The sequence below is a fragment of the Lagopus muta genome, chromosome 9 (assembly GCF_023343835.1).
Source record: "Lagopus muta isolate bLagMut1 chromosome 9, bLagMut1 primary, whole genome shotgun sequence".
Lineage (NCBI taxonomy): Eukaryota > Metazoa > Chordata > Aves > Galliformes > Phasianidae > Lagopus > Lagopus muta.
In genome coordinates, this window is record NC_064441.1 from 14498957 (window position 1) to 14787314 (window position 288358).

Sequence of the window (288358 nt, forward strand, 5' to 3'; positions counted from 1 at the left end):
ACACCTTTATGAGATCAGGCAAGGAGATGGCGGCGACGGAGCGGCGGGGCCGAGCGTACTCGACGGCCGCAGCGCCCCCTGTCGGCTGGGAGGACGCACTCCATCCCGCCTCTGACCCCGACCGGGGGGGTGGATTGGCACCGCTGGCGGGGCTGCGTTACCCGGCGTGACCCAGCAGGGCTTCGTGGCGGGAGAGGGGAGGGGGCGGTTCTGTGGAGAACCTCGGTAGGAAAACCTCAATAAAACGAAGGGTTTGGCTCTGGCGCTCTGCACCGCCCTTTCCCCCCTCGCCCACTCTGTAGTAAGGCGCGACCGTTACGGGCATGCTGACCACGTCCCTCAGTGCCACATCGCCACAGTCCTTCAACACCTGCAGGGACGGTGACCATTGCCTCTCCCCTTCTTCTAACAAGAATTTTTTTCCCAACATCCAGCCTGAGATTTTCACCAGGCAATTGTAGGAAGAACATTGTAATCTATCTGTGACTTCTTTGTTGCTGGCATCAGATATACACAGTTTCCCCTTGCGAATTTCTCTTTCCAACTGGATGCTTTCCCCGAGAAAGGGAAGGAACAGCTAATAGTCACATGTAACTGCTCCCACTCTTGAGAAACCCTTGGCTCTGGCCTAAGCTCAGAGCTCAGAGCTGCCACTAAGCTACAAAGTTGTTATCTATCTGAAGGAATGTCTTCAGTGCAAAATACTTTCAAAGAAAAAAACAACTATTGATCTAATTTATTGTTTTGTAACTCAGTTGGCAAAAGCACCGAGCAACGCTATGCATGATTAGAATACTGTAAGCTTTAATGGTTCCCTGTGCTGTGTATTTATGGTCAGATCTTGGACATCTGACATCAGTATTTGTTATCACTGAGCAAGATCTGATTTGCTCTATTTTCCTCATACTTTGACTTTTCCTCATAGTTTTGTTTGGCTGGTTGGTTGGTTAGGCTTGGTTTGTTGTGTTTTAGTTAAAATAATAATAATAATAATCCAGGACTAGTGTTCAGTATCAGTAGTTTGGCATTCCTCTGGTACCTCAGGAATTGCTCGTTTACATGACCTGATCAACCAGTCCAAAGCTCTTATATCCAGGGTGCAATGCACTGATCTGAAATATTCCTAATGCAGATGGCAGGAGCCTCTTATAGTGAAAAATAAACTAAAAAATCACTATATAGACACAAGTGTATAAATGGCATTCTTAAAAGTAAGTATGGAATATATCCAGCCTTGGAAGGACCAAATTCTCACTTGTCTAATTTCTAAGCTCTCTCTGAAATGCTGATATTCTTGTTATTCAGAAGTTTTCATTTTGTTGCCTCCATTGAAGCATGCTTTGAAACACTGGACATTTTTTCAGTGGCTTCAGTGGCCTGAAGCAAATGACCTAAATTCAGAAGAAAAACAAAAAGTTTAAAGGTCAGAAATCAAGGTCTTTTTCTTGGAAAATACTTTGGAAAGAGGGCAGTGATTGGCTAAAAGATCTGCGGTAGCAGGAAGCTGCTGCATACAAGTTCAGTTTCATTTCAGTGAGAACCAGCCCATAAACCACTGACAGAGTCAGAGGCGCTTTGTAACTGAGGTGAAAATGTCCAGCTCTGCTTGCTTGTGTCATGAATATCATATAGGAACAGTTGGTAATAAAAATGATACCATTGTCACTGATGCTTTCATTTCCATTGACGTGTACAATGGAACTCACAGCAAACATGCCACTACTATTTAAGTAAATCACAAAGTCTAATAATATTATGAGTTTTGTATTATACTAGAGACAAGAGCAAGCTCTAATTTGTTTCAAGAAGAAACTGTTAAGATGTTATTTGTGACCAGCACCAAGATGGGCTTATGTTAGTAGCTAAATGACATTTTAAACATTAAGTTTCATTAGAAATCACTTTTTAAAAAGTATTGAGTCTCTCTACTGTATGTCTCATAAAGCGAAGTTAGACCAGGAAACTAGCTACATCAGCTTTCCACCTGTTCCATCTCCCCAGAAGCAATAAGTAACTTGTGCTTTTCTTCCCTTTCTATGTTTGACTGGTCACAGCTAGGGCTACTTTCCTCAAAGCAGAAGGATTGTATTTTTTCTCTCAATTACTAAGAGCAGAAATAATACACACAAATAATAATAAAAAAGCAATTTACTGTTCAGCTTTACTATTTGATTTTCTGTTACCTGACGTATTTTTCTGCTTCTTAGTCCTAGGACCTTAATTTTCATTCCTAATTCTCTGTTCAAATTTGTTCTTCATTCTCTCCTCCTAATGATTGTACTTTTGCTTTTGTGGTTTGAAATATACTGACCAGCTGTTTTCTGAAAGTGCTTAATCCCTGCTGCACCTGCTGCAGCATTCAGCATCAACATTAATTTATTAACAAAAGGTGAAACAACGGCTTCTTATACTCAAACCGTTTCTGTTTATATTAAAAGGCAAAAAAAAAAAAAAAAAAGACAGCACCCAAACTTAAAAGTTAGCCTAATGATTTCTGAAAGACACTGCTTCAGTAATCCCTTAAATATGGGCTAATAGGGTATAAATTATAATTTATGAGTGTATAATCTAGGGCACTTATTGTGAGGACCAAAAGAAACAAGTGTCTAAGAATGTACATCTGGGAGATGAATAAGACATCCTGTTTGTCACTGGGATTGAGGTCAATAATATCCATTTTAAAGCAATTAACCCAGCAGGCTAAGTGATGTGGAAATTATCATGCTGAAAGACTAATGGGCTATTAAATCCATCTTGCTTCACTACCGATGGGTATACAAAATTAATCCTGGGATTAGGTATATTGCATCTGTGGTAAACTGCCACTGCAAGATTTGTACACAAAGCATTTTCTGAAAAATGCTAAGAAAGATCACAGCAAGTTTATCTGACAGGAATATTCACTGATTTGCTCTGTTAAAAATTCAGTCAACCGAGCATAAGTTTGTGTGATTTTATTTAGCAGCATCTTTTTGTTGATGAATAGATACGTTTTAGCAAAAGATCAAAACAGAGTCCCTGTAACATTCTGACAAATCACTATAGATTGTTGACAGTTACTTAAATCAAGAAAATTTACCTGTGGGAAATGGTCAAACAAACATGATTGAATTACATAATTGTGTTTCTTTGAAATGTCATTTCCCTTCAACATTTGTTATCCACTGCTATGGCACTAACACAGTAGGAAAGGTAAAAGATTGATAGCCCAGCATCTATTTACACATAACAGCTATTCATGGGAAACAGGCCTCACATTAAAAAGAAAGGTTCAGCCACATCAGGTTGTTGCTTTTTTGTAATGCACGTCAATTGTTTGTAGTTTTTTGGAGCGTTCTGTTCTGGTAGTATGACATACACCTAAATCCTTTAGAGGAATATTGGCTGGGGAGTTATTCTAAGCCACCACAGGAATGGAAGTCTGAGATTCAAAGCAGATGTGCTGGCTCTCAGCATGACTTGGAGGAGTTTGAAGGCATGGGGCAAGAGGCACAAAAACAAGAGCTAGCAGAAAAGTGGGACGTATAAAGATTATATATATATATATGTTATCAAAAAGAATTATTGTTTAATCTGCTCCCTCCCCAATTTATTGCTTCATGCATTAATGTATGTATTAACCAAAAAGCTTTACAGTGTCCAAGTGAGACAGATCAAAGCTGTGTAGGCTCAGGTATCAGGAGTTAATAGCAAATCACATACTCTTCTAGTTGCAAAGTAAAGTATTTTTTTCTCCTAATCTGAACAAACCCAACAAGTTTGAAAAAGAGGACTGTAAAAACATAATGTCTTTCTAAAGTTAATGCGAGAGATTGACATCAAAGATAGAAAAAAGCCTTAAGTCTCTTTGCATTTGTCTTCTTTCTTGGTGATCATTACTAAGAATGAATGCTGTGCTGTAAATGGTTGTTTAGATGAGCTTCTTACAGCCATTAATTTTTCTAAATTATTTTTCTAAGTTGTTTGAATGGGATGTTTGAATATACATTGAACCTTTGCTTGAGTTAAATCTATTTCCATGCAGTTCAGTTGAATCTAACTGAAGTTTAGTGATGGGAAGGCCTGACATTTCTCAGGTGGACTCCCACATAGCACTGCTACCTTGTACACTTATCTCCTCTTCACTATTCACTATTTCAATTTAACTGATTTTCGTTTCTGTCATAAAAGTGCTTTCCTTGTGTTTTCTTCATCCTCGACTTTGGTTTTGTTCTCATAAAGCCACAGAAATTGTATATCCATCAACAGGGTAAAAAAGAAAAACATTCTGTTACTAATTTTAGCTGTCTAGAGGTTTGTTCAGAAGAATTAGTAGCTGTTGTGTTATTTAACAGTTGTTAACAGTGGTTAATTGAACGCTGTGCCCTCCTGAGTGGCACTTGCTAGGAGCCCTTTTGAATTTGTCTTAAGACATAAGAGTTCATTCAGTGAAGAACTGTCATGATGTGGGAGATTTTTGAGTGCAGGATTGTCCCACTTCATTGTGAAATCCAGGCCAGGGCCATTTCAGCAAAGACCCATTCCAAAGTTCAAGAAGTTTTTTATTTTTTAAATGTAATGAACAACATGAATAGCTCAGGAGTCCTGATTCTCTTTGTGCTTCCTGTCTTGGTCAGTAATGTTGAAAGGTTATCAATATTTCAACCTTACCCCTTTGTCTGACACAGTTCTTGAGTTTCCGTCGTGCCTGAAGTGCACGAGATCATATTCCAGTTTGTAATCACAGACTAGGCAGTGGAAAGAACACTCCTGTCTGTACACAGTTGCAGTGAAGGCAAGTCATCTGTCAAAGGAGCATCTCGTACATGAGGTGACTGGATTTTGTTTTTAAGTTCATCCTTACAGTCAATTTTCCTTATTTTTAGGGTGTAGTCAATGTTTTTACTACTGATTTTGATTTGGCTTGTTTTTATATTCCATTATTCCCTAAGTTCCTGTAGTTGAGTGATGCTTGATAAACTGCACCATAGGTGCAGCTGGAAAACATTTGTGTCACGTGGCCTTTCAGAGAAACATCCCAGAGGAGTGGTGGGGCCCTTCAGATTGAAAGAGGATGATATTCACATGTGATCCTGTAAACAGTGGAAAAGTAATAATAAGCCATATCATAGTATCCACTTACTGGGCCTGCCCATGGGAGCACATGCAATACACGAGGCAGCCTAGGGCCTGTGGGTAGAAAAAGAGACTGTGGAAGTGATATCTATAAAGCTGGGATGAAGCAAATGAATGAACTGGGAAAGAAGGAGCTGAAAGATGACTTGGAGATGGAAAGACAAATTAACTCTTGGTTCAAAATTGGAGAGGAAAAAGATATGTTTAGGTTCCGTTTAAACCAACACTTTCTGTATTATTCAGCCATCCAAACTAGTAAGCCAGGGAATGCTCTCCCGGCTCTTTGAACAGCAACAACTGAATTGTCACATTAATCTTTATGTGACATACCTTGTTTTGTGAGCCAAGAATGAGGTTTGTATTTAAAGCCCAGTGTATTTTCAAGTTCTGTTCCTCAGTACTTTTTCCACTTGACGATGAGCATTTTCTGCCTCTTTTCTGTGAAACCCCCATGGGAGTGGAGAGGCCTTTGTTCTTTCCACTAATGAATCTGAATTATTGATTAGTCACTCTAATCTGTGGAAACGACTATCAGTTAGTGCTGTCTCGTTTGTTTTTATTTTGTATTTTGTATTTATTTATATTTTTACCAAGTCTAAATTAGTACCTTAGATTTGGTAAAGAGAATTAGAAGAAATTTGATAAGCATCTTCACTGGGAGACATGCAAACTTAGAATAAAGAGAAGTAATATTTTCAACCAGTTTTCTCTCACTTGCATATGCTTTACCAAATTCCCATGTTCTGCTGCAGACTTTTCTAGAATTTTAGTTCTTTCAAAAAATATCAATTGAACACTGATTCACAGAACAGGTTTTACTTTTGTGAGTAGACCTCCTTTGGTGCTGAAGTGGTGTGAACAGCTGGGATCTACACGCAGAAAACAGAGGCAATGTTTGGTAATTCTCCAGGTCTTGTGTTACCATAGAACTGTAGGCCTGTGATGCCACAAAGAAGCAGAAGGCTAAGTTAACTGGAATACATAAAGAAAGTCAAAAAGGTCAAAAATGAAGGAAAAAGTGAGCTGAGTCTAAAATGCCAAGACAAGGCACAAAATACCTCCCATGCATTCTCTTTGTCTGAAGCACAGGGCTGGTAAATACGTGACTCCAATGTAGCAGTGTGTTTATTTGGCCTGATGAATAAGGCGCCTTGTGCACTGCAGTGAAACAATCCATGTAAATAAGCAAAAGACTAAAAGTCACATAAGCATCCATTTAGAGTTGAAGTAAAGCAAAAAAGAACAATATTATCTCAGTGCAAAGTAATGGAGATGGACTTGAAACAGGGAAACTTGGGAAATGGAGCTTTGAGATGTCAGATATTCAATAGACACTAAAAGAATGTCAGGCACATAACACAAACATGGGAAAATTCAGCCCTTCCGTCAGCTAGATTATGAAAAAAAACTTTAGAAGTGGACTGATAAAAGAAACCCTGGTGCTTCAAATTTAGTGTAATTTTTTTTTTATTACTGTGATTATTAAAACCGAGATACTATCAAGATTTTTTCCATGAATCCCTGAGAATTCATCACATCCAAACTGCAGTTCTATAATTCAAGGAGGACAAGAGAAAAAAGGCTTTGCAACTGTCAGCATTAACAAGTTAGAAGTACGCCAACAAGATGCACAGCAAATAAAAATCCCCTGGAGAATGTAGTAAAGGTTAGTGCAGTTGGAGTGAATAGATACAGATAATCCTTGGTAGCTGCAAGCAGCCTCTTAAGGGAGAGTTTTTTCAGAAGAGACCTAATCTCAACCCATATATGGGAGCAATACTGCTAAGACGAACCATATTTTAGCAGATTCTATGTTATTTAGTTTCAAAGTAAAAGGGCAAACCCTCAAATTGCTGTTTAGAATGATTGATTTAACATGAAACGTAAATCCCGTGACATTTGGGCCTCCTGTACATTCTGCTGTACAGCACAAAAGCACCTTCAGTTCTTCTCCTTGAACTGACTCTATTCAATACTGCAAGTCATAGCTGGAGGTGCAAGCAGCTTAAATAACATTTATTATTCTCCAGTTGAGAGGCAATGACTGGCACATCTCTTTGAAACAATGTATGCAAGTTTAAATTAAGAAAGCAGATTTTGAAGGTATTTGCCAGTAAGAAAAACTGGACAAGAAGGAAAAGAAAAAATGCCCATCAGCATGTGACTTAAATGACCTGACATGAAAAGGAAGCTTTTTTTCATGGCATAACAAAAATAATTTAAAATTTAATGCTTACCTGCTTAAATAAATTAATATTTAAAAAAAAAAAAGCATAACGTTCTACCTAATTTGTTTTGGGAACTGGAAAAGAGAGAGTGCTCAGAACAAAACCTTGCTTCAGTCTGGCTTTTCAGTTCAGTTTGTGGACAAGATATTTAATGGAAAAGAATGAATAAATACTCTGAAGCCACACAGTGACTGAGAATTTTGGGATAACATCCATTCTGAGCCAGCTCCTGGCTTACTGTTTGCTTACAGCAAACAAGAGATTTTTAAACAAAAGAAAGAAACTAAGCAAGTTCCCCATGGTACCGTGGATGAAGAAAATAAGCAGCAAAAAGGAACCTGGCTGTTAATAAATCCTCACAGATATGGAAAGAAAAGTATTTCAGAAGCTAATTGCCAATACAGTATTTCTTACAGATTACGACTTTTAATCAAGCCTCATGTAATTGTTAGGAGTTCTGACACTGTTGGTACAATTCCCCAGAGCTCCCTAAGTTTACACTAACATTCCTGAACTACCAAGATCCGCTTTATGAATATACAAGTCTCCATTTACAACCCAGTCCTCCACACATAGGGTTGTTTCAGACCTCTGTACTTTACCACTTAAGAGCCAGCTTTCCGTTTTTCATATTCAACATATTCTGGACCAGTTTACAACACTGCTCTGATGCCACAGCCACCCTACGGCTTACATTTTCCCACCCTGCATGGAGGTGTGTGCAGGCAGATAACGGCCTCGCTGCGGCGAGCACAGATGCAGGCAGAAGATAGAGCAGGTGTGTGTGCAGCAGGGCCCGCTGGCCTGCAGGGAGCCCAGCCTGCAGCGCCCAGCCCCCTGCTTGCTCATTCAGTTACCATTTAAAATAAAATAAAATTATTAAAAATAAAATAGGAAACATCCAAGCCAGCAAACAGAAACAAACAAACAAACCAAAACAAAAACCGACACCAAAAAGATTTAACAATGATTACCAGAGAATGGTTCTTTGGTAATTACTGGGAAGTTTCAGCTTTTACAGCAGAAGAAACATATGAACTGACGCAGTCACTTGTCAGAGTAAAGTCATGTTTTGCACTCCCAGCCTTTCCTCGCTGACTGCTGTCCAAACCCACCTGCCAAAGGGTTTAATTCTCTTCATCCTCATTATAAACCAACTGTTGACGAACCTTCGGAGCACCGTCCACAGCCTCAGCTTTGCTCCACCACACCGAGTGCTTTTTGCCTTTGTAAGGAGCACAGACATGCCTGCCTGACCAAAAACATGCTGCAATGACATGACATTTGGTGTAGGAATTAAATATGCAAGAAATATTTCCATTGCAAAGGAAACATAAAGGCAAAACTGTACACTGATATAATGAATGGAAAATTATACTTAAATCACTCAAATCTAAGGCCGTTAGCCCCCTAGTGATGAAAGGGCGATCAGATTATCCAAGTGGTTGTACTGAGCTCATTGTCACAGTTGTTACTTGATGCAGGAGGTCTGCGTAATGGAATGAGCAACCTTCAGATGCAGTTTTGCATCAGGCAACAGTTTTATTTCCGATGGAACTAAAAATCCATTTTGTAAACACATTCACAGTTCCACTATTGAAATTTAAGAGAATAATTATCTTTGGAATAACTATCAATTAGAATTGAAACTGTCATTTTCTCCAGCCGTTTCCTCAGATGTTCTCTGACATTGGGATTATTTCTACAAAATTACTTTGTTACTTGGTAATCCTAAACATCGATATTTGTTCGCAGTAACTTCGGGGATAAAGCCATACCTCCGTTCTTTTTCCAAAATTATCATTAAAATAACCTAATTACTTTCCCAGACCGAACCAGGACTGTTAGACAAGTTATCGCCCCCTGGTGGTGGGCACACTTTCCCCAGTCAATCTTGATGTGTTCTGCGACACTTCTTCAGTCATATGAGCACTTTCTTAATGAAGCAGCGCTGCCTCCGACTCCGCAGCAGACCCTTGTGTAATCTTTTTTTTTATTAATTTTTTTTTCCTTCTCTGTAGTTTTAGATTTAATATAGCAGAGTGATTCTCTACCACTGCGCTTCCTTCAGCCTTGAAGAACACACAACAATTTTCATGTAGCTAGACTTAGTTATTTGATTGGCCAGGCAATATCCCCTGCTTTACAAAGCTGCCATCTCAGTGTGATGGCACAGCTTAATTGATACCATGTGAATGGTGGCATTGTTCTCTGAAAGCAGGCAAGCAAGAGAGAGCAGAATGCTTTGAACACTGCCCAAGGTAGAGCCTTTACACACGGATCTCCCACACTGGTCAGAAGCATTTCCTCTCTGTACAAGGTGGAAAAGTTGCCAGTGGGGTTTTTTCCCCCTCCACCTAACCCGGAGGCTACAGAAAGAGATTGATGTGATTTATTTTTATTGCCTATATAAAGTATATAAAGTCTGAGAACAAGTGAGCACTTGCTGAGGAAAGGCTCCACTTTTAATTTCCATCTCAGAACAGTCAGGTTCTGCAGTTATTTCCAGAAGAAACAGTGGGAGCAAAAGGCTAAACTACTTTCAGTCTGGAGCACCATCTGTTTAGAGAAAGGATCATTAAACTTAGCTATGATGGCGATGGATTACCTTGACGACCTGAGAGGCCCCTCACAGTCATCCCATACCTGTACAGTCAGACACCATACCTGAGCATGAAAATATTAGTTCAGTGATTAAAAAAAAAAAAAGCACAGTCAAAAGTATAATTGCCACGGAATGGTAGAAACCTTACATTTCCTACATTGACGTAGAAAGGGATTATAATGTTTCAAAAGCACCAAAAGGCCCCAAAGCACCCCAGTTTTTATGTGCACTACGCTGAGCTGCGCTGCTGCCTCCCCATGATTTAAGAACCACCGACTGCCCTCAGTGCTCTGATTCTGTCACACAGGTTTGCTGGGTCCCCAGTCCGCACCTGTCCACCACAGCAGCTGCAGGCTGACCAACTGGTGACCGTTTCATTTTCCTAGCTTACCAACCATTTCTTAGGCAAGCCAAAATGGTAAACACACTGAACTGGTGCCATTAGATCAGTGGGATCATTTTGAAAAGATAAAAAGCAAAGTGTCCTTGCACGCTTGTTTCTCTACAATAAAGACATCTCTTAACGTTAAACTTCAAAGCCAAGTGTACCTTAGATGAGCAACCAAATAGTTCTGAGCCTATTTAATGTTTACCACAAAACTTATTAAAGTTAAGGACAGGAAAAAGTAGGGCTCCTCTAACATCTCTGCACTGCATCATCCTCCCTCCCAAGGAAGAATGAGAACACATCTTTTGATGTTTTTATTTCTTTATGGCTTTTTATAGCATCAGAATGCCAGAGCAGCTTATCTAAGTATGCGATTTATTGTAAGAATTAAGAGAGCTTGGTGTAAATTTTTAACTGACAACTTCAAACCCCAAATTAACAGGGAGATACCTGTAAAGTGATTGTATTTTAACGTCCTGCCCTTAAGTTACAGCAACAATTAAAATGCAAGCAATTATTTCTGGACTTTTTTTTTATCTCCAGAAAATAATAGGAAAACTTCAGGTAATTGCAACCAGAGGAAGCTGCAGCTGAAAGCAAGGAGATACACAGAGTGTTCAGTTACATGACCAAACAGCTTGGAACAGCAGCACACACACCTACTGGGGACAGAAACAGAAACAGCTCACGAAGGCACCCTAAGATGTTTTTTCTCCTTTTTGCTTAGCTGGGACCAACACAGTAAGAATGCCCTTAATTTTCTTAAAAGAAAGGCAATTTTACAACATACTCTGGAAAAAAACAGTGGATCTAGGTGATGGAATCATAGCATCACCAAGGTTGGAAAACACCTCTAAGATCATCCAACCATCCACCTATCACCAATATTTCCCACCAAACCATGTTCCTCAGTACAACTAAATGCTTCTTGAACTCCTCCAGCAACAAGAGGAGAGGAGTAGACTAATAATATTATTTACACATTGTGTTTATTTAATATTTCTGGTAAAACTAAGTCTAGATCAATTTCAATAGTAAAACTGATCATTCATTTAGTGGATTAATGAATAGCTTTTTTTGTTTTTCTTTGTTTTGTTAAGTCTACTTACATCTGTCTAAGCATATTTGCTCATACTCATCACTACAAAGAAGGAAATTAAAGAAAACAGAAAAAGCAAGGGGTTAGAAGACAGAACTGTACTCTTGTCAGGATGTAGCTGTTTGTACACACATGGCTATTTTAAATTAGTGCAGAACAACTTCTGTGTTCTGGTTTACTTTCAGTTAATACTAACGATTATGACAAGTATGGTTTGGACAAGTTAAAAGGAAGACAAATGCACTTACAGGAACAAATATCTGCGTCAGATTGAATGTAGCACACAGGAAGATGTAATGGAGGCTGGCTGACATTTGAGATCATGTCAGCCTATTACAAAATTCCATGAATGCCAGAGAACATACCCTTTTCCACTGCTGTTTATGAATATAATCCCAACAGCTATCTGTAAAATGAGTTGTTCAGTGGGTTGCAAGAATGAACTGATTCTTTTCCATCAGTCAGTTACTGATGTGCTGCTTGATATATGCTGCCTTCTGTGAGGAAGGAACAATCACTGGGCCATGTAAATGCACTTGTACTCAATACCCGGGGCAGAACCAATGCAAGCAGCTTACAAAGTACTTACAAAGCAGACCAGAAAACCACCAGGTAATACCACAGCCTCTAGCAGAAGAAAAGCTGCAGGTTTCCCTGCTTAGTTTTGAAGATACTTAATTCTGTAAATCTAACCAATTGTTTAACATCACTGAGTTTGCAATGCATGCTGAGGTGTTAGAAAGTAAAGCAAAGATACCACAAATGCATTTCTGACCATGAGAACCTCGAAAATAGGGCACCTTTACCTACAAAACTCCTTATTTTCCACTCACCCCTTTATTAAAAGAACAAAAAAATCCTTTTTCCATGTCCCCAAAGTATTTTTCCCTTTGAGCATAGACCATTCCGTACGTATACTACACAATACATTGATTTCCCTTACATTAAGCAGTTTCCTTCCAGCATACTAATCAGTAATCCACTTCTCCTAGGATTTATTCTCATATTCCAAACTGTGAGACCACAGTAAGCAGATCTTGAATTTTCTTTTACAGTAAACTGCCAACACACTGCTCTTTTTCTCTCTCTTAAAATACAGCTATTTCAAACAGTAGGTAGATCTAACTTAGAAATTAGAATGTGCAATAAATAAATAAATAAAAATCAGAATTGTCCTTTTAAAATAGGTAAAGGTAAAAGAAATACCTAATCTGAAAACTAAAAATAGCAGAAGTTATTTCAGAGTCAGCTATTATTCCCCTGAAATATAGTGACCTTATTGGCTATGCTTATGTAAGTGACAATAGATTACCTTGATGGAATTTTTAACTTAACAAAAGTAATTTTATGCATTTTTCATGTTTGATGGATGTTTCTGCTCTCCTTTTATATTCAAGCTTTCACCCATTTGGTTTACTATGCCAACATCCAGCCAAAAAGTTTTGTTGCTGTCTAGCCACAGAAGTGTTTTATACATGTCATAACAAACATGAGACGTGCATTAATAGCAATCAGTTGGGTGTTTTTAGTTTGTTTTTAGTTTTCTCTCTTGAAAATACTCATTAATCTGTTTCAGTCAAGTAGAACAAAGCAAGATCTCATTCTCACTCCCAGTGCAGTAGGAAACACCACCTGCACTGCGCCACAGACCTGCTCAGCAGCCACAGTCTCAGGCTGGGGCCATTCACTGCAACACATCCTTCACATAAATGCAAAATAAAACCAGTGCTTACAATGGGGTAAGGTAGAAACACTTCTTCCTTTCACTACTGTCCTGCATTCAGCATCTTCCCTTTCTCCTTTGAGGGCTCAGTCCCAATTTGCAATATAATCTCACTGAAGTTTGGAGGAAACAACTCCAAGATACACAAGGATTGTGTGGCTGCCTCTCCATGTGCCATCCTGATATACAGAGTTCCTATTTAACAGGTACATTACAGAGGTACCCAAGCATAACTCGAGTAATTGAAAGCCTTTAAGACAGCTACAGATAAAACGTACACAGATTTCATGAATCCAATACCTCAGTCACATGACAGCTTCAGACAAATGAATGAGTGGAGAAAAATGAAGGTCCTGGAGCATAAAAGAAAAACAGATCAACCAGCAGTGTTCTCATTTCTTTCAGCACAAGTCCTCATAATCCTTGTTTTCCTCTTTACAGATTTTAACAATAAGAATACTGCCTTGCAGAGAGTATTCCAATAATAGAAACCAATGTGTACAGCAAGAAAAAAAACAACAAAAAAGCTGCATCCAAGCAGTAAAATCTCTAACTGCCATTTACTTTCCTCTTGAATTGGATCACCACCAGCGTCAATACCATTGACATCACATTCTGTTTTCATCAGGTCAAGGACAAATGGATCCAGATGCAACTCACAGACCAACGCTGCATATTAAATTCTACTCATCTTATTAACAATACCCTCAAAACCAGCCCCAAGGAAGCACTCAAGAAACTTTTTTCTATGGATTTTGACACACGCTATTAAGCATCATTAAGAACCATCTCTGGTGATTTATGGAAAAACTTCTCAGCCAAAATACATAAATTCAGGAAGAAAAAAGAACTTTCACTGATTAGGAAAATGCCTGGACATTAAACACTATACAAAAGACTTCATTTATTTTATAACCATATTTAATTTGAAAATTCCAAGAACTTCAGATCAGAAAATCAAACTGAACTTTGCTCTCCTAAAGGTGTCTATGTTCGGCATGGAAGCCATTCATTCTTGAGAGAAACTGGACATAGCTTTTATTATCTAGTTACTGCTGATGGCCTTTTCAGCTGTCCATCCCTCTTTGGGTTTTGAGTAATCCCACGGTCTCCTGTTCTCAGTATACCCATACAGCTTCCGCAGCGCCACGCGGGCAGCTTCTTCCTCTGCAGCAAGTAGTGTTTCCCCAGGCCCTTCAGCTATTATCTTCTTATCACTGGGAAAAAAGCAAACAAAACATTTTCGTCAGAATCCTGAGCACGGTTGTACATCATGGATCAGTACTGCTAAATGTGCTTTCCCCCAGTCTGTCAATATTGAGGGTAATTTCTATATACAGGCAACAGTGCAGACATTTCTGCTGTTTTTTCTTGCAAAGGTGAGCTACTGGATATTCAGCAATAGAAACTCAAATCAGAAAGACAAGCTCTTCCTGGAAGAACACTACTCTGTTCACTGAGACTCCTAACACATCACTGATTGTTCAGTTTCTGTTAGCCCTGTTAAAAACATGCAAATCCTTTACTTTGGTCAGCTTAACCAATCTGTTCTTTTTCTCCAGTAAGAAAGCATTTTAAAAATTCCTCAAAAGGAATCCACCTCCCTTGATGTCTCCTCACCATCTCTAAGCTCTGCATACAGCTGCAGTCCTTCCAGACCTCATCAGTTCTGTGACTGGCAAAGTCCCTATGCTACAGCAACCAGAACATCCTGGCTCTGGTTTCCCTTCTGAGGAAGGGTGTCTGACTCAGACTTCAAAGCTCTTTAGTCCAAGACTGTCTTTGTGCTCTACTCCTGACAATGCTTAAGTGGTTGATTTTACACAGAAGTCACTGCATGTTTTTTTTTTTATGTAATAACTTGACCAAGGATCACAGGAAAAGAAACAAAAGGACCATCTTCTGTCCTCCCCTCTTCCCCAGCTTGAATCCATTTAAATTAATACCATACTAACCAGTACAGCCCAATGAAGTACAGTGGCAGAACTGTGTTGACCCCCAGCTGCCTGGTAATTCTTGGTTCTGGAGCAGAGATATTTCTCTTGGCCAACTCTTCCACCAGCAAGCCCATAGGATTTACGACTTCCCAGATCTCAAACAGGTCTTTTCCAATCAGTTGGGGAATTAAAAAATCCTAAATAGAAAAATAGTTAGAAGTTAAAATCAATGGGAAGGGAAACAACAGCTCTAGCTCCGAGTGCCTGTGAATAAAAATCCAATACGAGTCACTAATGCATCTGACAGCAGGTATCTGGAATGAACGATCAAACCGCCTCTGTGCCATGGCACGGCTAAGCAGGACCAGGAGGCGCTGCTGAGCTCTGCAGGCTGAGCTGCTCAGTGTGCACACCGAGCCAAACTGCTCCCACCTGAAGGAGAGGCACCCGCCTGAGGGCTTCACAGTGCTGCCAGGCAGCTCTGAGCGTAAGGTGAGCACTCAGAAGGGAAACCAAAGCAGCAGACTGGATGTCCGCAGGGTCCTGCCAGAAGCTGAAGGCACCATGCAGTGCCATGCAATTTACACCTATTGTGGCCACTGTCTTGTCTGGCAACTGCTGCTGGCTCTTACACAGACCCCCACCTTGTGTCAGAAATGAGATTTTAGCAGTTAACTTCTCCATTCCAACATTAGCAATAAGTGAAATGGGAGAAAGGCCATTGCACTCCTGAGCCTTTTTGTTTCAGAGAAAGAACCAAACAACTTCTCTGGATCTTTGGTCACTGAGGTGCAGAACTTTTTGCCTTTCTTCCTTTAACTTCGCCCCCCCTCCCCCGACACGACCACTTATTGCTATCGGCAAAAAAGAAACCACAAAGGCCGGCGCACCCTGACGAACAGCCCGGCTCTCTCAGGCCCGCTGCTACCCAGCAGCGCTCCCACCACCGCGAAGAATGTGGCGTGCAGCACGGCCGGCGGCGCGGGGAATTGCGCGCAGAGCGCCAGGTCGGGCAGCGCCAGGTTGCGCGCCACGTGGGACACGAGCTGCCGCCCGGTCAGGAAGGCGACAAGCGCCGCCACCCCTGGGGCGGGCAGGTGGGGGTAGGCGGCCTGGAAGCTGCTTGTCAGGTAGGAGTGCGAAAAGGACATCCCTCGGGCGGAAAGCTCCGCGTTGTCTCGGAGGTTGAGGGCGACGGCGTCTTGGTCTACGCCGAGGTCACGGCGCTTCGCCTCCTCGCTTTTAATGTAACAGGAATTCACGAAGGCGGTTTTGAGGAGATCTAACGAGAAGTTTTCCTGCAGGCGGTGGCCGAACGCCTGGATCTCCGCGTGGTAATCCCAGCCGGGCTGCTCCGAGCTGCGGGCGAGGAAGGAAACGCGGTCAGAACGAGGCGGCTCCGCAAACGCGAGCGTCCTCCGCCCGCCACCCTCCCCTCGTGCTCTCACCGCCGCCGCGGGGCCGCCTGCAGCCGCTGCTGCTCCAGGTAGGCGCGGAGCCACCGCTTCTTCTCGCGGCGCGGCGCGGAGCCCGGAACGAGCCGCCCCGTCCCGGCCGCGGCCAGCAGCCGCCGGGAGACCCGCAGCAACAGCAGCCCGGCTGCCATAGCGGCGGTGGCGGGGCGGAAGGTCCGTGCGCTCACGCGTCCCCCGGGCGGAAACGCTCCGAGTCGGCGCAGAACGGCGCGCTCCGGAAGCGGAGGAGGAAGGGCTTCGTCCATCCGTCCGTCCGCCGCAGCGAGGGAAGGGCTTCGTGAGCGACCCGTGGCGGGCTTCTCTGTTTATAAACAGAGACGTTTTAAAGAGCGAACCCCGAGCTGTTGTTTGGGTTTCATCTGGAAGACAAAGAGCCTTTTTGTTCCCGTAAAAGAAACTTTTATTGTTTCTTGTGTTCCAGAACAACTCTGTAAATGCAGCAGGCACAGCCCCTGTTAATGAGAGTTCACACAGAATCCTCCGCTTCACGCCGACGCTCCGCAGCTCCGCAGCAGGACGCGCTCCGTGCCGGCCCTCACTCAGGACAAGGCACGTGCAGCACACACAGCACAGGCTGCAGGCAGCCCCCAGCCAGGGCCCATATGGCAAAAAATGCAAAAAAGTGACACATGAAGCAGCCGAACTCAGGAAAAAAAAACACTCAGAAAAGCAGGCACAGCAACCTGACACACAAAGACAGCGCAGAAGCCGTGTGATGCCAGGCAGCGCAGCCTGCAGAGCTCCTGCTGGCACGTGGAACGGATGAGAGCAGCATGCAGTCCATGAGGCACACAGTGAAGCACCCAGGTCTTCTTGCACAGAGCAACCTGTCCTAGCTGCCAGATGTTGGAAATCTCACTGGCTGCTTCAGCCATCCAATCTACCTCTATCCTAGGCAGCCAACTGGTAATTTTCACAGATAAATACTGTGCAAATAGCAGTCAGTCATCAGCAAGATCAGTTGCTGTGCAGCTACAATGAGAATTTTCATATGTATTTACCATCTTTCCAGTCTTCCAGGCAAATGTCCCACTCATGGCGTTGGAGAACACCAAGGGGGGCTCCTCAGTCACTTTATGTCCCAGCGTGCCCCATCCCAGTTCTACTCCCAAACAGAATAGCATGGCTGCACAGGAGCTGGGCGATTCTTCTGGCCAGTAGGCAGTGCTTCTGCTGGGCAGGGCAAGTCAAGGGTAAAGCTGGAGGAGGCCTCATTTCTGCAGCTGTTGTGTATCATCATCTCTCAGCAGTCCGTGTCCCAGACATGGAGCCCAGAAGTTGTCCTGCACAGTGGTCCCAGCTGTTCTACAAAAAGTCACCTCTGAAGCACAGTTCTGCTGTCACTGCACTTTCTCCCACACACTGACACTGTTAGGAAGATTCCTGTACAGTTGAGGAAGGGGCTGTGGCTGCCACACATCCAAGTGGAAGGTGCAGCTGTACAAAGCCTGGAAGCCACCAACACAGAGGGAGGCTGAGGAGCTCCAGCAGCACTGTGCGTGGCTCAGAGCTCCCACAGAGCAGTCTGGCAAGGACAGCAGCACAAGGTGGATCACGCAGCTGAAGTGGGGATGTTTAACCCTACTGCAGGACGTGGGGACACTGGGCTTGCTTCCCATACAGATGTACTCAACCACATACACCCAGAGCAACTCCAGAGCACGCCAGGCAAGGCATCCCTCGAGCAGGCTATCAGGTGCCCACCTGCTGCTGGCTCTTACTTTCCAGGCTGCTAGTTCAGACAAATCCTCAAACTTTCTTAAAATAATATTAAACAAATTTTTATATTATTTCTTTGTTTTATTAAATACACTACAGTGGTCTTTTGTACTCCATCTTTTGATCACTCAGATTGACTCGCTTAAAAACGTATTTTATAGAAAAAACATCTGCAAAATTAAAGCTAAAATAAAAAGAAACAAAAGATATTACACACCTCTGGACAGTCTGCATGTTAGCAAAGACCTTTTATTATCTGACCTGAACACAGCCTTAAACTAGGAACATACTCATGAAACAGGACACATTCCTTGAATATGGCACACCTCTGATACAAGTTAGACTGAAGGAGAACTAGTGCAATGATGTTCACTTGCATCTAACAACAGATCAATAAAACCTAGATTTCATTACTTTGTGTTGATATTTTTTCCCCAAACCCAATTTGATTTGTTCTCTCCCAATCACAACAAAAAAATCCAGTGATTATTCCTGTCAGACACTCTCCTTACATTGCACAAAGCAAGCTTCATTTCAAAATCAGCTGATCCGTATTTACATTGAAGCATGCAAAGGAGGATACTGCAAGTATTCACAATGCAAATCTATTAAATACAGCATAACTGAACAACAAGGTGTCCCTTTAACACTGCAATTCTATAGGCTTTTTTTTCTGTGGTGGAAGTTTCCAGTGTATGAATTATAAAACAGCATACAATTCAGAAACAGAGTTTTGCAAATTTTGATGGTATTTTGATCGACTAAATCTTTCCGAGCTGTGTCTAGCGCCGAAACCAAAGCCAGCTGTTGAGTAGCCAGAAAGCTACAGTAATTGAATACATGATCATCTCCCTTTTAGCACGCTCTTTATTTTCTTCTTCCAGAAGCTGGAGACGCCGATTAAGTTTGATTATCTAAAAATAAACACACACTTTTAATAGTTTAAATAAAGTTGCCAGACTTTCAAGAAGCTTGAATAAGCATCCAAAATCAGTATTGTGCTTGATGGATTTTAAACACTTGATAATGTAACTTTCCATCTTTAGTGGCTAGTGATCAGACCTTGCTGTCCCTGCTAAGCAGGAGCAGAAATGGAGTTGGACTCCCCAGACCTCCAGAACAATACTGATTTGTGCAGGCAGTCTAGCAGGGATACAGACAGCATATCTCACCACATCATCTACATAGCTTCCTTTGCAGCCATACCGCTATATTACAACAGACAGCCTGCTCTCTTCTTTTACCACTACAACTTTATCTTAATATTATCAACTGTTACACATTACATACCTGCCTTCTTAAGGAAGCAGCATCTACAACAGTCATGTCGTCCGGTGTTCCTTCAAGTGTGGTATCCATGTTGGAAAGACCGTACCTATCAGGTTAGAGAGATCAATTAGCTGCTTCATCTGTACAAAGTTTAACAAGTATTGCATTTTATAAGCATTCTAGTAGATGTATTTTTGGTGGTGATAGGCAGGAGAATTCTCAGACCTTTTGGCTTTTACTGAGTTACGTACTTTCAATAGGACGATGACTGAATCAAGCATGAAGATGTATTAAGTGGGTGATTGGCTAAATCTGAGTCCACTGTTTTCCACATTCAAATATTTCTGGAATTTCTCCACACAGATTTCTTAGCATCACTTGGTCTCTCAATACTATTTCTAGTTATTCCACTGCTTAGAGAATGCTGAAAATTGCCTGAGCTAAAATGCCAGAGTTGCAAGAGATGTGCAATAGATCTGAACTAACCAAATGAAGATTTGGAATGAACTGGGTATCTTATGCTCAGTATCTATTCAGATATTCCACCTACTGAGATTAATGATCTCAGTCAAAAGAACCTTAATATTTTAGATAAAGGACAGAGAACGCTGTAAACAAAGAGTCAGGTGCCATCACTGCTTGGTGAATTCTGCATGCTTCAGAAAGAGGGTTATCATCAAAACACCTCAATTTTCTTGATGTAATGACTCACATAAAGCTTTATTCTAACTCCAGGATAAGTTATTTCAATACACACATTTTCACATAGTTGGTATCTTCACTTTGATGAAAACAGAAAAGCATAGTGTGAAACGGGAATTTCCTTAATCCTGATCACGACCTCACATTTTAAGATTACATCCAGTTCCACCGAAGTGATGTCAGTCTGCCAACATAATGGCTGTAAAAACACATCCTGCTACCACTAACACTCATAGGCATGTTACTGAAATCACCTGAAAAAAACAACATGATGCAAGGCCAACTTTTCTAGCAATAACAATACGAAATTCAACCACTATTAAACAGGAGGTACTCAAAGCACATTGCTAATGTAATTTAAAATCCTCTCCTGGCCGCACAACTTCTGCAGCACTGTTCTATCTACTATACGAGTAAGTTTGATGGTGAGGAATAAGGGCCTGAAATGCCTTAAGAGGTAAGGAGGGGAGATGGAAGAGCACTGTGATCCATTAAATTAGTGGATTGCAACTGACAGTAACAACAAAATCTTTACCTGGTGTTGTCATGATGAGGGTTAGAGGAAGTGGTAGCAGCTGACCCACCACGTAACACTGGCCTATAGCAGTTTTGTGTAGACAGAAAACAGGAGACAGAAACAGGAAATGACAGAGATAAGAGGTAAAACACACAGAACAAAGGAACATCAAAATATTTCCACTTATATATTTCTATACAATGCCTATTTATTTTACTGAATTTAATTAACACCAAGTGTTTACAGCTGTGTAGGTTTTTTTTTTTAAAATGAAAAAGCTTCATTTGTGGAAGATGAATGGTTGGAATATAGATTTGGGAGGAGTTACCAACCTTACAATACTATGGGATTCCTCATATTTTTTAAAAAGGCTCTCCAAAAAACAAAACCTCAGGAAAATAAATATCTATACTTATGCAGAACAGAATATGTCAGTTGGAAGGAACCTGCAAACATCATCTGGTCCAACTGCCTGCCTGCTTCACAGCTAACCAAAAAAGCATACCATTGAGGGCACTGTCCAAAAGCCTCTTGAAGACTGACAGGCACGAGGCACTAACCACCTCCATAGCAAAGCCTGTTCCCTTGTTTGACCACCCTCGTGGTAAAAGCAATTTTCCTAATGTCCAGTCTGAACCTCCCCTGGTGCAGCTCTGTGCCATCCCACGCATCCTGTCCTCAGTTCCCAGGAGCTCGACACCTCCCTCTCTGCCTCCCCTCAGGAAGTTGTGGTAAGCCATGAGGTTGCCTCTTGGACTCCTTTTCTCCAAAACTAGATAAACCAAGAGCCCTCAGCCTCTCCTCAGATCAGTCACCTTCCAACTTTATAAAAGCCTTTTAAACACTCTGTCCTCTAAGGAAAGAAGGATTTCTGGCTTGTCTTTCTTCACCTAAGCTAAATATAACTCAGACAACAAGGGCTACAGACCTAAGGACCATGTACAGATATAAAGGAGAGGCAGGAAGAAGTGACTAAAAGCTTCAAGTAGATGGTAAGAGCATCCCTGTTATTACTGCTCTTTCAAGTTTGTTTCCTTTTATTTCTAGGCAGAGGGCAAGAAAAGGTTACAGCTTTCTAAGTTGTTTAAACAATACAAGCACCACTCTGTCAGGAAGAAGTTGGCACGCCCCAGTTTTCAGAAGACATCAGCTGTGTGTTCTGATGACAGTGACACTATGGATTTCAGTGCCTCTGCTAATGAGGCAGTTGCACACCTGTGCTGTGTAACAAACTGATTTCAAGCAGTTGAACAATTTCTTCTATTTTCCCAATGCCAGCAGTAGGTATTTGTACTGTGCACTCAACCCACATATATACCAGCCTCTGAAGTTAGCAATAGGGAAAGAGAATGCAGGGTTGAAGATCCTTACAGCTGTGACAGTTGGGAGTCACAGGTCTGGTGCTGAGGCAGCTGGGTGAGCACTGTGGCCTGGCCCCAAAATGACCAAGTGCTGTGCAAAAACATCACAATCGCTGTGACTGAATTGAAAAGATTGAGGGTCTAGGAAGCCTTAGCAAACAGCTTCCCAGTACACAGCACTGGGATTAGGTCCTACTCTAAAACAGATCTTCTGCAATTGGAGCACTTTGCTATTATATCATAAAACTAAAAATGAAGTCCTGGAAGTGAAAAATGAGAGGCAGACAAGCGAAAGCCAGCATGATGCACCTTACAAAACAGAAGTTCCCAATCCCAGCACCAATAATAAAATAATATTCTTCCTCAAGTTCTCAAAAATGGTTTTCCTATTTCTTAACGGGAGAAATAATTCCGTTAGTCTCCAGTCTTGCTGGACAGATGCTATAACTAAATGCTTGGAGAAAACACAAGGAATTCAGCATAAAGCAGTTACAGAACAGGTTACAGAATTCCTCTGTGAACAAAAGTCGACTGTAATAAACAAATACGCCAACAGCAGCTTGATGTTGTGTCATGAGACCAACAGTTCTCAAATGCTCTCTGAACTCTAGTTCTCTGTGGCAGTTTGTGGTAAACTTAAGGTTTTACAGATGCTGCAGAACTAATGAGTGCTACGTAACCTGTACCATCCTTACAAAAAAAAAAAAAAAAAAGCCTTGGGTCTGGAAGCAACTGAAGACTACAGCAAACAACAGAACTACAGTCCTGCAGGTGCCATCCAAACCGGGAACCTGAGCTACACTGAAGACACACCTTTAATCTCACTCTAGCGTGGTGGCTTTGTTGTCTTCCTCCTTTTCTCTGCAGTTCATGTTTTTCTTTCTTTATTGGTGGGCCCAGGAGGATCACCACAGTATTTCCCTGCCTCTCCCACCCTTTTTACTTGCTCAATTTCAGGAAATCAGCAACAACAGCAACAAAAAATAATTTAGGTAACAGTGACATCTAAATCAGTGAAATCACCTCGCCCTCAAACTCAGCAGTAAATTTTCAGGTAAATACAGTGTGCAATAGCTCAACTCTCCTCTAGTTGTAAAGGCATGACAATCTTCCAGCAAGTAGTATAGTAAAACAAAACAAAACAAACCCAACAAAACCTAAAACTTTTGGTCTTCTGGCTGCTTCTGGCAGTTCCAACCTAAGTATTAAAACACAATCAGAAGCAGCCATAATTTAGGTATGCTCAGCACTTAAATATTTCACTGCAAATACAATGGCAGCCTAAAACACAACGGGAATGCACAGTAATGGATTTTAATAACAGTGGTAAAACAGGTAATAATGCAATGACCAAATGAACCAGGTCTATCTTCCCCTGCTTGGAGCAGAGCATGCAATGGAAATACCACAGTAATGATGCAATGAAATGGTCTGAGAGGAAAACAAGAGGTGTGGATAATCTAGGTCCAGCTTATATCACCTGTGTGCACACACACGTGACTCAGGCCAGCAATTCGTTGTTCAGTAGGGGCAGCAGCTATGTTGACTTCTCACCGTACTTTGAAACTTATCTGGAAATCTCAAACAGCTGTAAGAATGTGCACTAGGACTTTATGGACGTGATCTGGAGGTGAACTGGGTAAGAAGTTCAGCTGAAGTATAGAAGCTCTGAAGTACAGAAAGGATTTGTGCACTGAAGCATCAGTGAGTAGGCACAACTGCTCTCCTTGCTCACCTCAGCACTACAAGCGATTACTTCAACAAAGCAAGGCTTCTTCACATCTGCAGCTCTGTTTCATTTGCTTCTGAACTGAATTACCCTCATCTAAACTCTTGTGTAAGGACTGGTACAGTCTTAACTTGCACCATATTATTTCTATCATGAAGATTGTCATCAGCTTCTTCAAAATAAAATGTGATCTTACAACACTTCAGGAAATTAATACGTGGGTGAGGTTTGGCACTTAGTGAGGATGGTGGCTTTTTAGAAAGTACTTATCTAATAAAAAGGAGACAGCAATGAATTTCTATACTTTTTCTTTCCAAATAGTTAAGTCCTTGGTTCAAGAGGTAAAGAATAGCTTAGATAAAGTACAAATATTGTAAAAATTAATTGATTTTTTTTTCCCTGCACTTTATTTAAAATATTACTAAAATATCCTTAAATGCAGCTTTTTTGGTTGCCTGCAGCATATGAGCCTTTAAAAGACTAGTTTTTGGTCTCATAGAAGTTGAAAAAAGGTTAGAACTGGAAAGCAAAACTGACCTATTGTCCTTGTCCAAGCTGAAGGAAGTGCAAGAGTAAACAGACAGTGTAAACAGTAATCATTATATCGTTGGCCATCTGAAGAATCTATCATGCGAGCAATGCCAACCAAACCAGGCACAATTCATTAGCTGCAGCAGTGTAATCAGCACCTACCATCAGCAGTTTCAGTGAATTGCAAGGTAATTTTGCAAATATTTTGTAAAAAGAAAAGCAAGCCACGAAATAAGGAAAAATATTTCCAGTAAATAGCACAAGTCAGACCTTGTTCATTTTAAAAGATCTCATAATTAGCATAAAATTTAAAACAGTTAAGGCTTTCAGATAGAACACATTACACAGAGCAAAAGAACAGACAGCAGTTTGAAACAGTTTAAAATGAACAATATTTTACAACCATGCAAGTGAATCATCCAAATTTCACATTCCTACGCTGGCTGTAGAATGACAGTGGGTATCTAAACAACCAACCACTAGGAATACACTTTTACCTTAACTGATAAATTCATTCTGGGGGTAAGGCTGCTTGGCAGGCGAGTAACACCAATTTCCTGTTTCTTTTCAGAAGGCTACTAAGAGTGCCTCAAAAAATGAACCCAAACCAGGAAGAGTAATGCAGATTTAGAAGCATTTAGAACCCTAGAATTATTTTGATGACTGAAGTTAAGTGTGCTTATTAATATGTATACATGCAAAATCCAAGGAAATGTGGGCAAGAACCTGCCAAATGGAAGGCAGGGTAAATCTTTTTTGCTTCTCTGCAGACTGAGGAAAGGGCCAGAATTTCAGCCCATATTTTAACAAGGACTTCTGGCACAATATACAGTACTGTTACTCTCAGACAGAAGAATTCCTCTTTGTCTGGGAGCTTTAATTTTGTTAGGAAAGCAAAACAACACCACAGCCTGTTACTCCATCTAATCTTTTGATACAAGATCGAAAGAACAAAAATAAAACAAACAACTATTGCCCAATGGACACGCATTGACATTTTAACCTCTACAATTTGGAATTTCATGGGATTAAGACTGGGTTTAGCACCCAACTGTGTTTTGCTTGATTTTTATTTTTATTTTTATTTTTTTTTCCCCCAAGTTCCAGGTTAAAGGCATAAAGATCAGCAAGACTGGAGTTCTGTGTGATTTGGTAATATTAATACAGGCATTGATGTACAGTCCTGTCAGTAAACGTGGCGAGCTACAGGAGGTACAACTGTGAAAACAGGCATTTTCAATAAGATTGGCTTGACGGTCATACTTCCTTACCAAAACAACTAGAAAGCAAATCACTTCACTTTATAAAATATTAGGAGTGCTACTGGTACTACAGCAAAACCAGAGGCAGATAAGGAATTTGAAAGAACTTCTGAGTACAGCCCTGCTTAAGGACTGCAGAAGGAACGACCAGTTCATCCCAGCACCCATGGCAGTTTGCTTCTCTAATTCAAACTCTTTGCAAGAACTACAAAATGCAGCAATTCTTATCTGAACCTCTGTGACAAACACAGTATTGAAATTAAAATTGCTTTTGCTAAGAAAATTTCATCATTTTTAGTCTTTATAGATGCTTCTGCAGCGATAAACGTGTCATTCTAGTCGTGCTCAGAAGTGTCAAATCAAAACAGCACTGGGACACAGCAAGTGGGCAAAACTCCACTTGAAAAGAATGGAACTACGCTGATCACAACAAGGCTTCTTTGGGCTCATCAGCTCTCAAAGTATCAGCTTACTCATAGAAACAAAAAAATTATAAATTGAAGGAGAAACTCTGTATATATTGGTTTTTCTTCCCCCTCCTCCCCTCACAACATCCAGTGAAGTGGTCACCATCAGTCACATATCAACCAGAGATAAGTATGCATTATACAAACTGAGAGAGCCTAAAGTCTCAATATATTATCAAAAGCAGCATCTGCAACCAATGCCTTGCACAGAAACATATCCAGTTTCTGTACGTTTGCACAGAAACATATCCAGTTGCTGTACATTTGATTTATGGCAACATCAACCCAATCTTATTGATTTGCACCATTACTCACCAAAATAAAAGTAGTAGATAAGGTTAATAAATTTGCAGGTTTGAGATCAGGCATTAATTGAAGAAAAAACCTGACAACTTGGAAAAATTAAATCCCTCCCAGTCGCAGATTAGCTCTTACGATTTTTGTTTGGAAGGAAATCTTAATGCTGTATTTCAATAAACAGAAGCATTCTGAAATGTGAATTTTGGACAATTAAATTGCTTATGAATAGTGAACGCAAAGGAAAGCAAAAGCAAATAATTTCATCTCATTATTTTGTAAACATAAACCACACTCCACTAAAAGGAGAAAGAAAATGAAAGCAGCAGAAGCTGGCAGAATCAGTGACAACCAATCACCTGCGATTTTCATCCAGCACATCCAAGACCTGCTGGTAAGCCCTACGTGTGGAAGACTGGATAAACGATAAAATGCCACGAGCAGAGTAAAGATTAGTTCCGTCTTCAGGCAACATATTGGGAGGACAGACACGAGCCTGTTGCACTGATGGTGTCACACTGTTCATATAAGCACAATAAACGAAGAAAGAAATACTATAGTCAGATTTTTAATTAAAAAAAAAAAAAAAACCAACAAACTTTTCAGATAGCACCCATTCCAAAATGTTTATTGCTCGCTTTCAGTTTACCCTTCTCTCAGCATTATGAAGGTGGCATCCCCAAATTCCAGGTGTAAGGAATTGTGAGCTATGTTCACATATGCAATTCTGAAGGGTTATACTGCATAGTTTCAGAAAGGCCTTGCCCAGCCAATTCTGTGCCTGGCAAAATCAGCAGACAAGTCCTCATTGACACCAATGAGAAAGTATTTTTAAAAGCACAAGTTTTCTCAGCAAGGAGAACCTCACAGACTCTTCAACAATTTTTTCTTCATGTTGTGACTAAAGATCAAGATAGCATTTTGATTTGCACATGAACAATGTTTAAAGGCTATTGCTAGCCTTTCAGCACAGAATTCATATCCCAGGGATAAGTTACATGATCTGAGTTTTTGGCCATGATTAAAAAAAAAAAAAAAAAAAAAAAAAGCCCTTACAAAAAAAATACAGAGGATTGAGATGCAAGGATGAGCATTTTGGTTGAAAGCATTATACAAACCTTACCTCTACCAGACAGAAGCGAATTTCGATAAACTGCACTTGATTAAGTCATTTTTCCTCAAGTTTAACCTGACATTATCCACATTGCCCTTCAAACACCAAGGTTTTCTTTTATTTTAATCAGGGATTCTTAAGTGAGGCACTTTTTTTTTTTTTAAAGAGGAAATCACTTTTGTTAGCTTTCTCATTTACATTAACACATACAAGAGAAAGCGTGCATCACTGTACCCTTTAAATCTTGGGATAGTTTCTATTCCAAGATTAACATTCTTATTTCAACACTCCTTGAACTGTTGATGCAAAATAGAAGTGGCAAAGTTACCAGAGTTAGAATACAAATCTTTCCACATTTGTTAGCATTTTTATGAAACTAATCAAACCCTGAATGGTTGAGCAATTGTAAATGGGTTTGAAACGTGGATAATTTCCAGGTGGGTCACAGCCCTTTAATGTTCTGTTTTGAACAGAGCTGCTTTGTGACTGGCTGGCAGCAAGACTACAAAACTGAGTAAGAAAGGAAATTCAATTGAAAAGAGATTCAAAGCATGTTACTCAGATGTCCCTTCAGCCACAGAACAGTTAAAGCCATCCCAAGCTTCTAGAGACATGCAAAGACAGCAGTGGCTGGTGCCTGACTGACATTAGTCAGTATTTACCAGCTAAAGTGCAAATACCTTCTCATGTTGCTGCAGAATAAGTGTAGCCAAAAGTAAAATAAATAAATAAATAAACATTTCTATATTTTTTCTATGAGTTGCAGAATTGATCTCTCTTTCATATTTACAATGATTTCTATTTTGCCATCAATAGCAGTGGTCACAGCCACAAATTTATTTCTTCAATTGCATTGGAAATCCCAATAGTCAGTAGAAAAATCACTAGAAGCAGGGAAATATTGTCACTGAAGTAAATTCATGAGATTTTCTATTCCTGTATGGATTTAACAGCTTGAAGGAAAGGAAAAAAGAGCTCAAGGCTTGATGTCATAATATGTCGTTATACTACAGCTAATTTTCCTTGTTTATCATCTCAGATATTAGGCTGAATGAGAGCTTTTAAAGAAGTGACAGTATATAAACATATGGAAAACCATAAAATACTGTAAAATTCACATTGTCCAAAATACTTTTATTGTAAATAACCCTAGTAATGTTATTTGCAGAGTATTATGTAGATACTGAAAAACTACAAACAAACAAACAACTACTGAACTAAAACTACACAAAATTCCCTACAAGAAACTCACATGTAGAAAGTCTACAGTTCAGGGAAAGGAAAAAAAAAAAAAAGACTGCAGAACCAGGTAGTTCCTAATTCACTGAAATACTCTACAGTCATTGGTTTATGGGCAGCTTCAAGAGGTGCTTCATTCAGGAGTTCTTTTTACTAGAGAAAAACTCATTTCTTACTTTGAATATATTTGCTCCTGGACATGAAATAAACTGCACAGCGACATTAAATTAGTCAAATTTTCTCCATAAGGACTACTGCTAATTTTGTTATTGTTCTGAAGTACACAGTTTAGGAGAGACCTTCCTTCCTTTCTGAAAGCAAGAATAATTAAATAAAGGGCTCAAATCTCAGAGTTAGTGAATATGGGATGCAGGGGGTAAATGAAGCTGAATTCTTCCTCTGTGCTCCTGTTTCAGGATTACTCATCTATAAGCATGCACTAGCCCCCTGGACTAGATCAGAAGCCATGGAAAAGCAATTTAGTTAAGTAAACACCTGATACACAAACCAGCCAAGATGACACAAAAATAATTCTCTAACATTGAACAAGACTACTTATCAGAAATTGTAGCTACACCCTTATCTTTTCAATTGGTAGAGGAATGTTCTTAGTCTTCAATGCAATTTCATGTAAAATTTCAGAACAGTTTTCACATTCAGTCCCAGACAGTCACTGTTTCAGCACTTTCTGGTTAAAAACACTAGTAAATTTCAGAACAGTGAATTATAGAAATTACTATGAAGGAGTTCAGTAGCAGTCTACCTTCCCAGCAGTGTCCCCAAAGCCTTCTAAAAAGGTGTGAGAAATACAGACTTTGTTTCTCTTAGCTCTAGGAATATCAAATAAGGGTAAATAGATTTAAATTAGAAGTTAGTTTAGATTCAGCCACAGACTGCACTATCATTAAAGACGTGCATACCACAACCTTTTACCCCATAACCTGCATGAAGAACAGGATTTCTCAAGCTATGAAATAGGAAAGTGCATCTCCTTAGAGAGCTCAAAGGGAAAGGCAGGAGCAGAAGGAAAAAAAAGAAACCAAAATCTACCCATTTTGATCCAATCTCAGTGGCTTGTTGACTCATGATTCACAGTGGAACCTTTGCATTCAACACCGACTAGCAATGGACGAGAAATAGCTTCATTTCTCCAGGTAATCACAGTCAAAGAACAAGACTGCAAGACTAAAGCTTTTCTTTTCTCTCTTTTTTCTTTTTTTTAATAAAATCAATTGTTAGTTGAAGCTCTGCCTTTCCTTCTCCACCACTTATTTCTCCCTGCGTTTCTCACACCGGTGATTTGGGAAAGCTTGGGAAAGCATGCAACAGAAATAGAAACCACATATTCAGTGTAGCAAAGGCCGTTTCAATTTTATATTCTAAGTTACAGATACTTAGTGTGAAAGTTAGTATTGCAGAGAGCTACATACTTAAACACACTCCTGATTTTCATATACCAGGTAACATGTTGGCTTACGTGCAATCCTTAGTCGAAAGAGGTGACTGGAACCGTGGCATTTTATTTCTTGGGACAGTATCTGATCTGTGCCACCTTGAATAATAATTGTAATCTCTTAAGTAAGCATCCTTTATAAAAATGCCATTTAAAGAGCAGTTAATATTGCTAAATAGGTAGAAGGTTATTGTACAAGGAGATGCCCACTTATTAGTCTCTTTTTTTTTTTGTTGTTTTTGAGCATTTGAGAATTACTTTCTTAAACAAAGCCAAACTCCCAACAAACTGTTGGAAATGCATGCAAATGGATGACAAGAGAGAGTGGGAAAAAAAAAAAAAGACTCAAAGAACAAGAGGAAAAAAACCTTATCTATATCATACAGAGAACATAGTGGTAAAGAGCACAGCCAATTCCTTTGCCTCAATCTATTCCAGAACATTTGATTTTGTCACTTTTGTAGGTCAGGAAAGGGAATTTTGCACAGTACATGCGAGTATTTTGTCTGAAGACAATACTGTTGCAGATTAAAACTTGAGTATTATACTCTCTCGTAAGCAGATAAAGTTTTTACACAGCAGTATCCAATGTGCTTTTTCAATAAGGACAGTCTACTCAGTGCTATCTCTTCTATCAGGAAAATAGACAAAAGAAAAAAACTTTTATAAGAATGAAATATTTGATGTAATTTGAAATGGGTGTAAAAGATGGGACTTGTGTTTCCTACGAAGATGTGAACTAGACTCCAGAAAAACCCATGGGAAGAAGGTGCTGATCTTTGTTGCAGTACTTTTTATTGCAGAACTACCTAAACATGAAATCAATTTAAAAGTCAAGCCAGTTTTGATGAAGCAGCATTGTACCATTGCAATAATTAGAGCAAAGATAATACTATCAGCCAACACCACTGGAGACAAGAACTTCAAGAGCAGCTAGTTCCTTGTGTATTTGTACAGTAGTGAAAAAGTATTATTTCTAGGAGGTAAAGAAATTAAAGTTGAAGTTACATGAGACATAACAGGTGTACACTTAAGTTTTCTGTAGTGCAGAGAATGCATTTTTAGTATAATGTCTCTATTTAAACGGTTTATTATCAGTAACAAAGGGAATGAAGTTTAGAAGAAATTAATCACGTTTACCTGGAATCTCTAAAAGAAATAGCAACCTACAGGCTATGTGATAATCAGTACCATCTGAGGTAGCATAATTAACATCAAACAGGCTTATTTGCTTGCATTGCCTATCTCATTCAACATCAGAACACATCCACATCAGCAGTGTCTCTAAGTGGCTACCACAGTGAAAACAGAATGCTATCTTATTAGTATTGTTCATAGAATCACCACTTCTATTTCCACAAAGCTAACTTTTTTCTTTTGCTGTTTGCAGTGTATATCCCATAGGCCTAAATGATAAGGAAAAGAGTCAAGAGATACCAAGCCTTTTGTTCTGGGTGCAAAAGGCACGGCTCACACAAATGCAGAATTTCACCTTGAACAGAGTATTTTCATAATATGTATTGATAGAACATTCTCCTGAGCATTAGCCAGGTCTGTAGTTGCATTCTCCACCTGCAGATTGATACAAGCTAAACGAGGCAGAAATGACAGACTCAGAATTGCTATGAATGCCACAGCATTTTGAAAGTGCTTTTTTTTTTTGACCACACTGCGTCAAAAGCAGCAATGATGACAGAAAAAGAAGCATTTCTAGGAATCTCAGTGGTATCAGAACAGATGATCTATATGCTAGGCCCAGCATAACTTCTGTCATAAGAAAAAAAAGTGCATTTTCTGCAGGCCAGCAAATGTGGAATGCTGAAGAAATTCAGGTTCTTCTGCATTATCAGTAGAGAGCACAGATACAACAGGCTTAGTATCACTTAGATGTTACTCTTCATAGAAACAAAACAGACTGATCCAGAACCTTGTGTAAGTTTACATAATTCTTCCAGAAGACTGGAAAAGCCTAGTAAAATAACCTGGATTTAACATTATGCAGGTGCTAGCACAAGCATCAAGACAGGAAAACTCATCTCCAGATGTGTCACAATTTCCTGGCTCTTGCAGACAATAAATGGAGTCATACAAATTAGCAGTGACTTAGTTCACTCATCACGTCCCTCTTAAATTTAGAGGATATCAGGTTTGTATTGCACTGCCAAGCCTCTTTGAAGGACTGCTAATAGATTAAGCAATTACGTTGGCAAATAACATTTAGACAGTTTTAAACCAGTAATTCTACATACAGTAGAATAGTAAAGCACAGAGATGAGTTTTGCAAATTTAAGATTTCTGGATTGAAGAAATTCAGACATGAGAAGTCTCACAGGGATGAGACGCATCCAGGCAGAGCTGCTCTTGCTAGTTTTCTAGGTTGCTGGCTAGGCAGATGCAGCCCATGACTTTAGGGAGCGCAAACAAATGTTGGGAGCATGGATAAAGTGATTTCAAGAAATTGCAAGAATTCATTCACCATCTGCTTTTCCTCCAACAAGGACTGAAAAAGTAACATCACAGTGCTAAATTTCTTCACAAGCAACTTCCACCACATGAAGACCATCCATTCCTGCATGCACTGTATGCAAACTATCAAACAGGCATTTGAAGGTCATTCCTGTGGCAAAGTTCCAGCATATCCAGTCCGACATATTTTAACTGGGTGACCAATGTCAAAGGGAACTTGGACACTTACTAGGCTGCTAAAACATCTGGAGACTGAGCTGATCAGCAGCTTAAGGATGTGAATTCGAGTTCGTCAGCTCAGTGAACTTAAAGTTCAGTAGATCTAGATATGTGAGATCTATGAGCTTGTATAAAAAGCCTGATTAAGAAAAGGAAGTTAAGCAACAGTATTTCCATGAAGATCTGGAGGAAGAGAAGGAAATCTGTAATTCCTGAAATAGGCATCTGAATACATTTCAGCAGTTTTAGACAAATTGACTCATAGGTAGATAGAAACCTAGAATATAGAGTACCTCTTGGTACTCCTGTAAATACAAGAGAGCAGGCATTCCTAGGACAGTTTACTTTCTTTTTTTTTTAAACACTAAAAATAAGTACAACCCTAAGTAGGTCATGTGCTTATTTCCTAAACTAAATTTAAGGTGGTTTAGCAATATCGCACTACTGAGTCTTCATTTGTCCAACACAGAATGAATCCCATTCTTAGGTCTCACATCTCAGATTCTTTCATTAAAGCAGCATTTCTTAGGGTAGCTATATTAGGAATTGTTTTGAACAATACATACATATACAGGAAGATTAAGTGCTACACTGCAATAAAAGTAAAATTATTGCCAGGTGGAAGAATGCCATCACTCAAAATATACTGAGAGCAATCAAATGACTACTGTATCTAATCAGAACACATAGACATGCATGTCTTTAGAAAGTACCATAAGAACTGCTACCTCTGATGGTATCAGTAAATGAACTTTCCAGTTCTAAATCTACTTGCCATTTTTGTCTCAGGAGATGATGATACATGCTCACAGATCCCAATCCACAAAGTATACAGACACCAATGAAAAACGACTTACTCTCATACTCATGAGAAATAACCATATTTCTTTGTCTATTAATTCAAACCATTATGTGATACCAACAGCAATAACTGGGAACATTTTAATGCACACAAATAACTCAATTTCTTTGAAATAACCTGAAAATTCAGGGGAAAAAAAAATTACACCACTTCAGAAACTGAAAAATCTCCTAATGCAGCAATTCACAATAACTCATGAAACAACCATGTGCCCACAAACACTCCCACCTCTAAACTCCAAGAAAACCCTCACTGTACCAGAAGCATAGAAATTAAGAAAAATGCTAGCTTTCTAGTGTTCAAAATTATATACTTGCTACAGCACACAAAAACATTACTTAGTAAAACAAAACAAAAAAACAGGATGAGGATATAAAGAACAAAAGAGATATGTAGTAAAGCTGTAGTTGTGTCCCTGTACCCTCTTGCTTTACTCACATGGAATCATTTCTGGCCAGCTGGCCATTCTGTCGAGTAGCATTTTCACTCATGGAACGTTCTCTCTTCAGTCTTCCCACTGAACGAACCTGCACAAGAGGGGAACAAAAGGGAGATGAAAGACAGGAAATCCCAGGATCTAAAAACTTAGCACTGGAGAGTTAAGTTAGTTCAGTCCTCAAAGGCAAACTGGAGCTGTTGAAGCAGTCCAGAGGAGGGCCACGAAGACTGTAAGGCCACAGCACCTCTTCATGAGGAAAGGTTGAGAGAAGTGGGTTTGTTTAGCTTGGAGAAGACTCCAGGGAAAGCTCACTGAGGCCTTCCAGTACTTTAGGGGAGCTTATAAGCAGGATGGAGACTTTTTACACGGCCTGATAGTGATAAAAGGGGAACTGCTTTAAACTAAGAGAGGAAATTTAGGTTACATGTTAGGAAGAAATACTTTACTCAGGGAGTGGTGAAGCACAGGAACAGGATGTCCAGAGAGACTGTGGGTATCCCATCCTTGTTCAAAGCCAAGTTAGATGGAGCCCTGATTTGCCGGTGGCAACCAGCCCACGGCAGAGGAGTTGGAACTAGATGATCTTTAAGACCCTTCCAACCCAAACCATTCTATGTTTCCATGGGTCTCTTGGTGATTAGGAGGAAGGCACCAGATGAGAGGATCTGATGCTGGTACATGTAAAACCAAGTTCCAGACTCACTGCCATCCTTTTGTTATCAATCCATACAACCCAATGCCACAAGTATGAACAAGTCTACAGGATGCACAACTTCACTAGTATTTTCCAGTTTGTAAGATGCTAATTACACATCATTCACCTGCATGCCACTGCCATATGCTTCTTTAAAGTATGTTTTTTAGACTTTTGTTAAAACTCACTAATTCTGTGTATTATATCATTTGTCAGACTGTCATGCCTATAGCATCTCACTACGTGTTCCAATAACAAAACTGCAAATTAAAACCACCAGTCATTTTGTCAGTTAAATATAGAACTTAAAGGTCACATTTAGAACTACAGTGCTTATAAAGATATTTTGTATTTTCCTAACTTAGATTGCACCAGATAGATCTGCACTACAGCAGAGAAATCTTTATTTCATTTTGCTTTAGAAAAAAAATTCTCAACCAGGTAAAAAGCAAAACAAGTACTAGCCTCTTCATTTTGAGGGGTCTGTTGTGGAGGTTTTTCTAAGTCCAAAAAATCTAGTGGTCGATCACTAAGAGAAATAACACGGGGAGGAGTTTTCAACGCCAGTGGTTTGAATGGAGTAGACTGAAGAAGGTCGAGGTCTGGAGGCCTGGAAAGTGGAATGTCTTCACTATTACCTGCAAGAACATCAGTTGTCAATAGAAAGCAAGTTTCTTTTGTTAACTATTTCCTTCGCAAGTTACACCAAATTATTCACGAAGCATTTTCAAAATTTGAGGTACTTCCTCGGCCAAAGTTGATGAGCAACAACTGTTTGAGAATTGGAAAGCATTTTATAAGTTTTTCTTTAAATATATATTTGTCCTTTCAGAAATTTGAGGGATTTAAATTTTGGCCTGTTTTTACCATATTGAGATGCAGACATACCTGCCACTACAATCCGCTCTGGAACCTGCATAGTTACACTGGCATTTGGAAATCCTTCTGGGATGCTCTTCTCAAGGTCAGCGTTCTGAGGAGCCACTTTGAGTTTCTCTGGGACCCTCATGCGCTGACTGATCCCTTCGGTGTACTCCATCTCATACTGAAGGCGATTGATTTCTGCCATCTCAGCAGCTGGTGATGGGAACGCAGCCCCGCTCATCCTGCCAAAAGGAAACCATGAGCTGTAATAGCAATGTACAGAAGCATGGAAAGCAACTAAAGGGACCTCTGTCTGGTTTAAGATTGAGAGAAGAAGAAATCCTAGAGCTGTGCATGTAGAGCGGCAGGAAAGGGACCACTGATGGAAACTATGGGCTAGAGAGGGAACTCAAATGGCTGACAGAACATTTTCACTGGGGCAGTGGCCGAGGGACCTCATCAGTAGTTCTGATAGAGATAGTAGCTGTAGCTTGGGTTAAGAAAGAAACCCTGGAGACACAGTTTGAATAAGGCTGCAGAGCAGCTCCCAGAGGAAACTGTGAGCTGCAAGAAGCCTCACTTGTGAGAAACCTCAGCCAGTCAACAGCTGGGGGCCTCAGCTGTAGCTCAGCTCAGACAGAGACATCGGTTACTTTTACTGTTAGGGTTAACAGGAATATTTATTTGTATACATCTATGCACATGCACAGTATGCAAATACAGTCAGTATGGGAAAACCATCTACGGGAAACAGCTTACTCCAGCAAGAAATCTTTTATTGGCACTGCTTGAAGTGGCTCCCCAAGTGAAGCAATCTATTCCCGCAAAAGGGCATTTTTTGCCAATATAATTACAGCGACATTCTTTTGCTATTTTTGACAGCAGGGCTACATCTGTGCTTTGCTTGTGCCTTAGAAAGCTGAACACACAGAACCTTGACTACAAAATGCTTCGGTCCAGGTGAGACAGAACACGAATCACATCACCAACCAACCAGCACGAGCCCACACACAGCACCTCGTGTTTGGGAGCTGCGTACCACCATCAGCATACCACCATGGTCAACCCAATATAACCTGCTCTTCTGTGCACACAGATGCACAAACACAACCTGGGTTCTTCCCTCAGTGCTTCAGTAAAGAGCATCTGCTCTCAGGACCCGCCCAAGGAAACAGCCTCTGTGATCCTGTCAGATGGCACCTCCATCTGTTTTGCACATTCTATTTTCATGCAAAGAAGCCAGACGACCCCTTTATTCATTGCCATGTAATTAGACTAATACTTGACAATATCACACAGAAACAATACTTCCCTATCAATAAAACCTCAAACTGACAGCGATCTTCAGACAGCAGAATTAAGCACACAGAAGGATACGGTCTAAGTAAGACTGCATTAAATACACTCATCCAAGACATGATCCACTTAGCAATCTGTCCTGGGATCTTTGATGTTACTTTCAAGACTTACAGTCACTGCAGATCAAATGAAATACATTTATTCATCTCAAAGCCTCACTCATTTCACCACGTTGCAGAACTGGGCATCAAGGAGAAGGTCTTCATTCTATTTAAACTTGAATATCTATCCTTAAAGGAAGTGCCTGAAATCACACACAGATTTAATCACACAGAATGGCCCAGGTTGGAAGGGACCTCAAGGATCGTGAATCTCCAACCCCCTGCCACATGCAGGGCCACCAACCTCCCCATTTAACACTAGACCAGGCTGCCCAGGGCCCCATCCAATCTGGCCTTGAATAATCAAATCAAATGAAAGGAATTGGAGCAGCCCACTTTGCTAAACACTTCAAAATATGCATATGCTGTCTAAAGGAGCTCAAGAGGTGCATAAGCAGCTCTGTCACTTCAGGATTCTTACAGTTTTTTTCTTTTTTTTTTTTGGCCCTGTCCTTCGGACTTGCAAACTACATTTGTCTCTCTCATGAAATGTTGGCTGGATCAGCCAGTGACAGGTAGAGACTTCCAGTATTTCCACTTTCCAAAAGGTACATTTTCTTCCCAAACAGGGCCTATGATCAGTAAGGCACTTCCAGATCAACAGCATTAAGATAATCACGATGTCAATATCAAAGAACCAATTTTAAGAAGACCTTAAAGTCCCCATTACTATTGGAGTCTATTGGAGGCAGCACACAGAACAGCCACCTCTCACAAGACCAGACTACAGATGTCCCACAGCTTGTTTGCTTCCTTATTCTGAAGTACCAGGACAGCTATGATGTTTGTCATCAGGTATCACTACGCTGCAGCACTGTTTATTATACACCACAGCTTCCCTGAAGTTTGGCATTGATTTGCGTGTAAATCAGCACAACTGCTGCTTCCCAGCTGTATGATAAAGCACACGCAAAAAAATGACAAATCAGAACAGCTGTTCTATATAAAATATAAACTAGAAACTAAATAGTGCAGGGTGGGTCCAGCTGTACGTGGTAATTGCTGAGGAATACATACAGCACCTCAATATCTTCTTACTCTTACCTGCTTATCAACACTGACTTTTTTTTTCTGTCAAGTCGATTTCAGTTTTTAACCTATTTATTTTTTTTCTCCCCACAAGAGAACAGCAAAACCACAAACAGTGACATTTCGGCAGCAGAACTTCAAACCGGGCTCGTTAACAAACGCCCAGCCGTTCAACAGGAACGTAACCATCCACTGCTTTCTGTCACAGCCATTAGGCAGATTTCAGAAGACACTAAAAAAAAAATCACAACGAGGATTTTAAAACTTATACTTACAGAATTAAGTGGCTCTGAAAGGGCATTAAGTGGCTCAGAAAGACAACGTCGGGAAGCGACAAGGTGCAGTCGAACCACATAGGCGCCGAACTCCGGCGATCCTTCATCCCGCCCGACGCGACCGCCCCGCACAGCGCGGCCACGGAACGCTGAGCGCGGCCCCGCTCCCGGTTCCTCCCCCCCGCTGCCTGCAGTTCCTCTGAGGCTCCGGCGCCTCCCGGAACCCCCTGAACCCCTAGCAGGTTTCAATGCAAAAAAAAAAAAAAAAAAAAAAAAAAAAAAAAAAAAAAAAAAAGAGAAGGAAAAGAAACCAAACCTTTTTTCCTTAACAGAAACACACCGGAAACGCTGGAGAACACAGCGCGGTGAGACGGCCGTGGATCCAGGACCCTGCGGGGAGGGGGAGGCACGGCTTGGGCAGCCGGGAGGTGGCGGGGGCACAGCACGGCACGGCACGGCTCGGCTCGGCGGCGCTCCCTCCAGGCCCAGCAGCGCGCACTCACCCAGACGCAGCGTAACGCGCTCAGCCCTGCCCGGCCCGCCTGTTGCCCCGGCCGGGCCGCTGCTGCCGTACTCCTGCGCTGCCTCCGGCGGACGGGGGAGCGTTCAGCGGCGTAACGCGCCCTCAAGCACCCTTCAGGTGAGGCGCCGCCACCGGGCGGGCTGACCCCATCGGGCTGCCGTAAGGATCACTTTCCATCACGTGATGGAAAGCGGGCGGAAGCGGCTCCCCCTGGCGCCTCACGTGCGGCCCCGCCGCAGGGCGCCCATTTTTAGTGAGGGAAGGCGGGCGGTGCGCATGCGCGCTGGTGGCCTCCGGCTGGTATTGGGAAGGAACCGCGTAGTTCAGAACTTCCAGCCCTTGTTTAAGCTTCGCAAAGGCCATTTTGCGACCTTACGTAATTAGCACCGTGTAAAACTCGTCAGCGCGATGTAAAATACATCCGAACCACAACGCTCGTTTCCCAACTCGCTCCCAAGCAGCACCGTGACGGTCCGCCCCGCCCCTGCTGTCCTTCGGCATCCCGAGGGCAGCGAAATGAGAGATGCTGTTATGTAGCGCAAATAATTTATTTTTTTTTTGAACAGGATAAAAAAGCTTCCTCTTTTCACTATTTTTTTTCAATGCCCACGGTTATGTTTTAGAGGTCAAAATGAGCAGCAGAGGCAGAAGTACTGAAGTGTATATTGATCCAAGGTCAATGCAGCTTGCTAATTCTGTCCTTAGAAATGCCAAAAGCACCATTTCACAGAGGCAAACGATCTGAAATATGATCTATTAGAAGGTAAATATAAAAACTACACAGCACAGAAAATTATACATTGTTTCTCTGCAGATTCTGGATGCTTCACTTGGCCTCCTTGAAACAAGCTGTTTTCCTGAGTACCTCTCAGCAATCCCCTTTCCTCTACCACTATCAAGATGAATTTTGCCTTTAAAATAATGAAAATCTAAGCCTTGAAGCACGCTAGAAGCTTCTTCAGCAGTGATTCCATGCGTACAGCAGGGCTCAGGTCCCGGGGTGTGGGCTGTAGCCTGGACACAGGCCTGCATTCCAGGGCAGGGCCGGAGCAAGCAGGGCCTCCTCAGCTTCCTCACCACACTTTCAGCTGACCTATCACTATGTATACATGTAATGTTTTATATAGGTAAAGATCAGTAGTAGTGAGAGGAACGAACAACAAATAACACCACAACTGAAATAGGTCTTTTGTTTAGTCAAAATATTTTATTTGGTTGTATTTAGTAGAAGGTTTCTTTGCTTTGTTTTTTTTCCTTTTTTTTTTCTCCTATTGTTTTCTCATTATTTCTGATTTTTCATTTTTTCAGTACAATATATTAACACTTTGCACCTCTTCAGCGCTTTCCTGTTAAGACTCTAAAATTATCTGCAGACAAGTTAACTAATTCTCACAACAACCAGAGAGAGATTAAGATCAACTTTCTTCAAGTTTTTCTTTGGATTTCAGTGTCCAGCTCCAGTGTATCAGCTGGGCTGGATATGTGTCCCTGCAGCTGTGAGTGATGCATGCTTTTGAAAGAAAGCCCAAGTTGGAGCACTCAAAATCTAAAGCTATTTATGAAAATCTGTACTTTAGTAACTTGTTGAAGGTCACACGATAAGGGTGCAGCAGAATCCAAAACTGAGAACAAAGCATAAATTCCCCAGAGCACTGCATTGGGCTCCGGGGCCTCCAGCATAAGAAAGACATGGACCTGTTCGAGTGGGTTCAGAGGAGGGCCACAATAACCATCAGAGGGCTGGAGCACACCTGCTATAAAGTCAGGCTGGGAAAGCTGCAGTTGTTTGGCCCAAATAAAAAGAGAAGACTCTGAGGAGACCTTATAGCTACTCTTCTAGTACTTAAAGGGGGCCTACAAGAAAGAGGGGAATAGACTCTTTCTTAGGGAGCATAGCAAAAGGACAGGAGGTAGTGGTTTTAAACTAAAAGAAGGCAGATTTAGATTAGGGATTAGGAAAAAATTCTTCACTGCGAGGGTGGTGAGGCACCAGAACAGGTTGCCCAGAGAAGCTGTGGATGCTCCATAGCTTTGGGCAACATGATCTGATGGAAGGTGTCCCTGCCCATGGCAGGAGAGGTGGAACTAAATGATCTTTAAGGTCCCTTTCATTTTGTGATTCTATGAGACATAACACATTGTAACATACTTCTGACTTTATAACCACAATCCCTTCTCTTTATACTTTACCCTCTACTGAACATTTCCAGCAGTCTTTAATGTTACACATCTACTTATATCCTGTATTTTGCTAGTAAGCTTTACAATTGAGTCATCAGTTATACACAGTATACAGTGGCTGTGTGTGACTACACTGAGCCTTAATTAAAAACATCTTAACAAGCAATGGGCATAAATTTTGAGTATTTAAAGAAATTTCAGAGCTTATAGTAAAAAAATCTAACAAGGGACTGTCTTAAAACACCTCCATCACCAAACCTTATTTAAATGAAAGACTAAATATTAACTTGACATTGATACCTTCTTATCAGTAGTGCATTTGCATAGAGATTCTTCATAAAAACCTGCAAATTCACAATTATACCTTGCAAACATACAACTGTTTAAGCTAACAGTACTTTTAAAATATTCATTTAGTTCATGGAAATGGTATCTTCAAGTCACCTCCATCAGAAGATAATGACATGAAACAGATGAAACTTTCATAGTTAGATTAACACTGAAAATTCAAACAGACAAACATAATGCAAGTATTCTAACAGAAACAATACAAACTTTCACTGGCTTAAAAAAAGATCTGAAGGAGAAATCTTGGCTATTTCAGTGTATTGCTCTACCTTACATTTAAAATGGTATATTTACAGAACTCTTCAGATGAATTAGGCTTCTACTATAAAACTAAATACTGGAATTCTGATAATTTGTGCAAGTATTAAAATATTAACATTTTAAATGTTAACATTACAATTTTAAATAGCCTTGCAAGTGCAATGTTACAAATATTTTTTAAAAATCGGAGCTACAATTTTATATAAGTTATATGAGTAAATGAAAGTGCTTTTCAAGTATTCATGTTCATTTGCAGTTGGGTTCTCTTGTTAAGTCAGTGCTCAGTGGTACAATTTAAGTATCAATCTTGTTTCAGTTTTGGATGCATGAATTTAACTGGATGGAATAAATGAAATCTGAAGGAGTTTGTGCTCAATATTTCAAAATAGTATATAATTCATGATAAATATTTCAGAGTTGAATATTAAGAAAATGAAATACAGATTACTTCCTGGAGGCTCTGTAATAACCCAGTAATGCTGTGGGAGCTCCTGAACCACAGAGTCATTGTAAATTCTGCTGATTTCTTAAATTATGATATGCTAAATGTTTGTTCTTTAGTAGAGACAAAACCATGGGAACAAAATAAAGCTCAATACTATCAAGTTCTGAAGAATTTTTAAGATCCCATAATCTATGTCAAAAGCATGGTGTCTAAAGAAGGTTTTCTTACACTTTCAATTAGGCAGCACTTAGCTGAAGTCACTCGAGAGCACAGCCAGTGCACATCAGCACTGTAGTGTCTACCCAGTGCACAGTGTAGCTTCCTTCCTGGCTAGCTGGAAGTCATTCTTATTGCAGTGACACAAATAATACTGTATGCCTGTTTCCCAGCCAAGGAAAGGTGAGCTAAGTGGGGAAATGCTTGTTTATTAGACAAGAAAACCAAGCCAAACCAACCCTAAATTAATCAATATGTATTTAAAAGTGCACTGAAAATATTTCATATCGAACCTGTCTCTCATAAGAGCTGGATTTTCATCTTAAATTATACCTGCTTTGAACACTGATCATCTGTAAGCTGATATTAGAGCATTTTGTTTGTCTTTGCCATTTGAAAAGCACACGACGAGGCAGCATTAATGTCCTTCATTAAAGACTGGCAATACCACAGATTTTATCATGAAGATGCAGCTTAGAGATGACAGTCTGCAGGGTCTTCTCCAAAACTGTGTCATTACAAGCTTAATCCAACAAAGTGCTTTGTAATTTGCCAAAGACAAAAGTCAAACTGTTGCCCTACCTCACCACAGTGCTGCACTGGCAAGCATAGTTTTCTTTCCAGGTGCATTTCCATTGGACTTTAATAAATTATAGCTCTCCAAATTTAAGCAATTCTTTGCAATAAAAGCAGGGTTTCATGCTCTGTCAAGACTGGCCATGTTTAGACTGGTCTCTTCATGCAGACCTGACAACGGCTGATGACGTTTTCTAGTTCTCCTGCTTTCAATGTCTGTGGCATAGGTTTCCTAAAAGAAAGAAAACATTTACTTTTTGTTATTGCTGTTAAAAACTAGGGAGAGGTGATGAAACTCTGTATATGGAATGAAGTTCAAAAAGGCTAACTTCAAGATCCGGCAGAGGGGTTGGGGCAATCCTGAGCAAAAATCCAAGCTGGGTAGAAAATAGATTGAGAGGAGCCCTGAGGAGGAGGACTTGAAGTTGTTGGTTGAGGAAAACCTCAAGGTGACCTGGCGTCGTGTGCTTGCAGCCCAGAAAGCCAACTGTAACCATGGCTACATCAAAGCAAGTATGAACAGCAGGGTGAGGGAGGTGCTCCTCTCCTTCTGCTCTGCTCTCTACAGACTCCACCTCAAGTTTTGGGTTCACCCCTGGGGATCCCAACAACATAAGAACAAGGGTAAGGGCTTTAAATTGAGAAAGGGTAGATTTAGGTTAGATATAAGGAAGAAATTCTGCACTATGAGGGTAGTGAGGCATCAGAACAGGTTGCTTAGAGAAGACATGGATGCCCCATTTGTAGAAATGTTCAAGGCTGGGCTGGATAGGGCTTTGAGCAATCTGATGTAGTGGCAAGTGTCATTACCCATGACTGGAGAGCTGGAACAAGATGGTCTTTATGGTCCTTTCCATGCCAAGCCATTCTATGACTATGAATCAGATGTTTGTCTCACTTTAGGTCTCTTTGTGCTATGGAATGACCATAAACCTGATAAATGGGGATGTCTAATTTGATGGGAATTACTAGGGGAGACTTTGCTTGTTATGTAGGCAGTTACTGGCTTCTAAGCCATCTGCAGCATGGATGCAATGTGCATAGGTGAAGGAAGTAGGGCTGAGGCTGCTGAGAAAGCACAGTTTACCTGAACATTCTTCTTGGATTTAGTGATGCCAACCAGAAGCTGTAGGAGTTTGTGTAGTAGTTGCACGTCCCCCTGCCATGGCACTCTATGAATGGGATGGCTCGAAATTCTTCCAGACAAGATCCAGGAGACGCCAGTGCTTGGCCAGAAGCTTCTGAGCCAGCACTTGTATACTGTAACAACCAATCAATGCTTTTAGAGAAGAACTTTTGCATCAGCTTTTAGTAAACTGCAGGCAAAAAAAAAATCTCTGAAGTTTATCATATGTTCTGTGCCATATCTTGGACAAGACAAAAATTAGCATAGATTAGTTTTATCAGACTCACAATGAAATACAGAAACTTTATGAAAATTCAAGCATAGTTATGCTATTTCTTAGTTCTTGCAAAGGCCTTTTTCTGCTCTAAGAAAAGCCATAAAAATGTAACGAGCAAAATGTCTATAAAATAGCTGGCTTCCATCCATTTGAGGGCTACAGTAACTGAATTACAAATAAGCTAAATTTCATCTTCTGTGTGTTGCTCCCATTCATATTTTTTGTTAAATTGATTCCTTCTCCAAACACAAAAAAAAAACAAAGAATGCATTTTCATTCTCTGATTCTCTGACAATGCTTGTAGAAAGAGCTCTACAACAATTTATGACAGCAGAATATTTGCTGGAAAAATACATTTCAATTTGATGATGTTTGAAAAGACTGTAATTTAGCCAGAAGCTGAGAAAATATTTTTTCCCCAAAGATGTTTATTATAACTTAGGGCCAAATGACAGGAGTGACAACAAATTCCACACTAACAGGACTTTCCATCATGCAACAAACAAACAAAAACAAACCAAGCCAATCAGACCTTTGAAGAGGGATTTTTATTTCTGTCTCTTATCCTCATTTGCTGGCATCCCTATGGTATGCCTCCGTCATGGATAACAAAGATGAAGTGCCACTCCCCTGGTATAGATACACCCCTTATTCCCATTTTCAGATCTCACCTTGCAAGCACATTATTTACTTTCTTCACTAATATCTCATTATGGCACCAAAATTGCTGAAGCAGTCCTCTGTAGAGAGTGTACTGCATTTGTTTTGATTTTAGCTTTCTATGAAGATTGGCCCAAAGACCTGAATTACAAAAAGAACTGCCAGGCATAGTAGCAGGTAGCTTATTTCTGTGCATCTGTGGTCAGGACTGCTTTAACCACCCCAGGCCTCAAACCTGTCCTCCTAAGAGCTCAGCAGAACATATGAGTGTGCAGTTATTTTTGTGAGACTAAAATCCAGTTGTTCTCCTTTCATTACGCCCCCTTTTCCTTCTGCCACTTATTTCCTGACAGATCGGAATAGTTGTTTCTATGCTTTTGTCATTAAATAAGAGTTAATAGAATTATTGTCTCATTCCAGGCAAAGAAAAAAAATTAGCCATTATTAAGACACAAACAGATGAAAATGCCACTGAAAGTGAGACGAAGGAAAATGAGTATTTCCAGTGTTTTTATCTTTACCATAACAAAAGAAAATCCCTTCCAGAGAGATATCCAGCCTCCTGGACATGCAGGAACTGCAGTTGTTTGGCTGTGAACTGCTATTACCATTGCAGGTCCTTCACAGACAATGCATCTGTAAGAAGAAGCACGCATGCATTCAGTGCAGAGTGAGGGAAAATATGTAAGCAGACCAAAAACTGCATCTGCTATGATACTAGCTACCCAAACCTAGGGCTCACTAGAAATACTGTACCTCACATACATTTCTGCTGTTGAATGAGGAGATCAGTAAATTGAAGGTAATCCAAATACCCTTTTTTGCAATATCTATTAGACAGAAGTTGGTGAAAGATAAGAACTAATTCCAGAACATTTGACTTTCCTAATACTGCCTTTACCAAAGTAACACTCTAAATTTTACTTTCATCATGTGCTCATTATTTTATGTTGCTATGGTTTAGATCAAAGTTCTGTACCTTTATTCACTAGTATTAAATTTAAAAAATACTTTATTTCCTCAGTGCAAAAAGTCTGAAGCTGAGCTACTAGATTGCAACAACTATGTAGACCAGACTAGAAGGAAGAATTGAAAGCTTGCCTTCCTATTTTTTGTTTTTCTAATCCTGGTCTTTTAAAGCTTTCCCCCTTAAGAGGCTCTTTATCTTTTTCAGGCATCCTAAAGCAAATGAAAAGGTTCGCATTTATACGAGGGCGTTTTATAGCAGAGAACCTTCAGCTCCAGTTTATAATGTTCTTCAACAACTACAGTAAATTTATTATACGTAATTGGAAACAGAAATTGACTTGTACTGTATTACAAACATTGAAACTGTCATTATGCCACTTTAGCCTGCTTCTAATATGTATGACATGAGTATTAAAAATATGTATGTATGTGCATGTGTGCATATATGCCTCTATGTCATTACGAGCAGTAGAACTGTTTTCTCTTTTCTCATGTCAGCTACACTAATTAAGCCTGTGGCAGTACCTTACCTGTAGTCTAACTTTTCTCAGAGAATATTGAATATCTGATATATTCAGATGAGTAATAAAAAAAATAAATTAATTAATTTAAAAAATCAAGCAATTATAAAAAGTGCTTCTATTTACTGAGGTAAAGGTCCTTCTCTAAGATTTATTGTTCAAAATAACTTGCACTCTATGTGGCTGCTGGCCAGAAAAACTAAAATTCTTATGCTCTTACCTGCTTATATGGGGCTCCAGTGCTTTACCAGAAATTGGTGCCATGTCTACTGGCATTGCTGTTGCAGTTGACAGCCAGTATGAATAGTCATTGCGAGAAGCAAAACTGCACACATCATTGGTATTGCAGAATAGGAACGGCATGGTGGTAAATCTCTGCAAGCAGCTACCAGCTGTTCCTAAAGTACAGAAGAGAGAAATTTGTGACAAATAGGAGACTATATTCAGCATGACAAAGGAGACCAGGGAAAAATTTTAAAAATTGATGACTATAAAGAGTTAAGGTCTATACAGTGAAATTGCATGAAATCAAAATACTTATCGCATAGATAAAAGTAAGTATTTAAAAATCAAGGGCCAAGAACAAAATCTGTTAAAAATAGTGTCTTACTGAATGATATCAGTCCTTGACACAATGGCAGGGATTAAACACAAGGTTATGAGGCCATTTCTGACACTATAGCACTCAATCTGTCATCCACAAAGCACTGTGTTCTCCTACACCTCATAATATTACTGTCAGCCCTACACAGATGCTACTGACATTTACATTAGGCATCTATTCAGAAGTAACCAAATTGCTCCTGAAAACATGTATGGAGAGCAAAACAAAGTATAGGAGAAGAAGGAAAGTTGTCTTTTGAATTGTGATTACTGAAACTGACTCAGAGCAGCAGACCACAGATAGTTGAAGCCAATGTTCATCTCAGACACAACGAGTTTGGTTTCATGAAGACAGCTTAGCATTACTGTACCCTACAGAAGGTGATATGAACATTTTACTAATATAGTACCAAGGTCTTGTCCATGCGCTCGTTCATTTCCTTGTACAAAAAGCAGTGAATAGCCAATGTAGATTTGTGATGTCCCAGGTGGGCATGAAGGAATCTTTGTTGATTGACTATGTCGAGTGAAGATAAAACCTCTTCTTGTTGGACCAGTGGTGGTAGTACCTGGTGATCCAGGCAATCCCTGTAGGCCAGGGAAGCCAATCAATCCAGGTTGTCCTGTGAAGGTGAAGCAAATATTATCATGTTCTTTGAATTCCTGCTTTACTTGAATTAGTGAAACCACTTGAAAGTAAGCAAAAGAAATTTAAATTAAAAATGAATAACAGTTTTTACTAGATACATTAATTCCTTTGAATCTAGCTCACGTAGCTTTCCTTTTTGGACCTAGCTTTACTTTGCATCAGTTTGTGGCATTGTGAAAAATTTTTTCTTTTTTTTTTGAAGTTTAAATTATTCAGTTTAAATATTCAAGTTGACATCATGTAAAGGCACACTGATTTGAACAGATTTTCAAGTGGGTGAGTAAATGTAGTTAGTAACAGAGGAGCACAGTGAAGGCACACTTTTATAAATGTTGCAAACTACTATTGCTGTTGTGAACATGAATCTGTTAAAAGCTAAGCATGCGCTACTGCAACTGTTACAGAATCTCAATACATGCCAAAAGAAGACTTGATGAAAATTGGGAATACAGTTTATTTATAATTTCAGTAGTAGTCAAACAGATATCTGCTTTCTTGTACCTCTTTGTCCTGGAAATCCCCTGTCTCCTTTTGGACCAGGCTGTCCTGGTTGACCTGGACGACCAAAACTTCCTGGTAGACCTTTTACTCCTTTAGGTCCTAAACAGAAATCAAGAAAAAACAGATTAATATAGCAGTATTATGCTAGACTTTAATAAATGCTAATAAATGAAATTAAAATCCCTCTGTGAATGTAGCTGTGTTAGAATAAAAACAGCAGCGCAAAGTTCACAAATGTTGGGTCTGTCCATAGTATTACTATCAGCATATTTCACATTAAGAAGATGGCAAGGAAGTACTGAATATGTTTAGAAAAAGATTATTCTCATAAAGAACTTGTACATAAATCACAGCAAATAGCTTTTACTTTTTAGCATGTGTTAAAACTATAGGAATATTTCAAGAACGTAATAACAGGCCATAATCATGTTGTTCACAGTTTATAATACCATAAATAATGTAGCTCCTTTGTAAAACAAATTTAAGGAAGGTGTAAAAGAACAGTTATTTAATGTCTGCTTTGTTATGCCAGAGGGAATTTTGTCATTCCCTCTGAGTCAGTCAGGTCCAAGACTCTGAGAAGTTCCCTCCTGGTGTGGAAAGCTGTGGTATGAGAACATGGTTGGTGGTTGAGATAACATCCACCTCATCTCACTTGATTCTTGTTCCCACGTTCCTCACAGCCATGGCAGGCTTCACTGCTACCATTTTTGTTGATTAGCCTTATACTGAGGGAAAAAGTTGCACGCTCTTTGACTGCAGGTGTGGTGAGCAGATGGAATGGGCCAGGTTACAAATACAAGGTTGTTAACAAGGCAATAATAAAATAACAAGAGTTATTTTTAAATTCTGAGACGTATTTTAAAATATATCAATTTTCTATCCAGCTGTGTGTTTTCCTGCCAAACTGAAATGTTCCATCGTATGAGACACACAAACATGTTCAGAGATAAAATTATAAACTACCTTGTAATCCAGGAATCCCTTGAATTCCTTGATCACCTGGTGTGCCTGGGATTCCTGGCAGTCCAGGAGGCCCCTTGCTCCCTGGGACAGAGAATATTCTCCCAGAGACACCAGGTGGACCTAGATGAAAAATGTAATGAAGAACTCTTATGTTAAAAACAAGCAAAAATGTTAAAACAAAACACCACCAACAAAATCAAGCTAAGTTAGCTGGTATTCCAATAAAAGTTGTAACAATAGTTACCAGGTTGGCCTTTTGGTCCCCTTGGTCCTTCTGCCCCTCGTGGTCCAGGTGGTCCTTGATTACCCTTCTCTCCTGAAGAAAGAGATTGGAAATAGGGTTGTTTTTTTTTTCTGCTTGGAAACGTCAAAACAACTGTCAGATTTATGAGTCTTGCGTGATCCACGCAACCTTTCTGAAGAGTAACACAGTCAGCAGCCTCATTTGAAATAGGAGAGTGCACTTCTACGTGTCTTTTGTTACTTTGGAATTCATAGGCCAAGTGTAATCTGTTAATAATTTGTTTCCATATCCCTGTAGTGCAGTTCAACTCCCTTCAATCCCAATTGTCAGTTATACTGATGGCTGTTAGGAGGATTATGAAGTTCTTCAAAAGTTTGAAACTTAATAAACAATTCCTTTCACAGTGTAAAATATGAGGTTACATCCAGAATATTCCCTAACAGCTCTGCTGTAAATAATAATAAAGGAAAACTTCTATTGAGCCAGGAGATTTGACTGACAGTGTGAAGAAATGAGAAAGTATAATCATTGTCTGCACAGTGATTTTTAAAATTAGAACTATAAACATAAAATATACAGCATGGAACACAAAGCAGTGGGTTTAACAAGTAAATGACAATTGTGTATTATTTTATATTAGGTAATTGAAAATGAACATATTGGAATGATGCAGGCCTAAATCAGATCACACACACACAGACAAAGTCTTAAAGAACTCTTAGCCAGCAGCTTATCTGACTAACCCTGGGGAATATAAAATCAATAAGTCTAATACATTTTATAGTTTGTCTGCTGATAAACTGGTGAATGAGATCATAATTGGGACTGTTCTATGGCAAGAAAACAACCTAGTGCTTTGTATCATAATTATGATTAAATACTCCTGAGTTCATAGCTAAGAGGTCGCCAAAAATCACATCTTTTAGTGGTGGTGTGGCATTTCTAATTAGCAAACCCTGTTCCAATGTCCTTACACATCATTAGTAAGACGAACATTTTGAAGTTGCCTGAAATGGAGACAATTGAAGTTGTAGCCGTTCCTCACTTTAACAGCATTTTGAACATACTCAGAGCATTTAACTACAGAAAAAATGCTCTCTTAGTGAATGCTTTCTTTCACAGCTGATATGCATTCTGCTCTTGACGGAAAAACTCCATGTCTCTAGGATCTGACCTGGTAGGTGCTATTACACATACTGTTACAACACAATATGGAAATTTTTCTGTTTGTCACATAGAAGTGTACATAGTAAGTACATGAATACCTTTTACACCTGGAAATCCAAGAAAGCCAGGATCCCCTCTAGCACCAGGATAACCTGGCCGACCTTCTACTCCCTGGAAATCAGATATCATCAATAATAAAGACAAAGCAACATCTGCATGCAATGAAGAACATTTCTTTTTTGTTCAAAAATACTTTAAGGGTTATGTACATGGAACATCCTATAACTAAAATAATTCACTCAATTTTTCAGCATGTTAGAAACAGTCATTTCATTGCTAATATCATTCTGTAATACCTAATGGCCAAAGAAATGACATCTCAGAAATACTCAATGATTCCTTTTTGGTCTGCTTAATTCTACGACAGCTGTTTTTAATATCCATTTTAGTATCTTTATTACACATTTATGTCTTTCACTGTGGGTGTTATTTTCATGGTAAGAATGAAATTTACAATTGAAGCACTGTTTTCAATGTTTTCAATGTAAAAGAAACACGTAGCATTCTTTTCACTGACTTTTGGACCCGGAGGACCACTGTCACCAGCTGGGCCCATTGGTCCTTGTATGCCATCTGCTCCCCTAACACCTTTGCTTCCTTTTATGCTCATAGTGGGAAGACCAGGCAGCCCTTGAAAACCAGGAATACCTGTACAGAAACAGAATATGTAAAGAACACCACCAACACCATTTCACATACATTACATACAATGCAGCTCTATAATGGTACTTAATGTTCATTGTCTCAGTGATTCCCAAGGAAATACACCCATTTATTTATTTATTAAAAAAAAAACAAAAAAACTAAAATTCATTTTTCTCTAGCCTCTTAATTTAATCTGAGATCAGAGATGAGTTCTTGCAATCCTCTGTAGCACTACAGTTTGTTTGTTTTTTTTTATATCCTTCAGTTAATTAAGTCTGGAATACCATGCATGGTATCTCACTTCTTTGAAGTCAGATTTCAGACACCATACAGCTTGCAAAGGAAGAAAGCAAAATTGAGTGGAGGGTAAAACTTACATCATACTGCATGGACCATTCTGGTGCTTGCAGTTGTAACACTGCATGAATTCATAAAGGAACTACCTGTTTAATTATGAAGTTCTCTGGGGAAGAATTCCCTCCAATCTTGAGTTTTGGACAGGCTGAATTCTGCTTTCAATTATCAGTATATCATTTCAGATAAATAAGGAGTTATAACAATATACCTGGTCTTCCATCTGCACCAGGAATGCCTCTATTCCCTTTTGGGCCAGTAATTGCCATGCCTGTTGCTCCTTGAAATCCAGGTAATCCCATTAAGCCAGGAGGTCCAATGGGTCCTTGGTCACCCTGATGACCTTTCATACCTGGTGGCCCAGGAAAACCAGGCAGCCCCATGTCCCCTTTGACTCCTGTAGAGTATAAATAATATATTTGAGGAGAATCAGCACGATGGTGAGATGGTATGACAACTTTCAGAAATAGGACTACACAGAACATATGCTTTTACCACACTGTAAAGGTGGAATTCAGCCTTTGGTTTTAGTATATGTCTGTCCCCAAAACCATCTTGCTACTGTACAGCAAAATGGTTACATGAAGGCACAATGCAAGGTAGCGTACACCCACTTTTCTTTTAAAACTCCACTTCAGAGTTTGCTCATACAAAAGAAGAAACTTGAAGAAAGGGTAGAAAGACCAGATAGGGGAATATTCCCCTATTTCTTGATGTAGCAGTAGAAGCAATGCTAGTTCAAACATCAGAACTGTCAAATCCTATTAAATTAAATTTTGGATAAAACCAAGAGCACAATAACACTAGTTGGTAGAGCAAATTCTCATTTACAAAACACTATTTCCCAACATAGTCTCTACTATTAGTTGTACATTTTGCCAGTAATGAACAAGAGTCTGCATGCCACGCTTGTAAAAATCTGCACCAGTGGAGCAGACCCACTGTTTCACAGCTGCTATGATGGCAACATTGGTAAGAAAATGTTGCCCACATCTTTCATCATCTTTCATCATCCTGACTGAATGGAAGTCAGAAGGCACCAAATCTGGACCATATGGTGGGTGTGGTAGGACAGTGCAGCCAAGATTGGTAATGTGTTCTGTGGTCTTCAAACTGGTACAGAGCCTAGCATTATCACGTTGGAGAAGATAGGCTGTCTTCTTCTTTGGCCTGACTCTCTAGAAGTTCAAACCTTCAAATTAGTCAGCATTCTGATGTAGCAGTCAGAGTTGATGGTTTGCCCAGGTTCCAGGAAATCCAGAAGTATACAAGTCCTCTCCTGTACCAAAAGTCAGTGAATGTATCAAGTTACCTTCAAGTTACCTGCTGATGGCTGCATTTTGAACTTTTTCTTCGATGAGGAATTAACATATCCTCACTCCATGGACTGCTGTTTTGACTCCGGCTTGCAATGGTAACACCACATCTCATTACCAGTAATGATGTAATTCAGGAAATTGTCACCTTCAGCCACATATTGGTTCAACAGATCCTGACAAAATTGCATACGATGTTCTTCCTGTTCCTGTGTGAGTGTTCATGGTACCCACCTGGAGCAAACTATGTGATATGCCAACACTACTATCATAATTTCTAACACATTTGAATCTGATATTCAGCCCTTTACAGAGTTTCCAGGTCATAATCCACTGATTTGCAAGGATGAGTTGATCAAGACACTATTCATTTCATGGTTTGACTGCTGTGCATGGCTGTCCAGCATGTGACTTGTCTTTCACGTCACTGTCACCACTGCTGAAACACACCACCCACCACCTCACAGCACTCACATCCACTATCGGTCTCCAGAAACATTCAGCAAACATCAATTAATGCCATCAGGTGCAATTTTTTTCTGTATGGAGGAATTCAATTACATACATTTGTTTCATACACAATTCCTTGTCAGCCACCATTCTGTCACATTTCCCCTCTGCTGCCATCTGTTGCATGGCAAGAAAGTTTAACAGAGTTTTGTAGAGAAGGTTCTATCTCTACTGCTGTATCACCAACATCTGCCCCGATGTTTTGGGACAGCATAATAAAAGGAGAGGCATTACTTTCAGAGCAGCCCTTGTATGTGCCATTTTAAACATCTAAAAACAACTTAAAGATGAAGACTCTAGTATGAAAAAAATGAAAAAAAATAAAGCTCCTATTTTCTGGGGGAAAAAAAAAACAACAACAAAAAACTCACCTCTACGACCAGGAACACCTTGAAGGCCAGGGATTCCTCTCCCTGGTGCTCCTACAAAATATTGGGTCACATTACACTTAATAGACCACAGTAATTGCTCAAAAATGTAATTGTCTAGCACTTCATATTTCACTTCAAAATTCACTGAATCAGAGCATAGGTTTTTGTTTTATATCCAATAATTGATACTTTATATTTTGAATCGGTTCTATCCTGAAAAACAAATGATATTTGTAAGCTTTTCTTTACAGCAGGAATTCTTATTTACCAGTTGTATATGAGGCAGAGTCTATAATAAAAGACAAAACTTATTTTCAAGAGGAAAAAGCCAAGTAACAATTTGCATTAGTTAAAAAGAAAAATAAAAGAACATATATAGTTATAAAAATGAAAACACTTTAACGGTGATCACTCAAAACTGAATATGAAAAAACACACAAATATCTAAAGTGCAGGTGTCAAGAGGATGGGGCCAGAATCTTTTGTCAGGGCAACAAGCATAGTTTGGAGCACAGGAAGTTCCATCTGAACGTGAAGAAAAGATTCTTTACTTTGAGGCGACAGAGCACTGGAACAGGCTGCCCAAAGAGGCAGTGAAACTTCCTTCTCTGGAGATATTCAAAACCTGCCAGGACGCTTTCCTGTGTAACTTACTCTAGGGAATGTGCTTTAGCAGCAGGACTGAACTGGATGATCTCCAGAGGTCCTGTCCAATCCCTGCAAGTCTGTGATTCTATGAAATGGTTTATTAGGAATGCCTTCTCAGGATTTTATTTTTAAGGTATTAATATATAAGAATATTTTGACTGTAAAACATGAGAACATTCTGTCAGAATTCAGCACAGGATTGTATCTATCTGTGGACACTGATGATATCAGGAATGACATTCAGCTGGAAGCTTTTACACACTGATTCCTTTCATCCTTTTCGTGTGAAAGCTGAGACCCCTTCTTTAAAGGGATTTCGGTTCTCCTAGGTTTTCTCAGGTGAAACACATAATAATCATTAATAGCAGTACTTAGACTCTTGCAGAAATAAACATTTTAAGGGGAAATTATGACAAATCACATGTATAATAGATGAGTGATATGCATTTCATTAATAGTATGTATTATAATTACATAGAAAATTAAAAGCCTTCTACCCATAAAGTCCTCTTCGGCTCCACAGAATTTTCTTATTAATCCTTCCCCCCAAAATTCCTGTCAGTTTAGCTGGAGAAAAAAAGTAAATTTTAAAATATAGTGCAAGTATTTCACTGCAGTTACCTGGTTCTCCCTTTAGTCCTGGGGCACCCGGCATACCGTCCTGACCCTGATTACCTCTTTCACCAGCAAGTCCATTTTCTCCAGGGTATCCAGCAGCACCTGTGAATTAAAAAGGACCACAGTATCATTTTTTCTTCTATTATTTTACACAGAAAAGAGAGAAGATCTGAATTTCTTTTATAAAAAAATTATTAGTGCAGCTACTTCAAGGATAGAGATAACCATCTTGTATAAAAACATTTGTCAAAAGCAGACTATCTCTTGTATTGAGTCACTGGACTTCAGTGGATTTAGAACTCTCACAATTTCCACCATTCCCACTATTAACATGGAACCCGTGGTGCTGGAAATCCATACAAACAGCATGCTTTCTTTCCCTAGCTTTATTACAAAATCAAGTTTTCCAGTAGATTCTGATCTTTGCTAAGTGCTGATAAGTCAGCATTAGTTCACTAAAGCCAACAGCACAACATAATTTAGATGAAGATCTGCAAATGAGAATATTCTATGCCCTTTTTTGAAGACAGGGACTGACTGACTTTTGTGAAGTCTATATTACAAACCTCTTCTGCCACATATTTACACACTACCCCTTATGCATTTTCTTAAATGGTTCAATATTTTCTGCTGCTCTAAGAAATGACTGCCATGCTCTTCCTCCTCTTTCCTCACCAATTTACTTTCTCCTTCATGTCTACTTATGTCTTAGTTTATTATTCCCTTTTAGTAGGTAAAACAAGCCTTTCCTACTACCTGTGTTGCTACCGTACCTTGAGACTTTTGGACTGAAAAAAGAAAGAGTATCAAGGGAAAGGTTTCACAGTACTGAAGTGAAATCAAAACTTATTCCCTGAGCTGAACTGAGAACATTGAAAATAGGCTGTTAAAGAACTCAGCTGAAATTGGAGAAGACAAACAAAGCTTCATACCAATATTAACAGAGAATGTAACTAAATCAGGTGAAGTTGAAAAGCTCATAATAATATCAACTGTCTCATTACAAAGAAAATAATAAACCAGAGGGCAGCAATGTGGGAGAAATGCTATATACCATACCAGGAGGACCTGTAACACCCTGTTGTCCTGGGTGGCCCTGCTGTCCTTTAACACCAACATCTCCAGGAAGTCCAAGTCTCCCTGTAACAAAGAGTTTGGGAGAGAAAAAGAGGCAATTCCTATTATCTCTTGGAATGTAGTTAGCCTGGATGTGCTGACAATAAAGGAGCTGCTTGAGGTTTATGACAGCTGAATGTAAAAGTGCCACCCCACAGGCACCTTGCGTAGCTTACTGAGAAATTCTCTTCTAATAGAATATCAGCATTTAATCCCTCTCCAAAACAAAACATACCTGGATTTCCAGCAACTCCTGTTTCTCCTCTGAACCCAGGTAGTCCTGGTGCTCCTTTATGTCCTGGCTGACCTTGGGATCCTTTTTCTCCTTTCCTGCCCAAGGCCCCAGGAGCCCCTGGATCTCCCTAAGAAATAGCAGTTGCACACAAACAGGTAAGAATGACATTATATTCTGTGTTTGAAGAATAGAAAAATCATGCTTATTTTTAAACTTACAAATTAACTTTAGTCCTTAGATGTTTTTTTCATAGACTTTTTTCCAATTTTATTCTAACAGTTGTTCTTTTGATAAAAAAAAAAACCAACATTCTACACATAATATACAGGTATACAAAATAGTAAAATGCACATTTTATCTTGAATTACAACCAACTTGCAGAACAACAATCTCTTTCTTGATATCCAGCCAATAAAGAAAGTAAACTGATAATGTGGACAAATTACAGGAAGTAATAATAAAAAAATAAAAAAACTAAAAAAATAGTTTGTCATCATCAACCACATCTTTTGGGTAAACTCACATGTAAAGATTCACAGTTAATCAACAAACAAGACATGTGAAACAAAATTGCATCCACTTTGTCTAACTCATATCTAACTAAACATATTACTAAAAAAAAAAAAAAATTTTTTTAATGGTATCAATAGGCTTTCAAAAACCAACATAGTTTTAGAGTACACAATTTTGGCATTTTCTGAGACTATTTTTCTGCAATTCTTGATGTACAACAGGATTTTTGTATGTATCATCATAAGCATATTATCTACTTATCTCCTGCAAATTCTACAACTCTTGCTTACACATTTTTCTGTTTCTGTCAAGGACTCTGCTTTTTAATATGACAATGTTTCTATTGCCTCTATACCTTAGGACCAGGTTCTCCTGGGAGTCCAGGAGAGGGGTGCCCAGGGTCTCCTTTTTCACCTGGAAAGCCACCATAGCCTGTTGGACCAGGGTCACCCGAAGTTCCTGGAAAGCCCGGAGATCCCTTCTGTCCTTTTTGACCTGGAAATAAACAGATAATAACAGCATTCTTAAATGGATCATAATCACATATCACATTTCATGCTTTGGTAACTAGTGCTTGTATATTCAGATATTCATTCTTCATCAGAAATGAAGTATTTTGTACAATTACTGATTTTAATTCCAAACATGTTAAAAAAAAAAAAGTTTATTACAATTAACAGTATATAAATTAAATAATTTGTATTTAATTTATTATCTCTAATTTCAATAGTTGAAACTTGTAAGTCTTATGACCACTAGCCACGCATTTGGTTACAAAACCAGATTAAGCCACTATACATTACCATGAACTGAATATTTAATGACCTGAAATTATTATTTAAGAAGTTATTATAAAGAGATAGTCAGTTACAATACATTATTAACATCCGGTCTAAAATTCAAGAAAGAGAGAAGTCCTTTCTATAATTCAGGCAAATGCTGGGGTGTAAGAAGTCTAAAAATACTGCAGAGAATAAACCTCAACTTGAGTAAGTCTTGTCTGTGCACTTACAGTAACTGCTCAGATCTGCGTGAATACTTCTGTACAGCTCTATCAATTTACAACATGACTTAATAGAAAATAACCTGGAATTCCCATGTTCCCTTTGTTTCCTGGTGCACCAGGAAATCCTTGTCCTCCAGGAATCCCTGGAAGACCCATAAATCCTTTGACACCTGCAAGATGAAAAAAAAAGTGTCATCTTCACATGCCCTGCTTAGATACTGTCTAGTAGAGCTGAGATTAATACAGAATCTTTTACTTCACACATTGCATGTTGTCTTGTCGTTTTATAAATCAACGAACAGTGAATTTTAATTCTTCCTAGTGCTCTGGATGCACATAAAATTATCAGTATTGTTATCGAGGAAAAAAACTTAAATATCTTAAATATTGACACTAACATATTAAGGTTTGTGACTCACCACAGCACTTCAGAATGGCAACTGGACCTTTGAACATTTTATCAAGATCAGTAATTTCTGTTCATGTGTTGGACTTTCCTTCCATGGTTCAGCTGAATTCAGACTAGTTTCTTGGTGTGTCGCAATCACTTTAGATTAATTTAGCTAAATTAACATTCAGTTTAACGATTGCAAAGTAGAGCTTCATCTAGACATCTAAATTCCAAGGTATTGGTAATCCCTGAATATTTAGGCACGTCATGTCTGATTTTCTCCCATAAAAAGTCAGAGAGTACTAAAGTATTTGCAACTTTTTCCGTGATGGCTACACTGCAACAACTACAAAGGACATATCAGTGATGATAGTGGTTAATCCCATCACGATAGGAGCTGTTTCAATTGCAAGACTAAAATTATTTCTCATTTCATAATTGTCAAAATTTCTATATATCTAATTACACTATTGCGAGAAATAAATTATCTTAAAGAACCAAAAATACAGAAATACAGAGAAGTAAAATTTTTTAGTAGCATTCATTTGGAAAAAAACCCACCATATTCATTTCTCACTCAAGGCCGACGTGTATCATTATGCATGAGGGCCTGGTGATGTCAGAGCAAACTGTGAAAGGTAGGCTTATAATTTACACTGAATTTTTTTAAGGCTTATACTGAAGACTCAGTAACTTTCAAAATAATATTATCTTACCCTTCATGTGATATGGTAATTTTCAACATACATACTCCATACCTGGTACACCAGGTACTCCTTCAGATCCAATAAGACCTGGGGAACCTTGGACACCTGCATCTCCTTTTTCTCCTTTTAGGCCCATTCTTCCTTGAACTCCTAAAATGGTTTTAAAAAAAAAAAATAAAAATTGCAGAACAGCATTTTAGAATGCAAGTTTTCTAACTCTTTTAAAATAATGAAACTGCAATGGAGTAAAATATTTTATTGACAAACACAAGAGACAAGCTCACAGTCCATGCCTTCTCTATTTCCCATATGAAGACAAAAGGAAGTTCCTGAAATCTACCACATGAAAAGGTCTACACAAAGACAGACAGCATTAGTTGAGCTTGCACAACTCATATGCCTAGTCTCTGCTAATATTACACAGAAAATAAATCCTCTGACAGTCAAATATATCTAAGCAGAGTCAACTTCTTTACGAATATGGTACTCAGCTGGTAAGCATACTTGTTTCTGCTCAAAAGCTACTGTGTGTGTAAAGACACATAGGATTTATTTATATAAATTTACAATCACATTTTACTACTGATTTAATATTACAATGTGAGGATTATTAAGGATGGACTTGTCAAAACAGAGATAAATATTCAATGTAATATCCAGCTATCTCACAAGAGAAGGCAGTTAGAGTGTTCAGCAATAATTACTAGAAAGCTGTGTGAATACTTTGAGTAGTAAAGTTACTGTCTTCCATATGTTAGAATCCACTGAAACTGCAACACACATGACAACCCTAACTAGCTTTGAATGATGAAAAAGTGAATGGGTACCTTTTGAGCCTTGTTCTCCTTTATTTCCAATCACAACCAAGGTTTCAGATGGTCCAGGAAAACCTTTGTCACCTGGTTCGCCTTGTGCTCCAAGAAACCCTTTTCTTCCTTTTAGCCCTGGAGAGCCAAAAGAACCTGAAAGAAAATATATTTTCTAAGGATAATATGTTGAACATGAATGAGACAGAAAAAACAAAAACAAAAACAGAGCAAGAAGCTCTGTAGCAAATCATTAACCATTTTCACAAATACCATGAAGTAGGAAAGGTGACAATTCAGCACTGCTAAAAGAAAAACTCTCTTGTTCTGTTGGTTGATTGCTAGGGTCCAGAAGTCAAAGATTTACCAAGACACAAAGAAATTCTGGTTAAGCTCCTGTATTCTTAAGGAATAATGAAGGCACATAATTTTGTCACTTGCCTCTGATACCAGGGTTGCCTGGACTTCCAATCCTGCCAGGGGGTCCAGGAATTCCTAACGGCCCCATTATACCTGGCTCTCCTCTAGGGCCTGTGGAAATGAAACAATAGAAATGCCTTCATTAATACTGATCAGTAACATAGAACATTACTTTAGAAAGTTATGCCTGTGTCTACGATTTAAATGGTTAATTGATTCTTTTGATTTTTTTCTCCATTTCTAGAACATAACCATTGAAGCAAGTTCATCAGCTTTTAACAACTGAAACAGCACTTACATACAGATCAACCTGGGTAGTTTGAGGGGTTACTATCAGCTGCAATGGTTTTTACCAATTATTGAAATAATTGAGAGTGAATGTAATATACTTGATATCTGCATTGAGCTGTGACATCTATCACAGGATGTGCAGAAAAGACATCCTTTCTGGCTCGGGAGCTGGGAGCCAGCCAAGACATGACAGCTCATCTCAAACAACATTAGAAGCCTAGGTTTGGCCTGCAGGTTCGTCATTATTTTTACAGTTGTATATATGAAAATGTACTTGCCATCTCCTTCCAACAGTATAACAAAGGATTTAAGAGTACCGAAAAATCTTTATTAAAAAAGCTGCATTACATACGTGATTTCTTTTATTCTACCAACAAAGTACAAACGTGTTTCTGAAAAAAATAACCCAACTAAACAGCTCATCCTATAGGGATTACCGACTTAAGTCAGCTCTGTAACAGTTTGAGTCATAACTCTGAGAGACTCAAGACCTGAGCTTTTTTTTTCCTTTTTCCCCAGAAAAAAGAAAAAAGATAGCATTAATAAGCCATCCATTTGAAAAGGGATGCTGTGTAAGAGCTATTAAATTCTTTACACTTTCATTATGCTGGGAAGACTCTGAATGTTAACTACTAGTATTCTGTTTCAGACATTGCCATACAGAAAACAATGTAAAGTAACCTATTTTCTAAAGAGCGCTGTAGGAAACTTGGTACCGGTTCATAACAGCTTCTAGATATCCTAATGATGATTGATTTTCTTCCATATAAGATCATACAGGTCTCTGTATCAAAACTGCTAATGTAAACTATTCCTGTATTTTCAACTTAGAGTTAATTACATGTCACCATGACTGACATCTTTTTGCAGAGACTGACTAGCTTTCCATGTCAAAACACATATTTACAAGACCTTACCTGGCACACCAAAGACTCCTGGCCTTCCAGCCTGCCCCTTGAGACCAGGTAATCCTGTGTTTCCCAGGAGACCTATTAATCCAGGTTCCCCAGGCTTTCCATCAATTCCTGGGATACCCAAACCAGGAGGACCTAGTTTGCCTTTTGAACCTAGTGAACCTCTTCTTCCTAAGAAAAAATGCATGACGGTGTATGTAAGTATACCTTGCTGGAAAATTAACCTTCATCTCTATCTTGTCATCGTAAGCACAAAGCTCTTCTTGAACTCTGACAACTATACAGAAGATATATATGTGAAAACACACAGGACAGATCAGACAAACGTAAAATACCAATTGTACATTCATTCTCCAAAAACTGTGGGGAGTGATTTCCCACCATGATGAAAAAAAATTTTTGAGTTCACATACAGGAGAATAACTGAGCTGAGTGCCTGAGTGTGTTTCTCTTGAAATGGAAATCATATGCAGTGGATGCAGGTACTCTGAGTCCCTGAACTGGTTTTCCCTATAGTTAAGACTCTTCCTCTCCTTTGCTTCTTTATCAACAACATGGCACGACGTTCAACCCCATATGAGACAGATGACTGAAACAGACTTTTACCTGTGGAATTTGCATCAGTTCATAATCACTTTTTGGGCTATGAAATGCAATCTGACTCTTAATTTATCTTAATCAGTTGTCTGCTTCCTCCAATCTGCAGATAATAATTCTTTTTAAATGAAATCTCATTTTCTTGCAGATTATCCCATAATCAATATCCATAAACAACTTCAGATCCCTCAGGACATTGGAAGGCAGAAATAAAACCCAGAACCACTTAGCCAAAAAGCTTGTTTGATTTGGAGCATCCTACCTGGTGGGCCTGTAGCTCCCTCGGCACCTGGCAAACCTGGCAGGCCAGTAAGACATTCAGCCGGTTTCCCTGGAAAACCTGGATCCCCAGGAACACCAGATGAGCCTGGATCTCCTAAAAGAAAGGAGACTGTTTTCATAACAATTTAGATAGTAGTTTGAAGCTTTGAGTGAACACTGTTTGACTTGGCTTCCCTTTCCTTAAAATACAGATGTAACTTGCTGTGTTCCTCATGCTTATTTGACCACAGTACCTCTTAGGCCACTATTGCCATCACGTCCAGCATGCCCTGGTAAGCCTGGAAGTCCTGGAAATCCAGTATCACCTTTTGGGCCAGGAATGCCACGACCTCCTGGTGAACCTAGTTTGCCTGGCTCTCCAGGAATAATTATGCCTGGGTCACCCTGCAACACAGAAATACGGACAATCACTGTGTACTGTGCTTTGCAAATCTGCCAAAATATTTTCTTCACTCTGTGATCAGCCAGATTTTTTTTTATTAATCATCATCTTTTCTTGGGGATCTTTCACTTTGCCATATATATTGTCTACAATTCAGTAGAACACTGGATGTTTCTTATTGATTAGCTGCAGATTCCATACCAATATATTAATTTGTCCAAATAGCTTTTGAACTCTTACCTCCTACCTCTAAGAAATTGCTACTAAGCATAAAAAGGCAATTCCCTCTGTTTGGCTGTTACTGCATTACGATGCTTGCTTAACTGAAAAATGTTGGACCTATACCTGAAAATAAATTTTTTCCTTTATTTTACATGACAGTCATTTTTTTCATTATGATGTTTATTTAAGTAATCAAACTCAGCACCTAGAATATTCACAATATTAATGGTTTTCTTCTTTTCCCCTTGTAATTCTTCTGAACACTGTTTTCCATGAACACTGTTTTTTTTATGACAAACATGTCAACTCTCTTCCCTGAAAGGGAAAGTTGAACTGTTTGTTCTTACTGGCTGACCAAAGTGTTGGCTGTTAGGGGTACAAGCAAACCAGTATGTTCTTAAGGCTCGTTAGTAGAGCTCAGCATATACAAGCCACTGATTACATATTTGGACCAGAAAGGTCACTTCAAATAAGTTGTTCTGTGGCATGAAGCACAGCATAAATAATAATTAAACAAACAAACCCAAACAATTTAAACCTTCATTCTTTGTCATATTAAAAAAAGAAACAAACAAACAACAACAACAAGACACATAAAAGAATGTTATATGAACACACACAAAAGAAGAAATGCCATCTTTTCAAAACAGTGAAGCGTTATTATTTTGTTCACATTTAGATCCTGATTACAGATTAGTCAAGTGTCCTACAATTACATATGCCATCATATATTTCTGAGTAGCCATCTTTTCAGAAGCTGTGGCATTTATTTATTATTTATTTTGCTGAAAGCAAAGCAATAACCTCACTGTGCTGTGAAAACAGAAGTACCAAAACATCCCAAACATCTGGAGATCTGAGATCCTGCAGCTTTAGTTAAAATTTTACTTTACACTTCTCTTATAAGAGATCTCATTTGATTGATTGTGCATCACAGGTCACTAAATACAGGAGTTCTTATTTTCCTTACATTTCTTAATTTATTTGCACACTGTCACATTGAATGAATGGTACCTATGGAAAAGTCTGTGCTGTATTTCTACACGAACCTTCTCTCCTGGTTGTCCTAGATTTCCAGAGCGGCCTGGCTCTCCAATCTTTCCTTCACAACCTGGTGCCCCTCTGCTTCCAGGAAGTCCTTTGTCTCCTGCAAATGAAATAAAATGTCAGACCAAATGCTGTATTTATCAACTTAGTTTACAAATGGGTATTTGTATGTCTATTGTTAAGCACTTCTTTCACTAAGTTATACTTAACACGCATCTGCCACACGGTCTTATTCTCTAAGTATTATCACAATACTCATTGTAACACTGCTCAGTTACTCATTTCAAGTGTTAAATAACTGTCAGGAGTGAACCTGTTGGTGTGCCAGTTCCCTACTATTCTCTTCAACAAGCTACACTGTAGTAATTTTAGTATCATAGCTTTCTATTTTTTGTTTGTAGATTTCCTGGTGGGACTATGAGAGCAGTTCATATTTCGAGGATCCAAAGGCACATATAAAAGATGGGCACGACTGTGCACGAGGAGGGGCCAAATTCACAGCATTCAAAATGCTTTCTATTTCCTCCAGAATAGACCAGATACAACACTGCACTGAATCAACACTGATTAAATTAAAGTACTGCTACTTTTTCAGCTCTGTAGCATGCATGCAGGTAAGCAGAATCCATCTGAAGTAAGTGAGGAGTGAGGCACTCAGAACTATTTATTAGGTCAATATTCCGGGAAGCATCAATTCTTTGAATCATCTTTTAAAATATCTTCCTACTGACAACTTCAGTACATTCTGAAATACTTCAAATTTGCACTCTAAACGCAGTGTTGCAATTATTGCGACTTGAAGGCAGTAAATTACAAGAGTGCTAAAGATCACCTAATGTTCATTCATTTTTTAAAAATCTATTTCAATTCAGATTTCCTTTTTTTTTTTTTTTTTTTACCATTTACCTTTTTTTTGTTTGTTTCTTTTTGTGTTTCTTTGTTTGTTTGTTGTTGTTGTTTTTAAGATCAAAAAATATGTTTTACCTTTTGGGCCCGGATTTCCAGGAAACCCAAGCCCTGGAAAGCCTGTGTCACCTGTTGGCCCTGGATGCCCCACATCACCTGGCTGACCACTTGTTCCAATCCTACCTGTTCAAAGAAAATACATAAACTGTGATGCATCTTACCACAGAACTTTATCATATAATAACTTGGTGTTTTCTAGTTTATCATTATTAATTAGAACATCACTGAAGATCATACTGTTGGATCTTTGACGCTATTTATCCTCCACATCACTTACAATAATAACTGTGATCTTTGTGTTCACAACATCAAAGCAGACATGAGTCTATGAGCTAAGTCTTTATGCAATACTCCCAATTTCAATTTTTTTGAACAACTATGTACAGATACAAATCTTCCACTTGCTGAGGTTGTTCAAGCAACACATCATAGGGCTTAGGCTCAGAGCAGAACCAACTATATGAACAGAAGCTACCATAAAACTGACAATAGATTTTTCTGTGCTCTTCAGGGCAGTTTTAAGGACTACTGTTCCATAACATCAAATCAAAGAGGCCTTACAGTTAGCTTCAGTCTCACTGCAATATTTAGAAGACCAGCAGTCAGAAAAGCACCCCTCTAAACCCAAGCCCCGAACCCACACATAAAGGAAACTCACTCACAGTATATTAGAACAATGGTTAATAAAGAAAAAAAGAGCCCAGAAACTTAGTAATATAATTATAAATAATTATTTAAGCAAGCTTACCACTACTGTATAAGTTGTGGGGTTTTTTTTGTTTTGTTTTGTTTTTTTTACTGTCACTACTGAGGGCTTAAGAATGCTTTAAATTTTAATTCTTCTCTTTTGAGGACTGCAGGAGTTGCAGTGTATTTTAGATTAGACTTTCCAAAATTATGTCAGAGGTGCCTTTTAGGATATATGAGCTGCAACATATACACCTGAAGTTTCTGTTTCTTGGAAAGCAGAATATAGCACTGCTTAGACCCTCCACTGTACTGCACACTGTGGTCATGGCCCCATGTGCCTTTTCTGTTCATTTTTATGTCTACTTCCCCTAGTTTTCTTAAAAGATATAGCTTATTCCTTAGTCTCTGTAGCACAGAAATTCTTACAGTTCTCTCAAAATAACCCAACAGTTTTATCCAGCTAGAGATGGTAGAGAAATTCCAATCAGATCATCTATGATTTTGACATTATCTAAACATACTCACCAGGCACTCCTGGGGGTCCGGGTAAGCCATCTGGTCCTTGAGGTCCTGGCAACGCAGGCAATGGAGCTATCCTTCTGGTCTCTCCTTTCAGACCTTCAGGAAATACATTATCAAAGTCTCATAGTTTGGAAATATTAGGCATTTAAAAAAATAACAAGGAATCTACTCTGTTAAAATTGCAGTCCTCTTCTGCAGTTCCCATACTTCTGAAGCTCTGACAGATTTTGAATAACCTTGAAATCCCGACTTAATACAGGGGTATAATTTTATTGACACTAAGCCCACCTCATGACTTCCTCTCAGCCCTCCTGCAGTCTAGTGGAAAACCAGAAAAAAGAGCACAAAATGATTTCAAGTAGGAAATAAAAGTTATTGTCAACACCAACAATGACTGCCCTCAGATCAGATGAAAAGAAACAAACCAAAAAAACCTCACATCCAGCAATGTCTCCAACAGAGATTTGTGTAGACTTCTTGATATGTGGAACAATATGACAAACCCAGAAAGTGACAAAGGCTCAGACAGATGTAATCTGATAATTGCATTTCTTTGGATAACAAATTCCCATCTTAAATGAGTCAACAACTCAGGTATACAGCATCCAATGTATCACTGCAGTTATAAGCACTAAGCTTCAGAATCCCAAGGATCTAAAATTCAAAAATTCTCTTTAAGAAGTGACTTAACCCTACCTTGAGTACATCTCTCCTGTCCAACTTCAAGTTCTTCCAGACTATACTTGCCTTTAAATAAACACACTGATGATTCTGGTACTGATTCAATCCTTCCTATTTTCCTTGACAACTTAGCTCACACTGATAACTATAAAGTTAAGGGATCTTTTTTTATTATTAAGACAGTCTGGAACAGCACTGGAACCTGCTGCTGAAAAATGTGCAGTCTTTTTCCTTGGAAGTTTTCAAGGCTTGACTGGATAACCCTTTGAGGAACTTGTTCTAATCTCATAGCTTACCCTTCTCTGAGCAGGATTTTGGACCAATGGACCTGATAGGGCCCCTTCCAACCTCAGCTGTCTTATGACTCTAAGATTTTTGCTATTGTTATTTGTGGGACTGAATCTGGAACAACACACATCTCATCCTAAGAAAAAGTTCCTATGTTTCATAATTTATATCTTTGTCTTCAGTCTCTCTCTGCAATTGAAATCTTTAACATGGGTAAAGAATAATAAAATAGTAAGTTACAAACCAGCTTCTCCAGGCAATCCATGTGGACCAGGCAGTCCTTTAGAGCCTTTGACACCTCTTATTCCTTGTGGTCCATATCCTGGCAGTCCAGGAAGCCCCATCTCTCCAGGAAAACCAGGGTTACCAGGCAATCCAGGTTGTCCTCTATCTCCTTTTGAACCAGCCAATCCCTATTAATGGTTACACATGTCTGTATTCCACAAATCACTTGCTTTTCATGCTAACTTTCAAAACAAAATGGCTGGTTCTCTGTGACTGTGATATCATATTATTTCAGCAGCAGAGCCTCTCTGTTAAATGAAGAGGACTTTTATGACTGAATTAATTGTGATCAAGAAAATATGAATTTTAGTATCAGTGTTACAAGCATAGGGCATTCATTCATCCTTTTTATTAAAAGTGAAATAGTACAAACCAGCTCAATTTTCAATCACTGTGGCAGTACACTGAATGATTACTTTTTATTTTTCAAATAAAATTTTTGGGGAAAAACAAAATTTCAACATTGATTCTCCTTGAATACAATGAGGTGAAGTTTAGAGAAAGTGATATTTGAATTGCTTTTACAATTTCTCAGCCAACACAGCACAATGATAATTGCTAGTTTCTTTCTGCTGCACAAAGAGCTCTGTCCCAGCAATTCTAGTCTTAAAGTAATTCTCCCAGCTTTTGTGGTTTTTCTCAGCCCTGACTGTAGATTAACTCCTTAAGACCAAAAAAGAATCATTTGGACTTTTTATTTTAAGCACTGTGAGATAGAAAATCCACACAAGCCTCATTTATCTCTGGTAGTACACAAGGATATTTACTGTCATTCTTTTGTTTTCACTTGGGATTGGTTGCTATAGATGAGCATAGCACCTCTAAGTCAAGGAGAAGCTATTGAGCTGAAATACCACAATAGGTAAAACAGATCATTACATAAAATAAAATAATTGACTAAGCTTTTCATGAATTCTGTATTCACTACAGATAGATAATGCGTACTCACCTCTTCACCTTTAGAACCTTTGTAACCTTTAGAGCCAGGTCTTCCCAGAAATCCACTTGATCCCTTTCTCCCTTTGTCTCCCCTGGGTCCTGGATCTCCTTGCTCCCCTTTTGGTCCCTCTGGATACACATACCCTGGCTCACCTTTTGAGCCCTTACGTCCTTGATCTCCTTTAAAACCTGGAGGTCCCTGGAAAAAAGCAACCAGAAAATTTCAGTGCTAGAAAGTGGTTTTTTTGTTTGTTTGCTTGTTTGTTTTTCAGTAGTATTTTGATTGAATACCTGAGAATGATTCTCCTTATTCTCATCTCTATTTACTGAAAGTGCACACTTCAATCAGTGGCACAAATAAGAGTACAAGAAAATATCTTAAAATCTGAGATTTCTTCTCCTCGTGTGACTCTCTCCCTAGGAACACTGTAACTGCCATGGTTAGCTATCTGTAGCTAATTTCAGTGCTCTTTTCCTGACCTCTCAGGGCATAAAGAAAAGTTGAAAGCACACTCAGATCTAGTGACCTGCTCATGAGATCTAGGGAGCTGGATAAAAAACATTAGCAGGCTCTTTCAATTATACACCTGTATGCCACTACAGTATATATTTGTGCATGACAGTTTTGTCTTGGACAGTGTCTACTGCTCTTTCCCAAGAATAATTATTACTACAGGCACAAGTTAGAACAACCAACTGCTATGTCTGTGGCAGGTGCCTGCCAACCCTCTTCAGCAAGGTTCCCAAGAAGGAATGTTCTTTGTACCAGTAAATGGAGCATTATGATTTTCTCAGTACAGCTGGGGCTTCGGCAAGTCTGGCCTTGCCAAGATATGCTGGACACAAAAGAAGTGAGAGACCTGAAAAAAGGCACAGCGGACAAAATATACAGTAGACATATACAGACAAAACTGTAACATGCTTAACAGCCACTGCCATGATGAACAGAATCTTGGCCTCCTCTTCACCTGACTAGTCAACTTCAGTGTCCTCAGCTTCTCCTCACAGGACCTGTCTTCCAGCCCTTTAACCAGCTTTGTTGCCCTCCTCTGGCCAGTTTCAAGCATCTTAATATCCTTTTGCTATTAAAGAGCCCAGAATTGCACACAACATTCAAGGCAAGGCCACAACAGAAAATGGTTGAAATCACTTAGTGTAACACAGCATGTAACACCAGCTGTGACATTTACATGAAATTATTATGGGATCTGAAAAATAATCTGAAAAATGCAAATCTTACTTGAGCTCCTGGAAACCCTGGTGCACCTGGAGAACCTGGAGCTCCTTTGGGACCTGGTGCTCCTTCTCTACCTGCAACAGAAACAGTGTATTTTGCAAAGGATAAAGAAACCAAGGAAATGGATTTTGACAAGCTCTGATAATCACACTCAGCATTGAATGTTACTGCCATTCACTGCCATTCACACTGACTGCATGAGCACAGGCTTCAAACAGCACCTAAGCTCAGTGCTCAGGCATAAATGCTTTTAGGGCACAGGCTCACTTCAGCAAATGAAGCTGCATTATGCACACTTATCGCAACATCAGGGCTATTTCAGGGACCCAGAATATTGCATGCTGCAGACATGCTCATACCAGTCCTAATTCTCATCCTAAAAGTATTGGCATTTTCTATTATCCCATGAGGAACACTGAGATCATTTACCAGGGATGCCATCCTGGCCACGTGGCCCAGGAGAACCAGGCAGACCAGGTGTTCCCGGAATATAGCTGCAATCAGTACACATGCAAGCTTCATCACCTAGAAGGAATATAATAAATTAGTTGTTTAACAGCAAGTAACTCCTAAGCTTAACAAATGTGTTATATAATTTGTTGCAGAGGGTAGCCAATATATCCTGGTCAAAGAGCAGTAGCAGGAAATGTGACCTTAACTTCAATGGAAAGTCACTTTCAAGCACTACAAGATTACCTGTTGCCATACAATGAATCAGAACTGACAACGTTTAAATGACAACATAGGAACATCTACTTTTTTTAAATCTCTTGATTCTTTTCAATTCTAATTACAGTAAGCTGTTTGGTTACTCTCTACTGATAGCCAATTTTTTTCAAAAGAAGAAAGTAACACAGGTTTTAAGCTAATATGGCTTCATGGGACCACTTTAATGGCTGGCAAGAGGCATACAAATTCAGCAGCTCTGTGGTGATAACTGCAGAAGGAACCTTCTCTCAAAGACCAATTGCTGGTGTTGGACATAACAACAGGGGAACACAAAAACCTTACCAATTGTCCCAGAGAAGGTCTACACCCTGACTGCAGTGCTATACAACTGATGTGTGTTGCTGGCATGTGCACTGCTCTGAGCTGCTCTCTTCTGTAAGGGGAGGACAACATCTTGCTATCTCTAAAACTGTATCTAAAAGCCCCGAACTTGAATAGCTTTTGAGGTCAATTAATTCAAAACTTTCAGAAGGTTTGTAAGTGATAGCTTTCTAAAAGGAAGCAGAAATGGAAAAGGAATTTTTCAGCTACGCATCTTAGTTTTCACATGAAAAGGCCAGTAACTGCCATTACACTCTGCTCCTGATTTCATTCAGAGGAAACACTCTCATGGAGGAAAAAAAAAATTCTACTTGAAATCAAGATATACAAAACCCTGTAGTGAGGCTGAACGCCATTTTTTTTTCAACTCTAATTTCTGCTGTATTATAAGAGCTCTCAAATATGGAAAGGCTTAGTCCACAACAGTAAGATTTCCAGGTGTCTCTGATATCTTGTTACCCCAGTGAACACTATGTCAACTCTGAAACACAGCCAGCAAACACAATCACTGACCTTTCATGCCCATGTCTCCTGGAGGTCCTGGAGGTCCTGCACACCCTGGCTGTCCAGGGAGTCCTGGTAGGCCTGTTCTAAAAGTTACTCTACCTGTTAATGAAACAAGCATGGCACCAATACATCAGACAGTTATTCATTTGCTAAAGCAGAAAAAAAGGTCCAGAGATGAGCTGGTGTCAGTATTTATTTAAGAGAGAACTACCTGGACAAGTGCAAAACACCTTTAACTTCAAATACATGAGGATAAGTACGGTAAAGCTAAAGTAAATCTCATCAGACTGCTGCTGGATCCATCTGTCCAGCCAGGGAGGTGCCTTTAGAAAGCACAATCTCTTTTGGGGGGCATATTTACATTTTATTTGAATCAACAGAAACATAGCTCTTACTTTTCCAGAACTGGAAAGAAAACTTTTATTTTAATTGTAGATTATTAATGCTGTTCAAGTATATTTGTCATAATTATTCTGGTGTATTTACTATCACTCTGGAAAAAACAGAAGATGCATTGATCAGTACATCTGCAGGATAGATATCTTTAAGAGAGAAAAGGAAAACATTACATCAGAAAAGAACTTGTGTAAGCCATACCATATATAAAAGGAAACACGTTGTTGGTTCTTAAAGATGTTCTCCTGGTTAATACACGTTCTGAAAGTGTTATAAACTGCATCTACTCAATTGGTTCATCTATTGCTTTGCTACTATTTTGTTTTCATGCTGCCAGAACTTCAAATCAGCTCTAATGCCCTGTAAGACCTATGTAGGTATCTGTGTGATCTCTCTAACTTTTAGAACAGCCCTTTGCAAAGGTAGTTTTACAGAAATCCTGCAGTTTTTGGAAAAGTTAATCTTAAGAACAGATTTCTCTCATTAGTCCTTCCTGTGATTCTATAGTAGATTTTTAGTCACAGTTATACAGAACAGTAAGACATTTTTATACTAGGAAATCACAATTTCTTCTTTCCAGAATTTCATTAACAACGAAGCACAGATCTTTGCTTTGCATGCTTTTTAATGAATACTCTAAGAAGAAATTTCAAAAGAAAAATTACGTTGTATAACTCAATATACACTTCATTCTTAAGTATTTATATAATCTAATTAATTAGATATTGAGATGACTCTAGTTTTGCTGTTGTACATTGTGTATACAATAACAAAATGTCACCTGGTTCTCCCGGAGGACCTGGCAACCCAACAGAACCAATTCTGCCAGTAATCCCAGGCAGTCCTGGAGGGCCTATAATACACGAGCCCACCTGTCCTTTTTCTCCCTTTGTTCCTTTTGGCCCAGGAAATCCTGGGGGACCTCTCAGACCAGGTCTTGACACACCTAATTAAAGAGGAATAAATATAAAGGTAAACAAGAAATGGAACTTCGAAGCAAAGTAAAGTTTGCAGGTTGACCGAGACAAGCACATTGTCTCAGAGTCCGTATCATGAATCTTTTTTTATGCTGTGATTTATTAAATAATTACAATGACAGGGTAAATATATTTTTAAATGTTTTTTAAATTCTCTTTCAATACTTGTCCCATCACAACTTTTGGGTGACATATTTTTGCTACCTACAGTTATATTCAAAGTCTTCCAAACTTAAGATTTTCACAAAGCTGACGGGGCATAATAGCGAGGTACTGAATTATTACACATACCTGGTCTACCAGCATCTCCAGGAGGACCCTGTGGCCCTGCAAAATAATTTAAAGTTTAGAACTTTAATTGAAAAACTGTATGATCTACAAGGCACTAATCAGTAACACTGACTACCATCTTTGGACTTCTGTATTCTATTCTCATTTTATCTTTTAAGAGTTTGGTTTTGCCTGTGTAGCAAATATACCACTTATGCAACTGTTGCCCACTGCCAATTCTCACTAAAATCTGGTTCAAATAATTCAATACATTTTAATTTTACAGCATAGTCAAAATAAATGAATGAAAAAAATTATTATTTTAGGGTGATAGGCAATTAAAAATAGCAAATACAATCTGTGAAAGCCAAAGAAGAGTAGTAGAACCTTCACAGAAGACTTACAGCCCTGATGGTTTGTCTATGGCATACATAAACAATACTCTGTTGGAATTATCCATTGAGGTCATTATACAGAATACGAGTGAGTTTAGGTGCTGAACTCAGTTATCCGTACAATGAAGTACGTCAACTTCACTACTTTTAAAAGGAACTTCAGCTCTGCAATTTCACAGGAATCATTTGGAAATATTCTTGGAAAGGCAGAAGCAAGTTGCTGGGTACTCAAAAATCTAGCCTGCAGAAAGCCCTTTGAGTAAACTGCTCTTTCCAAAAGATTCTAGTCTGAAAAGGCTACTAACCAGGCATGCCACGTTGCCCTTTGGGTCCTGGAGGTCCGGGAGGTCCTGCATCTCCTTTTTCACCAACTACGTCATAATACTCTGTCTTAATAAAAAGATTGCAAGAAAAGTAAAAATAATAAGAGTGAAAAGCACAGTGCATCACACTGACCATTTAGTTAGAACAATGTTATGATTTCATTCATCATATTGACGTTCTGACACCATGAGACCTTTCTAATCACATACTAATTACTCACAAGCAGACAGAAATTGAAGCACAATTGTTAACACACAGCTAAAGCCAAAAGACTTGTACAAATAGAGGGAGCTGGGAATTTCAACCAAGTTCCTTAACCCTCACAGAACTCCTCTGTCTGTGAATGCAATTATACAGGCAAGGTACAAGTTGGAGATGCAATCATGAATATTACAGTAGCATGAAAATATTCTTGACACAAACCTTCAGGAATCAGTGTATTCGACTGCCTAAAAGTAGCACCAGCAATATCTAGGCTACTCTCCTAAGTAATCATACATGAGAACAGACAAAATCATCTAGTTAAGTCACAAATGCATACAGAAGTCATTCATTTAAAATTAATATTTATAATATTCTTAGTATATTCTTAGTTCTTGATTTCAGAGTTTCTTTAAGTGAACAGCAGAATCAAAAAGTTATTAGCTATAGTTCTGCTTTTTTGTAACTATAATTTTTTTGCTCTTTTCTGAATTATTTTGCATGGGTATTACTACCCAAAAATAAGATTACAGTAAGAGTTTTGCCTTGCTACAAACACATTACATTGAAATGCAGATGGACTACTAATACACCGATTTTAAAACAAACAACAAACTGCTTAAAACTAAAATTCACAATTTTTTTTTAATTAATTTTTTGAGAAGCAGTGGGCATTTTTACAGCTTTGCCATCATCACAAATTATTCAGCTTATTTGAAGTTATTTCTTTTTGAACAGAAGGTTACCATTAAATGCACATGGGGCCCTTAAGAAGGCCAATGGAGTGGAAATAACTGAAGTCTAACGAGATGCCATTTTTGCATCCGATCCTACATGAAGGGAGATGCCACCTCTGTGAAACACCCAACAATAACAATACCTCCCAGAATGACATATTCCAGTAAGAGCATCATGAGGCATCTGAAATTTCCATATGAAATCTGTTGGGTTGATTCTAGTGGGTTAGACAAATGTTATGATGAAGGCAATTTACACTTACTTGACCACAAGCTCCAGGTGGACCAGTGTTTCCTTTTACACCCTTCATTAAAGGACAGAAATTGTTTATTTATTGAAAAACAATACTTGACATGACATTGATATCCTTTGTTTACTTTGTACTTGTGTACTTTGTTTATAACATCAAAAGACTTCTATTCCCAAACTGTTTCTGTTCCCAACACAACTGTTCAGTCACGTACTCCAAAAACTACAGAAACATAGCAGCAGGCAAGGATGGGCACACTAGTTCATGCACATCATTTATTAAAGTTGGCCCATTCTCTATTCTACATATTATTGTCATATTTCAAGTAAAGTAAATAATAATGAAGACAACATGCTAACACTGAAACATACCTTATCCTCCTCCTCAAAAATAACAACAAAAGCATTAGCCAATACCTTAGCTCCTTGTCTACCAGCCAGTCCTGGTTTGCCCTGTTCACCATTTTGTCCCTGCAGGTGATAGAGACAATTTTATGATAAATTATCTCTTAACACTGTCATCAGTAAGATTTAAATTTGAATTTTTTCTTTTTTCATGGTAATGGCAATGTGAATGAGACTTGCTCAGGGGGAGAAATCTAAGTGAAAGACTCAGGTTACGCTGAAGTTTCTTGCCTGCAAGCAATACTACAGGTCTGACATGCAAACCCACATTTATAATGGCATATTCTACCAACCCTAAGGTGAAACCCCTCCAAACAGCACAAATGTATGAGATTCTAATTTGTCCTCCCTCCACAAACTGATGTTTCTGAAAGAGGATAAACTAAACACAATGTGATATTCCCACTTATAGCAACTTCATCTTCCAGATCTTCTCCAATGTCTGTGATAATGCTGATCTCTACCACTAAGAGATGTCAGCAAGACCAGACGGAAAATAATACAGACTGCAGCTAAGGCTTTCTGCAAGCATAGGTATGTAAGGAAAAAGGATTTTGCCAGAGCAGATGCAGCTCAATGCACTTCTTGTTTGTAATGCAGAAATAGGAAGGGAACAATGACCTGTCTTTGTTGACAGAAGGTATTATTCGTGTTAAATGAATGACAAGACAGTGAAGTCTTGCAATCTGTCATTCCAAGTTTTTTATCAGACTGGAATGTTTAGACTGAGTGCTAAGGTTGTTTTGACACAATGAGGATAATATTTTAGTAGGAGAATGACATACGAGAAGTCAGGTTTTGTAAGCTCACTGTGGCATTAATTCAATGTTATTAAAGTGAAATAAATATAAAATTGAATAACTGTTGAATCAGTATACAAACAAAATCATTTTGGGTATAAAATAACATAGTTTAAGAACTATATTTTGGCACTTCCTCCAATGTAACAATTTTAACATCTATCAGTCATCTCATTTCAGGCCAAGATGGCTGTGACCTTGACTGTAACTTTTCTTTGTAAAAGAATGTCAGTGATTCTACTGATTAAAATTTGTCATTTTGTTTCTTGACTTTGGCTGAGGTAAGGTTGAACTCTCTTGCAAAATTTTCAATTTGATTAACTAGAATGAAATTCAGTTGAGTTAATTTTTTGGAATTTAGTGTTTATTTGACCTGGCTCAGAATCATTTGATAGTTAGCTGCAAGCAACAAGTCTTTTTATTTTACAAAGATGCAACAAGATCTATGCAGTGTCCTTCTCCTTCCTGCACAAATCTATAGGTATGTGGCATGTTCTAAGGCCAGTTTAATGACAGGAAATACTTAACAATGCATGCAAATCAGCATTCTCAAACATATTTTGCAAAGCTGTGACAAGATGTGACCATGCTGAACAGATGACTGTTACTTAAAAAGCATTTTTAAGGTTTCCTTCATTACCGGTAATCCAGGTAGACCCGGAGCACCTTCTTTACCAGGTTTACCCTACGAAGAAAAAATAAAATAAAATAGAAAAATAAGAAAATTTTAAAAGATCTCTAGTCTGGTTTACTGGATGAAAGAGTTTTTGCATCTTAGAAAATCTGATTTGAAAACTGGAAAGCAGAAGTGTAACAGCTTTTCCCTGAAAAGCAATAGAACAAAACTGCTTTTCAAGGAAGATTAACATATCGTGCCTTTTTCACATACCTGTGCTCCAGGTTCTCCTTGGTCACCCTTTTCACTCTGAGAATCACCAGTTGGCCCCTGTAACAAAAACACTCTCAAATACACGTTTTTAAGTCACAGTTTCTAAATTAAATACATATTTATCTTTTTTTAAAATTTTATTTATCTTTAAATAGTGTAAAGATGAAGTGCAAGTAAAGTAACATTAATAGGTATTCATTAAAGGTCAGAATAAATAGCATAATACTGGACTCTAAAGAATCGCCTTAATTAGGTGACGCTGTCTGAATGTCTGAATTTATGGGATTTATTGTAGTCTCTTACTGTAAATCCCATTGGCCCTGGAAGTCCTCTTGATCCTTTTTCTCCTTTCTCTCCTTTCAAGTCCTATTATAGAGAAAAAGTAATAAATTCAAAATTTAATATGGTCACCAAGATGTTTCTGGGCTTATCTAAACATTCTAGTGTAGCAAATAGGAAAGCCTCAAATCGCTGACAAGATCACTTAAGCATAGATAGCTCTACTTAAATATCTAAACGAAAAAGCAACTTACTATTAGCACCCCTGCCTACAGCTAGAGGCACAAAGAAGGTTAAGAAAGGCTTCTACAGGTACACCAAATGGAAAAGAAAGGTCCAGGAGGACCTTTAGGTTTGCGACTACCTGAGGAGCCTGAACATCTTTATGTCTCTGGATCTTGATGAGGTGTATCCCAGAGTCCTGAGGGAACTGCCTGATATAGTCAGCAGCCTACTCTCAAGGATATTTGAAAAACTGAATGGACTCATTTTAAGAAAAGCTTAGTACCTAACCATACCTACAAAGTGAGAATGGGTGAAAAGAAATGTTACAGGACAGTGAGGGTAATGATGCTCTTGCACAAAGTACAAAACAGTAAAATGGTTTATTTGAACATGGTCTTTGACTATTTTACTACCGTCATGTTGTCTGGTCCACTTAATGTAACAATAACAGTTCCTGGTGGTCCAGGCGGTCCAGTTAATCCAGTGTCTCCCTTAAAAAAAAACAAAAAAGGAAAAATGAAACAATTACAAATTTTTGTTTATCTGTTTGTTTCAAATTACGACTGCTATACATTTGACATTGTGATTTTTTTTCTGTCTTTACAAATACTTGTTAACACCATCAACATTTCTGTTTGCTTGCTTTTTATCTCCCAATATATAGAAAAAAGTAACTGCTATCTCCTCATCTCCTCTTAGGTTTCTATTATTCTATCATAAACTTTTTTCTTCAACTTTTATGAGAAAAGAGTTTGTCCTTATATACTGCCATGTTTCCATCTTCCAGTAAAAGACTTCCACACATACACTGAGAATTTTATTCACAGTATCTGCTTTTCCAAACATTTCACCATAGTATATCAGAAACGAAACTTAAAAACATTTTAAGCATTGCATGCAAATACCTTTCTTCCTTTGGTTCCTATTACTTTCATTCCCATAAGACCCTATAAAAACAAACAGTTTGGAGCTTTTTACAAAATTTATTTTATTAACACCCATAGAATATGCAAATAGATGTTACATATATTAGAAAGTTTTCATTTTCATTACCAATCTGAGACTACCTTAGGTCCAGGAGGTCCTGGTCTCCCTGGTATACCCTACAAAAAAAAAAAAAAAAAAAAAAAGGAAAAGAAGAAAACAACCACTGTGTAAAAAAAATTATGATATTCATACTTATATAGGAACCCTGAAGTGCCCAGCTTTCACTGAGTTATATTACTTTTTTCATTTCTTTTTTCACCATTACCATTGCCATTTGTTTTGAGGTGAAGATACAGTAGAGATTACATGGTCTGACTGCAAACACATACCTCTGTTATAGTTACTTACATTAGAGTTTAATGTTAATTTATGGGTAGTTGTTTTAAAATAAAAATTTATGGCTACTCAGAATCATAGAATCATAGAATCACAAGGTTGGAAATGACCTATAAGATCATCTAGTCCAACCATCTTCTCATTACCACTGCTACCACAAACTAAACCACATCTTGCAGCTCCTCATCCAGGCATCTCTTGAACACTGCCAGGGACGGCGACTCCACCAGCTCCCTTGGCAGGCTATTACAGTGTTTGACCACTCTCTGTGAGAAGAAGTTTTTCCTCACATCCTCTAAACCTCCTCTGGTACAACTTGTGGCCATTTCCCCAGGTCTTGTTTGTTGCCTGGGAGAAGAGGCCAAATGCCCCCTCACCACAACCTCCCTTCAGGAAGTTGTAAAGCACAATGAGGTCTAAGGACAAGGATATGTCTGAAAACATGGAAATTATCATGCATTAAAATAAACAGGAAAAAAAAAAGAATCAGATGTATGCAGAAAGGTATGGATTTCACAAATTCATGTCTCTCTAAACCTCAAACAAATCTGAGAGTCAAGTAAGTCCATAGATGACTTTAAAAATCAAAGGTTAAAGTAACATGTGATATTTAAGATCATACTCACGGAAGTTCCTGGAAGGCCCCGTGGTCCAGTTTCCCCAGGATATCCTTGAACACCCTGAGCACCCTGCACATTAAAACAAACAAACAAAAAACAACAAACCAAACATAACATGAATAAATGTCCTGGCAAGATGGTGAGAAAACTGTAATGCTAAGTTCATCAAACTGAATAACAGGAGCAGCACTGTCTCTTGATTTCCTTTTTATTCTCAAAAGAATGCAGAAATAAAACTGTGTTTTGAAACACAGAATAGATATCTCTTCTAAAACTAAACTACGTTAGGGTATAAGTCCTGTTTAATGCAACAGTGGACATTCTAATTATCCGTGTAGTCCTACTGTTAGACAAAGTAAGCCTGCAAGCTTTGGAATATTCTATCCAATAAATCCTATATTTTAAAGCTTCATTTCTGAAGAAATGGGAAATTTAGAATAAATCTATGTTCTTCATTTACACTAACAGTCAAAAATAAACATCTACTCTGCTTTCTTCTATTAATCTTGATGTTTTGTGGAAAAAATACAGATCACGTTTTTTGTTAACAATTCTGGAGAAGCTGAACCAATTTTACTTCATGGGGAACTTTTTACCATTTCTAAAGTAATTATTCTTGTCTGAAACCTGACTTTCTCATTCCTATTTAACTAATAGATAAGGAAGACTGCTGGTTCTGAAGACAAAATAATTACCATTATTCTTGTGTACTTTGTGTTGAAAAGTCAGAAAAAAAACTTCTGATAAACTATATTTGTCAGATTATATGAAGTTAAAAATTTTTAAATACGGTTATTTTCTCGTTTAGAAATGATTAATTGTAAAAAATACTACACATCTATAAATACATAGTACATAAAAATAATCTATTATACGGACACGCATATATACATACAACTATAGGTATATATGCACTTAGATCTCACAGTAAGAGTTAACTATTCATTACCTGATGCCCAGGCATTCCTGGCAATCCAGGATCACCTTTTGCACCATATCCTTGGTCATATCCATCTGCAGGGCACCCCTGGACAATCCAATAGAAATCAGATAGAAAGATATGCTTGGAAAACTTTTTAATGGATCTTAGGCTTCAAATCTTCCAACAGAGTATGTAGGGAAATAAGCAACATCAGAATTGCAAGACGATGATAAATGTCCACTACAGATAGTTCTATCTTAAAAAATGATTTTATTAAACAGCATATAACTTTTTTAGGCATCCAAGTTCTCTGTATTAGGAGTAGTCATCATTTCAGATCTACCTTGTTTTCTTATCCACAGTCCTGAACATTTTTTCAGTTTTTCTGTTGCTTTTTTTCATCTTTAACTACTCTCTAGTGCATTTACAGGTTTCCATATGAACTCCATAAGCTAACTGAGGAAGAGCTTAATTCTTTGCATGCTTGAAAGACAAATTCTGAACAAGCAACGACTGTAGTTAAAGGAATTGAAAAAAATATACAATTTTGTATCTCAAAATGAGCACAGACGAAGCACCAAAATTTGTTGTACTTCTGGAAAATAACCCTGTTTTCTGTGAATGATGACCTCAAGTACTCATTTTCAGCAGCAAACGTGAATATTAAGTCTTGATTTCCAGTAAGTATTTCAGATAATATACCGTAAGTGACTGACCTTATCTCCTTTGATGCCAGCAATACCCTACAGAGATGAACAATCATATTACTAAAACAGAAAAGCAAGCAACAATGGTGAAAGGACACATTATAAATATTCATTAAACTCAGTGCTCTTGAAATGATTTATTTTCACAAACACAGTGTAGCCAGGTACACACTTGCTGTGCCTGATTTCAATTTAGGAAAAAAATGACATACTATCAAAAAGTAGTCCAGACACACTGCTGCAGTTCTACACACGCAGACAGAACAGTCTTGAAGTCAGATCTTAAAATAACTTAATATAAAGCAATAGGAGAGTTGGTACAATAAAGATCATGTTTAGAAATTATCTGATTTGAAGCCACTAGAACTGGACAGGTAGCATTGCTTTCTCTATTTGTTGTCTGTAAGCTTTTTTAAAAAAACAATTTTTTACATAGAAAAAAAAATGGGTAAAAACAATGCAGCCACAATAAAAGTATTGGCTTTAATTCCTAGTTCTGTTATTGGCTTAAGTAGAATGTATCCTCAATGGTATGTGGGCACGAACTGAAAATGGAATCTATTTAAATACATCCTGTACACCTTTAAAGATGTGTTAAATTTTCATGACTATGCCTTGCATCATTATAGAGCTAATATCAGATAATGTATTCACATGCATTCATTGCCTAAAACGTTGAGGCCTAACGTATCAGATTATGCATCACTTTTAAGTTTTGCTTCTTTACTGCACTCTATTCATTGTTAATAAATTGGGAATACCTATATATTTCAACTGTCAATACCAGCTAATATAAGGCTTTACAAAACTCCTTCACTGAGTGTCTGTATGCAGTAAAAATGCATACAATCATGAATTTCAAAGACACCTACTGGAATGCCTGGAGCACCTCTTCTACCTGGAGGACCTGGGAAACCCCGATCACCCTGAAATTAAGAGCAATTGTTAATGCTTATTATTATTACTATTATTATTATAGCAAAGATACAAAGAGGTTTTTTTTTTTATGTTACCACACTAAAATTATAGTTTCTATCACATTAAAAGAAGTGGCATAGCCTGACCTTACAGGTCAGAGATCAGAATTTATTAGTTATATCAGACCAGTTTTCTGTTTTTCTATAAAATGCATTATTTTCCATAAAAGGCATTCTTCTTACTCCTTCTTTCAGATTGAATTCTTTCTTAATATTAAATTTTTCTATTAGTTGCCCTTGGGATTTATGAATTGCCAGCTGCAAGCTAGATACAGGTAAATCAAAATGAACTAATTTCCTCTTCCATTACCCATGTTAAAAGAAGGACTGGTTGGGCAAAGCTGATTAGGTCCTCTGGACTTTAGGCAAAATAATTTCTTTCTGTCAAAACAACAAACATGATTCTTGACAGCGCAGGACATTAACTTATATTATTTAATTATTCTTGCACATAAATATAGTGCTTTTCCTTCCATTATTAACTGTCATGATTCAATTTTTTTTCTAGTCTGTAAAGTCATAAACCAAAACAAACCAAAATTGTTGTATATTGGAGGGAAAATAAGAATGCTTTGGCCATTCCCAAACATAGTCAATCACAATCACAACCAGCTTGGTTTGTACCTTTGTGCCGTTGCAACCTGGAACACCTGAACGCCCAGGGTGGCCAGCAATTCCTGGTTCACCCTAAAAAACATGTACAAAATTGACACAAGCTTTGTTTTTGCACATTCATATTACCTACAGCAACATTGAAACAGTTTGGAACAGTGTTTCACAAAACATGATAGATTACAAAGTGTACTGAAATCATTACAGTGAGTAAGAATTGCTGATGCTAAGATTGTTATCTATAGGTTAACTGACAGACAATTCAGATGTTGACACTGGAGTGAGTATGCTGGGTTGAGAGTAATTGTGTACTGAAGAGTATTTTAAGAGAAAAATTGGATAAGTCAAATTCATTTTTACTTACTGGAAGGCCTGGGGGACCTGAAAATCCAGGGATTCCTGGGACTCCCTAATTGTACAAAAACAGTAGAACAACGTCACTAATATTATGGAAAATCTCATCATGCAAATTTCCTTTTTGTCATACCCTAAATAGAATGACACATTCCATGACATAAATTTAAAAAATACTTTGAAGGCATAGAATCACAGAATGGCTTGGGTTGTCACCATGAGCAGGGTTGCTATCCACTAGATCAGGCTGCCCAGGGACCTATTCAGCCTGGCCTTGAACACCTCCAGGGCTGCGGCACTCACCGCTCCTCTGGGCAGCATATGCCAGTGTCTCACCACAATCTGGGTAAAGAATTTCTGCCTAATGTGTAACGTAAAACTCCCCTCTTTTAGTTTAAAGTTATTCCCCCTTGACCTATCACTACCTGTGCTTGTAAACAGTTGGTCTCCCTCATAGTTATAAGCCCCCTTTAAGTGCTGGAAGGCCACAGTGAGGTCTTTCTAATGCCTTCTCTTTTCCAGGCTGAACAAGCCCAGCTTCCTCAACCAGCAGCCCTTTGATCAACTTTGTTGCCCTCTTCTGGACCTGGTCCAAAAGCTCCGTGTCTTCTGCTGGTGGCTCCAGGCCTGGACTCAGTACTCCAGATGAGACCTCATGAAGGCAGAGTGGGGGGCAAAATCACCTCCCCTCCTACTGCTGGCCACCCCTCTTTTGATGCAGTCCAGGATACAGTTGATCTTCTGAGCTGCAAGCACACACTGATGGCTCATGCCCAGCTTGTCATTTACCAGAGCACCCAAGTCCTTTTGTTCAGGGCTATTCTCCATAAGTTCTTGTCCCAGTCTGCAGATGCATCTGGGATTGCACCGACCAAGGTGTGGTACCTTGCACTTGGCCTTGTTGAACCTCTAAGGTTAACATGAACCCACTTTTCAAGCTTGTCCAGATCACTTTAGATGGCATCCCTTCCTTCTGTCATATGAACTCATTTTTCACATATTACTGTTAGCTTTAAACAGGATATTTAATACATACAAGCTTGTTTAAAACAAAAGTACTTACTCGTATACCTTTGGGTCCAGCCAAGCCCACAGGCCCTGGTGAACCCTAAACCAGAAATGAACAACTGCATATTTCAATATAATAGAGCAAATACAAAACAGGGTATACAATATTTTTTAATATTAGTACCAATGTGTGCATATGCAACTACATATATATATATATAGGATTTGTCTATTACAAACACTAAAAGAAACAAGCATTTAATGCAGCCTCTATACATGGTGGCATTCTGCCCTACCTTTCAGTGTTTATATACCTCATCATAGCTCAAAAAATAACTGTCAGCATCTTAAGCGAGCAGTTTCTATAGATCTTTTCAAACTGTGAGGACCTCTCTGCAAGGAAAGAGCTGGAAACCTCGCGTCAGTATTCAAGAGTTTTTCACCTCCTAGGCATGAATGATGTGAATGTAATGTAATGCTCGGCTATATTCAGGTACCAGCCGCTCTAACCTGTGCTGTTTTGTTTAGAAAGGAAACCGAGGAGCAGGTTGAAAGGGAGCTGAAAAAATGACAGCAGAACCTGTCACAGCACAGTGTAGACAGAGTCTGCTAGAATTGCTGCAAGATATTTAGAGCATTACTGACAATATGAGAGAACTTTTATTCTACCTTGAAAGGAAATGGGGAATGTACAGAACCACACAGCTCCCAAAATCCTGCCTGACAGTTGATTTAAGATAAAATCACATGCATTGGATTAGTAAAACCTAACACAAATATATACTACAATTTCTGATATTCAGGCAAACAGAGATGTCCTCACTAGATAAATAATTCTTTCTGCAGAAGTTATTATCACTTATTACAAGGGAAGTGCATGACTGAATACTTTTTTATGTATTCAACGAGTTTACATAAACAGCTCATCAGCATCTACAAGATTTACCATAAGTATCAGTTCAGCAAAATAGAAGAGATAAATTGGAACATAATGCAACACCCAAACAAAATTATAAAGAAACATTTATTTAAAGGTGTAGATAAAGAGTGAAGCCACAGGATGGAGGCCTTAGATGTGGTGTGACTATGGCAGTGCTGTCAGCCTTTCTTCTTAACTTTCATTATGTCAGAGTTTAGGCCATACTTACAAATAGCTTATTCAGCAAAGAGTGATTTTATTGATGACAGCAGGAATGTAGGTCTTCAAGACATATAAATATATAAGAATATATAAATAACATGTTTGGATTTTTATTTTTTTAAATGAGCAATTTCTTTTTTTCCAGCTCATTCAGAAATTACTGAAAATTCATACTTTGACTGAGTTTTTGGCATGTTGGCAAGTAAGACTAAATCATCAAAGTCATTCTCCCCAGAGTTAGGGTAAATATAAGGCATTTCCTAGATAGAACAAGATTTAACTGAAAAAACATATTTTGCTTCAATTTTTCTTAAATCTATTTTCCATTATTTGCCTCAGTAATAGCTTGTTTCCCCTCTTTCTAGCAACAGATGTCAGAGCACACTGTTTAGACAAAATTGCAGTTATGTTACTGAAACATATTTAGACGTGTGCTCCTTGCCTCTGGCAAGTCAGTCCAAGTGCTTTTGCACAAAAACTTACATTCACATCACCTACTTCCAGTCATTCAAAACTGAACATTGAAGCTTCTAACCACATAACATCAATCACTGAATGGGGGATTCCTGAACACGTGGTTTTGTTGTTGTTTTTCCTGTTCTTTTTAAAAACAATTCTTTTTCCAGGCATATCTTACTTCCACATTCAAGCACAAAACCAGTGTCTTTCTCTCACCACTGAAACCTACCTTTGGTCCCTGTGGTCCTGGAGGCCCTTCTGGACCTGGAAAGCCTCTATGACCAGGTGGTCCTGGAACACCAGGGAAGCCTTTTTCACCCTGTAAATGATAAGAAGTCTTGAAAATATTGCTGATTCCTCTTTTTGATAACTAATTTGTAAGACACTCGTTATTTTTAGTACCTCCGAACTTCTACATTCGTGTCTACTACTGTGGCAGATAGATTACCCTTGCCCACACTGACCTGGGTTCTGCCTGCATAATATCACTAAATAAACATGCTAATTATGAAGATATCAGAAGACACAAGTATTCAAGTTTTCACAAAGTACAAGATTTAACTGGAAGCATGAAAAGTTTAGGACAGTAGCTGTTACATATTTCTTGTTTATATTTCTTTCCCATGCTTAGCCTCAACAAGAAACACAGATTTGAAATCACCATAGCACTCCTAATTTCTGATTGGCAAACATAATGACTGCTGTTATACAGCAAGGAAATCATTAATATCTTTCTTCATGAAAGCCACGGGAAGAATCAGTGAAAGTGAAAATGTAGTAAAACTGTTCAGATAGAATAAAAATAAGTTTAAGTTACAGCATTTTAACATTTGACTGTGTCTCAAAAATTAAGCCATCCAATTATATTTCCACATCCTTTTTAAAGGCTAAGTGCAAATAACCAAGCCATGTGAAGCAAACATGGAAGACTAAAGTTAGCCAAGTAGGATAAGGGAGGTGAACTTACATTAGGAAGGGCACTCTCAGTTTTTTAGTTAAATATAACAAACATGCAAGTTTTATCCTGGTTAAAATAAAGTACTTCAGGCCTAGGGACTCATAGAAAAGATTTAACTCCTTAGAAGCAGTTTAGCATGATCCCTTTTACTTCTTCTACCCATTCTATAATTCTGTGACTTCATTGAAGATTTAATTATTCAGGACTGTTTATATCACAGTGTGAGATGGAAGAGAGAGGATGGGGTTATCAACTCCTTTGGAGCCTATTCTCCTTCTGTTTTATCAGAAGGGACTTGCACACAAAAAGCATTTGCAATTCTGCTGTGCATAAATTATCTTACTGTTATCCTAGTATTCAATATACAGTAGAGGCTCCAAAAAAAGACTTGAAGACCTGAAAATACCTTGGCTTCTCTCTGCACCAATTCTCACCCCTCAAAACCCCACCAGATTTTAAATATCACCTGAATTGTGAATGTATATACACACCTACATATAAACACAGAAAATAATCTCAGAATATTTAATCACAAATAAAGGATGAAGAGAGCATTACAAAGTGTCCATGAGATCCGTATCACAAACAGGAACAGCTTTTTATAACAAATTATTTTTTTCAGCCAGTACCATCCCAAGAAAGGCAAAAAGGAAATGTTGTACCAAGATGTGCCACTGGAGGGGGTGCGGTACTATCCCATAGAAAACGAAAGTAATTCTGAAACTACTGAACAACACACTGCAGCAAGCTGTAGGATGCACATCAGCTGTAGAGAAGAAATGTGTTTGCCTGACCACTCATCTCCATTCTGCACCTGCAGTTTCACCTACACTTTCATCTTCAAGATTTTTCAGGTTGGAGAATTTCTTAGTGTTGAACAGTTGTGAAAATGTACCAATGAATGTAAACTGTCCTCACCTTCAGCAGTGTTACCTACTAATTGCTCAGTAGATTTAAAAGGGAACTGATGAAGACAGGTTGTGGGTGTTCACTCATCAATATTTCTCTTTTAGTGGGCAGCTTATTTTTTTTCTTACTTTTCACATTCTATTATGAGAGAACTAAGCTTCCTAAAGGTAAGAATAGCAGTGGTGCAGTACGACATACTTCATACATAATTACAGAAGAGAAGTCTTTACCAACCAAATGTATTGATCAGTGGGAATTATCACAACCCTAAGTATATATTGAGATCATGGTGTATACACATCTGAAACCTATTGTCAAGATTTAGTACAGCAAACACCGTGTCCCATAGTTACCCTGAACTACAACCATGACTTCTCTAATAATGCCCCTTTCATTGTGAATCAGTTGTTTTTCAAACTACAAGAAAGAGTTTGAAAGAATTTTTGGCATTTGTGTAATTCAGGTTTGTCTAAAAGCCACACTGAGCCTCTGCCAAGCAACTATTGGCAACAGGCAGAGTTGCAGTTCTGTCGCTTTTGATAGACTTGACACTGTTGTCCTGCTCCTGACAAGGTGTTTGTGATCACGACCCAGAAACTCATCTCGGTCTGCAGATTTCTCTGTTTGATACCAGAGCATGAATCTTCCCTCAGGAACTGGAAAAGATGAGGTCAGTGGTGGGTGCAGGTAGGCAAGGTCCAGAGGTAGAAAAAGAGTACAATGAACACAATGCCATTATGAAATTTGCAACAGGAGAGCTGATGCTGCCAGGATAGCGAGAACTGAAAGCATTTGCTAGGAGTTTATAACAGGAACCTGACCAAACACCACGCAAAACTGTAAACAAGTATTAATTAATACTGATAAACATAAATTGATTAATAAATACATTTTAAATTCTTATTCAGTGTCCAGAGTTATTTTAAACTTTTTTTTTTTTTGTGAGATAACGCATTGCCTTTACAATTTACCATAGACCTCGCTGACAGAATACCAGCACAAAATAAATTCACTTGCTGTACCAACTCAACTAATGCATTAATAATTTTCCACTCTAAACTAATCCTAGGAAATATATATTTGCTCTTACCTTATTGCCTTTCACGCTATCACAAAAGCAGGGGCTTTTACCTTTGCATACACAGTTCTGTAAAAAAAAAAAAAAGACAAATTATATAATAAAATCATTTTCCTCATCATGTCTCTTGGTGAAGGACAAATGAGGACTGGTTTTTTTTGTTGTTGTTTGTTTGTTTTTAAGATAATAACTTTAAAAAATGTTCATGAAGAGTGGCACTCAACAGAAGAATATTGCTCAGTGCAGTGTTTTGAGACATGTAAGGTTGCTGCTTCCCTTTAAAAGTTGGGGTGAAGGCCAAAAAGCCATGCTTGACAAACAGTTAACATCAATACAAAGTCTAAAATTCAACAGTTTGGGATCACAGCACTAAACACTGATGATTCATTTTAAAATTTATAAACCAGTGGAAAAAAAAAAAAAAGACATTCATTAAGTAATTTGATAGAAAGTATAACTACATCAGCTAGCTCATGTGCTCAGTTTGAGCAGGGAGCTCGAGCAGAGCTGCAAAACACATCTGAGATCCCCTGGGGAGTATGAGAAATGTTAACCTCCCTATGCCCTGTTCCTGCCCAGCTATCATGCAGTCAGGACCTGAGCTAGCCTAGCCCATCTGGGATGACTCTGCAGAAGACTTCTCAATGCTCAGGTAGACATATCCTATCTCAGTGTAGTAAAATAATCTTAATGTAAATTTTTTACATATTAAAACATTGTTGCGATTATTGAAGCTATGCATCTCGTACAGAGGTGGAGTACAATGTATTTATTGTTTATGTTGTATACTTAAACTCCTCCCTTTGCTTTTGAAGCTTTTGCTGAATGACTTTTTCAATTGTATCCCTTTAGAAAGAAGGTTATTTTTCAGGTTACCTTCTCATTATAATATATATATTGATCACAATTACTTATACTGTGGTACAGTTCCAAACAATAGGAAAGTAACAAATATCCTATATCTGTTTTAAGAATATTTTTACAAGTTACATAAAATTCAGAAAAAATTAAATAATTGTATTTTTAATGGGATTAAAGCCTTTAAGATAGTATGATATAAAATTTCTATTTAAATCTTGAAGAAGACTTTAAGTATAAATACACAAGTATAAAGTTACAGACAGCTCAAAATGAACTGAAAACAGTCTATATGACAATCAACGTTCTTGTTTCCTATTCAGTATCAATGCCTTCCAACACCAATAATTATTTTCTTCAAAACAGTACATCTTAGGGACACATCTGATAAGCAGTATAAAACTGGAACCTGATCAGTGTTCAGCTTATGAAGGAAAGATGTAAACATACAGTATGCAGTAAAGGCAGTTCTCAATCGCAGGTCCCATACGTTACTCCTGTACAGAGCTGGTGAGTGACTCAAGCTACCACATTCTTAAGGCTTGCAGATGCAACTTATAAATTAACTGCAAAATCTATGAGACCCAATTACTCAGCAAACTCAATTGCTAAAGCAAAGATTTAGCTTACAAATTTAGTAGATGCATCAGCCCAGGAAAGGTGCTGCTTACTCAGAAAAAGTGCCTGAAGTATTCAAAATTCTCCTGACTGATTCAGCTTAACCAGGAGCACAGCCTTACTGACCACACTGAGCTTTCCTGAAAAATAGACATCACTTTCTCTTATTGCAAGTATTGGCTACTTGCTATTATATCTCTATGGACCTCAGTGAAGTTGCACCTTATTTCTAATCATATAGGTAATATCAAAAGCAGGTTCATTACAGAACTTGTATGCAAAATAGAGTTTTCAGGACATGGAGAAAAATAAGCAAGGAAATTATTCTTCCATAATGGATACAATCTGTGGAAAAATAGTATGTATGGATAGTGAAGAAACTTCTTCCTGTAACTTATAGTCACAGATCAATCAAAAGTTAAATGCAGGAAAATGTAAAAGTTTATGATGCTACATAACTAATCAGTGTTATTTAACTGTTTGAAGAAAAAGAGCCTTTCTTCTTCAGAAAGTGAGAATGCTTAGAATGTGCTTGATTTGCCATTAGCTAGCTTTCAGATCGATTTAGATCTCTTTGTGAACACAGATAACTTTAAACTAAACTGAAAAGACCAAAGATGATTTTACATTACACAGACAGACAGATGGATAACACTAAATGTTTTGGCATATGATTTTTACATAAGATTGGATTATGCCTTCTGTAAAGGGGCTGTGAACCAAAAAATCATTGCTCACTTACACCACTGATGTTGCTTGAATGTCTCCACAGCCTTATAAGATGCCTGCTTCTTCTTTATCAAATGATTATAACACAACAATAGTACATAGTCAAGTTATACAATTGAGGCAATTAATATTAGTTATTAAAACATTATTTCTCACAATAATGTCTTTGTAAGTAGACGCATTACTGCAGCCACATGCTGGCTGCATGTTTTTCAGTTCTGTGACTTGTAGTAATCGACTCAATTTATTTCAAACAAGTAGATAGGAAGATGGAACCAGATTTCCAATCCAAAAATCTAGGCCAAAGAACAAAGCAAAGTCCCTCTATGAACAACAAATCAAATGAATTAAGTGGTGAACCGAAATTTTAAAAAACAGTGAACAAACAAAACAATGACAACAACAAAACATGCAGAAAAACACTGTGTTGTTGAGGAAAGGATGATGAGCCAGTATTTCTCCTTACATGCCGTTCTATAAAGAGATCTAGAATGACAGAGGAGGCAGTGTTTGTTCTTCTAGACTTGGAGAAGAGTTGAGTGGGTCAGCTATAATATATATACATTTAAAAAGAAAAAAAACAAACCAACACAACACAAGTAAACCTGCACCAAAAATAGAGATGCAGCAAAGTGTGCTGTGGCAAGATCAGGTATCACATACTGTAAGTAGGCTTCAGATGAAGTCTCTATCAAAACCACACAAGATGAGTAATAAAGGCATTCAGGTGAAAAGTGAGATGAAATTAAACGTGTTCTGTAGGAATATGGCAATTCTGTTGAAGAAAGGCTTAAATTTGCATTTGGGCCCAATTGGTCTTTAATTTCATGAGTGAACACCTCTGGTTCCTGAGGTAAGTCCTGGTTAATGCAAATGAAAGATGACTGTTCAACATGAGGAATTTTAACATGAATTAAGAGCAGTGCAAGTGACATCCTTAATTATACCAGACAGTAAAAATAGCCCAGCTGTCTTTTCTCAAATGAGTAGTGAAGATCTCACTTTCCTTCAGTGGTCCTTAGCAGCTGATCATGCTCATTATTAAAACTGTAGTCTGATTTTTCATTTAAATTTCGTTTTTATTAGTATCTCACCTATCTTGTCACTGGGTTTTTATCTTCTAACTTCAAGGATCTCTAAAGAACTCCACTGAAACCACTGAAACATGAAACCAGGTTTGTTGGACAAGATTATTATTATTATTATTATTTTGAGTGATAATACTTTTTCTTCTCCTCTTCTTTATTTCCCTTTTATTTTTCATTTGCTTTCCCAACTTCTGCTCAATAACAGTATCCTGAGCAGTCTATAATTTTGCAAGTCATCACAATAATCCTTTTTAAGTAGAAATAAATTATCTGCTAGTTTCCAATTTTCTATATATTTTCTCTTAGATTTCTTCTTAGATTCTCTTAGATTTAATAGTAATTAAAAATTCTGTATCAGCGAGCCAACTCCTTAAAGAGCCCTGATTATGAATTTTCAAGACTGCTGACACACAGAGATTCCTCTTGAGCTGTCTCAGTGCAAAGCAATCACTTTACACATTCCAGCTGTGTCTATAAACCACAACTGAGCATACAGAATAATACCGCTTAAATAGTTGATGTTCACATAATGTTTAAAACTACAAAAGGCCCATTTCTCTAATGATCTCTACCATGTGTTTTCTGTTACATCTAATAAGAAAGGTTGTAAAATATTATGATTGTATTAAGTGGGAAATTTTGCTTTAGCAATTATCTGCACAACAGACTTGTGCTGGGGGATGTATGCTGCTCAGACACACAGCACTTTTTGAAGAGCACTATGGCACTAGGTGAAGCTTCTGGCTTGGACACAATCATGTTTTTAACAATTTGCCCTAACCTGCCCAAGTAGCCAATCTGAGAACACAGCTGTCTAGAAAAAAGTTCTTACTGGAAAAGCTATATAAGAAAAATCTTTTTTCTGAGTCTAAGATGTGCTTGTATTAAGATACTTAGCTAGACTAACACAGTTAGTAATTCTATCTAGGCACGGTTAGTAGATACGTGACCTTGGCAGCGTGTTCCTCATGCTGTACAAATGTAAATCATCATGTAGTCTACAAGATTCTGGAGAGTGCAGTCCCCTCGCTCCAAAACACTGCTATCAAAACAAAATACCACTCTCACAATTGCTATCTGTATACTAAAAGTTTTTCATGCATTCTAAGCATCAAACATGAATTCATTAAAATTATCAAAGACCACGAAGAACTTTGTGTTTTTTTAGTGATTGCTGCACCAGTACAACAAAACCAAATTATTAAGACTTCAATAAGTATAGACAACATAGAACAGAAATAGGAGATGATCAGATGAAGGAAAATATGTCAGTTCCCAAACCCTGAAATATTGTGTAGTCACTTGTGAACTGAAAGGCAGCCAGACATTCCTACCTTAGAAGACTCTTGTTAGCAGCAATGAATGCTATCAGAATTCATAGCATTTTTCCTACCAGATGAATGCCTTGCACCTGAAAAAATTATTTTGTTTTTCACTTTCCATTACAAAGAAATAAAGCTGCAACTTTAATTTTATTTTTATTTTAATAAACAACTCAGTAATATTTTATGCAGGGAGAGCTGATCTCAAGGGACGCTGTGGAAGACAACTGTAAGACACCACAGACATCCCTGTTATTAAATAAGCTCCATTAAACACTTGTTTTGGGAACCTTGCACAGGGAGTGCAATACTCCTTTTCAGTATAATGGACCTTAGAATGCTGGGCATGTGCTGCTGTCAGTATGAGGTGCAAAAGGGAAGTCCTAAGCATTTATGATCAGAGGAAAATTAACTTAATATCATTTCACAAAAGCACTGTTTTGTGTATAATTAACAAATACACAATTTTTGATCAATGAACATCCAACATGCACCTATCTATATTTGATAAGAAGCTCTCTACTTTCTGTTCTTAATTTAAAGCTGTCTGGAATTCTTTTGGGAAGTATCTGTTCTTCTATGTAATACAAAGATATGTTCATAATTGCATTTGCAAGCCAACTGAAAACTTATGTTAAAACACTGATATGGATAAACAGGAGATGCTGATGTAAATTAACAATTAGACAACTTTCTACGATATTGTAGGCATGTGTGTATGAAAGCTCTTTTCACTTCAGAATTTTTAAACAGTTTTGAAAACTGAATCAGTTTTAAAACTAAAAAAAAATAAAAATATGTTAAATAAGAACTTTCTTAATGACAGTTTTATACAGTTGGCCAAATACATTCATTGTAAGTATTCATATTTATCAAAAGAAACAAGCCAACAGAAGATTTACATGGAACAGTGAAACGGATACAAAATTTTCCTTACACTTCTGGTATCTTTTGTCTGCGTTTAAGTGGGGTAAATTACGTGTTTGAAAATGAATCACTTAAAATACCTGCAAATTTTCTACTATACTTATCTATTCAGTGTAAAACAAGTAAAATGTTGTCATTTAGAAGAAAAGCACTACTGAGTTTCTACCAGTCAAAATTTGTGAGCTCAGTGATGACCACTGAGGCCTGTGTTGTAGAAGCGGCCTCAATTATGCAGTATCTCTGTAACATTTTGGGGGCAGTTGAAACTGCCTAATTAATCTATGGTGGGTGGGCTTTTTTCCACTGTTACTTTTCTTCTATGAAGAGGATACAAAATTGTTCTCTCTTTAAATAGAAAGAATCTCTTTTTTTTCTGCTAGAACTTAGGAATTTTTGATACTTCCAGTGACCAATATCTTACTTCACAATTTCCCTGGAGCGTGAAGAGGCCAACCAGAAACTGGAGCTAACTGTTCATATTATACTCAAACTGGTAAAACCTTCCCAGGCAGTCCCATAAATACCATTGCTGTGCTTTGCTGTTTTGTGTTTTTTTTTCTTCTGATCTTGAACAGAACAAAGGGACAACACAAACAAATATTCTTCTTTTCCACGGGGAAAAAAAGATTAGGCAACTCAAGTCACAGAATTTTCTGCACAGCAAAATCTCAAGTGTGTTTAATAGCTTATTCATCCATGCTCTTCCTTTCTAAGAGAGAGTCATCTTAAATGAACAATCTAATAAATAAATCAGATAATTTAACCAGCTATTTTTTGCTATTCTACCTTAATATGATCACTGTTATATCACACACTGTATTTCTTCCCAGCTGTTAAGTGTGGGAATGGTATTCACCATAAATGTTGTCTCCTCAGGCCTGTATATTTGTATATTCATAGAATTCCTGGTGTGCATCTTCTGTTAAGTGGTGCAAATAGCTATGAAAGCAACAGTGCCTTGCTCACAGAAAGCTTTGCGCATGCTTTGGTTTTTCCTTTTTAAAAGGCTTTGTGATTTCACAGATTTAAAACAAAAACAAAACAAGAAAGGTTGACTTTTCTTGCAGCTTCCTCCAAAACAAATTGTGGAAAAAGTGCAGCTTAAAGCCCCAATTAAAAAGCCTTCACTGAACCAAGCCAAATGGAACACATCTAAACCTGTGAGTCTTGTACTCTACCATAAAATTGCTAAGTTAAAGTAGAAGACAAGTAAAGAAAATAAAGCTAATAATACTCAGTGTGGCAAAATAGAAACTTTTCTGTGCACAAGAGAGGCTGGGCCTGGAAACGGTTAAGAAGAAAAAAGCCTTTTTGTATTTCACCTTCCTCCTAGGCTCCTGTAATCCATGCCAACACACTGAGCCTTCTACTGTTACTTTGTTAGGCAGCAGGGTGAGAATGTGACAGTAAAACAGATGACCGGACATCCCATAAGAGCTGCCCTTAATAGCAAAGTATTTTGTTTCACAGACCTGTTATGATAAACCAGCTCTAGGTACTGCTGAACAGATCACCAGCAAAGACCTCAATATAAAATGCTGTTATTTCTGTAAGAAATTCAAATCAATGAAAAAAGAACCAATGTTTACCTGCTAACTTTGGTCATTTTAATATTATTCACTCAGCAATATAACTGGAATTATACAGTTTTGTTTGAATGTGTATTTTTTGCAGATTTGTTAGAAAAAACAACAGTAAGTGTTAGCAGTTCATGTTTCACAAGTGTTTTACAAGGAAACCCTAGTGAGGTTCAGCATCTTTCAACTGTATGCTGTAGCAAACAGCTCTAACTGAACACTTCACTTTTCTTGGCCACCAGAGCAAGTTCACACATGGCATAAGAGAGCAGAACTCCACCAGTTTTGATGCATGAAGGTAACTGTGCCAATTTATGCTAACCCTGATTGTGGCTCAGTGAGAAAAACAGTTCAGCAGCACTCTGAAACTGGCCTGTTTCTCTACAGAGACAGTGGCTGCATAACAACTAATTACAGATGCAATCAGGATCAGAACAGTCTAGTATAAATTAGGCCCAATTATCGAAGTAACACCCCCATTGACTTCAGACTTGGGATCATATGAACCAAGTCAAAAAGAGCACTTCACAAAGAACTTGTTTTTCTAACATGCTCAGTGAACTCTCTTTTGTATATTCAGGTGCATGTCTTCCCTTCTCAGCTGCTCTGTGCAACAGAGAGCCTGGATGCTTCCAAAGGAGGCAGAAAAGGAACGTTTTCACCGTGACACTGCTTTGTCCTTCTAGCATTTTGATCCCTGGCTACACAAAGCCAGTCAGCCTGCATCCCATTCTTAGCAGGCTTAGAGATGCTCATGTCTGAGCTAGAACATTGTACTGTTCGCTCCCAGAGCCATACATTAAGACCTACTTCTGACAGTAATGTAGTTTGTATATAATTAGGAAACCAATCAAACAAACAGATAATAAGCATTGCAAAAAGAAGAAAAGCTTACAAGTATTTGCCTGTGAATCCTATCCATGGAAAAAAGAAATTAATTGTGGAATATACACATTAATTGTGGAATACACACAGGTTGCAAACAAAAGGGAGAAAGAGGATGGAAAAAAGATCTTCTTGAGCTCTGTAGTCACTAAATTTGCTATCTCTCCTCCTTTGCAACAATGACAAAAATGCAAAGAATAATGATTGCTGTAAGTACAAAATGCACAATACTTGACTTCATCCTGTGAGCTAATACAATAATTGTGTTACAATAACAATACAGGTGATGTGAGGTGATGAGCATCTTACAACCAAGTAATCCTGTTCAAGTAGAAACCTTTTCTCCTGAACGACATGGTGTTATCACAAAAATGAATGATGCCACTAAGAAGCAGCACTGATTCAGAATTAATGACTTTGACCAACGTATTTTTCTTATTACTCTCATTTGCTACAGCAAATTTCAGGGAACACTGCTTAAATTCATGTTTCATTTCAAGATATTCATCACTCTAAAACATGAAAGAAAAGCATGAATGGTATCAACAGAGAGAATTGGATTATACACTTCTATCAAGATAGTACCAGCTTCAGCTGCTGTTAAAATGAAATAGTGGAAAATAAAATCTCTTCATTTTTTTCTGAGATGAATAAAATATATCAGAGGAATTAGAAAGATCTTGTTCCCTGACTAAAAAATGATCTTTTTCTCCTATTATTCTGAAGTATTTAATAAGAACAGTGGGAAAATCCAAAGGATTATAACATCAGTATTTGGAGTGAAGGAATACATTAAATAAGCTGAAAGCCTTTGACATGGGAAGATGCTACTTCTGCTGAGTTTTCAGAAGATGTGATTAGAGCATGCCAGTGGCCAGGAATGCAGATAATAATACTCCCTACTATGTGCCAGAAAATTCAAGCTGCTAACGACAGAGAAGTCATGATTGTGAAGACCAAAATTCACCATATAAACAGCAGCAGGCACAAATTAATAATTTTATTTCTTGTATTTGGGAATAAATTACTTACTGAGTAATAAAAAAACATACACTAAAAATTTGCCTATATTAAAACATCTTACAACATACACATGCAGCAAAAATAATGATTACTTGTCAGATATCAATTTATTTTTGTATGAATGTGTAGCACAATTTTAAAACACACTCTTTCTTTGTAATGGGCACTGCATTCCAGATGCAGTGATTTATTCAGTTACTATAATAACTCACTTTATGCCAGTTAACATTAGCCATAAACTATGAGGTCAAATGAAACTGCTCGTTTTAAAATACTGATTTCCTCCATCATCTAGAAAAAAAATTCTTAGAACAGAATTTTCCCTCCAAAAATATCAGCATTTTTGTACCAAAACACCCAACCCAGAAACTGTGACAGCTGAATTATAAACTGGTCTCTGTTATCTGTTGTAAATATAGTTTTAACTGATCTTAGACAACTGAAATCCCCTGAATTGTCAGGGCATCACTGAATCAGTACTTTGTAGTCAAGCTTTGCCTGAACAGCAAAACTGGTAGAAAACTTGAAGTGCAGACACTTCTTACCATCCCATATCCAGCCTTTAAGACAGAAACGTAAACAAGGATCTACTTATGACAGTGTTCCAGAAAGCTGGGAGCTTCATGATTTACCCTTGGCAAAAAGGCAGAAAGACTGGCAAATACTCCAGAATAGTACTGTACAGGCTTGCTAGAAAGTGTTGAAGTGCTTTACTGAGAAATATGTGGTCTCTGCTCAGTACATCTCCTTTTTCCTTCCCTGGTAGAAGAAAAAAAAAAAAAAAAAAAAAAAAAAAGCAACAAAACAACATAGATCTACGTATCCAGAATAAAAGCTTAAAGAAAGTATGTGCTGTGGGAGAGTTCCTGGTATGCAGCCTATGCTCTTATGAGCCATCCAGAAGCATATATGATGATATTTGTGTCCTAGGAGCAATTAAGGTCATGAGGGGTACCAGCAAGGCACGAGAATGGAATCAAGAAGAGCAAACTAGGTGAAAGACAGAGAGACACTGAGTTTATTGACCGTGCTTTCTATGCAGACCCAGAAAAAACTTAGCACAAAGTTAGTAATTTACTGAAATGGCAAACAGATTCAGTACCTCTGTTCTACATAAGAACCAAGAGGTATTTTAATTCCTTCATAAACAAAACAATTGGATCATTGTTAAATGACTAAACTTGTCTGAGAGTTAATTTCAGAGCGCCATGAAAGAACACATGATATCGAGGTGCTTGTTCTGTTTCTAGGCTCCTTACCCACACTAAGTGGATGGAATAGCTGCAATATCTTAAAAGAAATATCATTACTAATTACTTTGCTTTGCTTAATCTTTACAGCACAAGCAACAATAGCAGCAACTGAGTAGATGATCTGAAATTTTTCTTATAAAGGTGACTGACAGTGTTTCCACACGCAGTGAGAACACGCAGGGAGGAATCAATACCATTGGTAATTGTTTGGCAAAACAGAACTTGAGGTTTTCTGAAACCAGCAGATTTTTGGAGGACACGTACCAAAAATGCCACACCGCCCCCTTTGCCCTATAGCTAGTTGGCAACACCTATCGAACTGTTACAGCCAAATAGAGAAGAAAGGCTCAGCAAGGACTGAAGGAGAACAAACGGACCGACAGTGATGCACGTGCATCAGAGCCGAGCGACAAACCGGGCTCCACGGCGAGTTTGCAGCAAAGCAGTGGCAGGCGCTGCAGACGAAAGGCGCTGCCTCGCGGTTCCCTCGGGGCCGCCCCACCCACACAGCGCCCCGCGCCCGCGCGGAGCCCCGCAGCCGCCGCGAGCCCCGGGGAGCGCCGCAGGGAGCCCTCGGGCGACGGGGAGGGGCGAGAAGGGCCGCGCCCGGGTGCGGCTCCGGGAGAACCGCTGCTTCGCGCCCGTGCGCGAACCGCGACCGAGCACCGTGCGAGGTAACGGTACCGGGGCGATGCTCAGGTACGCCGCACGCGGGCGAGACGTGCTTCGCGAGGCTGCGGTGCATCGTTTCACCGCGCAACACGTTCGCGCGTCTCCCTCGCGACCGCCACTGCCGCGATGCCGAGGGGCACCGCTCTGCCCCGCGGGAGCTCGCGCCGCTGTTCCGTCCCGCGCACTCACCTCAGCCGCGGCGCGGCCCGGCCACGGCAGGGCGAGCAGCAGCAGCAGCGCCAGGCGCTGTGGGCAGCCCCCGCCCGCCATCCCGCTGCTCGCGCGGCGTCCCGCGGAGCTCGGCCCCGCACCCGAACTCTGCCCCCGGCCCGCCCGCGGCTTTTGGCCCCGGGGCTGCCGCCTCGCACCCTCCTCGCCGCTCCCCGCTCCCCGGGATGGGCGCAGGGCTGGACGGGGCGGGGCCGTTCGGGCCACCCCTCTCCTCCTCCCCCCTCCCCCCCCCGTGTCTCCTGCCTGGGGCACCGCGGGCAGCCGTCGTCCGTCCGTCCGTCCGTCCGCCCTGAGCGGGCGCAGCGCGAGCGAGGAGCCCGGAGCTTTCCCGCCTGGAACTGAGGTGAGCGGCGGAGGGGCAGCCCCTGGCGGCACTACCTGAGGCTGTCCCGCCTGGCCGCGGCACCCCCACGCTGGGCACGCCGCGGGGCAGCGCAGGCGGCTCGGGGTACGTCTCTTCGCCTCCTCTCTTCGCCTTACCGCCGTGGCAGCGAGCGCGGGACCGCCCGGAGCGGGATTTCCGTAGCGCCCCGGAGGGGAGAGCAGGTGGCAGCGGGGCAGGAGCGCGGGCGGAGGGTGAAGCGCGAAGGGGAGCGGCGGCACGGCGGGACTCAGCGCCGCGCCCGGGCGCTGCCGCCGGCTGCTGCTGCTGCCCTGCGGGAGCGTTCGCCCTCCGACGGCGCTGCCGCCTTCCTCCGTGAGGAAGTGCTGTTGATGGGGCGGCTAACGAGAGAAAGCGTCTTCCGCTGCATAGACGTGAGCTGGTGAGAAGTGCTTCTTCCCGGGCTTTCTCGCACAGTAATGAAAGGTTTTCTCGATTGAAATGTGATTTGTAGAGTGGCGGCAAGATGGAAACTATTATATTTTTAATTTCGACAAAAATGCTGCGTGTACAATGTGGCATCTTACCTGAGTGCTGTTCAGAGATAGCGAACCAGAGAAGAGCTGGCAAGGCCACAGCCATCATACTTAGTTGTAGTGTTCTTGAATACTGTACAGGGCATCCTGCATCAGAGGCCTCAAAAAGCACTACAAGTGATACATAAAGGCCTCACTATATAACAGTAGGTACATAAAGTTGATTAGGACTACTGGTGTGATAGAAATCCAGAGTCTTCAAGGAGCACAAAGCAGCCACTGAGTTCTGTAGAACAGCTGCTTGTGTGGACATGAGGGCAGCAGAACCAGATCTCCATTCAGAGAAGGTACTGTTGGCCTCTATGAAGTCTGCCATGAAAGCCAATTATTGGAGCTGCTTCTCCCAAGAGTTTGAGACTAGCAGCAGAAATGTGTTTCTGGGAGAACAGAGCAGAATGTCAGAGACCTTGTGCATCACAGCAGATGCAGTCACCTTCATTCTCAAATCCCAAGCATCAGTAAGAGCAAGTTGGCAGGGATAGAGAAACTGGGGGGAAAAAATAAAATGTTCTGCAAGCCAGATAGGTGGTAACCACACTGAGAAAATCATATCTCAGGGAAGGAATTAGTAAATTTTCCTGTTTCATGTGTGAGATTACTACACCTGTCAACTGTGCTGTGCTTTTCATGCAGAAATACTGTATGGAAATAGAAAAAAAATAATAATAGAAATAGTAAAAAAAGAAAGAAAAAAAAAAAGTCATAAGTATAACAATGTGGCCTGGAGTTGTTCATAAGCCAAAGGCACCTCCACTTCACAAATACCTGAATATATCACTTTACATTTAACCTGGTATTAGTCAGAGAAGTAGCATAGAGTCTCACAGAAGTGAGAAGATGTGATGTTGTCTGGGACAGAAAGGTCAGGGGGAAGCAAATGAGAGGACAGTGGAAGAGAGCTGTCAGTACTCAGGAATAGCACAAGTTCATGCACAGGATGAGGAGTGTAAGTCTCATTAAAGAGGAGAGGGAGGCTCTTGAATACGAGGCAAAAAAGTATTGGAAGGAACAGAAGTAGAAGAAAGCAGAAAAAACACTATGAAAAGAAATACATAAATATATGCAGAGGATCTAGTGAATGAAATTTCGCTATAATACAAAGCTATTGAGTCAGTTTTTAAATGGTGAAAATCCAAGTGGAAACTTCCGAAAAATAAGTCCGCTTTCAAGCAAAAATGGGAAAATGCTCACAAGGGAGCTGAGGTGATATCTCATCAGAGTCCATAACTATAAAATTGTCTTCCTTCTTGATTGTTTTCTGGAGACTAAAAATCACAGTTACATTACAGTGCAAGCTTTCTCTACCTTCCCCTTCCCCAGGTTTTTGAGAATTACATGAGTTGGGTTTTGCTGACACTTGCATATCACTTTGGTGTTCCAGATAGAAAACTGGAGCACAGAAAGAGAGTAGGACTTCAGCAGATGAATGGAGAGCTGCTCAGTACATGTAGAGTGTAATCTGCAGCATGGACTGGTTGCCTTAGGCTGTTCATTCATTAGTTAGCGCATGGTTGTTTACAAAGTCTCTTCTTCGTACTATGGGATGTGGATATGCTGTGCATACACATAGGAGTCAATATTATCCACAGATCAGTTCTAGTTAGAAAGCTGTTACACTGAATTATAGAAAGTAAGAAAGTAATGTTTCAGTATCTTCACACTCACTACTTTTACAAAGAACATACAGCTATTGAGCAGCTAAAAGAGAGCAGCCTCTTGGCCGCAGGTTCAGATCCTTGCTCCCTTCTCAGTAACTGATTGCCTTTCCTTACTCAGGAGACTTCTCCAAAGGAAGTGAATCCCTGTCTGCTTAGGCAGTGTTCAATAACCTCAAAAAAAACCTCCCCAGATTTAGAAGACAGCTCTGAAAAAAAGACTGGAAATCGGTAGCACCATAGGAAAAGCCCAGCCTGTCACATATAGATGCCTACACAAATGCCTACTCCAGCCCAATTTGCAGAAGATACTGCTAAATCTGGTCATGAAAGTACAGACACAATATATATATACTTTTGAAGTTCATTAGGCCCTTACTGTGGAAACGTGTCACATCTTATTTCTAAAGTTTTTAGAAGAATCAGTGAGTATGACTGTTTTTTAAAAAATAATTATGCAAGATGCTTTTTGTTCATTACTGTGGAAGAAGACTTATTTTTTTTTCTGGAACAAAATCTTGTACCCTCCTCTTGTTGATCTGTGTATAGATCTCTCAAAATAAATGGATAGCTGATAAAAAGGTTGCTTGTAAAGGGGCAGTATAATGTAGTGACAATATAAAGCTGTGCATTATGGTGTATTTAAATAGGTAACACATTTTGGTTTTCCAGTAATTTTTCATGTAAAATTGGACCTCAGATATATATATCTATATATCTGAAACAGGTTCAGAGGAGAAAACAACAACAGGATGGAGTGGTATCTATAGACCATCTGCACACAGAAGAAAACAGAAGAGCTGCTGGTTGGTTTATAAAACAGAAAAAAAGTGCTGCATGTCCATCAATCAATGTAAATGGCGTTAACAAAGGATTCATTTGAACGAATTAAGTGGCTTATCAGAACTGCCTGGTAAGTTTTACAGATCACTAAAATCTTTAGCTAGAGTCGCTAAGATACATTCTTAGCTGTCAATTGAACAGTAATCACCAGTTAAATGATCTGTAGACTGTCATAAATTCGATAAGCATATCAAGTAATTTACTATATTAGATTTTCATCTGTCTGTAAATTGAGACCATTTCAGGTTCTATGCTGTTTAAACAGTAGAAAACGGAAATCTAATTCTAAATCTGTTTTAAGAGGAAAGATGTTCCTATAACCAAGTAATTAACTTATTTTTAGAAGTGAAAGTAATGTCAAACTCATACCTGAATGCCTGCCCCAGAATCATTTCACATCGTTTACTCATTCCCATATGTAAACACTCAGTCCCATGCATCCAAAAGGATAAAATTACATAGGATGTGTTGACCATTTCTTGATGATGCAGATCCTTTAAAAATACACTTTTACTAAATAATCACCCCAACCATGTGTACATACTTCCTATTTTTAGAGGTAACGTTTTTGTGAAGGTTGGATATTGCAAGTTTAGTTGTAAACTAGCTTTCCCCTTCTCTTAAATCAGGTGGCTGCTGATTGTTTTTTCAGCACAAGAAATTGATGGGGTAAGTGACAATTTGTACTTTAAACAGTTGGCAAGTAAGCTGGTATAGTTAACAGAATACTATATACACCAAAATGACCTACAGCTCTGCGGGAAAATGGTGATGTTTCTTTCAGTATTTCTGCAATTCTCACCTTTCGATTTCTCAGCTTAACCATTTTATGATTTTCTCCTTTTATTCTCCTACATTCTAACTTTGGCATCTTTAAATGCTTTTTAAAAGCTGTAATGTGCTGATTCTGTATCCTTTCGCATCAAGTCACTTTAGTGGCCTATGTTGTCAGAATAATAGAATAGTTTGGGTTGGAATGGATCTTAAAGACCATCCAGTTCCAACACCATGCCATTCTCAGCGTTGCCACAGCCCCATCCAACCTGGCCTTGAATGCCTCCAGGAATGAGGCATCCACAGCTTTTCTGAGCAGATGGTTCCAGTGCCTTACCACTCTCTGAGTAAACAATTTCTGCCTGAGATCTTGCCTAAATTTTCCCTCTTTTTAAGAGCTGCTCTCCCCTCTTGCTTATAAGCGCTCTTCAAGTACTGGAAGCCTACAACAAGGTTTCCCCAGAGCCTTCTCTTCTCCAAGCTAAACAAACTCAGCTCCCTCAGCGTCTTCCTAAGAGAGGTGCTCCAGACCTGTGATAATCTTCACAGCCCTGTAGCATGTATCATGCTTATTCTGTATGTTACAACTGACCTCTGTCCATCTGTACTTTCCACCTCTTTGAAGTAAAAACTTTACGTATAATACAGTGTTAATATCTACCATATTATCCTCTCAGTACTGTTCCCTGTATTTACCTCATCTTTGTAACACCCTCAGTGAAACTTTTTTGAATCCCTCTTTGTTTCCTGCAAATAAATATTAAAAACTTTTCTTGTGTTGTTTTTTTTTTTTTTTTTCTAGTCACCCTTTTTTTGGTTTAAATGTTAAGATAGAATTATTTTTAAAAAAATAGAACAAAGGGAAGCAGCTTATATGTTATTAGAAACTTGCATTCTGTTGACATTCCAGTGGAGTCAAGTTGTTAACAACTAGGTTAAAGACTAGCATGAAGGAGATTGGTAATTTTATGGGAAGTTGTTTGTGAAAGAGAAACAGCCTGTGAGAGAGGCTCTCATACCGCCTTGTTCTGAGGCTTGGGAGTACCAGATATTCTAAAAATATTGTAGAAAGAAAGGAACAGAATTTTTCCTTGTTATCTAATATTTATCACTGTTTTCTCCTTGAAAAATAGAAGTACAAACCTATTGTGTTCTGTTGATCATTAAAACGAGTAACAAAATGCTTTTGACCTTGATAAAAGAGAAATCCAAACTAAGCAAATATTTTTCACATTATCACTGTTTACTTGCTTACCTAAGTTGTTTTTAAATCTTGTAAGTCCTTGCCATCCTATTCAAAGCCATGCTCACCACTTATATACTTAATTTTATTGAATAATGTGACTTAATAAACATTCTAACCATTTGAGTAAGTTTGTAAGTACATGTGGTATGTATAATTGGCATATATTTAATATTATACATTGGGAAATGTAAAAGAATGATAAAAATCTTCAGTTATGATCATAAATCTAATGACATTACATTTTGTGTTACTTTAATTTCTCCTAAAATACTCTTTTTTCTTCATTTCAATTTGATGAAAAGGAAGTCTCTTCCTTTGGTGCCAAGAAGACAACAACAGAAGGTTTTGATACAAGAACTAAGTAAACTACTGATATATAATGCATAATAATACTGTGTACATAGTACTTTTTTTCATTTCATAGGCAAAGATTAAATAAAGTTGTTTCATGGATTGCATTCAGCCTGTTTTGCCTTCTATTGTGTAATTTTAGTTGAATAGTCTCCTATTGGGATAGTTTATAAATTTACAATTGTTACAAATTAAAATTATGACAGTTGAAATATTTCTAATGCAGCCTATTTGTATTTAGCTTCAATATTTAATACTGCTCAACACAGATGGTAGGTAATATCTTTCACCTTGTACAGCAGTAGTATTAAACTTTTGCTTATTGTTTCTACTTTGCCAGCATGTTTGTGCTGAGAGGTGCAAGAACTTCAGGAGGATTTTATATGTAATACTGACTTATGTATTCTATTAATCAAACATTGGGTAATGTTCCCATGATACTTACAGAGAAATGTAAATTGTGGATTACCTCTGAAGATGGTGAGGCATCACCATTTGTCAGTCTTTTGAGAAGAAAAATTTCAAAGACCTGCTGCTTCTTTCATGTCACTAACATGAAGTGTTAGAAATGATCAGATGTGGATCACGTGTTTCTGGTATTAACATCCCTCTGAGACTTTCACCTTGCCCAGTGACTTCTGAATATAAAAGAAGCTTGTTGTATAAGAAAACTTTTTAGGCTCTAGTAGTGTTTTGCAGTGCCAGACCTTACCTCAAACATCAATTGTGTAACTGCTGTGTGTTCATCATGGTCTTTCAGCCAGCCATCTAGCCACATTCTGGATGCAGGAGTGCATGTCTTGAGCCCTGTGGTCCCAGAGTTACCCTCTGCCAGAACAGAGGATGTATAAGAGTCTAACATAGGCCTGACTATACCTGTACATCTATTTTTCTTTCCAAATGAAGCCAAAGAATTCAGGATGCAGCACAGACCAATGCTTTGTCCCTAATTATAGCATGTGTGGGAATTATACTTGCTTAAGTGAAGCAGTAGGCTCACCAGCTTAAGTGTGGGTATCATTCCTCTAAAATAACAAATCTTCTGCAAAATCAAAAGCATCCTTGCTTTTCTGCATTAAGTTGAAGGGCTACACTTTATTCTGATGTTTACTGTCAAGATTCTTCTACAGAAGGAAATTGTCCAGTGGGTATAACAGCAGCAGCCAAATTTTTTGCCTTAAAATTGTCTAATTGGACTAATATGTGTACAAACCAAAAGCTTTATCACTTTTTAAATAAGTATAAATAGTAGATTCTTATTTTTAGTAACATTTTAACAGAGAATCCAGAAATTTTGTTCTGTTTTTTAGAGCTGGACAGGCTTACTTAAACAGCAATTTCTTCCTAGTATTTTACCCTTTTAGAGAAACCCAAGCATTAAAAAAAAATGTTTAAAATAAAGTGCTATGTCATATAATAAAATGATTATCAGTTGCATGTTAATAAATTCATTACCTTTCAATTTTCAGGGAGGATATGCATACATTGACCCATGTGGGGGACAGGATTGTTCAGTTTGTCGGTGCTTTCCAGAAAAAGGATCAAGAGTAAGTGATAAATAGAACTAATGAGAATGCTGTTGCAAATACTGTTCATTTTGTGCATGTTGCTATTCTGCAATCATTATGGCTGGTGATCATAAACAAGTCTGAATACAGTAAGCTAGCATAATTTTATCACTGGTATGAAATACAACTGTCATTGGAAGAAGAATCTGAACAGCTTTGATTGCAACCAAGCTTGTAATAATTTTGTTGCCTTTTTATTTTGGTAAGGATTCTTGGAGATCCACCTGGTAGTTAGACAAAGGCCATTCTTTAGATGTGTTAAGTTTAGAAATCTGTGCTTGTTTTCTCCTAAGAACTTGGTTAAAAGAAAATGCCTCTGCCATTTGCTGCTTTTATGGGAAATTGTTTCTTATTTTGGTTAGGTGATTCTGAAAAAAGCTTGCAGGGTTTTCATTTTACTAACTTAATGCACTGTGTATAAGAAAACTCTGAATTGTCTTTGCTTTATAAATAATCAGCATATAAATAAATAAAAAGGAAGTCTAGATATTTTTGTATTGTACACTAAAATTAGTAACTTGTACATCCTCTCTTTTGATATTTAGTAGATGATTTCCAATTTTTAAAGGTCATCTCTTACAAGTCTGTAGATATTGTTATTTGTTAACTGAAATGTGGTCCAGTGATAACTAGTTTACCTTAGCCATTTTTTCTTAAAATATATAGCTAGATATAGCTAGTAAAAATAATTAAAATGTTAAACAAGGAAAAGAGTTATTTAGATACATTCTCTGATTAGTGAACAACTGAGAAATTGACAGTGAATGAAATAATTTTCTTTCAAAGCACAAGTTAAAGTTTTGATCTTAAAAAACTTGACTAATGGAGCTGTGTGCCCTGTTTGTGTACAGCCTGAGAGGCCACAAAAGTAAGGCACACCTTTCCCTTTCCCTTACTGTGCTTCTGCAGTCAGCTGCACGGTTTGCTGTGTCATGATTGCTGCCCTGGTGTCCTTGGATCCTATCCTAATCCTCCAGGATTATGTCTATACAAGAGTACCCCATACTGTAGAATTTTCATAATAGGGGCCTAGGATGTGTCTATCTCTGTAACACTGTTAACAAAGGGACATCCCAGGGAGAGTATTTTGACTAGCAGCATTGCAGTGTCTCACAGTGCTACTGAATAGACTGATTTAGATACCAAAAACCTGATCTGAAGTATCACTTAAAAGCAATTAAACTTTGATACTAGGGGAAAAGGAAAAGATGATGAAATTTCCCCCGATTCTAATTCTCTCAGTAGCTTAGAGGTTCTGAATTATGTACCTGAATTACATTGACTATAATCAGTCAATACTCACCACAGTCACTAGGGTTTTCTGTTTCTCCATAGGTAAAAAGAACCATGACTCATGTATTTGCAGTTAGTTTTCTAAATGCTTACAAGGTCTGGATCAAAGTGCTTAACAGAATGCAATGGAAAAATAAACAGTATGAAATTAATTCAACATCATTATACAAAATTTAAATCAGAATTGTACCATTCTCTAAAACAGCTTTGAAATACACACACTGACAAATACAGTCCCTCCAGTGTAACATGAATTTATATGCCATACAGTGGTTTCTAGTCATAGGTAAGTAAGAAGTTGAAGTATGGCTGATAAAGCCATTATGTGAAAAATAACTTAAATAAGCATCACTTTAAGATAGATTGTTGCAAATGTTTTCTAATGCACAGTGATTAACTCTTTTATATAGGATTACTTACTCTTTTTCTCCTACAATCCTGTTGCTTTCTAAACTCTGCTGTGTTCTGTCTTTACACTTTGACACACAAACTTTGCTTTTCTAGCCTTTGTAGGTATTAGTCATTACAAAATTAAAAAACTTATTTATCTTCTTGTTAGCTTCCTAGAATGCAAAACATCATGCTTTATCTTCTTCTCAGTCTGAGTTCAGCTCTCAGGCTGGTTGATCGGGCATTTGAGTCTAACCTCAGTCTTGGCTTTAAATTGCAAGAAGTGAATGATCATTGAAAGCCTTTGGCATTGTATAGTATGCAACTCTAAAATTTCAGAAGTGTTCTGTTTATTAAATAATCTTTCTCTATAAAGAAGTAGAGGTAAAATCAACAGTGTGCATTCGGTTTCTTAGTGCTGTATTTTTTTTTCTTTTTTTATTTATTTAGAACAGGCTAGATGTCAAAAATAAGGGTGAGCTAGCCTCCTCAGCAAACATTTGCTGAAAATACAAAAATATTAAAGGAACTTCATGGATTTGCTGGGCAAAAGGCAATGGAACAATAATCCCATCCAGACCAGCTGGAAAGCCAACCTTACTGCAACTTCCAAATTTAACAGATCTTCATTCAGCTGTGCTAAAGGAACTGCAATATGGGGGGCTTTTGCAAACACTGAAAGAGAATGGCAGCATCTAAGGGAGCTACATATACAGTATATGTACTGAACTACATGGGCACGTGTAGCACCTACACCACCTTCAGTTCAGTTTTGTTGCTTTTGTTATTTAATTCTTTTGCATCAAGGAGTCAGATGTACGAGATTCTTTTCATGACGTTATGTTAAAAATTGCAGTCTAAGAATCGTATGGGAGCAATGGCAAATTGTCTCATTATTGTAACATATGTAACATATGTAATTATCACATATATTAGGATCACATGAGGTCAGACCTATTATGATTAATCATCTTATCCAAACTCTTTCAAGAAAAAAAAATCCTTCTCTAGACTAACTGGAACATGAATACTCATTTGTTATTCTTTGTCTTTGTTGTTGGATGACTACTTCCACGTAGAGGTAGAGTTTCAAGGGCCAGTGTCCATTAACCAAGTTTACAGATGGCTTATAATTTAGTATACAAGGTTTTATCCCCCTTAAAAAGTGTGCTGTTGTAGAAACTATGAAGTCAAGTGCGTTATTTATAATACATCTGGCGGAAGCCATCAAAAAGATGATGACAGCACTATCATGCAGATTTTTTGCTAGACAGACATCATAACGCCAACTTAGAAGTGATAGATTGATGTCTGAATAGGAGTCTAAACAGCTTCTTTCATGCATTGCTAGTGGTCACTCTCTATGTCTTTCTCCACATGCTGATGAAAAGAGTATTTTTAAAGAAGTTGGAATATCTTTCTATCTGTTCATAAAAAGCTGTTGTCTAGTTTCATGGTTAAGGTGTGCCCATCTGTTAAGGGTTTCACTTTGTCAGCAAACTGTGGAAAAAAAATATCGTGGCAAGTTTCATTTGGGGGATTATTGTTGACACTATGAAGGGTATTTGATGACATTGCCATTATGCAGATTTTAGAATGTTACTTTTCTTTTTAGCCTTGCAGTGAAAGCATTATCCATTGGAAGTTCAGCTACTAAAATGAACAAATACATTGTTTCCATGTTTGGAGTAGACTGATAGTCCATCAAGAGATTTATACTAAAATTGAAGTAGAGTATGTGTTTTAGAGCTGATATAAATCAGCTTTGTTTGTTTATAATCACCAGTGAAAAGTGACACATGTTTACATTTTGTGAACATGAAACCATTTAAATTTATGACCTAACAGTAGCTCTCAGCTCTCTCCAAACATAGCTAACAAGTAGGACAATAAGAGAACAGACCCCTAAAATTAAACTCCTGAATGTATTTAGGTGTCTGAAATGAGGAATGGCTATCAGGATTGCGTTATTCTCTGAAGTTTCCAAAGGAAAGTAGGAGCTAAAATGTTGCCCTATGGTCTTTGGCACCGTACACAATAAGCTTTCTTTCTATTCATTTTTTTAATGCAAAAGTATGATTAGTTAAATATTTAAAGAAAAAAAAAAAAAGCGCAGCCAAATGTGAACACAATAGGAACTGAGACATTGCCATTATGCCTATTTAAAAAACTTCTAAATGTCAAAATAGAAACTCTTCTATGTTTTACGAGAACAAGATAATTGAGGTTTGAGCTAGAGAAACTGACCATAGGAATAAGAGAAACAAACTGCCATGACTATACATGAGCAAAAAGAAACCTTTAAGGAAGCAGCAGACATCAATGTATTTTATTTGTGGCAAATGGCAACTTCATTGGTATTTTTTTAATTTTTTTTTAAAATTCCATAAAATTCTTGATTTTCATTTGCTCCTGATACGTCCAAGTGAAACTCTTCCTTCATTTGCCCCACTTTAGCATGGGAGGTTCGGTCCTTCATAATTCTTGCTGTATTGAATCAGAGGCCTAAAAAATGCTGGCTACTCTAAAAAAAATTTGATACTTAAAAAAAAAAATAATGTTTGCAGTTAGCACTGACCAATTGTAAACCTATCCTGTGCCAACCCGAGTTTGATCCCATTCAATTCCTTTGGCTTTGTTTATAGAGTTAAGTAGATTTAGAAAGCAAGCATTTATTCATGACCCAACCTGATCAAGCTTCCATGAGGTCATGTGAAATGCCCGGAGCCAAGAGAATAACAAATATAATTCAGCAAGACCAACGTTTGTTCTTCTGTGGATGAAGCAAGAGGCCTATATTCATAGTAGTTTAAGAGAGAACTTAGTAGGCAGGTATCTAAGAAGGTCTCATGTTTTCTTCTATATGATGTATAGGAAATAAGCACTTCTGAGGGATACTAAATCAATTTGTTGCCAAAGTCAAAAAGTCAGCTCATGAGTATTTCAGGACTGTGGGATACTGATGGTGAAATCTAATTCTATGGTAGGTCTGTCCGCTGATGTTGCTATTCTTGTCACATTTCCCTGATGGATCCTATGGGTTATCATGTTTCCTTTGTAGATTCTGCGGGTTAACCAAGTCCAATTTACAGCAGCATAAACATATGTAAGATTTGCTAACTGGGAAACAGGAAATTCTGAGTTTTTTGTGCCCAAGAGGTGTTTTTTAAACCACGTTTTTTTACATAGTGGTATGATGTATATATAGCAAATTAATGGCAGTCTGTCATTCACATGGAGTGTCTAGCAGTTATATTTGAACTTTCAAGCTGCACACTGATAAAGCAAATATATAAAATCCATTGATTTGATCTCAAAATATATGTGCTTAGTTGAATCCGTTATCAGAGATACAGCATGCATGCTAGCATTTGAGGAAACCCAGATCTGTCCTACTTTTTTGCCTAATACTTGTTGATTGTTTTTTCTCAGTATATTAGCTGCAATATAGTTTTAAAATAGAAGATTTCTGAGATAGCAGAGAATGGACTCTACTCACCAGAATGCGGGATAGAAAAGGATCACTTTGTTCTCCTCACAGTGAGGGCTGTTTGTGACTGTTCTTTGTACAAAAAATACATCCACAGCATCTGTAAAATAGCATTATTCATATTAGGTATGTTTCTATTTTTTTCCCAAAAATTTTAAACTTCATAAATTATCTTTTCTTTTGTTCTTGAGGACTTTCTTTCCTCATTTGTTTTGGTTCTCCTGACCCACCATACTATAAATAGTGTTTTTTATCAGTTTCAGATTGTTGACCTTTTCCTCACTGATGAAGAAAATTTGAGGTATTACAAAACTCTACAGAATTATTCTTTTTCATAGATTTGGATCAACCAAATATTGCCAATCAGTGAACCACTTATAAAAAAAAAAAAATGAATCATAGAATGGCTTGGGTTGAAAGGGACCCTAAAACTCATTTATTTCCAACCTCAATTGCCAAGGCCAGAGATACCTTTCAGTATATCAGCATGTTCAGTGCTCCATCCAACTTGATCTTGAACATTAGAGCAAAAGTTAATTTTATTTTATTAGTTAATTTGATGTTAATGATTTGTAGTCTAAAATACTCTATTTGTAACTCTCTGTTTTCAACTGTTAACAATCTTAGTATTTCAGCACCAAATTTTCTCATTTAGTATTTCTTTTATGCAATAGTGACACCCACTGGCTTATTGGATGCCTCTTCTTTTTGTGGTTGTTCAGAGTTAAAAAAAAAAAAAAAAGAGTACATGGTGATTTTTTTTTTTAGCTTTTCACTGTGTTCTGTTGTGTTTCAACAAAATATCACTGTGAAGATTATCACGGTCACAGGGGTTGGAATGGAGCACTGCAGTTAATCTAGTCCAACTCCCCTGCTAAAGCAGGTTCCCTAGAGTAGGTTGCACACAAAATCACAGAACTGTAGAAGTTGGAAGGGACCTCTGGAAATCCATCCCCAAGTACTACATTCCATAGCATATTGGATCATCACAAAATATTATAAAAGAGCACAGAATATCTTAAAAGATTGCAGCATGATCAAGATGCTGATACAAGTCAATCACTACAAGTTACTACCAAATTTAATTGGCTCAAAATATGACTATAAATAAAAGCTACATAATACTTAAAAGTCACTATCCCACCTGTTGTTTCTGAACAAACTCACAATTAATTACATTCCATATATTTTTCAGTCAAACAAAGATTTTTCTTGAAATATTGTCTTGTCTTGGTCATGTTAGCAGTTAGAAAGTGGAATTGGAAGTCTTAACTTACAGTAGAAATGGTTTTGGCCCCTGTGCTACACAATTAGTCCGAGGGAGTGGAAACCTCCCAGAATACTCCTAAACTCCTACAAGGCCTGAAAGCTATGGCTTGAGTTCCAAAAAGGGAGAAAGCATGGGTGGAGCTTAAGAGTAGCTGCAGATGCTTCCACCTCACCAAGCAAATTACAAAAGAAAACATCTGTCTGCGAATGGCTGTGTGCACTCCTCCACTCTAGACTATTCTGTTTTCCTCCCTTTCTCCATCCTATCCCTGATGAAACGATAAGGACTGGTTACATGCCAGAGTCAAGTGAAGAATGAAGTGTACTACATTATGTGTCTACAGTCTGATTCTGTGCAGTTGCTGAGAATTTTTGGTTTTGTGTATGTGAGCAGAAAGTAAATGCATTTCACGAATCCCCAATACTTCCACACTGCATATCACATAGGTACTGTTCTAATCAAAGCTAATAACTGGTGGTCTTTTGACTTCACTGATAACGAGAAGTGAGGCATAGAATTCACTCTGATAACATGAACAAGTTCTTTGTTTGTTTGCTTTGTGTATTCCAATTAAGACTACTCTAAACTGTCAAATTTTCAAGCAATTAATGCTCAGGACGCTCTAAAAGTCTGGTGTTCTTCAATGTCTCAGGCAAGCAAAAGCAGTCATTCCAAAGAATCTTGACCATTGTCTTTCCTAAATTATAATAAGTGCTTTGCTGCACAATTCTGAATTCTTTGCAGTCTTAGTTGTAGGAAACATACTTGATCCAAGAAAAATGGTCTTGTTTTGTCAGAAGTCAGTTTCTTACTGCAGATCAAGCCCAGGATATGCTAAAATGGCAGACCATAGTTTTAACATGGGTGGTTCTTTACCTAGACAATTAGCAAGGCCGTGAAAACCTAAATGAATTTATTGACATCAGATGGCAGAGGAGGCATAATATTCAGTCCATTTTAACTGAGCTAATTTGTCATTTCTACATGAACATGACATGACTACCTTCATCCTCTTTATTTGTACAGCTGTCCTGAGACTGCAGTGCTGTGGTAGTCACATTGGATGGGCACAAATAATAGATGGGATAATAGATGTTATGACATGGTATCAGTTTGGTCTTAACAAAGCTCCCAGTCATTATCAGTCTTTGAGCTGAAAGAAAGAGAGACAATCCACCAGCTTCACATGGCATTCTAAAGTTGTATCAGCTGTCAAACCTATTGTGAATTCTGGATTCAGTGACTCTGTTTTATGACTTCACTACCTCCTGCTGAAGACACAAACCGTGGAGTCAATTAAATTAACAGAGTAGCAACTAAAGACATTTTTATCAGCACGAAGGGCCGCATGTCCATAATTTGAAAAAAATTTCTCTGTCAACTATTGGATGCAGAGTGTACACATTAATTAAAATATTAAAGTCACTGCAGAAATTTGTCAAGAAGATGCTTTGTTAACATCAAGGCATTTGAGCATTACTGAGAAATATCTTGCCTTCCCCCCCCTCCCCACCCCCCCACCCCTGCTGGTGAAAGTTATATTTTGCATGGCAACTGCTAGTTCCATGTACTAAGAAAATAGTACTGCTTCCAGGAGTGGGTAGTTCAAATATTTGCATTTTATTATTTTATTAGCCTAATTTGTTTCACTTTTCTAATATTCAAAATGAATCTTTAATCAAAATGGTTGTTCAGTCTTTTTAAAATCAAGCTATTAGAGTCTGTAGTAGCTTCTTTAAAAGTACATCAATTAATAAAATCATTTTTTCAACAGAGGAGGTACAAAGCTCTGCCAGTAGATAAGCTGCAATTGTTCATACCAGCAAATACTCAAATAACACCCGGAATTCTAACTATCCATTCATTGTTAAAAAGGATGCAGAATCAGCACATTTTCCTACTAGTAGCCATGAATTTCTGTAGTATTTTACACTTTAAATTATACTATCAAGAAAACTATAAGTGTTGCTGAAGACAGAATGCTGATTTTGCCCTGGAAATTTTGCTAGTGACTTCATTGGAAGCAACATTAAGGTTTAAGTGAGGGTGCCAGTACAGGCCAATGGAAAATGAATTGTGCAAGGATTCTTTTCCAAGTAGTCCTCTGCTCTTCTAATAGGACCTTCAGCTTTAAAGGAAAGAAAAAAAAAAAAAAAAAAAGATTTAAGGCTCTGCTTGCAATTTTTGAGAAAATATTCTGTTTAGACAGATTCAGTCTGTTGAAATATTTACACTTGGTAGAATGGAATTTAGTTCTATCATTTCAACATAATTTGATACTTGGAGCTAATTAATATGTCTACAGTAATTTTTGATTTCTGTTCATTTTCTTGAATCCATTCATAGAAAGTAATGTATGGCCTGTCATTTCTGTGAATGGACATTGTACTGAAATATCCTTTACTGCCCTCCTGTGGTGTTTAAGACACACTTTCTCTGACAGGCACATGGCTCCATATTGCTCTCTTTTTTAATAATGCGGTGTAATGTAGGCTTTTGTAGGGTCAAGTGTAGACAACTCATATTTAAAACCTATGATTTAATCATTATTCAGCAGCACAGGACAAAAACTGCTACCAAACCCAAACAGATCCACACTGATGCTATAGATTGAAAAATCCACTTGTTCTTTGTCACAGTGTTCTTACTTGGCAATAAGGGTGACCTTGGAAAACTTTGTAGAAATACATAGAGACAAATTGTATTGTGTTGTAGGTGCAGATGCAGAATTTAGAGTGATATATAGATAAATGACATTCTAAAGCCTCCTAAATCCATTCAACACAATCTATTCAAATTGATACTTTGTGTGTTTGATAACTGTTAACATTTTTTTCTATATGAAACCTCGCACCTTTTTCATTAAAAGGTGCTAAAATCTGAGAGCGATGACAGAAGATACGTGACCTAGGAAAACTTAAGATGATATGAATGTAATACAGCTAGAAGAAAAAAGAAACTCTCTTGATTTGTCCTAATGTCTACAATGGCCTTTTCTCTTAAATGAGCCACCCCTGATGGCAGAAATATGCAGCCTTATTCTTACAAGTGTTACTTACATTGATAGAGCCAGGACTTGGAATTTATTCCAGTCAGCTTGACAGTGGTGCTGGAGACCTGCTGAAGATAAAAAGAAATTACGGCCTTAATCAAGTTGTTAAAGTTGTGTTTAATAGCATCTAATGCATGGAATAGATCTGCTGCCTGTACAGGAAGCTGTTTTGAATAATAAATATATATACATTTTAAGACTTGTTTTATCTGTACAACCATCTCTAATACACTATCTATTTCAAGGTTTACGGTGGTATTCACTCACTTCTTCGGACTCTTTTCAGGGTCAACCTGGTGAGCTGGGAGCTCAAGGACCAATTGGATCCTTGGGATATACAGGACCAGCTGGTCTGCCAGGGGAAAAAGGACAGAGAGGTGAGAATGGGCAGCCTGGGCCAGCTGGAGAAAAAGGTGATAAGGTAGGAAACACCACAGACAGCTCTATTGGGTGTGTACATTATATAATGTAAAGTATTAGCCAATGAAACAGAACCTGCTTTCATGATGAGAAAGCATTTGCCAAACTATCCTCTTGCTCACCCAGAAATCAATTACAGCTTTCTTTACGTGTTTCGTAAAGAAACGTGTTTCAGTGTTTGTTGTTGTTTTTTTTTTCCCCTTTGGGTTGCAAAATTAGAATAATCAGGGAATAAAAAACAACAACAGAGACCAGTCTCTGATTAGTTTATACCATGTAATCCTCCTTAAACTCGGAGAAGGCTGTGGGAGGAATGTGGAGTTGGAGGGAGTATTATGGTGCTTTTAAAAATGCTGTACGCTTAACAGAATTTTATTACCACTTCAAGAATAAAACTTGCAGTTCAAGTTTATATCTTACATAGCTGTACAATCCCCATAAATAGCTCTTGCTACTTCATATTAATTTTAATTATCTAATTTCACTAATCTCAGTGCATAACTGAAATTTTAAAGCGAAATATAAGTCCTATAAGTAGAAACCTTCTATTATCAAAACAGGGCCAGGGTTGTAAAAATTATGCATAGAATAATATGTTGTTATAGGCAACTTCTTTATACTTCTGTAGTCACTGGAGAATCAGTGAAATTAGGAATTTGACATTTGTCCTTTTACTATGCGTAGCTATTGACCTTAGTTTCTTACTAAACCCCTTAACTTTTGTCAGATATTTCTGATAAAACTGTGGCTTTAATTCATTTTTCAAACAAGAGTATGCTTGTTTGTCAATGTATAGTATCATGTATTCTTATTTTTCATTCTTTTTAAGGGTTAATGACCTCAGCAGCTTTGTTTTTTTTTTTATGTTATCTGTTTTTAGGGCCCAACTGGAGTCCCAGGATTTCCTGGTTTAGATGGTGTTCCTGTACGTATTAAATGAATATTGCTTTATAAAAAATGCAGTTTCTTTAAAGTCAAAACAAGTCTTCTAATAGAATAAAACACTTAATATGTTGTTTTTATACCTGTAGTTATTGTGCCAACTACGTAATTATTTGTGTTGCAAATATATAAATTAGCTAATTTCAACTGTGTTTATAATTTACAAAAAAACTCCACAAAATCCCTGGAAAATAACCACATCATTTTTATGGGGAGGTGAGGCAGTGAAGGTAGAGACAAGCCTTAGTCCCTGCAGCGTGTGTCAGTGCTAGGATTAAAAATTTATTTATTGTCTTAGGCTCTACAGCAGACTATAGTTTGATGCATTCTTCGTATCTCTGAAAGTTGTCTCAAATCACGTATTGTTTTTTTGTTCAATTTTTTAAATTATTTTTGCCTGTAGTTCTTTTGCAGGAAGACAAAAAAAATAAGCAACCATTGAATTTTACATGAATAAGGACTGAAGAAGTCAGTCCTAAGTGTAGAAGCATGTGATTATATATTTTTGTGAATCTGGTTTTTAGTGAGGAAATCAGCGTGGTAAAAAAAAACAAAACAGAGTATCTCTTAGATGCAGAATAGTGAAAAAAATCTTTATGTGTTTATTATAACTCTTTTTTTTTTGCTGTTATTGGTTCCATATGGATCAAATAAAGTTAAAATGTTGAATTTTGAAAGCAAAAACAGAACCAGAAACAGAGTGGGTATCTTAGCGTCTGTTGTCCACAATTGACAGTGGGACTTCTTCCAGAATGTCTATATAATGCAAAATTTTGCACAAAGAACAAAATGCTCCTGAGAAACAGATAACCAAAAAGCGCATCCTCAAATTGCGGTGAAGAGCAATTGAAGTTAATTAAAGTTAGATTAAATTAAAGTTAAATTGTCAAGAACATTTTTTGGCAAGTGGACAGGATACTTTCCTGATGATTTTTCAGAATAAAAAAAATTACTTCTTCATCTAGTATCTAATTTGAAGTAGAACTACACCTTATCTGTACATAGGTTAATTTTTGTTATTTGGAAAATTACTTTCTCAATTCTGGAATGTACAGTCTTTCTCTGTGATTACTGTGTGCTTGAGTCAAGTTGTGTTCTCCCATTTTATCTTATCATCTAAAGCAGCCTTGCAGTTTTTAATTGATCTTTCCGTATGTCCTTCAGAAACAGTAAAGAGAAAACAGCTTTTCTTTACAGCCATGAGAAATATTATAGCTAGAGAGCCAATCTGCTTTTCCTGAGAAAATAGCTCATTAGTTACTGACTCAAATGAGAGCTCAGTCTGACCCTCTACCCAGTGCTGTCCCCAGTATATTTACTATGTATCAAAGAAAAACATAAAAAATATAGGGTTGCAGTTCTTCACTTCAGAAATAAATGTTGATCACAATGGAAGATATTTCTATTGCAGGGACATAAAGCTGGGATTGTTCTGAGATGGTCTCTACTTCAGCTTTGTGATATTTGTTTCTGAACTGTTTCATTAATTTAAAAACTAATTTTCTATGTAATTTTCGATGGTGTATCTCTAATAAATGTTAAACTGCCTTTCAGGGATTACCAGGAAGTGAAGGACCCAGGGGCAAACACGGTGTAGATGGCTGCAATGGCTCAAGAGGAGATCCAGGATTTCCAGGCGAAAATGGATATATTGGACCAAGAGGTCCTTACGTATGTTAAAGGCATTGCTATTGCCTAGTAATAATATATATCTACATTTTCCCTTCAAGCTGACAGCTTTTTAAATGAAAGGATTTTCAGACTACTGCACTAGCTTAACTTTTCACAGTGAAGTTCCAAGCACCTTCTGTTTTTGCTGAGGTTAACGTGATTGAAGAACACTCTGCAGAGTACGATTGAGGTTGAATGTGAGGTTCTTTTGGCCTTTTAAGTATATGTGTATAGCTGGAGAGTTAAATTCTGCTTTGTTTCACCAGTGCATAATGACACCAAATCTAAGACCAGATTACAAAAGTAACTTGAAATCAACATACCATTTATCATTACTTGAAACTTCTTAAAAGCCTGACTAGTAGGAACATACCTGAGATTAATTAGTAATAACTGGAATTTTCAACAAGTTTCATCAATTCCTGTAACATATGAAGATTTTTAGTGAAGTATCACACAAATATGTTAGTAAGTCTCTTCCAAAACAATGGCATTACAGTTTCATATGGCACTTTTTGAATAGATTCTAATGATTGCTCTATGTATACTTAAACTTGCCTTAGTTTATCTATAACACTGAGATACCTACAGCTAAAATATTTTAAATTATCATTTTGATATTTACTTTTCCTGTTAAAATTGAAAGCATTTTAAAAAGTATTTAAATAATTAGCTTAGCAGTGCTTCTAGTGAAAATAAAACTCAAATTAGCATCAATAAGGGACATGCATTACTATAGCTTCAAAGAAATTATGTTGAACTGTTCTTTTCCCCAGTCTTTGACTTCTTGTGGAAACAATTCTTAGTTGCTGATGATTTGTAATAACTCATTAGTTGATCTAAGACCTTCCCTGGAATTTTCTAAATAAAAAATTAAACAACTACAATTTACATGAAAAGACAATTGTGTCTAATAGAAGCTAAATGAGATGCTGATGATTCAATCATAAGCAATCAGTGGAGAGTGATTACTATCAAAGTGACACTATCAAAATACAGCAAATAGAAAAAGCACACAACTCAAGTCTTGGACGTGTAATAGATGCTGTCATAAAACCAGTTAAAATACTTACTAATATATTACACCTCTTGTGGTATAGATCATTAGGTCATACCTCTCATGGCAACCTATTACCCTCTAAATGGTAAAATGGCTTAGTCTCAAGTTGTTAAATTTATCTTTGTTTTCTTACATTTTATGGCTTTCAAAGTGGAGTTCTACCTTTAATCCTTAGCCAAATAATGTAAAATAAAAATGAGACATGGGACAAATTGCAGCATATGCCCTCCCAATTCCAGGAGCATGCTCTTTGTCAGGCCTAGTATTTGCAACCTACAAATAAAGGGAGGCACAATAAGCATGTAGCCTTGGATACTGGCACAAAAATCCAGTGCAAATTAATTTTGCTACTCAGAAAAACAAGACATAGTAAACATATTTGCTTGTGTGCAAGAATGCTGCTACAACCTCTATATGGGTTGCCTGTTTTTAAATCGATTTGTTGCACCAAGTACTGACTTGACTATATATTACAACTAACATTTTAAAGTTTCTTCTTATTGTTAATATTTTCCTGCATAATATTTAATGTGTGTGCATATTCCTCCTCTTTACTTCATTTGCCTCAGTAATGAATTAGAAATTAGTTTCTATTTGAAAGCCTTTACTTTAGTCATGTAATTGACTCTAATAAATATCTCTTATTACACAAATTCACATGTAAAATAACAACATACAAATATAACTTTTTGTATGCTTAATGTGTTTCCTAGCAGCTGTTGTCTGATTTGTAAACTGTATCAAGTTTACTGTAGGTATATCCAGCTGCAGGCAGCTGTAGCTCTTACTGCATCATACCAGGAATAACTACTTTCTCAGTTCCATTCTGACTTCAGGATTTGAACAGCTGGTGTATTTATCAAGAAACGAGTGAAGTTTTAAAGTGGTTAAATTCTGAAATTCCCCAGTTTATTGAAATCAATAGTTGTTGCAGGTTTCAGTTAAGTTATACCCTGTATGTTAGGATTTCAAATATTTCTGAAATATCTTAATATGTTTGTTCTTCACATATATATGTATGCTTTTAGACATCAATTCAACAATTTAAAATTTACTAAAGTAATTAACTTTTCCTCCTAAGTCAGACTGAGGTTTTGAGGGCCCTATGATAGGTAAAGTTATATAAGGGACTCCACGGAAAGAAGCACAGGAATTTAATTTTTTAAAATAAGCAGGGCCTGTAGGCATCAGATTCATTAATAGTGGTAGACTGTGAAATATTTTTACTGATAGGTTGAAATCTATATCATAGTTCACACTTTCAGCTTTTTAATTGTATGCAGAATTGTACTAGGTTCTTCTACATCATAGTGTGAACTTCTGGGGAAGATGGAGCATGTAATATTTAAAGCTGCTAACTCTTGGAAAGAAAAGGTAGGCATATTGATGTAGTTGATACTGCAGGCAAGATTTGTGAAGATGGTAGAATATTGAAATTCTGAAGAACTAAGGAGCATCTCAGAGCAGGACTCAGAACCTGTGAGGAGCTGTTTTGCTCAACTGTAAAGAAGGCATCTTCACATGTAAGGGTCTTATTAGACAAAAGAACTACAACATGCTAATGCAGTTATGCTGATCCTAGTGGATTACCTAGCAATATATGGGCACTAGTAGTACAACCTAAGAAATTATTATTCAGTCTGTGTAGAAGCACAGGATATCAATAAGTGGATCATAATGTTTTAATATACTTTTTTTTCTTCATAGGGAAACCCAGGGCAAAAAGGAGAAAAAGGAAATTCAGTGTATGTTTCGTATTTTGGAAAAGGACCCCCAGTAAGTGTCTGATTGGGAAAAAATAGTATTTTGTAGGAAGAATGCATAGCTAATTCAATTGTTCTCGTATGTCCTCACTGTTTAATAAAACTTGGTGCGTTAGAAAATTAGAAAATTCCAACAACTATTTAAAATCAAAGCTTTTGATTTATCCTTTGCTAAATTTCTGTCTTTACAGGGAGACAGAGGTGATCCTGGCCCCCCTGGTGTGCCCGTAAGTACAGCCAATGGATTCTATACTTGCCTTTTGTCTAGGAGATCATTCTAATTTTCCTTCTTCATAAAATAAGGTAACATGGTTTCTCCCTGCCTGCCTCACTAGCAAAATTCCAGGATAAATGCCAACAAAAATAAAGTCCCCATTATCTGCCTTCATAACCAGTTCTTTGCTGCAGAAAGGCACAGAAAGAGACTGCAAACCCACCTGCATTGTGGTTTGCATGCAGGCAGTGACTCTGCATCAAGCAGTTGTTGCTCCTTGTGTGTTCAGAAACGCAGAATATTTATCCTGTGAAATTCAGGATTCCTCAGTAAATATGTAGAGATTTGACAGCTTCTTCAACAGTATCTGCTGAGTCTCCCAAGACTATATAACACACAACCACCTTTTTTTGCTGTAAGAGCCTTTAAGAAGAAGAAGAGAGTTTAATTTCACCACTGGGCTCTTACAGACTTGTATGACTTTAGTTCATATTGTTGGTCAAAAAGGTATTAGCTGATGAGATTCTTCAAGTCCTCATACTGTAGTACAGTTACTAACAAAGTATTCTCTCAATTCATTCATAAAATATAACTGCATCGAACAATATCAGTACACAATTATTCAGAAACCGAGCTGCTGTAATGGCTGTGAGGTTTCTGGTATGGTAAATAAGCTATAAGAGAGGCATACATAAGTGAAATGCCAGTAAACTGAGTTCAAGCAGTGCAGGCATTCAGATAAACTAGTGTTGTGGGGAAAAAAAAATTGTAATCTCTTCATATCTTCACAAACAGGCCATTTGTTGTCTTTTTTCAGGGACCTAGAGGATCGACAGGTACAACAGGCCCACCTGGATACCCAGGCCAACCAGGCATGCCCGTAAGATTATCACAGTTTCTCAGTCTTTCATTTTCAGGATATGCACACCAAGTTTAGAAATTGCTTTAATGTGAATCAAAACCTATGTGTAATTATTGAGGCATACAGTAAATAGATATTTTTGCCTTAGTTAGAATTAGAGCATATGTTGCTTCTTCCTATGCCTGTGAAAATGTCATCCTGGCAGTCCATAGTCACAAGGGAACGCTGTTAGTGCTTTCTCCTTATTCCCCTTCCCTGAAGCCACTTTGTGAAACAGGCAGGTGTAGATCCAGAGTTCAGTCCTGCTGAAAGCAGTGAGCGTGCTAAGTAAATTGCACTTTTGATGGGTAGAAATCAAGGAAATTCTGCATCTAGGTGATTTTGGCAAGTGAAGGTAATTCTCAAAGTTCTGTCTCTAAATCAAACATGTCACCTTAACTTGTTCTCATTCTCTTTTAAAGGGTATTCCAGGTTACCCTGGTTTGCCAGGTGAACAGGTAGGCAATGGCTTTTCCTGAAGTATCTAGTGAAATAATAAGTTAATTTTCACAAATATTTGAAATGTCCTTTATGACTACTTGTTACTAAATTTACTTAATTTAAAGTTACTTAATTAAATTCTCATATCAACATTTTCTGATAACCTTCAAACTGTATACATTCTTCTGTCAATTAGGGAAATCCAGGTATTGGAGTGGATGGACAAAAGGGGGAGCCGGTAAGGAAAAGAAATAAATACAATTCTATAGTATAAAGAACATAAGTTTATCTTAAAGAAACAAGATTCATTTTTTGAATATTCCTCAAATGAAATCTCACATTTTTCCTGCTTTGGGTATACACCTTTGAACACAAGCATTTAGATTTTGGGTTCCATGTGTTTAGTTCAGCTTTCTGTCCTGCAGTGATCCTACCTGCAGATCTACAAGAAAAAAAGCAATCCAAGCATCTGCACAGAGTCTCACTGGGTTCCATTAATCCATTTATATGTTATTTATTAATCCATTAATTTGTGGATGCACGCTCTCAGTGGTCATGTTAGGACAGGAGAATTAATGTGAGCTATTGAATCAATTAATTCTGTACAAAAGTAATTACTTCAGTGAGCTGCATACCAGAAACAAGTGTATTTTGGGACCTGAAAGGCAACAATCAACACAGTAGATAGCATTCCTCCTATACAGAGACTGCCTAAATAGTCACAGCAGACCCCTCCAGTAACAGTGGCTATATCAGATCAGTTCCTTTATCTAATTTCTTGCTGCATCCAGCAACACATGCTAAAGAAATGGTGTAAAGAAAGGATAAGTGCATAATGCTTCCCTCTCCCAGTTTCACCGTTAGCATACTCAGAGTAGATAACTGGAATATTTGATTTTTCTTTTGTGAATTTACCCAGACACTGTTTACAATCCATAGAAGTTTCTTACATGCACAACTTCCCTTTGCAAATCAATAATTTCATCCACATTCACAAAGCTTTGTGTCAAAGGTTTTAGTCTAGAGCATAAGAGATTGTCATTTATTTCCCTAGCCACATTATTTTTTAATAAGTGACAAGAATAGAAGACAGTTAAAATTGTTGGCCATACTCATCAGAGAAGACTGCAGAGAAGCTTACAGGTCTCAGCACAAAATCTTGTTTATCTATAAGTATTGGTACAAGTACTTGCTCAACAAGGACAGAAGTACGTACTGCTGTAGTGCAACAGAAAAACATTCCATATCTCACTGAAATGCTGCATGGAACAGAACATCTTTCTGTTGTTCCTCTGGTTTCCACAGGGTGATGTTGGACTTCCTGGGCCACCTGGGTCACCACTGTTAGTTGGACCTCCTGGAGCTCAGCTGTTTAAAGGAGAAAAGGTTTTAATCTGTTTTCACATTTAACTGTGCTTGAATTGGCAAGTGATATAATTTTTGCTAAGGATGAAATAAACAAGACAAATCTCTTGCTTTAGTGTTCATTAATTTTCATCATTAATTTAATATCTTACGTGGCTTTTCAGTAGTTTTCTATTTTTCAGATCTTTGGCTTTTTTTTTTTTTTAACATTTCTCCAGTATAATGTTTTGAACAGTGAACTCTAATCCTTCTAGGGTGTGCTCTATTGATAAACAAAATAAGTAATTTTGTTGTCTGATTTTAATGCAAGATCCTGTTCACTGTATTTTTTCAGTGACACACCCCTAGTAGCCAGAATTGTATATTTTAAAGTGTGAGAATTTTTGATAAAAGAGTTACAAAACTTATGTTATGGAGAACCCTATAGTGTAGTTTCTGTGTTTCTCAAGCCTAAATTGCAAATATACAGAAATGAAAACATGAATTTTAGCATTGCCAGCCCTGCAGCATCAACCCAGTGAGCTGATAGCCTTCAAGTACTGGATCTTGGGCTTTCATTATGGAAATGGCCACTATGTACAGCCATACAAGAAAGGGGGAAAGAACCACAAGAACGTGGCTAGGACTTTGAAATGTTAAACAACACATAAGTATGTCCTGCATGGTAAATACTTTTCCTGTGTGTGTAGGGCCAAAAAGGACTACCTGGGATACCAGGATACAGAGGGCCACATGGACCTAAAGTAAGTAATGGGATTTTTTTCAGTGTTGCTTTTGTTGTTAAGTTAATCTTTCAAAGCACAAGATGATAGAAGAAATAACAGCACTCGTGCATTGGAGCTTGATTACTGCCTATATCAAAAATATAACAAAACCAAAAATATTTCAAAACCCTATGGAAAACCTTCCTGTTTTATACCTACCTATTGAATGTTGCCTGGTTGTGAAAGGTCAGTGCTGTTTCCACTTGGAGTGTTGACACAAATGACTCAGACTGTGAAGAAAACAGAAGTGCAGATTATTTTTTCTCAAGGAGAGAAATAGAGAAAATCTGTATGTGTTCTTAATGGAGCATGTGTATGTAAGACTTTAGTTTCACATTCTGGGTATCTTCCGAAGTAGAGATGGCAGAGCCACCTGTTTGGAGAGAGGGTTCCTGTCAGTATAATGTGTCTAAACATTAGAATGTCAGTAAGAAGTTCCTCAGTGCTGAGCAGAAGCAGCCACAGAATAGATTGTGGTGTCTTTATTGCTGATAGATTTGAAGGGGAGAAATCCACAGGCAGAAAACTCCACATCTCAGGAAAAAAAAATAATAGAAGATAACTGGGGACAAAGGAAAGGAGCTAGTTAATATTAATTATATTATTTATTCAGTTTTGTAGGCAGAAGAGCAGAAGCCTAAACATCACAATTCTGCATTCAAAGTCTAGCACCCTTTCAGGAAGACATTTTCCGTCATGATAGGACTACTGATACTTAGCACTGGAAAAGGAAGCAAATTCCTTTTGTGTAAGACTTAGAGAGATGGAGATAATGTGGTTGTTCTAGTACTAGCTGTACCTGTAGATAACTGTACGTTCATTACTCGTGAGCAGGATCTAAGGTATTGCCTCACGGGGCCTTACCAGTGTCCAGAACTTAAAAAAAATAACAAACTTCTAAAAGCTTGGTGAAGAGATCATAACAGCTTTCTTGAATAACTGAAGATATGTAGGCACTGCTAGCAGTGCTTGATGAAGTAAGCCCCAGTGTTTCACCCTAATAAGCGAAACAAGATCCGTAATATATATACTTAATAAATATGCACATAGAATAAAATTTATGGCAAACTTTACCAGGTTAAATAAACAGAATGTTTTGAATACTCTAGGGACTACCTGGGAAAGGAGAAAAGGGTGAAAAAGGCATTCCTGGATTGCCTGGATTGCGGGTAAGGAAGTTCACAAGTCCACCTCAGTTACCCTCAGAAAATATCTGGTGGTTTAACTATGCATTTCCAAACAAGATTTCAAGGTTTCTTTTAAACTGATTTATCATACTTTCTGTACAGAATATTTTGCAGTCCTGCTCTGGGATTCGCTGTGTCACAGACTTACACACAAGCTCATTCCATGCTTGGAAAGAAAGTAAATCTGTATGGTTACCTTTTAAATATTCAGTGCTGTATAAATTCTTAGAAGTAGCTCAATTCTAATGTACCAATTTTAATCTATTCCATACCTGACAGTGGCAGCTTTTTTGACAGCAGCTTGTTCATGACGTGCATAACAGTACATACATGGAGCAATATATCCATTACTATATTTGCTGTAATGCAACAAAAATAAATGAATATTCATCTGGTTTACTTTGAGCAGTAGTTCAAAATTCATGCCCACTTCTCATAAAATATTTGCAAAAACTTTGCAAGTGTTAGCTATTGGTAGATATGATCCCAAGTAGTAAATACGTAAGGAATATTAACTGTTTAGCAAAACCATACAGGTCTAACTTAAATAAGTTTTTACTGTTTTAACTCGCACTGTTTTTATCAGGGTAGCCCTGGTTCTGACGGACCTGCAGGTTTTCCTGGAATAAAGGTAAGACAGCACAGTAGAGCAGCTCACTTTACAGCAACATCAGTGAGGTTTGATTTTCTGTTGATTTGTGCAGATTTGCAATTTCCTCATGCTTGATAGCTCACATTGCTTAACTTCCTTTTCCTCCTGTTGCCACAAAAGTTCTATGAACTGTGTTGCTGAGTTTCTGCTACTCTCTAAAATTTGACTGAATTCAGAGCCAAAGTTATAAGTATGAAAGGAAGCCAGTGGGCATGCAGATTGTACGATAGAAAAGTTACACAGCATGGTAACTTTGGTTGCCATGGACATAAAAGGTGTTACAAAGGGAAAGAAAGACGGCTCGCTCAACTCTGAAGATCTAGGCTTGCACAGAAAACTCTACAAGGGAGGGAACTGCAACCAGAGACCCTTCCTTCAGGGCAGTCAGCCCTTAAATGAGCTCTTAGAGATGTGCAGCCAGGCTTCACCCCTTCTGGTCACACCTGTGAACTGCCTTCACCTGTATTCCCAAGGCTGACCAGGTCCTTTGTCCAGGTGCTCATTCAGTGGTTCAGGCCGTGACTCAACTGTTACCATTCAAGCAGGCAGCAAGCCAATTTCAACTGTGTTAAACAGTCAGAGTTTTCTGGTACTTGTTCCAGCTCGTTCAGTGTCTCAGCTACACTGAACCCAACTGACCTCTATATAAATAACCTATAGATTTTTAAATTAAAAAAAAAAAAAATTACAGAGGAGATTCTATGAGGCATGTAATCTCTTGTACAAAACCAGTGAATTTCTCTGGAAAAAGCAAACGACTATAAGCTATTATAAGTTAAGAGTATTGCATAACTGTTTCATTGACTTATTTTCAATTAATTATATTAATGTGTGAACGATGGTATTTATGATCCTTTCCAGGGAGAAATGGGTGTTGCTGGTTTTCCTGGGAGACCTGGCTATCCAGGCATCAAGGTAAAAATCAAACAAACAAACAAGCAACAACAACAAAAAAACCTAACACATACACACTTCCCTATATAAATGCTAATGATTCCCCAAATCTACCCACTTATTAGATGATCATCACCTTTTCTACAAACATAATTACTTATAAGATTTACTGTGCAAGACACTCGTAACAAAGGTAATAATACCTTTAATAACATGTTAATGTTAATTTAATAACAATAGCAAAGAGTAAAGATTTCTGCTTGATGCATGTGAGAGTGAGAATTCCATGGACTGATTTTTATAGAACTCTAGTTTTAGCAGCAATTTAGGGTTATTTATACCCTTAACAATACCTTAAAAGTATAGCCATCTAATCCATGAATTATAGTACTATGAAAGTTATTTATGGTTAAGATCCTGATAGTAGTATACAGGTAAAGGAACCTGCTATTTAGGTAGCTGTAAGATCCTGTAAAATTTGGTCCATGAACTAGTATGATAATTGGCACAAAATGAGGCTGCAAACTTTGAGTCAGGTTGATGGACTAGTTTGTGTGAGTTTTATTAAAATAATGAATGGTCTTTACAAGCAGTTTAGAATGTTCCTGGTGACTTACGTTATAGAAAGCTGGCTATAGAAACTTACAGAATAGTGTTTAATGCTTAATGGGGATATCAACCAAGAACTGACATTTTTTATCTTGGCTTAGCAACTCTTCTTCTCTTTTGCCTGTGTTAAGCATGCAAGTTGTGCAAGACATGGGTAATATGCATCCATTGCACAAATCTTTGTTACTTTTATCATCATTACATTAATTTTTAAATCTCAAAATACTACACAAGCTTTTCAGAGGAGGAAATTTTTATGTTTTAATTTCCCTTTCCTGCTGCAAAAGAAGACTTTTATATTATTAGGGAAGACAAGTATACATTCCTGTTTAAAATAGCCAAAAAGTACACAGTTATGTTAGCTTGTTCAGTAAGATAAAGTCAAATGGAAAAGCTCAGACAAAAGGCTGAAAGTTTAAGAAGCCAACAACTGACACCACCAGTACTGTATAAAAATCATAGAAATCTCAATTTTAAAAAGGGGAAGTACATAGAGAGGCATAGACTGCTTGGTTTTACTCAGACAAGGATGGGCACCTAGTCTTGCAGTCTCAGTTCTCCTTGCCAATGTCCTAAAATGCCCTGAGCTCCAGCCTGAGGAATGCTACATAACAGTAGCAGTTCCCAGATTCACATTCTTATTTTCTCAGTTCCCATTTGCTGCAGACAGAAGAGCCAATTCCTAATCTACACCAAAGCAAAAAGTGTAATGCAATTTGCCACATAAAAGACTTCCCTAAAGTCCACGTCACTTGCAATTCTAAATATCAGAACCCAGGCTAATTTAGAAATCCTCCAAGCAGAAGTGATTTTCCTTGCAGTTAGTAGACATTTATGTTTCCCTGATGCAGATGTTTTAAATTTCTTATTAAAACTTTGAGCATCTTTTATCATTAGTAATATCTGTCAAATTGAAACCTCTTTTCTTAGTGCTTATCTGTCATCATAAAAGCAATTTCTAAATTCTAATATAGAATTTTAAATTTTAATATTTGCATCTTGGTTGTTAAAACATCTCAAACGTGGTGATGATTATACTGTATTTGATTTCTCTCATATACCGTAAAGTTGAGTCAGATGTAAGAAGTTGCAAGTTCTAAAAGGCCAAATAGATAAATGTGATAGTTATATTAAGTCACTGGTATTCTGAAAGATAATTATTTAATACCTTGTTGCCCAGATAATATGAAAATGTTACATTCTTTTCGTACTTCAACATTTTTGAAAGTTTTAGTTGCATGCTAGGGCACTGCATGCTTATGGCTACCAGTAAAATTTGCTGTTGGATTCTTACAGGGGGATCCTGGAGAAAAAGGGCCCCGAGGTCCTCCTGGAGCTATTGGAACTCCACTGCTTCCTGTGAAAGGTTAAAGCTAGTATTAACTACTATTTCTACTGTATAAAGTTTATGAAGACCTATTTTGCTAAGGTGTTAGAAAGTAATCTCTAGGGACAAATCCTGAACATTATCTTCTAGTTTTGTTTGTGCCTCACTGATCTTTAAATACGTTAAATATATTTGTTTCAAATTAAATGTTACTTGAAAGATCTTTATGCATACAGCCACAGATAGACCTGCTAGACTGCCCCTAGTTATTGGGCCATGGCTTATTTAGGAAAGAGCTCTGAAAAATAAGCCCATGCTGGGTAATGGAGACAAACAAGAAAATCAGGCTTCACATTGTAGTTCAGAAATCCTGTGTTCAGAATTGCCACAACACACATATTTTAGACTTCAATTAAGCCTCTTAGTGCATAGCAGGGGTGAAATCCTGGTTCCTGAGTTTGGGGAAAGCTAATTCAATCAGGATTTCATCACTGAAATCCATTGAAGTCACTACACACTGCATTTCCAGGCTATTCTCATTTTGTGTCACTGTTTTATGCAATATTGCAAACATATAAAAAAAAAAAGGAATATTTCAGAGTTTCATAAGCCATAATTTCCCCCTCTACTTCCTGAACATGCATTTTTTTCTTACTAATCTATTATAGACAGATGCAGAGAAATCACTTTTTATACATTTCTCAAGCTAAATTGTATGTATATGGCAGTGCAAGATGATCTATTCAAAAATCTAGATTTTCTGGACAGCAATATCAGCAACACAAGAGCATGTGTTCCGTGGTTGTACAGCACATCCAGAAGAACCAAAGTTTTTGGAAAGTACTGAAGCTGCTGTGCACACTACATAATCTGTCAATGTACTGGGTCCTATGATTCCTAGAAGCATCAAGTTTGCATTATTTGTATAAAAAGGCACAGACAAACTACGGTTGGCTGCAAAAAAGATTGATCAACATATTTTATTTCCACCTTAGCGGTGTATTTTCACTCATTAATACAAACTGTAATGGTAAGGTTTTAAAATACACGTTCCCAATTTGCCTGCCTAAGATCTGCATCTGTGTCTGGTGTGTATTATCAGTTAACACCAGCTGGTAACCTGGTTCCTTGAAGGAAGGAACATATGTATTATCTTTTCCTTCCTCCTCCAACTTACTAGCATCTTTTCCCTACTTGCCTAGAATTAGTACTCTCGATAGAATACCTCTCAATCTTATTGCCTTCCTACCAAAACCTAAGGCTGTGATTTTAAATCTCTCTTTTTCACATCTTTATTATATAATTGGCAATAATGTGTGGAAGTTTTTACTTCCTACACAGCAGGAGACAGTGGGGAGCAGCCAAGCATGCTGCCTGGAAGCGATTTGTTTTGGCATCTCAAAGAGAACCTGTATGGTAGGAACATTTTAACAAAGAACTTCCCATAAATTGTATTCCTAGTGCAGTAAATGCTGATTATGAGCAGCAAAATAAATCACAACACAATCATGGTTCAGCAGAACCACCCCAGTAGATAGGAGCTTCAACAAAAATCAACTGAAATTGTCTTCCATTGCCTTCTATGCTTTTCGAGCTCATGCAGCAAAGGATTTAAGCCCATGCTTAATTCTAGTATCTCAAGTAACTTTTAATGTTAATTATGTGCATGATGTGTGAGTAGATACTGAAGTATTCTTATATTCTTCAGAGAAAATGTCATTTATCAGAATTGTTTGAAAACAGAATGCCAACATTTTGTTTTTTGTTATATTCATTATTCGTTCCATTTCATTAAGCCCTTTATATCTGATTTAAGTATTCTTTATCACAAATTAATTACAAAAACATATATTACAGCAATTTTGAAAATAAACTTTTTTAAATTTGGGTAATTTCCAGTAGGAAATTTCCTGAAATGACATGCTTGCGAGCACTGTCAGATACACACCAGATGCACGTTTATTTTAAATGCTACATGTATTTATTTGGGACAAGCACTTTTCTAGGTGTTCTAAAATATTAGCAAAGATACTACTACTGAGGGACAAAGTTTTAAAACAGTGTGTCTGTGAAATGGGAAGGAATCCATAGAAAAGTAACCAAATCCTCCCACTTTAAAATTTGTCACACATTTAAAATTGTTTCATACAGATAAAGAAGGAGAGATCGCTGTCTTACTTCTTTGTTGTTCTTGAATTGTAATTTCAGTTGCAGTTTTATTTAAACTGTCAATTGCATGTGATGTTCATTTCACATATCTTCATAATTCTTGTAGGCCCACCAGGAGATCCTGGATTTCCAGGTCCTGCGGGTGACATGGGGTCAGTTGGACCTTCTGGACCTGTGGGTCTGCTAGGAAGACCAGGAGATGATGGAACAAGTAAGAGATTTTGGGTATAAAATAAGAACTCTATACCAGTAAGAGAAAACTAAAAGAAAACTCTTTGTTCTTATTTCACACAAGTCACCAAAACAATACGGATTTTTGGGTCTACACACGGTGAAAAAAAATATATATTATCCCAATACTTAATCATACTCAAAAAAGAACCAGAATGTTCCAAATAGAGCATTAGGAATTGCTAGAAAATGAACAGAAGGCAAAGCAGAAAATGCTGCCATGTACTGTATATCCATGGTGTACTGTATCTGTAAAGCTGTGCTCAAAAATCCTGATCCCAACTTGAGAAAGTTGTAAAGGAGAGTGATATAGACAACTTTGATCTAATATAAGGACCAACTGAATAAACTGTGATGTCTGGACAGGAGATAATGAGGAGAAGGAAAAAAGGCATTTGAAGGTACAAAGCAGAAGCCACTTTTTTTTCCTGGGAAAGAAAACATGAATACTTAGATTTAAGCCTTATTTATTGTACAGCACAACAGTTCTGAATTGTCTGTATCATTACTTTACAGGTCTGCCTGGCCTGCCAGGAATAAGTGGGGCACCAGGACCTCAAGGTTTTCAAGGTGACCCTGGTTCACCTGGAACAGGTGAAGCAATTCCAGGAAGACCTGGATTTCCTGGACCACCTGGACTACCAGGACAGCCAGGAAGACAAGGCTTACCTGGACTACCTAGTATGTTCAACAGCAATTTATGTTGTGAGAATATCATCCATAGATTTATTGCTTTTGTTGGTCCTACAAAAATCTGACGGCTGCCTTTTGATAGAAATATCAAATTTTACATGTGATGTAGGAAATGTGTTTCCCGTTAATTGTTAGTCTGGAAGATGTCAAGATTTTTAGCTTCCTGGGTGACTTAAATCCACAAAATAACATGTAAGTAAAGTTCCTAAAGATGTATCAGCTGAAGTTAAAAACACAGTAGACTGGGGGGGGAAACCCAAATTACAGTCCTTTAGTAAAAAAACAAGTTGTAAAATTTTACAGTGGAATAAGAAAAAAATTGTAGCAAGGAAAAGAACACTTGCGACATCAACTCTAGTCAGACTTACTTGTGTAGTCTGATCTGTAAGCAATAACTTGTGAAGTATTTTGTAAAACCTCTAGATTTTCAAGGATAATAACATAAGGGAGAGAACACATGACCTAAACTTTGTTTTTTTTTCAAAGGTATAATCTGTACTGAGAGAGGGATTCCTGGAGAACCTGGAGCAAAAGGTCAGATAGGCCTTCCGGGTAGAAAAGGAGAAAAAGGAGAAAAAGGTAGGTGTACCTGGACAGCAATAATTTGAATATGAGGCCTTTGCCAAATTATCACTTCAGTCCTAAATTTGCAAACAGAAGTTTATGGCAAGTTGGATAATCAGAATCATCAAAATGTATAGTTAGATGGCTGTTGCAGCTTCTAAGTTAGATTCACAACACTACAGGCAATTATTCTGTACTGCAAAAATATATTGGTAAGCTTCACTCTTCTGAAGGGCGTAATGAGATATAAAATGGTCTGTGCACTACACATACACGCAAGAAAAAGGACAGTATTTTTAAAATGTATTATGCAACTGTTTCAATGTAATTTTGATACATTTATAGGAAATCAAGGCCTCTGCTCATGTAGTGCTGGTCCTCCTGGTCCTCGTGGTATACAAGGACCTCCAGGTACTCAAGGGAAGAAAGGACAAATGGGTTACCCTGGAAGACATGGAGAAAAGGGCGATTCAGGCTTTTCTGGTACAGTGGGATCACCAGGGCTCCCTGTGAGTAGTTTTCATGAGCTTCACTAAGTAGATAACATTAACTGAACACTCAAACAGGAGGCATTTTAGAGTGGTGAAGGAACTGGCCTGGAAAGCAATGAAAAAGTTTTATTTACTTTTGCTATATTCAGTCTTGGAGGAGGATACATTTTATTAGTTTTTATCTGATTTACCTTGTAGCAGTGGGAGGAGTTACATACTGAGGGACAGAACTCAATTCTGTGTAGACAGTGTCATCAGGAGGCTTAATAAAGATGGTGTGTGTTCAAGTATTATTATGTTGATTTGTTTTAGTTGTAAACACCCATTGTTTGTTTGGTTTTTTTTCATACGGATGCATCAGTTGACTGAAGATGATTTTCTCAGTTATTTTAAATGAAAGTGTTTCCAGCAAAATTTTATCAGGACAAAATTGCACGATGTCATCAGGCTAAGATGTATTTTATATCAACATATGTGAGCTTTTATTCAAGCATTTCAAGTCATTTTCTTTGTTCCTTTTCTTTTTTTAGAAATTAATTGAAATGCTTAACTTGCTGTGCTTAATTTATTTCATGCAGTGGCCTGAAAAAAATATAGTCTTTCACTCCCATGAAGTATGAAAGGCAGTGCTATTTTTTTGTTGTGTTTATCCCTTCATTGTTCTGTATTACTTTCCAATCTCCTATTTTCAGTCAATGCTCAGCTGAAGTTTGTTTCCCACTTGGATCAGCCACTGTAGGCAAACCTTGTCTCTTTGTGACATGCTTCTTAGCAATTAAGCTAAAGTGGAATCAACATTTTGCCTTTCATTTTGTTCAGTCCTTAGAAAGAGAAATTATAATAATCCTCAAAATAAAGACTTCTAGTTTGTTTGAATAGCTTCCTTGCAATATAACAATTTCAAGTTCCTCATGAAAGGAAACTGAACGGATTTTTTAGTGACAAAGCTTTTGTGTACTAGAATTATTTGGCGTCAGGATATAACATCAGTTTTTCATGTTACCAAATGTGCAAACCAGATTGGAGAACTGAGAGCACAAATTAGAGTAAAAATACAGAAAAGCATTTTTTTTTTCCATCTCTTAATCTATCAAGTCATAGAGTGTTAAAAGATAGCAGGTATTAAACTAGATGCAGATAAAATGTTATACTGACAGCTTTCTGGGCTTTCACTTAATTTAAAAAAAAAAAAAAAAAAAAAAAAAAAAAAAAAAAGAAGAAAAAGAAAATCACTTACTGCATTCAATTCTGGGAAGGTAACCTTATCCAGCAGTCACAACATTCTTGAGAGATTCCCTTCCTCTGTAGACTTGATGAATCATGGGACAAAGTCTGCAATAGGAAGAGTCTGTGAACTGTTTGCATTTTAATATTCTCACATTTATGTTCACAGCTGAATGAAACATGGGCTGTCAGTACTTACCTTCATAGGTGTATCTCCATGCATTTGGCAGTCAGGCTGAATGAAAAGCCAAGCATCATTCACGTACCTCTTTATTGATATCAAAAAAGATACAACAGTTTGTTTTTTATTGGTATGTTATGTTAATTGGCCTTTTTAGGGGCAGAAACAATGCAAGAACAAGAGACATATCTGATTTCCCTTCAATGCCTTTATTACTTCTTTTCTGGAGATTAACTTACAACTTTCCTTCTTTTTTCTTTTTTTCTTTTCTTTCTTGGGATCTGGATCGTCATTGGTAAGGGGACACCTGGTCCTGGAGGACAACATGGTGAAAAAGGAGAGAAGGGTGACCAAGGAAGAGTTTCAATAAAAGGTAAATACATATTTTATCATTAGCCTTTTTATTTCCTATACAGTACTTAGGCAGTAGACCAAGACAAACATATTCATCTAATCTTCAAGTCATTAATTTGGCAAGTTATGGAGGCCTAGAGGTCATGTATATCCAGACTGCTTTCCTGATAAAAACTCTTTTGTTTTCTTCTTACTCAACACAAGGTCAGCACAAATTTTTTACACATTTTACTTTATATTTGAGCCAAAAAACAGGTTGTTATTAATTTAAAAACTTGTTACACTCATGCTTTTTCAATGTCCTGTGATTTCTAATCAAGGTCTTGCAGAGGCCTATATAGCAAAAACCAAGCAGAATACAATTATTGTGAAAGTAAGAAGAAATACTGTTATATAAAAGTCACCTCCTAAAGAATCACGTGTCAGCATTCCTACTGTTATTTCCACTTAAGCAGCCAGAAATTCTCAGGAAAAACATGAAAACAAGCAATATGCTAGCACAACCAAAATTATTGTAATTAAACAGATCAAAAACTCTCCCCAGTTACGGTACGATCTGCAATACCGGAAAAGACAGAAAAACAAATTACAGTAATCTGATGATAAAGCTTAGTTACAAATGCTACAGTAATTATTCAGAAAAGACGACATCCATCTTATTGTTTGAGAAGGTTAGTTTAGCTAAGGATGGTCTGTCTTTATTTACAGACATTGGAGCAGGGCAAAACATTTGCTGTTTACTTATAAAGAATATCTTGATGTAGCAAAATTAATTCTTGGGTTAGAATGGTTTTATTGTCTTTTATTCAAAAATTGCATTTTCATAGATGTCAGTAAAAGAGAAATCTAGGGCAAAAAGTAAGAAAACAATGAAGACTTTTCAGAAACATTGGTACAATTATTCTGCATCGTATAGCATTACTATATCCTGAATTGACTGAAATCAAGGATAAAACTGATTTCAAATAGTACAGGTTTTTCAGTCTGTACATAATATGCACAGAAGCATGTTCTAGTGATGCCTGTAAACACATCTTTAGAGAAACAAATTTGTTTCATGCGGTATCCAACTACCTGCTGCCTTCCTAAGCCCAAATTACCACACTCGGGAAATCTCAATTCAAGAAGTGAAAAGTATCACACAGAGCTGGATAGAATGAATGGTTACCCAGTATTTACCTAAGCAGATAATAAAAAGGAAAACACATTGTATATACTGTACTTCCTTTTTAAATTTATTTTAAGGAATAAAAGGTGAAAGAGGTCCTACTGGGGTTCCAGGATTTCCAGGCCAAAAAGGTAACGATGGCAGAGATGGGGATTTAGGATTGCCTGGGGAAAAAGGAGCTGAGGTATGTTTTACTTTCTCAGGATTTTTTTCTACACAGATTAACATTTTGTCTTAAGAAAGGACTCTCTCTTAATTAATCTTACTCCAAATTCATAGCAGATTAATCATTTTTATCATTTTCTGTTAGCCTAGATTAAAAATAATAGTATCATTGAAGAAATTTCTTTTCTAAGTACTATTGCTTATTTTGTTGCTTCTGGATATATCTAATGCATATACTGGATCAATATCATGGGATTAGGAAAAATAAGTCTACCTTCTGTTCCTGTTGTTTTTCATTATTTAAACTAATAATGTCGTTTCTTGACTAGAACAGTGTTTCCTGCAGATAATTTTCTACTGTGGCTTTCGATAATCAAAGAGAGGAAAGGAGTTAGGCCATGCTATTTCTTGTCAACAGCTGTTTTCTTTTAGGGTGATTCTGGAGTACCAGTACCAGGTGATAAAGGATTTCCTGGAGTTCCAGGACTCCCTGGAGCAAAAGGACCAATGGGATTGCCTGGTTTGGGGTTTCCTGGCCCTCCAGGAGTCAGAGGTACCCCTGGAGACTTTGGTGATGATGGTAACATTGGGCTGCCTGGTCCAAAGGGTCAGAAAGGTAACTTTAAATATTTACATTAAGAACTAAAAACTAAATACATGTTTGGTACCATCCATTACAGTTTCAGATGCAGATCAGAAACATACATAGTGTTAGTCATTTACAGCTAAATGTTTTGGTAAGCTCAGTGGTCACATACTGTCAGCACTTAAGAGCCAAGTACTGGTAAGAATATGAATCTAAAGGGGCCTGCAGTGTGCTACTTGTACACCACCAGAGGAATTACTTTCTGGAGTGGAGAATACTCCTATTTATAAGGATTTATAGGGCCGTGGTTCTCACTAAAGGAACAGAAAAGACAACTCATACTTGAGACACAGTCTTTCTGTTTGTGTGTTCCCTACCAAAGAAATCTTCACTGATATCAATATGTATAAATCAAAAATGTACACAGAATTGAGATGAAAATATAATTTCTTTCTTACAGTAGAGGCTACTGTAAAGAAAACTTTCCGACACTACAAAAGAGAAAAACAAAAATCTGTCTACAGAATACAACTGTATTGTAATGATTACAATCGTTAACAATATTCTATACAAAATAATTGGCAAGAGAAATGCATTCTTCATCATACCTTAATAATATGGCAGTAATGATGTACGTAAAAAAAAAACTGTCTCTTTACCTTTGCTCACTTAGTTTGTACCACAGAAATGTTTTTGTAAATGTCCAGACTACATTTATTTTAAAATCAAATAGGCCATTTTCTTTCTCCTTTTTGCTTCAGGTGACACTGTGTGTATTACATCACCCTACCCTGGAAACCCAGGTCCCCCTGGTTTTAAAGGTGTTCAAGGTATGTTTACAGATGAAGAAATTTTATTTTAAGTTGAAAGTGAGTTTTTAATTAAAAAAGGAGTTTGTAATTAAAAAAAAAAAAGAAGCTATCCTACGAAAATACACTAAGGACTCTAGTTTTTCAGCAGATACGTATCTCAAAATGTAAAACTGCAAATGTACAGGTATATAGTTATCTATTACAACCAAGGGCTGGAAAGCTCCAGTTTCCATGATCAAAAGGTATCCAGAATGTTTTCATAGGAGTGACTAAATGAAGGTACCATGAGACTGTCCTGCTGCACTTAAAAGACGTGAGACAGACTTAAATAAACAAAGGCTAGATGCAATAGGACCTGGAATATCCACATCTGGATAACAGGATAAAAATGTATACCAGGCAAAAATATGCTTCAAGAATGTAATTTCTAAGATAACATAGTTCAGAACACTTGAAGCCTAAAATCTGAATACTTACTACTTTCCTTGTTCAACTTAAATTCAAATAACTCATCCAGGAATTGGCCAAACGTTGCTTTTGACAACTCTAAAGCATTTGAGACACCACAGAACATCATGATCAAAACTAACAGGGATACTGGATTTTCAAGCTGTCACTTCAGCATGGTATTATGCAACTCCCTGACACAAGTACTGTGAATGGTAACGAATTGCACGTATGGAATGATACAAAACAACAAAGATTAGCGTATTGAGTTCAACTGTTCCATTCCAGAAGAAGTGTATAGCACACAAGAATTTGCATTGACAATTGTAGCTCAATAGGTTGATGCCCTGTAGTATTAAAATATTTTAGACTTTTTTTCCACACGTTACTCAGGTGATTTGAAGTCTGCTGTTAATGTTATAGGGTACAAACCCATTTGGAAAAACAGAAGCCATAGATTTGTTTGTGATTTGGTTGGCAACTCTTGCTTGAAAAATTTGAGTCAGCTTGTTTTCCAAGTACATATTTTAGTATGAGATAGAGACAAAATTCTGTTCTCTTACATTACAAATTTTAGAGCTCTATTGGATTTTTACACCTTTTCTTCCTGTTTCCAGGGCCAAAGGGCTTAAAAGGACTCCCTGGTCTTCCTGGACAAAATGGGTTTGATGGGCCAAAAGGCCAGCAAGGCAGGCCAGGAGCAGGAATTCCTGGACCAGAAGGTGAATTTACTTTTCTCAGTTAAGGACACCTGTTGGTCAAGCTGTAATACATACAGACAGGGTAAAGTAGCTACTGTGTAAAACAGAAGTATATTTCAACTAAAGCTAATAGAAGAGGAATATTTACCAATGTTCACCCTTTCCTCCAGCAAGTACTGCAGCAACCTAATATTCAATGTACAGGGAGGAAATGAATTTGGCATATATAAATTTTCATAGAAAACTGAGACTAACTGGTGCCCTTACAGCAAAGGAATTGATCTTGATAAGAATGACAGTACACAAAAGAGATGCTGCCCTGGAGAAAAGCATTGTCCCTTCCCACAAGAATACTTACTTCCACCATCTCTCACGTATTATTAGCAGTAAATGAGAAATCTGAAAATTACTATATAATATTACTTTTCCTTCTAAAGTGATAATGTAATTCTGGTTAAATACGATTTATAATATTCCAGAGTGTTAGAAGAAAAAAATATACTACTTATGCCCTATCTGAATTTAAAAATCATACCAACAGGCTTCCGAGGCACAGCTGGTGATCCTGGTGAAGAAGGTGAAAGAGGACCTACCATTGATGGTAAAAATGGTGCTCCAGGTCCACCTGGCATAGATGGCCAGAAGGGTGTTCCAGGTGATACTACATATGGCCCTCCAGGAATCCCAGGCAACAGGGGACTGCCAGGACCACCTGGTGCACAAGGAGCAAGGGGTGACCCAGGCATTCCTGGGCTTCAAGGTATGAAACAGTTTTTCTGAAGCATTTCCATGTATTCAAATATAAAAGTCTGTGTAAGATCAGCACTGATAACCTTATTCTTAGCTGCATCCATAATGGTGACCATGAAGGGTACACCATATTTTTACTTTTTCACAGGTAAGGTTGATCAGCCACTGAGAAAATCTGAACTGCAGGGGAAGGAAAATGTCTTTTCCCTGGTTTGCACAGTAACACTGCAGCTTCCAGTTGTTATTACTGTCACTTGCTGGCTATGGGCCATCCATGCTTAGAGTTTCCTGCTGTGCTCCACAGACACAAAGATAGACCCTGCCTCAGTTTGCTTTCTTAAATCAGAAAAGATGGGCTAAAGATGCGAGAACACTCAAGGAGAGAGAGAGAGAAAGAGAAAGATGAACAACTTTGCCCAAAATAATCCTCAGTATCCAGTTTTGCTTGCTGCTGCAAGTGTCTCCACAGTGCCACAGCCTTCCTACTTTATAGCAGATGTTCCTGTTTGCTTTTATAGGTCCCCCTTTTTGCCTGGCCCTCAGTAACACATTTTTTCCATGCAGGGAACACCAGTAGAACCATGTTGCTGCTGCATGCCAGTAAGCTCCCCTCATTCTACTCTACACATCAGACAGATAGCTTTTGCAACATAAAGACCCTACTCACCTGTAGGTGAGAGCTGACTTTGTGTTTTTCTTAAAGAAAGAAGTGCTCTGCAGCAGCCGATTCTAAATTGCAGATAAACATCCATTTACACAAACTGTGCAAAAGCTGTAGGATAAGTGATTCCAGTAACAACATAGTATTTCAAAATTGAAGTAGAAATTATTATGGATAACAAGTAATGGAATTGAAAGACTTTACAGTGGTTTTTGTTGGTTTCTTTTTGTTTCCAGGGCAACCTGGGACCCCAGGATTTCCGGGTGCTAAAGGTTTTAGGGGCCCAGAAGGTGATACAGGAGCACCAGGCTGTCCAGGCACCCCTGGTCCACCATGTGACACAAGATTACCAGGGCCACCTGGACTCAGAGGTGCCATAGGCGTGCCAGGTTCTCAAGGTATTTGACATTCATCAGGTTGCCTCACTTTTGTAAGCTTTGCACATCTTTTCTAGTGGATTTAACCACATGATTTTTGTCACTAGCATGACAAATACTTCCGTGACAGCTGCTCATTAGTGGCTGTGTACATTATTTTGTACATTTCCTGTAATTCAAGGAGTGTATAATATTCATCTCAGATTTTTCACAACTTTGCTTTCTTTCTCATAAATACTTTCAACTTTTTACTTTATTAAATACCTTAACTGGCCAAATATTAATGTGTTCACTGTCAAATAATAAACAGAAAAGTTAATTGTCTTTTATTCTCTTCTGTCCTGAGTAGCTTAGCTGAGCTCCTGGCATTGCTGAGATAAAATTATCTTCTTCACTCTTAAGCTGAAGTGCTAGCTAAGGTGAGCTAGTAAACGTGTGTCAAAAGTACTTAGGGATCTTGGCATTCTCAAAATACTCAAAATTCTCAAAAAGTTGAGATTTATTGCAGGGAGCTTCTAGCTCTATGTCTCTTACTTAAGAAGTATAAGAAAACAAAACATTCCAGATGAAAATTCAGGCAGAGGCAGGACTCCAGCATGGTGGCGAAGTTTCTAAGTTATTTTGCCATGTTTGATTATTTCAAATTTATACTCCAGTTATACTTTTAAAATACAATTGCTGAATTCTTTCCCCGCATTTATGCTTATAAAGTAAATATTTTATTTACAGGCTTACCAGGCTATAAAGGTCAGAAGGGAGACAGGGGTCTAGCTGGGCCACCTGGAATCAAAGGTCTCAAGGGCTCTCCTGGCTCACAGGGCCCCCCAGGTCCTCCAGGGTCCCGAGGACTTCCAGGACTTCCAGGCAATAACGGACAGCCTGGCTTCCCAGGTCAAACAGGTATGTTAAACGTCCTGCACATCACTTCATCCATAACATTTCTTGTTTTGGAAGCTATCTCAACGGCTTTCAAAGATATGACACACTTTGCATCCTCTTTCCAGCTTCTAGAATAAGATCCTGCAGCAAGGTAGAGGCAGTAATAATAGCATCTTTTGTTCTTTCTATTAAAATAAAAACAAAGGAGTAGAAAGATACACTTTGATGCATTGTGGAACCTTGTTTGTTAAACAACACTGACATATTTTGGTGTATAATTTGCTATTTTTTATAGTTTGTTGCTAAATATATCATAATGAGAACAATGTTTTTATTGCATGCAGACTATCTCCTTTACTGATGCAGTCTGGGACTGTATTCTGTATTTAGAACATATTCTCATAAGTGAGTGAATAAACAGTTTCACATTATGTCTAGTCCTTCTGAAAATGTGAGAAATTGTGCCAAAAAAACACAAAAAAACCCTGAAAACTACTTTGGTATGAAAATAACAAATTTACATTCATTTTAGAGCAAAATGTTGTTTACCATTCACAGAAAAATACTCAGTCTAGAATTCTAAGTGCACTAAAGCAAGACTAACCTAGTTAGACAAGTGCAGATTACAAGGTAAAATTAGATTTAAAATAAGGCTAGATGTCGCAGAATATTAAAAGAAAAGGAAAAAATACATAAGTAGTCCAACTTGCAGTATCAGGTATCTTGAAGGTTAGCTTCTCTAGTAGTAAGCATACTAAGTATGCTAAGTAAGGAGATGGTGGCTGGGGAGGGGAATGTTTGTTCCAAGGCAATCTAGAATCTAGAAGTTTAATCTTGGCACAATTATTGTCTCTCTAGCTTTGCTGATTTCCTAAGGAATCCTTGTAAACCTCCTGCCTTTTGCTTTATAATTTTCCTTAGAATGTGATGGCAACGATATAGCAGACTGAGTATGTAAATAAAGCATTTAATATTACCAGGAAGCAAAGGGATTCAAGGACCCCAAGGATTCCCTGGACTCCCAGGAACACAAGGCCCAATGGGAATCCCTGGTGTAAAAGGGGAAGAAGGAAGTATGGGTCCACCTGGGCCTAGTGGAGAATGTGGGGATATGGGAGTGAAAGGTTTGTACAAATCTGCTTCGCTCTATAATTTTGTTAGTACTATGACCAGTATTTGTTAAGACCACGTTTGGTATAGGTTTATATTTTCTGTTTTCATAAGTGTTTTTTTAACTTGTTCTCAGGGACACTAAATCCACTTTTTTCCCTTATGTATGCATGAAAACTGACTGGATAAAAATTAATGTCAAAGATCCATTTACAGCAGTAAATCAAATGATACATAAAGATAATTCACATAAACAAGCCTTGAATTTTCTCCTGTACATATGTGAAACTTTAGATTTTTCAAATTTTGTCATATCATTTGCATATTAATACAGGAGAAAGAACAGCAGTCTCTAAAGTGTACTTGGTCACAGACAGTACATTGTAAAGCAGACATATATTTGCCATCTTCCTTATTTCAGACAAGTAGGGAATAATTCTGATTTATCATGAGCTATATTACTACTGATTTAACTAAAAAACAAGCAAAAGAAAATTAGCTGTGTTAGCATTGAGCCTTCTGAAATAACTGGAGTCTGCATTAGTATTCAAAGGCTTTCATCAGTAGAGAAGACTTTGCTAAAATTAATCTTTAGGTCCTGTAACACAAAAGGATTTACTTACGTTACGTATGTTTGGTTCAAAGGTGAAAGAGGGCTTCCAGGAGATGGTGGCAGCATTAACATTCGCCTTGAGAAAGGACAAAAGGGGGAGCCAGGGTTTCCTGGTGAAAATGGATTTAGAGGTGAAAGAGGTAAGTTCATAAAATAAAGCTGTGCACACAAACATACATTGTACATGACATAAATGACTGATGTTTTTCATAGGTTTGGATTTATAGTTGCAGCAGTATCTAGCTACCTTACTGTTTTTATAGATTCTGACCCTAGCAGGCTAGTTTCTTTGAGCACTTACTAAGGCAATATACAAAGTGTGAAAGCATAGCCATATTCAAAATACGGTTTGACTATATTTGTCATTGTTATCCTACAATTAACTTCAGGTGAAAAAGGAAATACAGGTTTCAGAGGTGCCCCAGGATTTCCAGGGAACAGTGGTGCCCCAGGACTTCCAGGTGACCATGGTGACATTGGACTGATGGGATTTCCGGGATCACGTGGTTTCCCAGGACCAAAGGGCTCTAAAGGAATTACAGGTTTCAAAGGACTACCAGGTGACCAGGTAAATTGAAGTGACAGTGACTGGTCCTGTGACAGTGAAGTGACAGTCCTGGACTTTAAGTGTATCTCTCCCAACTCCAAGAAATACGACAGTGGATACTCATATTGTACTTGTCCTTGTACCAAAAAGCAAGTTCATATCTTTGCTTGTCTTGCCCTTTATTATGTTTCTTTGAAGAGAGAATCTGTTTTGCTGATTGTTTAAAAGGAAAAAGAAAGAAATCCTTATATTTTGATTGTTACATCACAACAGATTTCTGGTTAATGTTTGTAGTGAATTGGGGGTAAATTACAATAATACTTAGTACACCATTGCAGAACCTTTTAAATTAAATTACTCAAACAACCTGTGGGGAATTTAAGATGTTAAAGCAAAGCCAAGCATTAGCATTAACAATTTCAAAATTGTTAGTAATTCTAATATAGAGTTTTTTGGAAGTGTTAATAGTCAGTGTTAGACATGTAATGAAGACAGCATGCTTTTCTGTTGAGTTTAAGATACAGTTTTGTTGTTCATGTTGATTCCCAATCTGTTTACCAGAGTAAAAGAACTAAATGTTCTTACAGATCATTCTTATTACATGTATCATACATCAAACCATCAAACATTTTTTTTTGTTGTTTGCTCTTAAAAAAAAAATAAAATTCAGGGTGATGTTGGCTTACCAGGAATGCCTGGAAACCCAGGACTGACAGGCCCCAAAGGACCTAAAGGTAATGAGCTGATATAAATATGCTTTTGAAAAAAAAACATTTTGTTATGATATATATGCTTTGATATATGGAAAGGAGTTACTAGACACAGGAATAGAAGACAGAAATGAACATAATTCAAACATAAATATAATTAGAGAGAAGTCTGACATGCCTGAAAGGCAAAACTTGCATTTCAACACGATACTTCTTTAACAGCTTGTTCATTGTAAGATAGTTCATTAATTCAGAAGATAAATCTATGTGAAGTTTCACAGAGTTTCAAAAGTCCATAAAAAAAAAACAAATGAAAACATACATGCATCTTTAATACTAGTCAAATCAAATAAGACAAATTGCATTTATGTTATTAGACAAATATGTAGTTTTTTAAAATAGTACAGAGGGATTCACAAGTACTTTTATATCACTCATTTCTCCCCTCCCTCCCCCCAAAAAAGAACAATCTGTACACATATTACAGAATTGCTAGGATAGCACTGTGCTAAATGGGAATTTCACCACAGAAGAAGTTGTGCTAGCTTGCAGAGCCCACAAAATGGCGTTTACTGAATAAATGGACTCATGCTGCATTGATTATGCAAATCTGCACAAGCATATGTAAGGAGCTCTTTGTTTTTAATAAAGTATTATAGGGAAATATCTTTCATATTCAGTATATGCTGTCAGTATTGGAAAAGTTCTCTTTTTTTTTCCCCTTTCCCATAGTGGGAAATTCACATGAACATTGGCAGCAATTACCAAATACAAATGAGTTTGTACTTCAAGATAGGCTGAGCTGTCAGATAATTTCCATTTGCCAAAGCATTTTTCATTGTGTTCTCTCATTCCCTTTTATAGTTATAACTAATAATCATAACTAATAATAACATATACATAATATATGAGTAAATGATCTGACTTTACAAAACTGTTCAGCTTTGTTTTCATGGATGAAAATGGTATTTGTACTACATGAAAGTCACTGTACCTTAACAGGAAAGAGAGGTGACCCAACTCTTCTGCTTGGTCCACAAGGTCAAAAAGGGTCTCCTGGAGATCCAGGATTACCAGGTAACTTCTTTCTAGTTAAGAAAAAAAAAAGTTGAACATGATAAACTTTCTATAAGCTTTGTTAGTGGAGAGGGAGCCCTTCTTTCAACAAACCGAGCTTTTCCACAGTTATAAGCCCAGGGAATGGAGAAGCACAATGTGTAACACAGCTATCACAAACATGAGAGGTATAATCTGGTATGGCCTAGTACAGCACTGGTAAATATCCTGAAACCTTCCTGAATACTTGTCTGCTTCTCACTCACCAGTTCTACTCTTTCAGATATCAGAGAGAGTTGCATAACTTATTGCTGCTAAATAGATGCAACGATCTTATACAACAGGAGAAAATGCTTTTCTATTCCAGGAAAATCTTACCAAACGTTTACATCTTTTTAACATACCACAAGATGAAGAATTGGGTAACTTGACACATGAGACTTCAAGATTTTATTATTATTTTATTTTGTTTTTTAAGGATTCTGTGGATTCCCAGGTGAGAAAGGTTCACCAGGTATCCAAGGGCAGCCTGGAAGACCAGGATCCAAGGGTGAGCCTGGACACCCAGGAATACCTGGATTTCCAGGTAAAGCCAATGTTTAAAAAAAAAACTGGCATGATGTAATGGCTCAAAAGAGGTAGGGATCAAGAAAGCACAGCTGAAGAGGCAGCTCTGTGGAGGAAGCTGTAGGTGGTATGAAAGCCTCTTTCAGTATGTCTGGACAGTGCCAGTAGAGTTTGCTCAGAGCCTGAGAGCAAGATCCATACATATTATATATCAATATTATATATATATATATATATATATTTTTTTTTACAGGAGCTACAGGTCCACCAGGATTGCCAGGAGAACCAGGAGAAAAAGGGCAACATGGAATTTTGGGATCTCCAGGGCTTCAAGGATTAACTGGATCACAAGGTAGAAAAGGTAAATAGCATACAGAACAGTTCTATTGGTTAAAGGACAGCATCATATATTGCTACTCTTTTAGCACCGAAAATGGAAAAGGTCTAACACAAGCATGTTTTGGTTCTGTATTTCCCCAAACAACTAAAAAAATTAAGCCAGCTTTGGGGACCTTTAAAAAAAATAACAGATGTAGCCTCACAAAATTGGACTGAAAATTAAAATGAGTAAGTAAGAAAGTAGAAACAGATTCTGGCTCTACTGATAAAACCGATAGTGGGAGTTAAGGAAAGAAAAAGGAGTTTGCAGTAGTTCAGGTGTTCCACTTTTGCTTCAGTTGTGTTCTACCTTTTCACCATGGAGTGCCACTGTTACTCTAACAAAAACAGCAAACTGCTGGGGGCAGTTCTGTCCACATCAAATTGTAATCATAAGATAATTTGGTTTTCTTTTAATTTACTAAAAACTGTTGTTGATTTTTTTTTTTTTTGTGGATTTTACATAGGAAAGGTTTCCCCAAATTCTATGTATACTGAGGATAGTAAATATTAATATTGAAATTATAAATTACAGTAATACATTATAAAGAAAGATAATCAACTTTGCACATTCTCTGCACTCTGTAATAGTTTAGTTCATAACCAGAGCAAGAGGAACATAAGTGATGCTTATACAGATATGCAAAAATAACATGAGACTGATAAATGGCTAAACAGATTCACTACAAATTTAGACTAAGATGATATTGAGAAGGTTTCCTTCAAAATACTGGAAAATTAAGTGAAAAATGGACATTTCTGATTGTTTGCAGAAGCAAGCAGAGCTGATCTAAACTGTTGTGACAGATTTCTTGCTGGTGTTTAATCTGCAAAGGAGCATTTAATTGCTGCAAACCATATTTTCCATAAGGCAAAAATCTGCAATCACGGGGATATCTAAATTGAGAGAAAAAAGCTGTACCACTGGAAACTTCTTAGCAATGGATGGACTCTTCTGGCCATAAGAGCTCAGATGCTTTTCTGTTGTACAGAAGTTATCCCAAGTCCTGCAAAGGAAACATAAATAAACACATGCTGCAGAGGGAAAAGTTTGGTTCCGAATAGAAATTAATTAGACACCAAGTTGCCTGCCTTAGAATCCCATATGTTGCCATTAAAGTCAAAAACAGCTTTGAAATTATACTCAGTAATGAAAACTGAATAAAATAGGTATTCCAGTTCAACTAGAAAACATAGATCATATGCTATTTTTATTAATATGGTAGTATTAGAAGTGAAACGGTTAATTGGCTGTTCACTGTTAAGGACACAGCCTTGTTAGTATAATTGTCTCTCATTTATATTAATTGTCTTCTGCCTGAAGAGCTTTTAGATTAAAACATTTAGTTAAAGGGCTTCTACCAAAGCATAACAACATTTTCTTTATTACAGCCATAGTTTTACAGGTTAAGGGTTCAGTATGGCAAGCCTTGTGTGAGTAATCCTTTACAAAGCAAGCAATATGAAGAACACGAGCAGATTTACTTGTGCAAGTAAAAGTTGATTTGGGCTGTAAAGTGCAGAAGTGGTGGTTCATGCATAGGTCAGCCAATTCAGCTGCACCTAGAAGTGTGCAACGATAGCTATCCAAAAAGCTAGAAATACAAGTGCTGATATTATAATGGATTGTTGGCAAAGGTGTCAGAAATTCCCTGGAAAGCAAGTAAGCCAAGCCATCAATCCTGACTGAATAAAGCTAAAGATCAAAAATTTTTAAATGGTGGCCTGGGTTCCAAAAGGCGTTAGTAGTTCATAATTGCTTTAAAACACTGCTATTAAATTCCCCAGATTGGCATACAGTTCTCACATAAATTTGAAAAATGGGAACATCCTCAAGATAAAAGCAAGCCACAGAAGACAGGACTGAAAGTTAAAATTTCATGAAAAGTTAAAGAGCGGATTAAGGGCACAGAAGGTGCTACAGGTGGGATTAGTAGTATCCCATACTAATAAATGGATTGCATTACCCACGTCCTGCAGGTTTGTAAACTTTCTGGACTTAAATTTTTCCAGACTGGTGTTTGCTGCTGGCTGTTTGCTTGTTTTATTGTTGTTTTTCCCCCCCTCCTTTGTTAAAGTGTAACAAAAGTAATTCAACGTTCTGAGAACAAAGCTATGGATTATTATTTATGGTGTGTTTAAGAACCTGGTGACCTATTTGAGCTAAGGATGTTCACTTTTGGCAGGTGAACTATTTGATGAAGGGCATTCCTGATGCTGTTCTTGTGGTGAATTGTCCCTGAAACATTTGACTGTCTTAGAAATTTAAAAATATTTCCATTTGTATGTCTACAGTACAGCAATAAATTCTATGATTCGTGCTCTGGATAGACAGCAGATGTGTGTGCTGTGGGACATGCTGGGATCAGACACAGGAACTGAAACAGAACCTCCATCCTCTAAGCCAGGAAGTGGCCAAACAGGGAAAAGCAGACAGAAAAAGATAATTCAGAGTTGCAGAAAAAAAAATACCACTGAAACTAAATTGAGAGTCCTAACTTGTAGGGAGATGAATCAGTAGAAGTAGAAAACTAACAGGAATTCTAACAGTATTGTCCAATTGCTTGAAGACCGACATCCGCTCTAGGCTGTGCTGCTCTGGAGGGAGAAGCGTCCCAATTCTGTTCTTGCCTGAAGTCTTTGAAACCCATTGTCTAATCGGTTCCTATCACCAGGTGCATCCTTACATTAACAGACCTAAATATTGCACTCTCATTTCTCAGGTGAATGTCCAGCTGATAGGGTCCCCCTACTTTCTCCCCCACCTCCTTAGCTTTAAACAAAAAGCAAAGTGTAATAAGAAAACATCAAAGATCGCAGTATTCAGCAATTTTAAGTTAGAAACTTTGAGGATACAATTGATTTCACTCTGCATTTTCTAATTTGTGATAGCTCCGGGTTTCAATAGTAGTACAGTTTCAAATTCTGGTTTTGCCTGGAAAAGAGCATTATGACATCATTCATTTATTTCTCAAGAAACAATACTAAAGTAATCAGGATGAGAAAGGACTTTTAATCAGACTTTTTTACTCTGTTCTACAATAAAACAGGCAAATAACTTGACTGGCTTTTATCAGTGTTTGCACAAAATCAAATTTCAACTTTTGGACAGTTTATGAGTGCCTGTTTTCAATGAACCATGAATTGACTCAGATTAAGTGAAGTGCACCTACAGATACTTATGAAGTTGAGACAGCGTGGCATTGTAAGACAAGTCTGCAGGTTGTATTTGATAAGTGTACATCTTCATATTTGAGACTTCATATATGCAACTTAGGGAACTATAAAATGCTGATAACACGGAGATTTTTTTACCTTCCACTGCAAGAAATTAACATCTCAAATTTGGTCAATAACGAAGTTAAAAGATTAAGATGCTATTTGTATTCTTTACTTACTGTGTTTTTATCAATTTTCCAAAAAAAGCTGTGATCGTAGTGAAAAAAATACTTTCAACTAGCACAAATTCTCAGCTTATGATCTGCTCATCTAGTTAACACTGATAGCAACAAAGATGCTGAATGATATCACACATCAACACAAACCTTAATTACAGATGTCTAAATTCTATTGTTTTCAAAGACTTTGTGCTGTTTGCAGAACTTTTGCAGTAGCATGATACAAAGCAGCATGATTTCCTGTGTGAAATCTGCAGGACCAGAATGAAATAAGACAGGTAAAATTTTTTGCTTTTTCATGCAGCTAGGTTAAATTGCACTTATACTTGGAAAGATGTAAAGAAATTCCAGTTTACATGAGTTTCATGCTGCTAGCTGCAGTATAGAAATAGGATAAAAGTGTATGTTTTCTGATTGCTTTGATGTGAAACTATTATGGGTGCTTATTTTCAGGCTTTTCACTCTTTCCTTTCCCTGATGACTGCACTGAGGTGAAGTGTGATCCCTTCAGTTGCCAATAGGCATCAAAATCAGGAAATGCTCTGCTTTGGTCCAGAACACGTCAGCAAAAAAAATACATAACTTTTAATTGCTGTGGTACCCCTTCATTCCTGTCATACCTTTTTAGGTCTTCCTGGACTGCCTGGACTGGATGGCTTGCATGGACTAAAGGGTCAAAAAGGTTCTGCAGGAGCTCCAGGTAAAGAATGGAAATAGCCACATAGAACAGAAAATACTCTCTTACGGCTTTATACTGAGAGAAAACTAAAATTTAGGATTCTGTAACCCATTTATATTTCAAATTATAGGTAACAATGATGATGCTATGTAAAATAAATCCTGAAGAAGAGCCATAAAGCAAATTCTACTTTTTTTGAAATAGATGAATAAGGACTGGATTCAACAAAATTCCAGCTTGGCCAAGAGAAAACCAGCAAAGCAGTGCTAGGCAATCCTTGCAAAGAGGAACATCTGCAGCTGGTGTTTCTGTTCTGCACATCTATACTTGTAGTCACTGTAGGCCTTATGTACATAACTCTTTTCCTATAAAGGTCAAAGTGAAACAGGGCGCCCAGGATACTCAGGAGAACCTGGACCAAAAGGAGAGAGAGGTGAACCTGGATGGCCTGGTATTTCCATTCCAGGCACCCCTGGAGAAAGGGGATTCCCAGGATTCCCAGGTAAGAAAAGATTTTCTCCTCAGTGGCGCTTTGCAGAGTTGAAGTGAATCTCATGCAAGCTCTTCCCCTGGTTAGTACGAACACAAATACATGCAAGGAGATCTCACTAAAATAATTCTTATTAAGAGCATTTATATTACCGGAGAGGAAAGAACGAGAACAGAAGATGATTGACTTGGACAGGAAACTGCTAGGTGGAGCTGCCTCTCGGGGAAAAAAAAGTACCTAAAGAAAGAGTGCAGTACAGCTGGTAGTCAGAGAAATACAGCAAATCTATTCCAATGTAAATGCAAGATGGAACTGTATCACAAGTCTGCTATGAGCATTCAAGAGCTTGGTGATGTAGGAATTGCATGGAAATAAGAAAAAATTGTGCAAAAGACACATTCAGAACCCAGCTGGACACAGTCCTGTGAAAGCTGCTCTAGCCAACCCTGCTTTGAGGAAGGAGTTGGACTAGAAAATCTCCACAGCCCCATTCCAGCTTCCATGATGAAAAACATTAGTTTTGTTCTTGGCACGGTATCAAAAAAAATCTAAATGATATGAATTCTGATAAAGTGAATACAGTCAGTTTTCTTAATTCAATCTGTTTGTGAACAGAATGGTTGAAAAAAAAGACAAGTTTCATTCTAAGATATTACATTGCTTGACATGAAATTGTCAAGGCCTCCCGTAGCATAACTCCCACAGCATAACCACTTTGATAATTTAAGAGCTCACTCAAGTAAATGGAAGGCTGGAGTCAAAACACAAGACAGAAGAAACCAAATTATTATTTAGAACAGATAATGCAGCAGAGTGCAACACATGCAGATCACCTGCTAGTTTACAGAAGCGTTATGCAGGGAATGGTAACAAATAACTTTTCCTGCCTGTCATACATAAGGGCTCTTAATTTGCAAAAATTCAGATTACAAATGAAAAAATAGATTTATATCCAGAAAGTTTATCTTGTTCACTAAAATTTTTAGAAAAAGGCTGAACTCATTTTTTGTAGGTACAGTCTGGACTACTTACCCTGCTCCTAGGCAGAGTGATTTTTGTAGTCCTCTACTGTCTTACATTTCTATCATTTCTTTCATCATTAGCACTCAAGAGCAGAAGCTGATTGGTGGCAGTATGCCCACATATAACGTGTGCTCTTTAGTTAAGTAGATTAAATAGAAAGCATTAAAAGTTCAAGAAGATAAAATATTTTCTGACGCAAAATGTCTTCCCAATCACATATATTCAACACACAAGTAAGAGCATACACAACTGCTATGTCCATGATATCACATATCGTCAGTCCTTTAGTTAGAAACTTATCTCTGTAATCCTACGAGAAACCCTTGCTGTTGTGTGATTGCTTTAATGTGACCCGTAGGTAGAAGAGGACCTGTTGGACCCATTGGACCTAGGGGACCGTCTCCCAGTAGCGCCCCTCCTGGTCTTCCAGGTGATCAAGGACCACCGGGTTTAGATGGCATCAGAGGTACTTAAATCCAAAAACTTCATATTTATTCATGTATAAAGCCTCTTAGTCTGTTAGGAGTCACTGATTTGTTGCCTGTGGATAAAGATATAAAAGCACATGAGGAACAAAGAAATCAATGCTTCAGTGAACAAACAGGAGCGAACACTGCACAGATCCCCAGAGCAAGAATACAGATCTCCGCCTTCAGTTTTCTGGTGTGTTTTTGTAACTCTGTAGAAGTTCTATTGCTACAACTTATCTTGATTTCCACAGAAGCAAACCAGTAAGATTACTCGCATCTCTTTCTAGGAAAAAGCATAGAAGTCATTGTTGATAGGCCTGCCATACATTGTGAAAAACTTTCCAGCCTAAATCCAGTCTTGCAAAAGCTAAAACTGGCAACTCATTTGTAAGGATTTATACACCTCACTTCTTCCTATAGACCATGGTCCTCAAGCAGTGCTTTTTTCAGTTCTTCTGACCCATTCTTTACCTAGTACAAAGCCTTACCTCCTGCTCTGAAATAGGAAAAGAGCTGGAAGGATAAGTGACACTATAATAAAGAAAAAAGAAACAATGTCTCAATACAGGTATCAACTTTCCACCTTTTGTTGGAACAGAATCCAGTTTGGGGAGCTATTTGTATTATGTTTTCTTTACAGTGCCTTGGAGAAAGACCAACGCTAATATTTCCAAAAACACAAAAGGATTGTCCTATGTTCCAGTGGAAAAAAAATAAATGTAGATAAAAATGGAACATAACTATTTTTATAATGTTCATGCTTTGTGTATTTAAGAATTTATTTTTACATTTTATGGAAGGTCAGCCTGGGAATCCTGGTCCTGCTGGAGAGACTATCTTTGTGCGAGGAGATCCAGGTGATGTTGGTATTGAAGGGGCACCAGGCATTCCTGGGCACCGAGGGCTACAAGGAGCCAGAGGTCTTCCAGGAAATCAAGGAAGAGAAGGTCCAAAGGGTATGGATCTGAGATGTTTTTAACTAGCAGGTGTATTTATTGCCAGCTCTGCGCAACTGAGCCTTATACGAGGCCTTGGGATTGCCACTGGAGAGTCTGCTGTAGCCAAGGGTACACTGGAAGTTTCTTAGCTCTGCCCTTTTACATACAGATAAGATAGAGCTGCGGAAAAAGATTCATATGGACTATTCATATGGACTATTTCCAGCAACTTTCTGAAAGACTCCCCTACCAACCTGTAACTCTGAACTAAAACCTGAGTCTCCAAGATAAAGCAAGCCTTGTCTCTGTCTACAGGGGTCTAGAGAAACCTAGCTGCAAATGTGTCTGAACTAGGTGTCTCACAGCTTTCCCACAGCAGTAGTTTAGGGCTCTCAACAGAATCCTTACAGGATTGAAAGCAGGTTCTAAATATTCTGCTTCCTCCACACAAATAAGCCCTACTTACCTTCCAATCTCTGCTAGAACAAAAGTCAAACTTTAGTTCACTACAAGACTAGGGAGATAAAGGGTGCATTACTTTTTTCAGGACAACAGAGTTGAGCTGTCTCAAGCATTTTTTATTTCTCAAACAGCCAGATATCTTATTTATGTGTTCACCCTGGAATGCAACTACACATCTGCACAACTGTTTTCTTTCCAGGTCCAATGGGAATCCATGGCTCGCGGGGTCCACCTGGTGCTGTAGGACAACCAGGAGACCAAGGTTTTCAAGGAAAACCTGGTCCTAGAGGTCCCACAGGTACTTACAGTCTTGTTCCTCATTGGCACTCAATTGTAACTGTGATCTTTGTATTCATAAATAAAAAAACCTTACTAATTTTTACTTGTATATAAACAATTTAAACAAACTCAAAAAAAATCTAAATTATTTCTCATTTGAGCTATGTAAAAGACTTCTGTATTTGTCACCTCATATAAATGATGTCAGTTCTCATTCCATTCTTTACTCTATTTGCATGTTTGAAATTTGATTCCACTTGCACTGCAATGGCTGAAATCTGCATTCCATTTTTCACGTCCTTCAGGATTCATAGGTAAGTTGATGACTGTTGGTTATTGTTCATAAGGATTTCCTTCTGTATGGGTGTATTATACACTTATAAGAAAGTATTTTTTGGCTTGGCTGCTAGGAATAGTAGATAATGCCACAACAACATAGTGCTAATAGATTTTTCACATAAACAGCTTGTGCTTCCAAGTGTATCATAATAATAGTACACTGAGAAAAAGCCTTGTGCCGTGATGTCAGTTAGACACGCAAAATACCTTTGCTTCAAATTATTTAACACTTTTTTAGTTGTACTTTCTTTTTGTTTTGGAGGGGTATGTCACATTAGATACTTTCTAACCAAAACCTTGAGTCCTAGACTGAATTAGTATAGACAGAAACTGAGCTCCTAATCTGTCTAAACCAACAGAACTCTGATTTTGTTCCAAAATACCAGGAGCTATAGCCAATAGCTTCTGGGAACTTTCAATACATAAATGTGTCAGTTCTTTATTACTACAATACATGGAGATTGTGGGCTAGAACAGTTAGCTCTCTTCCTTTTGTCTGCTTGTTGAGGGTTTTACAGTCACAGAATAAGCACAGTACTGTAAACGTTTACATGTGCTAAGGTGTTTGAGCTGAAGTTAAGTAGACTTGATACTTCAACTCAGATCAGTTTGGGCCATATTAAGACAGAAACTGCACACCAAATATCTGAAATGTATCAGTTAGCACACACCTGCTAACACATTTTCCATGGTATGCTGTTAAACGCTGTTCTTTAAAGACTAAAATTAAAAGCAGTGAGCGTAGCGCAGTGTTTTAAAATATTAAAGTATGCACTTGAATAGCAAAAACAACTAACAGGTATGTTGACTTTTCACATGGGAGCTATTACTCATTTTTTGTAGTTGTCATTTTAATGTAATTTAATCTACTTTCACATTGCATGCAACAGGTGATCCTGGTGAACCAGGAAAAACAGATGACTCATGTCCTACAATCCCAGGGCCTCCTGGGGAAGCAGGACATAGAGGAGATGATGGTTCAATAGGATTACCAGGGCCGATAGGTCACCCTGGACCCCAAGGTAAGATTTGTTTTAAAATCTTAGATGTCTATTTTCAGACAAGGAATTGGAAAGGGTCACTGCACCTCCTCTACTTTTACCCTTAAAACAATGGTCTGCAGCAAAAGGCAGTGTGTTGGTTAATGCTGAGGATGATAGACCAGTACAGCTAAACCAAGCTACTTGAGTCTGCCTACGCTACATTCCTCTTCTCCTGGGCCACAGAAAGCAAAACATCATGAGCTGCTAAGAAAAATAAATTCTTCAGATGGTTATTTTTCCTTTTACCAACAAATAAAAAGCAGTGCCTAGAACCCCCACTACCGTTTAATATTAACTGGTGGTTTGGCCCAGACAGTTTATATTCAGATGTAAAACACATCTTTAAATTTTAGAGAAACACAGATTCATAAACCTTGCTCTGCTAACCAAAGTCCTAAAAAGATGTACCAATGATTCCAACAGTTACCATCCTCACAGAAAAAACTATAGCAAATCTGTATGGTGTCTTCAGTATAGGTAGCATCTAAATGTAATGTCCTCAATTTAGGTAGTAGAATCCCTCCTACAGTTTGAGACATTTTTACTTGGGCAAGTTTGTTGTGGTAACTGCACTGAACATACTATGTCTCCAATAGGGGAAAAAAAATTCTATCATGTGCTCCCAGTAGATTCCCTGCAGGGGTCATTGCTCTCTTGAAAGTGAGCACAAGGCAGTTTTCAGTGAACTATGTCATTTTATACTGCTTAACTGATTTGCCAACCAAGAGGTGTTTCTAAGCTGAATTGCTGTTTTCATTCTATATACCCTTACAACAGTTTCTGTAAAATCAGACAGTGCAATGATATGTATTTACACTGGTTTGTACAAAAACCACTTAGTAATGCTTTTTCTTTCATTAACACAGCAGAATTCCAAATGTCCCTGCTGAGAAAGCTACATAGATCAGAGACAGGTTTTACTGGCAGAATCAGGGTATATTACTAAAACTTGCCAAGGTTCAAGTGCACAGAAAACAGCCATGCAACAGAAATTGAAAAGCTGTTCAATTGTTTTGAATTTGTGGAATCCCAATGAAAAGGTAACATGGGGGATGGTTAAATGCTGTAAAAGCAGCTTCAAAAACCAGTTTGCAGGTTAAATGTTATAGTTTGCAAGGAATAAAGCATGCACCGTTAATTATAACCAACACATGTGCTACAAAACAGTTGTTTTTCACACAAATTGGAGAAACACTGCCAAGTGCAACAACATCTGACAAGTTCAGATTGCATTTAAAGTAGTCAGAGGAGTATTGTTATCTGTACCCTACATAGGAGATATTTATTACTGTTTGACCATGCTTTATTATCTGCTAATGCGTACAAATGTTTTTGTGTGTGAGAAATATAAAAAAGCCTTTGCTCTTCCCCACTGGAGGTAATCCAGTTCAACTGTCTCTCTCTTTTCTGTTAACACTTGAATACATGCATTGCTTCACAGGAAGTTCAGCATGTTTAAAGGCTTTGTTGAATCAAGCCCTAAAAGACGAAGGCCTGCCATAATGAGTTATAACACGTTACATAGTAGAAATACTAATGGCAATTCTGCAAGAGGCTTGTCATTGTAATGTTTGTCACTGGTTTTATTTCAACTGTAAATCATACAAATTCCATAGAGAGAATATAAAACCTTATCAGCAGTTATCGTTATTAAACTCTCACCTCTGAGCTACCACTGCAGTCACCAGGAGAATAAGTTGTAAAGAGAATTCCCAGCAGAAAGCATTTCTGCACCTCTGTTTCTTAGGTGTTGTTCCTTTGTGGCATCATTTCTGCTGACCTTTTGCATACTGTGTATGTTTGGACAGTGTACTAACATTAAAAGGAGTTATATTAAGGGAGAGTACATACTTCACATTTATCTAGGAAGGAAAGGTGAAGAAGGGTCATGTGGCCTGCCAGGTCAAGATGGCTTACCAGGAGCACCTGGACCACCAGGTGACCAAGGGCATGTGGGAGAGCAAGGATACACTGGACCACAAGGTAAAAATGGTTTCTTTTTCTTGTCCATTTACTGCTATGGAATGGGATAAGCAGATACTGCAACTTCATTTTGAAAGCAACTTTGCTGATGTTCTTCAATAGTGGTGGCTCCAATTCAAAAAACTCCTAAAGACTCTGCAGGAGTTGCAGCTCAAGAAGTGTTGGATTTCCTGTCTGTGCCACGGCTGCAGCTACCCAGTCACATTACTTTTTGGGGGGGAGATATGCAGGATGCACAGAGTGGGTTCTCCTTGCACCCCTAGTTCACACATGGACACATCCACCTCCATTCCAACAAACTATGACACTTCTTTCTGCCTCAGTCCAAGCGCTGACAGTGACATTTCTGGTTATCACCATAACACAAGAAATTCTCTTTCAAGAGTATTTATCTTGGCAATCAATGATCAATCAGGTTGGCAATCAATGATCAATCAGGCAATCAACCACACATACTTAAATGCCATTTATCAATAGGTATGCAACTCTGAGTCAGGGCTACAAGTGCAATTGTACGAGTAATTGAAATTGTATTTCTGCTGTGACAACCGTTAATAAATTACCAGCTTAACATGTGAGGAAAATGCATAGACTGTTGCTGCAGGGATTTAAATTCAGTCCAGACAAAGTAATCCACAACTAAGTCTGGAAGATCATTGACCACCTCAGATCATTTCTTCCTGGGCAAATATCCATGCAGCACAGGACAGAGACACAGTAGAAAAGCCATCTATGAAACATTCTGTACAATTTAGTTCTTTTCTCTCTGATAACAAAGGTTAACATGAGTCTACTGGTGTCTCTATTGCCCATGACAACCTCAAAGTTAGTATTAGATTCAGCCAGAAACCCCTTGTTGAACACTAAAATACAGTAAAAGAGAAACATTCCCACTAGCTACATGTTCCTGCAAACAAATTCACTTTACCTTTTCTTCTATGTACAAAAAGGTCCACCTGGCCAGACTGGTATCCCAGGACCACCAGGGCCCCATATTAGATCTTCAAGTGGATTCTTGCTCATCCTTCATAGTCAGTCAGACAGAGAACCACTTTGTCCACAGGGGATGCCAAAATTATGGACTGGCTATAGTCTGCTGTACCTGGAAGGACAAGAGAAAGCTCATAATCAAGATCTTGGTATGTATTGTAGTATATGATAATTTCCCTGTGGATAAGGTCTAGGATGGTGTGATCTACACAGTGAAAGACAACTCAAATAGAGCACAGTAAAAAAATTACTTATTTTCTGCAACACAGAACCATTCTAAAATGAGTTGTGGTTTGCTTCCCCCATCCTGGCTAGCCATCTGGGGCTGTCTTTGGGCTCACTAGAGAGATTCTCTTAGATCAGGGGCAGCTTGGGAAAAATAGCTGCTTAGGTTAGATGGTTGCAGTTGGACAGCATAAATAAACTTTACAAATACAATTATGCATCATATACAGCAGAATTTTGTGCTCAAGTCTAATTTTTTATCTATTCACTTTCAAAAAAACCCAAAATGTCTCCCAAGGATAGTTAATTCTGGAATTTTGAGACATTTCATCTACATAAACAATTTAGACTACAGTTAAAACGTAAAAAACTGATTGGCTGTAGTTCACGTAGAAGTAATTTTTTAAATTGTTGTAATCTTGTTCTGCAAGAGCCAAAGAACCTACTAGGAGAAAAGATCATCCTTATTGGCTGAACAAAAAATATGTAAGAGTTAAAAGAACTTTTTTTTTTTTTTTACTACAACAGTGTCACTTTGAAATGTTTTCACTATTAGGTGTTTGGCATTCCCCAGGATAACCACAGTTGGGAACAAAATGTCTTATAAAAACACTGGGAATATGATCCAAATAAAATAAAGTCCTTGTTCCCTGTGACCAGTGGGTTCTTTTCTCAGGCATTTTTCATACTCAGGGTATTCCAGATCACGTATTATTACTAATATGGAATGCTATCAGTGGTAAACAAAATTGGCTTCTCTATAGAAACATCACTTCTGTAAAGAAATAATAAAAAGACATTAGGATTTTTGGGCATGAGAGAAATAACGCCTCATACAAAGATCAGAGCACAAGAGAACTGCAGTGTTAACTACACAGGTCATCACAAAACTATTCTTAACTGAATTCTAGGAGAATTTCACTTTGAGAGTCTGTGAAAACTTTTCGGAATGAAGTTAAACAACTGCTGAGTTTTCAGCTTAATGCACTGGTAGCAAAGGTCTGTCATACTTCACAAAAAAATTTCTATTTATCAGAATTGGCTTCTTTTTTTCCTACTGCTTCTAATGAGTTCTGATCTCCTCTTAAGCCAGCTGCCTCCTGCCCAATTTATTTTTCAGTGTTGGCACAGCTACAAAATTTGTTATACCTGTTTCCCATGGTAAGAAACTGCTTCACATTTAAATGCTAGACTGCAGCACTATTCAGTGCTACTGAAGAAATGAAGGTACGGATTGGTTAAAAATAGTTTCAATATAACAAACTTTTTGTAGGAAGCCCGGGAGGTTTAAAATACTTGAGTGACATAACCTCTGTCAAGACCTGCAGTTTTGCTGCAATGCAGGCCAGAAGATTATTATCAACATACCTAAAAAAGAAGGGACAACATTTTCAAGTCTTCATCTTTTTTGTTGTTGTTGTTTTCCATTCTTATTATTTTCAGGTCTGGCAGGATCTTGTCTTCCTGTGTTTAATACCATGCCCTTTGCTTACTGTAACATCAACCAAGTTTGTTACTATGCCAGCCGAAATGATAAGTCCTACTGGTTGTCAAGTGCCGCTCCCTTACCAATGACACCACTCTCTGAAGAAGAAATACAACCATACATAAGCAGATGTGCTGTATGTGAGGCTCCAGCTCAAGCAGTAGCAGTTCACAGCCAAGATCAGTCGATTCCTCCGTGTCCAATGAACTGGAGAAGTCTTTGGATAGGATATTCTTTTCTGATGGTAAGTTTCTGGGCACATGATTTCTTTCATACAGCTTTTGTGTCCTACAGACTGAAACATTTCAGCTCTAAAGGAAAAGCAAGCTAACAGATGTCTAGCAAATAGTACCAAGAAAATTCAGAAAAAAACTTCATAAAATGAAGTTTTGACAGTTTCAAAACCTGTCTGTAAGTACATATATATTATGCTAAAGTCATAGCTTTGAGCTGTATGTTTCTTAAAATTGCCAAGATTTTTGCATGCTTGTCCCATAAACAATGGAATTTTCATGTACAAAGACACTTCAGGACAGTGCAGCAATAGGACAAGGAATAAAGGCTTTAAACTAAAAAAAGGTAGATTTAGATTAGATACAAGGAAGAAACTCCTTACTCAGAGGGTGGTGAGGCACCAGAACAATCAGCCCTGAGGAGCTGGGGATGCACCATCCCAGGAAACGTTCACAGGCCAGGCTGGATGGGGCTTTGAGCCACCTGGTATGGTGGAACATACCTGTGCCCATAGCAGGTGGCAGAGTTAAATCTATAAGGTCTCTTTCAATTCCAAACATTCTATGATTCTGTAGATTAGAAGTGCAGGTCTTTTCACTGCTGTCCTTTAGTCACATTAGAATGAAGAACATCATTTAGCATCCACTTGGATTACTCTTTTCTTCAGCTTGTTAAGTACTACAAAAATAAGCCCTAGACTGTTGAGATGAGAGATTTCATCCAACAGCTGAAGGCGACTGCAACCTGAGATCACGAAAAAAAATTGAAAGCAGTTAAATAGAAAGAAAAATTAACATCATTTACATGTTTTTCCACACACAGTTAACAAGTTTTTTCACTGTTCCTTCCAGCACACTGGATCTGGTGATCAAGGAGGTGGGCAGTCCCTTATGTCACCAGGAAGCTGCTTAGAAGACTTCAGATCAGCACCATTCATTGAATGCCAGGGTCAGCGGGGAACTTGTCAGTTTTTTGCTAATGAATACAGCTTCTGGCTAACAACAGTGATGCCTGACTTGCAGTTTGCATCAGCTCCCTTGTCAGGAACTCTTAAAGAAGGACAAGAGCAGAGGAAAAAAATCAGTAGATGTCAGGTATGCCTGAAGCATGATTAACAAGTGAAACAAATTAATAGCTAGAGTGAGACAAAAAACATGCTAAAGACAAACAGTATTTAATATGTAAATATATTTTAAAGTGTGTAACTCTTTTTGCTTGAATGGATACATAAAATGGAAAAGATGCATCTATTCAATTTCAGCAACCCATGTGCACATATCTGCAGGTGGTAAAATCCAGTGTGAACTACTGGAGTCTGCTACCATAATGTACAGGTAACAAGCTGAACTTGCAGGGTTGAAGTCAGTCTGGAATACCAAGAATACAGTACATGATTATACAAGACAGTGGATTTCCTGTTAAAAATGGCATTTAGAACAAAATATGGCATTTTATAAAGAACCCCCTCTTAAAAAGTATACAGGTGCAGATATGCAAAGAGTCAAATGTCTTAAAGTCCTACAGCTGAATTTCCCAAGCTAAAAGAAATTTTCCCATGCTGTTTCTGAGGGAAGGGGGAAATGCAATTGTTAAAACCACATGATTACACATAATAAAAGCAACAAAGATCAAAGTCTTACTGCTGCTGTACCTAACAAAACTGTGAAAGAACTTAATTGAGATTTCATAAGTAACAATAAGTTGCAAATCCATTTGACAACAGATTATGTAAGAAAATAAAATTAGATGAGATAATGAAGCCTTAAAAAGCTATATTTATATTAGTGATGAATTTCATGAGAAGAGGTAAGTAAAATTATTAAGCTTTAAGCCAAGTAGCAGGAGACAACAAAGCAGTTTTTAATGCTAATTGAAAAGAAATTGCAGCATGCTGATGAACCTAAGTGAGGAACATAAGAAGCACTTGTAAAATGTTACTAACTATTGTCGGGGGGGGGGGGAGGCTTTTTAAAAATTATTACTATTTTTAGAAATACACCACAGGAAAATTCATCACCTTTCAGAGTATTATAGAATGAATCTCTAGAGACACTTCTGATTACTGAAAGCGTTGGTTATGAAAAATTTTCTAAGCTCAGCACTAGTCACTTTCTGGGAAAAAAAAAAAAAAGCACCTATTCCTTTCTCATTCAGCTATAAAACCAGAAAAATGCATATTCAAATTTTGATGAAACTACTGAAAAGCCATTGATGGCACACGGAGAATTCATCTTGTCCAGAAGGACCACAAATGCTCCTTTTACCACTTTCTAGGGAAGAATAAAGCGTTTTTCCAGCACTTTTAATTTCAGTGTGTTCACTAAGAACATAAGCAGAAGGATTTTCAGACTGAGATGCAAATCCAAAAGACCCAATAATTAAAGGAAAATTCCCTCCAAAGCCATCGCAAGCATCTGATCAACCAGCTTACAGTGTGGATGCGCAAAGTCAAAAAGCAGGAAAAACACAGTCCAGCCTCAGCCAGAGGAAAATGAAGCAGTCAGAGTAACTCCATTCAAGTGTGAAAACATCAGATTGCAACTGCTTTCTGCCGAGACCACCAAGCCGTACTGATCTGCTGTGCTGACATGGTTGGCTCCTACCTTCTCACCCAGGAAACAAAGCCTACCTGGGACACATCCCTGTAGCCACCTGCCATGGGACACATTTCCCTTAGGGATCCTATCTTCTCACTAGCACAGAACCCTCAGTTCACTGCTCAGTGACCGTAGCTGCATGTTCTTCCCTTCAGATATGGCATATCACTTTTTTTTCTCTGAGAAGGGACTGATTTTTCAAATTTAATCTTTTCCTGCTTCAGATGGCATCCCACAAGCACAATGCCAGCTTTCTGGTTGAGAAGTGAGAAGTAGGGTTGTGACCCTCCAAGGTGTTGAGGATCCTCAGCATCTGTTGCAGTGAGAAGAAAGCAGCACGTGAAGGGGAGCACCGTGTCTCAGCCGCCTACCCTGTGAGGTGCGCAGCCTGCATTTCCAAGGCCTAATCTAAAACCACACTGTTAGTTTCAGCTTACATTCAGTAACAGCTGAATACCCTATTTGTTTTTCTCAAGTGAGGTCCCCATTGCCTTCTTGGACTTTGAGGACTCCACATGTAGGTTTCACAAGACGACATTCACCACCTTCTTTGTTACACACATGCAACCCCTTTTTAGGTTAGAGGCTCTCTGGAAGGGGCAGGCATTTTGTTACGAGTACTTGCAGTGTAGCTTACAGTAACATACCACGGGACATCAGGAAAAATTTCTCTTCTCCAGCCCAAACAGCCCCAGTTCCCCCCACCCACTCCCTCCTGCGTCATTTTCTAGTTTCTTCACTGGCTTCGTTGCTCTTCTCTAAATGTGTTCCAGCAGCTCAGTAACTTTCTTGTGCTGAGAAGCCAAACTGAACACAGCACTTCAGGTGCAGTCTCACCACCAGTGCATACAAGAGAACAATCCCATCCCTGCTCCTGCTGACACTCTATCTGACGCAGGCCATGTGCTGTTGGCCTCCTTGCCCACCTGGGCACACTGCGGGCTCCTGTTCAGCTGGCTGTGACCAGCACCCCTGGCTCCTCTTCTGCTGGTGACTTTCCAGCCTCTCCTCACCAGGCCTGTACTGCTGCGTGAGGCCATTATGGCCCAAGGACAGCACCCAGCATCTAAATTAGCCATTTCAAAGCACTCTACTGCTTTGGTCATGTTCAATTTTAAATGATCTAAAACAATTGTTCTACGATTTTGAAACAAAGTTTTTGCACCCGTGTCAGCTACATTTTACTGTTTCCTATAAAAGCATTGGAGATGTACATTTAATCTACCACTGATAGCTTTGGATGTCTAATAGCTATGTAGGTTTCTGTCTTGCATTTAGCTGACGGAGGCATTTGTCAAATACCACATTTAATTCAAAATGAAGTTGCAGATGAAGTGCTTAATGTTATTAAGCAAATAAGACATACTAAATTACAAAGCAGGTGTACTCTAATTCTGCAATCATTTGTCCAGAGAGTGTACACAAAAAATAATTAGGTAAATTATTCATATGGGATCTAATTATGAAATTAAATGTAAAAAGGTGTAGCTGAAATAATTTTTAAGTGTTAAAACAGTTTTAAGGCAATACTCCCGTGCTAGTCTTACAGCCCAAGTATCACTGCATTCAAGAACTTCGAATCTAGTGTATGCCCCACAAAGAAGCAAAGATTTTCCTACACAGTAGGAAGATATTAATAGCAACACCAAAATATTCTGCTGGCTGGGCTTCCTGGTTGTTGTCATTACAGCCATTCAGGATTCCATTTGGATGGAAGCCCCACTCCTCGGGGAATATAAATGTCCTACTGCATTCAGTGGTTCAACTATGGATGTATGGAAGTGCCAACGAGGTTACCTGTATGGAACTTGTTCCTAGGCACATGACTGATGTGAGCCTGAGCAAGCAGTGACAGCACAGCTGTTCTTCCTGCAAAACCCCCTGAGCACTTACTGGCACAGGCCACCAACAGCAGATAGAGCTTCATCAGCTACCAGTGAGGGAATGGAGCAACAGCAGGGCAATCCCAGATCAGAAAACTACTTAAAAGTCTTATTCCCAGACCCACATTATTATATGCAACAAATTCAGGCAAAAGCCTTCCAGGAACTTTTCCAGGGTAAACTCTTAACCAAAACAACTCTTTCTTCCTCTGGCTGGATTGTAAGCGCCAGTGAAACAACAAGTATTAAAACAGTCCAAAAAATCTGGTAGTCTACACTTCTTTCTTATTTTGAAAACAGCATTAAAGTACACAAGTACTTAAATAACTGAGGGGAAAACAGGTTGATCTGATTGTATCACTTTTTCTTCCAATATACAGCTGAACATAGTCAGTTTACTATGACAGTGCAAGCAATCTAGCACAGTACATGAGACCATATCATTAACCCTCATCAATTCTGCAGGTATTGCCAATGTTCAAATTCAGGAAACAAACCACGTCCATCTGGGCAGTTTTCTTTGTGGAGTTCCAGACAGGCTGCTGTAAAGGAGATCACTTTACAGACTGAAGCCTGGTCTTGTAAGATCTTGCACAAGCAATCCCAAAATAACTTTTAATTGAATTCAGTTTGCCATACTTTAAAGCAAGGCTGCAAATGTGGACTTCTGTTTAATGCTTCACATGCCCTCTGGAATCAGCTGCCTGGCAAGAAAGAAAAAATATCATTCAAAATCATAGGGAAGATGGGTCAATGAGAAATAATGGGGAACAGTTGCTTGCAAGAAAAGGGATTACTCAAAAAAATGTTGTGAAGAAGAGTCAGGAAAGGATCAGCCTTGCCTCTGAAATGATAAAAACTGTTACACAATTGCTTTGGTAAAAACTTCAGCAGGTAAGGAATTACTTCCCCAGAAGGAGCATCCATTTCATGGCTGGATACTATTTCAAAAACCAGCATTTTAAAAAAGTAAACGTTTGAAGTTCTGCCCACCACAACCAGCTGGAAAAGAAGCAAAGTAGAGGAATCCTGTGCACAGCATTCAAACAGATACTGCTCTGTGCTTGTACCTTTCTATCCACTTCATCTAGAGGGTCCAAAAGGTATTGGAAGATCAATTAGAGGTGAAATTCTGTAAGTGTTAAATGAAAAAACAGCTCCACATCATTCTGGAATTTATATAAACACGTGGTTCCCCAGCATAATGTGGACAACCTTCAGCATCTAAAAACACCTCCGAACAAATCTCACCTTTTCGACCAGCACAGTGCTTGGCTGCTTCTCAATAGGTAACAAGTACGTTAAATGCTTTGTTTTCCACAGTTACAAGCGAAGCAAAAAGATGATGCAAAAGAAAAATACTGATTTCTAAAGAAACATGCACACTCTGACACAAATCAACTCCTCTGGTTAGGGATGCCAAGCAGAGAACCATCACCATGCACTACCACCTCACAGTTTACAGAAAGATTCAGAATAAAGTATTCAAGCCCCAAAACTACACCGTGTTCAGCTTGGTAAATCAAAACTTTGCTACAAAAAATAAAAAAAATCCAGATCTTTTACAGAATTTAGTCTTCCATGCAGTTACAACAAATATCACTGCTTCAGATACTCAAGCCACTTTTCCACAACAGCCACTCTGACCTCAGCTCTTCTTGAAAACTCCAGGCAGAATGGCAGTGGGAAGCCTGACCTCTGCACACCGTGCATTTCAAAGACTGCCAACACTGCTGAATTACAATTTGCTCCAATGCAAATGAACAAAATCTTATCAAACCAGATGAGTTGCACTGTTAACAGGATAGCTGAACTTAGCTAATTAAGAACGCAGCCCACCTGTTAATCAGACAAAGGAACATAATAGCGTTTGCAGATGCTGGATGTATACACTGGAACTGGTTTTCAGGAATCAGCAAAAAAGGTCATCCCACACTCATTAAAATTGCACAGATTTAGGAACCATTCCTTAGATCACTACGTACAGAGGGAAGAGACAGATTGCTGGTCTTCCCATCAACACAGCCATTCTCAAATGATCCCTGTAACGAACACTTTGGTGATGGACTTAATCAAACACCCCCCAATAATGCAAGAACAAGTAAACAGTAAATGTTAGACTCAGATATTTGTCTAACCTGCTCCATAAAGACTACAGAAGGTGACAGCAGAACGTTGGCTTATTACAAAGGTCCACTAGTTAGAAAGCCTTCACTCACATTCATTTTGCTACACATTACCCAATTTCTTCTTGTAAACGAACAAAAGACACCAACTTAACTCTGCTCTCATACAGCAGAAGACTGTTAGCACGTGTATCTCAGTCTTGTGTCTTACTAACCCACTGCTTCAATCTCCAGGTGACACAGGTGAATATAAGTAAAAACACCCACACCAGATGAAATGTTACTGAAAGTCCCCATTCTCCAATTTTCTCATCTCTGAGCTAACTTACATGAGATAAGATTTATACCCTTTAGGAAGAGTAAGTTTCCTTTACAAACAGTTCTACAGCTGAAAGCTGAAAATCATTAACGTTTACTTACCTGATTTAAGGTGACAACAATGGAAGGGAAGCAGGCAGATTTTGACCTAATTTGCAGCCTGTATTGAGAACAGTATCAGCAGTGACACTCTAGAACCATCTCTCCTGCTGTGGTGATGTACCATTTTGACAGCAGATTTTAGGGCACCTTCCCCTTGAGGAGAAGCTGTGCTGCTTGGAGAAAACGACTCACACATGAATATATGCTTTGCCTTTGCTGAAAGACAAAACAGAAGTTAAAACTGCTTTTTAACCGCATCTTAATTTGGGACTGCAATGTACCCATATTTATAAGCAGTAAGATGCTAGGTCACTGAATCAGTAGGTTTCAAGAATAGGCCTGTTAACAAGCCTGCTGCTTGGGACTGATTGATGGTGTAGGATTTCTTACATGGTAACTGATCACTGAGGTCAGACAAAGCATAAAGCATTCTCAAGAACACACAGCATCTGAAACAAAGGAGACAAACTTTAGGTGTCAGAAGTGTTGGTGCTTCGTGTTGTTTGTTGCTGCCATGTGCTTGTGGGGTTTTTGTTGTTTTCTTTTTAAATCAGAACTGCTCTTTTTTTTCTTTAAATCCTAATTTTATGTAGCCATTGTCAACCACTAAACAGAAAATACTCAATGTGGAATTTCCCATTCACATACACTGTCCTGAATTTCAGCCCTTGAAGAGACAGCAGTACTCATGAATGTCAAGAATTCACCTGTGACTTTCATCCACCAGCCTCAGTGGATGTAAGTCCCTACTGAAGAATCACTCTAAAAATTTCCAAAATGCTGTTAATAAAGGAACTTCCCAGTAATCCAATCCCCAAACTTCCACTAAGTTCAGAAGAAGCAGGAATAGTCCAAACACAATTAATCTGCCCCCTCAGTATCACCATTCTTCATTTCTAACACTATTATGGCAGCTCTATTTGAAATATATGCTTTAATTACTGTAATGAGAAACAGACACTATGAAATATAAACAAACTTTATTTCAATTTTTTTTACACAAAAAATGAAAACAGCTGAACAGCTATTAGTACTGAGAGGTTTTCTTAAGAATTTAATGGCAAATGTTCAACAAAATGTAAGCATGAGGAACTTCCTGTGTTACTCACGTGGTTGTAATCACATTCTTCATCTTGGTTTCTGCTTTACTTCCTCCAACTAACTAGTGGAGTGCAGTGCTTTTAATTAAAATGATAGACAGTAAATTGCACAAGCATTCGACCAGTGCATTACATTTTGTCTGAGACAATCCTCCTACTTCCTCCTTTTCACATCATTGTTACACACTGAGCAAAATGTGCAAACTATGCATCTTTTTGATATTTAACTGAATACCAGAAAGTTAGCCTGCTGTAAGGTACGCCTACCTGCTTTTTTATTCTGCAGCTACTGAATATACTGAAGAACAACCAAGGCATATCAGGAAAAAAAGGCAAAAACACAATAATTCACCATTACTTATCCTTTGTTTTAGAATCTGACAGAAAACACTGTGCATAACATCAACAGCATTTTTATATCACCTAAACAATTACATCCAAAGTCAAACTGCATTCGTGCCTTTGGGCTCTCAGAGCCTTGAACCTCATACCCAGTATAACAGTGTGCAGCTGCTGGGCACGCAACCGGGAATAGGTAGGAAGGTGAAAGAGAATGGCACATTAGTGGGAGAACAGCTTATATGTTTTGCAGTAAATATAAACTTCCCCAGCTTACATTAATAGCAGGTGATACATTCTATTTAAACCACATCTTTTTTTTTTCCCTTTTACACTCAATCTGTAACTTCATAGAGAGAGACTTCACATAGCACATGTTGGTGATCATATCTCTGAAAAGAAATCATTAAATTGCTCATCCTAGCACCAGGTTAAGTGAGTGCTAAAGAGTTTCAAACAATTCTGTGCCGAAAGACAAAACCCATTTTTGTTCAATCACACCTCTCCAGGTCTGAAAACAGTTCTAGGAGTATCTTTCAGATGAATTTTTTCCCATAAACAAGAAAAATAAGTCTAGGCAATGAATGGTTTTTCAGAATGATACTCAAAAAAAGCATTATGTTAGTTAACATCTCTGAACAGACAGATAAGCCACCAGCAGGGCAGAGAATAGACGGCCTGTGCACAGGGACAGCCGAGCTCCCAGCTCTGCTGTCAGCCACTCCAGAATTAAGTCCAGGAATGCTTTCTAGAAAATGAAGAATTCCAAGTTCACTGTGTTAAGGCAAGACCTCCACCAGCCTGCAAACTACTACCACTGCTCCCTGGACCTCAAACGCGATACATACAGAGTTGAACAGCTGAATTTCAGCTCTATAAACAGCTTATGCACAATATAATTCAATGTAATTCCCAAACCCTCTTAAACAGGAAGACAGGTATTTCTAAGAAGTACAAGTTAACTAAATCTATTCCTTGTATGGCTTATGCATCTTCCTTTCCATGACTCGTGTGATCCAGCTGTTGTCCTCATGGCAGTCTTTTCAAGTGACAATTCACATCCAATCCCAGAAGAGTTGTTCATCTCAAATCAAAAATAAGTAATTGCATAGTTATAATTATAAATAATTGCATAGTTTTAAAGTTACACTTTAAAAGGGTTTATTGTTTTTTGTGGTTTTTTTTCTCTGTGATGGATGAAGAAAACCTGTTGTCTGAGAATACCAGCAGTCAAAGAGCCAGGCTACACAGAACTTCAGGGAAAAAAAAGCTTGGTAAAAAACAGTTCTCTTCCATCTTTAAGATGCATCAAAATGGAATGACAAAGATCACATTTTGATTCCCAACTCATTTTTATCCAATTTTTGAGTCTAAGCTCACAAAATCTTCTGCAGTTTTGCAAATAGTAGTTAAAAAAGAAAATGAAGAAACCCAAATAAATAAATTTGCAAATATTTTGTGAATTCTGAATCTCACTTTACAGTTCACATCAATGCCTACCCCTGTCATTGTCTCCAAAACCTACGAAGCCTTTGCCTTCGCATTTCCTCTTCTGAATGCTGCTCAGGGGGGAACCAAAAGCCGTAGGGCCGCCGCTCATTATTGTATGTTGCTCCACCAAAACCTAGAAGACAATGAAAAACAATTGTTATTTTGTTCTGTAATTTGAAAAAAATGCACACATACCCTGCAATCCAAAACATCACAACACAAAGGAAACAAGGCATTGAATGTTTCCAATTCCAATGGTTTCAGGACTATCCACTTCCAACAAGTGCTCTTAAAACTCTGAAATGGAAAACAGCAAGAACATTCCCACATCCCGAAGTCTAGAGTGTATCAACTTGGGAGCACGCATTTTTCACAATCTCCACTTCATACAGTAAACTCCAGATTGTTACAATATTTAGACATCCTCAATAGCTACTTCTGGCAAAACAAGCTTCTGTATTTGCTTATATAATAGCAGTACAACATGCTGACCCATAACAGATGCACAAACAGGTCCATATTCAGTTGGCAGCAAGCAGTTTTGGAAATAAACTAAACTAAACTTGGCACATCAGCTAGAGAGAATTGCAAGTTAAAGTGAACGGAAATCTCACCAAGACTGAAGGAAGGTTCTCTGCTCCAGCACTGCAAGAAAAAACAATGCACGCAATAGAAAACAAAGCAAAGCAACTGCTCCAAATTCACATTAAGTTACAGAGCAAAGAGAAGGATTAAAAGGTTGTGGTTGCACACAACCTCAACCAACGGGCCTTGGGAAACAAAAATGAGAAACCATTCTCTGAGCTAATGCAGAGTGTTCAGGTTAAAGAAATTAGCCTTAAAGATAATGCAACAGTCTTTGTGATACCTGGTATTTCTTAAACCTCCACCTCAGGATCTCATATCAGAACAAGCAAACAATGAAAACCAAAAGCAAGTACGCTATCATGCTCGTTTTCAAAACAGATATTTAATTGCAGGTTGGAGTGAGCAGGCGAGACCTGTTTACACTGGGTATTAACAGAAAGTCCAATTTATGAAGGGGTTCTTCTAATTTCTGCTTCATTTAGAAGAGCATTTCAATTTGTAGAGCACTTGCCTAATGCAGTATTTTGTGAAAATACAGAACGTGGTCAGAATTTCTTTTGCGCTTGCCAAGTAGGGAAGCTGTGGGAAAATGCATCCAGAGATAACTGCAGCTGCCCAAACACGGCTGTGCAGCAACAACAGCATCAACGTTTAGAAAACAAGATGCATTGTGTGAGGGTATTTTTTAAATTCATTAATACACAGAAAATTAATGTGTATTTTAGTATTTTATCTTCAGTTTGTCCCTCTGCTTTAACTACCAAAGACAAATCCGAAAATAAATTTAAGCTGTTTCTTTGTGTCTGGAAAGGGTACTTCATTGTTTGACAAATGTTACATGAACTCCCTGAAACTTACCATCACTTACCCCATGTAGATGCATTATTCTCCAGAGCAAAACAGCACGCCAGCTAGGGAATTCATCAAATTTCAGTGAGGAACTAACGTTACCTCATTTTGAATGCATTTCAATAGCTTATCTTAATACTGTGACAATTGTGAATATACATGCATGGCAGCAAGTGCAGATGGGCATTAGAAAAATAATGATCAGAGTACTACATAAACCTGATGTGCATTGGAAACCCTACAGCTCAGCACAGGTCCCATCTCTGGTTAGTTTTGTTTTTCACTTTAAATCCAAGAGTAAACTCACCATCTTCAACAAATCAGTTAACTTGATGTGCAGCATGAGCAGAATGGGTTTCGTTAATTAAAAAGATTCAGCAAACTTAACATTTATTCACTACTTTTATTTCACCTCATTTTACTTTCTTATACATAGAATGTGTGTTTGGAAACAAAAACACACAGTTGTTTAACTGTATCCTACGAGCACAAACGGAGAGACGTGAGCTTGAAACTTTCCATCACCCCATGAACATTCTTCCTGAAGTGAAAAAACCCAAAAACTCCAAATTGGAAAGCACGAAGCAAAGTGGTCAGCAGACATCAGAACCTTCCACAATAGTACCAAGGGAAAAAAGGCCCCAAACCACCCAACACATCTTTTAATGCCAACATTTGTGAATGCCTCATATTGTGAAACATACTGGAATACTATTTTATCCGTGAGCAAACTGCATTTGTTACAACACTCTCAGCAGTGATGTTTATGTCAGTGCATGAATGTTTCATAAGATCAATCGTTGCAATTCTCAGTTCTTGTTTTAATTGCTATGTTACACCTGGGGTAAATAAACAGAAAATAATCAGTAAGTTAAGACTGATCAGTCTTAAGATATGAATGTCTTTCTTCTGACATATGAAGAGCAATACAGTCATGACTGTAATCCTGCTAGTTGCTGCACCATACAGCATCAAAACAGCACTGTTTTGGTTTTTCTTTTTAATCATCATTAAAACATTTCAACTTAAAAAAATACTTTTCATCATGCCACTGTCCATGAAATACCAAGGAGTCTCATGAAGCTGTGAATTTTTCTATGCAGCATCTGTGGTCAGGTTTTACTTCAGAAACCAGATACCATTTGCAAATTAAGACGAGTTCTGGCAGAGCGCCCCAGCATCCGCTCAGTTCATTAAATACAAGGAGCTCCAATAACCACTAGAAACAGAACAAGATTTTATAACAAGGATGCAAAGCGTTCCTCTATCTGCTGACACCAAAATGAGGCGAGCAACGTATTCCGAAACCTTCATGAGAAGATATTTTTGTACATCAAACAACACGCTGATGAGTGAAGTTGTTTCAGGGAGTCTTAAAATAGGAACATAAATATATAACTGCATATACCTAAATTACGCCATCACCCAAAATAGTTCTGCCGCCTTTTTTAATTACAACAGAAATATTAATGAAGTAACAGCCTTACCTAACCAAAATATTTATAGGCCACGTTGTTCAGAAATGGTAATTAGGCCACAACCGCACAAGAGAACGCAATCTTTTCAACACATCAGCAAAAAACTTCCAGACTAAAGGGCTTTAAGACTGCGTTTACAGTATTCCAAGAACAGCAGTAACAGCAGGGAGATAAAACAAAGGATACAGCACAGAAATCAGAGCACTAAACCCCCAATACCATACTCCAAAATTAATTTTACTGTGAATAAGAACCATCTTCTGTGTATAAGGAGAATAGTCTGTGAGAATTTTCTTTGTTGCTGAAGTTTACAGTTACAGGAGCAGCAATAGAATAGAATGACTGTAATTGCAAGTAGTCTAACTAAATCTGTATTGCTCTCAGAGATAGGGTTTGGGTGGTCCTGCGTGGAGCTGCGGTTGGACTTGAGGATTCTTGTAGGTCCCTTCTGAATCAGGGTGCTCTAGGATTCTGACACCTTAATATATCCACAAGGCTTAAGGATCACTATATCTGCCTTATCTTTGCTTTCCTGTGACTGAGATTTGTGCAAGAAAAGAAGAACTTGTTGAGGAACTGCAAGGTTTATAGAAAGCATGATTACTGCAGGCGAATTATTTTCCCTGAACACGTGCCAATGGACGCTACAGTACTGGACGAGGAACAGCCACATCACCATTTCTAGTTATTCAGAAGAACATTTATCTGTTGAATGATAGTGAATGTGAACCTCCAACCACACACACTGCAAACACAAAGCAACCAGACCACTCCACAAAGGAGCACATGGATTTCCCACAAACTCTGGGGCTGTTGATCAAGATGTGCAGCAGCTGCCTCTGGCAGCAAAGCCAAACCCAGCGGCCAGCTGGCAGTGCCAGCAGGCCATTTGGTTCGTGTTCACCTACACATTGATCTCTGAACAAGATCAGATCTAAGGACAATTTGAAACATGACATACTGTCAGTGTAATAATAAAAAGCCATAAAATGTCTGAAGTATTCATTTTTCTCCTCTGCATTAAGTGTGGTATAAGGAAGAAAAATAAGACAATCACCACGCAGAGTTTTCATTCTACCTTTCGTACCTATCACAGAAATACTGCCTCAAACACTCAGTTCCTCCTGCTCTCTGAGGTAATGGCCTCAGTTTCAGGTAAGGCAGTAGGATTTTCAAGAACTTCCAAAAGCGTCAGGAAGATTGAATATCAAAGACAAAGTTGTTTTGTATGCTGCTGCACATTGACAACGGCAGGGCATGTCTGTGCTATTACTATATGTGTATAATTATAGATACTTGGTTTTTTTTAAATGCAAGGAACAGACTCTCAATAGAAAAAAATAAGGAAGAGATGCAAACCAGCCTTAGGACTGTAAGGACACTGCCAGGATTTTGGCCAACAAGACAAAAGGAGATTTATACTTTCCACAAAACTACTAGAAAATACTTATTTATGTAGTCAGACATCAGGAAAAGATTGAGAGCATTTTTGAGACAGTCCCAAGGAACAAAGTGCAAGCTACACTCATTTGTAGAATTAATCCAGAGACAATAAATAATAAAATAGTAAATTAATGGGGAATTCCAAGATTAGGATTATCCATAGATCTTAGTTTGGAGAAGCTTCTAGTGGTAAACTAGGTTTGTTCATGTTCTCAAGAAATTTAATATTTAAAATCATGTTTGGAAAAAAAAAAACTGTTTTTCTTCTAGTGCATTTCTGCACGCCTAACAAAGACACAACAAAGAAACTCTAAACAATATCCATCTCCCAGAGCCAAGACCAAGAATCCCAGACAGATGGACGGAAGCACCAATGACGACCGAAGCCATTCTGCAGCAACTCCCTCTTTCTCCAGAGTGGAAGAAAGCACTTTTATGTAGCCCCACACAGCTTCTTCTAATTACATCCACAGCTGTTCAGCAGAAGGGCCCGTTCTCCAGCAAGGTGACCCTGCCAAACCCACTGTGGAAGGAACATTTCTTCCTCTATGAAAACATTACTAAGGGGAAAAAAGTCCAGAGACCACTGAAGTCAATAAAAAAGCTCCCATTTGTATCACTGAGTCTTGGATCAAAACGCCAAGAACAGACCATCTCCATATGTAGATCCAGCTTTTGTAACAGAAGTAGCATGAATGTAAGGAAAACATTTCTAGCCACAAAGGTTTAACTATTTATTTATTAAAATGTTTTCTTGCTGTTTTCCTTGTCAGTCAAATCTCATGTGAAGGAAAGGGTCCAAAAGAAAGCTGTACTGGTGGTACCTTCAAAAACATTCTCATATGCTTAAGAAGTACAGAAAAAAAGCAGTATTCTGTGTATTTTGTAAGGTGCAGATCTACATCGATACTTTGTGTCAGCAGTAATGTCTGTATTTTAAGTGCAAAGATAACAGTTACTGAGACTTCTATATGATCAACTCCTTGGTAGCAGAACCTGGGAACTGCCCTGTCACTGTCAACTGGTTGCCTAAAGACCAAAGGAACTCAGCCGCACCAGGCAGCCTTTCCAAAAATACCAGCTACACTACCAAGGTTTGATGGAAGGAACAAAGGATGAGCTGCACCACAAGTGTCGTCATCCCCAGATGTCAAATACTGCAATTAGTAACCTTAACACAGCACTGCATCCAGCCTAATTAGAGAGAAGCGAGCAAAACCCATTTCCTGGAAACCTGCCCCAGCAGAGCACTGGTGGTCAGGAACACAGACCACAGATGCAGTTTCAGGAAGCTGTTGAGATCTGTGTTAGAAGCAGCGTTACTCAGGATAACTTTCTGCCCAGAACACATTGCTGGGCACATAGGATCAAATAACACCTAAAGAAAAAAAAAGCTGGACTTAAAGAATCAAGACACCAATCTTAGCACGAGTATTTTGAAATGTATTTCAGTCTGGTATCATGAACTGCACATATGAGCATAGAATTCATTTTAAGACATTTCTACAGAAAGCCATCCGTCAAATACAATGACTAGCATTCCCACAGTAGCAAATGGGGAAGATAGCTCTGAAGAAAGATGGAATCATACATTTGTTTCATAATTCTTGCAATCTTCAATGGATTTAGCACATTCCATAGGGTACTATTAAAACGCCCCATCTCAATACAAGGAAACAGAAATAGGAACTCTAAAATGAAATTCAGAGAACTGGCAAGCCTACATACTTCATAACCATGCAGCAGATGTACCTAAGGTTAGCCTATGCTAGGCCACAAACTCCTCCTTGATTTAAATCAGAATAAAAGAAACGCACAGCTAGAAATGTGCTTTGTAACATAAGAGGACTATCTACATACGCATACTTTAACCACAGAATGCAAAGACCATCACCTACATGTTTAAAAACTTAGAGGAAAATTCCTTTGTGCAGAGACACGAGTTTGCACGGGATTCTTAACATTCTTGAGACTGAAAACCACAAACTTGGAAGTTCAGCTCACAAAAACAACCCAGCGCCCACCACCACAAGAATGCAAACCCACATCCCACACCAATCAAGATATTCTTGCAAGCAGAATACGAAGGAAACAACAGAGAAGAGATAGGGCATACTGGGGTTACATTAAAGACAGCTGTTAATACGAGGATTAAACCAGAACAGAAAGCCATGTATTCTACCTCCACAGTAAAACCATACAGCTCAGTTATAGAGCAAGCAGAAATGCAGTACCTTCATGCTGGGCTTAGATAACTCATGCATGGTGGGATTATACTAAAAATTACTGGGACTGAACTTGATGCACACCTCGATACAAATAAGTTTGCAGTTGTGGACAATAAGTGATAGCAGGACATTCTGGACGATGCCACAGATGGCTTTACTAGCCTGGCAGGATACTAACACAGCCATTTGATAGAACACCTCTACATTCCAAATCTAATGATACATTCTGTGGCCTAAAAACCCTTGTAAATGCATTTGTCCAACAACAACAACAAAAAAATTACCACTGTCCTTTGTTCAGCCAAGCTACAAAGCAACTATGATGGTTTAAATGTCACAGACGATGAATCAGAGAAGAGTACCCTGAACTTTGGTTCTGTTTACATCCACTTACGTGTCTGCTTCACATTATTTCATGTAATTTTTAGTCACGTTAGGTACCTGTTTCATCATCCATATAATTGCAGGCTACAGCGAACGCCACGCAAGCGTCTTCTGTTGAAAAGACAGCACTCACTGAAGCTGATTACTTTTCACACTGACAAGGAAGAGTATTCTATTTGCTCATTAGCACAAAAAAAACTCATCTCACCCTTTCTGCCACTCTAGTGCAGGTATGATCAATTACCTACCCTGTATTACTTTATTTTGGAAATATGACCTGTGTCTGTAGGTAAGATAACTTGTTTCACTTGTAAGTAACTTGTTTTATGAAATATTTAAAATTGAGCTCTCAAATATTTTCCAAACTGAAACAGCAAGTAGGGAAAAGCGATGCAAAGCTAAAACACTGCTCAAAACCCCTGGAAACAACATCTGTAGAAACGTCACTGCAAACACCACACAATATGATACATTTTCCCACTTATCTGCGTGCTCCAAAAGCTCTAACCAGCACTGAAAACAAACATGGCCACAGACATCAGAAGTGCTGCTCTCTCAAACTGTAGTTAAGCCTGTGACTTGGCACACCAGCTTTCCAGCAGTGAGGCATGCTTAGCTAGAGATGCTATTTTAATTCTCTCTCAGGTTTCATAGCACATCCTCCAAATAAGAACACATTTCCTCTTATCTTCGTCCAAATGCTGCATGGAACTCCAAAACACGAACAGAAATAACACTCACCTACAGGAACAGAAGTAAAGGCTACAGAAGAAAGGTGCAGGTGTTCCACACTGATGTATGAAAGACAGAGATGCAAACTGTCCAATAATTTATGTTATCCATTTTGTCCTTATTATAAACTGATTTCATTCTGTGGAAATATCATCACTTTCTTTTACTGTAATATCAGCTCCTATGTGCAAATCCCTTCCACAGCGAGCTCAGAATTTGACATTTTCAGATACTTGAGACTCTGATAAAAACTTACAGCCTTTCCTTGTACAGTGTGACTTAAGGCTTCGAAATGAGAGTCAATTGTTTTAAGGCAGCATCCAAACCACCCTTCACCCCAAGTCACAACACAACCACTATGTGCCTATGCTCAAACAACTCAGCAGCCACAGGCACTCAGCTGTTACAAACCAAAGGACCCGTAAGAGCAGGACTCTGTACACTGACTGCTTGGAAAAATAAGCAAAACAAAGATCTGGTGTATTTCCTTGATAGTTTAAAAAACCAAACGACCACAAACATGTCTCATTCTTGCAGCACAACACATCGCATAACACCCATCTTGAAAGTTTCTAAAAGATTTTTCTCAATCAGTTAAAAAAATGTTGTAAAACATCATCTAAAACATCAGGAAAAAGCATCCCTTCCAAAAAAGCTTATTTTAGGCATATTCCTTCCCAAAAACTTTATTTTTCCCTACATAAATATCTGATATTATTTGGTGTTTTATTTTTAAAATTCCTAAGACAACACAATGATATCAAACACATCAACTTGTGCTGACAGAACAGAAGAACCAGATGCTATTTTATTCAATTCCTTGAAAGCTAAACCCCTCACCAAGTACCAAGATTTTCAGTGCAGTGTGATTTTAAGGCAACTGTTCAGATTACTGTAATTTCTAACCGTATCACAGGGACAATTTTGCTGCAGAAATCAGAGTGGGTTTTCCTGTTCTTTCAAGTTGCTGGTTTCACAGTACTTCAGGGCAGTTAGGAGCAAATTCCATGAGAGAACAAAGGTGAGCACACAAAAGCAAAGACAACTAGAAAAAAAAATACTTTTATTACTACTTTTCCTCAAAGACTGAACTTCTGCCTCCAAGCTGACTTCCCACAACTGATGCAACAAAACAAAAAGCCATCTTTACTTACAAATAGAAGTTAATCAAATTTTCAAGCAGAAAAAGCCTTTTCAGACCACATTACCTTGTCTGCTGCCTTGTTGAAAACACTGCAGATAACACAGCGATGTTCTTCATAACAAATAGGATCACAGCAGTTGTGAGTTAGTGATGATTTGTGAAGCTATTCATTTCCCTACTTTGCCTGAAATTTCTAATAGCCATAAAGAAGTTTTTTTATGAGCATAGCTGACGTAAATTTTACACACAATGCTCCAATAACATACTGCTAGCCTACTAGGCATATTTCCTTCACGTCTGTTTTCACAAGCTGAGAAGTATATCCCAAGATGTTTTTGTTTTCCCTCGACTTCATTTGAATTATAAAAAAATAAAATATATCTCAATATATATTAATTCAACTGATAAATCACAACTAAAACAAACAGCATTTTTATTCCTGAATTACTTCTCCCCCGTCTTTCAGCTAGCTCTCATGTAAACTTTCTTCAGGGTGAAAGAGAACAACACAAGAAATTGCTATGCTACTCCTCCAATACACATATAAAACAAAATCAGCAGGAAGTTTAAACATCAGCAACATCATTGTTCCTCTGTTATACTGCTTCATATTACAATTGAGAATGAGAGGTGGTTTGTTTGTCTTTGGCACAGCAACTTTGTTTACTTGAGGTTTGTCATAAAAGCATTTCTCTTCCTGTAGTAGCAGCAATTAGCAGTAAGCAATTACTAACACATGCAGTTACGTGAGAATGACACTGCATCCTCATGTTGTGGTCTCTGAAAATTCTACCTGGAAACATTTGGTCATTTCTGAAGGGATGTCCAAATCCTGAACATAAGTAATGAACAACACAGCCTTCCTATTCCTCCCACCTCAACACAAACCATGATCTGAAAGATGACATGCAATGAAACTCTTACCTCTTTCATTCAGACTGTTTAGCACTGCCCTTTCAAGCTGTTCTTCTTCAGTGAGCCCGCCTGTATAGTCATGATAGTTCCTTGGTGTTCTGTATTGATCATCTGGATATCTGTAATACTCTGTAAAGTGAAAACAAAGAAAATAATCGGCTGTTACACAGTGGGAGAGGGTGAAAGCAGATGTTATCTTTACAACATCTTTCTTCCACAAATCAGTTTAATTTGGAAAAGAAAAAATATGATTAGGAGTCAGGAGAACCGGGGTGAGAAAAACAGTAACAGTGAAGATACAGCAAGGATCTCCAGCTTTGCATTTGTTACAAATGTCATAGCATTGCCATGATTTCATGTTTCAAATAAATGGAAATAGCTTTCATCAGCTCCCCCCCAGCATGTAACTGCCAGTACCAGGCCTTCAACCACCCAACAGCAACAAGACAACCACGTGGGCTTCAGGCTTTTCCATGTGCGTCTCGCCTCAGCCCACAAACAACGCGTCATCCTAAGCACAAGTCATGTTTGAACCTAGAACACGACTGAAGAATTCTGCATTTCTGTACAATACTGTACAGTGTACAACACTGTGCTATGCCTGCTCTAAAGAAAGCCAACACAGCCTGCAGATCTCATCTGCAACCACTGCATTTTCCTGTATCAGACATTTCCGTGAACAAAGTCAGTCAAAAACAAGTGTGGAAAACCACCATCCATCCAAACGTGCAATTTAAAAGAGAAGAAAACAACCTGGCTGGAGAATGGAGTGAGACTTGATTTAGCAGAACCTAACCCTGCCTGAACACAGAAAACCCAACCTGAGAAAAACTCATGAGCAAAGTCCCAATTTGTTTTCTAAATGTTGTATTTTCAGAATATAAAACTTTGGATAATTTCAGTTCTCTCTCTTCCAGACAACCAGACATTAGATTTGGAAGAACCAAAGTACAGAAACACAAACAGTTTTACCCACGTGATTAGAGAAAGTACATGAGATTTTCAAAATGAAAGAAATAATGGAAATATTTCTGCATGAAACAAGTACAGCATGCCACCTCTTTTTATCTTCAGATCATTAGCATCAGTAAGAACAGTCACGTATTACCTTGCTAGTTACAGATTCCATGTGGAACTTCTGTAAGGAAGACTAACAAGCACAGAATATAAACTGAGATGTAATTGATTTCATACACGTGTGCACATGGTTTTATATGAGCATACACACAATATAGGTGCACACAAAAATGCAATCCTGCCCTTTTGAGAACAGACAACAGCTGACATTGGGATGAATTTTCATAAAAGCACAGCAAAGATTTGGTGTTGTCCTGCAATCTGAACTGCTGCCATTTCTCAATTATCTGCTATTCCTCCGCTTAGAAAATGATGAACATGTATTTTTAAATCCCTATAAATTAGTCATTTTTAACAAGCTTGAAAAGCCTCTCAGTCACTGTGGCGTTATTTAAGAGACAATTCTGCAGAAAAACATAAAACCAACTGCAGAATATCACTCAGCTGACACACACACATTTTGGATGCAATCTTTATGCATCCCCTTATTCCCCTCTATATTATGTTAATCTCAATGTCTTCTCAGCTACAAATTTATTTTCTAGAGGCTTCAAAACTGCCTGCACAAAGAGTATAAAAATCCTGGTTTTATCTGATAAAAGAAGGATGCTGCCTTTTAAGTTGACCGTAAAATATGGTAAATGTGATACTGTACATTGTCCTCCAGTTGTAAGTGCTGACAAAGCTGTAATCTTCTGTTTTACGATGAGAAACAATTCAGTAACATTGACATGTTCAAGGTGTTCCTATTAATCCCAATAAGTATCCTAATATTTTATTCATGAACTGTCTTTGGAGTAAACCTAATTCAGTCACCAATTACTGGGGTAAAATTACAGCTGAAATATTTTTTTTTTCCTTCTAAATCTGTTTCTTTGTAGTGTTTCATAAATCCATTCTGATTATCTATTTTTTATTTTAATTAATAAAGTCAGGCAGCAATAACTCAGCAATACCAAAAAATAAGAAGTTCAGGTAAGGCTGTACTGTATGTACATAGTGAACTTGCAACACTACAGAGAGTTTTCCTAATTCACAAATGGTCAAATGTATTACTATATCATACAACAAGCAAATTGTGAATTCTTCCTTGAAAACTCATGCAAGTGTTGATGAAAGATAACTATGAAGAATATACATAAGGAAAAAAATGTATACGTATCAGAAATATGTATATTTTACAATTACAATTCAGTTTACAGAAAAGAATTTACTAAAAGAAAAATTGTTATGTCTAAAGCCAAGCTTGGAAGACAGGATAATTCACGTTAACCTCACTCCTTTAGCTCCCTTCCATGACCACCAACTCAAAGCAGCACCACTTCTCTTGCTCTGGAACTGCTCAAGCCATACAACAAGAACCAGACTTCCTTTTTGCCAGTGCCCTACAACTTCTTCCCAGGTACTGTGCAGTCCCCTGTATCATTCTACACTACATGAAGTGCTGTTGCTGGTTAGGAAGAGCTGGAAAAGAAGTACAGGGCAGTTCAGGATCTGCTCCACAAAGGTTGTCTTTGACACCCACCCCCACCCTGAACACCTGGTGTCTGTACAATGGCTGCAACAGATTAGAGAATTTAAATATCAAGTGCAAGTTCTTGTCTTCATTAGCAATTGCCTTTTCCAATATAAACCATTTGATTTTCCACACATGCTGCTATGCTGGTGTACTGAAGGAAGGTTTGGTTGTTATTAACACAGAACACAGTAATGCAGATGAACAGAAACTATACCTAGGTGAACATCAGCTGGCCTGAGAATGCAGCTGGAAGCAGGCAGCTCACGCACCATACATCTCCTATTTTAAGGAGTATGTATGTAATTGTATGTAGGAGTAGTGTAAGTAATTCAACACCTCATTTTATTGAGCAATTCATTTTATTTTTATTGGTCTTTAGGTCAAACATTATATCTTTAATTTGAGAACTGGATTAATAAAAATCCTGGGTAAATACACTTCTAAGTTACAAGGGCCCTTGCCGTTATTTGTAAGGAAAATACACTGGGATATTTGGTTAGGAATTACAAATCAAATACTTTTGAAATACTCAAGGGCAAACTTTTCCATTTGGTCAGCTCTTCTGCATGTTTTCTATTACAAGCAAAAATTACACTCATATTTGTAAAACCAAAATAAGCTTTTAGGTAAGTGGATGAGAATGTTTACCTGAATAACCCGAATAGTAGTTCCTTGGCCTATCAGGGTCTGTGAATGAAGAAAGGCCACCTAGAAAGAAAGAATAACACATATACAATTAGAATAAAGTCTTAAGTTACCCTATTAGGAAACAGACAAGTACTGTGACAACCAAGCCTAGCACATGGTTGCAACAGGTCTCAGACTTCTGAGTAAAACCCTGAAGTTTAAAGGCATGCTCACATAACAGCACAACTGCATTTAAAAATAGATGTTAGTATAAAAACACACTGAAAGTTACCACCTCTTAAAACTGTTTCTACAGTACAAAAACCTGTGTCAATTCAGCGTCACAAAGCTCAAGGAATCTTGTAACACTTTCTCAAGCATCCCTCAGCTTTTTCTAAATTCAAAAATTCCCACATGAACCAATACAAGCAACAGAAACCCAACACAGAAATATTCTGTGTTCTGGCATATTTCTATTGCTTCACACTCCATTTAGAATGACATTTTGGTTGACATCTTACATGGAACATTTTACCTCAAATACATAGCTTTAAAAGAATGGTAAAAATGTATTACTTGCAGCAAAAACATTACACCTGAAAGACACCTTTAATATGGATAAGAACGAGTAAAACAAGGTGAGCTTTTCTTCTGCTCTTATTCACTCTATTTTTAGTTCCCTAGAACTCTGCTGGAACTGCACAAACATCTGCAATTGAATGCAAGATGCACTAATTTTTCAGAGCACCAATGTCTCATGCAGATTTTACCAACCTGCACACGCTTTCATGATCTTTTTCAGAGGACCCATTGTGTACATCAGTCCAACAAGAATCCCTGCCAGATGACCAGCAAAAGAAGTCCTATGAGGAAAAAAAATATATCTCATGAGCAATAGAAAGGTAGACTTCTTGGGCAGGAAACCTGAAGTGGAAATATTGTAATCCACAAAGTCCTTATGTAACCAAGCATAGAAAAGTGACAAGGGTAATGCAAATGCTTATTAATTTCTGCTCTGACTTGGTCAATCTGTTTTCTAATATTAGTGGTAATTATTCTATTAAACCCAGATGTGCAGTTTACAGAACTCCAACTTACAGAACTTCTTACCAAAATTAATTTCCTCATTTTGTGATTTCTAAAAAAACATTGTACATGATCCAACTGAACTGAGCAACGTATCAATTCAAACTGAAGTGCAGCATTTTCTTTCTTTCCTCATAAAATCCTAACACTGTTGTGTGTACACTCACAAGTATGCAACATATATTGAAGAAGCCGGAAGCTAACAGGAGAGATCACTTCAATTGCTTGTGTAAAGCACAGAACACTGATCCCCTACAAGCATTTAAAGCGAAGTCTTCCCAAGACAGAAAACTCATTTCAATCTGTAGAACTTAGATCCACAGAATTACATTAAAATGTCCTAGTAAGAGCTACCAAAACTTACTACCGTTTCAAATGTAAGCATAAGTAGAGCACTTAATCACAGTACTGTCAATTCAATCCTACTATGAAATGGAAGCCCCATCCCTGGAGACATCCAAAGCCAGGTCACACCAGGCTCGGAGCACCTGATGGAGCTGTAGGTGTCCCCATTCATTGCAGGGGGGTGCACTAGATGGCCTCTAAGGGTCCCTCCCAACTGATATTCTACAAACCCTAAATGCAGACCTGTTCCAACATATTTGTACCACAGTGCATTCATAATTAAAAGTAAAAAATTGAAATCCATATTATTTTCTAAACATGCCTATTTACTTTAAAAATACATTCATTGCCCATTTGTACATAGAATGAAAAGACTGAAGTCTTCAACACAGAAGCATTATATATGGGGTAAATCCAGAGATTTGCTCCAAGTATCTCCATGAATATTGTGTCTCAGCACTCAACTTAGAAGTTCAGTGAAAGAGTTTAAATAGGCTCTCCTATGAATTTGCAGAAGCTAATACACCCAATAGTTAAGATTCTCTATACTCAAGTAGGTAGGAACATCAAAAGCAGAAAATGGTCACAAAGAAATACCACAAATTAACCAAGTTTCTCCTTTGTCAAGGAGGCAAAAGGCCTCCCCAGAAAGAGAAACAGCAGGTGGCATGTTGTAGGAACACAGCGCTGCCTCACAGCATTTCTCAAAGGTTTAAAACCCTGGGCAGTATGAACTACACTAAGCAGATACAAAACTGGATAGAAAACCTGGCTTAATGCTTATCAGTGATTTGTTACCAAACCAAGGAGGTGAATTGAATGGATTTCCACATTTTCTGTACCAAATATTACTCGCTAATAACAACAAGCTGAGAGAGGATGCAGGAGTCACAAGAGATAGTGTTATAATTTAAAGCAACCGTGGCACAGTGACAGAAAAAGATAGGATAGGATACAGTAAAGACAAGGAGGGAGTTCTGAATGTACCACATAAATCAGCGCCTATACAAACTGGAAGGGACAGGCCAGTAGGAGAGTTTTGGGACAGAGCCCGGCATGCGCAGTGAGTCAGATGGTTAAACACAGATTCATGGGCCACTACAGGAAGATGAGTATTCCACTGGAAATACACGAAGAACTGGCTGAAAGTAAAACAAAGTCACCTTTCACTCTACTCAGATGGAAATTCAGTTCCTGCACACTGAGCAAAAAGAACAAGAGGAAATAAAATGCTAACAGGAAACAAATGCAGCAGCCATAGACACAAACAAAGGGAAAAAAAACTGCTTACCTCTAGAAGGCCTCAGGTAGACTGAGATCTCCAGCAAGATCTCTTTATCTCCACTACCAACCCTTCAATGAGCTCTGGGAGGAGTGGCTCCTGGCTCCTCCCATTCCAATCACTCAGGTACATCGCGTGCACCTGAGCTCCCCTGGTTAGCCCTGCATGCCCACCAGGTGCTCAATCACTGCTTCAAGCTGCAGCTCAGCACTCCCACTACAAGTAGATTGCCTTGTTAAGAAATTTGCATAATATATTTCTTCTTTCTACAAGTTTTATCTCCTGACATTGAAATTAATGACAAAACTGTAACTGTTTTCACGAGGCAGAACTATATGCACGTGGAATTAAATGCCATTTTGGCTGAAAGGCACAAATGCAATTTATTAAAAGCACAAAAGTTGTAGGAAGGTCTTCTCCAAACACACTCCCTTCACTTTTATTATAAATTCCACTGTTCTCATATCAAATTCAGAAAATTGAGGGTACTCCTATTTTGTACTTTTTGAATAAAGAATATAAGTTTGGATATTATATATATAGGATATATATATATATATATCCTATATATATATATATCCTATATATATATAATATCCAAATATATAATATAATTATATATATATATTATTTTCTTTATAATTATTATATTATATTATAATAATCTATATTATAATTTTCCGATTATTTTCTTTGTTTTCACTTTACAGAGTATTACAGATATCCAGATGATCAATACAGAACACCAAGGATTGGATATATATATATATATTATCAGCCATAAAGCAACCTCCCGTGTCCTATGATTCCAAAAGAGTATTTTTACATTGCTCCCAAGAATATGGGAATCCTGTTGACTTCAATGTCTATTTTTATAAGTTGACTTATTATGCTGTTAGACAACAACATTCTCCTGATTGCAGGAACAAGATAAACCATTGCCTTTTCTCCTGCTTGTTCAGAAAAACTGACAGATTTATTGTGTGTTACAACTTCACTTTGTATAAATACAAACTGAAATTTGAATGGAAATAGAAATGGGGCTCTTGGCTTTTTAAAACACGTTTTTTTCCCTCTAAATGTCAACAAGCTTTATCAATATTAACTAATGTTCTCTTTGATACAAAGAAATTCAAATGAAGCCTCATTTAATTTTTGTCAGAAAATGTGGATCTCCCCAGAGATATTATTTAAACCATTCACTTCATACTAACGATGATTATGCAATATGTCTAAATGCCATTTCCTGAAGAAATGTGCCATCAAGTTGATGCACACTTTACTCAAGAAAAATCTTCCAAACAGAATTAATTATACTTCTTCATTTGGCTGTGTAGTTTCCATGAAAATCGGTGTCATTAAAATGAAAACCATATGACAACATTTACTCATCAGCTACCCAGTTCTGACACAATGCTTACAAGCCTCTCACAATATTATCCTTTAACATGAATACTGTCCCAGTATTCTTATGCACAATCCAAGTAATCTCCTCACTGCTGGCACATTTATCCTGACTATTTTCCACTCTGTGGCATCACTCACCTGACAGAGCACACGAAAGAACAAGGAAGCCTGTATCACTTCACTTCTATAGTTTCCTCCTAACAGCAAACCTGAAAGACTGGTTGGAATTATCATTCATGCACAGAACAAAGCCACTTATTTAGCAAGGTATGTCCTTAGCTCAGCCACTGCTGCAGCCTTCTGTGACAAGAACTTATTTTCATCCATCTCCTACTCTGATGCTACACTACATTCAGGTATACATTCACTCAACAAAGAAATAAGTAATAGACATACTACAAAAATCCAGACCAACTTTATTTTGAAAAAAATAATGAATATTTTCAGATAATGGGATGAACCTTATTATTTATAATAACAATTTATTTCAAAATTAACTCAAGCATGTAGTCACGTGCACATGAATTTATAGCCTCTGCTTCAAAATTTAATCTCGCTGTAGTGATTTAACCCAGCAGATGGCTCAGCACCTTACAGGTGTTCACTCACTCCTCCCCTTCCCAGTGAGAAGCAGGGAAAAAAAATGAAGTAGAACTCATGAGCTGAGATAAAACTACTTACTATGGCAGAGAAAAGGAAAAGGAAAGTAGTTATAACTATATATGTACAGCTGAAAGCATACAACATGCACAAGTAGTTGCTCACCATCCCCTGGCTGATGCCCAGCTAAACCCCTGAGCAGCTGAGAGTGAGAGATGAACTCTCATCTCCTTCAAAACTCCTGCCTGATGCCATACAGTATGGAATATCCCTTTGGCCAGCTCAAGTCAGCTGTCTTAATTCCGTTCCCCCTCAGCTCCTTGGGCCCTTCGCTGCGAATGGCCTTGGCTTAGCAGGCAACTATAAACGTGACTGCGTGAGCTGCACATTTTTCTCCTAGAACCAAAAACAGAGTATCATACCAGACACTGAAGTAAACAATTCTATCTCAAATGAAAACTAAGACACTTGCTTAGAAAGAAAGGCACACAATCTACCAGTGCTAATGAAACCACCTGAATGCAAATTAGATCAAATTAACTCATTGAATAAGTGAAAGTCAACTTGTTTTACACACACGTGCAGGACAACAGCAGTTCATCTTTGACTAAAAACTGGAAATTTGTAACTAACTATGTAATACAGAGGAAAGTAAAAGATGATTAACAAAACAAGCTGTTAGAGCATGGTTTTCACCACACAATGTCATCCCTGTCAAATTTCTTGTGCTTTTTTGGATGCGGTTTTGTTTGTTTCTCCTCCATGCCCTCTTGCTCCTGAGGAACATTCTCATCAGTAAAATCGATCAACAACCAGCAATGACTCAGTGATATCATTGAGCATTAAACATATCCACAATTAAAAAAGCAGACTAGATAAGAGAACAGGCACATAAGAAAAGATCTCTCATGGGGAAAAATAATAGAACAAAGCAAAATATTTGTAGTCATGCTAGAGGCTGCACCAGAATTAAAACAGAGAGGTGAAAGTGGAAGAAAAAAATTAAAATTTCAAACAAAATTTGCCAAAATATATTCCAGTATTTTCAAGTACACAAAGGTTTTGTTTGTTTCCTTTTGATGAAGAGCTCAGCAATTTTGTATTAAGAGGTATTATGTTGACCTCTTCTGACTGTCATTTGCTTCGAAGCTGTGTTCCTGCAGATCCTTGACCCCATGAGAAAGGAAGCAACTAATACTCATAGCTGATCCATTGTATGCTACGATTTTGTTTTCAGTTGTCAGCTATGAACGTGTATTACAGAGATCTGCATCTCTGTCACAGAATGTAGATTCACTCCTGTGCTGCTGTTCTCCAGCTGGGCTACTTCTCAGTTTGCAAGGTCATCTCTTTTTTTTTTTTTTTATATTAACAACTCTAACAAGCACCTTAACTTGCCAAAAATAAGTCTATTAAATTGGCTCAGTCCAACATTTATTTAGTTAGTTACAAACAGAAACGTAGAACAGAACTAAAGGTTAGAACTAATTTATTACATTTTTAACTAAGAAATTTGTATTTTCTGAATTACAATAGATGTCACAGATCTGGAAGGAAAAAATAGTTTTCATCAGGCTCTGTATTACTTCTCAATACTTCATTGGTTATGGATGACCCTGTGATATTCCACTAAAGGCTGCACAAACATACCTTGTGTCTGATGGGACAGAACCCTGCACCACTTACTGACCTCTTATTATTCAGAACATGATGTCGCACCCTGATCTACAAAAGAGCACCATCTAATCAGGCACCTTAAAAACTGTAACATGCCTTGAGCATGCAGAAGAGGATGTAGCAGTACTGCCCTGAGAGCCAATTACTGTGGTTCATTTCAAGGCAGTTGCCAGTTACTAATTAAACATATTATGTTCTGAGACATTAATTTCTGTAGCCTGTTCCTTGCTTTCTGTGGCCTCTGTTAATATTTAAGTGCTGTGAAATTGTCTTAGGTATCAGAATTGAACATAATTAGGGGTTGCTTAGACAAGGCAGCAGCCTAAGCTTCTATGCAAATTACGGAGACATTTTTAACATTATTTCTATACCTTATATTTACTTTCTACCTCCAGAATACGTCTGCAGTAACACAACTGGGAAAAAAATAAAAAACCCAACTGCATCCGACCACTAACCTCATGAATTCTTCTTCCACCAATTAGATATGTGATATGCTCATGGTTTCGCTTCAGATCATTTCCACTGTTTTTTCCACTATTCTTCAACAGTAAAAAATGTTATTTAATGTATCAAGAAAAAACTAACTAATGCTAAAACAACATTTTGTTTATCAGAAGAACAAAATGAATACACCAAAACTTTTGAGTTTTAATACCATGGAAATGATCTCTTAGCTGACAATTCAAATTGCATTTGAAAAAACATGCTCTGCTGTTCTTTTGTTTTTTAACTTGGGATTCCTTGTTTCAGTCAGTCAAGCAGTAAATGATAAAGCAGTATAAACTCTGCTTAAAATAAGTAATATCTGAATTTTCATTCTGGTCTAGGAAATGTTCTACCTGCCACATCATAGCATCTAATGATTAGTATGTCAGTCTTGTTCCTCTCTTTAATCTTTCTAAAAAGCAGCAAATTGTTCATGAATTGCAATTTGGCAGTTAGTAAATTTTGTGAGTTTCTTTCACACACATTTTCTAATACCATTGACACTTATAATTTATAAAATATTATGTAAGAGAACAGATGACTTGCAACTACAACTCCAGAAATTAACTGCAGACAAAGGAAAAATTGCACTGGCATAGATGAGCACAAAGGAAAACTAAGGGAGACAGTCAGCAAGACCGCAGGACAGTCAACTATGAATTTTATCCAGATAACCCTAGATTAAAAAAAAAAAAAAAAAAAAAAAAAAAAAGAGAGCAAGAGAAAAAGAGAAAAAGCAAATGAAATAGTGGATGTCAGTTTAATGGTAAACTAGAGCAGTGATTAGAAGAAATTGACAGAAGGTACCAGAAGAAAAATAAAAAGCAGAGCAGCAGAGCGCTCCCCAAGTTCAGCCATTTTGCACAAAATGAACATCCCTTCCCAGTGCCCACCAACTTCATATCCTCATTCCAGAACTTTGCCATACTTTTGAGACACAATACTCCAGTTCTTCATTTTGAAAGTGGTGTTAAGGAAAAAAGCCTCAGCACCGAACTGTAGCCCCAGCGCACGGTTTGGGCACTACCTCATGCTCCTCACACCTCACAGGCATTTCAAACTACTTCAGGTAACCCAAATCTCATCTACCAACTCTGAAGTACTACATGCACTTACCCTGGGGAAATGAAATGAATTGCCACCAGCTCCACCCAACAAGCATACTTGCTGGATATCTGCAATCCAAGGACGCTGCTAACTCTTCCTGGGTTGTAATGGTTGTTAAGAACTTTCAAAGCAAACAAGACTCCTGCAAACAAGAATAAATAACATCAAGAGAGAAGCACTTGTGTCCAGATAGTAAAGAAATTAATTATTGTTATGACTTAGCTGCTGAAATGACAGCTACTAAAACTGGAATATCACATCATGCAGTTTCACAGCATCACAAAGCAATATTGCTGCATGTCAGAACAACGGTTGGTTTTGGTTTTGTTGCTTTTTGGGGATACTTTTCAGTCACTTAAGGACTGAAATTACATATTTGTGTAATGTAGCCAATTCAAAGCTTCGTTTTAAATACAACTATTTATTGTAGCTGTTCAAGTAAACAAAATACAACAATTCAAAAGGGGAGCTCTAGTTGTAATAATGGACAAACTTAATGAACTTAAAATGTTCAAAATGAGAAAAGCCATGACTGAAAACAAGACAAATGCATGTGTGAAGGTCAGCAATATGCTCAAAAATTGTGAATTAATGGAAAAATCATCTTACATATACTCCAGAATCACCTGTTTCTGCAAAAAAAAAAAGATAAACTGCCTTTAATTACAATAATTTATTTCTAATTGATTGCAACTGTTTTATCATGCAAATAAAAAGCCAATATGGCAGAATTAATTTGCATTATTTATCAGAACATTCAAGAAAGACTATGAAATTCTCAGGAGAAAATGCAATCACTTGAAAAAAAATGGGAAAAGTGACATAAGTAAGTATGGAAAAGACAGTCAAGTTGGACAGGAACAAAGATATACTAAATTCAAAAATATGACAAAGGTTTCCCCTCTTCTAACACCATGGAGAACACAGGACAGCAAAACTTCCTTCTCTGTCCAGCGGGTTTCTTTCACATACATTCTCTAATACGAGGTAGGTACTCTTATTTTAGGATAATACACACAAATGTTCCTTTGAACAGCCCATGCTTACATTTATTGCTGCTGACAGACCTTATTCAGAAACTATACATTTACTTGAGAGCAGAAATATTTGATAGCAGCACATAATTGAGAAGTTTTCTCTATCCAATCCTCCCTTGGCTCACCAGAATATTCTATGTACAGCTTCAATTTTTATCATTATTTTTGAGGTCTAACTGCCTATTGGAAGGGCCTAGGCCTGCTGTACTGTCAGGTTCCTGCTATGGGAAAAAGGGACTGGTCCATTTCATCCAGTTGCAAAATAAGGAAATAAATCCAGGCATCCTAAAACTCTTAAGAGATGAGAAATGAATGGGCCATAAATATGCATACAATCTGGATCTTAAAGAAACAGTTATTGCCAGGAAAATACTCATTTCTTCTTTAACATCTGCTCCACGTATATGACACTTGCTCTGACTGAAATTACATATGCTGAAGGTCACGTTGAGAATGCTGAAGGTTTAGAAAGATCAACTACAGACGACAATAAGTCTGTCAGAGCTACTTTAATCTACTGCCTGAACAGAGCATGTGCACACAGGCTGCTGCTCACAAGAACTGGACACACAAGGAGCACATGCTTTAAATTTCAGAAATGATCACTTCAGTGACATAATGCACACAGATGCACCTGGATGTGCACCTGTCCATTTACTTCATTCAACAAGCATTATATATTATCCACAGTTATTTATTTTTGCATTTAAATTGGACCAACTCACCCGAGAAGCCTACAGCACAACTCATTTCATACGAAGGATCATTCAGAATCTTCACAAGCAGGAGTTCCAGCAGCACATAAACAATTCCAGTCAGCACTGAGAATACTGCAATTATGTACGCAAACCACACACTTCCAAGTCTCCTTTCCAACATTATTCCCTTCCAAAGCATGGAAATCATGTTATAATATAAATGCCAGTCATCAACATGGTGGACAGGTGAAAGCAGTAAACGCTGCCAGTTCTGTTCGTAGAAAGCTTCCCTCACACTGATGCACGCCTCATGCAGCGGCCTCACGGGATTCAGGAAGAAAAAAACATTCAGCACGAGCACTGCGAGGGTAACAGAAGGAATGTTCTGAAGTCCAACCTGAGAAATCTGGTAAAGCAGCAAAAGCAGTCCAGCATTGACTCTTCCCTGCCTTCGTTGCATTATTGCTTCTTACTCAAAGAAATGTGAAGTTCACTCTACTTCTACTCTTGTTCAAATCCAATGCCATACACGTTCTGGAAACACTGAAAGAAAAAAAGAACTGCATTATAATACATGTACTATTGTGTTTTCAGACTAAGTGCTCTTTTAAATCAATAAGAAAAAAAAAACAGCAAATTCTTCAAGCTGAGCAATTGAAATGAGAAGAAAACAAAATTTTAATCTGGTCTAAGAAAAAAAAAAAAATAGACATCTTCTCACTAATATCCTGATTCACTTACAGTCATTAAACTTCCAGGCAGAAAGCCCTTGAAAAACAACAAAAGAAACCTGGACAGGAACTTGGTTCTCAGGCCTCTCATCTTTGCTACACGTATTGCTTTCAGGATTTTTTCCCTAACTTCTCCTCATACTCAGTGTAAATTGAGAATGGAAATTCCAAGTTACTGTTTCAACAAGTAAGACACACACCTAAGGCTTCTACACAAAAGCTTTGAAAACGGCTCTTGCTTTTGTAGATTAAAATTAAAATTCTAGTTTCAAAGCTTGCAGTGGGGAAAATACTATAGGAGGAAAGCACACATAACAACACAAAAAAAAAAAAGCCAACAAAACTGCATCAAAATATTCATCTCTTCTCTGTTCTATTTACAACAGATAAATGTAGGGAGAAAAAAAAAGAAAAAAAAAAAAAAAAGAGAAATAGAGTAGTAGATCTAGCTAGAAACAAGGTTACAATGGCAAGCACTCCAAACTTCTGCTGGTCCATAAAGGCGAAGGCACCTGCACAGGGAGAATGCAGCACAAAGTGACACAGAGATGGCAGAGTGGATACCTTCGTCATCAAGACGCTCAAGATGCAAAGTTTAATGTTCCACGCTATACCTATCGGGATTCTAGACCCTGCATTTCTACAGACAGCTGCTCTCTGCAAGCAGTTTTCATTAGGTATTCAGAGTATCATTAATAAATTGATGGGACTGCACCAAAGTAAGCAAACACAAGGAAAAGTCAAGGAAATCACCTCTGAACTGTGTGATCCTGCACGAGCAAAAGGAACTACAAAACCTGCAGAGGGCTGAGCAGAAGAAAAGCCTACCTACAGCCCAGCCTCTCCTTAAACATCAGCAGAAGCAGCAGAAATCACTATGGCAGATCACACTTGACAATAAGTGGCGTTGAACAATTGAGCAAATCAAATTTACGATGCTGTAATCTCTGGATTTCTTGTTAAATTGCATTTACGCTCAGCACGGCACTTGAGGAAGAACCTGCTTACATTCTCAAAGCAACACAACAGAACAAAACACAAATAAACTCATCTGCTACAAAGAAAGGAAATTCACTACATTCTTCCCATGGTCTAAGCTTGGTCTGAGGCAGAATGCAGCAGCAGAAACCTGCTGTTCCAGGCCCCTGACTACAGAACTCAGCTGTGCTGGGACCTTTAAGAAACAAATCCTAATCCTCCTAATTTAACTACACAGCTGAGCTAAGACCTCTTACAAAATGGTTGCTGTAAATGATAATCAAGTGTCAGCCTTTGTCTGTTTTTTTTTTTTTTTTTTTTTTTTTTTTTTTTTTTAAATGTCAGAATTATATTTCAAAGAAGTAACTGAAACTTCTGATTATCTAAGTAATGTTATCTTTCAAAACGTATCAGGTCACAATGTTGGTATCACCATCTCCAAATATTCTTACATTCACGAGCCGAAAGCTCTGACTTTTCTTTTTTGCCACTGACACAGCTACATTTTTCCCCACCACAAAACAGCTGACAAAAACTATTAGAATTTAAAAGCCAACCCAATTTAAACACAGGCTACATGGAAACCCCAACTTCTTGCCACACCACATTGTTCAGATTGCCAAATAGTACATACTCTCACTTTTTAAAGCTTTCACTCTCTTCTGACAGTCTTTATTTTCCAGTTTTCATACTTTTAACATATACACACAATGGAAAAACAACCGGCAGGCAGCACGAGTCTGCACCATAACCATGTGAGAGTGGGAAGGCTTTACACCACAACTGCAGTAATGCTAGGTACTGTAAATCCTTCCTATTATTGGGAGCAACCAGGAATGGGTGCCAAAAACACATCACACATTTGATTATAATGGATAAATACATAAAGAAAGAAAACAAATTAGTTATTTAGTTAGTTAATGTAATTCACTTGAAATATAGAGAGCTTTCAGCTGTTTGAACATTCTTTCTCAGCCTCTACTCTGCTCACTGGAAGCCCAACAAGGCTTAAAACAATGAAGCATTTATTCTTTTTCTTTTTTTTTTTTTTCCTTTTTTTCTTTTTTTAAACTATGCCACCCACTTCTAAATGTACAAATTTCCAGCAGGGACCTGAAGAGGACGTTTGTGTTGCTCCTCGGCTGCCACGTGTCTGCATTTTTGTCACCTACTCAAGGAAAAAGGTCTGAACTAAACGTTCTCAGAATCCATTGGTTCAGTACTAATCAAGTGCAAAGCACATAAGCTTTCATTTTTTACTGTGACAAACTCCCTGGCTGGCTTGACAGCCATAAAATATTATGAGTTCAGATCACTGAAAAGTCATGCCAATAAGTAAATATTTTAGTAAATTGTAGTTCAAATGAAACATTACTGTCTTTTCCTACTACAGCTGTAGTTTGAAGTCAAAGATTCTCCTTAAACCCTCATTCCCCTCTAAACTTCTAGAAGTTGACTCTAAAATTGTGATTCATGATGATGTGAAACAAAACCCAGCCCATTGCCCTGCTCCTCAACAGCCGCACTGCGAGGTAAGCCCAGACGTTACAAACACACAAGAGAAATGCATCTCGTTTCCACTGAAGGTAAGCACAGCTGTCATCTACCTGCATGGCACATTCCCACCAGGAAGGTCTGTCAGCAACCTTCTCTCTAGCACTGTTTAGTTCTCCTCATGCCTCCCAAAAACCATTTGTACTGGGGGACCTCAGCACTACACAACGCTCTGCTGACAGAAGAAACCCCAGGGTTAGCGATTCACTTTGGATTGGGAGTGTGATTTTGAAGTGAAACTCTCCATCAGTCCCACTGATGCCACCGCAGTTCTCTGGAGTGGCTACAAAGTGTTTTCTTCTCCTTTCAGATGAAACTAAAGTAGGAGAAGGAGAAGCACTCCAGAAGAAAAACCTGAGCATTTGGCCCACAGATCCAGACTGAAGCTAGGTCAAATTAAAAACACAAAACCAAAGCCACACCACTAGAAACACGTAAAGGATGAAAAGGGCAAACATCAAATCCTGAGCATAAACTGTTTCAGACTGCAAATAAAGCCCAGCAGACCCACACTATTCATCTATGAAGATTGAAACTCAGTACAAAGTCTTATATCCAAGCAAAGAACAGAACAGAAACTGTGGTTTTAAGGCAAAAGGAGTTCTACAAAGGAAGCATCAGCAGAATGCACTTACTATTGGCCTCAAACTTCGAAGGGGACCAAGGAAGGCAGAACAAACAAAACAAGAAAAAAAACATGCAAGAAAAAGCACAAACATCTTAAACATGGTGAACTGTCCTGCTTTTATTTAATAAGTATGCAGGGAAAAGGTCAGCTACAGCTACAACAAGCTTTGAAACATTAAATACAATCACTGCATAAAACACTGTGTCTACCATGAACTCATTCCACCCTGATCCTTCTGTCTGTACATTTGCTTTCATAGGCAGTCACTGTGGGAATAGATACTATGCTCTTGTGCTTCAAGACCAAGGCCTGATGTATGGTGAAAAGGATTTACTGGTAACACATACATCAGTAAGATCCACTATTTCCTCCTCTGGAGACAAAGATCAATCACTTCTTGTAGTGCAATACAAATCAGCTCCCCAGATGGAACAACCTAATATTTCTATTACGTATTGCCTTTGTGTGGGTATATTTATACATACAGAGAAGTGCATTTACACACACACGCTCTTTTCACGGGTGCAGATTATTCTAGTCAGGAAGAACACTTCAGGCTTACCATCAAAAAGAGCCGTTTTGGCTTATATAAATTCATGCAATAGAAATTCTGCTACAGTTGTAGTGTAGAGCAGACAAAAGCAGAAACCTTCACAGATTTTAATGGAAGGCTACCTTTTAGTATCTCTCCTTAGAAATGACGTTCACTAGAAATTAATGAACTCAGTGTTTTCCTTCACTGGAAAAAATCTGTTCCAAATTCACTCAGGAGCCACATGCTGCTGTTGGTTTCATCACTTAAAAATACTAAAAAGCAACACAGAGACCATTTTCTCTGTATTCCTAAATTTATATGCCATATGTGGTCAAAAAGATGAAGCATTTTTGATTGAGCAAGGAAGAAAAACAAATTAGCAGATAATCTCTGAAACATCAGCTCTTTTTAAACCTCTGTGAGAAGCCAGTCAGAACTATGTACCAGCAAAACATCCTTCAGGGGGGAAACAATGGATATATTAAGCTCCTTCCCTGTTCTGTGGAACAAAGCAACACAAGTTGTGATAAATGTTTTTACTATCCTGTCTCAAAACTGGTAGTAAGTAACTACCCTTCTAACAGCTAAGATACATCTAAACGTTCATAAGGTACATAAGTGAAGTGAGCTTTAGTAAATATTGATAGTTGTGTGACTGGACTGCTGAAGGGACATCAGTTATATATATATATCTATAGCTCCAAATCAGAACAAAGTAGATTTCAGAATAGGACCCAGCTTGATTCTTAATTTCACAGACGTTTAATTGCTTCCATTAAGATTGTACTGTTCGTACTTGACTGCAATTCTCACACCATCCTAAAACTGCATCCCCACAGCAGGGGATCATCCTCCCACGCTTAGCTAAGAACCCCTCGGTGTAATTAAAGTGAAACAACCAGCATTTCCTCCCCTCCTCCAGATCCGTGAAGCACGAGAGCACTTCTGAGCTCAGCACTCCAGGCTGTAGTTACTTTTCTTAACCATCTTACTGCTTTAAGGAAAAAAAGCGGATGCAGTTCTGGCAAAAAGTAAGAAGACATTTCGTTATTCCTATCAATTCTGCCAAGATGAGCGCAGGAGCCGCATGCCGCCGATAGGCGCTATCAGGGCTGACACGGCCGCAGCACTGCTCGCGCACCACAGCAGCGCTGCCCGAACAAAACCCCATCAGGGCGGAACTCCGCGCGACACAACAGAGTAAAACGCAGAGGCCGGAACTCGCTTCGCTGCCCGCCAACAGCGGGTGAGGCAGCGCGTAGCGGCCGTCCCCGGCCGCAGGGGAACGCGCCGGGACGGAAGGGGAGCGGGGGGCACGTAACGCTGCCAACCACAGCCGGGTGGGCACCGTACAGCGGGGCGCAAACGCCGAGCTTCCTCAGGGCTGGAGAAGGAGGGAGAGCGAGAGGGCGGCTGGGAGGCAGCGCCGCGCCACCCCTCCGGCGAGCGGCAGAGACCCGCAGTGCGCAGGGGGGGGGCGGTGGGACTCGTCCGCTACCAGACGGCGGCGCGGGCGCCCCCTCCCTCCGTCCCTTCCCGCCCCGCCCCAGCACTCACGTTCTCTGCCCCGACCCCGGCGCCGCACCACGTGACGCGGTCTCCAGTCCGCCGATTCGAGTCCCGCCCGCCGCGTTCCCCTCAGCCGCGCATGCTCAAGAGTGGCTCCGCCCCGCGGCGGGAAAGAGCGGCCGTGCTCTGCGAGCTGCGGTTAACGGGGAGCCGGAGAGGTCTGTAATGAGTCGTGTAAGTCGAACAGTTCAGCTCCTTCATCTTTTTATTCAGGCGCTAGAGATTCTGAGAAGAACACGGTGGTTGAAGCGGTGCGCCGTGCGAGTCGCTGCGTTAAGCGTCGTTCCCAGCGCTGCTGCGGGCGCCGGGCCGCCGGCTGTGCTGCTCAGTGGGAACGCGCCGAGCGAAACGGACACCGTGAAGGAGGTTGTCACAACGGCTGGCGAGCCGGTGGTGCGAGTATGAGAAGCGAATCATACACGGACCGTAGCTAAAGCTACTTGCTAACGGCCCTGCTTTGCTGTCAGTTCTGCGGCACTTCGGTTTCGTAGAACATCTTGGCAATTCACACGAGTATGTCATAGTATTTATGTGAAAGTTGTAATCTGCCCTTCCAAAAACAGCGCACAGCTCAGCAGACTGGCAGGCATGAAAGGGGCTGAATTCCTAGAAACAGGGTGGGGATGGAGTTAAAGGAGCAGGCTGTGCCAAAACAAGCAACTGCAGCATTCTGCTCTCTTCCAAGAGAGAGCAGAAGCCAAAAGAGGAGGGCACGTCCAGTGTGCTGCCATCCACACACCTTATGCTAAGCTCTTCAGTTTTGGCACATTGAGATTTGTTACCTCAATTAACGCTAATCGTCATAATTCATAGAAATCACAGGATGTGGGAGTCAGAACGATAGATTTTCCTAACATACACCAGGTTTTCTATAATTGGCACCATTTTCTGTAATAGCCTACTCTAGTTTCATGCAGCCGTAACTCCAGTCTGTAATTCTTAACCATGCAGTATTTACTGCCCGACTGTAGGCTCAGATCTTATTACTGGATGTATGAGACTTGAGGTCATAGCTGGGACCTGGAAGCCCTGCATTCTTAACATCCTGTGTTAACCTGTTCAATCGTATGTTTTCTATCTTAGGTTTTTTATAAAGCCTGAATAATAGGAGGCACAGGAACAATTGTAGGCTAAGTGAATGATGCATTCAGGTGCTGCGATTCATGGGCCATGTGTGTGTGTTCTTGTGCTTGATAGCTGAGTGCAGGATTTGATACTGCATTAAGCTTTTTTTCCTTTCCACGTTTTCAAAAAATTTGCTAAAAAAGCCCACATGAAATATTACTTTTTACAACATAAATAGCTGTATGTATACATATATATGTATACTTAAGAAATAAAAGCCCTGCTTCTCTCTTTCTCTGATCTCATGCTATTTACCTCATGGATTTCTTCCACTTTTTTACCTGAAAGTCCATTTTTCTTATTAAAAAATAGAAAATACTGTTTTACACGCCACAACTTTTGTATGGTCAGTTTTAAAACATGGTGACATTGATTTAGCCATGCTCATAGATTTCCTGTACATGAGATCACCCAGTTGTTTTAAGATGCCCTGAAAGATGTTTTTGAGTAAGAGGAGCAATTTAGGTGCCAGCTCTTCCGCCTAGCTAAAAAGTACAACACATGCAACAATTTCACTGTCTTATTTAAGCAGCTATTAACAGTATAAGTTCTGTTTCTTATATACACCGGAGCTGATTAAGAAGTTAATTCAATACTTGGAAAGAAAATGAAAAATAAAAACAGCATTTTCATGTCCCATGATGCATTCAGTTAAGGCTGCTTATGCCTTGCTGCTAGCTATATAATCCATGTAAATATTTATATTACACCTATTATCACTGTAAACATACAGCTTAGTCATATGTTGACCAATAATAAAAAAGTAACATTGAAATCTCTCTTGCTTAATGGCACAAGGTTTAAACAGGTTTTGGAGGCAGTAAAACAGACCTCATTTTTCTGAGATACATGCAGAGACTTTTCACCATGAAATAACTGGGAAGGAACAGCTTGCTACAGAATGCATAAATATTGATTAAATCCATATCGGTTTTTTTTTTTAATGCTAGAAATTTGATAGCATAATTGAAACACTGTTGATGTTAATTATGAGGAAGCTAAGCCGGACTAGCTCAGAAATATTAGAAAAATGCAGAAGAGTAGTTACAGGAAAAGAATTATGGCTTTCCTAGACAGTCAGTATGTAGTGGCATTATAGCAATTGGACAAGACAATACTATAGAAAAGGCACGATAACAGAAGGTGCTATAAAGGAAGGAAAGAAGATTGCTCACCCATATCTAGGTTTGCAAAGGAAAGCTCCACCAAGGACAGAATTCCAGAAAGATTCCTCCCTAGGGGCAGTCAGCCCTTAAATGAGGTCTAAGAGAGGTGCAGCCAGGCTCCACCCCTACTGGTCACACAGCTGAACTGCCTTCACCTGTGCTCCACGGGCTGACTGGGTGCTTTGCCCAGGTGCTCAATCAGTGGTGTGTAACTTGTTGTATGTCACCTATGGAGAATGAAATAAACCAAAAGACAATACTAAGGAAATGAACGTGTAAAATATGCTGGGAGGACAGTACCAGATGCTCTCTCTACTCAATTAAAGAGCCTTTTAAAAAAAGGTATCAAAATCCAAGAGAATATAACTCAAGGTCACTGGCGAAAACAAACTGTAACAGTAAGATAGAAAACTGCTATCCCTTAAAACTGATTTAAAAACATGCAACGAGTGTTCAGTAACTGTTGAGTCATGGCCTGAACCACTGATTGAGCACTTGGGGAAAGGACTCAGACAACCCTGGGAGCACAGGTGAAGGCAGTTCAGCTGTGTGACCAGAAGGGGTGGAGCCTGGCTGCACCTCTCTTAGACCTCATTTAAGGGCTGACTGCCCCTGGTGAAGGGTCTCTTTTTGGAGATCCTTTCTGGTGAGGTTTTCTTTTGCAAATATAGAATCTTCTGAGATGGGTAAGTGGTCTTCTTCTTTTCCTTCTCAGTATCTGTTGTGCTACTCCTTCTGTTGTCTTACCTTTGTTGCAATACCTTTCTCATTGTATTAGCTGCCCACTTGCTGCAAATGGACAAGCAGACGCTTCTCTTTGTTTTGCTTGACCAGGGGAATCTTAATAATCATTAGCAAAGTAATCATTAATAAAGCAGCCTGAACATTGTTGATTATAATAATGCTATATGCAGAAAGTATTCTATTGAGTAGTTCTTTTTGCAGGTGCAACGTAACTTACATCTCATTGCTTATAGTTGCTATAACTGCAAAATGAAGTTATATTCTGCTTTTGGTAGAGAGTCTTTATTAATACTGTAGCAATAAGAATTTGTGATTTTTTTCTTATTTCTGTAAAGTATTCAAGTACTGTAGGGCTTTTTTCTTTTTTTCAGAAAATATGGGTTCTGATCCTTTTTTTATTTCTTATTAATTTTTTAACAGCTTTGTTGCAAGGCTGTATCAGTAATCTGGTGATGTTCTTGTGTGTTCTCCCAGCCTGTACTGTGCAAGGACAACTGGAGCAGTGTTTCTGTAGGGCAAGGGAACATCATTTTTCAGTACTCTCAAGTTCCTGGCTCTGAAAGTTGAGCTAATCTGGAAGCAATACTGAAGGGCTTCATCTGGCACTCCCTGTAAAGAAGGATTTGTCTAAGATAGTGAAGGAATTTCTCCAGAAGTTACAATAAGCCTCTTCTTAGAAGTCTTTTCCTGTTCTGTGTTCTCATGGATATAGGTGGAGAACTTGTGTTTTTTGTGCTTTATCTCTTTGAACTAATGTCACTTCTACAGCATGTACACTCACCGTACCAATCCACATCGTGTGCCCCCTGCAGAGAGGTTCAGGAAGCATTGGGAAGAAGAGCTGCTGCCTTTTGGTCTCTGAAAGGTGACCTGAAGTTTTACCTTGTGACTCTGTCTTATTTCTGAATTTTGTATAGTGAAAAAAAACCTGTATTTCCCTTGGAAGCTTTGAATTCCTTGAGCATTATATTCACAATTGAATTGGGAATTGCTTATTTGCTTGTTTTGGTTTGCTTTTAACTTTCTAGAATTGTCTTTAAGTCATGGGGTGTGCACCCATAAGCCTCAATTGCCCTTACCAGCCCCACCTGGGTCCCCACACCCGCTGCCCAGGATCCCCATTTAAGATCAGTCCCATAGAGGCACTTCCTTTTCCTTTAGTTCAGTTTTTAAAGCACTCAGCAGGAACTATAAAGCTGCAGTACAAAGGAGAAAGGTATTTGAAATGAAGATCAAATGGGTTTTATGGCCATTTAAGGCTTTTTAATATAGGCAATATTGTAAGGATTATAATCAAATACTATAAAACTATTGAATATTGCCAAACCAGAGAGTTGCATTGTTCCTGTAGGTTGTAGCTATCAGATTGCAGTCAAGAGAATTTTCAGCCATGCCTGGCAAAAAAGAATTTTCTGGCAAATGTAATATATTTTATCTGACCAGCTGGAAGATAAGTAAAAGAACTTTCTGGCAGAGGAGGCCTTCAACTCTAAAACAGAAACAGACTTCAAAGTTAAATACAAATTGAGGGATGTTTTTCTTGATTAACTTTGGAGCATCCTGGAAGTTGTGCCCAGCAGCAGAGTGGCAGTACCCTTTCTCATCTGTGTGCATAGGAAATAGGTGTTGTTTGAAGCTAACCTAAACACAAACAAGTTTCACTTCCTTTCTGTCATACTGCTGTTGTAGCCATCATGTTCTAAGTACAGACAAAAGTGTGTAGTGCTGCTTGTTGGCAGACCCAGCAAATACAGGTAGAAGTTTTCTACACCTAGAGCAGCAGTAGGAGCTACTTCAGTGTTGTACCTGTGCCTGCCTGTCATGGTGTGCAGCTGAGGCTGAGAAATGGTCTGCTGTGATGCTGTCACTGTACAAGCAGCCTCAATGCTCAGGCTGCTGTCCTCTGTAGCTTACTTTCTGCTTTATTAGAAGTTATTGCCTGTCACCCATCTGCTGATGTTTCTAGTCTTTAAACACAATCACAAGGCTTGTGGCCTGGCTGCAGCTGTCTTCAGGGGCTGGAGGTGGCAGAGCTCACATCATCCTGCTTAGAGCAGGCAATGCAGCTCTGAGTGCAAATAAGCAGTGCAGCCTAGAGCTGTGTTATTTACCTGTTCCACAGACAATCCTGAAAGCAGAGGCTGCAGTGGAGAGCATGTCATTGGTATGGAACGGGCTCCAGCAAGGGAGTACAGGTAGTGCTTGGCCTTCTGTGTGGGTGCTGATGTGAACTTGTTCAGGTTTATGGGGATCTTCCTGCTTTCTAGGTAGAAGGGCAGGTTTTTCAGGTGTTCCAGGGAGGCAAACCCTCCTACTTCCAGGAGACTCTAAGGGTTTTCTTGGAGATTTCCCTTGGGAACCTCTTTCTCTCCAACCAAAATACATGTGGGCATTTGCAGCTTTTTATTTCAGCAGCTGTGTAATATGTATTTTTCTGCTACTTGTCACATTTACTTTGGTTCTTCATTGCTTTTTAATTTTTGTTTCTGTTTAGTGACCTTGAGAAAAATATTTTTAATTATTTGTTTTCTTTACTAGCTCTCAATCTGTAAAATAATGGTCTCTGGCAGCTTTTGGCATTGTGAAGTACCAAGATCAGTTGTGATGAGGTGACTCAGCATTCTGCACAGCTGCTTGTGAATATTTCAGCCAGGCCTCTGCTTGATTAATGAGCATTGGCTTCTTCTTGAGATAATTCTTGCTGGAGTTTGCCCAAGGGCTACAGAGTGGGCGCTCGAGGGAATTTAGTGGAAGGAATCTGTATTTGAAATGACTTCTTTTAGATCTGTTTACTTAATGATTGCTTGCTTGAAGGTGATGCCCATAATAAGGGGGAAAAGTCAGTTAAAAGTGTTAAAAAAAAAAAAACAAAAAACTTTTGTTAGAATTTCACTGTTCATGTGTTAAAGACAGTCCTCTCTGCAGGAGGATTCTTGGCAGATCCTCTTACCTGGGCTGTGTCCCTGAAGTAGGTTGGAGCACAAAGGATGTGAGTTTGCATGCACATGGTACCTTCCAGTGGAGGCACTTCTGATGCTGGGAACTTGGCAGCAAGTGTTACTCCCCTTCCTGCTCCTGTCAGCATTGCTCTCCTCAGAGATGGCTGATGTACCCATGTTTATATCAGTCATCAGCCATATAGGAACATGGATTTAATTTCATTTTCTGAAGAAATGAATGTGTGGCAATTCTACTATAAATTAGCCTCATGTTAATTTTTGAATCGATGAACCCATTTGAGTTGCATCTGCCAGAACTGTGCACTGCTTATGGGCAGAACAACTGCTCCCTGCAGCTACCTGTGGCTCCTGCATGTAGCGGTCATGATACCCACTGCATCAGCAGCTTTGTGAGTAAGGACAGAGCTTTACAGGCCTGTGCCACGTGGTGTTTCTCTTCCAGGTAGCTGGTCAGGAAGATGTTAGGGAGACTTGAGACCGTTAAGTTGGAAATAGGAAGCAGGGAGGGAGAGGAGTAGCCAAGCGGTGTTGAGAATGTGCTGGTGGAGCAAGTGTTCTGGTTTAAACTGGATATTTAGAATAGGAAATTGGGGTAAATATGTCTGCTACTCATAACTTCTTCTATTTTATAAGAAGTTGAACATGTGTTCTTATGCAGTGTTAGGTTGGGGGAAGTGAAATAGCAAAAAAAAAACCTTCCATGTACATAATCTGTGCTGTGCTTGAGTGTATCTATTGGTGTGTGAAAGAAAAGTTTCTCTGAAGTAATCATAACTTCAGAATGTATGAAAAAGTACACTGAAATGAAGAAAGTACCAGAAGACAAAACACAATGTCTGTTTTTAGAGTATCTGTCAATCTGTAGCCATAGTAAACAGGTAATCAGAACCTTCTTAATTTGTGCAAGTTGCTGCATTTAAGGGCTGAATTAACTAAAGCATATCTCTATGAAATAACCTTCATTACACAAATCAGTTTGCTGATGGATTACTGAATTTGCAGCCAAAATAGTACCCCACAATGGGTGTGAAGTTTCCTGATCATCTAATAAATTGATAACTTTGAAGCCTAGTTGTGACAATTTAAATGTCATCACTATTAAACAAGTTGCCAAAATGCAAACAACTATCCTAAGTCATTAAAATGTAATTATAAAGGACAGCTGGGTCTGCTATCAATCTGGGCTGTTGGGACTCATAATGGGGGAAAAATATGAAAGTTCCACACAAAGCAAAATGAGATTGCTGTATGTGCCAGTGAGAACCTGCATGGGAAGCAAATGCAACGTACTTTGTGCAGACAGTTGCTGGTGCTATTAGAAGGCTTACAGATATGGACATTATGGATATGGATGTAGGAGAGAATGGCTGCATGACATCCAGCAAATGTCTGTACCTTCTCTATGCCTTATATGGAAATTCCTTTTGCTTTGGGTAGTTTTTTCTAATGAGATGGATAGACTGGATAGCAAAGGTAATCTAGCAGAAGTGACTATGAAGGACTACGTTCTCTCTTTTGTAGAGAGCCAGCACAGGTGTTAAGCCCTGTTTTGAGAACCAGGTGGGCTTTAAATTATAGTATGCCTATTTTGGTTGAAAAATATTAATAGAGAGAAAAAGAACTATCAGGCTTTGCAGGACTGTACTAGGTCTGTTTGACAGCTGCTTTTCTTTTTAACAGACAGAAAAAAAGGAAATAAAGATAAGCAAGAATTGTTTGGAGGAATAAGTGAAGATGAAAGATGACTGCACAGAAAATAAGCCTTGAGAGTCAAGCTGGAGCATCATGGGTTTCCCTGGGAGGAGAGGGTGCTGGGGCAGGGACCTGGGCACCCTGGGGACTGTAAGGTGCTCAGCCTGAAGAACTGGGAAGCCCCACCTTCCCCTACTGGCTGCAGCTGTGCCAGCCCTCAGATGCCTGCCCTTTTCTGCCACAGCTGTTTTTCATTATTTGTTGTTGGAGATTACTCCCCTTCACCTGCTGGGTGCATGACTATGATGGAGAAGATCAGTAATTTCACCTGCATGTGCCAGTAGTGTTCATAAAACAATTGTACAGAACTAGAAGGTCTGAGCCTTCTTCCAGTGGGGTGTGGAAATAATGTCTTCCTTAGTGGGCCTAATTGAAACTGGAAAAGCAAGTTATGAATGGCCTCCAAACAAAACTTCCAGATTCCAAGATGTAAAGCCTCACTGAAATGTCTGTAATGCAAACAGCAACTTCAGTCCCTGCTTAAGACTTGCAGCTCCTGCTGTAGATGGTAAGCTCTAAATTCATACTAGTTTCAGCTGCTTCCCAATAGGCTTTGTCTGTTATAGAGTGATGTGGTATCTAGTTGTTTGTAGATTATGATATGTACACTGTAAGTGGAGGTAGGATTGTTATACTGCTTCATTGAACTAGGAACATCAAAGGGGTTCACAGTCTCCTGGTACTGTTTATACATTTTATGGGGCTGCCAGCTTCCATAACTAAGCCCTGTTTTCCCTGTACGTGCAAGACAGGTAGGAGTTGATAACTGGTAATCTAAAAGAAACACTTCATTTTGTGTATCTTAATGCGTAAGATACTTTTTGAGGCTTCTGTGAACTGAAATATAGACAAAATGCCTATCTATGAATGTCAATATATTACTTGGAATACTTTAGATTTTTCTGTAAATCAGCCTATAGTGTATTGCTCACATGAAATAACAGTTGAATATTCTGTAGTCTATTCCATGGTGTATTCTAACTGGTCAGTATTCCTGCAATACACAGCTATCAAATTCTCCATGCATCTTTTTCTACTGTGGAGTAAATCCTAGTGATCCCTTCCTTTGTGTTTTTGGAAATGATACAGTGTGGTATATGAGTGTGATTACCCACCTCTTACTTTTCTGAATTGTAACTTTTTTGTTTGTCTTTGAGGAGAATCAGTTGGTATGGAGCTTAGAGAACCATTTAAGATTAGGAACGGTTTCTAATGAACAGATTTTCTGATGCAAATGGAAATCCAAGTTGAGAGTATTTTTTTCCTTTTATATGCAGGCAGCTGTAGGTCACAACAGACTTGGTTTGTTTTTGGGCTGTCCTACTCAAGGGCATGAAGCTTCAGCCTATCAACAAAAAAAATGAGATGCTAACCTGCCAAATATAGGGAAATGAATAAATGGAAGAACAATAAAAGTCAGTAAAGGAGGAAATCTCATGCAGTGTGAATGATTTCCTACATAGCGTAAGCAAAATTTTCTGCTGTTTGTTTCACACTGCTACACTAAGGAAGAATGAATTTTAGTCACCAGTGCTGTTATGAAAAGCATGCAAATTCTACAGATCGCACTGGCTAATGGATAGATTGGTTATTTTGAAAAAGGAGAAGTAAGCTTTCCTGTAATTTCCATCCAAGTCCTCCCTATGTGAGATGACAACTCACTGCTGTTTTAGGAAATTGCTAGTTTTCTGTGAACACTGAGAAGGTCTTGAAATTAACTTAGTAAAGGTGAGGCTATGTGATACTTCTTGCTGCATTGTGAGAATCAGCAGAATGACATTGTAAAATATCCATAGTGATAGTCAAAGTCTGCAGGGAGTAAGGTCAAAGAAAGGTTAGCAGCTGACATCAAATCAGAAGCCAGGTGTGCTGACCCTTAATCATAGGCTTTGTGGACTGCAATTCAGCATAACATTATTGAATTCACCTTTAGATTAAGCTGGCCTGCTCTGACATACACAAACCCATATGCAAGTTAATGGCTGTGGCATCCACTTAATTATGCAAGCTTTGATAACAGATCAGTGAGGTGACCTCTGCAACCACTATTTTCAAGGTCCTTAACTATTTGCATTTTCAACAAACAATGTGGCATTCCCTATTTAGGTCACGTTAGACCATTAGTTCTGTGTATACAAATTACAACCTGGGAATAGTAATCTGCACAGAAGATTTTTTTGTGATTACATTAGAGTTGTTGAAATCAGCACTTGCATGCTGAAAGTCATCTGTTCAGGTACTGATAGCAGATCTTTGGCTTTGAAGGAAATGCTCTTAAAGACAGTCCCTAATAGTCAGTGAACTATAATTAAGCACATATGCAAACCCTAGCTTCCTTGTTGCTTGTATGGTTCTGCAGTCTTTGATCATGAGACTGCTCTGTAGAGGTTATTTGCCTTAATGCTGACATGGAAGAGGGTTCACATGGTATGAATGAAATTTCTTCTAGTTTAACAAACATTTTTGGATTATTGTAAAGTTAACAATGACATATTGATGTGGTGTTATCTTTATTCTGTGGATGTGCTTTCCACTTGCTCACTTATGCAGTGCTTACTCAACAAACTGTGTGGTAATCAGTAGTATTAAGGTCACCAGCAACAGAGCTGCCTGTTATACTATGCACTAAAGGCACTTAGTGAATACTGCACCAATACAAAATCAAACTTTTTGCTGATTCCACTGAAATTACTCCCCTTCAATGCAGCTACAGAATGGGATTCAGCCAGAGGCTGGTCAGGAGTCCTATGCCCTCTGCAGTATTTACTGCATGTAGCTTGACTTGGTACTCAATAAGGAAAATGTGCTAAAGGGTTGGCATATTTCTGAGATTGTAAAACTTGCTCTCTTCTCAGTGAGGTTACTTCAGTGGGAATTGTGTATTCCTAAGTGAAAGACCTTGACAGTGTCCTTAAGGACCTGGAAATCTGCATAAAATGTTATAAACAAAGCATAGTGCCCCAGAACTCAGTGCTCTGTTGTCTCTCCAAGACAAGGTGGTTTGGGTGGATGGGCTGTATCTTTGGGCCAGTACTTTTCTATGTCTGATTTTTTTTTTTTTTTTTTACGGTATTTCCCATGTTCATCAACTCCTATTTTACTCTCTTGCATTCTGTTCTTTGTTCTAAATAATTGTTGCTGTGGGAAGTACATGTGAAGTCTTGGCTGTATAAAGCTGCTTCCATAGAGTCAACTGTGGTCCTCCGCTACTCTTCTTTTAGAGAAATGTGCTTCTAACAGAGAACTTCACGAGTCTTAAGGCTTCAGTCTTTACGTTTTTCATGTATGCATATTGTCTTTTGGATGCCTAATGTGCATTAGTCAGAGCTATGAATGAAGTGCAGGACTCCCAAAGTGTGGAGCAGACATCCCTGCTGTTTGCTGTGTTGTTGGCACGAGTTGCGTTGTGTAGATCTCCAATAGGCTGGCAGAATTAGACATTACAATCCAGTTCATCAGCTGCACCCATCAGTGTGTGTCTATAGAGCAAATTCTGAACTGCTGATACCAGTAGCAGTCACCAGGTTTGGCTGGAAGAAAGCATGATTAATATCTTGTATTTTTAGAGGTCTCAGTAAGGTAGTGCAAATAATTCCTACCGAAGCCAGTCTGTGGCTGATCGGTGAAGCTGTGTTTTGCTGTAACACATATACACAGGAGCCTGGTGCCCAGAAGGCTAAAAGCTGTTTAGCAAGTTGGACCTATGTTTTTACACCAAGTTTGCTATAGCACTGAAGTAACAAAAGAAGCTACTGTAGATCCCATTTAATTAAAGTCAAAAGACACTTGAAGTTAGTTAAGTATGAAATTGTTTCATAATGAGACTGAATTCCTTTGGGATATTAATTTTTTTTTTAATTTTTCCACCAAATGGGCAGGTTTAGACTGGAGGTTATGAACAAAAGCTGGATGCTTCTGCTGGAATTCTTTGTATAGGAATAATTACTGAAGGCAACATTTTAACTTATCTTTTAGTTCCAGACTTGACAGCCATTTGAGATGATTAGGGTGAAACAGACCTCTCAATTAACTTTTCTTCAGGTTGTTCTGCAGACTCAGGAAGACATTATTTATACTCTGCTCATGTATTTCAGTAGATCTTTGTCATTGTGTGGCCAGAAACATCTGTTTGAAACAACAGAAGCTGAGATTGAATTAATTCTATCGTATAGAATAGTGATTAATGGCAACAAACTCTATGGCTATAGAATTGTGCAACAACTGGAGCCTTGCTGATAGCATGGATAAATTGAAGGTTTCATTGTATTGAGATGTCAGTCTCAAATCTGTAATCGCTGCTAAATAATTCTTAAAGGATTAAAAAGCCCAAGAGGTATCCTGTCCTTGTGTAAATTCCCAATTCCTTTGCTATCTCCTGCTATTTTTAGAAGTGGTGGAATAAAGAGACAAATCAGCCAGGCAACTATATTCACTCATAGTCTAATCCTGTGAAAGAGGGAACAAGCAAGGCAGCTGCGTACATCAGAAAATCCTTAGTAGCATGTTCTGGTCTTTATTTTGGGTAAAAATATTCAAACTGGAAAATTGTGATCCTTAAAGACTTCAGTATGAGAAAGGAGGAAAAGGACTGACGCATGGAGAAGGGGCGTCTGCAGGCAGCCTCTGTGAATGCTGTCAGTAACTACCAGGAAATGACAGGGTGCAAAAGGTACTGAATTAAGTCAAATATTTTACTTCACACTATTTGCACTAGCTTTGTGTGTATAAGAAGGCAATATATACAGAAGTTATGTGAAAAGCTAGAGGAATACAAATGCTGCAAAATTATAGGGATACTGGGTGAGAAAATAAGTAAAACTGCTCTAGAGATACCTTGAGGTAAGGGACCTCCAATAGAGCAGTAAAGGTAAAATTCCTGCAGGGTGTGGCCTCAGGTCTGTCATCTGCAACTCAATCCTTGTTTTAGAGCTTTGCCTCTGGCTTTCTTCTGATACAAGATGCAAAGTCAAGAGTGTGTTCATGGTGCTCCAGTTTATCTCCTCATAGTGCTGTAGTCTCACCAAGGGAAGGCCTGGAAAGCAGTCAAATGCAGACAACCTATTTCATGGGTCCCCAGCTGTTTCCATAATTGGCTTGGTTTCCCAGATTTCACAATTGTGTTCTGCTGGTACCTTTAGTCTGTCCAGCTCCATCAATGGCAGAGTTTTGTTGCCTACCTACACCCAGAGACAATGCAAGAACTGCCTACTTTGAGACCCTCCTCTCCTTAGCTGGTCGCGTGTCTCGGGTGACAAACAGTGGCTTGCTGTCCTTTCTGTGTGAATGCAAACATGTTAATCTGATTAAAGAAACTTTGAGAAGAGGGTGCTGTGAGATTGACTATGTTTGGATGGTATGGAAAGGCATTATGAACTCTGTCTGGCCATTAACAATTTTCAGTAGTGCTCTGTAGGGGAAAAAAAAATCTAGTGCATGTGATAGCATAATAGGAGGGGAGGATGTATTTATGTAAATGAACTCAAACATTCCCAAGAATTAATAAATTAAGTGGTTGGAAAAGCTAGCAGAGGATAATAGGCATGGAGACCTTCTGCTTGTCAGCAGAGATGGTTAATTGGTTGGACTTACTGTAGCACTGTGCATGCCAAAGAGAAGCAAAATCCTTTTGAGTGCTAGAAAATCACCTAATAGCAATAACTGCAGAGCAATATGTTGTACTCATGTATTTGTTATATGTATTAAATGCTGTTATTAATACTTGTGTGTGGGGCTTTGTGAATGCATAGTGAAATAAATTACAAAAGTCCAGTTTACTCAATAGTGTTTTGCAGGCCCTCTGTAACAAAAAAAAAAAAGTAGCAGAATTCAACCCGAATTTCTTAGAAGATCTGTATTTTGGTTTCCAAATTAAAAAAAAGTAGGGCTTGCTAGCTCACTTATTAGATTTAAATTTCTAGGGGTAATTAGTGGAAGAGATGGAAATCCTGCTCTGTATTTATAAGCTATGTCAAGCTGAATACAGTATTAAGGCAACAAATAGCTTTCTCTAATTTAGTTAAATGCACAGAGGAGGCCAGTATGTATTTAATACCATTTAATTTAGATAACCTTGCTTATTTTTTGATAAATCTGATGTTGGCAATGATAGCACTCTATTAGAACTTTTATTTATGCTTATAATTTTAGGATTTAAGCTGCAGGTCCTAGGTTGATTACAGACTGTAGCTAAAAAAACAGGAAAGAATGCAAGAACCTGAGAACTCCCATATAGGAATAGTATAACCTGTCAATTCTGATTCTCAGAGGCTGTGTAAACTGCACATGACATAGTCCAGGTTTTCTAAAACAGTTGTCAGAATTGGGGGAAAAAATTAAACTCAGGTGAATGTTTGATTTGTGATGTTTGTTTTTCAGTTGATTGTATCTCATCCTTCTCCCAGGACACTTTCTTTAATTCAGCTAATACATCTCTTCCAGATAAACATTTGTACATAAATTACTATTTCCTTTTCTTTCTCTATATGCTACATTTTTTCCTTTCTGCTGGTATATTTTCAGTGTAAACAAATTGAGTTTACTTTGGTCTTGGAGTGACTGGTGTCTTGGATCTTCTCAGTTTACTAATGAAACACTTGAACTGATATACAAGCCTGTTTTTTATGTAAAATGGGCTTAATTGTTTTATAGCTAGATCAAGACTTGAATGATAGCCTGCTCCGTATTTTTCTTTCTGGCAATCAGGAAGAAGAATGTATTTCCCTGTTGTTAAGCTCCCAGGAATCTCAAAAGGCACTTTTTGCAGAACACGAGTGGTGGTGAGGAAGAAAAAATTTGTTTGAGTTTCTTCATGCAGACAGAACTCAAAACTGTCAACTGGATTTTGTCTACAAGTCTTAAATTTCATTTTGTCTGGGATTAGTCAATTTTGAGTTTTGGAACTAGTAAGAACATTATTTTAACATGAAAATGGAGGTTAAGTTCTTCTAGTGCTTTCCTTTGCATGACAGTGTGTGTGCATGCAGGTATACTTGCTCATTTGTGGACATACATGAAGAGAAGTATTTTTTTCAGTGCTTGATACAGCCCTCTGTTCTCACTCCAACCAAGTCCAAAGTAAAGCACAATAACCACTGTGCTTATGTGTGGTTATGCTGTGGTTTTATATTTTAAGTTTAAAAAAGCTTGAAAAACTGCAGCTAATGCACTTCAGCTGCAGGTGCACCTTTGCACCTCTGGATGATGACCCTGCCTAAGCATTTCCCATGCAACTTCTTGCTCACTGACATAAGGCTATGGGGGTAATGGTTAGAAAGGTTGTGCAGAAATCAGGTAGGAGGAGGTAACAGATGAGGACTGATAACTGCATCTAGTTGAGATGACTCCATGGGAAGTTTGGTTCAGTCTAGAGAGACCACTTGCTGTGGAAGGCAGCATGATTATAATATTTAAGGTATTTTTCACATGCACAAAGGCTTTTTGCATGAGAGGTGTAATGTAGAACAGTGTATTTCTAGTGAAGTTACTATATTAGTGCTGCTTGCACTATACAGGAGCTCATGGATATTTCCTGGGCCTTATCCCAGAAACTGCTCAGATAGTATGGTTTAGGAAAGGTATAGGATTCTCAGTAAGTCATTCACTTTGTACTTTGAATCATTCCCTGTCCAGTAGATCTTTCAAGAAGTCCTTACTATAGCATCTTAAAGGAGTATTTGGCAGGTTCATAGATGTCCCTGTTTAAATAATATGGAATGAATATCGCTGTTTATAAATGTGTGTTTCCTAAAATGTAGAGAACAATAAAGTGCAGTGTTTAAAAATGGATGAGGATATCCTCACATCTACTGCTTCATCACCTGCCGTGCTCTCACTCTAGAGGCTACTGAGCCTGGACTTGACACAGCCTCTTATGTTATGCCATGTTGCATCCTGAAGATTGCTGAAATGCATCCTGCTGAGTTTGTGCTTTGTAAGCTCAACATTTCTCCTCTGGTGTAACCTTCTGAAAGTTGGGCTCCACTGACCATCTTTCATAACATAAAATCAGTAAGTAATACATGCAAAGCAAATGATGTTTTGTCCAACGAAAGCTCCTGTATCACATGTGTGATCTGAAAAGATATAACATTTAGTCTAGTACTGTAATTAATGTCAAAATCACACTCACTGATGGGATGGGCTTATTTTGACTTGGAAGTAGAGGCTAGATTGTGCTTCCCAACTAGGAGAAAATCTGAAGCACTGGGATAATAAGAATTTTAGAATTACAATACACTTAGATTAGTAATCTCTATTGTGTGTATCATGCATATGAATTTTCATTAAATTGTCTGTTGTTCTTGCAGTATTTTGTCTTACTATAGGTTAGGTTGTGGGTTCAAACATGGAAGACACAGAGTTCAGATCAGCCAGAACACTTGCGAAGTTTATTGTAGAAGCATAAGCAAATGCTGAATAATACCAGGGCTGATGTAGGGTTGGTGTTACTGACAGTGGCCAACAGCTCTGTAGCTGCATGTGCAAGTACTGCCCATAAGCAACAATGCTTAACTAAAAAAACCTCACAGCTTCTGCAGATCTGTACCTGGTGCAGTTTTGCAGCCGGTTGTGGTACCTTTGTAATGCGTTGACAGACTTTTCTCCAGGTACCAATCTGCTGATATATATATATTTTTTTCCCAAGTCACAGCATCCTTTGGTGGTGATTTCCTGAGTTCATTGACCTTATCTGGAGAAGTAGCTTCATATTTGTTTTGAGGCTTATTGTTTTGTGTCTTTCATCTTGTGTCTTGAAACAATCAATCTTTCACCTTCTCCTTGCCAGGAATGATATTTGCAGATATGTCACATCACTTCCAAAGCGTTCTTTTTCCAGCCTGAAAAATCTTAGGCTGTTAAGTTAGCTTGACCTGCCTTTTATCACACATTCTCATCTCTTCCAATTCTTTAATAGTGTTTTCAAAACTAGAAAGTAGAATTTCCCATAGTAGGCTAAGGCAAAGTGTACAATAGATTTATTCATTTACAACATTTTGTCTTTTACCTGTTAATTTCTAATATATTTGTTCTTGGTGGTTTTTTGACCTCTATAAGAGTGCTGAACTGTTTTCATAGGGATACCTCAAAATTCTAAGATCAGCTACACTTGAACAAGTAGTTAGCTCAATTTGTCACTGAATGCACTAGGTCAGAGTTGCTTTTTCCTCTCTGTTTACATTTTATAAAAAAGTGAGCAGAGTACAGTGTAATGCTTTGAACCCACAGTAATTCTTTGAAATACCAGAAACTTAGGAAGTATTTTCCATTTAAAATCATTATGCTGCAATTAAGTTTTCCTATTGCATGAGTGAAAACTTAAGGAAGCCTTAATCATAAGCAGAGCAACTCCAGGTCTGGCAGTGGCACAGGCTGCCCAGGGAGGTGGTAGAATCACTGTCCCTGGAGGTGTTCAAGGTACATGTGCTAAGGAACATGGTTTAGTGGGCAGTGTTGAGGGTAGGTGGATGGTTAGATTAGACAATCTTAGAGGTCTTTCCCAAGCTAACAGCTTCTATGATTCTGTGCCATCTTCAAGCAACCATGGGCAAAACTGCCTCTTAGGCTTTGTTTTTCACACCCTCTATGGACTTTGCTACAGGGGCTTTAAAAAAAAAAAAAGGTGGACTTACGCAAAAGCCACCTGAGACAATTGCCTTAATACCAGAACAGACAAAAATTATTATAAATTGGATAAAAGATTCTGTAACTCTTGAAATTCATGCAATTGCTCCAGGCAATTTTGTCTGTGGAGACAGAAAAAGAATTAAAGCAAAAAAGAAGTCTGTGAAGCACTGACACCTTTTCAGAAGATATTACAAGATGGAAATCTAAAGATAATAGATGCAGAGCTGAAGGTTAATCAGTGTAGTTTGGGAATTATCCAAAAGTATCATTTAGCTTCCTGTTAGTTTAGTGATGCTTCTCTGGGATAGCCAGATTCCCAAATGGAAGGCATAGGAATGATGTTTTATCTTTCTTTGCTTCTTTAAACAGAGCCATACTTAAGGAGGTAGAAAAATAATAAGGTATATATTAACACTATTTTTAAGATAAGAGCTGGTTAATTGGCTATTACAAATTAACTATTTCATGTAATTAGTGCATACTCTGTATGTTGATACCAGTAAAACTGTTTTACGTGTGTACTGGCCAATCTGCAGAAAATACACTGCAGAAACAATTCTAATAAGCAGCAGATGAAAAAGATGACTAAAATGTTTTTTTTTGTTCTCATTACTGTGACACAGTTAAATACAAGTACTATCAGATAAGCTTACTACTTGTAATGTAATACATTTGAGAGCTGTCATTAGCTATTCCATCAGTGTGCTCAGTTTGCCATAGAGATGACAGTAGAAGTTGAGGATGTAAGTTCTGTTCTGTGTTTCTGTCATACTCATGATATTGCTACCACTCCTTTAATAGAAATCAAGCAGCTTGTTTACTCAAGTAATGATTTAACTAGCTTACAGTCGACTATGCTATTTTTGAAAGAGTTATGCAAGTTTCATCCTGAGTGTTGAATGTAGAGGAAAGTAAATACTACAAATGAGCTTAAGCAAATAAAACATGCAATGAAGTCAGCCTTGGAACAAGGGCCAGATCCAAACTGTCAACGTGCAGACATACCTGGTAGGAGGGATACAGGGCTGGGCACTTCTCAGTGACTCCCACTGGCAACAGGCACAGACTGAAATACTGAAAACTGTGTTCAAACATAAGTCTTCCTTACAGTGAGGGAGGTCCACCATTAGAGTAGTTTGCCTAGTGAGGGATCTTTATGCATGGGGATGTTCATAGCCCATGTGGACAAGAGCCTGAGTGGCCTGCTGCGCTTTACCCTCTCTTGATTTACTGCCAGAATATTCTATCATGTGAACTCCTCTGATATTAATTGTGCAGCCTGAATTCTCACAGGTTCACTGTCAAAGCAGGGGGATATTTATACATAAAAAGCAAGGATACATTCTTCTCCTTGGTCTGCTGGTGTGTGCTTACCTTACCGAGAAATGTGGGGTTTCAGACCTTCGGAGCTCAGAGGAAAAAAAAAAAAAACAAAAAACAACCAACCCAGTCATTCTGAGATGTAGTCTGGTGTGATGTAATCTATCTCTGAAAAACAAAAGTGCTTGAAAATATGCTGGAAGTGTTGGTTATTGTCTGTTCTACTAGACAAAATATGTGAACTGGATCATAAAGTTTGAAAACTTTTCTGGGACGCACAGTGGATCCCGCTGAAAAACAGCCAAGAACAACCAAAAGTTAATGTGTCTGTTGGGTCAGTCATGTTGCTATTGAAGAGAAAGGAGGTAAACAGAGCTCATGCTGTGGACAGGACTGCCTTCTGCTTTCATCCTGAGCTCTGCGTCCTTGTGCAACACTACACATCAGGTGGATTTTGTCCTCTGTCAGGAGATCATTCTATTTGTATGATCTAGTGCTTGCTAAATGCATCAGAATCCTTTAGAAGACAAAGAATGGGGCATAGCAAATGGAAGTTATTACTTAATAGCCTTGTCTATTATGTGCAAAATATCTAATTAAAACTGCATGTTATTCCATGCATGAACATGCACTCCCATGCCTCTGGAGGACAGGGAAAGGAGGTTTAGGAGCTCTCCTCTTGCCCTAGGAACCACAGCCTTTGCACTGCAACATGGCTGCAGTAGTAGCCACAGTTCTGCCCATTGGCTTTAGTCAGTCCCACTGTGCCATGAATGGGGAACTAACTTCCCATCATCCTGTTCCAAGATGTAGTAACTGTCTCAAGGTACAAGGAATGGAATTATTTTCAATACAAACATTTGTTTCTGTCATGGCAAACTACTGTGTATAGGAAAGCATGAGATCACATCAGTGGTATGGCATGGATTACTGTCTGCTCACACCTTTGGTCTCAGCAGGTGGATTCTGCTCTTGCATTACAAAGCATCATTGTGTGGATGCTTTTAAATGATGCTGTGGTTTGGGTCAGCTGTAAGATGGCTAGCGGCACGGCCTGCATCCCCTCAGATCTCTACATGAGTGCAAATGTGTCGGGCAAGCCTTTCTATTCTGAGCTGCCGAGTGGCAATCTCAGACAGCTGTACAGCCACGAGATCCTTCGCAGCAAAGCTGGTAGCGGCAGTAGAAGTCTCTGTGTTATGGAGAAATAGCATGGAGGAGACCCTGCCCTGAGCTCTGCGAGAGCGACGGAGCGGGGGCTGCCCTGCAGGTGGCAGCATTGAGCAGCGCATCTCCCGGAGCTGGCTTGCAGCACTTGTTTCCTACTCGGCGACGGGAGGTACGCATGCAGCACGTTTCAGCCCTCTAAGCTGCAGAGCATGTTGGCTATTCAGTTCTATTTAGCGCAGAACGATGCGGGAGAATAGACAGCTGCTCGGGGAAAAGAAATGAAAAGAGATTCTCTCAGCTAGGAACACACACCCGATGTTTCTGCCCCATGGGGCTCCGTGCCTCGGCGGGGCCGAACCTCCCCGGCGCTATTCGCGGCACGGCGGAGGAGGGGCAGCCGCGCTCGAGCCACGTAAGAGCCGGAAACGCTCCCGAGGCGCAGCGGCGCTCGGGCCGGCTCGGCGCTCGGACCTGCCCTGCCATGCCCTGCCGCGAGGCGAAGGAGGGCGGATCCCCGCCTCGCGCCGCAAGCCCGCCACACTGCAGAGGCCGCCGCTGGCGCTTATAAATAACACGCCGCCGAATGGCATCTACGCCTCCTTACTACGCGCCTCGGCGCGGCCCCACCTCCCCGCCGCCGCCGTGACTGACGGGCGGACGCACCAATGCGGGCGCGGCCTTCGGCGGGCGGTGCGGCTCGGGGCCGGGCCCGGCGGTGGCGGCCCCCGCGGCCGCGCTGACTGAGGGCGGGGAGCGGCGGGGCGGGCCGCGGGGCCGCGGCGCTGGGCTGGCCGGGAGCCTGGCGGCGGCGGCGGCTCGGGGATGGTCCACGCGCTGGCGCCGTCACGTGTTGTTCTGCTCGCAGCGAGCCTGAGCCGCGGCGGCGGGCAGAGGGGCCGGAGAGCGAAGCGCGGCCCCCGGCACCCGTTTCGGTGCGGGGCGCAGGGAAACTCCGCGGAGAAGCCGGCGTGGAGCGAGTCGTCGCGGCCGTGCCCGCGTCCCCCGCCAGCCTGGGGCGCGGGAGGGAGCCGTGCCGCCGGCCGCTGAGGCACTGCCTCCTGGAATGAGGAGGAGGAGGAAGAGGGGGATGTTCGTGCCGCGCTCGGGCTGCTTCCCCTCCTGCCGCCGCCGGGGTCGCGTTCCGTGTGGAAATGGCACTTTCTCTGCCTAACGAGATGGGACTGAATGGGGTCGGCAGCCTCCTCCGCGCGCCCGAGCGGGAGCAGCAGCAGCAGCCGCGGCGCTGAGCCTGGGGGGCGGCTGTGCTGTGCTGTGCTGCGGGGCTTTCCTGTTGGTTTCTTTTTTTATATTTTTTTTTATTTTTTTTTAATTCGGGAGGGGGGGAAGAAGCGTGCTTTTTTTTTTTTTTTTTTTTTTTTTTTGGGTGCAAACCCCGGACTTTGCAAAACAATCTCCGCCCCCGAGAGGATATTTAATCTGCAACAAGAATCGCAGCTCGCGGAGGTAAAGTTGAGAGTGGAAGGGCTGCCGGACCTCGTGCCCCGTGGGGACTCGAACCCCGCGGACCGAGGATGCGATTCTCCCTCCCGGCGGCTGCCCCCAGGACGCGGCTTTCGCCTGGACTGAGCGGGACCGGACTGTAACTTATTAAAGACGCGCACGTAGTGGCGATTGGGGCATAAACAGCGACACGAACTCCGGTCTGGTGCCGGAGGCTGCCTCTGCTGCCGAACAGCTGCTCGCTCCGTGCTCCTGTCCCTCCGCCGTCCCGTTTTCAGAAGGGGATCCTGAGCTTTTTTCCTTTTTTTTTTTTTTTTTTTTAATTTTAAATTGTTGTGTGCATTTTATTTTGGGTGGTTGTTGACTTTTGCAGCTGGCTCAGCTGTTTTGGGGTCTTGTGGACTGCTGACGGCGGTTGCAGCAGCACTGCCTCTCGCCATGGCCAGCCCCACAGATAACAACGAGGGCTTCTTCTCGGATGTCAGAAAGGTGGGTTACTTGCGCAAACCCAAGAGCATGCATAAACGCTTTTTCGTGCTAAGGGCAGCCAGCGAGTCTGGACCCGCCCGGCTGGAGTATTACGAGAATGAGAAGAAATGGAGACACAAGTCGGGGGCCCCCAAGCGCTCCATCCCATTGGAAAGCTGCTTCAACATCAACAAGCGGGCTGACTCCAAGAACAAGCACCTGGTGGCCCTCTACACCAAGGACGAGCACTTTGCCATCGCAGCTGACAGTGAACTGGAACAGGAGAGCTGGTACCAAGCGCTGCTGCAGTTGCACAACAGGGCCAAGGGCCACCACCACCTCCACCACCATCATCACCACCACCACAGTGATGTCACCTTTGGGGGCAGCAGCGTGGGGCTGGGGGAAGCAGGTGAGGACAGCTATGGCGAGGTAGCCCCTGGCCCAGCTTTTAAGGAAGTTTGGCAAGTAATTCTGAAGCCTAAGGGGCTAGGCCAGACAAAGAACCTGATTGGCATCTACCGCCTGTGCCTGACTAACAAGACCATCAGCTTTGTAAAGCTGAATTCGGATGCGGCTGCTGTGGTGCTGCAGCTGCTCAATATCCGCCGTTGTGGACACTCTGAGAACTTCTTCTTCATCGAGGTGGGACGCTCGGCAGTGACCGGGCCTGGGGAGTTCTGGATGCAGGTGGATGACTCTGTGGTGGCACAGAACATGCATGAAACCATCCTGGAGGCCATGAGAGCCATGAGCGAGGAATTCCGACCGCGCAGCAAGAGCCAGTCCTCCTCCAATTGTTCCAACCCCATCTCTGTGCCCCTTCGTAGCAGGCACCACATCAACAACCCTCCGCCCAGCCAAGTGGGGCTCAGTCGCCGGTCCAGAACCGAGAGTGTTACAGCTACTTCCCCAGCTGGCGGTGGGGGAGGAGGTATGGGTGGCAAACCCAGCTCTTTCCGGGTCCGCGCATCCAGCGATGGGGAAGGCACCATGTCAAGGCCTGCCTCAGTGGATGGTAGCCCAGTTAGCCCCAGTGCCAACCGGACCCACTCGCACAGACACCGTGGCAACTCCAGGCTCCATCCTCCACTCAACCACAGCCGTTCCATCCCAATGCCTTCCTCGCGCTGCTCCCCGTCGGCCACCAGCCCAGTCAGCCTGTCATCCAGCAGCACCAGTGGCCATGGCTCCACATCAGACTGCCTGTTTCCACGAAGGTCCAGTGCTTCAGTTTCTGGCTCCCCTAGCGATGGTGGATTTATTTCTTCTGATGAATATGGTTCTAGCCCGTGTGATTTCCGCAACTCTTTTCGCAGTGTGACCCCGGACTCTCTAGGACACACCCCACCAGCTCGGGGCGATGAAGAGCTCAATTACATCTGCATGGGGGGGAAGGCTGCTTCGTCCTGCTGCAGCCTGGCAGCTCCCAATGGCCACTTCATCCCACGCACCTGCCACCCGCAGCAGCAGCCCCGCTATCCCAGCACATCATGCTGTCCCCGAGCTGGTAGCGAGGACATTGCTGACTTGGACAAGGCGTTCAGGAAACGGACTCACTCTGCGGGCACTTCACCCACCATCTCCCACCAGAAGACACCCTCCCAGTCTTCGGTGGCTTCCATTGAGGAGTATACGGAGATGTTGCCTTCTTACCCCTGTGGCAGCAGCCGGCTGCCCTCCTACCGGCACTCGGCCTTTGTGCCTACTCACTCCTACCCTGAGGAGTGTCTGGAGATGCACCACCTAGATGGCAGCCATCACAGGACCAACTCTGCTCCGCACACGGATGATGGCTACATGCCCATGTCCCCTGGCGTAGCCCCCTTGCCCAGCGGTGGGGCTGCCCCCAAGGGCGGTGATTACATGCCCATGAGCCCCAAGAGCGTGTCAGCCCCGCAGCAAATCATCAACCCTGGCAGAGGGGGCCGCCACCCTCAGGCTACGGTGGACTCCAACGGCTACATGATGATGTCCCCCAGCGGCAGCTACTCCCCGGACAGCGGCTCTGCCGGCTACGGCAAGATTTGGACGAACGGTGCCGGCCACCACCCAAAGCTCTCGGTGGAGAGCAACGAAGGGAAGCTGCCCTGCGGCGGCGGCGACTACATCAACATGTCCCCGGCCAGCGGCTCCACCACCAGCACGCCGCCCGACTGCTACTTCGGGGCGGCGGGGCAGCCGGGCGTCGAGGAGGCGGCCGCCGCGGTCCTCCACAAGCCCATCTACTCCTACTTCTCGTTGCCGCGCTCCTTCAAGCACGTGCACCGGCGGGCCGGCGGGCCGGCGGGAGAGGAGGGCAGCCCCCAGCCCCGCGTGGCGCTCGGCTCCGGCCGCCTCCTCTACGCCGCCGAGGACTCATCGTCCTCCACCAGCAGCGACAGTCTGGGCGGCCCCTGCGGCCCCGAGGGTCCCGCGCCGCGCTCGCAGCCCCCGCGCAAGGTGGACACGGCCGTGCAGACCAAGGGCCGCCTGGCGCGACCCACGCGGCTGTCGCTGGGCGGCCCCAAGGCCAGCACCCTGCCGCGGGCCCGCGAGCAGCCCCCTCCGCTACCGCCCCCGGAGCCCAAGAGCCCCGGCGAGTACGTGAACATCGAGTTCGTCCCCGGGAACAAGCCGCCTTTCCCCTCGGCCGCCCCGGGGCTGCCGCGGCCGCCGGGCGGGGAGGCCGCCGAAGAGTACATGAACATGGAGCTGGGGCCGCCCCGCGCCCACTGCCCCAGCGCCTTCGCCGCCGCGCGGGCGGCCCCCGCGGCACGGCCGGGTCGCGGTGCGGCCCCCCCCGGCCGGGACTACGTGAGCGTGCAGCTGGGGGGCTCCTGCTCGGACTGCGCCGACAGCCCCTCGCCCTCCTCGCCCGCTCCGCTGCTCGGCTACGCCGACGCGCGAGCGGGCCGCTCCGCCGCTGAGAAGCCGCCGCCGGCCGCCGCCGCTTCCCCCGAGCTGCCGCGGTCCCCGGCTGAGCTGGCGGCGGCGCCGCCGCGCTCCTCCTCCCTACTCGGGGGCCCCGGCGCGGGCAGCGCCTTCACCCGCGTCAGCCTCAGCCCCGGCCGTAACCAGAGCGCCAAGGTGATCCGCGCCGACCCGCAGGGCGGCCGCCGGCGGCACAGTTCCGAGACTTTCTCGTCCACGCCGAGCACCGCCCGCGGGGCGGCAGGCGGCGGCGGCGGCGGTCCCGGGGCGCCGTTCCCCTGCGGCGGCGCGGGAGGCGCCGAGGAGGTGAAGCGCCACAGCTCGGCCTCCTTCGAGAACGTGTGGCTGCGGCCCGCCGCCGGAGAGCCGCCGTCCGCTAGCAGGGGGCCCGGGGCCGCGCTGGAGAACGGACTCAACTACATCGACCTGGACTTGGTGAAGGACTGCGGCCACCGCCGCCACCACCTGCACCCCCCCGCGGAGGGCGCCTCCGGCCCGGGGGGGAAACCGCCGCAGCCCCGCTCCCCGCGCGGGAGCAGCCACTCCAGCGACGACCCGAGCGCGTACGCCAGCATCAGCTTCCAGAAGCGGGAGGAGCCCTAGGAGCCGGCCGGGAAGGTGAGCTCCGGGGGCGCGGCCTCGCGGGGAGCTCTGCGGTGCCCTCGCGAGGGGGAGGGGCGCGGCGCTGTGACCCCCGGGGATCCCGGGGCCGGGGGGGGGGGCGTGACCCCGCGGTGTCTCGGGCCCGTTCCCGGAGTGCGGTGTTCGGGGGCGGCCCGGTTGCTGTGGCCCCGTCCCGGAAGGTACTGCTGAGATGCGACTGCTGATACCGGGTGTGGACTGCGCGGGTGCGGCGTTGCGGTGCGTAGTTACTGTGTGGTCTGTAGAAAATGAAAATGTGAATTGGCTGAGAGCATGGGGCTGGAAATAGGAAGCTCCGGTTTTAATCCTCCTTTGGCTAGCGCTTGCTCCTGCGGCTCGGGAGGGCGGCGAGCCACGCTACTCGTGTTTTTCCACGTGTAGAACTCTGCTGGCTGCATCATCTCACAAGGCTGTGCTGAACTGGGACTCAGCTAGGTTTGGAAAGTGCTTTGAATTTGGGAAGGGCTTAGGAGTCTTCAAATTGTTATGTCCACCGTTTGTGCTTCAGTTGATGTGGAGCATGGCTGCCCCATGCTCGTGGCAGTGTTGCAGGCAGCATGAGAAGCAGGCCCCAAAAACGTGCCTTTGTCATAGGCCAAACTGGTGTGTTTTGTTTTTCCCTAAAGCTTTCCACTTTTCATTTGGAAAAGCCCTTTGCTGGGCTGTTGCATCTTGGTTGCAGGTAGCTGATGAGTAGAGGTGTGGCCACCAACAGTGCTGCAGTTCTGCTCTGTGGAAACTTGATGCAGCTGAGCGCAAACATATCTGGTCCAGGAGCTGCTGCAGCACAATGCAGGTGTGGGAGTCACTCCATGAAAGGTGACTGCTGATGTGCACTGGCAGCCAGCTCCCTGGTTAGCTCTGTCATTACATGTGCTGTTAGCAGCTCTTGCTGTATTTGAGCAACAGCAGTCCCAGTAGTGTCAATGGATGTTGGCACAGATGGTGTACATGGTGGTGTGAGGGGATGAGTTTCATACTGCTCTTTATTATTTTGTTGTAAGTATAATGAAGTACGATAAATGTGCTGCTTGTATCATGCATTCGCTTGGTGCAAGGGTGGGATGCTCAGGACCAGAGCTTCCATTTTGCATGGTGACAGTGTTTATAGAACCTGAACAAAGACAGAACAGGCTGTCTGTATTTGCTGCCTGTTTGAGCAGTGCACTCATAGATGTTGGTCTTACAGGACTTGCAAAGGCCAGAACCAGTTCAGAGTTCAAAGAGAGGTCTCAGATTAGCACAGGTGTTGCTGCTCTGGCTTGGATGGTGGCAGGAAGGAAATGTTTTGTTTGTGTCCATGTGGCTGTTACAGTGCTCAGTGACCAGATGCACTGCGCTGTATGGTACTCTGTGGGAGCCCTGCCAGGGCTCTGGGGTGTCCCGGTCCGCATTGCCCTGAGCTCCTGCAGAGGTTTGCCAGAGGATGCAGCATGCTGTTTTGAGACTCCCATTGATAGGAGTATTGCTGTTCTTCCCTGTTCTGCGCTAAGACTGGAGAAGCAGGTGCCAAAGAAATCTGGCACTGAGGTCTGGGGGAGTGATGAACATGTGCAGGAGTCAGAAACTGTGGGTCTGAGGGGCGGCTGTGCCACAGCTGTTCCCTTGCAGATTTTCAAAGATGTGCTTACTTTGCTGTTGACACCTCGCTTTAATTGATCCCATGTGTCACCTTAACACAAAGGCTGTGGCAAAGCTCTCCATCCATCCCAGCAGTGGGGAGGTCCCTGCCGGAGCTGTGCTGATCAGTGGGACAGAATGTGCCCACCTGTCCAAGGAACATGCTGAAAACACCACATGGCTGCTTGCAGAGGGGCGTGATGAAAGGTGTTGTCTAATAGAGGAATTGCTGTTTGAAGTTAGCTCTTCTTCCCCCAAATTAGGATTGGGTTAAGCAAGTAGAACTTCTCCTGGGAGGCCAGGAAGAGTCGATCTGTAATTATGTGGGTAGTCTGCAGCCATGCTGCCCTATGCCCTCCCCATCACTCAGCTCAGCTGCCTACTCAGATGTTAACCCATCAGGCTCCTATTTCTCATGCTGGATTCCTTGCCATCAGATGGAACTTTCCTCACAAAGTTCAGCCTAACTAGTTCATCTTGAGTTCATTAGAGGAAAAAAAATGAATTGTCCATGATAGACCATGCTTAAATCTTTTTGTTGTCAAGTCCTCAGACTTTTGTTGCTTTGGAGGTGGAATTGAGGTTTGGCAGGGTAATCAGCCTGCGCTACTGTACCTAATGCCATGCTTGAGATACTCTGCCTCAAGGTGAGAGGTTTATTGGCCCGCAGGCATTGTGCTCGCACATGCCTGGAACAGTTGTGGAGAACCTTAAGGTAAACCATTCCGTGCTGGCATGAGTAGGGACTGTGCTCCAAGTCTGAAGCTTTGTGCACCCCTTCCAAGGGGCGGCCATGCAGGTTCCATCTCACCCTGTGTCACCTTGCACTGCTCCTGTGCAGCAGATGTGCAGGTGCTGCCTGGAAGGGCAAGCAGGCGGCTGTTGTTGGTCCTTCTGCTGCCTGAACAGTGTGGAAGAGTAAGGAAAAACCACTCGGAATATAGCAGATACAGAGAGAGACAACCAGGCCTGGTGAGGGAGAGCTGAAGCTGCAGGTATCAGTAAGGGATGGGGAAGGCTGCTTCAAGTGCCCTTTCTTTGCTCTCCATCTCTTGCATAGCTGTGGGTTTTTATTTATCCCTTTAATCTCAGAAGTGGCGGAAGAACTGTGCCTATTCAGTTTTCTTTCTCCCTCTCCATAGAGCAGGCTTCTTTTCCCCTTCCCCCCAGTGAAGGCCAAAACTATCTGGATAACTCTTGTTTTATCCATTCAGGAATGTTTTCTTGTTCCAGGCTACAAGGCAAGGACCTCACATGTTTGCCATTCAACTCCCAGTGGGTAAAATGGTTGCTGCTGCTCTGCTGCAAGCCAGCAGCTCCTGTCTTTGTCCTGCTGCTGCCCAGTCCTTCCCCTTGTCCATGTCACTTGCAGGTTGCTGGGGCATTACACTCTTAAAGTTTCTTTTAACTTCTTTGAAGTGTTCTTGTTTCTCTGAACAGTAAAGATACTGGCTTAAACAATCGTGTAGATTTTCGAATAATAAAAGAATAAATAGATCTTTCCCACCCTCAGCTCTTCTCTGCACTCTCTCAAATCCCATTGCTTCCATTGTCACACACTGTGGGCTGTTTCCTAACATCTGGCCCTGTCTTAGCCTTTGTAGCTCTCTTCTCTCATTCTTTTAAAAGTGCAACAGTGAAACTGCTGGGAGCTCCCCTGCCCACACACTTTCTTCTGCTTAGGAGAACTGGGGACTGATTCATGTGCTGAGATCAGCCCGTGGCTCCTCAGTGCTTGGATCCTGTGGCAGGTAGATTTCTGTGCTGCAGTAGCCAAATCCTGCTGGAAAACACCAGCCTGTGGCATGAAGCTGAGGTGAAGTTTGGGGAGTGGTGTTGCATTTTAAGGCATTTTATTCCTGCTTAGGATCTCGCGTGCCCAGGTGATTAGACGTAGGAAGCACATTCTCAACTTTGGGATTGGTACGAGAAGAGAAACCTCCTAGGAGTATCAGGGGTATGAAGATGAACTGCAGTTAGCTTGTGCTCAGAGCATGCAATCCAAAAATATTCCAGAAAGGAAGGCAGTATATGTTGGCATACGAATAACAGGAAAGGCTGAAGCAGGATCACAGAATGAGGCAGGTATGTGGCTTTGATCTCCGGAGCTTCAAAGCACAGGCATTATTCCCCCGCCTCATTTCCATTTTGTTGATGAGCATGAGAACTTGTGAAAGTGAGTGCTAATAACACTGAATAGTTTATGTGTAGCCCGAACAAGTGGTGACTTGGCTCCCTTGCAGCTGTAGCAATGCCTCTTTGCCTAATGCGTGGTGGGGCTTTGGTGCTGTAGGACAGCCAGACAAGGTGCAACAACAGCCGTAAGGGGATCGTGCCTTGTGTCTGGCTCTAGATAAGGCAGGGCTCTATTGAGGTGAAAAATGGAAATATTTTTTGTGTCTCCTGAAGATATACATTAGGGCAAACAGAAGATTACTCTTGTATTAGTGTCCAGTATAAGTGAGATGGCTTCTTGGGGTGTTGCTTTCTATTTTATTTTATTTATTTTTTATTAATTTTCTATAATCGGATTTGCTTCTGCAAGTTAAAAACTTGAGGTGAACAAATGAAACAAAAAATTACCAAAGCAAGATGTGTACCATTAAAATAAGTGTGTGGGGTAAGGTTCTTTCCAGAACTGAAAGAACAGAAGTTCCCCTACTTCTGGATCGGCACCAACACAAATACCAGTGTGTTATGAAAGTTTTCCGTGCTCTGTGGGCATTACTGTAGTCAAAACTGTGCATTACTTACTGTGTGAGCACACCAGTTTTCCCCAAACCTAATTATTTGCCAGAATTGAGCCTGTCTCCACGTATCTGCATATTTGCAGTTGTCCTGTTTAACAAAAACACAAACTTATAATTGCATTTTTTTGTTCATTTGTTTTTGTAGTTTGGACAGTAGATCCACTCCTACATTAAATTTTAATACTCATTTATTCCCTCCTCCTTTAGTTTTAATGACAAGTTTCTCAAGACTTCTCTTTTTTGTTTTCCTGGCTTAAAAACTGTAACTGTATGATTTATTAACTAGTGCAGTAGATAATGAAGTACTATCAGGACTTGTTTACCCCATGGGTTCCATGTTTATCATAGAATCGTAGTGTCATTAAGGTCTGAAAAGACCACTAAGATCATCTAGTCCAACTGTTGGCCACCCCACCAGCCACGTCCCTCAGTGCTGCATCTCCACGTTACTTGAACACCTCCAGGGCTGGTGACCCCCCACCTCCCTGGGCAGCTGTGCCAGTGCCTCACCACACTGTCTGAGAAGAAATTGTTTGTGATACCCACCTGAATCTCCCCTGGCACAACTTGAGGCCATTCCCTCTCATCCTTTCACTGTTACCCAGGGGTAGAGGCCAAGCCCTGCCTCACCATGACCTTCTTTCAGGGAGTTGTAGAGAGCAGTGAGGTCTCCCCTGAGCTTCTTCTGGACTGAACATCCAGTTCCCTCAGCTGCTCTCCATAAGACTTGTGCTCCACACCCTTCACAGCTCCCTTGCCCTTGTCTGGATACACTCCAGGGCCTCAGTGTCTTTCTTGCAGTGAGGGGCCCAATGTCAATGTTTTAACTGGTTTCTGAATATGGTTTAATTTTGGAAATGAAACAACATTGCAGGGCAAGGAGGACACTCATTTTTAACTAGCAGCTGTGGAGAATCACGTGTGTTTACTTAGATAACGCTCATAAGAGGGGAAATACAACTCCTAAATTAGGTACAAAACAAAGAAGAGTGAGTGAACTTTGATATCCAAGAAAGTATTGTTGTTACGAAATGTGTGGTGAAAGGAAAACTGCATTCACACAGATTTTCTTTAACTGCAGTATTTTTTTCTTAACTCTGCACTGATTGGGCAGTTACAATAAATTCCATTAAAACAGGTTCACTGGAGTTTCACAATTTTTCTTCTGGACTAGGAAGTATGGATTCCTTTAAAATTCTTTAATGTAAGTAATATCTTGTGAAAGAAAACCTTAAATGGCAAAAATGTTGTGGCTTGTTCCATCAGGTCTTGGGGTTTTCACTTTGTGATAAGAGCTGCAATGCAAAGATGTTAATATTAACAAATGTATCTAAGTTCGCAATTTGTCAGAATGTTAAAAGCTGGCTCTTGGTGTTCTATATGGAGTGCATTGCATTACCCGTTTGTAAAAGTGAGTAGCATTATGCTGTTTTTACCTCCTTCTGCCTTCTAGATGAATGGTAATCGTGATGGTTATTATTCTGAATTTGTGAGATAAAGGTAGTGAAGGAGAGGTGTCGGTGACTTAAAAAAGATTCTCAAGTTCAACGGCTTTATTCTCTGCTTACAGAAATGTTGAAAAATAGAACAAAAGGCAAGGTGTGAACAGATAAAGGAGGTTTAAATAAGTCTGGCACACTTTAACTAACTAAAAGATGTCTTGATATATATCTCTCTGATCATGCTTGACACATCTAGGTCATGTTCTCTGAAGGCTGTTATTAGAGATTTAACCTTGGGTAATTGCAAACTGTATATTCTTCAGAGCGGTGTTTGATCAGGTTCGTGGGGCAGCAAAAGTTTGCGTGTGTTCAACTGTTTGTATTAATTTGGGAGTCTGGTTAAGGGATCTGCTGTCAGCCACCTGAACCGTACGATGAGATGTACCCGGGCTGTGGCATAGCATGCAGGTTTGCCCGCGTACCACTTGTCAGCTGTTGTAAAGTCCCATTTATTTGGAAACTGGGGATGTGGAAAAAATGACCGATTAGGTTTTCAAGAAAGGTACAGTTCAGGAGAAAGGAATTAGGTTATAGGGGTGTTCCACTCGTTGCAGTTAGCAGAACCACTGAAGTGTGCTTGTACGATTGAACTGTCTGACTAAACATGTTATAAATGCAGTGTGGGAACATCTGCAACTACAATTTAATTTGCTATTTCTTTGTATTTTTTATTTTCCAAGTCTGTGTAGGTTGGATATTAGTAAGTCACTAGGGTACCTAAGCACTGGATGGAGTCTGAGGAAAAACAGAAAATATCCATCAGCCTTGATTCTTGTCCTCCTTCAGTGCTTTGGCTTTCTGTGTAGTGCACAAGTGTTTGCTAAAATGTAACTGTGAGGTGGGAACTCCTTAAGTTGGCTGTGCAACTCAATAAAATGCATAACCAAGCTCTGCAGGAGAGCTTTCCTTCAGTAGAGCAGTTCTCTGAAGGTGTAAAAAAAGAAAAGCTCCACACAAGTGAAGAGTGGACCAGTGATTGCGAGTTCCTTCTGCCAGTATTTGACTGAATTTACACTTAAATCAAAATAAACAAAAAAAACACAAAACAAAACAGCAATAACAAAAGCAACAGACAACTGAACAACAGTCCTTTATTCCTGCCTTGAGATAATGCACATGTAGACATCATCAGTGACATGTTGTTAAACACTGTGTCCAAATGTATATCTTGGCCAAGAGAATGAAACAACCTCCAGAAGTGTACATTGAGGTGGGAGATTGTCTGAGTTTGTTGCTCCTCTTACTGCGTATCTCAGTTTGAGTCTTGCTTGCCAGTCTGTAGGTGACAGCGGGGGAGTGGAGCAGAGATGTGGAGCTGGAGACACCATGGCTGCAGCCAGGGCTTCCCTGCTTTGGTTCTGACTCAAGCTTCCTGTACTCCAGAGGTGCAGGAGAGATCTGAAGTGACAGCTGATTGTGTCAGTGAGGAAACCTAGATTAAAATACTTGGTGGTAATTCATCTTCATGAATTACATGAAATGCAGCCTGGTCTGCATTTAAAGAGCAAGGTAGGAAAGGATTTTTTTTTACCCATAGAGAATGAGAATAAATAACGTTTTACTTTGGAATATATCCTTAAGGATATTTCCCTCCATAGACTGCTTGCATTTCATGGAAGAGACCAATGGAGGTAGCTCAGATGCAGTTGTTGAAAGAGGTAGGAAGGTGGGAAAGGATCTGGAGGGCAAGAGGTGTGAGGAGCAGCTGAGGGCCCTGGGTCCAGCCCAGAGCAGAGGAGCTGAGGGGAGACCTCATGGCAGCTGTAGCTCCTCACAGGGAGCAGAGGGCACAGGTGGGCACAGAACAGATCCCAGGTCAGTGGGCAAAGCCCCGAGCTGCCAGAGTCCAAGAAGCATTTGGACACTGCTCTCAGAGATGGGGTTCGGGTGGTCCTGTGTGGAGCCGAAGGCTGGACTTGAGAATCTTTGTGTGGGTCCCTTCCAACTCAGGATATTCAATGGTTTTGTGGCAACTAGTCTTGCTCAGAGGATTTGGAATGATTTGGATTTCAGTGAGGTAATAGATTGCTTGTTGTGGGAATGCGGATGTTTATGATGGCTGTAAGAAGAGGAGTGAGCCATGCTCTTCTTGCAGCGCTAGTAAATTCAAGCCAAACAGTTTTCATCTGGTGAAAATAAGTGATACTCCAAATCCTTGTGATGGTCAAAGTTTGTTTTGGGCAAGTCACTGCTGTGATAAAAGTGAAAAAAGTGCCTCTCTTTCTGTCCGCTACATTTAACCTATTTGTGTTTTTGACTTCCCTGCTCACACAGCACAGGCACAGGTGTTTCTGAAGTCTAAATGTGCTGAAATCAACTGAAACAAAGGAAACCTGTAGTTGAGGAATCTCAAAAAGCTGCTGCATCCTGGGTGTGGCCCTGCAAGCTGTTTGGGCAGACTGAGGCAGCTTGCTGTACTGAAAGGCTCTGCTCGTGCTGTTCCTCTCAGGCTGGGCTGCCTGTGTTCTTCTGGGGCACTTCTCTGCAGCACATCAGGGAGCTGCTGAGGTGTGCTGGGAGGAGAGGGCTGAGGCCAGGTGTCTGTAGCAGTCCTGTGTCATCCTGTACAAGTAAACGGTGGCTGTGGTTAGGCTGGCTTATTAGTTAGCAACTGTTTATATTTCTCCGTTTTGCATGTAGCAGCATTCAGTTTTCTGAGAAACAGCAAAATAAAATGAGGAATGTAGTTTGTTTAGGAAGCTGTAGGTTGAAAGCTGTAAATATTTTTCTTATTGAAAGTTAATATTTGTTCTAGTGTCAGTATTTCAGAAATAATGTTGTATTTTGTTGACTTTATAATCATCTGGTGAACGTGCTGCTGAATGTCCTTGAATTCCTTGGACAGCTGATGTGGGTGGGTAGCCAAAGGGATGTAAGTCTGTCTGGGAGGGAGGCAGAGGCAGGTGAGGGTAAATAGCAGAGGGTGGCACATAGGTGTGCTGTGCCTGCTGCTGCGCTTTGAGCAGCGACGAGACTTCACTCTTCAGTGGAGCCAGTTAATTTATATCTGGTTTTGAATGCTTCAAACAGTATCGGGGTTCTTAAACAATGAAACAAAGCTCTCCAATAAGTTTCATTCTTTCGGGTACGCAGCTTTTCCTCACAAGCTGCGGTACAAGGGAAAAGCCCTCCTGGAGGTGTGCAGGCATGTAGCTAGGGCATGTTTTTTCAGGCCTTTGAACTAGGTTAGGAATGTGTCTCAAGATGGAAGAATGAATAGTTATTTGGTGCTCTTAGCCTGCAGGCTTGAAGCCAGAGAGGAATGTTATTGTGTCTTCAGCGCCTGGCGAGCACAGCCGTGTTGTACGGGGACTGGCATGGCTCAGTGCCACCCTGCACACAGCTGCTGGCCACCAGCAGTGTTTCCTCAGTTGCAAGGCTCTGGGAAACCAGGGGTATATCTTCAATTAGGAAATGCCCTTTAGAGCAAAGGGATTGCAGCACAGAAGTATACCAGCCTAAGAAAACTCTCTGATTACACTGATGTGATTCTCTGAACCCAAATCCCCCTTTTCCCACCTCTCTCTATGAAGTGCTTTCCTGGGAAGAGAATAAGTATTTACATTTCTCTGAAGTTCTGCTTTGACCCTGGGGTGGTGGCAGTCTGCCCCTGGAGAGAAAGGCAAGCAGAGGCTGAGAAAGTAGGGTGGTTCAGGTTGGAATAACCCTTGCAAGGTTTTCTGAAAAATAAACCTCTATTCAGAATGAATTGTGCTTTAATATGCTGGTGTTAGCTAAACTAAGACGGACCTGTTCAGTCAGCGCAATTCTCAAATGCCACTGCTGTAGTGAGTGTGATTGGTGAAGTATCCAGAATTGGGATTTCAGGCACTGAACACTCACATTTAAGAACAGCAGCCACTGCAGAACTTTGGGTTTATTTCAGTATATGACCATTGTAATTACATGAGTGGTTTATTCAAAGCTGAGTGAGATCAGCTGAAAGTGAAAAGAGAAAAATGGATTTCATTTCTTCGGTTGTTTAATTTACCAAAAAACAAACAAACAAACAAAAAAAACCAAACCAAAACAAAAAACCAAAAAACACCTTTACTAAATGTGAGATATGTAACCAGGCCCACTCAGTTTCACCTACTAAATATAGAAGAGTCTTTAATACAGTAAATTACTGTTAAATGCAGAGTTTATTTTGTTAAGCAACTTATTTATGTATTCATGTATTTCAACATTTCATTGGGATTTTCATTCAGTCTCAGCTTGACAAGTCAGAAATGGGAGATTGAACCAACTAGTAAATGATGACTTCTACTGGCCATTAATTTTATTGGTCAAGAATCTGCATAAATATACACTAATGGTATTATCTAACTGGGAATTACACCAAATGCTAAATTAAAAGGTTATATTGCAAATCAGCATGATTTAGTGGTTATCACTCTTTAAGAATGACCATTAAGAACATAAAAAGATAAGTTTCCTCATTTGCTAATCTAAATGTGATTATTTTAATGACTTTAATTTGAATTAATCCACCATGAAGTCAAGTGTCAGTATATACATGATAATTAAATATACTTGAACTGATACGATCATGCAGAAATAGAGCATAGCCACAGAAAAGACCTGGTTCCAGGACCTTGTGTGATCTAGAGAGAGGAAAGCAGACAAAACATGATGCAGTAAGAGACTGGGAGGGTGCAAGAAGAGGACAAAGCACAAGGGCAGGGAAGTGATGCTTAAACGCAGGGAAGATGGGAGAACTGGGCAGGCCGTGTTGCTTGGCTGGCCTGTTAGTGGGTTGTCTTTGAGTGGAGTTTTACAAAGTTGGAGAAGGCAAAGTTGTGTAGGAAGGGGTACAAGGAATGAGTGAGCAGGAGAAGGAATTGGAATAATGCTGGCAGCTCGCATTTCAGTCAGTGTAATTGAGCTTTAATGACTTGAATGACTCATAGTCTCTTTGCTTGATAGGTTGCTACAAAATTTTAAACATAGGTATGAATTAAGTTACTTACACTGATTTCATTGTATGGTTGCGGTAGTAGAAAGATGTGCCAAGGATTGTCAGAGGAAAAGAGAAAAAAAATGGTATAAGATGTCGCTAACATTTTTGCAAACATATTTTGGAGGAAAGTTTGCATGATGATCCTTCTGCGTGAAGGATCTTCTCATCTTGGTGGGGGAGGGGGAGGAGTCTTGAGTTAACTTGAATTGCTGTAACCTACTTGAAGCTGATGGGACTAGGGCAACATACCTCCTTTCAGAGTCTGTCCCTTTAAACTTTTTTCCCCTCTGTAAGCTGTTACTACATTGTTCTGTTTGAATTAATAACGTCCCCATTAGTTTTAATTAGCTCTGCTAACGAGTTACTTCTAAAGTGCTACAAAATGATCTGTAATTCAGTGTCTGATTTATCTCCTACCTTGGGTATTTCATCTTTTCCGAAAATTCTTCTCCTGCAGCTCGGTGAAGACATTTGATCTGTCTTGATTTGAGCTTGTTTGGTTCTACGTTTGTTAGAGTAGCTCATCAGCTGTTATTCCTTTAGCAGATAACTCCTGTGATGTTAATTGTGTTTTATGGATTTGGGTCACATCTTTGCATTTGTGTTTAGGCTGAAGAAACAGGTAGAGGCAAAAGTCTGCTGAATGCTGAGTATTCTGAATAAATGGGACAGCAGAACACTTAGTTGCAGTGTTTGTGTTGTAGGACTTGAATGGTTTCTGTGGCTTTGCAGCCTGTGGGTTGGGTCTTTCAGCCCCAAGAAGCTTTTTGCATGGTGGAGTGGGGGTGCTGGATTTGATTCCTAGTGGTTTTATCAAAATGGGTTTGCTTCTTCGCTCTTTATGGAGGTACCACTATAAAATAGGAATGTAAGTATAGCTGCATGTGTACTATTGAATAGAACACTTTTCCATTAGGGTTTGTTTTTGTTCTGGTGAAAAATAGCAAGCTGTTTCTGAGATGAGGCATTCTTCACTGGTGAAGCTGCTGCTGTAGTATCCATAGTGGTACAGCCATCTGTGCTTGATATCTGTCCAAACAAATATTTTCCCTCAGACCAGAAGCCTCACTGACAAGCTAAGTTCCTAGTTTAGATAAGGCCATGTGTACAAGGAGAACGATTTCAGGTGAATGTGCCACTCATCCCTGCTGCAGTCAGAAGCAGAATGGGTCTGCACCCAGTCCTGGTTCACACTCAGAGATGATAGGAGGATTCAGTAAATCACAGACTGACACAAGGAAGTATCAGTCTCTCTAAAACATACCCTGCTGAAGAGGCAGCAGCTCAGATGAGTCTGTGGAAGAAAATTGTTGTCCGTTCATTAAAAAATCTTTTACTTGTTCTCCCCTGTGGTGTGGTATAAAAACTGAAAGTGTATTGTTGAGCAGACTTGTGATGGCGAGGGCAAAGCTTGCTTTAACTGCTTGATGAGCTTCTAGCACTCCGATCTGCATTAGGGAGTAAGCTCTTAAAGATAGCTTTGCTGCTCCTCAGAATGGTTCCAGATGGAGTTTTGGTGCAGCTGGAGGATTAACATGCCTCAAGAGCTACTAGAATCATCTGTGGCTTGACTTTTTGTTCATTCCTTCACTTCGTTTCTCTGTAGCTTCCTGTTTTAAGCCTTATTTATTAAGAAGTGTTACTGCACTCTGTTTTTCAAACTACTGTGTCATTAATTTGGCAGGAGAGAAGAAAGGTTAAAGTTCCTCCTTACCTTCTCCCCCTCTCCAGTGAAATTTTTGATTGTTCTCTTTAATGAGTCATTTTTTTCTACAGCTGAAGTTAATTTAACGGCTCATCCAAACAATGAATGTTTTCTGAGCGAGGAAGCGAGGGAACTCCAGTTCTTTTCCCTTTTCTTTGTGTAAAGGTATGTCCTGGGCGTTTCCAAAAAATGTGGAAAAGAGCACAGACACAGATTTCTTACAGTTTTGCAGAAAGAAACTTCTTTATGTGTGTGTTGTTGTTTTTGTTTTTTTTTCAAATGAGCTTGTCTTACTGTGTTTAGGTTTCGTTCCTCCTCCTCACAGATTCATAGAAATCCACCAGTCCAGATAGATGAGTAGTTTTTTCCCATCTTAAGGGGCTCTGGCAGTGCAAGTATTTTGGCACCTTGTGATTGGTGTGCTTGCCTGTCAGTGACAGGATTCCCTCTGGTTCATTCTGCTGTGGCAGCTGAAGGTCACACAGCACACTCTTCATTTGCCATCTGGCAGTTTATTATTAGCAATGGTATGGAAAGAAGCAATAGGAAAAGCAGGACCAGAATGGCCAACGTATCACATGTTGCAGATGTGCAGTGCAGGCTGGGTTCCTGTGGCACCTGCTTGCCTGCCAGCCTGCGGGCAGCGCTGCCATGTGCTGCAGTCTGGCTCTGTGGGTCTTCCCCACATCCACGGTCGCCGTTGGGGTCCATTTGTAGTTGGAATTGCAGTGCCTTAGGAAGATAGATTTTGCTTTGCCTTCTGAGTGCCACTATGATGTTTTAAAATCAGATTATCCTTTGTGCCATTACCTCAAGGGCAGCAGGAAGGGATGGCTGTGCTTATGTGTTTGCACACTGTGGAGGAATGCCGTCCTTTTAGAGTTTGGTAGCAGAACTTCCATTGGCGCGAGTGGAGGGGAGCGCCCTCAGCCCTACAGATAGGGCAGATGGAAACAGATAGGGCTTGCAGTGCTGTGGTACAGCTCCATGTCCACAAGTGTTCCGTGGGTACTTTATCAGTGCTTAAAAGTTGATAGCAGATGTTCCTGAATTCTTAGTTTTTCTGGTTCAGATTTCCCATGCTGGAGCGTATGTGCACATCAGAAGGAGGGTTGTGTGCTCTGTGCTGTTGAAGCCAATGTGCTCAAGTTCATTGTTTTCTGGAGAAAAAGGGTCATCAAAGATTGGAAATGAAAATCACGTGTGAAATACTTCTGACATGTATGTCATAGATTTGTAAAATCTGTTTCATACTTCTGTTTGTGGAACATGGGGTGCTCTGATTTGGCTGCACAGTACCAAGTTATTGTGCGTCAGTGTCCTCACACAAGGCTTTGATTAAGCAAGAAAAAATGCTGTGATTTTAAAGGCTGGCTAGTGTACAAACTTGCACAGAGGAACAAAAAGTGTGAATTCAAGAAGTTAGCATTTTTTATGTGTTTTAGTACCATGCATAATAGTGGCTGGTCTGGGCAAAAAGAAAGCCATGAAATAAAGGGAAATACTCATTTCTACCTTTGGGAAAGACACAGAGATGTCTTTCGTAGCAGATCAGATTTTTATTTGTTTATTTTACAACTGGGTATGGTGTTAACCAGGGTAGGCTCAGTGACTGTTTACTTGTGGGCTATAGGTATGAGCAGCTATGAAGCTCAAGTTCCACGTGGCTCAGCCAGGCCTCCCTGCCCCCCATCTAAGTCCTCTATGGTTTTGATCGCAGCATATATTCCTGTGTTGAATTGGGCTGCTGATATGAATATGCTGTCTTTGATTTGGACCTCTTTCTCCAGCTGTGCATCTAAATATTGTGGATCGTAAAATTTAAGAGCTACCTTTTTATTCCTGCTTTCCCAATTCAGCTTTCGTCCAGAGTTTAATCATTTGAAGTAAGACCTATCTGCTGTTCTTCTTTGACCCTTGCTTGATTATTTTTCCTTCACCTAGTTCTGTATGTAGCTGAAAACACAAGCATCCTAGACTGTTGGGCCAACTGTATTTGTTCTTCTTTTGCAACATGTTGATAACTCTTGTTTTTTTCCACTGCATCAAAAATAAATGCCTTGTATGCTTGTGGAACCTTAATTAAACCTCTCCTTCGTCCAGCTGGCAAACAAGAGGTCACATTCCCTACTCTGTTCCAAACTTCATTGTTTTCCACTTAATTCCTACCTTTCTCCCCTAGTACTGCTGTTCTCTGCTGGCTGGGGGAGCCTGCACCACTGGAGCACTGCTCCCTTTTGTGTTCCTTGCACGTCATGTCAGGAGGAAGAAGGTGTTACTGGAGCAGGTGAGGCACCAAAAGGTCTCCAAACAGCCTCTAGATAAGGGAGTTTGCACCTCATCAGTTCGAAGTGTGAGTGGTACTGGTGTGTGGGTGCCCTGGCTGGCCCTTCAGGCTTACTGGCATGTGAAACCACTGCTGCACGTGGAACTGTCCCTGTGGCCTACGGAGGCATTCCTCCTGCTGCCTTCCTCCCAGCACAGGCACTTCCACCCCAGCAGGCACCTGGGGCAGAGCTCTGGGCTAGATGTGCCCTGATGTGGGGAGGGGAGAAATCAATTTTTAATTCATGTGCAGTTCAATTTAGCTAACAGAACAAATACAATGAGGCTTATTCTATAAACCTGTTGTTATCAACAGTGCATGAACTGGTAGTTTACATTGCTCATTGCATCCATTGACGTGCAGAGGATAGGTTAGTAATTTACTTTGCTATGAAGTGCCAGAGTGACACTTTTTTAGTGCCATGAGGCAGATTCTATCTGCATTTTGTTTCTGTGATCCACAGGCAAGTATTTTAGTTTGGGCTCTTTACCATCTCATTATTTGTTTGAAAGTTAAGAACAGATGTGCATTTCCTTGTTTTTATAACAAAGATGAAATACTTAAAACTCAAAGCATTCTTTCAAACAGGGAGAAATAAAGGTTTTTCCTCATTTTGCAGGACTAGGAAACTATGAACTTCAAGGGAAAACATTTTGGATAAACAAAGACTAGGTTCTAAAGACCAAAAATGTGTTAATGAAATTTTTACTTCAAAAGAAGAAACCTTGAGATTTACAACAAAACTGATGGGCAGTGCTGTGAGCAGTGCAGTGGGAAGAAGAAACCACGTCATCCCTGACCTCTGGCTGTGAAGGAATGAATGAGGCCGTGCCTCTGTAACCCACTGCTTATTTTTTGACTGTCCAAATGCTACTTGGTGTATCATGATAGTGAAGAGGTGTTCTAAGGCCTTATACTCTATGCAAGATGTTGGTTGCTTACAGGCTCAATCCGTGGCGCTCTCGTAAGGTTGTGTATCCTGTACTTCTTGCTTCAGCACAGTGACAGATATGAGTCTTCACTCTTTGGGTGAAGTTCTCTGGTTGAATTTGGGAAGGAGTGTGAGTAGTTGCACTGCTGCAGCTGTTTGTTCATTACTTGATGAGAAGTAGCCCAGCTGCATCCCTTGGCAAGTTGCACATGCAGCTCATGACACGTTGACAAATATCGCACTGTTTTTTCTCTCTACTTCGATGTTTCTACTTGTTTCTTTTCTGTCTCCCAGTAGATTTGCAAGGACAGGGGCTGTCATTTTATTCTATTTGCTCAGCAGTCGGCAAAGCGAGGCCTTTGCTCGTGTCTGAGGCTGCCATGTGTTATCATAGTGCAACCACAACAGTCACTGCTATCGCTGGTGGTTGAATCCTCTCCTGTGTTGTGCTGGGCCTTGTCTGAACCTGTATTTTGCTGCTGAGTTTCCATGTCTTCCTAAGGCCCAGAGCAGTGAGCCTCACCGACCTCTCAAAATGCTACTGCCAGGCCTTCTCTCTCTCTCTCTCTCCTTCCCAGTAGCTGTTTCTGTTGAAACATGGCCAGAAGTGCTGGCAGAGGGATTTTTTTCCAAGTCTGTATCATCAAGATTATACCTAGGAATACGAAGTGTGTACCACCTTCCTTTCCTCCGTGTTTAACTTTGAATCACACATGTAATTTCTGTCATTACCTTGTAATCTGTCTTGCTGCCTCTACTTGCTGATTGGAATTCAAGAATAACAGAGGCTTTTTAAAAAGCCTATCTTTCATTAGTCTGTAAGAATGGGGTCTTCTTTGATGTCAAGAGATATTTAGTTAAAAAGGAAATGACAAGACTATCTGCCTTTTTTTTCCTCTCCCTGTCAGCTCCATCTTCTCAGTGTGGTGGAGCAGACAGACCCAGTCTCTGCCCCAAGAACTGCCTGCACCTCAGAATTTGAAGAGGAAGGAAGAGCTTCTAATTGTTCCATTTTCTGACCCAGGTCATTTAAATTTCAACCTTCAGCGGTGATGAAACTGGATAGTCTGGGAGATTCCTCTTTTGGGGGCACGCGAGGGAGCACCAGGCCACTGACATAGCCAGGCAAAAGGCATCAAAACACACAGCATGATCACTGAGTGTGCAAGAGGAGAGCTGAGTTTAACAAACAGAGGTGCTAGGAAGCAGACTTCAAAGGGAGCACACCCTTCCCTTCTCCATCTGCGCTCTGCCATGGAGGAGAGGCAGGGAGTTCTCCAGTGGAAGTTTGCTTCCTACTTTTGCCTTGGGGAAGAAGTTCAGAGAGCTCTGAAATTAACTTAGAATTTCAGAGAGGCGAAAGGAAGAGAGAAGATAATTACGAATTTTGGTGCCAAAGCCATCATTCAGTAGTAGAAGTTTTTTATTCCTTCTTATACTTCAGGGGATAAAAAGGTGATGTTTTCTTTTCCCCTGTGTTTTCTTTTACTTTATTCTTTCTTAATGTGAATTACTACTAGCTTTCTTACCCACTACAATCTACAGATCTTCCCCCAGTGTTTATTGCTGAGGGCTGTTTGCGTTACTGAAGCACAGATAGACAGTTGCAGTATCTTTTTGAACAAAATGTTTGTGGTCCTTGTATTGCTGAAGTCCTTTCTCTAAGGTAGGGTATAGCTTTGATTCTGTTTGAGTTTTTTTCCATTCGCATATGAAACCATAAACTGTAAAGGGAACTCGATATACTTGTACTGTATTTGCAATTTAGATTGCAGAGTGTTTTGGAGTGCACATGTTTGGCTGCCAGTGAAACCACTGGCTGTGAGTCAGAAGGCATCGAATGCTGTTTGCTGAAGTGTCCTTAAGGGCGAGGTCATGTAAAGGATGGAAAAATGTTTCAGAGTGTTCTGGGAAGCAGGAGGAGGGGATTTGAGTCTTGTGAGCAGGTGACCTGGGGGGCTGCAGGGTATGTGTCAGCTTGCCTCTCCTGTATCCTGCAAGGCCGTTTTAGGTGAGGCAGCACAGTGTGCACCGCCGTGAGCCGTGATGCCGCGGGCTCTGTGGGGCGCTGGGGTTGTTCCTGCTTGGCTCCACACGGCACAGGGGATGGGGCAGCCAGTGGGGAGGCAGACCACAAGCTCCTTCTGGAAGGTACTGCAGCTGGCAGCCTGCTGCTGACAGACGCTCAGAGAGCGGCCTTGCTGCCTGCCCGCTCGCAGCGGGAGCCGCAGGATGGGAGCCGCAGGGATTTGGGAAATGGGGTAAAGTTCAGGCGCTCACCGCAGCTCGCAATGCGCCCAGCCACGCCAGCTGCCGCCCAGCTGTAGCCTCATCCTTCTTCCTTCTCTGCTCCTTTGGTTGAAGTGCATGCTGTTAGCATGCTCAGTTGGTATTCTTCAAACGTCGTGGCTTGCTGAAGCTGGGTCCTGGGACAGCGTTGCTTCTGCTGGAGAGTCTGGAGAGAGCTGTCAGAAAGCAGAGGGGTCGGCAGCACCAGCAGAACCTGTGCCATAGGCATACAGGGCTGTGCATGCCCTTCAGGCAGTTTGGACTCAAGCAAACACAGTGCTCACAAGCACTAAATTAAATGTTCTTCTTGAAAAGTGCACAGGCAGTAATTTTTTTTATTGTTGTCAATATACATACTGCTTCTTTTGGAATTTTACAGTTTGTTTTGCATTCTAATTTTGTTTTCTTCAGAATCATTAATTAGCACTGAAGTCCTTCTCCCCTGCTGCAAAATACCACCTCCTTAGACCACCAGCCAGTGTGTTTGGTGTGAATTGCACAGGCTGTATTTCAGTAGAGCTAGCAGCAGGCTTAGCTGTGTAGAAAGCTGCAGGGTTGCTGACAGAACCCATGCTTATGTGCAGGCTAGGCTGCACCTGACTAACAGTGCTGTGCTCTGATCTCACCCAACTGGGATGGGATTGGTCTTAAGTTTGCACCTCTCTGCGGCATCCATTATCCTTGTGGTCAAGCATGACCAGTTAATAAAGATGTAGGATAATAGATAATCATCTTAAATTCACTGACCTGTCATCATCATGTGCCTCATTTCCCTTAAAAACTTAATGCCTTAACAGATGAAAGTCGTGGTCCAGGGAACCTCAAATGAATAATTGGTTTGAGTTGGAGCAGGACAGATATAAATGAAAGCACACGAGCAGTGCTGGTCAGCTGAGGGCAAACGTGTCCTCTGTGCTGTGGTCTGTCAGTGAGGTGGGCTGAGGCCAAGCTCTGAGAAGCCACAAATACCAGACTTATAAGTGTGTCTTTCACATACTGCCTTCCTTTCATTTGTCAGCTCTTCAGTTTTCTCTTAGAAAGTACTGCATGTTTTAAAGGAAGTTTAATGTTTTTTAATGGCAAACGCAGATGGAAGAATTCAGAAGGTTTGAAACAGAGCAGAGAAGTTGAAAGGAGAGGAGTGATCTATAATGTTGGAGACGGTTACTGTCTGTCTTAAAGAGGTTATAAATGATGTTATTTATTGCATCTGGCTTTTTGTGGACAGCTGAGTATTTGTGCCAGGGTAAATGTGATAGTAGCAGTCGTTGTCCTCCTAACTAAGTTAATCAAAGCAGAGATGTGCAGGATCGGGTCCTTAGAACCGAAAGCGTGATTTAGCACAGCTAGTATCTCGAACGTGTGGTGGCAACTTATCACTAACAAGTTGTTGCTTACATGTTTTTCAGAATTTTTTGAAAACAAATTCTTCGTACAAAGGTAGTAAGGAAAGCAGAACTGAAATAGAAGCTATGTTACTATTTCAAAGCAGGAGTCTTGTTGCTTAAGACAATATTCACAAGGAAAGGACAGCAAATGTGATGTTGCAAGTAGAATGTCTTCTTCGGTTTATGAAATGGTATTTAAGGTTTTGGGTTGTCTTGTGGAATCAAAGCAGACAGAACATCTGGAGTTGGACAAGGAAGGAAATGATTTGTAGGATGAAAGAGCATTTGAGAATGGCTTTGTTTTAATGAACTAACTCATCTTTTTTTAAAAAATGTACGCAGACTATCATGATTGTAAAGATATTTAAATCATAAGGAAAAGGGAAGATAGAAGTCTGTGTAAGTAAGAAAGATGTTTTGTTTTTTCTTTCTCCTTCAAGAGCGGTTTGTCCCTTAACAATGTGAAAATGTTATTTTTACTTGTATGTTGAAGCCAACACCATTCCCTGTGCAGAATTGGAAAGTCAGAGCACGTTATGTGAGGGAATGGTGATGCATGGTAATTAGGAGCCAAATGGCTCTTTCCTTTTCCTCTTTTCCCAGAGGACTTGGAGCTGCTGGTTGTGTGGTCAAGACTGAGAGACTGCACCATGTTGCACCACACAGCATAATGCCTCAAGCTGTTCTCTATTCAGTGGGCACCACAGCAGTGTTAATATCTACTTTGTGAAATTTCTTACTACACAAATCTTTTTTTTTTTTTTTTTTTTTCCCTGCCTGGTCTTACTGATGCTTCCCACGTTACAGCTGTCTGCTCTGAAACCTCTTGCTCCTTCCATGATCTGGATTGCCATTTTCATATGCTTGGGAAGCCACAGGCCAGCTCTTGTTCTTTCTGAGGAACCCTCTGTCGGCTCTGCTGGGGCAGGAGGAGGTGTGCTGTGTCTCCCACCTCAGCATTCTGGCAAGACAGCGTTACAGAGGGATTCCTTCCTTGTTCTGCAGCAGTAAGTTGCTAGCAGCACCTATTTTTTTTCTGTTTAGGAGCAGAAATATTGTTTGGTTTGGTTTTTAACATCCAGCTGTTTGGTGACAGATGTGTGGAGGAAACACCAGCAGTGTGCAAGGCAGAGCAGCAAGTGCTGGGTTGAGAGGAGCTGATGGGCAGTGACCTCACTCTGCCTCTGCTTGGTCTGTGCCGGGCAGTGAGGAGGGGGCTGGCTGTCACCTTTGCTAAGCAGTTCCAAAAGTTCTGTGATTTTAGTGTGGCTATGCCATATTTGCTACTGGGTGCCGTAGTGCTGTGTTCTTCTGACTGGTTGGCTTGGAGGAAAACAAAAGAAGTTCATTACTTCGATTTGGTTGAAAGTGTTGTGCCTCCTACCCTGAGATTGACTCCAAGAAAGTCGTTCTGCTTTGCTTGCATTGAGAGCACAAACTTAGATGCCAGGTTGGCTAAATCCCCTAGCTATGGCTAAAAAATAGCTTTCTCTTTTAAAGTCCAGTCAACAGAACTTGATGAAACTCATTTTTAAAAATATGAAATGCTAAGGTAAGGAAAAATTAAGTAGAACGTAAAAAACAAAGATGGTGGATTAACCCTCATCCTCTGAGTTACAAATATTGAAGTTCCAGTTACTTCATTCAATACATAATAGAATACTTGGTGCACTTGCGCCAGGGCACACTGACTCACATAATGCAGTAAGACCTCAATTATGTCTTGTCCTGAGACAAGGCCACCTCTTGGCTGGTCAGCAGTGCCTTTTGGCATCGCAGCCCCCAGAAGGCATGGTGATCTCCTGGGCTATGCTAAGTCATTTGTTTCCTGCTCATCTTAAAGTATTGGAATGGGGTAAGTTCTTGAAATTGGAGGAGCGTGTAGATCAACGTTTGTCTGTTGAGGAGAAAATCAGAGGAAATGCTCTGAAAATACAGTATTCTTACTTGATCCTTCTATTTTTTTCCTAAGTAAACTGTAATTTCATAGGTGAAAAAGCACAATTGTATTTTTTTTCTTTTTTGCTGTAGAATAAACGAGGGACTGATGTTACTGTCAATAAATAGAGTGGCAGAGAATGTCCAAAAAATCCCCTTTCAGGCCAGAATTCAGGTCTTTCCATTCTCTGTTTCATGACAACAGTTTCTAATGTCTCAAAACACTTCTGGACGCTCTTCCCAAATTGGGTCCTATGGCAGAAAAAGAGAGTTTTGTGCTGTTCTCTACTGTCAGTCACGGAGGTGTGGTTATTCCTTTTTAATTTTTTATCTTTTTAAATTTTGTCGCTTATTTCTGTCTTAATAAATCTTCTGTCTTCTAGTAGTCTTACCACAGTGATAAAGTAGCTCTAGTGCTCTTGATTGATCTCGGTTGCTTTCCCTGTGGCTTGTAGGCATTACTCAAACCAAGAGCTTGATTTGTTAGCTTGTACCAGCCTCAAAATAGTTCCAGTTCTGGTGCAAACCAAGTAGTTAGATGCTATGTCAGCACAGAGAAATTCCAGAAGGCCATCATATAACTGAGTGGGCAAAAAAAAGCGGTAGATGAACCTCCACACAGGTAAACATAAGTCTTCAACTGTAAGTTTTTTCCAGTGAGGAAGAAATTAATGTAAATCATGGCAGTGTGATGCTGAGCTCAGACCTGATGACTGCAGCCTGGGAGAGGCCTCGATGTTATCACTGATAGTTCTCCAGAACCACTGCTTCAAATGTGAAACAGCAGCAGCTAAAACACAGACAGAAAACCCTGGTGTTGCCTTTGGCATCATCAGAAAAAGGTACTGAGAACAAGACGGTGTCGTTTTGCCAATGTTTAAAGCATTGTGTGCCCATGTTTGGAGCACTGGGTGCGGTTTTGGTGTCTGCACCTTAAAAAAGATGTCGTTTGGGGAAGGTACAGAGAAAGATTGCTCATAGGCAGGGAGTTGAATTTGCTTTTTATGTGGAACACTTTTTGTCATCTCCAAGGTTGCAGTGAAGAGAGGAGAAGCTGATTGGGGCAACATGATCAAGGTTTACAAAGTCATGAATGTGGTGGGTAAGGTGAACACGGAGCTCTTGCTGACAGAAATCCTGCAGTACCAGTATTGCAGGACACTTGGTGAAACAAATTGAAGAAAGTGTTTGTTTACACAGCAGTAACTTGCAGCCAGAGGATGTTTTGAAAACAAATAGTATGAGCAGGTTCAGGACAGGGTTAGGAGAACTCATGGTCAGAAAGTGGTGTGAGGGAAATGGACCCAGAGCATGGTTTGTAGGTTCTCTCTAAACAACCCCTTCTTCCTTGCTGGAGGTACGTTCTGGGTGCAGGGAACTGTTGGCCTGACCCAAATGGGCATTTAGGACACTGAGCTTTTGTGCTCCATGCCATCCTTCTGTGGCATTCTCAAGATGACACCACCATTTGCAGCAGGGCAGGGGGGAAGGCTCCTTTTTTTTTTTTTTTTTTTTTTTTTTGGCACATTCAGTGAGTTTCATTTCCAAGGTGACTTTTGATCTGCTTAAATTCATCAGTATTGGAAGCTGACCTGGCTATTGCTTTACAGTAAGCTGGAAAAAATTTTCTTCCTTCTAGCCAGGAAAAAAAGGCTGGGACGTTTGTCTGGGAATGTGATTCATCTGGGTTACACTTATCATTTTCCTTTCAGATTACAAGGAAAAGTTCAGGACGGTGCTTAGCTATCAGTGATAAAGCTTTATTTAGATGTAGTTTCCTCTGGTTTGTGGTGGTGAGCAGGTACACTGTTGTTTATGCAACAGAACTCCAAATACATTTAATCACTCACCAGTGTGACATATTCCTTGGTGTTTGGTTTTGTCCTGCTGCACTTTGATGAATGTGGATTCTTCAGCCTCTGCCTGGTCTCAAAGTGGCCAATCATCGAATCACAGAATTTGTAGGGGTTGGAAGGGACCTCTGGAGAGCATCTAGTCCAGCTATCTGCTACAGCAGGTTCCCGAGAGTAGATTGCAGAATGCTGCAAATTGATGCAACTAGTTGGGGGGACCATGCTTGTGAGTGAGAGTAAAAACCTCTGTTAAAAGGCATTGAATCCTAATCTGGAAAATCTGAGTACTTCTTAAGTTAGAGTCTAAGAGAAAATATTGCGCTATTTTCAAGTGAATGTGGTTTTGTAAAATTGTCTTGAAGTGAACTACAGCGTAGCAGTGGCTTGTAGGGAGGTAAACAATGATAACTGGAGGCAAGTATGCCTAGTGAAGCTGGTGATTTTTTCTGCCATACTTTTAGAATGAATTTAGGTGGAAATCTTCTAAAAGACAGATTAATGAAGAGAACATGGAGTCTTTGCATAATTTTAAGATTGAGGAGGTTGCAAGGCTGAACAAAAGCAGTCTGGTCAAATACTGAAAGTGGCATGAGAAGAAGGAAAAACGGAGAAGGCATTAACAGAGAACAAGCCAAGTGGCTGGTAACATGATGAGCCCTGACACTGCAGAGCTGACCTTAGGAGGCTTAGGATTTGGGGTGGCTCGGTGCCAGCCATGGCATGCAGCAGTGGAAAACTTTGTGCGGAAAAATTTGCTTTTTGTTGCCTACTAGGATGTACCTGCTGAACAACCCAGGAGAGTTCACTGTCCTGCTGCCTTACCAAATTCTTGCTCTGGTGCAGAGGGAGACTGCTGATGGACGGTTTTGTGGCTTCTTTTTGCTTCCTAGAAATTATCAACTGTAATGATGAAGGAAGCGGGAGGGGAAATAAAGTCTTTCTCAATGGTGTCTTTTTATGGGAAGCTAAAATGAAGAAGTGCTGGGCTGCTTTTCCCCTTCGTTGTTACCCAGCACTCCTCTCAGTGCTGCATTGCTGCAGTGGGCAGGGATGCCCTCATTGGGTCCCAGCACTGCCCGCAGGTACGTGGGGATGAGTTTCAATACCTTTAGATGAAAGAGAGGGAAAAAAAAATGGCAGCTGGAAGTACACACCCAAGTGTGCTTTTGAGGGGGAGAGGATTTAACAAATGCAGCATAAAGAAAAGTGCAAGACGCTGAGATTCTCTCTGTGGCTAAGTAAAGCTGTAAATTGCATACCAAGGGTGATGAATTCAGAGTACTCGATATCCATTCAAGTGGCCTTGCTACTTAAAGCGTAGGCATTATTCTTCTGCAGATGGATGCTTACAGATAATGTTACAGCATGCTCTCTGCTGACAGGGAAGAGCTCTCAGCCTGCACAACTGTAGCAATTCTGTTTCTCTGTTTCTATGGAAGCTGTTCGCTGTGTTGATGGTTGTTGTTGGTTGTTTTTTTTTTCCCCCAACTATATTTGTAGAGCAGAAACTGAAATCCAATCCAGCTTCCTAATATATATGCATTCCTATTGGCAGTTGGAATGGAAGCTTTGCTTGCTTATTTAGTTCTGAGAGGTTGGCTAAAGCTGTCCAAAATACTCTTGCCTAATAATGAAGTAATTGACCATAACACAGCATGTCAGGAGGGCTTCTTGGGCAGCTGTATCCTACAAGCAGCACAAGGCACAGGAAGGGCAGTGGGAGACATGCAGCTCCGTGCTGGGCAGTGGGGACAGACAGAGCTAATGTCCCCAGCTGCTGCTGCAGGATGTTACCGCAGACAGAAAAGATGCAGCTTGGTTGGATCAAATACAAAAGGAGCTTGTTAAAAAGAAGAAAAAACATTTGATAACTTGTCAAATAAGCTGCATTATGAGTTCTGGTTGTAACTCTGGCTTGCATGGGGCTGGCAGCCTGTCTGTCATGTTTGCTGTTAGAATGAAGGAATTATTCTAACAAAAAGATAGAGTGCTGAAGTCTGCAAACCTCTGAGGACCCCTGGCCTCTCCCTGTCACAGGTTCCTGGCACTGCAGAGTGTGGAGCCTTGCATGGTTCCTGGCAGCCCTGCGGCTGCGGGTGGGAGTACCGCGGCCTGGCCTCTCGCAGGTTGCTGGGGCTGTGTGCTCCTGCCAGTGGTGTTTTGTACTGTCAGCCTCTCACTTCTGAAGTTCTCTGAGCAGCAAATTCCTTCTGTTTCTCTTGGAGAAATAAGTGAAGTACCCATGTAATGTCTTCAGCATTTCTGCTCCCACAGATCATGGGGTGCTTTGATGGGTGGTTGTCCTTTTCTGTGTTACCAGTGTATTATGAGAAGGTGAGAGTCGTGCTGTACATTTTCAAAGTTAACTTCATCACCTCCTTGGAAGTTATCTCAATCTATGAGATTTGTGACTTATCCCAAATCACCCAAATGTGAGCTAGTTGTAAAAGGGTAGCTGGCTCCATGTGGCGTGCACTTGTGTTTCACATTACTTAAAAATACATGTCTTACTGTTCTCTCACAATCTGCTTTGCAGGGTAACATTTGTTGGCAGAAGGTGAATTTACTTCCTTTGCTTGCTTACTCGAGTAGGAATGAGATCAGGCTCCCCGAGCATCAGCTTTCTTGGCTACACACTTGTCTTGATTCCCCAGTGGAGCTCAGCTTGACTTCTAACTTTAGTTTCACATGAACAGCCAGCGCTGAAATCCATAGGTGTTGGTTTTCACTGAAGCAGATATGCAGCTCCAGCAAGCACCAAAGCTCTGCTGAGACACACTGTGCTGCAGAGTACGCCATTAACGCTGGGCTGTGGCCACGTGTTGACTTCATGCAGTCTTCAACATATCTCATCTTCAGTTGCAGGAGTTACTTGATCTTGATTTTTTTAATGAAAAACAGCATCAGTGTGTCCATGATGTTCTGTACTGATAGTTTTTTAGGGCCTTTTGGGGAATATTGCCAAAGAAACTAACGACAAAATGTTCTGTGAACAGTGCAAAAACAAAATACAGAGAAAGTCTGAATTTCACTGCTGTGTTTATTTGCAACAAATATTTTTCATTAACTTACAGCTCAGTTGCATGCTTTAGAGGTTAGTTGTAACCTCTCCAGAGTTACAAAAATAAATACATCAAGAATAGTGCTTCCCAAGCAATGTATGAGGGCATGTGGAAGAGCCAGCAGGCTGTTAGACGTGCTTGGAAATTTGAGGTAATTACAGCTGTCTCTCTGAAGTGCTGCATTTGGTTTGGAAGCACATTTGTGGGCAGGATATCAGGTACTTGTAGGTAAATTGTGAAGGAGGTAAAGAACAAACAGGTAAGTCCTGGAGCAGGTAGGGATGGGGGGGAACGTTGGGGAGCACTGCTGCAGATTGCGTGGTGCAAAGAGGGAAGCTCCCCTGCTTTCTTCTGTGCGGAACCATGAGAGTTCTCACCCTGCTTCATGCAGATGTTGGTGTTTCTGGTAACTAGACAAATGGTGACCCAGTGATCCTACTAGTTAGTTATCTGATACTCTTGTTAAAGCAAAATTTACCTCGCTTGGTCATTATGTACTGTATTGGTGCTATGGGGTGCTGTGTTCTTTTAATTCTTCCTGTGGAAGATGTACCTGGTGTAATTACCCTCCGCTCACCTGCTCTTTGTACAGTTGTTGTGTGGAAGTAATTGTTGATGCATGGCAGAACAAAAGTGCAGTATGGCTTCTGACCCTGCTGTGCTCCAGCTGCTGCACAGGGACTGCTCCTTCAGGTGCTACAGCTGTGTCCATGGGCATCGTGCTCCGAGGGCAGCTCTGCTGGAACGTGGGCTCACTGCTCAGCTTCTGGCTCCAACCAGTGTGAGGTATTTTTTTTACAAGAGCCCTGAGCCAGTCTGGAACTTATATTAGGTAAAATAAACCAATGCTGAGTAAATAAAATCAAGAAAATTACTGAACATTTGCATGGAAGCTCTTAACTCACCTAGTTGCTAACTAGTTACTTATTTTGTAACATGGTAGCCAAGCTATCATTCGGCATCTACAGGTCATTTTGTGGCGCACAGGAACTAAGATAGTTGTTTTTTTTTTTACTCCAGCTAACTTAGCAAGCAGTGAATTTTATTGTATTACTTATGAAGTGTCTGAAATCCCAGCAGCAGTCTCTGTGTGGATGTGTTTATGATAGGAGATGGTGTCTGCAGGTTTGTAACCATATCTCTCCCAATCCCATATCCTCCCCAGAAGCTTCAACCAGCTTCTCTTGGCTGCTGCTGCAGTGCAGGTAACAGAATGATGTTTGAACGTGGTTTTGTAGGAAATGTTGGTGAAAGGTAAGGCTGCTGAAAGCTCTTGCTACCTTTTGAAGCAGTGTTGGTGAGCACACGTCTCAGCTTCTGAGCTTACAATGATTTTAGCATTTCTGTTTTCTCCCTATAAGCTTCTTCAGGCAAGTCTCGTGAGGGCTTTGAAAGCTTCTGGATCATATGTTTGCGGCTGGTTATTTTCTTGTGGTTGATAAATCTGTGTACAGTTGATACCTGTAGTTAATACTGATGGGCAATGTGGAACACAGTGGAGATGTTTGAAGAAAATACTAAGAAAAATGTTACTTTCTGCTAACACATTATCAACAAAGTCAGAGTGGATGTTCTGAGTTGTATATGTATATGCGTGTACTTGATGTGTTTATATATACATACATATAGTATGTAATCAATCTCTCTGTGCACGTATCTATATAGAGGGGAGGATAATAGCAGAGTTCTGCAGCAAAGGCAAAAAGTAGGCTAGCTTACACAGAAACACGGGCAGGCATCACCACAGTGTCAGGGTTACTGGGGCAGTGCTGAGGAGCCGTGTGTTCCCCTGTCCCCTGTATGTTTGTGGTCGCTTCACCCTCTGAAGTACATGAGCTGCTCTGGCTGCAGCCTTGAGTTTAATTCGCGTAATATTGCAGGAAGTGGAGTGTTTTAAAACTACTGTTGTTGTTTTGTCCTTCGTTCAGGCACAGCATGTTTTGATTTGAATGGACAATATTTTAAAGAGCGGATGCTTTAGAAATATAAACAATTGGGAAGGAAAATACAGCTGTTTTCTATTACTATTTAATACTATGCTCATCTGTGGCCTCTAAGTAATGGGTACTTGTTTACATATGACAGAATATGGATTATAATGCTATAAACATATTGTTCCTGGTTGCATGCTGGCTTCCCAAGTCAGAAGAAAGGCGCAGTGCTGGCTCCCAGCAGTGCGGGCGGTGGGCTGCTCAGAGCAGCAGGCTGTGCCTGCGGCAGGGCTGCGCTTTGGGGCAGCTGCAGGCCCCAGGCTGATGGATGCTTGTAGTGCGTTCTGCTTACTTGCTTTAAAGTTTGTTATAAACGAGGACCACAGCATTATGGTTTTGTTGTTTTTTTTTTTTTTTTCTTTTAAAGGAAAATGTCAGTGAACATCTGTGTTCTTTGCTGGTTTAATCATTACTTTCGTTGGGAACTGTGGAGTGTTTCCAAAAGCTAGTTCTGCTTTCCTACATTTCCATTAATTTTGTCATCTGACTTCCAGTGAAGCATAGCTCTGTTTAGTGGAGTAATATTTTATATATTTGAAGTGGCCAGTTCAACATTTACAATACACAGCTTTGAAATCTTGCATCTGTCTGAGTATATGACTACTTTTTGCTGTTCTAAGATTGCTCTGACTAAAGGAACCATGCAGGTTGTGTTGTTTACTTCATTTTTGAAAGTTTTAAGCTGAGAAATAATATAGCAGCGAGGAGCTCTTTGCATAGAATGTAGGAAGATGGATACATGCTAAGCACATCTGGGAGGCAGTTGCCAAACAGAAGCAGTATCAAAGGAGAATTTTATTTAAATATTTAAATAGAAAGTCTCTATTTACAGTTGTGCAACGATAATGCTAGCAAATATCTTGATTGTCTAATGTACTGTAGACTCACAGAATGCTTTGGGTTGGAAGAAACCTTAAAGACCGTCTAGTTCCAATCCCCTGCCATGGACAGGGATGCCTAAAAGAAGCCACAAAGCCCCATCCAGTCTGGCCATGAACGCCTCCAGGGATGGGGCATCCACAGCTTCTCCAGGCAGCCTATTCCAGTGCCTCACCACCCTCGGAGTAAAGAATTTCTTCCTTGTATCTAACGCAAACCTTGTAAGTTTTAGAACTATTGCTCTTGTCGTGTCACTACGATGCATGATAAACTGTCTCTCCCCAGAGAGTGCTGAAGAATTTTGGGGTCTTTCAGCTAAGTTGTTTATCATTATAATTATTTTGATAACGTGCATTACAAGATGATTTTATTTAAAAAGTCGTATGAATGTCTGTATTAGTGTCTATAATTTAGGTGGTAGAAAACCAGAACATCTCATTTGCTAGTGTTTTTGACAAACTCAGTGTTTGAGGCTAGGGACTGGGTACCAATCCTCCTCAGTGGAAATTCGTTGGAAAGCTTTACATGAGACAGTCTGAGCATCCTCAGGGGTGCTCTCAGTGGGACCCGTGTACCTTCTGCCCCTCCCAACCAATACTTTGAACAGCTCTGATGTGTTGCATGTTTTGAACAGTGTCCTTGAAGTTTAGAAGGAAGTTATCTCTGAATTTCAAGTGCTGTATTTACTTGAAAGCCATACTTTGTTATGTCAGTACTCCAAAGTACTGAAAATTGCCAAGTTGTATTTACAGTAGAACTTGTTGCATCTTTCAGTTATTATTTCTCAGAGCAGTGGCTCCTGCTGCACTGCACTTTGCCCACATCCAAGCTCCATAGGCCTCGGTGCATCATTTCCTAGCAGCTGTGACTTGTAACCAGAAGAGAATCAGGGACAAAAAGGAGCGTTGGAGAGGTGGTTGTACCTTGCTGAAATATTAGCTTACTGGCCTATGGAAAGGAAAAGTTCTTGTGTTTGTATTTCATCACATTGTCTTTGTAGAGCAAGACGTCTATAGATGCTGCAGGAGCTCTGAATTCCAGTTGTCACTGTTCTTAATTAAAATTAAGCATTTCATTAAGTTTTCTGCCTAGTTGGTGACTGGAAATGAAACAAGTTTGACAAGTTGAAAGAAATGGTTTTAAAGAGATGGTGATGATGCTGTTACTGAAACTGTGGATAAAGTGTAGTAGAAAGCTGTCATTGCCAATATGGGAAGCAGTTTTCTGTGGAAAACAAGTGTTCCTTGTTTTTCCTCCTCCCCCTTTCAGGACGGTTCTTATTTCTGAGCGTACTTGGAAGGGACCTTGCTGTGAAGCTTCCTTGCTTTGAAGCCTTGGATTTGGAAGTTGACTTGAGGCTCGCTCCAGGACATGGCTGCTGGTTGTGATCTCACTGCAGCTTGGGTTACCAAGATCTGAGCAGCAAGAGCTTTCTTGAAAGTGGCACTGTTGTGTGTCACTGTGCCACTGGTATTTTTGTTCCGCTTTTCAGGCTGCCTCCTTCCAATGGAGGTGTTTGTTTGGACTGCACTCTGAAGTGTATTGCATGCTTCTGATTTCCAAATGATGTTTAGAAGGCTGAGTGGAACATTACCCACCTTGTTTGATCTCCCACATATGATACAGAAGCCCTGAAATTTCATGTAATATTTAAGAATTTAATACATTCTTTGCATGTTAGGTAACAGTAATAGTAGTGACAAAATGCTGCTCCAAGCAAAACTGCTTATGCAAACAGATGATCTGTGAGCGGTAGAACTACTTCCAATGGCTTCCCTTTCCATTTATTACACTATCCTCTCCTGCCTCTGCAAACCTCTGCACTCTTCTCTGCAGTCCCTGTCAGACGTGGTGCTGTGGGCACAGGGGCTGCTGGAAGCACTGATCTGCTGCTGCTCTGCTGTCTCTGCTGTTTCTGGGCTGTGCTTGCTAGTGCCGTGCCTCAAGGAATCCCTCGCTCAGCCGTGGTGTTTTACACAGCACGGAACGACTCAATATATCTGAAATTTTCTATCTTTGCCAAACTTAAGCTGAATTTTATGTCCTGCTTAGATGGTCTGCTCTCTATTCGATCAATGATATGATGAGCTCCATTTCATCAGGAAACCAGACCAAAGAAACCAGTGCAAACTGTAGTGTCTTGAGTGTGGCAGGATGTCTTTTGCCATCCATGCTGCTTGTACTGTCTTTGTTTTTGTGCTAACTCACCGTGTTTCTGTTTTGCTGCAAATGAATGTCTTTGCCCTTTGACTGGCTTGTTTAACTGCCAGTTGGGCAATCTGATTATATTGAAGGAAAAGAAAATATCTGTGTGCCTACAGTTACTATTTTCAGGGCATTTGAATCAATGGCTGTTTTGGTATGGCTGAACTTTCCTGAAGATTTCAGCAGTGTAATACAGCGTTAGAAGACCTGATGGTAAAAGGAAGCACAAGTGTCAGATGCGATAATTTGTCTTGAGGATATTATATATGATATGGTTTGTCCCTATTCCTGATCCTCCTTGCTTCTTTAGTGCATCTCAGTTTTTGACGTGCTCAGGACTAAAATTAGACCTAGTTCTGGAGATAAGAAACCTATGCTCCATTGTCAGCTCTACTCTGAACTAGGAAGACACTTTGTTTCAGTCACTGCTTATTAGATACTACGTCATGAAACCATTCCTAAACTGTTACTGATGCTCAACCAGCATAACATTGATAACATTGAGCTTCACAGTGTTCCAGGAGAGTGTGGTTGTTTTTTTTTGCTACATAATGTATGTTTTTGAGTAACATTTTGAGTTAAGTGGATATAAAAGATTGATTAATGGAGTTTATTCTTTTGAGAGGTTTAGCTGTAGCATCAGTGACATCTGTGATCACTGAGAATGTCAGCAGCCCAAGCAGGATACTTAGAATTTCCTGTCTTGGTATCCAAGTTCATGTCCTGGGTCACAGAAACAAAGACAAATTCCCATTTTATGAGATTCTATAATGTAATCATTCTATGTAATAAAGTCGAATTGTTATGTGTTTTGTCAGGGTTAATGTTTAGTAGACGTTTTTAATTATCGATTAACCAAGACACCTAAATGGTGTTTTAATGAGATGTAATATCACGTGCAGATCCTTTTGTGTGCATGCTAAGCCTTTAATCTGTATTACTATATGCTTGAAATTTTCTGTTGACTTACACTAATAACTTCTAAAAGGTTATCCTTAACACTAGATGTGACAACTGATGGAAGGTTTATGTCACAACAATACAGTATCTATCATCTGGTGAGATACTTACTGATATTGTGGTGAACAGCTTCCATTATATGGAGAAAATTTCTCCTTGTTGTGCTTTTTAAAAAAAAGAATGAGTGAATTAAAAATTTTGGTTGCAAATTCAGTAATGAGGACAACTTTTACCTACTTTGACTTTTGCTTGTGTAATCATAGTCTCACAATGCTAGATTGGTATTGAAATTAAGTTATTCATGTGACTGTTGATCAGTGTCCCATTGGAAATCATAGCAACCAAGCAAGTGAAGGCTAGTCCATTTAAGCTGTTCATAGCTTTAAAATACCGTGTTGGCAGTCATTCAGCCTTTCAGGATTTCACTGAGCAGAACTCTAAAGAAACAGCAGCAGAGGGCTTGGTTGTCTGATTGGTGTTTATAATTTGGATTTAACTCACAGCTGCATCCAGATTGGCCCTAAGGGCCTGCCAGGTGCTTCTTCCTCTGACCCTCAACTTCCAGCTGAGATAGCCCCATCGTTTTGAATCAGACTGTGGTTTCCATTGTGCCCTGCCATCACCCTGTACTCACTGTTTTTTTGTTACTATGGTTTCTGAAAACAAATTGGATGACAATTGTTTTGAAAGCCTAATCTATATACAAACATCCATTTCAGTGTTTAATGGCAGAGTGGATAATTCAGCCATGAACTCAGACCTTGTTAAAGTGCTCAGTAATATTTTTGAGGTTAATCCCATTGCAGTCCAGAATATCTTCATCATTAGATCAGTGCTATTAAAGGGTGGAACTTGTGCTCTATGAATAAAAGTGTATTTTCTTATGCTGGAATTTTGTTCTTTTTTTCCAGTTAAGAATTTTATTTTCATGTAGCGTTTCCTTATTTACAATTTTACAAATGTGCTTTAATGTTGAATGATGCTTGGAATATAGGAAATTTTCAAATGCTTGTGAGGTTTTTTTAAGCATTGATGGTTTTGCCCCTGCCTCGTGCATATGCATTCTCGTCGTTTAAGACTGCATTAAGAATAGAATTGAATAGAATAAAGACATTGTTTCCTCACGTACAATGATTTTTTTTTCTTCAGTTTGTTAATAGTATTGAGGGAATGAAGCAAGCATTCATTTATTTTTATTCTCCTTGATATGTGTCTGGCCTAATACTGTATTTATAGCACAATGTCCAGATGCTGCCGTGCATCTGTCATCATGTGGACCCTCTGAAGACACTTGTCACCCTGCTGTCTGCTCCCTGACAGCCTGCCCTCTTCCATCAGGTAGAAGTTCTCAACTCGTGGTCAAGGCACTGAGACAGGAAGATAAGAATGAACATCATTCCTTAGATATTCAGCTAAATGTGTGTGTTTGAGACATCACAACGTCTTCTTCCTCCTCACTAGCAAATTTCATTTAGAAGTAAATGGAGTAGAGAGATATTTTATCTATTTTATGTGAGACCCAGGCAGAGCAACTTGAGTGGAGCTATGCAGGGAATCAAACCAAGAACCAGCTTTAGATTTCAGGTCTTTCTGCTTCTAGCTGTACCCTTAAGCTCTTGGGTCAAGGTTGTGTTCCCCAGCCACAGCGCTCTGCTGCTCAGGAATTTGTGAGCACAGAGTTTGTGATGCTTGAGATTTCAGTTGTTGATTTTGAGTGCCAAAGGATTCTGAACGTCAGATTTGAAGTGTGGATTCAAATAGTAATTTCTCAGATGGACTTGTAGTATTAATTATCTTTTTTGCTATACAAAGCAGAAAATGGGACAAAGCAGCTGGAGCAATTCATTTGGTATTAGACTCGCCAGATATTTTGGTGAAAAGCTCAATGTGTGTTTAATTGTTTTCTAGTACAGCTTCAAGTTGTAACAAACTTTACTGTGTCTTTTTGCCTCTCATCAAAAGCAATCTCCTTTTACTTTAATAAAGCACTACTTCTATTTTCTTTTTTTATTTCTGTTGCAGCTTTTTATTAAGGCATGGCAGGTGGTGTCAAAATAACGTATGCTTTGCAGCCACCTTAGCTTTCTGAACCTTGTTACATTTTTTTCTACTTAATGGCATTTCATTTCCTTTAATCCCCTCCTCTGCTTTCATAGCTGGTTCTTGAGAATGTGTTTGCCAGTACCTCCTTATTATCCTTATTATCCTTTTTGATATTTAACGTGCTGTTGTTGGGAATTGAGGAAGTGTTTCATCCAAAATCACTGCAGAACTTCCTTCCCACGCTGCTGCCAGAAGTGCTGCAGACTAGCTACTTAATTTGCACTGGCAAAATTTCAAAGGGAAGGTCAACTGGCCAGGTTATCCCCTGCGGGGCTTCTGTATGTCTTCCTTTTAAATGCCATTTTTCTTCTGCCTTATTCCCCTAAATGTCCATTGGGAGGAAAATAGCTTTGGCTAATCCGAATGGTACAAATCTTTCCTTTAAGGTGGAACTCTTACAATTTAGCGTGTATCATATTGTTTCAAGGTACTTAGAATTAATTATGTAGGGTTTATTGTTGTTTTGATTTGTTCTTGTGTTTTGTTTTTCACATATTGTAAAAAGGCAGTCTGGCAGAAAATGAGCATTACAAAATAGGGTCAGAAAAGCAGAGGGGAATCGGCAATGTTTGGCTGCAGAAATGAGGAAATAGACTGCAATGCAGAAAGGCAAGTGAAATACAAATTAACAGAAAAATAATGAACTTGAAAATAGAGTGACTGAGATGTATTCTGATTTTGTGAAAGCTACGCTGTGTTTTATGAGTTACTGAGCTCTATTGCTGATATAATTTCTTTGATATAGTATGAGCACGGCTTCAGTGCGCTCAAGTTGGTCAAATTTAATTGTGTGAGTTTAAATTGGCACCAAGTTGAGGGTGTGAGAGTGCATCTAAAGGTGTGTTTATCATCTGCTTCCCCATAGAGAGAGAGCAGTTCTAATGGTTCCCAGCAGTGTTGAGTTTACTGAATTCTGAACTACCATAAAAGTTATAAGTAAAGCAAGATGAAGTAAAAAAAAAAAAAAAAAAAACAACAACTCCTGCTAAGAAAGTTCCTTGGAGAAATAAATAGCATAATGAAGATGTGTTTCTGGATGCCGCTTGGTAATGTCATCGGTACATGATCGTATGTTTCCTAAATACTGATTAATGTTCTCTTTTTTTCAAGGATGCAGGCATACGCAGTGCATTTCACCTTTGCTTTCCTGACCTGGCAGTGGGTTATGGGATCATTGGGGGAGCATGTATGTCCCAAATCTGTCAGGGTTAGACACTGAAAACTCAGTGAACTGAACAGTACGAGTTCCAAAATAGTAAATGACCCCTTCTATTGAATTTGCTACTGTCTTTGACTCTTACAAACAGAAGCAGTTTTTTCCCATGAAGACTGAAGCTAGTAACTAGGTGATGCACATTTAGTCTTTGATATCTTTCTCATTAGTGCAGCTGTGGGGAGGGAGGAAGACACTGGGCTGTGAGCGGATCTATCCACAGGACACCAAAGACAAACAGTGCTGCCATGTGTATTACAGGAGCTCTATGAGAAGATTTGGTATTAACGTGGATTATCAGTTTAGAGAGACACTGTGTTCTTAGGCTTGCTATTAATGCAAGTATCTTCAGTCCTGAAACAAAAAGGAATTTCTGTTCGTGTACGTTTGACTCAACCCAGAGCTGAGTATTTGGCCTGGGCTGCTAGCAAAGGAGGAAGATACTGTCTTTCTGTCCTTACAAAACGGGAAGAAATGAGCACGATCAACCCACTTACAGCTTAGCTTACTCTTCCTGTATTTTACGTTTCATTAAGAAAGATAGCAACAACAAAAAACAAATATTAAAAAAAAAAAAAAACAACTCAAGAAACAGCGTGGATCTAGGGCTGTATCTGTTGTTTGTTTGTAATTTTTAATTGCTAGACAGTTGTCTTGCTGCATCGCTGTGAGAAAAAGTAGAGAATTGCTCTACTTCATTAACTGGACTGTATAGAATTCAAGGTATTTCTGTTTAAACTTTGGTTGTATCTTGTTTGTTTTTGAAAAACTTAAGAAAATGAAAGATGAAAGTATTTTACCAGAAATTCAAATGTTGGGTCAAGTCAGTTTTGCTCCAACTTCTAACTGCATAGTAGAGCAGGGGAATACCTGAAATAATTTTTCTGTTGTGATGTGCTTTCTCCAATATCTTTATGTATCAGCACTAACAGCTGACTTGTTTCCTGCTCCTTACAGGTGGAAGTGGCCAAATCTGACCTCTAATGCTGTCGCTCTCTCCTAAGCTAGATGTTTGCTGGTGGTCAGTCCTTGGTTTCCTGCCTGTGGCAGCAGCCTTTCCTGCTGACTGCAGTGATGGCTTTAGTTTTGTCCTGAGTGAGCGTAAATCAGGTTGACACACTGTAAAGTTGAAATCAGATGTATGAACTCTTTGCTGAGCAGAAGCTCATCCAAAGAATGTCTGTGGTCTACTTGGTGTTTTCCCACTATGTGCAGAATACAGGAAATGAGAGTAAGAGCTTCTTTAAGTGTGAGAACCTGGTTCTGTTCATCATCCTGTTTTAAAAGTCTTTGCTTTGTTTGGTTTTTCCCTGCCATCTTTCTGCCTTTCTGGAGAAGATGGGGATGAATTTTGTTTGAACTCCTGGTGGAAGGCTGTACTGCTTATTACTTGTCCTGAGGTTCCTCCATCAGTAATTGATAGTTTATGTGAAGAAGAAGAAGGGATAAAAACACCGAATCCAACTACTTGGTCTGGTAGGAAAGGACTTGATAAACCAAATCACCAGTAATTCTCCATTTATGCCATTCAGGAGAAAGCCGAAACAGGCATTTTAGGCTACAATGAGGAAAAGCTCATTTAGACTTACTAAATGTAGATTATAGCCTGTCAAGTTAAATAGCAACGTTGTAATTACCTTGTTTAGTTCTATTTTGAATTCCTTTTGTTAGAATTCAGACCGCAATTAACATACTAGAGCAACCATTGTTTCTTCTTGCATTCCTTTACTCTTTCAAGGTCTGAGTGAGATTGGGAAAATTGTACTGTATATTTGCATCTCTTTGAAAAGAAGTTATCTGAGCTAGTTTAAGCCTTGTTTGGTGCTTTTAATTTATCCAGATGGAATACTTCCCATATCTGTGTGCATGTTAGTAATGCCAAGAAAAATGTAAACAGACACTACTTAAGATCATGAGTATGGCGAATGCAAAAACATGGATAAATTCAGCTTATAAGGAGATGTGCATCAATTCATTATAGCTAGATGATGATTCCTGCGGATGTCACCCAGACAAGAGCTATAAATGAGTATTTCAGCACTGCTTCATGTATTTAACTTGTGTCAGATTTCTAAAGACTCTGAGTTACCTGGGCAGACAGTGGGTGTCCAGGCTAGGTGCAGACTGGGGCTTGTGAAGTTCTGCACGAGTCTTCAGCTGTATTTTCGTAATGGCTTTCTTTTTAATTGTGACCCTTTGTTCCTGACCTTGTTGCTCTGCTTGGTAGTTGTGTTCATTATGCACTAAGTCACTTCTTAATCCGCACAGAGTAAGATGCACTACACGATCCTAAAGTAAACAAAAATGCATTTGTTCCTTTCTGTAATTTCAAATAAGATGCTGGTGGGTTAGGAACAGTTTTGAAGAATACGTTTGGTTGAGTGAGGCTGATGGAAGAACTGCAGCAGTCGCGTCCTGTGCACATCCAGCAAATGCACAATATACTGAGCAGCTCCAGCATCTGGGAGCATCGTTTAACCCCAGTATGTTCATCAGATGAAGTAGTTATTTGACAGATTGATCATGGAGCTTCAACAGGAACTGCATGTTACCTTCTTTTTAAGTGGAAGGACACTTGGGAAGAACATTTTGTTGATGTTTTAGGGATAGGATGTGTTGTTAGCTTTTAATAGAACATGGAAGATGAAGTTGGTGACAAAAAAGTCTTTTGTTTGAAGACGACTTGAGTTTTTGCTTTTGTTGATGTATTTGCTCTTTGGTTAGCTTTTAGTAATAGTGATTTATAAAGAGGGAGTAAGTGGTTGCACTCAGTGTGTATTTTAACAATACATCTACTTTAAATACAAAAATTCAGGAAAGATATATTGTGAAATTGTCTAGACCTTCTGCTCACTGAGAGTTAGAAGTTTAAATATGCCTTTCCTCCAGTTCCCCCATAATGGAAATAAAGGGTGCTATCGACTTATTTTTAGTTACTGGATTTAAGAATGGGACTTGAGCTGTAATAGGAACTCCAGTTGGTTGTGTTATATCCAGCCTGGACTAATAGATTGGAGCTGAAAGTGTTGCCAGCTGGAACACGCATTTGTGTTATCTGCATGTGTGTTGTAACAGATGTTGAGCAGAGGCTGCTTGTCAAAGGTACATTGTAGTAACTTTTAAAGATCCTTGTTTGTTTCAGTACGTTTTTCTTGCATCACTAATTTTTTCCATAAAGTCAACCACGAACTGCATTATTGGGAGCTCCAGCTAAAGCTTGTGGTCAATAGGAAATAGATTAAACACAGGTTTTCCCTTTTCCATGCTTGCCAACAGTGATGTCAGTGGTTTTAATGATCCTTACCTCAGCTCACTGTAGTCCTAGTGCTCTCTATTAAAACACTTGCCTTCCACGCTGTTTTTATATGTTGTTAAGGAAATGCTTATGGTTGTTGATAAGAAACAGTGAGGTATCTAGCTGATGACTTCAGTACCTTATAAGGTGCTTCCGCCTTGAAACATATTGTAATAATTCTCTGAAAAGAGAGAAAATTATGCCAAAAAATTAAGTATTCTTTTGAGTCTAACAAAGAACATGTGTACACTAAAATTGAGGACGGGGCTTTTAGCTAGAAGTTATGTGCAATCAGGAATTCCCTGGATCAAAGCCTTCCAGTCGACTGTCGGCAGTTGCCTGGAGCAGCAGCTTTCCCTCAGAAGGGCTGCTTTCTGGGCACTCCTGTGCATAAAGGCAGAACAGGCGCCTCTGCCATGTCATAGCAGCGGGGGTGGATGTTCTCTGTTATCCAGTTCTTCTATTGCAGAAAAAGATTTTTAAGAGGAGTTGGGGAGATGAAAACAATCATTGCGGTCAGTTACCTCACAGGGTGGATAGTAGTCTTCATTTTTTTTCTGCTCGTGAAATTAGATGGAAACTTCTCCTTCCCTGTGTTGTTTGGTTTTGGTTTGTTGGTTGTTTTTGAAACTGTAGAAAATGTATGGCAGGTTTTACACATGTGCATTACCACCACAATAGCTTGAGTTAGGGGCTGTTACATTAAACTGAAGTTTGAAAGTTGGTGTTGTTTTCTTTTGTTAGGCCAAATTAATAAATATTTTCTAATGAACTTCTGTATCTTGGTGAGCAGTAGGAATTCTTAAAAATGACTTCTAAGAAGTACTTTTTAATCGTGCTGGTTACAAGGTCACTGAGGTTTGTGAACTGGAATATCGGTAGTCTCTACAGTGACTGACGGCGGCTGAATTGTGGTCTGGTAATACTTTTCCTGCTTGACAAGTAGTTTTCCATATTGTACTTCTGGACATACTAGAGGTGCAATAACAAGCAGGAAGACAGGGCCCATGTCCTGCCTCCTCTTGTACTGGCAACTGAAGTTTGTAGGAAGCACAGCCTGGTTCTGTTCGCACCCTGCACGACTCTGTCTTCATCTGGAGTTTCAAGCTCTCCAATGTTTGAACCTGCTGTGTTTTTTTGTGCTTTTTTTTCTCATTTACACATGCTCAGGTCTTTTAAGATTCAAAGATGCTGTAACTGTGATTTTCTTCAGTGCTGTTTGCTTTGTGAATTCCTCTGGGAAGTGTTTTCTTTTTCGTAGAGACTTGTTAACTCTTTCCTCGTTTACTCTTCTGACTTCTTAAAATAGCAGTTGCAATGTGTTCCCAATTGTGATGGTTGAATGGGTGATGAATTGCATTGGACAAAGGCAGCACCCTTGGCAGTCACAGGTTTTATTTTCTAGATTATATATTTCAGTTGAGATTACCTGAATGCTAGTGTAGAAATGTCACTTTCTGTCTTGCTGTTGCAAATTATTGTTTAAATATTTAAATATCTTAACACAATAAATTCCAGTGATGTTGGACACCTGTCTCCTTCATCTTGCCTTGCCCAGGCAGAGAAGCTGAGACTGGTGGCCTTGCCAGTGGTCACTAAACTCCTCCTGCAGCCCTGCTGCACCCGGGATGGTTGGGAAATGGGCACTTTGCACACATTATACTTCAGTTTAGTTTAAGCCATTTCTACTTTGTCATTAGTCTTTATTAATACTGTATGGCATTACTGGCTAATTTTAGGTTAAGCATAGTTGAAAGCTGCAAAGCTCTGCAAAGCTGTATATAGATATTTGGCTCAAAACATTCCAGGAGGTTGCAATACAAGTGCAGAAGAAAGTTGAAAGTAAATAAGAGATCTGTGAGATAATTCTCTGGGGAGTTTCACAGCATACCACACATCACTTGCAAGGATAAACTTTCCTTTCACTTGAAGGACCACAGAAAATAAATTTGTTTCTTGGGCAATTAAAGAATATAGGACAGGAGGTCTTTTCAGTTTAGTACTTCAACGTGTGTATTAGAAGTTTGTTTGTTTATTTGTACTGAGGAAAATGCACTATTTACCTATATTTTCAGGAGCTTAGTTAATATTTAATATAGAAATAGTCACACATTTATGTAAAGTCTAAGTCTTGCTTCATCAGTTTTTGTGTGAAACTCCCAAAATGAAAATGAGGTTGTCCTCTAACCAATATTCATTTGTGGGTGTGTTGTTCAGGCTTCAGTAAGTATGGCTACTTCCCGCTGTAGTGCAAAGAGAGAAGCTCTGGGGTTGTGTATCCTATTGCTTGGAGGCTGGGATGCAGTTGGACTTAATGACCTTTAAGGTCTTTTCCAACTTGAGCAATCCTGTGATTCTATGTGGCTGCCTGCTTGTGGGCTCTGTGTGGGCCTGCAGCTGGAGCTCTTGCTGGTGCCCTGATGTGTGACTCTGACCCTGGTTCTTCCAGCAAGATCATGTCCTGCCAAGGGCTGGAGAGTCTGCTAGGGGATTCCCAGTAGGACACAAGGCAGATCAACACCGAGTCTCACTCCATCCTCTGTTGCTCATGTAGATGTACCCCATAAGAGTGCTTCTATTGTTGGCCTATTCTATTGTGTAAAGTCAACCGAAATGCAGAGATGGGAATGGACTTGAGGCATCTGCATTGTGTGCTAGATGAAGAGGGCTAGAGCTGAGATGATGAGAATCATTCAGTGACAGAATCATAGGATACCCCAAGTTGAAAGGGACCCACAAGGATCCTCAGGTCCAGCCCCCCGCTCCAGAAGGACCACCTAAATCCCATCTCTGAGAGCAGTGTCCAAATGCTTCTTGAACTCTGCAGCTCAGGCTGTGCCCACTGCCCTGGGATCTGTTCTGTGCCCTATGCCCTCCATGCCGTTCCCTCAGGCCTGTTGCTGTCACACAGAGCAGAACTCAGTGCTGTCCCGCCGCTCCCTGTGAGGAGCTGCAGCCACCACGAGGATCTGCCCTCAGCTCTTCTGCTCTGGGCTGATCAAACCCAGGGCCCTCAGCCAATCCGCTTGCACTTTACCCTCCAGACCCTTCTCCATCTTTGTAGTCTTCCTTTGGATGCTCTCTGATAGTTTTATGTTCTCTTGTGGTGTCCAGAACTGCACACACTTCTGAAGATGCAGATCAAAAGCAACTTTTGGCATTTGCTCATTAGTAAACCTGTGCTACGGAACATAAGTAATCCCTATTAGAGTTGCAGTACCTTGTTATTTCCATAGTCCTCTGTCGGAGAAAGAAATAAAATGTCAATACGTTTATGGACTTTAATAGGATTTTCTGGGTACAGTTATTTTCTAATTTATGTGTCAGTGGTGAATGGTGGTGCTGCACCCCTGATGCTCAGTCATCCTTCTCAAGCAAAACATGGCATCTTCCACATGTTGGGCAAAAATGCCAGCAGCAGGGTAGTTGTTTGATCTGTTTTTTGTTTTGTCATAGGAGTTTTTCTGGGGTAATCTGTATAGATAATTAAATTGTTTTTGCTTAGGTGAATCTCTTGCAAATCTAAATGTATTTCTGACTGCTTGTAATTTCATTGCCGACATCTGTTTTAAATGCTCTTTAAATTATGCTTGAGTACAGTTCAAATGTGTATGCCATAATTTTTCAAGGTGCTAATGTTTTCAGTTCGAGTGATAACACTTTAAATAGGGGGGAAAAAAAAAGTGGAGGATGTCGGGGTAGATGTGATAATTACAGGAAAACTTTACAGTGCCCGTGATGCTAATTTTCTTTCTCTTTCCTTTTCAGAATGATGACCTATACAACCTCAGCAAATCCTTCTTTTAACTCATGGGTATCAAGACTCTAAATGTTTCATGTTACCACAACTAGGACCTCACCTCCTCCTCCTCCTCTTCCTCTGTAAATGGGTACGATGCATCCAGTTCAGTTTGTTTACTTTACACAAACCTCAGGAGTTAGTTGACTGAGCTGCACATCCTGTGTTGTGCCAAGCAGAAGCACTGTGACACCTGGACTACGAGTCTCTCTTAATCCTCTACCGTAAGGACTTAGCTGGCCACAGTGAACTGATGTGCCCACCACTGTGTCGTGGTGAGAATGGGTATTTTACTAGCACATTTACACAACTTCATTTGCTGCTGAAAACCTGTATGACAAATCATCCTTGTAAATTATTACATACAAAACTTAATGTTGGTTGAAGAGTATTAAATATTTAACATAGGTTTTGATTTATACATGTACTTTTTTAATTAAAATGTAACTTTTCCTACAGCACATCTTTTTTGATGTGGAACTGAGGTATACTATATTCTGTTGTAAACAGAGTGGGAAACCTGCTTAAAACAAGGCTTCTAAGAATAGAGTAGGGTACTATTCTTGTTTTAAGATTGTAATTCAGAAAATAATATAATACGAGTCATTGGTCCCCGGGCCTTGATTGTACAGTCATATTTGCTGATACTATCAGTTGTAAGATAACCCTGATGCTGAACTGATTTCTTTCCAGAAGAAAAGTAATTTTGTACTCCTTGTAAAATAATAATCTGTATTAACTGCAATGAAGACAAACTTTACTGTACATGGTATTTACAAGTGTCAACTTGAATTCGTCAATTGCACAGAAACTGACAAAAAAATCAGAAAAAAAGAAATCAAAGTCTTCCATTGTATATATTGTAAAGAACAGAAATTAAAAAAAAAAAACAAAAAAACACAACAGAAAACTACAAAACAAAATGAAAACAAAGGGTGAACTTTTCAAATTAACTCTTTCCCTGGAATGAAAATGTGGGTGTTTGTAAATTCTGGAAATCTCTTTCTATATGTAATAAACTAGATACTGTTTTATCTGCTGTAGTTTGTTTGTTTGTTTTTCTTGGTGAACTGTCTCAGGTATCTCAGATTGCCCCGCTGTAGCTTTCTTTGATGTTGCTACTGTGCCGTTGAGAGTGGCTGTGGATCACTACTATCTAAGGACATCGAGTACAGTTAGATGTAGTAGGGAGTGCGCTTTGTAAAGGGCCAGTGAAAAGCATTCTGCCTTCTGTGATATGCTTGGATATTTCACTAAAGATCTCGTTTCATTGTTCTGGTGAATCTTCAGGATACAGTCCTCCTTCCATTTATGTCAGTGGGAGAGTTCTGAGCAAGTTAAATCACTGAAAGCAAGATAGCAGCATGAAATTTAAAAACAGCGACCAAGATGATTGTCTGGAAGTTGGTGCAAGAGGAAGAATGAAGAATTCTTCTGCGACTTATTTCTGTGCTTTACTCTGGCTCTTTGTGTATATTGTTATTTTATGTGTAGCATTTGCAGAGTCCTAGTTCTTTTTGGGTCTGGAGAAGTAATGAAATTGGAGATCTCAAAGCAAAATGTTGTTGACATGATAAGAGAACAGGCTATTTCAGGTCCCTGTTGGTCATCGCCCTTGCTTCTGCAGAGCAACTTTATGGACCAGGGTGCATTTGACAGAATTCTTGTTGTCAAGAAAAGGCAGGTGCTCGGTGCACCAGCCCTCCATAGAGGATGGGAGGATAGCTGTCAAACTCTCAAAAAAACCAAAGGATTGATTTCCCCTGAGATGTTTACGATGTCTGGAGCTGTGCTGAAGTTAGTGCAGTGTCCTCTTCTGACTGCGACTGAGAAACATTCCCTTCATCTATATTGTTTTTTCACCTGGCTGTCATCTTGGATAAAACAGTATTTTATGACCATTGTGCTTTGCATTGTTTCAGATAATTTGCATGCTCTAGCCATAACTGAAACATATTTGTAGGTACTGGAAGCTACTATTAAATTTTAAGAGGCGTTAGCTAGCATCTGTAATCCAGGTAACTACTTTGAATTGACACATCTATGAGCACATCTTGTTTAAAACGTTTGATGTTTTAGAATAACTAGAAATTGGTGAAGGTGATTATGTTGGTTGGAAAAACTGTAACGGGGGGATAAGGGGATGCTGCTGTTCTGCCGGGCTGATCTGTCCATTTTTGTCCTCAGCATATACAGTCAAAAATCAACCAATTCATGATGTTAACATCCGCTGTGTTTACATTAGTAGTTCTTTTCCTTAGTAAAATTAAACCTGTTTAGCAAGTGTGTTTTGAGAATACTTAATATGTAACCAAACAATCCTCTTGATGCTTTTTTTTTTCGTAAAGGTTCTTACTAATTCAAGACTTCATTAAATAGACTGCAACCCCTTATAAATTAAACCCCTTATAAATTAGAGTGGAATTGCCTCAACAAACAGTGCTATCCTATCTTATTCTTCTGTGTATTCTATTGTTGTGTCTGTGACAACAAACTTCATAATTTTTTAAGTTTGAAAATGGACAGTGATTTCTGTCCTGCATCAGATAGTAAGGCTCAGCTGCTCCAGAGTTCATTTTGCTATGATTTTTTTTTGACTGGAAGTTGGTGATTATTATTTGAGTTTCTTTTTGAGTCCATTGCTGTGACAGCTTTGGTTTTCAAAAAGGACTATATTGAATGCATTTGTTAGTGCTATTGGTTGAAAATGAGTGAGGTTGTAAAAACAGTTTGAAGCAGTTTCCAGAAGTACTAGCAGTGCTTCTAACTTCTTCCTCCCCACCCCCGATAATTGCTGTTTTAAAGCTTGATTTGTTGCTGAGTTGATACATGTTGTGGAGCTCTATATCTTTCTAGTCTTTTATATTAACCTCTTTAATTAGCATTTCAACTGTCGTGTGTCTTCTGTAACGTTTATGAAATTTTTCCAGCAGAAGTACAAATTCAGAAAAGAAAAAGGGAGCACCACATTTGTAGGCATACTCCGATGCTGCAGACTTACTTTCTGCATATTTAAGAACTAAGCATCCGTGTCCATCTTGCTATCAGGTGACTTCTAGCTGAAGCTATTATTCATGCCCTCTATTACATTCAAGGGCTATGTAATGAGTAGTATGTGCTTAAATGGCTCCTATCAACTCAGTGTGTGCCGTATTTTAGTTACATAACTCAGCTGTGCAGTAACAGAGATTAACACTGCAGTATGCACAGCATTCACATTTGCTTTTGAAATGATTAGCTGAAGCTGGTACCTGGTAGGAGCTTAAGTACAGCATGTCAGCTCATGATTGAATCAGTCTGGATAGATGCTTGAATGCTTTGTTCTGCAGCTTAGCTCACCTAAGCTAGCTTACTTAAAGAAGTGAAAACAAGCAATAACCCACCCTCACTCTCTTGGAGGCATTTGTCCGTCTCTTGTGTGACCTCCCAGCCATCTTTGGGTGCAGTATGCGTTTTTGGTCTGCAAGCCCTTGAGACTGGTTCACTGGTGTAAGGTGACAGTATTCTCACTTGTTCAGTTCATCTTGTGTGTATCTGTTCACTAGTAATTTGGGTATGACTTTGAATATACCATAAATGAACTTGTTTTGAACCTGCTCGTATGAAATTTTCCAGACTATAGGATGGAAAATGGAAGAAAAAATGGGGAAATGAGAAAAAAAAAAATAGGACTTCCAGTTTGTAGAAAAGCACTTTCTTTTTTTATCTTCTGTTCTCTGAGATGCTACTATTCACATAACGGATGAAATGAGGAATCTAGCTGGGATGAGGAGGACCATGGTCTGTGCTGTTCACTGCTTTCCAAATGTATGTTCTGAAAGAACGTTTCTGCATGAGAAGAAAAGGTGGAGGCTAATTTAAAAAAAGCAGCGTTGTTACAACTTCTGTGTTTAAGTATTTTCAGATTGCAAGTTTTGAATTCTACATTTGGGCTCATAGCAATGGGATAATCAAATGTTTGTGTATGCCTGCAGTGGGTGGGCCCCTGGGAGGGAGGGCAGTAAGACATAGGACGCCTTGTACCTTGTGATTTGTGCCAGCAGGACAGAGGATGTTTTCTCTAAGAAGCTCTGTGACGTTCTGATCTCTTGATCTGACTTGATTGGTGGTTTGAAAAATGGTGCTTTGCATAACCAAGATGCATAGGTGGATAAAAAAAAAAGAAGGACATGGAGAAGTGACTGCTTTGGAAATTCCCATGACATTGCACAATTTATGGAAAAGCTCTTATTTGGTGGGTGCCGTCTGGCTGCTGGGACCCCAGTCTGCCATTTCTGCTCTATTAGGATTCTTGACAGTAGTATTTGGAGACTGGGAGTAAAACAATAAAATAAAATCTATGTGCCCTCTATAGATTAAACCAATGGAATACTCATCTTGGTATAATCAAGTTATCTGGAGGCAGATAAATAATACTAAATCAGAACGACAAGAAGAAGAGTCACTGTGTCATGGCTGAAAAAAGTTACTGTGCTTTTTCAGTTGCTTTCAGGCCCTATGTTTATCTAATGCAAACGGAGCACGTAAATGAGTATTTAGAGGAAAAAGATCTGACTGGAGAACTTGCCTCCCGTGTTTGCAGAGGGTGGAGTGTTGCTGGGAAAACAACTACAACAGCACCGATGCCTCAGAATTGATAGAAGTACAGGAAAACATCTGTAGCGTTTTGGAGAGGAAAGGTTCCTCTTTCAAGGTCTGTTCCTGTTTGACAATTAGAATTTTCTGGCATTGTAAATATATTTTATGTGGGAGTCACAGGCTCAGCCATTCTTGTATATTTTATTTTTTTTAATTTCAGAAGAAATCTGGCCCAGTTTGACTCCCTGCTTTTGTGATTGAACCGTCCCAATGTGGCAGCAGGCCTGAAGGCCAGGCGCTGCTCCTGGGGCGGTGCGTGTGGGGGTTCTGGCGGGAAAGGCCTCAGCGCCTGCCCTGCTTAGCTGGGAAGCCACGGCTCCTGCGTCTTGTTTGTCCGCCTGTGGTGGTGGTTGTTTTTTAAGAAACCTTACTATCAGTTAGGCTAAGTAGAATGTCAGCCATCCCATGAATCGTTTATTGTCAACAACATATTGAAATGCCAGTGTTGTCCTCCTTGGTTTTACTTGGACAGTGGGACGCTGCCCCTTTAAATTCCCTCAGCGGGGTAGTGCTGTTTTTCCACATCTCTGAGCATTAGCCAAAAGAAGGTATAGGATTTATAACTTTATCAGTTTATTGCTTTACCTTCAGCTGGTGAATAAAGAACAGTGTTTCAGTTCTTTTAAACTAGCATTTGGTCATCTTTCCCTCAGCACAGCCCCAAGCTGCTGTGCACTGTAGCTGAGTGTGCTCACCTCCTCAGAGGAGGCGGCTTTACCACACTGTCTGGCTTTCCTCAGCTACATGGCAGAGCAATCTCACTCGCATGTCAGTTTGCCTTTATCAGCAGTGTGCTTTGCATTAATTTCAGCTTCCCAGCGTGCCCGTGAGGGCCATAGTGCAGTCTGTGCTCCCTGGCTTCCCTCAGTAACGCAGTCCCACCTCACCCCTCCAGACTCAGTGCCACTTCAGCATCCCGCAGCAGAAGGTAAGCTGAAATTTTGCTCTTTCTGCCAGAAAGCAATTTGCCCGGGCTTCCTCCTTCCCTGGCTCTCTCTGTGAAGTGACCTGGTAATCCGTTGGCTCAATGCCGGTTCCTCAGTGGTGTGGGTAATCCTGAGGGTTGCCATCCGAGGTGAGAGATAAGGAGAAGGACTCGAACATGACATATGTGTGTGAAAGATCAAGGCACTTCTGCCTGCTGTGTTATTTTTAAAACGAGAGCTAACAAAGACACAGGCTGTTTGTTCTTACCTCCTCCTGAATGCTGTCAGATAAAACCGTTAATATTATTGTCTTAGTTTTCTGCGTGCAAAATGAGTGATTTCACCTTCCTCACAGAGATGTTGGATTAAGTAAAGAAGAAGCTCATGATTCCTGCAGTACTGGGCTGCACAGAAATGCTTGTAGAGAGAGAGAGAGTGAGCTTTATTGTTGCAGGGCAGTAACACTACTCAGCCCTTCATCTCTCTCCAGGTTTCACTCTCCACTTTAATACTTCCTCTGTTCTCTTCAGTGTTATCTCACTCACTCAGATCTCTTGGCTGCTGGAAGGTCCCATTCTTTGTCCCATGATTTGCCCAGCAGTCCCTTGCTCTTGTGTTTCTTTTTAGCTGTTGTACAGTCAAGGTGTTCTCACTGGAATGTGAGCATTTGGGCCAGGTTTGCAGTTCTCAAAAGCCTTCATTGTAATCTATTAATGGAAGTCACACTTGACCCTGATTGAGGAGAGCATGCCAGCAGAACTTTCTGGAGACATACTGTGAGTAATATCACTGAACTAACTTGAAATTGCCCGTAGTGTCAGTGAATCATGCAACTGCAGCCTCTCTGATTTTAATGAAAGCAGATGGGCTCACAGCATTTTTTTATTTTTTCATTTTTATTTTTTACTTTTTAAATCTATTTCTCCACAGTTTAGAATTACTTTGGTTTAAAAAGGCTCTGTCCTCTTTGGTATCTGATTGGAAATGATGGCCTAGTGGAATACTGGGTGGCTTTGTCTGGTTGGTTAATTTTGCTCCTGATCAGCTGTATGCCCTGATTTCCCTGGATGTAAGAACTTTGGAGGAAAAAAAGAAAAAGAAAAAAAAGTAAGCTCACTTAAAAAAAAAAGAAAAAAAGAAAAAAAAAAAACCAACTGCACAGGTTTTCCTGAATACAGTCTGGAGCATGATAACGTAGGTCACAATATTACTCAAAAGTGGCAACTTCCAGTGTGGGGCAGCAAACCTATTAAGCTTATTTGGGCTCTATTAGAGAAGTAGCAAGAAATTAGCAGGCTAATTGCTAAGTGAACTGCTACTTTCTTTTAGGAGCAGTTTCTTTTGCCCAATGTGTTTGTTAAACATTTTGCTAGCAGGCAGTACAGTGAAATTGTTTGTTAATGAAACTTCCATCACTGTAAAATAACCACGTATCCTCGCTAAGCAAATACCACTGTGATAACAGTGAGGTGGGTGTGCCAGTCCCTTTTCTTAGCAGTGTTGTTATTTAAGTATTTCTGATATATAACAGTAATATAAACTGATGTCATACAGGTTAGTTCTTCTAAGGAGAGCTTTGAAGAATGCTTTTAAGTATTTGCTTGGTATTTTTTGCTACTTATTACCTTTGTATGCATGCAGAGTTGAAACCACTTTCAGAAACTTGTTAGTGATTGATCACTTCACAGTAGACATTCAGATAGATGTTCTTTAATCAATTCATACTTGATCTTTCTGTAGACACTTAATGGGTCACTTTCTAGAAATCAACAGCTCTTTTAGCTGCAGGGATCGCCAGAAGTTATTTTGGGAAGCCACACAGAGTACACGCTCAGTCTGAAAGAAGACAAGGCTATTTCTTAAAAGCATCGAGCCACGAATGGCATACAGTTCACACAGATAACTGCCATTATTTACAGTACTTCTCTAAAAATGCTCCAATAACAATAATGAGAAGGAAACAAGAAAGAAAACTCAAGAAAGGAAATAAATGGTGAGCCTGGTATTTCTGCATATTCTTGTTTTACCCAGCAAACATGTTGGATTTCTTGTGTCTGTCACTTCCGTCCATGATTTCTAAGACTGATGAAGTGAACTTTGCTTGTCTTTAAGTTAACAGCCTTACTGTTCTTGGGTGATTCCACTTTTGGTATACCTATCTGGTGCTCTTGCTGTACTGCAGCACTCTTAGTAAAATTGTTGCTTCTCTTAACTAAATTGACTCTCAGAGTGTAATGATCTGTGCATTCTCATTAATGGTGAAGGAAAATAAAACACCCATCTTGCAGCAGGTTTTACCTCCTGTGCTTCTGCAGAGGAAAAGGGTCACAAGGGTTAAAACAGGAACATGATTCTGCAGTGGTGAATACAATGGTTCCATATGATCATAACTTTAAATTAGTTCTACAACTTCATCACTGCCAAAATTAATCAGGGTAATGTATGACAGAGAGAACTGAACTATTCAGACATGATAAGGTGTCTTTGCTTCCTAAGACATGAAAAACAACATTCATTTTTGAGACTAAAATAATTTCCTAGATCAGTAGTTTCTTTTGAAAATAATTATATCTTACAAAGTAATCTATAAGACATTAGTGTTTGTCTGTTGTTTAAATACTGAGACTGCATAAAGGAGGAGGGAGTCAAGAGGATTCTTTGCTTGGAAGCAAGGGGAGAAATGTATCTCCCTGACAGTGTTTGAGATAATAATGGGAACTGTACCTGCGTTTGTGTGGGAGAACATCATGCACAGCTCCCATAAGCCAGTGCCATGAGGCTCAGAGCAAATAAGTACTTCTCCAGTTGTAAATATTGATCAGCCTATTCCCTAGTTTAGGGTCACTTGAGGAAGTAGAGAGTAGAGGAAGTGGTTCCTCAAACCAGCAAAATTTGGCTGAGCGAAAGTTGGACTGTAAGTCTCAAGCTTGGACATGTGTTTATGCCAAGGAAACGAGAGTTTAAAAACTGTAGCCAACAAAGATTGGGAAAAGTCCAACCAAATCCACAGCCGTCATCTTTGCCCACGAAAACTGCGTGACCAGAGCAAAGCTTGTCTGCTGAGGTCACTGGTGCCGGTAAAGGTGCCATGAGTGACTGAGTGCTCTGCCACCTGGCTCTGCCCCAGCAGTGACAAGCTGCATGAATGCCATCAACCTGGGTGGAGGAGTTAGGGGCCGCTATTCAGGTGTACAAGGTCAACATACCTGACTCAAGCAAACATGCATTTGGCTGCAAGTTCTGAAGGCCTGTCCTGGCCACAGTAGCAGACAGAACATGTCATTACTAAGTACATTCCTGCAGCCCACACAAAGTGGTCCCCGTTTGGTTTTATAATTTATGAATATGTCGCTGGGAATAAACATAGGGCTTGTGTGCTCCCAGCAGTGTTTAAGGCTGTCTATTGCTTCTTGTTTCACTGCAGAGCAAAATCCCCACCACAGATGGTCGCAAAGCTGGGGATGAGGCTTATAATGAATTATGTTAATATTTTCCCCTACATAAAGTTAGATTTTTGTAAACATTTCTTTGTTTGTATTTTTTCTTCTATACAGAATTCCTACATCCTCTACACCTGTGTAGAAAATCTACTGCTGCTCTTTGAGTGATGTGACCTAGATTTTAAAACAAAAACAGCCCAGGAGGTTTTCAGCTGTAGGCTTACATTTTCACTGGAACTGAACTTTCCCAACAGTATGTTGGCCTTGATAAAGCTCTGGAATGGGTGAGCTGGGAAGAGAATTCTTGCAACTCAACCCTGGTTCCAAATCCAGCTAGCATAATTACGGTCTTGCTACTGGCCAGTAGTGTTGCTCTGGATAGCATCAAAGCATTCCTGTAAAACATTTTGAACTGCTTCCAGTGACCACTCCTGTGGTCAGTATATAGTAACTTCTGAGCACATATTAAACTGTGCCTTGTCCAAAGACTTATGCAGTTTCTGTGTGCAGACACCAGCACAGATGTGTGTGAGTTAGCCATGTACCAAAAATACCCAAAAATGTACAAAAATGTACCCAGATAATTGTAAAAACTGAGTAACTTGAGTGACTGGGCATCATGGTGTCCATTGCATAACTGTACATCCAACACTATCTATACATCTATGGGTGTAAAACCAACAGATGCCCAAACAGCACCTACTGCAAGCCAACCAAAAGTCACAAGTCATCCTTGAAAACTAATTTTACACCGTCACAGCCTTAATGTCCATAACTAGTAGGCATTTATTCATTAGTGAATTACAGAGTGAATTACAAGTTATATTCTTTGTATAGGATTGCAGCTATGAGTTGCTTTATATTGCAGTTGCAATGTACATTTTGTAGAGGAGATTTTTAAACAGAAATATCTCTTGGAGGAAATGTTGAATTGTTTCTACTTTGAAGCATGTAAAATATTCACCCAGGACTCAATGTCAATAACAGAGATGTTTCTGCATTGTTGGGGTACAGTTCAGCAGTTTCTGTTGAAGGAAGATTCAAATTATTTTCCTGAAGGTGATAGCCATCCTGGATCTCTGTCTGTGTAGAGGAGGTCAGTGTATGACTCTTGCATTCATAGCAGGCTGCTCAGTAAATTAGATGGTTCTTTGCTATTTTTCATTTGAGGGCTTGCTCTTCTGGAAAAGACAAATACAGAGGTGAGTCCATGCACTGATGTAGATGGTATCTGAAGATTCCTCTGAGATGTTTGTTGGTGCAATATTTCAGATATATATGCAATAATGAAGACTGACACAGACTGGAAAATAAATTGAGATGAAATAGCTATTGCCATTAGGATATTAATTCCTGTTCATGTTTATAGTACTGTTGATAATAAAAGAAACAAAATAATGACATTTCCTATAAATGTATGTGAAATTATCATAGTTGCTCATCTGCCTATTCTGGCAGTGCTGTAGAGCTAAGCTTAAATTTTCAAATGCTCTCCTCCTGCTGCTGTTCTTAACTCTAAGCAGTCAATGCTTGGGTTGCAGGAAGATGAAAAGGAGGTATTTCATTTGTGCGTTTCTCATTGAGGACAGTTTAAGAAATGGAGAAAAGTATGTGAACATCTGCGAGAAAAACAATGCGAGTATTACAAATGTATTAATTTTCAAATTAAGTACTGATTAATTAAAAATAGGAATTACTTTAATACTACAACATTAAAAGTATTTGTATTATTTACTTCCAGACATTAGGATTGGCCTGGTTTCTACAAGTGCAAGGCAAGGACAGATGCTGTTTTTTCCTTTGGGATCTGAGGTTATAGAGCATTTCTGAGAATCAAGCCACTCGCTGCTACTTCTGAAAGAAACTTCTTAAGGTATTCAGGACTATAAAAAGTGATTTATATCATCCTTTGATATTGTGAATTGTTTGCAAAAGCCTCACATTTTCAGGAAAAAATATAGCAGTTCTTATGATAGCATTAAAGAGCAACCAGACCCAGAAGAAAACAAAACAAAATCACGTTTGAGTGAGCTATTGTGCATCATTTTGGGGTTTAAATCTTTCTTCTTTGCATTTTATTACAATTTGCAGTGCTTTTTTGTTTTGCTGTGGTTGAAGAAGATGGTGCTGATAAAGAAATAGCTCTCCCTTCCTTCTGCTTGGTGCGAATTCTTGCCTTTAAGTCAATAAACTGCATAACATATATGTGTGTGCACATAAATAACAGTTTTTAGAAAGAGGCAAATGCTGTGAGAGCCGCCTCAGTAACTTTACGAACTTAAGTGCTAACTGCTCAGAAGAGTTATGATCCTTCTGTTTGATGGTGAGTATTGCTGTAGGGTCATATTACTATTCTTTGTGCTGTATATATTTACTTGCTTTCTTGCAATAAAAGGAATCCTTCCTTCTATTATAGGTATTTCCAGTTTGTAACAGATCGACAACTTGGTGTTGTTTCTTGGCAGGGTGAAGCACTCAGTACTGTCCTGTATGGGATTTTCTGGTGATTCAGGTGATTTATTGGCTGTGACTTTCTTTCATACAACATTTGAAGTTTCATCAAAATAACTTGGAGTATACTGGGACCAAATAAACAGCATAGCTTGAAATATCTGTTTTCCAAGATAACCATGCTAAAACTTGCCAAATCAAACATTATTGTCAAAAACATGGCTCAGCAGTAATGTGGAAGTGGTTTCATGGGTAAAAAGTTTGCTCAACAAAATACCCTGTACTTGGAGAAGAGAAAGCATACCTATTTTAAAGAAGTTTAAACTGTAGCCAGTTCTGCGGCTTGTGGCTGATCTTTATTAGCTGCTATCTTTTCAGATTCTATTTCTTTATTTTTAAGGTATTATTAAACTTGTTTCTCCATTGCTGTTTCAGAGGAGTCATTAGGGAAAGTAAACTGCTTTTCCACCAAAGTCTCATCTTCTGTTTTACCTTTGAATTTTGAGACTGCGGAAGCTCTACAGAATATTGAGCTGACTGTGACTGCACACTGCCTGGGGAGTTTAGATTGAAGCACCATCAAAGCATTTGAAATCTGGAAGAAATAAAGGTTACATTATGAGATTATTGGAAAGGAAGGGGGAAGAGATGGACTGCATGTTGGGCTTATCAGCTTTGCATCCAGTACTGGAGACAGATTCCCAAATTTAGTAGTGTCATCTAAGAACAGCTCATGCCTTTTAAGTGGCTTAAAGGCTGAAGCTCTGAGAGGCAGTTTCCACACTTTTCATAATCTACCTGAAGTTTGTAATTAGAGTTATGTCTGTCACAAATGGGCATAACAGAAGAGAATAGATTCCTCGGCATCCTCCCCGCATGCAACTCCACAGAAGAAAACCACTATGAATTTTAGCCAGCTTCTAATTTAGTTGAAAATTCTTTTCCCTTTGTTTTTATGAGCGAAACAAGTGGAATTGGTGAGCGCAGTGGCAGAGGCAGAGCCTTGTGAATAGTTTGTTGTCCAGGGACTGGGCGGCAGTAGACAGATGCAGAGCACCAGATCAACAGGATAAAGGGATTAAGTAATCAGGCTAAATTCCTCTTCCTGATAAACTCAGTGGAAACTTTGCTATTGTCTCCCCTGGCTATTTAGCAAGGAGAGCTATGATTAATCAGCAGTGTTGATTTAGTCTTCCCTGCCGTGTGCAGTTTGTTCTAGGAGATTCTGAGGAGATAGAGAGGATGATGAAGCATTAAACTGCCATACTTACAGCTGCCCTTTCCATTCCCTTTCACATGAACATCATAAACAAAGTATCATACAGATACATGGCATTTTACCTCATGAATGATTCTAGTGCCTCGTTTTTCCTTGGTTAGATTTCTTGAGGTTGTTTTCTTTTGTTAGTTTGTTTTCTCATACCATTGATGCAGCTGATGTTTCGTTCTTTCTATAGCTCCCATCAAACTCTGATGAATCTTGACTATCCTTTCACTCACTAGCTTCATTGTGACTTGTCTGTTTATTACTATTTCCTAGCTTGTCATTTAATAACTGAAAAACTGAGACATATAAGAACATGGGAAATGACGTGTGTCACCCTGTTGTCATGCTTGGAATTGTAGCAGCATGATAGTTGTAAATTAAAACTTTCTGTTCACCTGGAGGATAGAAGAGTACTCTCAGTAGGTATTTGCTTAGTCAGTTTTGCTGCTCTTCATATAAGCATATCTGTGGTGTTTTTTGATTCCTATTTCTTATTTTGTTATTCCTAATAAAAATCAATATATTTGGCACGCTAATGCCTTTATGGGAGATGATGTTTACAACCATTCTTGAGATTGGGTGAAAGGTTTTGATTATGAATTGATTGGCCAAGAAGATATAAAATCCTACTTGTATTTTTCAAAAAACAGCTATATCTGAAATAATTTAGTATAGGAAGGTTTTATGAAGCCTGTCCTTACAGAGCTCCAGGATGAATGTATTTGACACTTTAAAATTTATCCTAAGAGAACTACTAAAGATGATTTTGTTCCAATAGTGTAATACAGATCTACTTTTAGTAACTAAAAACCTTGTCAAAAGTGCCTGCTTTCCACTGGGAGTAACACATTGCAGCAAATTTGGATCCATCCCATTTTCAAGTTACAACCTACCTAAGATCACCTAAGATTTGTCTAAAACCTTTGAGATCTCATTCCAGCTTTACGGGTAAATCCTTCCTTGGTGTAATGTCTTGGATGTGATATTTCAGTGTTGGTGTTACTTTGCTGAAGTTGAGACTGTGAGTGTCAAAATCAACTTTCGAAGGAAAGGACTGTTTCAGCCTTAGCTATACAGAGGCCATTGTCTTTCCAGAATAAAGCAGTAGATATTTCAGAAAAGTGCTTTGAAGTTGTTCCAGCCTCTTCACAGAGCTGTGAAATCTGATAGCTCAGCTTTTAAGCTGTCTGTGAAAGTACAAACTGTAGTACTTGTGGAATTCATTCAGTAACTTCCAAACTGGAGCCTGGCCTGGGAGTGGGAAGAAAGCATTTAAGAAAAGAGTAGAAAAAAAGGCTTCAGTACTATGTGGCAGTTAACTGTCAACTTTGGCATCTTTTCAGATTTGCGGCTTCGTGCTTTCTAGAGATAAACTGTGACTTTTCCCCAAGGACTGGAGGATTTTATTTTCTTTTCCGCTGAAACTCTTAGATCTGTATGACTGTAGGAGCTAAACAAAATGCAGAACTAGCAGCATTGCATCTGCCATGCTCTTAGATAGTAAATTTATGGGTGCAGAACATCTCTGGGAGCTTCTTTCCATTTACATCAGTTTCTCAATATTTTCCACTTGTAAAGCAGATAAATAGGACCCCCTGTCTGTGTTACCATGCTGTGTAGTGTTTCCTCTGGATTTGTCTGAAGCCTTTTTCTTGTTAACAGGTGTATTGAGGACGTTCTGTGGGCTCAAAGCATTCCAAGCACCCTCTGGAACAGGCAAGCTGGTGTGAAAGCAGAGAAGGATCAACCCTAGGAGTAACCGCATCCTCAAGATGTCGAACTTTCTTGTCCTCTTCATTGTCACTAGAGCCGAAATGTGAGTGGGCACCAGGGATTCTCCTCCTGCTGTGCAGCCTGTTGCTTTTGTTTTCATCTCTATTGAAATAAGAAATGTATTCAATTAATGTCTCCTCATAGTGTTCTCTGAGCTCGCCTTGACTGTGCAGTATACTGGAGACATAACATCAGTTTTGCTCCAGTCTTGTGCAAATGCAGAAACCTTTAAGATATGGATGATGTTGTTTTTGCTTGAACTGCCTGGCTTGTTTGGTCACACAGGCTACAGCTCAAGTTAACGGTTTGTCAGCTGCTAACACAGTTATTCTGTGCAGTAATCCAATCCCTCTGTGCAATGCAAGTGTTATTTTGCAGTGCGGCTGCTCTCAGCTAACAACCCCAGTGAGTGAGAAATGAGCGTGGCTTACAATGTTGAGGGGGAGAAAAATGGAAAATGTGTGTTTCTACTTGCTGAAGACTGATAGGGAAAAGTCAGAACGCTTGGGCTGAAACTGAATTGCAGCTACCAAGGAAAGATAGCAAGGAAGTAGCTGAGTAATCAATTAGTAGGAGAAAAGTAGTTTGTTACTTAATGAACAAATGAGCAAATAAAGGCAAAGGTCCTTGATGTCTTTCTCCCTTCAACCACAAAAGAAAAAATGAATTATGGCCAGATGTTAAAGCAGTTGATTTTAACAAAAAACAAGCAGGAAAGAAAACAAACAGGTCAGGTATACTTGACAGATAGAACAGATTATGCAAGTCAGCAGGACATGATACTATATCCTTCAATATGAGAAAATCGCAAATGCTAAGCCTTCTGCCATTTTCTTTAAGAAATGCAGAAGGTGGGTGAGTCTCCTGATGATCAAGAAGGCAAATACATTACTTTTGCTTGAAAATGCAGGAGAATCTGAGGGGACAGAGGCCATAGAGGATTTACAGAAAGGTAATGCTAATTCAGCATCAGAACTTTTAAACGGCATAAATTATTAGTTGATACTTTGCAATCTGTATTGTCCTTACTAATATGGTAAGTAACTATCATATTACCACTGCATGCAAATGGCCTAGTAGTTTTGGTGGAACCTTTTTCCAAAGATAAGCTAGGATGCAGTCCCACACAATGTTCTTGGAAGCAAATTGTGATTTATCTATCATGAAAACACGTTAAGGTGAGCACGTAACTGACTGAGACATTCCTGTACCAGTAAACAGAGATTTACAATTTCTAATCTAAAGACTGCCAAGGGAGGTCATGAAGACTTTGTTGCTGGAGTCTTTTAAAAGCAGTGCAGATGAATGGCAATCAATTGCACCTCTGAGGTGGGATATGGACTAGATGATTTCCTGAGTTTCCTTCCACTTCTTTGTTCCTGTAACTCTGTGAGTGAGGCTGACTGGGGAGATATTAACTCAAGTACAAATAACTCAAGTTAACTGCTCACCGAAGACAAAACTCTCAGCTTAATAGAGGTCATTTTAAAACCTGGCTGGGAAAATGTGGTTTCGTGCATGGTAATAGTGTCCCAAGAGGAAATCCAAAGATGAGTGGTAGTTTTGAGTGTAATGTGGACTGATTGGAGAGGCTCCAAAGGAGTAAATGATCAAACTTCAAGAAGACAAACCTAGAAGGGAGGCAGAAACTGTTTGGATTGTTAGAAGAATAACAGCCGAGAGGAAATATTCCAAGAGTTATCAAATACAGAAAAGGCTGCTGTAAAGAAGAACAGTATGTTGTTTACAGAGAGTAAAAGCTCTGTGGTAGATGGAACAAAAATGGTGGAAGTAAACTGTAGCAGAAGAGACTCAAAGGAGGGGGGGAAAAACACCTGTCCAAAGCAGGAGTAGCAATGCCCTGGAAAGGATAGCTAGAGTGATTGCAAAATTCACAGCGGTCATAACGAACAGGTTGGAGAAACATCTCCCTAGAATGACATGGAGATACTTGTTCCTACTTTGGGACCTGGGATGGACAGGATGTACTTTCAGTGTCCCTATCTGAATTCTTTATCAAAGATCTTACTTCTCCTCAATGAGAATGTTTTGCTTTGATATTTGAGGTACATAGAGATTGGATTTGTTTATTTATTCTTCAAAATAGTATTGCTACTCTTTGTTCCTAAAGAACCTCTTGGCCTGGCAAGCAGGGAAAGCAGCCACGTCTGCATCTAAGATTTTCTCCTTTCCATTCCTTGTTTGTCAAGGAGCATCTGCTCTGTCCTCTACCCTGCTGCAGCCAGCATTGCAGCTTGTGTATGGAATGTAAAAAGTGCTGGGTTTTTTTGTTTTTTTTTTTTTTGCATGGGAGATTGCAAGCTGTGAACAGCTAAGCCATATTCAATATCCAATGGGTGCAAATAAAGCTGTGTCATGCAGTTGCTACATAGGTGGATATCTAATTAGCGTTTGCAACAGTTCTTCAAATAACACCTATGCTTAGGCTAATTGCACATATTCAGATTCTTTTGCAAGACAGCTCTTCCCCAATTACAGCTTAAGTTTAAATTTTCATCATCTGTTTGGTGTTAGGCTGATGGAGAACGTGGTATAAATTTAAATTAAAAAAAAAAAGGAATGCAAAATGTAGCTCATATTTGGGCAATGTCAGATAAGTTCTCGGAGGCTAGATCTGCTAAAATACTACAAACTGATCTATCATTTCTGTTTAAGAGCTCAGAAGGAAGCAGACAGTTTGGATCAGGCAACAGTCTACAGCTATGTGTCCAAAACAAGAGCTTTTGTTCCAAACTGGGCTGATGCATGCCATCAAATATGCGAAGAATGCAGGACCGTTTGTGGTGCTACTACAGATACCATCACAGGAAAGCCAAGCACACAAATTCCTGTTGAAATAACATTACAGTTAAGATGAAGGCAACCAAAATAAAGCAGAAGGATGCCATATTCTGCAAGTGTGCTACTGTTTGATATAAAATGATCTCTGTTTTTCTTTGAAATCCACCATTTGGAAACATTTCCCTTGAGCAAGTGCCATGGTTCAGGCAATTAGCTGTGAAACCCTTCAGGGTTGAAGGGTTGAGGTTAGTTACAAGAAGGGGGTTAAGAATGTTGAATCATCTAGTGTGTTTTCGGAGAAAATCTATGAAGGCTGCATCCCCTACATCAAGAGACAGTGATTTTCCGATTGCATCATTTTCAAAATCAAACATACCCATATATGTGAGAGTTCTCTGTGTAAATATGTATGAATCGGAGGACGTTTTGCACTGGTTTGTGGAAAAGCTTTGTCAATTGCTCTGAGCAATCTTCTTGCCCAGTTCAGTATTTTTGTAACAACGCCACAATTAACACTTAAGATTGCATTCATACTTTAAATTGAAGTGGGAATTATTTTTGTTGTTAGGCATGAAAATAGTGATTGAACATAACCAAAAATAATACTGTTTTCCTTCTAGAAATTGTATGGAAATATATTCATTTCTTTGGGAATTCAAGCAAATTTAGACTAATGCTCTCTAAATTTTATAACATCTGTAACACTTGAACTGTCATTTTAGTGCTTGAAACTCTAAGCAGGCATAAATGGAAATTCATTCCAATAGATTGACTACCTTGAAAATATTTTAAATGAGCAAAATTTCTAACACACTGCATCATTAGTAGTAGCTAAAGAATTAAAAACAAAACAAAACCCACAAAGCACTAAATCTGCCAAATGGCATATCTGAGCTCTGACACTTGCCAGTTTTGGAATTAGCTTCTTTGGGCAGCTGGTAGAGTTAGTTTTCAGTAAAGCAAATATTTTGCAGCAGTGAATTTATCTTTCAGTCCAGAATTTGAGGCAACATGAGGAGCTACATTTCTTTGTCAAGACTGCAGCTCAAGAGGTTGCTGTGTCAGGACCACCATCTGCTGATGCTTGTCAATGTGCTGTAGTGGGAGATATTTTTCATCACCCTTTGGGGATGAACTAAAGTAAATCTCTTCTGCTTGCTGTGCACAGCTTTAAGATATTGTAAGTACACCTTCATAGCTACAAGGGCTGCTCCAAAAGTAATGCCTTCAACTGTATGATGTTGGCCTGCCGTCAGGAGGCAAATTTTGGTGGCATGGCAGTAGAGGTTGAAGCTTCCCGCCAATATCCCTTTAGATTTTGATGCTGTTTGACAGATGGCAGCAGAGGGGCAGTCTGACAGAAAGGAGTATCTGACATGGAAGCATTTTTGAAGCAAAGGTTTGTCATTAAACTCCTTTATGCGGAAAAAATGGCAACCACTGACATTCATCAACACTTGCTGAATGTTTATGGAGACCAAGCAGTGGATGTGCACACAGTGAGGTGGTGGGTAGTGCGTTTAAGCACTGGCAACTGTTATATATGTGAAAGACAAGCCATGTTCTGGGTGGCCATGCACAGCTGTCACACCACAAAATGAAGAGTATCTCAATCTGAACATCTGCATGAATCAGCTAAGGGTGGTGACTATGTAGAAAAAGTATTTTGTAGCTGAGTCTTTGCTGTATCATAATGTTATTGTACTCTTTGTAGCTGTTGAAGTTTCAATGGAAAGAACTAGGAGGCGTCACTCTCAGAGGGACTTGTGTATTAAGCAATTGTCACGTCTGATTTTAAGTTCTCCATTAGGAGAAGCCCCTTGCCTTGATCCAAGCTAGCCTGCAATCAGAATGCTAGAAGTCTGGGAACCTGCAGGTACCTGAACACTGCTGCAGAAAAAAAATGGTCTGGAAAATGCCGATTAATATGTAAAAACAAGTGGGTGGATTGCAGCAGAGGGG

The 288358-nt window shown here is 39.6% G+C and overlaps 6 protein-coding genes and 1 long non-coding RNA gene across 27 annotated transcripts; 3 read left to right on the top strand and 4 right to left on the bottom strand.

Annotated features, from left to right (window-relative positions):
* Positions 1–13699: 13699 nt before the first annotated feature.
* Positions 13700–16830, bottom strand: MRPL44 (mitochondrial ribosomal protein L44). The gene is made up of 4 exons (XM_048954523.1): positions 16544–16830; positions 15986–16454; positions 15114–15292; positions 13700–14375 (listed from the first exon to the last, which is right to left on the bottom strand). The coding sequence occupies exons 1-4, from the start codon at positions 16813–16815 to the stop codon at positions 14204–14206; spliced, it is 1092 nt and encodes a 363-aa protein (XP_048810480.1). The 5' UTR covers positions 16816–16830; the 3' UTR covers positions 13700–14203.
* A 1688-nt stretch (positions 16831–18518) lies between these two features.
* On the bottom strand, positions 18519–39294 carry MFF (mitochondrial fission factor). Of its 16 annotated transcripts, none has more exons than XM_048954514.1 (12): positions 39042–39293; positions 38879–38928; positions 38279–38495; positions 35799–36016; positions 35376–35548; positions 34216–34304; positions 30255–30329; positions 26784–26942; positions 24405–24422; positions 20796–20858; positions 19580–19664; positions 18519–19203 (listed from the first exon to the last, which is right to left on the bottom strand). In XM_048954514.1, the coding sequence occupies exons 4-12, from the start codon at positions 36013–36015 to the stop codon at positions 19072–19074; spliced, it is 1011 nt and encodes a 336-aa protein (XP_048810471.1). In that variant the 5' UTR covers position 36016; positions 38279–38495; positions 38879–38928; positions 39042–39293; the 3' UTR covers positions 18519–19071. The 16 variants fall into 16 exon arrangements, with proteins under 16 accessions (XP_048810471.1, XP_048810469.1, XP_048810472.1 ...); XM_048954512.1 differs by having other exon boundaries at positions 38855–38928; XM_048954515.1 differs by lacking the exon at positions 38279–38495 and having other exon boundaries at positions 38855–38928; positions 39042–39294.
* Positions 39295–40234: 940 nt separating this feature from the next.
* Positions 40235–99922, bottom strand: COL4A3 (collagen type IV alpha 3 chain). Of its 2 annotated transcripts, XM_048955495.1 has the most exons (52): positions 99745–99922; positions 88616–88672; positions 85888–85977; positions 84114–84158; positions 83061–83105; positions 82709–82771; positions 81980–82033; positions 81117–81143; positions 80428–80505; positions 79485–79547; positions 78603–78638; positions 78441–78482; positions 77949–78026; positions 77335–77397; positions 77032–77088; positions 76783–76827; positions 75355–75408; positions 74951–74992; positions 73731–73815; positions 73052–73087; positions 72565–72729; positions 71394–71486; positions 70260–70355; positions 69834–69904; positions 68604–68792; positions 67614–67782; positions 66404–66496; positions 65207–65311; positions 64225–64322; positions 62805–62955; positions 62552–62665; positions 61696–61863; positions 60509–60598; positions 60089–60223; positions 59313–59411; positions 58244–58333; positions 57513–57652; positions 56645–56771; positions 56353–56433; positions 55297–55395; positions 54028–54078; positions 52042–52227; positions 51349–51479; positions 50870–50942; positions 49605–49676; positions 49361–49480; positions 48395–48493; positions 47655–47867; positions 46862–47039; positions 45673–45787; positions 44176–44348; positions 40235–43320 (listed from the first exon to the last, which is right to left on the bottom strand). In XM_048955495.1, the coding sequence occupies exons 1-52, from the start codon at positions 99823–99825 to the stop codon at positions 43236–43238; spliced, it is 5010 nt and encodes a 1669-aa protein (XP_048811452.1). In that variant the 5' UTR covers positions 99826–99922; the 3' UTR covers positions 40235–43235. The 2 variants fall into 2 exon arrangements, with proteins under 2 accessions (XP_048811452.1, XP_048811453.1); XM_048955496.1 differs by lacking the exons at positions 79485–79547; positions 80428–80505; positions 81117–81143; ... (5 more) ...; positions 88616–88672; positions 99745–99922 and having other exon boundaries at positions 40236–43320; positions 78589–78638.
* On the top strand, positions 99477–165387 carry COL4A4 (collagen type IV alpha 4 chain). Of its 3 annotated transcripts, none has more exons than XM_048955492.1 (48): positions 99477–99582; positions 103087–103272; positions 103832–103871; positions 107043–107120; positions 116923–117057; positions 117937–117981; positions 119553–119669; positions 122437–122505; positions 122684–122719; positions 123524–123586; positions 124030–124065; positions 124245–124286; positions 125354–125434; positions 126103–126156; positions 127287–127346; positions 127951–127995; positions 128878–128931; positions 130816–130885; positions 133122–133226; positions 133763–133927; positions 134426–134518; positions 134849–135012; positions 136700–136772; positions 137999–138105; positions 138519–138702; positions 139434–139502; positions 140549–140653; positions 141174–141392; positions 142280–142441; positions 143150–143320; positions 144280–144423; positions 145055–145162; positions 145412–145590; positions 146240–146303; positions 147282–147356; positions 147814–147921; positions 148156–148263; positions 152307–152378; positions 152731–152859; positions 154229–154336; positions 155141–155296; positions 155940–156038; positions 156325–156333; positions 157249–157380; positions 159268–159384; positions 160335–160523; positions 162043–162329; positions 163171–165387. In XM_048955492.1, the coding sequence occupies exons 2-48, from the start codon at positions 103217–103219 to the stop codon at positions 163432–163434; spliced, it is 5046 nt and encodes a 1681-aa protein (XP_048811449.1). In that variant the 5' UTR covers positions 99477–99582; positions 103087–103216; the 3' UTR covers positions 163435–165387. The 3 variants fall into 3 exon arrangements, with proteins under 3 accessions (XP_048811449.1, XP_048811450.1, XP_048811451.1); XM_048955493.1 differs by lacking the exon at positions 99477–99582 and adding an exon at positions 100021–100129; XM_048955494.1 differs by lacking the exon at positions 99477–99582 and adding an exon at positions 100135–100234.
* Positions 165388–170308: 4921 nt separating this feature from the next.
* On the bottom strand, positions 170309–203360 carry RHBDD1 (rhomboid domain containing 1). 2 transcript variants are annotated; one of them, XM_048955498.1, is made up of 9 exons: positions 203283–203356; positions 200971–201588; positions 195015–195530; positions 193262–193394; positions 186034–186122; positions 185281–185340; positions 182046–182165; positions 172285–172408; positions 170309–171868 (listed from the first exon to the last, which is right to left on the bottom strand). In XM_048955498.1, the coding sequence occupies exons 3-8, from the start codon at positions 195445–195447 to the stop codon at positions 172290–172292; spliced, it is 954 nt and encodes a 317-aa protein (XP_048811455.1). In that variant the 5' UTR covers positions 195448–195530; positions 200971–201588; positions 203283–203356; the 3' UTR covers positions 170309–171868; positions 172285–172289. The 2 variants fall into 2 exon arrangements, with proteins under 2 accessions (XP_048811455.1, XP_048811456.1); XM_048955499.1 differs by lacking the exon at positions 200971–201588 and having other exon boundaries at positions 203283–203360.
* Positions 203361–203885: 525 nt separating this feature from the next.
* On the top strand, positions 203886–209749 carry LOC125697846 (uncharacterized). 2 transcript variants are annotated; one of them, XR_007378956.1, is made up of 4 exons: positions 203886–203959; positions 204786–204882; positions 206140–206212; positions 208658–209749. It is a non-coding gene; the product is annotated as an uncharacterized LOC125697846 (long non-coding RNA). The 2 variants fall into 2 exon arrangements; XR_007378957.1 differs by lacking the exon at positions 206140–206212.
* Positions 209750–221624: 11875 nt separating this feature from the next.
* On the top strand, positions 221625–270133 carry IRS1 (insulin receptor substrate 1). Its single transcript, XM_048955497.1, has 2 exons — positions 221625–226303; positions 269069–270133. The coding sequence occupies exon 1, from the start codon at positions 222743–222745 to the stop codon at positions 226286–226288; it is 3546 nt and encodes a 1181-aa protein (XP_048811454.1). The 5' UTR covers positions 221625–222742; the 3' UTR covers positions 226289–226303; positions 269069–270133.
* Positions 270134–288358: the final 18225 nt, after the last annotated feature.

Bases quoted from the DNA above. Each gene is read 5' to 3' on its own strand.
- MRPL44 (XM_048954523.1), bottom strand. From the start codon at position 16,815: ATGGACGAAGCCCTTCCTCCTCCGCTTCCGGAGCGCGCCGTTCTGCGC. The intron at 16,455-16,543 runs GTGAGAGCACGA...CCTCGCCCGCAG, and splicing joins CAGGCGGCCCCGCGGCGGCG to CTCGGAGCAGCCCGGCTGGG. The intron at 15,293-15,985 runs GTGCGCCGGCCT...TTTTCTATTTAG, and splicing joins GAGCCGGGCTGTTCGTCAGG to GATTTTTTAATTCCCCAACT.
- RHBDD1 (XM_048955499.1), bottom strand. From the start codon at position 195,447: ATGCAACGAAGGCAGGGAAGAGTCAATGCTGGACTGCTTTTGCTGCTT. The intron at 193,395-195,014 runs GTGAGTTGGTCC...TCTTGTTTGCAG, and splicing joins TTGTGCTGTAGGCTTCTCGG to GAGTCTTGTTTGCTTTGAAA. The intron at 186,123-193,261 runs GTAAGTGCATGT...TTTTCCTCATAG, and splicing joins ATTCATTTCATTTCCCCAGG to GACTTCTTTTGCTGGTCATC.
- COL4A4 (XM_048955492.1), top strand. From the start codon at position 103,217: ATGGCGTTAACAAAGGATTCATTTGAACGAATTAAGTGGCTTATCAGA. The intron at 130,886-133,121 runs GTTAAAGCTAGT...TAATTCTTGTAG, and splicing joins TCCACTGCTTCCTGTGAAAG to GCCCACCAGGAGATCCTGGA. The intron at 135,013-136,699 runs GTGAGTAGTTTT...GTCATTGGTAAG, and splicing joins TGGGATCACCAGGGCTCCCT to GGGACACCTGGTCCTGGAGG.
- MFF (XM_048954506.1), bottom strand. From the start codon at position 38,645: ATGAAGGATCGCCGGAGTTCGGCGCCTATGTGGTTCGACTGCACCTTG. The intron at 30,330-34,215 runs GTGAGTAAAGCA...TTATTATTCAAG, and splicing joins CTGGCCAGAAATGATTCCAT to GTGGCACAGATCAGATACTG. The intron at 26,943-30,254 runs GTAAGCCAACAT...TTATATGAACAG, and splicing joins CTTTCGACTAAGGATTGCAC to TGTGACACCATCAGTGCAAC.
- COL4A3 (XM_048955495.1), bottom strand. From the start codon at position 99,825: ATGGCGGGCGGGGGCTGCCCACAGCGCCTGGCGCTGCTGCTGCTGCTC. The intron at 88,673-99,744 runs GTGAGTGCGCGG...TTTTTTTTACAG, and splicing joins CGGGCCGCGCCGCGGCTGAG to AACTGTGTATGCAAAGGTAA. The intron at 60,599-61,695 runs GTAAGGTCTTGT...TCATTTCCACAG, and splicing joins AGGAGTCTTTGGTGTGCCAG to GCCCTAGAGGAGAGCCAGGT.
- IRS1 (XM_048955497.1), top strand. From the start codon at position 222,743: ATGGCCAGCCCCACAGATAACAACGAGGGCTTCTTCTCGGATGTCAGA.